General features: G+C 35.8%; 4 protein-coding genes, 1 long non-coding RNA gene and 2 pseudogenes across 7 annotated transcripts; 4 read left to right on the top strand and 3 right to left on the bottom strand.

The window, feature by feature from the left end:
• Nucleotides 1-6,961: 6,961 nt before the first annotated feature.
• Nucleotides 6,962-9,183, bottom strand: MFSD6L (major facilitator superfamily domain containing 6 like). Its single transcript, XM_051995707.1, has one exon. The coding sequence runs from the start codon at nucleotides 9,018-9,020 to the stop codon at nucleotides 7,131-7,133; it is 1,890 nt and encodes a 629-aa protein (XP_051851667.1). The 5' UTR covers nucleotides 9,021-9,183; the 3' UTR covers nucleotides 6,962-7,130.
• A 25,956-nt stretch (nucleotides 9,184-35,139) lies between these two features.
• Nucleotides 35,140-35,404, top strand: LOC127560835 (mitochondrial import inner membrane translocase subunit Tim9-like; annotated as a pseudogene).
• A 16,348-nt stretch (nucleotides 35,405-51,752) lies between these two features.
• Nucleotides 51,753-68,288, top strand: LOC127560830 (zinc finger protein 883-like). Its single transcript, XM_051995706.1, has 3 exons — nucleotides 51,753-52,737; nucleotides 54,270-54,399; nucleotides 64,176-68,288. The coding sequence occupies exons 1-3, from the start codon at nucleotides 52,663-52,665 to the stop codon at nucleotides 66,122-66,124; spliced, it is 2,154 nt and encodes a 717-aa protein (XP_051851666.1). The 5' UTR covers nucleotides 51,753-52,662; the 3' UTR covers nucleotides 66,125-68,288.
• Nucleotides 68,289-101,402: 33,114 nt separating this feature from the next.
• On the bottom strand, nucleotides 101,403-112,100 carry LOC127561420 (zinc finger and SCAN domain-containing protein 30-like). Its single transcript, XM_051996666.1, has 3 exons — nucleotides 111,385-112,100; nucleotides 108,225-108,387; nucleotides 101,403-103,781 (listed from the first exon to the last, which is right to left on the bottom strand). Exons 1-3 carry the CDS (start codon nucleotides 111,790-111,792, stop codon nucleotides 102,865-102,867), a joined length of 1,488 nt encoding a protein of 495 aa, XP_051852626.1. The 5' UTR covers nucleotides 111,793-112,100; the 3' UTR covers nucleotides 101,403-102,864.
• Nucleotides 112,101-117,092: 4,992 nt separating this feature from the next.
• LOC127560836 (uncharacterized) lies at nucleotides 117,093-144,363 on the top strand. Its single transcript, XR_007953415.1, has 4 exons — nucleotides 117,093-117,610; nucleotides 120,910-120,998; nucleotides 143,855-143,914; nucleotides 144,113-144,363. It is a non-coding gene; the product is annotated as an uncharacterized LOC127560836 (long non-coding RNA).
• A 1,648-nt stretch (nucleotides 144,364-146,011) lies between these two features.
• On the top strand, nucleotides 146,012-180,107 carry LOC127561418 (zinc finger and SCAN domain-containing protein 12-like; annotated as a pseudogene).
• Nucleotides 180,108-183,512: 3,405 nt separating this feature from the next.
• LOC127560829 (calponin homology domain-containing protein DDB_G0272472-like) lies at nucleotides 183,513-285,363 on the bottom strand. 3 transcript variants are annotated; one of them, XM_051995703.1, is made up of 20 exons: nucleotides 285,241-285,363; nucleotides 272,117-272,349; nucleotides 271,024-271,105; nucleotides 269,320-269,540; nucleotides 259,902-259,932; nucleotides 247,205-247,431; nucleotides 244,160-244,208; nucleotides 238,078-238,646; nucleotides 235,138-235,204; nucleotides 232,164-232,444; nucleotides 227,720-227,777; nucleotides 227,307-227,337; nucleotides 223,002-223,038; nucleotides 219,911-220,109; nucleotides 213,020-213,050; nucleotides 203,522-203,610; nucleotides 192,672-192,705; nucleotides 190,642-190,739; nucleotides 190,333-190,366; nucleotides 183,513-183,764 (listed from the first exon to the last, which is right to left on the bottom strand). In XM_051995703.1, exons 1-20 carry the CDS (start codon nucleotides 285,258-285,260, stop codon nucleotides 183,630-183,632), a joined length of 2,526 nt encoding a protein of 841 aa, XP_051851663.1. In that variant the 5' UTR covers nucleotides 285,261-285,363; the 3' UTR covers nucleotides 183,513-183,629. The 3 variants fall into 3 exon arrangements, with proteins under 3 accessions (XP_051851663.1, XP_051851664.1, XP_051851665.1); XM_051995704.1 differs by lacking the exon at nucleotides 272,117-272,349 and having other exon boundaries at nucleotides 285,241-285,362; XM_051995705.1 differs by lacking the exons at nucleotides 183,513-183,764; nucleotides 190,333-190,366; nucleotides 190,642-190,739; ... (1 more) ...; nucleotides 203,522-203,610; nucleotides 213,020-213,050 and adding an exon at nucleotides 217,739-217,838 and having other exon boundaries at nucleotides 285,241-285,362.
• Nucleotides 285,364-287,125: the final 1,762 nt, after the last annotated feature.

Raw genomic sequence — 287,125 nt, 5'->3', positions numbered from 1 at the left:
ATACAATTCTTTTGCTGCACAAGAGAAATCAGATAAAAAAAAAAAGAAAGTTAAATGAGTAAGAAAACAAAATGCAAACAAACAACAACAGAGTGAGAATGTTATGATGCTTGGAACTTTGTATCCCAGTTTATCTTATTTGTAACTGCTATTATCATACACTAAGAATGTGAATGAACCTACCCATAAAACGGAAGGCAACAGAAAATAGAATCCAAAAATATGTTATTTAATACAGAAAAATTCACAGAAAATTAAAACAAAAAATTGGAACAGAATTTATTATGGTTTAGAAAAACTTTTTTAAAAAGTAAAGATAGCAATCATGATCTTAAGCAAGGCAATAATAGAAACAGACATGATTAAAAATAAATGAACAAAGAAATTGTTATGTTTAAAGATACTATGAAAAATAGAGATAACATATATATGTAATATTTGAATAATATGCCTCAATATATAAAGGAAAGAATAATTTAGGGAAATCAATGGTCCCCTTTCAGTCACTAACATATAAAAATATATTTTTAAAAAAAGATGTTTTAAAAATCATAGAACTGAATAGAATTGAAAAAAATTTGATTATACTCTGACAAATTTTCCTATTTTTTCAATTCAATTTTTTCCAGTTCCAAATTTTTTTCCTTCCTCTCCTTTGAGAAAGCAAGAAATATAATAGTCATTATAAAAAATGTAGTCATGCAAAACATATTTTTGCATTAGCCAAGTTAAAAAAGAAAAATGTTTCAATCTGCATTCTGAATCCATCAGTTCTCTTTCTGGAGGTGTACAGCATTTTCCACCATAAATGCTTTGAAATTGTGGTGGATTATTGTATTGATAATTTACCAAGTTTTCACAAGTGATTATATCAATGATTTTGCTATTTACTGTGTAAATTGCTCCCCTGGTTCTATTCAATTTGCATCAGTTCATATAAAATTTCCCAGGTTGTTCTGAAATCATCTCCATCATTTCTCATAGCACAATAGTGTACCATCACTTTCAAATAGCAAAATTTTTCAACCATTCTCCAAATTATGGAAATTCCCTTAGTTTCTAATTCTTTGTCATTACAAAAAAAAAGCTGCTATAAATATTTTCACATATATGGATTATTTTACTTTTTCTTGCAACTTTTTGGAGTATAGACCTGGTAGTCATATTGATTGGTCAAAGTGTGTGCACAGTTTTATATTTGGTCAGAGTTTCCAATTGTTTTCCAGAATGGTAGGATTAATTCATAGCTCCATTAGCAATACATGAATATACCTATTTTCTAACACTCCCTCCAGCATTTATCATTTTCCTTTTCTGTTTTCTTAGTTAATATATTGGGTGATAACTGAGATAGTAACTCAGAATTATTTTAACTTGTATTTATCTCGAATTACTATTTCTTTTATTTCTTCCTCTGAAAAACCACATTCATTTCCTTTATCAATTGTGGAATCACCTTATTCTTATATATTTGACCCTAAATGTTTGCAAAATGAGACTTTTTTCAAAGAAACTTGCTGCAAAGATTTCCCCCCTAGTTCCCAACTTTTCTTTTTACTTTGATTTTTTTTTGTTTTTGCAAAACCTTTCTAATTTTATATAATTGACTATCCATTTTGCCTCTTCTGAACCTCTTTATCTTTTGTTTGATCATGAATACTTCTTCTAAAAATAAATCTGACAGGTAATTTTCTCCATGATCCACTAATTTGTTTATATATGCCTAAATCATGTGCTCATCTTGCGTTTATTTTGGTATATAGTGTGAGATGCTCGTCTGCTTCTGAATATTGCATATCCCAATCTGTACTCTAACCCTAACCCTTGATCAACCATTCTGTTTCTTACGTAGTATTAAATTGTTTTGATAATTACAGTTTTATGATATAGTTTGGCATTGCTAGGTCCCCTTCCTTTACATTTTTTTTCCATTTATTTCTTTGCTGCTTTTGATCTTTTTGTTCTTCCAGATGACTTTTGTTATTTTTCTAGTTCTATAAAGTAATTCTTTGGTAGTTTGATAATGTCTTGTCATTGAATAATAAATCAATTTAAGCAATATCATCAAAGAGTTATTCCAAATAGATAGGATATTAAAAGGATATGAACAAACAGTTCTCAAGGGAAGAAATCCAAATTAAAAATATACATGTTTTTAAAAATGTTCCAAACCACTGATAGTAAGAGAAATCCAAATTAAAACAACACTATTATCCCATCTCTCATCTATCCAATGGCAAAGATAACAAAAAAGGAAATTGACATTTGTTGGAGGGTTTTTAGGAAGACAAACACCTTATATGCTATTGGCAGAACTGGGAATTGATCTAGCAATTCTGGCAACCAAAAAAAAACTGTTGCTAAATTATGCATACTTTTTGATCTAATGATACCTAGACATATGGCCCAAAGATATCAAAGAAAGAAAAGAACACACACACACACACACACACACACACATATATATATATATATTTTTTTTTTATGACAATTCTTTTTGTGATGATGAAAACTTGGGAACTAAGGGTTGATCATCAATTAGAAAATTGCTGAGCAAAGCATGGTACTTAAGTATAATGGATTATTGTTCCATAAGAAATAACAGATGATTTCAAAGAAACAAGGGAAAACTTATATGAATTTATAAAAAGTGAGATGTGCAGAACTAGGAGAACAATTTATAAAACAACAAAATTATAAATTAAAACAACTTTGAAAAATTTAGCAACTCAGTTCAGCACAATGACCAACTAGGACTCCAGAGAACTCTGATGAAACACGTTACTCACCTCCTAAATGAAAAATATTTTGGAGATGATTAGTGTGAGAATTTGTTTTGCTTAACTATGCAGATTTGCTAGATGAAATTCATTTTATTTTTTGACGGTGGGAGTAGCGAGAAGGGGAGAAAAATGAAAAAGTTGCCCCACACACAAACACACAAAAGAGGTTCATTAAAGTTTTTTTTTAATGCACAGAAGAGAACAGAATGAAGGAGAGAGGAAAACAGACAAGTTTTGCCCATTACATGCTAAATTTATTATATACCAGAGCAGGGAGAAATCATGAGTTTAATTAAAGAAGAATTTTTCAGAGGAACTTGGACAAGCTGGTCTCTGAAAAAGGGTCAGTTAATAAGCAAAGAAAGGAGAAGGAGATAAAAGCAAGGAACTAACGTAAGTGTAAGTTAGAAAGTGTGAGTTTGGACAGACCTTAGGAGACAGTGGAGGATAAAAGAATCTGGTGTGGTATGGTCTATGGGATCATAAAAAGTAGGGCACAACTGAATAAATGAACAAGAGGTAAAATGGGCACCAGAGAAACAAGTTTCGTGTAGAAAGGGAAATAAATATATGCATTATATTATATATATGCATAATAATATTATTATTACCCTAATGCCAAGACATTGGCATAAGATTTTAGAGGAATTTTATGTCAAGCCAAGAAATTTGAACTTAATTTTGCAGGCAACTGGGAAAATCGCTGGTTATCTTTTGTTATAATCAAAGTTTTTTAATAGGAAAACTAGAGTCAGCTAGGTGGTACCATGGTTAGAGCACCAGCCCAAGAGTCAAAAGGACCTGAGTTCAGATCTTGACTCAAACAATATCTGTGATCCTGGGCAAGTTATTTAACCCTAACTGCCTCAAAAACAACCAACCAACCCACAACAAGCTGGGAATACATTTTCTTGAAAACTAGTTATTACAAACCACTACCCCACTGTAGAAACCAACACCCCAAAGTATCCATACAAGGCTTCTTTTAAGCTTGTATTTGAAAATCAAATTTTCTGTCTAGCTCTGGTCTTCTCATCAAGCTTGAAAGTCCCCTCTTTTGTTGAATGCCCATTTTTTTCCCTGAAAAATTATAATCAGTTTGCTGGGTTCTCAGTTGCAATTCAAGCTCCCTTGACTTCTGGAATATCATATTCAAGCCCTCAAGCTACCAAATCCTTGTAATCTTTCTCAATATTTGAATTGTTTCTTTCTGGCAGCTTGTAATATTTTCTCCCTGATCTGATAATTTAGGAACTTGGCTATAATATTCCTGGGAGTTTTTATTTTGAGATCTCTTTTAAGATATGATTGGCAGACTCTTTCAATTACTATTTTAACCTCTGGTTCTGAGATATTAGGGCAGTTTTACTTGATAATTTCTTGAAAGCCATTGTTCAGGTTCTTTTTTTGCTCCTGACTTTCAGGTAGTCCAATAATTCTTATATTATCTCTCCTGGACATATTTTCCAGGTTGGTTGTTTTTTCCAATGAGGTATTTTGCCATTTCTTCTTTTTTTTTCATTCTTTTGATTTTTTTTTGATTCTTGATGCCTCATAGAGTTAGTTACCCATTTCTGATTGTTGTTGTTGTTGTTGTTGAGGTAATTGAGGTTAAGTGACTTGCTCAGGATCACACAGGTAGGAAGTACCCATTTCTGATTTTTAAGAAATTATTTTCTTCAGTTAGATTTTGTGCTTCCTTTTCCATTTGGTAAATTCTACTTTTTAAGGAGTTGTTTTCTTCAGTGAATTTTTGCACATCCTTTTCCATTTTTTATGCTTCCTTTACCAAGCTATTGACTCTTTTTTTTCCTTGATTTTCTTGCATAACTTTCATTTTTTGTCCCAATTTTTCTTCTACCTCTCTTATTTGACTTTTTTTTAGGTTATCAACTGTTTATTATCAAGTTAAATTATTACACAGCTAGTGTAATACACATAGCTAGTGTGCATGGATTTCATGTTAGAGCACAAGAAAAACAGATCAGTAATAAGTATCCAGGTACCTTAAACTGCTGAAGCCTATATATTTCATTACTGTTTTCCATATTGAAAGATACCATCTGATTCATCTCTTCAACATCTTTTACAATTTCATACCTTCTATATAAATTTTAGATATGCCTTTTTCTTAGGTTCAGGTTTACCAAACTTATACATGGTAGAACATCCAAATGATAGCACAAATGCTGTAAAAATATGAAATTGCAAGTGCTTAACAAAAAGGCCTTGTAGCTGTGGTTTTGCCAAAATGGAAACAGACATGCTGACAATTTTTCCTGAAGATAGATGACCTCCTCCAGTGCCTAAAAAATGAAAGACTCATTTAATTTTAAAAATGGTTTTGCAGGAGCTCTTTTTTTGGTCTGACACTAATTCATATTTTTCTTTGAGACTTTGCATGTAGGTATTTTGACATTGTTGTCTCCTTTTGAATTTGTTTTGATCTTCCCTGTGATGGCAGTCTTTTATAATTGGGAATTTTTCCTGGTTTTTTTTTTTTTTTTGCTCATTTTCTAGCCTATTTCATGCCTTTTCAAATTGAACCCTGCTCCTGAGGTACCAAAGACACTATCCCAAGTTTCTTGTACTGGGGCCAGAGGTGTCTGATCACTAGTTTGCTCTGCTGGAGCCTCTGGGATTGGAGGCTCACCTGCTGAATTGGGTTGTCCTGTCTAGTCTATCCTGCCACTGGGCCTACATGGCCACTGGGCCTACCTGGACTAACCACTATCCTGTTGCACCAAAATTGTAGTCCTTCCAGCTGGCATGCTATGCCGCTGGCCTGCTAAGCTGGAACCATGGGGCCTCAATTGGTGATCTGTGCTGGATCTAGGGAAATCCTCCTAGCTTTCCTAGATAACACTTGCACTAGTCCTGCAGACTAAATTGTCTTGGTTTAGAAAATTATTTCACTGTCCTTTTGTGGTTTAAATAGTTTTTTTGGAAGGAAGTTAAGGAGAGCTTAGGCAATTTCCTGCTTTTTTTCCACCATCTTGGTTCCACTTCTTCCTAATCCATTTCTAAAACAATTCTTTTAATAGTTATAAAGATTGGAAACCCCTCTATTTTTCAAGATTATTTGGAGGGGAATTGGGGAGTGGATTTCTAGGGAAAGATAAATTCTGTTTGGGACATGAGTTTACACATGAGATATCCAGTTCAGAATGTTCAAAAAGAAATTAACTGTGCAGGACTAGAGCTCAGGAGCAAAAATAAAGCTGAATCTGTAGATCTGTAGATCTGTAGATCTCTGCAAGGAGATAATCATTAAATCCATGTGAGCCAATGAGACCATCAAGAGAGAATGTACAGACTCTGTGTAGCTTGGAAGTCCTTACTATTGTACCACTGCTGCTAGTTACAGAGTCAGATGTGTGGAATTCCATGCCATGTAGTTAAAACTATGATTATCTCCTTGCAGAAATAACCTTGAAAAATATCTCAGAACCAATTTAGGAATTGAAAAGCAGTTTATTAAGCACAACAGGAAAGAAAGTCTATCTTACTGCTATCTTCATTTTAAGTCAGTAAGTGCATTGATGTACAGGGCTCATTGTATCTAGCCAGTCCCAGATCATACTTGTATGTCCTGTCACAGCTCCCTTGAAACCATCTGACCTCCTAAGCTTGCTTGGTTTGACTTAAATCCTTTTGTTCTAGAAATGGTTATCAAATTGATGCTATCATTACATTTGGAAAGAATGTATCAACTATCCCTCCCTACTCATTACCCTCATGACTTCTGTTTTCCTACTTTTAATCCTTTTTTTTTTATTATCTTACTAGAATGTAAGCTCCTTGAGGTTAGGAACTGCTGTGCTTTGCATCTTCATCCTATTTCTGCCTCTCAGTTCTCTTGGCACCAAAGTGCCTGACATGTTCTTTCTATCTATCTATCTATCTATCTATCTATCTATCTATCTATCTATCTATCTATTATTGATCAATTTATTCCTTGCTCTTTGAGAAAGACATTCCCAGGATTCCCTTTCTATTCCTAGTCCTGGCAGTCTTTTCCAGACTAAAAGATCTTGAGAAGCCACCCAGGGAAGTTAGTGATTTGCCCATTCAAGTCAAATTTGGATCATTGTCAGGATTTTTGTCCAATTCTTCTGATTCTTCTAAAAACAATAAAAAACTTAAATCTCATTTATTTGCTATATATTTGTGTTTTAATGAAATTATACAATAGAAAATGGGATGATTATATCAATCCACTGGCACAAAACCAAGCTCTCTTAGAACTTCCTGCAACCCAAGACAAATCTTTCATTTTGCCTTCTAACAATTAATTTTGAGCAACAGCAAACTGGTTCTTTTCCTGGGTAAAGCATTTCATTAGAATTAATATTTGTTTTCAGCCCTTCCTGTCAAATATTCATCTCTCATGGCTTTGATAAGCCAGTCTCGTTCAGCTCCTTCCTCAGAATCACTGACATCAGCAGTATCCATGGCCAATATTTTTGAGTAATTGATTTTTCTCTGTTGGGGGATCTTTGATTGGATGGCCATGAACAAAACTAACCAAAGGGACAGAACCACACAGTAAGTCTTATATAGCACAGCCAGACTGTAATGAAATACCACAAAACCCCCTACAAAGCTCCCTAAACTTGCCCCATTCCCATAAAAGAGGCCTCTCAGCATCACACTCAGAGGTCTTTCTGTGCCAGGAATTACCAGGTCTTCCACTAAAGCATCCACTGCCCACCACAGAGCTCCATTACTTATGGCACCAAAGACCTGAGCAGGAAATATTGCCCACCAGTTCCAAAGTAAAGCATAATACAGAAGCTGCCCAGAAAGGCAGCCCAGCCCCAGGCCCAATGTACCCAAACTAGACAGATTTTTGAGCATCTTAGCTTTGAAAGGATGCAGTAGGATCTCTCCCATCAAACTGAGGGTGACAGAGAGCCCCATGCTCAAATCATTGCTGCCTTGGTCTTGCATCTGCCAGAAGAGGAAATTCTCTACATTAGCCACTGCAGCTCCAGTCAGGAAAACTGTGACAGCCAGCAGGACAAGGAGGCAGTCACTTCCGATGAGGCTCAGTGTTTTGATGGCTTTGTGGCTAGGTTCCCTCCTCTTAGAGTTAGGAATAGGAATAGCAAAACTAATTGGCAAGGCCAATATGCTGAGCAATGTGTAGACATAGAAGTACACTACGGCCCGAGGGGTGTCTCCTGTCAGGAAACAGTTTAGCTGACCCACCAAGACTGGGACAGTGGACACTGCTATAGACGCGCCAAGCAATCTCCAAACCCAGAGTCTTCTGTAGCAGTCAGTGGCATCCACAAAATCCAAGTATTCGTAGAGGCTATCAGCAGTGGCCGGCCCCAGAGGGGCAGACAAAAGTTCCCAGAACAGCACCACCATCATAGAAAGAAGAAAAATCCAGTGCTGTCCTTCCAAAGACAGGGCTAAACTATTTTCCTGGGCTCCTGTCTTCTCAGCTAGTGACAGATTCCCCTTAATACTTGGAGTTTCAAGTTCAGAGTCCACATGAAGCAGAGGTAAAGCAGGGCTTGTTGTTTCAAATACGCTGTTCCAGGAATCACCTTTCCCCATCATTATCTCTGAGTTAGAAGGGCTAATTAGACTCCTTTGTATCTTCATGGGGGAGGTTTCCACTTCAAGCACTTCATTCATTGGAGGAGGGGCTGTTTCCTGGATGGTTTCCCTAGCTTTCTCAAAGTAGACGCCTGGAAGGACAGACAGGGATGTAAAATGTTCTTTTTGAAGGATGTTTTTTCTGGCATTCCTGAGCAGTCTAACTGGGAAACCAGAGGACAATTCTTGTTTGAATCTTGTAAAGCTTGTTACTCTAGCTGAATGGTTTGGGGCTATACTGACAGGGAGCATCACTTGGAGTGCCACCCCTGTAGCAGCCAGGCTCTTGTTGCTGTTACAATAACGATACACCATATCCTTGTCCAGGGGACTCACAAGGGTCAGAAGTAGCCCAGCAATTGCGGAGCCCAGAAGGGATCCTGTCAGAAGCAATTGCCTCTTCCGATAGTTTTTGGCCAGGAAGGAGCACACTGGAGCCCACGTGGAGGCAATCAAGTGCTTAGCGCCCATTAAGACTCCCACCCAGGGGGCAGCAAGGCCCAGCTGCCTCAGGTAGAGTGTCAGGAAAGGGGCCACACAAGCATCTCTGGCTCCACACAAAAGGTAGAAGAGCCGGGCCACAGCCAAAGCCTTGCTGACATCCCATTGTGGGTTGGCACTCATGGCTTCAGAGTCCCTCAATAGGAACAGAGAGGGCAGGAAGCAGAGGACAGCACCCTGAAGAAAACAGTTCCACTTTTAGGGTGAGGAAACAGAGAAGAGATCCAGCCCAAGGCCAATACCTGGGCAGAACAGAAACAGCAGAGCCCACATAGAAGAAACTGGGTAGGAGATGTGCACAGAAGGGACCCCTAACTTGGGACAGCTGGCTCTATTCCTGGCAGAAGGCTGACCCACCCGTTGCCTAAGTGACGGATTCCAAGTTCTAATTGTCACCTTTAAGGGTGGGGCTTTCTTAAGCCTGCAGGAGGCCCAGGATCATGCCAGTGCACCAAACTATAATCTCAGGTCTCATAGGCTTCAAGTAGTGTTAGCATGGAGAACATTAGTCAAACCTAAGGTGCAGAGCATTTCTGCTGCTGAAGAACCTGGAACCCTGATCCCAGCACTCTGTCCTTCTCTGTATCTAATCTCAGAGATGAGCTTTTTGTGTTTTGAAATTTTTTTCTCTTTGTCCTATGTGGACAAGATAGCTGTACAAATCAGGATGTTCATCTAGAAAATAACAGTTTCCATTTATAAGGTACTTTCTACATCTTATGATCATACACAGGCAACTGAGCCATGCATCCTTTACAGAGACCTTTGTAGTCCATTCGAGTTGAGGGAACTGATGCTCAAGGGAGAAGTGACTTGTTCTGGTTCATATTTAAATGAAGCAAGCTGCACAAATTCATCAGCCTCACTCTCTTCCTAAGTCACTGAAGTGGAATTACAAAAAAAAGACAAAAAGACCTAGTGATGGGCCAGGATGATGTGGTAATATTACCTTGGTGTCTTCCGTGTCTAACTCAACTCTTAAGTGCTCCACAGCACCTGCTTCAGTGGCCTTGTGGCCACTGGAACAAATTGTTCTCATCCTCCCATTCCCCTGGGGGAGGGTCTTCACATGCTTGAACCCTCACTCATCAACATGCTTGAAAGCCTTGGTTACCCTCAACCTAGTTTAGCCTGCCTGCTGAGACTGTTTACTGAGGTGTGGCTGCTGTGAATTCTACAACTTCTTGAAGGCACAGATGAGGGTTGGGTTAATCAAGTGGACACTCAAAGTGGATGAACAGTCCATGCTCAGCAAGCTCTCACATCAGAGGTGCTAATCCTCTTCAACAACCCACACCAATAACATAATAATAGGTAATATAATATTATAATGATATAATAATAGTAATTATAATGCACTTTGCAATTTATAAAATGCTTTACAAATATCATCTTCTTTTATCCTCACAATCACTCTGGAAAGTAAGTGCTTTATTATTTCCATTTCTAGATGAGGAGATTGAGAGAGATGTTTAATGATCTGCCCAGTAAGTGTCTGACGCTCGACTTAAACTGCACTATCTAGTTGACTAAATTCTGGGTGAGCCAAGGAACACTAAGTGATAGAAGCATTGGTTTATTCATTGTTATTTGTAGGTTTAATATTGCCAGAAATGATTTTTGTTTAATATTAATCTATTTCTACACCTTTCCTAGATTGGAGAGATACCCAAACTACCCATGCCTCCAACATGACTCTCTTCCTCAAGACAATTTTAGGTAATGATTATATAAATCTTTAACAAGGCAAAAATCATAATATGTTAAAAGATAGTAACATTCCAGAAGTCTTTTTCTCAATTCTTTTGAGGCAGGTAGGAAGATATGAGTTCAAATCTAGCCTCAAACATTTATTAGCTATGAAACCTTAGGGCAAGTTCTTTAACCTCTGTAAGTTTCAGTTTCCTCAACTATAAAATAGAGATAATAGCACCTATCTCTTAGAGTTTGTTGGGAGGACAAAATGAGATAATATTTGTAAAATGCTTAGAACACTGATAACCACATCATAAGTGCTTAATAAATGATTATTTCCTTTTTTCTTTCCTACAAGGGCCACTCCCCTTTAGGTATGGAAAGAGTTCTTTCCTGGAATCCAACTATCAACCTTGAATTTCAAGAGTTAAAGAAGACACTTTGCTCGGTAACTTATGGGCCAATCATTTCAGGTGGGTGGGAAGATAATGGTCTATTCTAGACAAGAGTTAAGTTTTGTTATCCCTTTTACTCCATTTCAAACCAAGGTCTTAGCTTTTGTTCTTTTCACTTTTATAAGTTTAGAAAAGGTTTTAGGCTGAGAAATAGTATTTCTTAATGTTCCTCTAGAAAACAAAAAGAAGTTTTTTTTAATGTTTTCACAATTCCCTCTTTTGTGCTTTTGTATAATTTAAAGTATATTTGGTTTATTAACTACTCTAAGATTTCAATTTTGTGTCTGTTCATCAACATTACTCTACATGGCCCAAGATATGGGGGGTCCTTTGTGTTTTCCTTTTCTGAAGGCAGCAAAACAATAAAATAACAAAGACTACTCTTAATGCTAAAACAGTATAAAATCAAGGCACTGCTTTAAATTAGGATATAGAAAGCAATGCCATGGGAAGGAAGAAAGCATTTATTGTCTATTAGTTATCAAGTGCTACTGATCTTTTGCAGGTGCTATCTTATTTAATTGTCACAATGAACCGGAGAGATATATTCACATTTAATATTGAGGAAAATGCAGCAGACCTCTGAGGTTAAGAGACTTGTCCAAAGTTATATAGATAAAGCCACATTGGAATTTAGGTCTTCCTGGGGCCTAGGACTCCAGGGCCAGGACACAGAACCTGATATAAAAACATACTTGAGTCTGCTGCCAGTCCTTTAATTTCCTGAACAGTAGTCAGACAATTCTGCAAATTAACAAGATTGTTCAATTTTGAGGTAAATGGAAGTTTTGTTTCTACTTAGCTGGTAAGTTGATTCGCTTTTATTTTAATATAGCAATTATTATTTTAATCTGGAAAGTGTACTTGCTATTTTTTATTGAATTTAACAAATCTTATCAAATTCTGCAACTACATTCTCATTTCTGTTTTATAGCTCCACACTGCTATCTGATTTTACTCTCCTCTGGGGATCTGAGATCCCATACATCATGACAGATTTAATTCCACTGGCAACCTTTCAGGGTCCTCACACCAGGACCTAGATTCCCTTCATGGGGTCAATGGTTTAGAAAGATCATTGTAAATAACAGTGCATTGCAACCCTATCAAGAACCTCCAGGCTCTATAGTCAGAAGACATTCTTGAATTCTTTGAACTGCCCTACCCAATAAGTGAAGTCACAATGAATGGTCCTTAGCTAGTAATTTAAGAAATTCAGGACCTCAAAGTATTGGTTTGTACTATTGGAATATCTCAGTCTGTGCATAAATAATATAGAGCATTCCCATGGCCATCTGGAGTTCACTTAGTAGGCTTCTGCTATAATAGTGTTTTTCCAATTCTATCAACTACTAATCACTTTCTAACTCTTTATGTAGATTCCAGACTGAAAATGCAATGTTGGCTTTAGCACAAAAGAATCTAATTAAAACTCAGTTACTTCTTCTAAAAAATAAGGATAATCAGGTACTAGTAAGGTCTCATCCTTTATTCCAGACATATGATATCTTAAAGCAATAGGAGCATCAATAAATTGAGCACCAGGTTTTATAAGGGCCATTAAAAAAATCTCTGGCAGAGAATTTACAACTATTTACTTTCTTTCCCAATTTTATATCTTGTAACAAAATAGCACTGTGATCCCATTCTCAGACGATCAGTTCTAAGAACCACAGTTAAATCTTATGACCTTAAAAATGCTGTGATATATTTCTCAGATTGACTAAGATGAAGGAAAAGATAATGATGAATTTTAGAGGGAATGTGAGAAAACTGGGACACCAATGCATTGCTAGTGGAATTGTGAAGTGATTCATCCATTCTAGAGAATAATTTGGAACTATGTCCAAAGGACTATCAAATTGCAGATACTCTTTGATCCAGCATCTCTACTGCGTCTGTATCCCGGAGAGATCATAAAAAAGGAAACAGGACCCACATGTGCAAAAATATTTGTGGCAGCCCTTTTTGTAGTGACAAGACACTGGAAACTTGAGTGGTGTCCATCACTTGGAGAATGGCTGGGTAAATTGTGATATATGAATGTTATGAAATATTGTTCTATAAGAAACAATCAGCAGCATGATTTCAAAGTGGTCTGGAGACTTATATGAACTGATGCTAAGTGAAAAGAGTAGAATCAGGAGAACATTATACACAGCAACAGCAATGATCAATTCTGATGGCTATGACTCCAACAGAGAGTTGATTCAGACTAGTTCCATTGGTCTTGTGATGAAGAGAGCCAACTGAGTGTGGATTCACGTAGTATTTTCACTTTTTTGTTGCTCTTTGCTTGCATTTTTTTTATCAATTTTTTTCCTTTTTGATATGATTTTTCTTGTGTAGCATGATAACTATGAGAATTTGTGTAGAAGAACTGCACAAGTGTAACATATATTGAATTACTTGCTGTCTAGGGCAGGGGGTGAGAGGAAGGGAGGGAAAATATTTGGAACACATTTGGTGAAAATGTTGCCAAGGTTATGGCAAAGGAAAGAGTGCCCGCCCCCTCCCCCAATCCAAGCAGTGGCAAACAATTTCAAGTATTGAGAAAATGTGTGCAGGCATACATGTATGTGCATGTACATACACACCTATGTGAATCATATATACATATATGCATGTGTGTGTATATATATATATATATATACATATAAAATTTGTAAACCACTTGTGGGGGAAGGCAATGGGTCTATCTATAGGTTGAATGGGGTTCTCTTGTGATACATTCAAGTAACTTGAAGCACAGATGGAAAAGGTTTTGAAAGGGTGAATGTTGAAAATAATTTATGCATATGTTTTGAAAATTAAAAACTTTAATAAAAATGTTGTGACATCAAAAAGAACAGTATGGTTATCAAGGGTAACAATTGGAATATAGATTATAGACATTTAGAATATCAATATGCTCACTTAATAAATAACTTCTCTTTTTTCTCTTTTTTTAATTATGCCTTTTTATTGACAAAACATATGTATGAGTAATTTTTCAACATTGACCCTTGCAAAAACTTAAGTCCAACTTTCCCCTCCTTCCCTTCACCTCCTCCCCTAGATGGCAGGTAATCCCACACATGTTAAATATGTTCAAGTATATGTTAAATATAATATAATATAATATTTATATTTATATAGTTATCTTGCTGCACAAGAAAAATCAGATTTAGAAAGAAGATAAAAATAACCTGAGAAGAAAAACAAAAATACAAGCAAATAATAACAGAAAAAGTGGAAATGCTATGTTGTGGTCCACACCTATTCCCAGTGTTCTTTTGCTGGGAGCAGCTGGTTCTGTTCATTACGGATCAATTGGAACTGATTTAGATCCTCTCATTGTTGAACATAGCCTCTTCAATTAGAATTGATCCTCATATAGTATTGTTGTTGAAGTGTATAATGATCTCTTGGTTCTGCTCATTTCCCTTAGCATCAGTTCATGTAAATCTCTCCAAGCCTCTTTGTATTCAACTTGCTGGTCATTTCTTACAGAACAGTAATATTCCATAACATTCATATGCCACAATTTACTTAGTCATTCTCCAATTGATGGGCATCCATTCAATTTCCAGTTTCTAGTCACTACAAAAAGGGCTGCCACAAACATTTTTGAACATATAGGTCCCTTTCCCTTCTTTAATATCTCTTTGGGATATAAGCCCAGTAGTTAACATTGCTGGATCAAAGGGTATGCACAGTTTGATAACTTTTTGAGTAAAGTTCCAAATTGATCTCCAGAATGATTAGATCCATTCACAACTCTACCAACAATGTATCAGTGTCCCAGTTTTCCCACATTCCCTCCAAAATTTGTCATTATCTTTTCCTGTCATCTTAGCCAATCTGAGAGGTGTGTAATGGTATCTCAGAGTTGTCTTAACTTGCATTTCTCTGATCAATAATGATTTGGACTACCTTTTTATATGACTAGAAAAAGTTTCAATTTCTTCATCTGAAAATTGTCTGTTCATATCCTTTGACCATTTATCAATTGGAGAATGGCTTGATTTCTTATAAATTAGAGTCAATTCTCTATATATTTTGGAAATGAGGCCTTTATCAGAATCTTTAACTGTAAAAATATTTTCCTGGTTTATTGCTTCCCTTCTAATCTTGTCTGCATTAGTTTTGTTTGTACAAAAGTCTTTTAACTTGATATAATCAAGATTTTCTATTTTTTAATCAATGATGAATTTTGTTGCTATTTTTTCTAGGTCATTAAAAGTTTTTTGGGAGTCTGATCGGTATAGCACTAAATATGTTAATTTAGGTAGTATTGTCATCTTTATTATATTTGCTCGACCTATCCAAGAGCACTTGATATTTTTCCAATTGTTTAGATCTGACTTTATTTGTGTGGAAAGTGTTTTGTAGTTTTGCTCATATAGTTCCTGACTTTCCTTTGGCAGATAAGATTCCCAAATATTTTATGCTATCGACAGTTATTTTAAATGAAATTTCTCTTTGTATCTCTTGCTGTTGGACTTTGTTAGTGATGTACAAAAATGCTGATGATTTATATGGATTTATTTTGTCTCCTGCAACTTTGCTAAAGTTATGAATTATTTCTAATAGCTTTTTAGTAGAATCTCTGGGGTTCTCTAAGTACACCATCATATCATCTGCAAAGAATGATAATTTGGTTTCCTCATTACCTGCTCTAATTCCTTTAATCTCTTTTTCATCTCTTATTGCCAAAGCTAGCATTTTTAATACAGTATTGAATAGTAATGGTGATAGTGGGCAACCTTGTTTCACTTCTGATTTTATTGGGAATGGTTTCAGTTTATCACCAATTCATATGATGCTTACTGATGGTTTTAAATAAATGCTCCTGAGTATTTTAAGGAAAAGTCCATTTATTCCTATACTCTCTAGTCTTTTTAACAGGAATGGGTATTGGATTTTATCATATGCCTTTTCTGCATCTATTGAGATGATCACATGGTTTTTGTTAATTTAGTTATTGATATAGCATATATCAGTTTGCCCAATATTGAACCAGCCCTGCATTCCTGGTATAAATCCTACTTGGTCATGGTGTATTATCCTGGGGATGATTTTCTATAATCTTTTTGCTAATATTTTATTTAAGATTTTTGCATCAATGTTCATTAGGGAGATTGGTCTATGATTTTCTTTCTCTGTTTTTATCTTACCTGGTTTAGGTATCAGTATCATGTCTGTGTCATAAAAGGAATTTGGTAGGACTCCTTCAATCCCTATTTTTTCAAATAGTTTATATAGCATTGGAATTAATTGTTCTTTAACTGTTTGGTAGAATTCACTTGTAAATCCATCTGGTCCTGGGGATTGTTTCATAGGGAGTTGATTAATAGCTTGTTCTATTTATTTTTCTAAAATGGGACTATTTTCTATTCAGCTCTGGTCTTTTCATCAGGAATGGTTGAAAGTTCTCTGTTTTATTAAATATCCATTTTCCCCCTAAAAGGATTAGTTTTGCTAATCATTCTATTCTAGATAAGTTATATCTATATTATTTTGCCATTTTACCTACCTCAGAGTCTTCTGCTAACAGGCAAATGATGAACCAGCAAAGGCAGATACACAGCCCACATAAATACCCGTGTACATAGACAGCCTAGGGTCATCTTCTCACTGGACTGAAACAGCAATGGAATTTGGCAATCCCCAGATTTTTTAAGACTTTTTAAAGAATGCACTGTTTACTTCCTGGAGTGAGGAGAGGGCTAGAAAAAGTGCCTAAAAATTGTTTTCATCATCCCATTCTAGCCTGCTTACCACAGGAAATAGTGATTCCACACTTCTGGTCAAAATATTCAAAAAAGTACAAAATTTTTTGCAAAAACGATCCCCTTACCATTGCTATATCGAATGTTCGCTTATGGACAACATGAAAGCTGGTAGACCTAAAAGATGAACAGCTCTTGTGAAAGAACTCAACAGGTTTTATATCCAATAGCAATCCTAAGTGGAATGAAACTGGCAAATGAAGGCCAGTTCACCAAAGTCAGATGGATACGTGTTTTTCTGAGTGGCCATAGTGAAGAGGGGTAGTATGAAGCTGGTCAAAACTAATCTGGTTAACAAGCTTATATGCCTACCAAAAGGAGTAAATGACAGACTCGTGATAATGCAATTGCCATTATTAGAAGGCACCAGGCCATCATCATCAATGCCTAATGCTTCCACCATGACAAACTCTGATGAGGTCAAACAAAAATTTTATGAATACCTGGACACCCTAATCATCAATGTGCTCAAAGAAGGCAAACTTATAATTCTGGATGACTTTGATGTAACAGTAGACACAGATTACTAGACATTTCAAGAAGTTCTCAGGAGGAATGGAATGGAAAACAGCAATAGTGATAAATACTTACTACTGAAGATTTGTGTATCCCATGACTTTCTCATCACAAAATTTATCTAAATGGAATAAAATTTTGTGGATGCACTCTCTCTCTCTCTTTTTTTAAAATAACTTTTTATTGACAGAACCCATGCCAGGATAATTTTTTACAGCATTATCCCTTGCACTCACTTCTGTTCCGATTTTTCCCCTCCCTCCCTCCACCCCCTCCTCCAGGTGGCAAGCAGTCCTTTACATGTTAAATAAGTTACAGTATATCCTAGATACAATATATGTGTGCAGAACGGAACAGTTTTCTTGTTGCACAGGGAGAATTGGATTCAGAAGGTATAAATAACCCTGGTAAGAAAAACAAAAATGCAAGCAGTTTATATTCATTTCCTAGTGTTCTTTCGTTGGGTGTAGCTGCTTCTGTCCAGTGGATGCACTCTCATAGCAAATATTGGCATTTAATAAACTATGCCATGGTAAGAAAAAGAAACAGACAAGATGTGAGCGTGATGAAGGTGATATATGGTGCAGAGTGATGGACCAAGTTAAGTATTTGCATTCAACAAAAGCAGTGGTACCAAGACAAGCCAAGTACCAGAAGATTTAATGTTAACAGATTAAAGCACTTCTAACAGTGGAAAAAGTTCATTGCTAACTTGGAGAGAAAACTGAGCCAACACACAGTTGGGAACAGTGAGAGCAAAAATAATTCAGAGATTTGGTGTACAGTACCACATTTACTCATCTGAGCCAGAAGACTCACAAACATCAAAACTAGTTAGATGAACATGATGAGGAACTTATGAAGCTGCTAAGTGAAAAATGAGAGCTACATAGGATTTATCAAAAGAATAGTTCATCCATTTCTAAGAAGTCAATGTTTAATTCTATCAAAAGTAAAGTGCAAGTTTAAAGAAATGCAGAATTCTTGGCTCAATAAGAAAGTAGATAAAATTTGGTTTTACACTATAGTAACAAATCAAAATGTTTTTGTATGTTCTGAAGACTATGGGTCAAACACCTATAGTATCTCTCAACTACTGAGTGTTAGTGGAGTTATATTGACTAGTCATAAGGACATGATCCTGGAGAAATGGGCTGAACACTTCCACAGTGTTCTCAACAGATTATCATCAATGTTGAAACCACTGACCATATACCTTAGGTTAAGGTCAATCCTTTTTTAGTCAAACTTCCAACTGAAGAAGTTTTGAATGTTAGTAAGCTCCTCTCATGTGGCAAAGAGCCTGGTGCTGATTCTATTTCAGCCAAGATTTACAAGGCAAGGGATTCACTTCTCATACAAAAGCTGAATGAAAATTTCTGGGTTATATGGAAAGAGAAAGTTAGCCCTCAGGAGTTCAAAGATTTTAAACTGTATTTTCCATCTCTATAAAGTTAACAGAAAAAGATTGTCCCGTGACAATTACAGTGTGTGGGACGGTCTCTTTCTTAGTCATTCCTAGCAAATTCTTGCCAGAGTCCTTTTTAATAGACTAATTTCTTCACTTGAGAGATGGTCATCTATCCAAGAGCCAGTGTGGCTTCAAAAAGGTCTGAGGAACATTAATATGATATTTGCTGCCTAGAAACTCTAGGAGAAATGCCAGGAGCCTAACTGTGGTGTGTATACATAAACATTTATTCACTTGATCAAGGACTTTGATACTATCAGTCATAAGGGCTTGTGGAAGACTGTAGTAAAATTTGGTTGCTGGTCATATGCTAGTTCCATGATGTCATGCTTACAGAGGTTCTAGAGAATGGATGATGCTCTCATACTTTCCAAGTCACCAGTGGAGTAAAGCAGGGCTGTGTATTTACTCCCATGCTTTTTAGCATAATGTTTTCAGCAGTGTTGACAAATGCTTTTGATGAGGACAAAAATGATATCAAGATCAACTACTACACTCATGGTAAATTATTTAACTTGAAAAGGCTACAAGCCAAAACTAAAGTGAATGAATAGTTGGTGTATGACTTTCTGTTCATAGAATATTGTGCACTCAATTCAGCCTCTGAGGCTGAGATGAATATTCTATGTTACTTGTGCTAATTTTAGCTTAACAATTAACATCAAGAAAATATAGGTTCTCAACCAGCCAGTACCCATACCATCTTTATGTGATATCACCAGTTATAGCAAGTAGAGAAATTTCTTAATACAATTTTGCTTTTCTCCCAGTTACATGTCAAAAAATATAGCATTCATTTTTACAAGATTTTGAATTCCAAAGTTTATACATGTACCATTGTGTAAAACATATTTCTATTTTAGCCACAGTTATGAAAGGAGAAACAATCAAAAAGAAAAACAAAACATGAGAAAGATTAAAGTGAAAAAAATGCTTTGATCTGCATTCCAAGCCATCAGTTCTTTTTCTTAAAGTTTTTCATTTTCAAAACACATTCCATAGTTTTCAACATTCATTCTTACAAAACTAAATTTTTTTTCTCCTTCCCTTGACCTCACCTCCTTCCCTAGATGGCAACTAATCCAATATATGTTAAGTATGTGCAATTCTTCTATACATATTTCCACAATTATCAAGAAAAATCGGATCAAAAAGGAAAAAATGAGAAAGAAAACAAAATGCAAGTAAACACAAAAAAGTAAAAATATTATATTGTGATCCACACTCCGTCCCTACAATTCACTCTCTAGATACAGATGGCTCTCTGCATCAGAAGACCATTAGAATTGACCTGAATTATCTCACTTGTCAAACAGAACCCTGTCTATCAGAAATGATCATCATATGATCTTGTTGATGTGTACAATATTCTCTTGGTTCTACTCACTTCACTTAACATCAGTTCATGTAAGTCTCTCTAGGCCTTTCTGAAATCATTATGCTGATCATTTCTTATAGAACAAAAATAATCCATAATATTCATAAATCATAATTTATTTAACCATTCTCAGCTGATGGGCATCCACTCAGTTTCCAGTTCCTTGCCACTACAAAAAAGGCTGCTACCAACATTTTTGCACATGTGGGTCCTTTCCCCTTTTTTATTGCTCTTTGGGATACAGGCCTAGTAGAAACATTGCTGGATCAAAGATTATGCACAATTTGATAGCCCTTTGGGCATAGTTCCATATTACTCTCCACCAACAATATATTAATGTATCAAGTTTTCCCACATCTCCTCCAACATTCAGCATTATCTTACAAGTCATCAGTTCTTTAACTTCCTTCATGATTCCTTTGTACTCATCTTGGATCATTGTATTGCTGAGATGAATCAATCGTAATTGATCATCACACATTGTGGCTGATACTGTGAACAATATTTTCCTGGTTCTGCTGATTTCACATTGCATCAGTTTGTACAATTCTTTTCAAGTTTAATATTCCATTACATTCTTATATCACAGCTTGTTCAGTCATTCTCCATTTGATGAGCATTCACTCAATTTCCAATATTTTGTCACCATGAAAAGGCTGCTATAAATATTTTTGAACATGTAAGTCCTTTTCCCTTTTTTATGCTTTCTTTGAGATCCAGACCCTGGTAGAGGTATTGCTAGATCAAAGAGTATGAGCAGTTTTAGAGTCCTTTGGGCATAGTTTCAAATTGCTTTACAGAATGTTAGATCAATTCATAGCTCCAACAGTGCTTCAGTGTCCCAGTTTTCCCACACCCTCTCCAAAATTTATTACTTTCCTTTTTTGTTATATTGGCCAATATGGTAAGTGTGAGGTGGTATCTTAGAGTTGCTTTAATAATATGCATTTCTCTAATCAAAAGTGATTTAGAGCACTTCTTCATATGCCTATAAATATGTGTATATGTATGTGTGTATATGTATATCTATCTATATCTATATCTTTAATTTCTTCATCAGCAAACTGCCTTTTGAGCATTTATCAGTCAGGGAGTGGCTGTTATCCTTATAAATTTGATTCATTTCTCTAAATATTTGAGAAATAAGATCTTTGTCAGAGATACTTGCTATAAAAATTATTTCCTAGCTTTCTACTTTCTCTCTACTCTTGGTTACATTGTTTTTGTTTGTAAAAAAAAAAAAGCTTTTTAATATAATATAACCAAAATTATATATTTTTTACATTTTGTAATTCTTTGTATTTCTTGTTTGATCATGAAATATCCCCCTTCCCATAGATCTGACAATTAGATGATTCCTTGCTCTTCTAATTTGCTTGTAATATCACCCTTATGTCTAAATCATGTCTTTATTTTTTTAATTTATCTTGATATAAAGTGTGAAATGTTGGTCTATATCTAGTCCAGTTTTTCCAGTTTTCCCAGGAGTTTTTTTTTTCTCCAAACAGTGAGTTCTTAATTTAAAAGCTGAGGTCTTCAAATTTATTAAACACTAGGTTACTTTTGTCATTGACTGCTTTGTCTTGTGTACCAAGTCTGTTCCACTGATCCACCATCCTAGTTTTTTAGCCAGTACCAGATAGCTTTCATGATTGCTGCTTTATAATATAGTTTGACATCTGGTATTCCTAGACCACCTTCCTTTAGATTTTTTTTTCATTTAATTCCACTGATATTCCTGGTCTTTTGCTCTTCCAAGTGAATTTTGTTATTTTTACTATCTCTGTCAGTTTTTTTTTTTTTTTTTGGTACTAGATTGGTATGGCACCAAATAAGTATATTAGTTAAAGACAGAATCATCATTTTTATTATATTGGCTAAGCCTACCCATGAGCTATTACTGTTTTTCAAATTGTTTAGATCTGACTTTGTGTGAACAGTGTTTTGTAAATGTGTTCATATAATTCCTAAGTTTTGTCTTGGAAGGTAAAGTTCCAAGTCTATAGTTATTTTACGTGGAATTTCTTTTTCTACCTCTTGCTGCTGGGTTTTGTTGGTCATATAAACAAATGCTGATGACTTATGTGGGTTTATTTTCTATCCTGAAACTTTGATGAAATTGTTAGTCATTTCAAGAAATTTTTAATGTTCTACTTTATTTCTGTAAGTTAAGTTTTAGTTTATGTTTCTAGTTTATGCTAGTTTTCTAAGTATATCATCATATCGTCTGCATATCATTTGCAAATCTACAAATCATCTGCAAATGTTTCTCATAGCCTATTCTAATTACTTCAACTTTTACTTTTTCTTTTATTGCTAAAACTAACCTTTCAAGTATAATATTGAATAATATAGTGTTCATAATGGACATCCTTGTTTTGCTCCTGATCTTATTGGGAAGGCTTCTAGTTTATTCCCAATACAAATGATGCTTGCTGATGATTTTTGATAAATACTGCTTATCATTTTAAGGAACTTTCCCTTTATTCCTATGATTCCTATTTTACTGGTAATGTCAAAAGTTTTTACAGCATCTTTTGAAATATCTTGTTGATATGGTCAGTTTCATTAATACTTTTCCTAATATTGAATGAACCTTGAATTCTTGGTACAAATTCCAAGTGGTCATAGTGTATAATCCTTGTGTTACATTGCTTGTAATCACCTTTCTAGTATTTTGTTCAAAATTTTTGCATCAATATTAAGTGGGGAAATTGGCCTAAGAATTTCTTTCTCTTTTTTAGCTCTTACTGATTTAGGTATCAGCACCATTTTCATGTAATAAAAGGAGTTTGGTAGGGTTTCTTCTTCATCTGTTTTTCTAAATAGTTTATATAGTATTAGAATTAATTGTTCTATAGAGGGAACTGAGTCATATTAATAAAAAATAAGAGCCATGCCTCAATTCATAAATGATCAAAAGATATGATCTGTGCCCAAAGAGCTTTACATTCATGTCTATCCTTTGACCTAACAACACCACTACTTGGCATGAATACCAAAAGAGATTTTAAAAAAAGGAAAATAACCTATATGTGTAAAAAATATTCATAGCAACTCTCTTCTCAGGGCAAAAAAAACCCCTAGAAATTGAGAGAATTTCCATCACTTGGGGAATGTGTCAATAAACTATAGTGTATGCTTATGATAGAATATTATTCATTTATGGGAAATGATAAGCAGGATGCTCTCAGGAAAAAAAAACCAACAAACAAATCCTGGAAAGTCCTCCATGAACTCAAGCAAAGTGAAATGTATTGTATACAAAATAATAGCAATGTTCTGGTTTTACCAATTGTGAATGACTTTGCTATTTTCAGTAGTACAATCATCCACAATTACTCTGAAAGACTTACGATGAAAAATCCTATCCATACCCAGAGAAGGAATTGGTTGTATCCAAATACAGATTGAAGCATTCTCTCTCTCTCTCTCTCTCTCTCTCTCTCTCTCTCTCTCTCTCTCTCTCTCTCTTTCTCTCTCTCCAGAGGCAATTAGGGTTAAGTGATTTATCTAGGGTCACACAGCTAGGAAGTGTTAAGTGTCTGAGGTCAGATTTGAACTCAGGTCCTCCTGACTTTAGGGCTGGTGCTCTATCCACTGTGCCACTTAGCTGCCCCTCTCTCTTTTTTTTAACTTAATTTTTCTTGAGGGTTTATGTTTTCATTCGGGTAGGAGATCTATGATTTTTTTTTTTTTTTTTTTTTGCAACTTGACTTTTATGGAAATGTTTTGGATAACTTCACAAGTGGTTTCTTAATTGTGGGTGAGGATAAGGAAGAAAACTTAGAACTCAACAATTTTAAGGAACAAATGTAAAAAAAAATTTGGTAACTGCAATAAAATATTAAATAAATAAATAAAATGTAAAAATTCTTTAAAAAAAGGAATTAATTATTCTTTAAAGATTTGGTAGAATTCCATCATGATTTTTTCCTAGGGATTTTTTCTTAGGTAGTTTTTTAATGGCATGTTCAGTTCCTTTTTCTAAGATGGTGTTATTTAGTCATTTTAGTTCTTGATCTGTTAATCTAAGCAATTTATATTTTATATGTATTCACCAAATTCCCTCATATTGTCAGAATATTGATATATAATTGGACAAAACATTTCCTAATATTTGCTTAAATTTATTCTTCATTGATGGTGATTTTTCCATATTTAATGGCTTTCTTCTTTTTTTTTTTTTTAAGGCAAATTAACCAATGGCTTATCTTTCCTATTGTTGGGTTTTATTTCCCCCATAAATCAGCTCCTAGATCTATTTATTATCTCAATAGTGTCTTTATTTAACCTTTGAATCCTATTGATCTTATCAGGATGTCCAATTTGGTGCTCAATTGAGGATTTTTAATTTGTTCTTTTCCAAGTTTTTTTTTTTTAGTTGCATGCCTAATTCATTGGTATGTTCTTTTTCTTTTTCATTTGGTTGATGTAAGATTTTAGATAAATAAATTTTTCCTAGTACTGCTTTAGCTGAATCTGATAAATTTTGGTATGTAGTTTCATTGTTGTCATTCTCTTTGGTGAAATTATTAATTGTCCTATTATTTATTCTCTGACCCACTTATTCTCTAGGATTCCATTACTTAATTTCCAGTTAATTTATCCTTCCATTGCCCTTTGTTGAATGCAATTTTTATTCCATTATGACTTGAGAAGAATACAGTTAATATTTCTACCTTTAAACATTTGATTTTGAGATTTTTATACCCTATTATGTGTTCTATTTTTGTGTAGATGCCACCACTGTTAAGAAAAGGTGTATTTTTTTCTGTTCCCATTCAGTTTTCTTCAAAGGTCTGTCATTTTAAACTTTTCTCATATTATATTTAACTCCTTAAATTCTTTCTTGTTTATTTTTTTTTTTTGGTTAGTTTTCTTCCTTATCTTGCTTAGTTGGTCTATTTTTGCTTTTGCTTTGTCTTTTTTCAGGATTGCTACCCCTGTCTTTTTTTTTTTTTTTTTTTACTTCAACTCAAGTGAAATAGATTATACTCCAGCCCCTGACCATTACTGTTTGTATCTCTGCTTCAAGTGTGAGAAACATATTGTAAGAAACATATTTTTTAATTCACTCTATCACCTTCCATTTTATGGGATAGTTCATCCTATTCACATTCACAGTTATGATTACCACCTGTGTATTTCCCTTCATGCTATTCTTTCTCCTGTTTCTTCTTTTATCCTTTCTCTCCTCATCAGTGTTTTGCTTCTATCTACCACTACAGATGAGGATGATACTCATCAACTACCCTTTTATTTTCCTCTCCACTATAATAGGTTTCTATTCACATATTCACGTTTCTCTTCACATGAAATTATTTACGCTTACCTCTCCCTACCTTCTGTACTGCTCTTTCTCATTGTTTATGAGGGAAATCTGGAGAGCTTGAAATTTACTGACCTACTCTGCCATCTTTTCAAAATTCTCCTCTCAGAGCTCAACTTTAAAAGTCACAATAGGAGGTGGGGGGAAGAAAGAAAGAAAATGAACAAGAAACAGAAAAGAACCTTACCTATAGAAAGTTACTATGGTAACAGGTAAGACCAAAACACCAACTCAGAAGAGGACAAAACACTCAAATGAGAAACCTCAAAGAGAGATCTTAAGCCCTAAGAGGCTCCTTGGAAGAGCTCATAAAAGATTTAAAAAATCAAATAATGATAAGCAGCAGTTATCTAAAACCATCACCAAGCATTATAATGGGAAGAAGCTAGAAGCATTCCCAATAAGATCGGGGTAAAACAAGCATGCCCATTATCACCACTATTATTCAATATTGTATTAGAAATGTTAGTTCTAGCAAGAAGAAAAAAAGGAAGTAAAAGAAATTAGATCAGGCAATGAGGAAATAATAGTATCACTCTTTGCAGATGATATGATGGTTTACTTAGAGAATTAACCAAACAACTGTTTGAAATAATTAACAACTTTAGTTGTTGCAGGGTATAAAATAAAACTACACAAATCATTAAAATTTCTATATGTTACCAACAAAGCCCAGTAGCAAGAGAAGAAAGAGAAATCCCATTTAAAATAACTGTATGCAAAATAAAATATTTGGAAGTCTTCCTGACAAGATAGATGCAAGAACTATATGAATAAAATTACAAAACCCTGTTCACACAAATAACGTCAGATCTAAACTATGGGAAAAATATCAATTGCTCATAGTTAAGCTGAGCTGATATAATAAAAATGACAATTCTACCTAAATTTGTCTAATTTCTCAGTGCCATACCCATCAAACTGCCAAAAAAAGTATTTTATAGAGCCAGAAAAAATAGGGACAAAATTCCATCTGGAAAAAAGAAAAGGTTAAGAATATTAAGGAAATTAATGGGAGGAAAAGTCAAAAGATGGTAATCTAGAAGTTCCAGATCTAAAACTATTATTAAGTAGCTGTCATCAAAATCATAGGATGCTGGCTAAGAAATAGAATGGTGAATCAGTGGAAAAGGTTAGGAACACAAGACATAATAGTCAATGGCTATAAAAATCTAGTGTTTGATAAACTCAAAGACTACAACTTGTGGGATAAGAACTCATTAGTTGACAAAAATTTCTGGAAACACTGGAAAATAGCATGTCAGAAACTTGACATAAGTCAACATCTTACACCCTATGCCAAAACTAGGTCAAAATGGACACATGATTTAGATGTTAAGGATGATACTAGAAGCAAATTAAGAAAGGAAGGGATGGTTTACCTACCATATCTTTGGAGAAGGCAGAAATTTATAACCAAACAAGAAATAGACAACAGTATAAAATGCAAAATGGATAATGTTGATTACATTAAATTAAAAAGCATTTTCACAAGCCAAACCAATGCAGGTAAGATTGGAAGGAAAGCAGAAAGCTGCAAAACAATTTTTATAGTCAGTGTTTCTTATAAAGGCCTCATATCTAAAATATATAGAAAAATAAGTCAAATTTATAAGAATACAAGTTATTCCTCAACTGATAAATGCTCAAAGGATATGAACAATTTTCAGATGAAAAAATTAAAACCATTTATAGTCATATAAAAAAACTCTAAATCATTATTTATTAAAGAAATGCAAATTAGAACAACTCTGATAGGGCAGCTAGTTGGGGCAGTGGATAGAACACCAGTCCTGAAATCAGGAGGACCTGAGTTCAAATCTGGTCTCAGACATTTAATACTTCCTAGCTGTATGACCTTGGGCAAGTTACTTAATCCCAATTGCCTTAGCAAAACAAAACAAAAAAAAACAAAACAAAAACAAAACCAACTCTGAGGTACCATCTCACATTATCATACACTAAGATGACAGGAAAAGATAAAGATAATGATAAATGTTGGCAGGCATGTGAGAAAACTGGGACAAATGCATTGTTAATGGAGTTGTGAACTGATCCAAACATACTGGAGAACACTTTGGAACTATGCCCAAAGAGCATACCTTTTCATCCAGCAGTGACATGGCTGGGGTCAGTATCCCAAAGAAATCATGGAGAAAGAATTCACATGTGCAAACATGTTTGTAACAGCTTTTTTTTTTGGTGGGAAGGAATTAGAAATAGAGGGAATGTCCATCCGTTGAGGAATGGTTGAATAATTTATGGCATATGAATGTAATGGAATATTATTATATAAGAAATAATGAGTAGGATGATTTTAGAAAAACCTGAAAAGACATACATTAACTGATACTAAGCAAAGTGAGCAAAACCAAGAAAACATTGTACACGGTAACAACAAGATTATGTGATGATCAACTGTGATGGACTTGACCCTTTTTAACAATAAGTTGATTCAAGGAAATTTCAATAGACTTGTGATGGAAAATGCCATCTGCATCCAGAAACAGGACTATGGAAACTAAATGTGGGATCAAAGCATAGTATTATTTTCATTTTTTTGGTGGTGTTTGTTTGTTTTTTTTTCCTTTCTCATGTTTTTTTTCCCCCCTTTTGATCTGATTTTTCTTACACAGCATGATGAATATGGAAATATGTTTAGAAGAATAACATGTTTAACCTATATCAGATTGCTATCTTGGGGAGGGGTATGAGAAGAAGAGAGGGAGAAAAATTTGGAATACAAAGTTTCATAAAGGTGAACAGTGAAAATTATCTTCGCATGTATTGGAAAAATAAAATACTATTAACAAATAAAATAATGCCCACCAAAAAAAAAAAAAAAAAAACAGAACCAGAAAAACATTGTACACAGTAGCAACAATGTGATGATCAACTATGATAGACGTGACTCTTCCCAGTAATTTAATAATCCAAGGTAATTCAATAAACTATGGATGGAAAAATGCCATCTGCATCCAGAGAGAGAACTATGGAGACTGAATATGAATCAATGCATATTATTTTCACCCTTTTTTTCCTTCTGTTTTTTTCTTATGGTTTTTCCTTTTTGTTCTAATTTTTCTTTCTCAAGATTACATATGGAAATTTTTTTTGAAAATCATGTACATGTGTAACCTAAAAAAATTCTAGATCTAAAATAAGAGGATACAGGTTCAAATCCTGATGTTATTACTTCTTATCTATGTAATCTTGTTTAAGTCATTTAACTTCTCTGGGGCCTCAGATTCCCTAATTTGTAATAAAAATAAAAATAAATGGGTTGGATTTGAAAAAAAAAAGGAAAGAAGAAAACCAAATTATTAGTATAAAAATGAAAAGGATACATATGGAGAAATATAGAAAAAAATCAAAGGAATAATTGGGAACTATTTTCTCCAATTGTATGCCAATAAATCTGACAATTTAAGTAAAATGGATGAATATTTACAAATACAACAAACAACAACAAATTGCCCAGATTAATAGGAGGAAATAGAATACTTAAATAATTCTAAGAAAAAGAAATTGGACAAACCATCAATGAACTCCCTAAGAAAAATATAATCAGGGCCAAAGGACTCACAAAAATATTCTACCAAACATTTAAAGAACAATTAATTCCAATACTATACAAACTATTTGGGAAAAAGGCAAAGAAGGATTCCTACCAAATTCCTTTTTTGACACAAGTATGGTGGTGATACCTAAACCAGGAAGAGCCAAAACAGAAAGAAAATTATAGACCAATTTCTCAAGTGAATATTGATGCGAAAAAAATTCAAATCAAATATTAGCAAGGAGATTATAGCAACATATTACAAGGATCTTGTACTATGACCACCAAGAATCAACAGAGACAATTTAATGTTCAGAAAATCGTTAGTATATTTGAACATATCAGTAAAAAAACAATAGAAATTATACAATTATATCAATAGATGCAGAAAAAGCCTTTGACCAAATACAGCACCCATTCCTCATGAAAATACTAGAACACATGGAAATAAATGGAGCTTGCTTTAAAATGATAAATAGTATCTATCTAAAACCATTAGCAAGCATTATCTGTAATGGGGATAAGTTAAAAAAAAAAAACCTTCCCAATAAGATCAAAATGAAGCAAAGATGCCTATTATCACCACTATTTTTAAACATTGTATGAGAAATGTTAGCTATAGCAAAGGAAGAAAAAAAATGGAAAGAATTAGAATAAGTAATGTGGAAATAAAGCAGATGATATACTTAGAAAATTCTAGAAAACTGAAAAAGTAGTTTAAATGATCAATAGTTTGGGTTTGTTTTTGGTTTTTAGCAAAGTTGCAATATATAAAATAAATTCTCATAAATCAACAGCATTTCTATATAATACCAACAGAGTCCAACAGCATGAAATAAAAAGAGAAAATCCTTTTTAAAATAACTGTAAATGATATAAAATACTTGGGAGTCTACCTGCCAAGATGAACCCATTACAAAATCCTTTTCATACAAAATCAGATCTAAACAACAGGAAAAAAATATTCACTCATGAGTATGCTGTATCAATATAATAAACATGACAATTCTACTTAAATTATTTTACTTATTCACAGCTATACCAATCAAATTACCAAAAAAAATTATAGATCTAGAAAAAAATCATAACAAAATTAATCTGGAAGAACAAAAAGTCAAAAATAGCAACAACAACAACAACAACAACAAAAAAAAAAAAAAAAAAAAAAAAAAAAAAAAAAAGGGAAGGAAGATGTCTAGCCAAACAGATTTCAGACTGTATTATAAAGTGATACTCATTAAAACTATCTGGTTCTGGCTATGAAACAGAGTGGTGAATCAGTGCAATATATTAGCTACACAAGACTCAATATTAATCAATCATGTCAGTCTAGTGTTTGATAGACCCAAAGACCTGAGTGACAAGAACTCATTATTTGACAAAAACTGCTGGGAAAACTAGAAAATAATGAGGCAGAAACTAGGTATAAAACAATATCTCATATCACATATCATGATAAAATCAAAATGGGTGCATGATTTAGACATAAAAGATGACACCATAAACAAATTAAGAAATCAAGGAATGCTTAGCCTGGAAGATCTATGGATTGAGAAGAATTTATGGCCAAATAAGAAATAGTATTGTGAGATGTAAAATGGATAATTTTGATTACATTAAATTAAAAAAGTTTTATGCAAACAAAACTAATGCAACCAACATTAGAAGGAAAGCAGAAAGCTGGAAAATAATTTTTACAATAATTGTCTCTGCTAAATGCCACATTTCTCAATATATATATATAGAAAATTGAATCACATTTATAAGTATATGAGTTATTGTCCAATTGATAAATGATAAAAGAATATGAACAGGCAGTTTTTAGATGAAGAAATCAAAACTATTTATAGGCATGTGGAAAAATACTCTAAATCACTTTTTTTTTCATTTTTGTTATTTAATCTTTTAAATTTTTTATATTTACTTAATATTTTCCCTAATTACATTTAAAACATTTTTAAACATTTGTTTTTAAAACTTTTGATTTCCAGATTGTTTCCTTTATCCTCACTCCCAGTCCCAATTAAGAAATCACATGTGAAGTTATGTAAAATATTTCCATAAAAGTCATGTTGTAAAAGAAAAATAGATCTCTTATCCTAAAATTATCCTCTAGAAAAATCAAATAAGAGAGAGAAACAAGGAAGGAGGAAGGGGGAGCGAGAGAGAGAGAAAGAGAGAGAGAGAGAGAGAGAGAAGGAAGGAGGGGACAGAGGGAGAGGTGGAGGGGAAGGGAGAGGGAAGGAGAGAGGGAGGGAAAAGAACAGGGGAGGGGGAAGGGAAGAGGAAGGAAGAGAGGAAGTAAGGGGAGGGAGAAGGGTAGAGAATGCTTCAATTTGTATTCAGACGCAAACAGTTCCTTCTTTAAGTATGGATACGATTTTTCTTTATAAGTCCTTCAGAGTAGTCATGGATCACTGAGAATAGCAAAGTCATTTATAGCTGATCATCCTAGAACATTGCTATTACTTTGTATATAGTATATTTGAACAATAACATTCTATCACAATCATATACCACAATTTATTCAGTCATTCCCCAATTGATAGAAATTCCCTCAATTTCCTTTTTTTTTCCCCAAGAAGCAAGCTGCTATAAATATTTTTGTACATATAGGTTCTTTTCCATTTTTAAAATTTTCTTTTGGGATTCATGCCTAATAGTAGTATCATTAGATCAAATGATACACATGAATTTACAGACCTTTAGTCATAGATCATATCTTTTGATCATTTATCAATTGGAATATTGCTTTTAATTTTTATAAATTTGACTCAGTTCCCTGTGTGTTTGAGAAATGAGGCCTTATCAGAAAATGCTTCAAAATTCTTTTTACAGTTATTATTGCTAACTGTATTTCCTCCCATTTATTCTATTCTTTCCTTTCACCTTGTGTCCTCAAAAGTGTTTTGTTACTGACCACTCCCTCCCCAAATACACGTTCTCTTTTATCACCATCCTTCTCTCCCATTTTCCATTCCCCTCCTATTTTCTTGCAGGGTAAGATAGGTTTCTATACCCATATTGAGTGTGTATATTATTTTTTCTTTGAGCCAATTCTGATGAAAGTAAAATTACTCGTTTCCCCTCCCCTCCCCATCTTACTCTCCACTGTAAAAACTTTTTCTTGCTTCTTTTTTTAATGACAGATATTTACACCATTCCATTTCTCCCTTTCTCTTTCTTCCAGTACATACATCTTTCATCCCTTAATTTCATTTTTTTTAGATATTATCCTTTCATATTCAATTCACATCTGTGCCCTCTATATACTCTTAACTGCCATAATAATGGGAAAGTTCTAATGAGTTAAAAGTATCCTCCCAAATAAGGATGTAAACAGATAAACCTTATTAAGTCCCTTATTACTTTCCTGATTATCTCTTTATGCTTCACCCAAAGCCTGTATTTGAAAATCAAATTTTCTATTCAGTTCTGTTCTTTTCATCACAAATGCTTGAAAATCCTCTATTTCATTGAATTTCCACCTTTTTTCCCCCTGAATGATTTTACTCAATTTTTCTGAGTGATTCTTGGTTGTAATCTTAGCTCCATTGCTCTCCAGAATATCACATTCCAAGCTCTCTGATATTTTAATGTAGAAGCTGCTAAATCTTGTGTTATCTTGACTGTTACTCTACTATATTTGAATGAATTCTTTCTGAATGCTTGCAATATTTTCTCCTTGATCTGGCAGTTCCAGAATTTGGCCATAATATTCCTGGAAATTTTCAATTTGCGATCTCTTTCAGGACATATTTGATGGATTCTTTCAATTTCTATTTTTACTGTCTCATTCTAGAACACCAGGACAATTTTCCTTGATAATTTCTTAAAAGATTTTATTCAAGCTCTTTTTCTGATCATAATTTTCAAGCAGACCAATAATTTTAAAATTATCTCTTCTGGATCTTTTTTCCAGGTCAATAGTTTTTCCAAAGAGATATTTCACATTTTCCCCCGTTTTTTCTTTTTTCTTTTTTCTTTTTTTTGGTTTTGCTTTATTATATCTTGATTTCTCATAAAGTCATTACATTAGCTTCTATTTACTCAGTTCTAAATTTTTTTATTAAAGCTTTTTATTTTTCAAAGCATATGCATGGACAATTCTTCAACACTATCCCTTGCAAAACCCTGTGTTCCAATTTCTCGAACTCTTTTCCCCCACACCCTCCCCTAGATGGCAAGTAATCCAAAATACGTTAAAGATGATAGAAATATATGTTAAATCCAATATATACATACCTATTTGTACAATTATGCCACACAAGAGAAAAAGTGAAGCAAAATAAAATGCAAGCAAACAACAACAAAAAGAATGAAAATGCTATGTTGTGAGCCACACTCAGTTCTCACAGTCCTCTCTCTGGGTGTAGATGGCTCTCTTCATCACGGGACAGTTGGAACTGATTTGAATCATCTCATTGTTGAAGAGAATTATGTTCATCAGAATTGATTGTTGTATAATCTTGTTGCTATGTATAATGATCTCCTGGTTCTGCTCATTTCACTTATCAGTTCATGTAAATCTCTCCAGGCCTCTTTGAAATCATCCTGTTGGTCATTTCTTACAGAATAATATTCCATAATATTCATATACCATAATTTATTCATTCATTCTCCAACTGATGGGCATCCATTCAGTTTCCAATTTCTTGCCACTACAAAAATGGCTGCCACCAACATTTTTGCACACGTGGGTCCCTTTCCCCTTTCCCTCCTTTATGATTTTTTTGGGGGATGTAAGCCCCATAGAAATACTGCTGGCTCAAGAGGAATGCAAAGTTTGGTAACTTTTTAAGCGTAGTTCCAAATTGCTCTCCAGAATGGTTGAATCTGTTCGCAGTTCCATCAACAATGTATTAGTGTCCTAGTTTTCCCACATCTCCTCTAACATTCATCATTATATTTTCCTGTCATCTTAGCCACTGACTTCTAATTTTTAAGAAATTATTTTCCTCAGTGAGCTTTTGGACCTCCTCTCCCATTTGGCCAATTTTGTTTTTTAAGGCATTCTTCTCAATAGCTTTTTATATTTCCTTTTGCACCACTCTCAATTCTTTCTCTAATTTTTCCTCTCTCTTATTTAATTTTTAAAATCCTTTTTGAGCTCTTCCAAAAGAGCTCATTAAACCTGAGATCAATTTTTATTTTTCTTGGAGGCTTTGAATATAGGATCTTTGAGTTTGTTGTCTTCTTCTCATTGTGTGTTTGTCACCACAGTAACTTTCTATGGTCAAATACTTCTGTTGTTTGTTCATTTTCCTAGCCTATTACTTGGCTTTTAACTCTTTGTTAAAATAGGGCTCTGTTTTTTTAGGATGGAAAGTGCACTGTCCTAAGTTTCAAGATTTTTGTGGAGATGTTTTCAGAGATTCTTCTAGGAACTTGACCACAAGACCCCTTTTCTGCCCTGGAGTTGTTAGGAGCATCCCACTTCACTGTATCTGTAAGAGCTAGTGTGCTAAAACACCTGCTTTGCTGGGGCAGGGAAGGGGGCTTGGCTGCACATCCTGCACCAGGATTGCATGCTGGAATCCCACTCTGATTTCACAGACCTTTTCTGCTGATTTTCTAAGTTGTCTGAATGGAAAAATGCAGTTTGGGGCAGAGGTTGGGCAAGTTCCTTTACTCTGCCATATTGACTCTGCCTCTCTAAAACAATTCTTAGGTACCACTTACACTTGTCAGATTGGCTAATATGAAAGAAGAATGGAAAAAATTTAGGAAATGAAAATTAGAAATATTGGAGAGGATGTGGAAAAATTAGGATACTCATGCACTGTTCATGAATTGTGAACTGATTTAACTACTATGGAGAGCAATTTGGAACTATGCCCAAAAAGGCTAGAAAACTGTGCATACTCTTTGATCTAGCAATATCACTACTAGGTCTGTATTCCAAAGAAATTTTAAAAATAAGTGGGGGGCGCTGACCTGATGAAAGCTAGTAACATGGAGATTGAGATCTCGGGTCTGGATCCTAAGCTCTGCTGCTCAACCAGGGGTCTGTGAGAAAAATGCTTGATCCTGCAGATGACAGATCAACATATCAAAAGAACATGACTGCATAAATATCAGAAGCTGATCAGATTAAAGTTTAAAGAATTTCTTAGAACTTACAATAAACTTACACAAACCTATTTTCTGGATTGTGTTAAAGACTTCACTATAAGAGAGGTCAAATAAGAAGAGTCTATCTGCTCAGAACACTGCCTACAAAAATATTTTTAAATGACACAAAGAATATCCTTGAGATTTCAAGAATATATTCAACAGAATGAAACTTTGGCTGCCAAAGCAGGACTCCTTGGTCAACCACAATAGAAAAGTTTTAATGGATGGATCTTTCTTTAAAGCAGTGCCTATAGTTGTTGCAATGGAAGTGAGAGTTCTTTTGATCTTAAACTGTTGTGCTTGTGAGCATTTGGCAAGTGGAGACCACAGGAGAAACAAATGTGCTTCTTAACTGAAATATGCAAGGTACAAGATCTTGCCTTATTGTTCAGCAAAAACATTTAGATGCAACCTTTGTTGGGGTCTTATAATTCAACAATCTGGCCACTTGATTAGCAAAATAAACCACTGTTTCCTCAAAAAATGGGGGGGGGCAGGAGAAAGGATCTATTTGTACTAAAATATTGGTGGCTTCTCTTTTTGTGATGATAATCACACTTCAATCAGAAATTGAGGTGATGCCTGTCAGATTGGCTAAGATGACGGAAAAAATAATGATGAATGTTGGAGGGGATGCAGGAAAACTGGGACATTGATGCATTGTTGGCGGAGTTGTAAATTAATGCAGCCATTCTGGAGAACAATCTGGAAGAGATTATCAAACTGTGCATTCCCTTTGATCCAGCAGTGCTACTACTGGGCTTATATCCCAAAGAGATCTTAAAGAAGAGAAAGGGACTTGTATGTGCCAAAATGTTTGTGGCAGCCCTTTTTGTAGTAGCTAGAAATTGGAGAATGAATGGATGCCCATCAGTTGGAGAATGGCTGGGTAAATTGTGGTATATGAATGTAATGGAATATTATTGTTCTGTAGTAAATGACCAGCAGGATGAATACAGAGAGGTTTGGAGAGGCTTACATGAATTGATGCTGAATGAAATGAGCAGAGCCAGAAGATCATTATACGCGGCAACAACAATACTGCATGAGGATGTATTCTGTTAGAAGTGGATATCTTCAACAAAGAGAAGATCTAATTCAGTTCCAATTGATCAATGACGGACAGAATCAGCTACACCCAGAGAAGGAACACTGAGAAATGAGTGTAAACTGTTTGCATTTTTGTTTTTCTTCCTAGGTTATTTTTACCTTCTGAATCCAATTTTTCTTGTGCAACAAGACAACTGTTCAGTTCTGCACACACATATTGTATCTAGGATATACTGTGACATATTTAATATGTATAAGACTGCTTGCCATCTAGGGGAAGGGGTGGAGGGAGGGAAGGGAAAAATCGGAACAAAAGTGAGTGCAAGGGATAATGTTGTAAAAAATTACCCATGCATATGTAATGTCAATAAAAAGTTATAATTATTTAAAAAAATAAGAAATTGAGGTGATGCCCATCAATTGAGAAATAGCTTAACAAAAGTTATAGTATATAATTATAATGGAGTATCACGCTTCTATAAGAAATGATGAACAGGTTTCAGAAAACCCTGGAATGACTTATGCAAACTGATACAAAGCGAAGCAAGTAGAACCAGAAAAACTTTGAATGTAGTAATAGCAATATTGTACAATGATCATTTGTGAATGACCTAATTATTCTCAACAATACAGTGATTCAAGACAATTCCCAAGAATTCATGATGAAAAAATGCTGTCCACCTCCTGAGAAAGAACTGTTGAAGTCTGAATGTAGGTCAGAGCATACTAATTTTTACTCTCTATATTTTTGTGTGTGTCCTTCCCCCTTCCCCCCCCTTCTATCATGACTAATCTGGAAATATATTTTGCATGATTGAATATGTATACTTCATATCTAATTGCTTAGTGTCTCAGGTCTCAGGAGGGAGAGAAAAAATCTTGAATTCAAAATTAAAAAAAAATAAATGTTAAAAATGTCTAACGTAACGGGGGGGGAAAATAAAGTATTATTTTTAAAAAGCAGGATATGATAGTAATCGCTAAATCCAAGAAAAGTTCTAAAATTTCACAGATTCTTTGGACATTTTAATTTCATTATTTTTTCTGAATCAAGGTTCACTCCTTGCTGATATACTATTTGATCCAAATATTTAATAGAGGACCTGTAAAGCTAACATTTGTTCATTGACAGCTTCAGAACAAATCAAATAAAATCAACAAACATTTATTAAGCATCTACTATTTGCCAGGCATTGTGCTAAGCTTGGAAATGCAAAGGCTAAAACACTTCCTATTCTCAAGGAGTTTACAATCTATAGGGTAGACAAAATGCAAAATTTTATGTACAAACAAACAATGTAGGCTAAATTAGAAAAAAAAAAATAAACAGAAAGAAAACACTAGCGTTATAAGGGATTTAAAAAGACTTCTTGTAGAAGGTAGAATTTTAATTGAGATAGGTGCTGGAGATCCTGGACCCGGGAATTCAAACCATAATCACCTTTGAACCAAGATTCGAGGCTAGATATTGTGGCCAGCCCAGAAGGCTGGCTGGTGGCAGAAGAAGAGTTTTCAGAGGATAAAGCTACGAGTGGAGAGTTCAGTGGACAACCAGATTCATCTTCATCTCACACCACTGTAGTTGGTGGCTGGGCTCCTGCACTTCCCCCACTGAGACCAAGCTGGTCTGAAAGACTCACCAGAAAGCTAGCTGAGCCCCAAGTGAAGGAAACAAGAGATTCATTCCATCTCTGTGCTGGTTGGAGGCTGAAGAAAGCAAAGGCAGAGGCTGAAGGACAAAACCCTTGGATTTGGAGATATTTGGAGGGCTCTAAGCTAACCGGGCTATATTGGAGAAAATAAAATATCTGAACTTTTATCACCTGGCTGCATTTTGAGAAGAAAAAGATCATCACATTTTGGTGGTGGTACCAAGGTTCCAACATGAAAGTCTATGAGGGGGTTGGACCTGGAACTTGGTGGCCCTGGACTGTACCGTAACTGAATTAAACCATGAACTATAAGCCCTCTCTGTTCCTAAGAGCAAGATGTGATAAGAAGAAGTCTTAGGTTTCTAGGTATTAGAGGAAGGGACTTTTGTGTGTTTGCTCTTGCAAAAATTTAAAAATTTAAAATAACTATTCCTTTGTAAATGCTAATCCGACCACTAAGTAGTTAAGTAGACCTAGGGTTCTAGGGACTCCCTAACTTGTAAAAAACACATTAACGGCATCTTAAATCTTAAATCTTTAAATAAATTAAATCTTAAAAGAGATTAACTATCCTTATTTCCCTGTAAGGATATGAGAAAACCATGCAGGAGTGTTGATATAACATATCTAGCCTTCAGGTAATGGGAGCCAAAGTAAAATTTCTATGCTTTTTGACAGGTAGAAATATAGTAGTTCTATGCTTATTGACGTGGAAATATAGTGGTATCAGGTATGTCTCAAAAATATTAAGGGCTACCTGCATATTTAGTCTGTATGTCATATCTTTTCTCTCCACAACATGATGACAATATCCTCCTCCTCAGATACTACTGCTCTTTTGCACACTAATTTCTATAACTTGGTTATCTACCGGAATCACAAATGTGGTTGCACTGAATAATACAGTAGCTAAATTTAGTCTGCACTTTCTGTGAAGTCCTTCCTCCCCCATCACTGAAACTGACCAGGGCTGAGGGTACTGAAGAAAAGGCAGGAATGGGTGAGATTCAGCATTCTCCAGGGTGTTGGCTCTGGCTAGGACTAAATCCAAAGGCTATGGTAAAAAGCTTTATTGACACCAAGAGAGATTCTCTTGGAGGGCATATCATTCTCAAGAGAGAAGTGATCTGCAAAGAGTCATTTTCTAAAGACCCATTTTATTCATGAGTCTAAGGGGAGTCCAGAGTGGATGTGAAATCTTGCCAGGGGTCGTGACTTCCTCCAAGAAAGCTTATCTTGCTACAAAAAGATGCAAGATCATTTGGGTTTGTAGATCAAAGGAGACATTTTGTTGGTGATTTTACATAATTTTACAGGGCTGACTCAGATCAAGCAGAGTAAAACTCTCATCAAAATGACTTTCTCGATTTTATAGATATTCTTGCTATTATATCAGGCTGCATAGACTTATAACCCTGCATCAGCTCATATATTTCTCTTCAAAGACTTTCCATCAATTCCTTTTTCAAATCAGAAACCTACTGAATCTGCAGGTAGAATCCATCTCAGAAGTGGTCCTCAGGCACCTCCCTAGAAGGAAGTGTTTCTTTTCCTGAAAAGACTGCCAATTTGGGCAAATCCCTCTATAAGAATATAATTGCATTCATTATCTCTCACTTATAATACACTTTTTAAATTTTTTATTTTTTGTGATACATTTTTAAAAGCTTTTTATTTTCAAAATATATTCAGTTTTCAACATTCACCCTTGCAAAACGTTGTCCAAATTTTTTTCTTCCTCCTTTCCCCCCACCTCTTTTATTCAAAAACTAATCCAACATATGTTAAACATGTACAATTCTTCTATACATATTTCCAGTTATGCTGCACAAGAAAAATTAGATTAAAAAGGAAAAAAGTGAAAAGAAAAGAAAATGCAAGCAAACAACAACAACAAAGTGAAAATATTATGTTATGAACCACACTCAGTCCACACAATCCTCTTCTCTAGGTGCAGATGGCTCTCTCTATCACAAGTGCATTGAAACTGGCCTGCATCACCTCATTGTTGAAAAGAACAACATCCATCAGAATTGATCATCATATAATCTTGTTGCTGTGTACAATGTTCTCTTGGTTCTGAAGTAATATGATTTTGTGGTCCCCTGATTTTAGGGGACTTCTGTTCTGACAATAGTCAGTAGTCCTAAATCTTTTGACTTTGGAGTCTGCCTCAGGAAACTCTGATGCCCAGTCTGCCTGAATAGACTACTTCTCAGTCAGATAGGTTCTGGCCTCAGGATAGTCTCACAGATCAAATTCCAGAGACAATAGTGAATAGACCACTCCATTTCATTGCTAACTGTAAGATAATCTGTTGGTCAGTTGGAAACCACTCTTCTGGGTCATAGAATTAGTGTGTCAATGATAGAAAGCTGGATAAAGGGGGCTACTCTCTCTTAGGACTTTGCTAATTTCTTTTTGAATTAAACATATAGTCTATACAGCAATAATGAAATAATTACATAATTAATCTGTATCAAGGAAAAGATAAATCACTGTCATTAATTGTTAATAGCATCATTATTAGCTTTTTACAAATGGAAGGAAAATATCTATGAGAAAGGAAAAAACATCTTGCATTGGGATCACCACTTTTATTGAATGCAAATGATTAGCTTGTATAAGATCCTCAAACTATGGCCTACCCCAGATGCAGCAGCTGAGGACATTTATCCCCCTCACCCAGGGATATGAAGTTTCTTTATTTAAAGGCCCACAAAACAAAGTTTTTGTTTTTACTATAGTCCGGCCCTCCAACAGTCTGAGGGATAGTGAACTGGCCCCCTATTTAAAAAGTTTGAGGAGCCCTAGTATGATATAGGTCCTATACGCTGCATACTTTAACCTTTGTCATTCTCATATCCTATATAATGCCATAGTCTATTAAACCCCAGTGTTTGCTGTGAAGGTACATCCATGAAGTTTTATTGCACTTAAGTAAATGGAAGTAAAATTAATGAAGGGAATTTTTCTGTCTGAGATATGCCACATAGCCTGTATACCATGTCACCTTGGACAGGGTGTGCCCAGGAAATATAAAAAGGGGAATGGCCTCTGAGATGGGAGGTTGTACTCTGAAGGAGTTATAGGAACTTTATAGGTTCCTTGAGGCGAGGGGTGTGTTCTCTTACTTCCCTTCTGTGGTTTCTACCTATGGCAGTGCTGAGTGGGTTGGGCACAGATAATGTGGGAAGAGAGGAAGCATAAATAGACAGCTCTGAGGAACTCCCTCTCTTGCTTCCTGCTACCCCTGCTGAGATGGTGTCTGAAAAAAGACAGACTGTTTGCACCTCCCAATTGGTTCACCTCTGTGTGTAACCAGTAGGGGCACTGAGGGCAGGTAAATATGACTCTGGCAGCCTGCTCTATTTAGGATGAAGTGTGCTTGGACAGTCCAGCACAAGTGGCAGTCCAAGCATGGAGCTAAGGATAGAGGCCAGAGACCCCATGAGCTGGCTAGTCCGACCATGGGAAGGGAGACGAGATCCTGAGACTGATAGTTGGTCTGGGAAGGAAGATGGAACAGGCTTTTGTTGAGCCTCCCGGATCAGGAGGTGCTGGGGGAAGAAGTTTATAGAATAGTAAAGCAAGCAGGATTGGAAACTGATTTTAAAACAGCCCAAGCATTTGTGAACACTATACAACTTTGCTGCCAGATGATGTAGTATAAAGGGCTAGATTTAAATAAGTGGGAGGTAGTATGTAATCAGATAGCTTCCTATGATAATGAAACATTTGGAGTCATCCCAGAATGGCAGCACCTAATTTACCAAGTGATTAGAAGCACTTTTAAGAGGTGCAAGCTGCAATCCCTTAAAAGTAAATAATGAAGTTCAAATGGAGAGTGATAAAACAACTGAGGGTCGTAAACCGGCTTTCATCCAGACCAGCTGCTTCTACAAAATGGAGCAGGCAGAAGTTAGCCAGGGAAGAATCAGGAAGTAAACATGAAGGAGCAGGAAGTGGATGTGACAATACAGGAAAACGCTGTGGGGAAGAAACAGGAAGTTGATCTGACGAATCAGGAGGAGGCAGGTATAAGATGAGGAAGAAGGAAGTAAACAGAGGGAAGAATGATATTAAGAAAAAAGGCAGGGCCACAGGAGGAGGAGGGATAAGAGGAGGGAGGAGAAAGCAAATAGAGGGAAGTTTGCCTCCGCCTCCAAGGAGTGGCCTACTTCCCCATTCCCCACTTTCCCTGAGGAGGAAGGTTTCTCTTCTGCTCCATATGCACCCCCTTGTGGAGGTTTTGGAGACCCACAGACAGATTTAGCACGTATGTTACAGAAGGCACTAATGAAGGGGACGGAGACCAGGAAGCAAAAATTTGGCTAGACACTTGTCCCGTGTTTGATGGCCCACAGGGAAGGACGTGGACCCCTTTAGAGAGGAAGAAATTTAAGGAACTGAAAGAAGCAGTTAATACCTACAGGATTGACTCTCCATACGTTAAGGAGTTTCTGGCTCTCATAGCCTCCAGCAATATACTAACTCCGAAGACTATTGTTAAAGTCTGCCTTAAACCTGGGGAGTCTCTACAATGGATGATTCTTTTTGCAGACTTGGCAAAAAACTTTGTAAAAAACATGCAGAGCTATACCCCTCAAGATGATTTCCACAAAATACTGGGAGCTGGAAGGTACGAAAGAAATGAGGATCAAACGCAATATTATGCAGCAGTGTATTTGGCTGTATCCCAATGTGCTCAACAAGCATTTAGCAAAATTCAAGCTTCTGGAAAGCAGAGTTCCTCAATGACAAACGTTAAATGGGACCCAGATGAACTTTTCCCTGATTTTAGGTGATTGTTGAGAGATCCATGGGTAAAGGGAAAGCCTCCAGCCTCCTTATACAGAAATTGTCATGGGGAGAATGCTAACTCTAACTGCCAGAAGGCCATGCTTACTTTTGATGGCCTAGAAGAGATGATAAAAAGATGTAAATGAAGGCTAGGGAAATCAAGATATGTTATCAGTGTGGAAAGGCTGACGCAATGCTGTCAAGCAGGCAGGGGAACTTGACCCAAAGTGATATGCTATAATTGTAATAAACCAGGATATTATGCAAAGGAGTACCACAAAAATAAGTTGGGAAATGGGGTGAGGGGCTCCTTGAGGGCCCGCAACAAACTTAACAGATGGAGGAAAGGTGTTCTCCAGCAACGCAGGCAGGACTACAGCAGGAGTACCTCCAGGTTCTACCTGGTGATTCAGGTTTCCCCTTCATAGTGGGGGAAGTTTCCAAATCAACCCTGGACATACAATCTTAGTACCAGTGATTGGGCTAGGCCCAAAACTAAGAGCTGCACTTGTGGTGAGCTTGACACTCTATACCTCCATTATACTCCATACCATGGTGATTATAACAGAACAACCTCCAATTGTGGTGACTAATCCACATGACTTGCCAGCATTTTTAGATAAGGGTGAGTTAATAACACAGTTAATAACTCCCTCTCTTAGACTGGTCAGATTTTAACTTCAATTGGATGCAGCATATAGAGTGTAGCAAGCCTTGGGCCAATATATATACAAAAGGAAAAACATTTAAAGGGCTACTTGACACTAGAGCTGATAGGTTTGTTATCTCATAGCTCTTCTGACCCCCTTCATGGCAGGTTTGTGCAGATGCCGCGAGGGTCAACGAGGTGCACACCAGGCATAGGTTGCAGCAGAAGACCTGTCCTGGCAGTTTGCAGACATTACCTGGTATTCCGACCCCTAGTAGTCTCAGGTCTCAGGTACAATCTATGGAGTAGAGATATATTGAAGGCCTATGAGGCCTTGGCTTATATACCACCTCCACAGGATTTTTAATTGGGGTCATTGGGTATTTCATACATGTCCATACCATTATTGTGGAAGTCTAACACCCCAGTTTGGGTACCCCAATGGCTCTTTCCAGTGGAAAAAGCCCAAGCTTTACATGAAATTGTACAATAGTTGAAAGCTGGACATATAGAACCAACATCCAGCCCATGGAATAGCCTTGTATGATCATAAAGAAAAAAATCTAGGAAATTTAGAATGCTAGTAGACCTTAGAGCTGTTAATGCTACTATTGAACCTATGGGGGCCCTGCAGTCTGGCACGCCATCTCCTAATCTAGTACCAACCGGCTGGCCAGTTACAGTAATAGACATACAAGATTTTTTCTCCTCCATCCCTCTGGCCCCTAAGGAGAAGAAAAGATTTGCTTTTACCATTCCTTCCATGAACAATGCAGGGCCTGATCTGTGCTACCAGTGGAAAGTTCTCCCCCAAGAGGTGTGTTGTAACCTCACTTTGTGTCAGGCTCAACATGGATTGGTGATAGAGCCAGAAAAGATCCAACATAACTATCCCATCATTTACCTGGGGCTCTGCATGGGGATTACTAATCAGTTACTAATCAGATAACTAACTTACAATTAGACAAGGTGAATACTCTGAACTTATTTCAGAAACTAGTTGGACAAATTCAATGGTTAAGGGCTCTGCCCCCTATTGTTGTTTCTTCAATACAGCCTTTACATGACATCTTGAAAGGAGAATCTGATCTAAACTACCCTAGTAAATGGACCTCCTCAGTGAAGGACACAATTTATAAAATCATTGCTCTCGCTTCTAAATCTGAAATGGCGAGGTGAGACCCCATGTGTCCTGCAGAGGTCTCTTCAGTGGATCAAAAAAGTCCTTTCACAGTATTACATCAAGGTAGTAAAATTTTGGAATATGTATACATGAAAAGACCATAAAAAGTATTACCAAACCATACTGAAATGCTGGGTGAACTTGCCCATGAGGCAGTGACGAGAGCTTCCCATTTAACAGGGAAGAGATCCTTACTGTATTTTTTTGGAATCCTAGTGTTAACTCAACTTGAAACAAGGTGATAACTCAAAGGAGGTGTTAAAATCCTAGTCTTAACTCAATGGAATTGATACAATGCTTGTGTTCACACCTTTAGAGAGCTCATATAAGCAAGAAGTATTTAAGTACTTATTGGAGTTCACATGTTTGGGAGATTTCAGGGTTTAGTATGAGATATCCAAATTCACACCTCCCTTAATCCCTCCCTCAGGAGGAGTCAACTTTTAGGAGAGCATATATATTGAAGCTTTTAGAGCTTCAACTTAGTTACTTTGGAACAATGTCAGGGGTCAGAGAGGAGCACTCTGGGAAATTGAGAGCCAGGAGCACTCTGAGAAATTGAGAGCCAGGAGCACTCTGGGAGATACAGAAGCCCATAAGCCCTCTCTGGGAGGCGCAACCAGATTTACTTCATCTCATACCACTGTGGTGGCTGGGCTCCTGCACTTTTCCCACTGAGACCAAACTGGTCTGAAAGGCTCTCCAGAAAGCTAGCTGAGCCCCAAGTGAAGGAGGCAAGAGAGATTCATTCCATTTTCCACCTGACTGGCTGGAGGCTGAAGGACAAACCTTTTGATTTGGAAACATTTGGAGGGAGCTCTTGGAACCAAGCAGAAAGATAGGCCTCTAAGAAAAACTAATTGGGCTATTTTGGAGGAAGCAATAAAAGATCTAAACTTTTATCACCTGGCTACGTTTGGGTGATTATTACTTTTAACTGAAACTAAGGTTGCCTCCAGAAAACCTCCCCAAGAAACCTGCTCTCTCCCAGAGAGGACTATTATATTATTTTAAAGAAAAAGAACACCACAGTATTTACCTTTTGAACTGGGAGCTAGAGAAGTGATTATGCAAGCATATTGGCCATGAGCATATGTGTGCTCAATAGGCTACATTAAGCCTTTGTTCTACATGCTTACTCGTTCCTTTGCTGTCTCATATCCTGGTACAGCCCAATTGTTGTAAGACAATTGTTGATGAGCCTGTGCAAGGCACAAATGTTTTTTACTGATGCCACTAAGAATCACCAGGGCTCAATTTATCATGAGTGCTCAAAAGAGGTTCTGGTATTAGAGACCCCTTAGGATTCTACCCAGAAAAATGAGCTTTTTGCTATCCTTCATGCCTGTAAGTGATAACTGGAGCTCATTAACATCATATCAAACAGTTTATATGCTGTCCAAGTGCTCAGAGGCTTTGAGGTTGCTAATCCTTTTGCTGAGTTGCAGCTGATTTTTAGACTAGGGAACATCCCATTTATGTCCTGCATGTATATACTCTCACCAATGCAGTTCAGGAGGCTTATTTGCTGGCAGTGAGGTGGTGGACCATGCTTTACAATGTAACCTTCTCAACAGTAAACACCCCCTGAATATGTCCATGATTTTCTCCACTTACCTGCTAATTCTCTACATCACCTTTATAGCCTCACCAGGGAACAAGCCTGACAGATAGTGAAGCAGTGTATTCAGTGTGTTCTTCCCTCCCCCACCTAGGAAAGGAATTAATCCCTAGTATATATTCCCCAATGATTTGTAGCAAATGGATGTGACACATGTGGACCATATGGCCATCCATGTTTATATTGATAGTTTTTCTAAATTCATTTGGACCACAGTGACTCCTTCATTTGTATAGTTGCTTCTCCTCTCACGAAGTTCCTAATACCATAAAGACCGACAGTGGTCCAGCTTATAACCCTATAATCCACAGGATCAGACTATAGTGGAATGGGCCCATCACATGATGAAGGCCACCCATGTTAAACAGAAAAGGGGAGTAAATAGACACAATCTTTGATGGTCCACACAGGCAGATGTGGATAAGGCCTTATATACTTATAATTTTTTGTGCCTGGATAGGGATACAGGCCTCTCTCCAGGAATGATACATTTGGCACAATCTTACAGACAGAACAGAAAACTAAGCCCCATGAAAACTGTGCTTCAAGCGCCAGAGAATATACAAAAGGTCCTTTGGAAGGATGAGGAAGGACATTGGCAAAGTCCATTCTTAATGCTTTGGAGAGGGCCAGGATGATTTATGTCTTGCCGGTCCTGATGGGGAAGGCCACTGGATTCCAGGAAGAACAAGGAAAGTTGCCCCCATCAAAACAAGGGCCGAAGGAGACAACACAGGAAATGCCTGAAACAATGCCAAGACCATCTTCAAGGAGTTCCAAATTCAAGACTTGTACAGGGAGACTGCACTGCTTGCCTTTCAGGTGCCAAGACTTGGCAGACAAGTTTGCCCACATCTTGCAGGTCCAGGTTGATATTGATCAGCAGATAGAGGCTCAACTCCACAAGTTAGTGTCTATCACACAAGACATTGGGAATGAACTGTTGTGTGTTAGAGTTCAAATGTTGGAGTTCTTGTTCTTCTCAAAGCACAGCCGGTTTAGAGGCTTGGAGCCCTTCGGATGTCTCCAAATCCAAAGGTTCTGTCCTTCAGCCTCTGCCTCTGCCAACACAGAGATGGAATGTCTCTCTTGTCTCCTTCTGGGGAGCCCAGCCACCAACTACAGTGGTATGAGGTGAAGATGAATCTGGTTGTCCACTGAACTCTCCACTCGTAGCTGTATCCTCTGAAAACCCTTCGTCTGCCACCAGAGTCGCTCCTCTCGAGTCCAGCTGAACTTTCTTCTGCGACCAGCCAGTCAAGAGGAAAAATGTATTCTCCCCTAGATCCCTCATTGCTGGCCTTTTATCTGACTCTTCTGAGAGAATGGGATTATGGGTTTTCTCCCATAGTGCTCTCTGGCCCAAAGAGCTTTAAGGGAGGTGTGAACTCCCTTGAAGTTAGAAAGTTTACTTTGTGAAGCTGGCATACTTGTGAACTCCAATGAGTAAAGGTGTGGACACAAGCCTTGTATTAATTAGTTCTACTTAGTACCTTGTTTCAGGTTCTGGCCAAAATCTTCTTGTAAGATTAGATCAACTCTAATTAGTTAGCAGTTAGTAAGGATTCCAACAGTTGTGTCTTGAATTGAAACAATGAATGCCATGTGATGGACGCTACTCCCAGGTTTGCATGACACCCCTCGTTCACAATGACGCTTGTGACCGCCTACCAATATACATTGACACGCCCTCATTTCTTTCCTCTTGGTACAATGACACTCATATCATTGCCACCATACAGGTCACAAAGTTTACGGATGACCTAAGGGTGATATGACTACTAATAGACTTGGTAAATAACATTTCAGATACTTAGCTCCAACATGAATCTGATGACATAGTACACCAAATTAGTGAATGGATCTTTCCCATCCTCTCTATTGTATCCCATGGGTTCTATATTGCCCTTTTTGTTATTGTTGTTTCTTTTGCCTTTGCCTACTTTTGTTAGGATGCTTTATACATATTCTTAGAAATTCTATAGAGATGCTTAAGGAAGAGCTTCTCATTCATAAACATGAGAACATTTGGTCTTAATATAAAAAAGGGGGAAGTTAGGGGAATTCCTTTCTCCGAGATACCATATAGCCTCTTTGCCATGTTAGCTTGGGCAGGGCAGGCCTAGGAGGCATGGCTTCTTAGGTGGGAGATTGTACTTTGAAGGAATTTTAGGAACTTTATAGATTCTTTGAGGTGTTGAGGGGTGTGTCCTCTTATTCGATTTCCTCCTTGGGTGCAACATTACTCTACATGCATCATTCCACATGCCTCCCTTCTGTGGTTTCCACCTATGGCAGTGCTGAGAGGGGAGCACAAGTAATCTGGGAAGAGAGGAAGCATAAATCGACAGCTCCAAGGAACTCTCTTTCTTGCTTCTTGCTATCCTTGCTGAGATGGTGTCTGAATAAAAATAGACTGTTTGCACCTCCTGATCGACTCATCTCTGTGTGTAACCAGTGGGGCACTGAGGACAGATAAGTATGACTCTAGCAGCCCTACTCCATTTAGGGAGAAGTGTGCTTGAACAGTCCAGCACAAGTGATAAGCACATTAGTATTTTTAGTAGTAACTGTTGTTATTGTTTCCAACTCCATTACTTCCAAGAATTCCCTGCCATGTCCAGTAGTCTATTCCTACTCTGGTTTTGAAAAAATACAGAATTATAAGTTTCTCTTCTTTGAGTACATTGATAATGAGGATCTCCACATCTTCATAAAATTTTTCTTTGACCTCATTAGATTTCATCATTGTGGGTGGTTGATGGTGGTGAGGTACTTTTTCTGAAAGTGACAATCTCATTGTCATGAGCCTGTCATTTACTTCTTTGGTGAGGCATGTTTTAAGCTTGTTGACTAAATTAGTTTTGATTGCAAACTTATACCAGCTTCACAGTTCTCCCCATCACTGCAGCCATTCCAGGAAAGCATATATACAGTTCCTGTTTAAGTAAGGTGGCTTTCATTTGCCAGCTTTGTTTCACTCAATTACATTTTAATCTAGTTGAGGAGCTTTGGGAAATTTTGGTTTTTATATTTGTCATCTCTGCCCCAGAGGATTACCATATTGAATAGGTTACAGTATATCCTAGATACAATATATGTGTGCAGAACTGAACAGTTTTCTTGTTGCACAGGGAGAATTGGATTCAGAAGGTATAAATAACCTGGGAAGAAAAACAGAAATGCAAACAGTTTATATTCATTTCCCAGTGTTCTTTCTTTGAGTGTAGCTGCTTCTGTCCATCCTTGATCAATTGAAATTGAGTTAGATCTCTTTGTCAAAGAAATCCACTTCCATCAGAATACATCTTCATACAGTATTGTTGTTGAGGTATATAATGATCTCCTGGTTCTGCTCATTTCACTTAGCATCAGTTCATGTAAGTTTCGCCAGTCCTCTCTGTATTCATCCTGCTGGTCATTTCTTACAGAATAGTAATATTCCATAACATTCATATACCATAGTTTACTCAACCATTCTCCAATTGATGGGCATCCATTCATTTTCCAGCTTCTAGCCACTACAAACAGGGCTGCCACAAACATTTTGGCACACACAGGTCCCTTTCCTTTCTTTAGGATCTCTTTCGGGTATAAGCCCAGTAGAAACACTGCTGGATCAAAGGGTATGCACAGTTTGATAACTTTTTGAGCATAGTTCCAAATTGCTCTCCAGAATGGCTGGATGTGTTCACAATTCCACCAACAATGTATCAGTGTCCCTGTTTTCCCACATCCCCTCCAACATTTCACATTATCTTTCCCTGTCATTCTAGCCAATCTGACAGGTGTGTAGTGGCATCTCAGAGTTGTCTTAATTTGCATTTCTATGATTAATAATGATTTGAAGCATATTTTCATATGGCTATAAATAGTTTTAATTTCTTTGTCTGAGAATTGTCTGTTCATATCCTTTGACCATTTGTCAATTGGAGAATGGCTTGATTTCTTATAAATTAGAGGCAATTCTCTATGTATTTTGGAAATGAGGCCTTTATCAGAACCTTTGACTGTAAAAATATTTTCCCAGTTTATTGTTTCCCTTCTAATCTGAGACATATATTTTCATACATTGACAGCATATGACTCTGTTTTGCTTGATTGTACTTGTTAAAAGGGTGGGATTTTATGTGGAGTAATGATAGTAATATTTAAAAAGATGAAGGAAAAGAGGTAATGAAAAATTTTAAAAATTCAAAAGAGCAAAATGCTCAGAAAGGGACACAGAAGCAGAAGTGTTGTAATTTTTTAAAAAATAATTAATAGTCACAATTCATCCACTTAACCTCTGTTTGCCTCAGTTTTTCAACTGTAGCATGGGGATATTAGTACTTTTCAGGATTGTAAAGTATATGAATTTGTAAAGCACTCAGCACTATATAAATAAATAAATGCTACTGAGGCTACTAAATATGGAAATGTTTATGTTAATGTTTACCAAATTTTGACAATATTTTTAAAATTTGAGAAATGAATTAGTGTAATGCCAGAGAAACTGAGGCAGGAGAGAGATTAAAGAGTTTTTGATATTTTATTAATGGGAGAGTAAGATTGACTGGACAGGACTCTCGTCTCAAATTATCCAGTCAGACAGAGATAAAGATATACTGGGACCAAGGAATCCATGTTAGTCCCAGGGCTGGAGGAGACTGTTATCTCAAAGAATCCAGCGTCCAGAATCCAGCATCTAGCCGCCAGCCTCCAGCTGCCAGCCTCCAGCAATGAATGGAAGAACCCCAACTTTTTAAATATCTTTTCTCTAAACAAAGGAAGGGGTAAGAAATGAGGGAAAACCTCTATCAGAATAGGGAGGCCATAAATCCTAGAAAACCCAGAGACAGGATATCTGAATACAAAGAAGTAAAGATATATCTTGGAATATTTTAGAGGGATATTGTAAATTCTTGAGGACACAAAAGAGTCAGGAGGTCTACTCTCTTATTTATCTTGCTAATTTATAACCTTAGAGCAAATAATCCTCAGTCTTACTGGGTCAGAGGGGGATTTACAACTAAAGAGATTGAGACAGAACAGTTAAGGAAACTGAGACAAGGGAAACTAGTGCAGGGAAACTGAGTCAGGACAGTTAAAGAGAACTGTGGCATAACATCAGAAGACGTTAGACATGCTTTGTTGACAATCGGGTAATTTTAAAAAATGAATTGATCATATAATGTGATGTAATGTATCAAGTATCTTGTTACTGGCGTGGGAATCATAGATCTCCACAATTATGACACAAAGCTGTGGGAGCAAAGGTCAAAAAGGGGGAGGTCACATGAGATCTTGGGGAAATGGCCAGGTTGGATGAAATGACTTGTACTCTAATTAAGGCTCTGCTTCCACTATGTATGTGACCCTGGGATAGTCACTTAAAATTTTTTTCCCTTTAGTTCGCTATTGAAACCAACGATACGCGGAGGCCTCCCAAATTCCCAGAGAGGCACCGGAAGTGCAGCTAGGAAAAGTGTCCCTTTCAGCCGTTGGAACTCAGATATGGAAATCTCCCCCTCTTCCCCTCTTCCTCTTCTCCCCTCCCACCCCCCCTCGTCTCCCCGCCCCTCACTTCCTGCCTATGTCCCTTTCTTGGTGCACGTGGCTTGTGTTCCGAGTTACGGATTGAGTCCGCTTGTTGGGACCAAGTAGGGAGGAAACTGTAGCTACTGAGGGCGGGCATTTTGGTTGTAAGCCTCAGAGAAGGGAATTAAGGATGGTGGTGTCTTGGCCCTGGAGTTCCTGGGAGCTCGAGGGAAAAGAACCCCTGGCCTGAGGGAAGAAGCATTCTCGGGTCACTGAAGCCGCGGGGCTGCGGTGCACGGGACTTAAAGACCTCAGAAAGTAGCGGAGGAATCCAAGCATCGCGGAGCACCTTTGACCCCTCCCTCCTGACACTGCTCGGAATGAAAATTTAAATGTCTTCCTAAATCGAGGGCGGCTTTTCTTACGTGGGTTCACCCACAGATTCCTAATTCCTTCCTCCGGCATACCTACGGGGTCACCCCTGCCTGTGTAGCTGGTGGCCTGCAGGTGTAATTCTCTGCTCAACCTGGAGGTGCGGGGCACAGTCCTTTAGGCCATGGCTCAGTGGCAATTCAGGGCAGTTTTTCAGCGCACATGTGGCAATTCTGGGAACAGTTAAGCCATGGCTCCGTAGCTATTTGAGGATAGTTCTTAAATCTATTTGTGGCTATTCGCGGTACAATTCTTAAACACACATGTAGCAATTTAACCCTTGTGATAATTCGAGCTACAGTTCTTAAACCTCTGCCATGAAGCCCTATGCTTAATCTAATTTAGATAATGATGAAGATGTTGTATGGGTTATAATTAGGGGGTTGGAGAACACGTATATGTGTGTATATATATGTGTGTGTGTGTCTGTGTCTGCTGCTTTTGTTAATATGCTTATCTCTCTCAGATCTCTAGTACACTTGAAAACTCCAGGATAAAGCAGTGGGGAGACCTCAGTTTGATTTTCCACAACACAAACTCCAAGCCAGAGTAGACTTGATGGCAGCAAATTCAAGGGAGGTGGCAGCCCTAGTTCCACAAAGCTTGGACCCAGACAAAGAAGGAATCCATCAGGTGTGGTCCTGTGTGAGCTAATGTGTCACTAATTTTTTAAGACATTTTTTTGGTAGGTTCCTTTGTGCCCTTACTCCAGCCCCCTTTTTTGGGAATAGCTTAGATGAATAGGGAAAATGTTCATGGATCATGTTGATCTCCAACTGAAATCTTTAGCATCATAGGTGAACTTGTTAGTATATATGCATGACTTAATTTTCAAGTCCAAGAAATTAGTAGAGAGTGCTCATCTTTTATTAAGTACCATGCTAGGAGCTGGGAGGTGGACAGAACATCATTAATAAATTATATTAATGAAACAAAACATATAAACAGATCAATATTTCATAGTCCTTTGCCAAACCAATTAAAAGATAATAAAGCCACATCAGGATTTCAGACTAGAGAGAATATTGTGAATTGGTATATACTTCTTTTAAAGGAGATAGGTATAAAATAAAAAGTAAAATATGGATAAGCACAGTCACAGAAACGGCTGTAATTATAGTGATTTTGTAGTACAGTGAAGCAACAGGCCTGAAATGGAACAGAGGGTTCCATTGATAAAGTGGCCTATATACAATGAAGCCAGATTTTTTTTTTTTTTGAGGGCTGTAAACCAGGAAAATTGGATATAATTTAAATATTTGGGCAGCTATTAAAAATTTATGTTGAATAATGTGAACACTGGTAAAATGTGCAATGGATTAGAGACAGAAAGCAGGCAGATTAATTAGGAAACAAAAGAAATGATGATATAGAACTGGACTAGAATGATGGCAGTAGAAATGGAAAAAGGAACATATAGGAGAGAGCTTTATTGAACAAAACCTAGAAAATGAAGGAAATAAAGAAGTGAGTTGAACCAAATTTGATTTTAAGATATTAGTATATCTTATATTTTATATATCGATCAAGAATCACTAAGTAAGTATGACTGGGCATTTCAAAGGTTTTTTTTTTTTGTCCTTATGATTAGGGTAATTATGTTTCCCCCTAATAATATCATTCCAAACATTAATCTTTAATAAATTGCTTTGTTAAAGAGGGTCTGGAGATTTTTATATTATTTCATCTTCCCATTACCTTGCAAAACAGACCAAACTTCAAGTTCTTGATCCTTTCTTCAAAAAACCAAATCAACAAGCAAATCAAACACTTTGGTAGGAACGAAGAAGATAATTCAGACATAATCAGTGTTCTCAAAGAGTTTATGATCTACCAGAAAACACACAACCATATGGTAAAATCTATTGGATTGTAGGATTCAGAGCTGAAGAGTACCTCAGGTCATCTTGTTCAACTTCCATCATTTTATGGGAGAGGAAACTGAGATGCAGAGGTAAAATGGGATCCACGGGTAGAGAGGATTTGATCCCAGGCCTTCTGTTGATAAATCTACTGTATCCCAAGGACATAAGATTATTATGAAATTTCTGAGGGGATAGAATATTTTGAATCCTGTTGATGTTTCTTAATTTTAAGCTTCCATTTAAGCAGGCATTTGAATTGTCTGCTAAACTCAATTCTTCTATGTTGTCAATTGTCTACAGGCCTTGGACCTGACACCTGGACAAGAGATTTTGACTCAGACAGAATGGGAGTCCAAGAGATTCCAACTCCAGCCTGTGACAGACAAGGCTGAACGTGTGATCCTACAGCCCCACCTGCTGCACCAGAATGGTGAGAAGTAGAAACTATACTGTTGGTTTTTTTCCCCTTCTCTCTATGTGTCTATATAGATATAATATATATAGTATCTTTTGTTTCTAGCAGAATTTAGACCAGATCATATAGACTTTCACATACAACATACTTTGTAGCTATAATGTTAATCTTTAACTTAAATTTTTGATGTTATTAATTATGAATTATTTCCCATTGTTCCTCATAATATATTTGTTTTGAGATAGAATGAAGGTAATTTTTAAGGTTTTATTTATTTTGACTGAGGAGAAGCTACTTGGGTAGTGAATAGAGAGGTGCCTTATAATAAGGAAGATTGAGTTAAAGTGTTGCCTCTTATACATATTGGCTTTGTGACTTTGGGCAAATTATTTAGTTTCTCAGCCACCTAAGCAACTCTTGTAAATTATAAATTTCAAAACATTTGCTGAGAGAATTTTTAGAATTTGTAGAGAAGGGGCAGGCTAGATGGTAGAGTAGATAAAGCACCAGCCCTGAAGTCCAGAGGAGCTATGTTCAAAACTGGCTTCAGACACTTAACACTTCCTAGCTATGTGACCCTGGGCAAGTCACTTAACCCCAATTGCTTCAGGAAAAAAAAAAAAAAAAGGATACAGTAAGTACACAGATCAATCAGTATGGGATATTTTGAGGAAGAATGTCAGTTACTGTTATTATCAAAAGTTACTTAAGCTTCTTAAGAGGCAAAGAGAAAGAAAAACAGTTCCTATCTGCTGGATGTCCTGTGCAAAGCCGTAGAAGTAGGAGATGGATCAGGAGCAGCAGATAGACCAGTCTGTCTGTAATGTAGCATATGAACAAGATAATGATAGGAAATATATAGGGAAAGTTGGGCTGGAAATAGATCATGAAGAGCTTTGAATTCCAAATTGTTGATTTATCCTAAAGGCAGTAGGGAGCCATTGAACATTTTTGAGCTGGGGAATGATAGGGCCAAACTTGTACTTTAAGAAGATGCAGCTGTGTGGAGGTAGAAAGGGGAGAGGGTAGAAACATAAAGACCATTAAGGAGGCTATTTCAATAAGCCAGGCAAAAAGTGATGAAACCTTAAAATAGGATGGTAGTTTGATGAGTTGAAAGAAGATGGAAACACCACAGAGATGTGGAATTAAGATCAACAAGACTTTATACTTGATTAACTATTTGAGAGGAGTGATCAGGGTGAAAAAAAAGTCAAGGGTAACTTCTAGGTTTTAAACTTGGGTAACTGGAAGAATAATGATGTTTTTCAGCAAAAATAGAAATTTGGAAGAGAGAGGTTAGATGGAGGACGATAGTTAGATATGTGTTTCAGATACCCACAAGGCATCTATATGAAGATGTTCAGAAGGTCATTAATAGTGACTGGAGCTCAGAAGATAGTACATTTAGTTTTGAAGCTATATATATATATATATTAGACCCTTGGGAGTGATTGAGATTGCTGAGATGATGTGATGAGAAAGGTAGCCTCAGGATGGAACCTGGATGTACTTAGTTAATAACATACTGAGGGCTCATCATAGCAAGTAAGAAGAGAACCAGAAAAGGAGCAGTCTTAAAGACCCTTGAAAGAGAGAGTATTTAGGAGTGATCAGAAAGAATTAGTACATATGATTGAAACTTTGCCTTCCACTTCACAGTGTTTAATGATAAGGACAAAAGAAGGAAAAGAAATAAGTACATGCCTGTTTTTTTGCCAGGCATTCTGCCATATGCTTTTATAAATTTTATCTCATTTGATTTTCACTTCTCCTGGAAAGTGTATGCTGTTTTCTATTTTACAGTTAAGAAAACCAAGGCATCCAGATTACATGACTTGCTCAGAGTCACACAGCTAGTAAATGTCTAAGGCTTGATTTGAACACAGGTCTTCCTAACTTCAGGCCCAGTGCTCAGTGGGCTGTGCCACTTAGCTGTCTCAAGATAGAGGAAAGACCTTCAGACTTAGCACTTAAAAGAGGTTGCTTGTAATTTTGGAGAAGAGTATTAGTCTGGTGGTAAGAGTGGGAAACCAGATGAAAGGATTGAAAAATAAGTATGAATATTAATGTAAAGGAAAACAGTAGTGAAAGACTGCACATCTCTGATCAATGCAGGAACCAATCATGACTTCAGAAAGCGGTCAGTGAAATTTGTATATTGCTTCTTATCAGAGAGATAGTTTCATAAAAATGTGGAATAAAGCATGTTTATTTTGCTTAACTATTGCTTATGAAGGAGGGTTCTTCTGCTGTTGGGAGCTATCATTAAGAAATAATTTTATTAGGAAGTAATTTGAGAGAGGGAAATAATACTTCAAGCAATATTGTCTTTAAATAGAAACCACTATCTTTATTGGATTGGATTGTTTTCGATCTTTGTAAACTCTGTTTTGAATATAGTAGACGTTTAATAATTGTTTTGTAATATATGAGTTACTTTTTAGTGTGATAGAAAATGAGGAAAGGGAGGCCATGGTAGTAGTGTGTATATGTATGATGTGGTATGGTGCAGAGTACAACTGCTTAACTAAATGTCTTTGATATTCCTTTGCTATCTTGTTTTAATTAATTTCTTTTAATGGAAGTAAGTCAGGGCTATTGATTGATTGATTTTGAAGAAACAAATATTTAACAATAGAATGGAAAAGAAAGGCAGAGCAGAATAATCGTATCCAGTAAGATGCCAAAGATGGAGAGGAGAAAAAAGTAATAGTAGAAAATGTTTATTTTTTTCTATAGGCAGCTGGTAACTTTTAATCTCTGTTAAAAATAGAAAAGGAGGTGAGAATTTGCTAACTAAAGAACAGAGAAATGTATTGTTTGACTTTGGGTTATCTACTCTCAAAGGACTTGTAATGATAGAGTGTTGTTAGTTGTCTCTCAAGTACCAGAAAAGGAGGGAAAGTGAGTTGGGCTCTTGGACTACTGTTGGGGTAGGCCTCCACACCCGTTCTATTGAGAGCATCTCTGGTTTTCTCTTTCTCTCTTTCTTTTCTCTTTCTTTCTTTTTTTTCTTTCTTCTTTCTTTCTTTCTTTTTTTCTTTCTTTCTTTCTTTCTTTCTTTCTTTCTTTCTTTCTTTTCTTTCCTTCCTTTCTCTCTTTTTTTTCTTTTTCTCCCTTCCTTCCTTCCTTCCTTCCTTCCTTCCTTCCTTCCTTCCTTCCTTTCTTTCTTCTTTCTTTCTTTCTTTCTTTCTTTCTTCTTTCTTTCTTTCTTTCTTTCTTTCTTTCTTTCTTTCTTTCTTTCTTTTTCTTTCTTTCTTTCTTTCTTTTTCTTTCTTTTTCTTTCTTTTTCTTTCTTTCTTTCTTTCTTTCTTTCTTTCTTTCACTTTTTATTGACAGAACATATACCTAGGTAATTTTTTTACAACATTAACCCTTGCACTCACTTCTGTTCTGATTTTTCCCTTCCTTCCCTCCCCCCTCCCCTAGATGGCAAGCAGTCTTATACATGTTAAATATGTTATAATATATCTTAGATACAATATATGTGTGCAGAACCAAACAGTTCTCTTGTTGCACAAGAAGAATTGGATTCAGAGGGTAAAAATAACCTGGGAAGAAAAACAAAAATGCAGTTTACACTCATTTCTCAGTGTTCCTTCTCTGGGTGTAGCTGCTTCTGTCTATCATTGATCAATTGGAACTGAGTTAGATGTTCTCTTTGGCGAAGATATCCACTTTCATCAGAATACATTCCTCATACAGTATCGTTGTTGAAGTATATAATGATCTCCTGGTTCTGCTCATTTCACTTAGCATCAGTTCATGTAAGTCTCTCCAAGCATCTCTGTATTCATCCTGCTGGTCATTTCCTACAGAACAATAATATTCCATAACATTCATATACCACAATTTATCTGGTTTTCACTTTCACTGGGGATTCCTTGAACAATGTTTGGTTGCAGGGGTTGTTCAGACTCACCTTCCTTGAGTTTCCCTAGTGTGTCTACCTTGACTGAGATTCTGAGAGGTTAAGGGATTTATTTTAATATTAACCTAAGCAAATATAGTAAGGTTTAAAAAATTAAAAAAAATTTTGTAATATAGTCCCAAGATATATACAAGATATATACATATATATATATATAGTCATTATAATAAATTCTACTTGAGGGGAGAAGTGAAAAGGGAAAGTATTCTAGAATTGCTTTAAGGAAGCAGGAATTATAATATTGATGAGGTACTAGGCTCCTTTCTTCCCAGCCCCCATCCTGACTTCTCCAATTTGGGGATGAAGACAGCTGCTACCCTGGGTTGTAGAGTATTCCATGGGTACACTTTTAAAAAGTATAATATGAGAGTTTTCACTGATAAGCTTTCCATTAATAGTGGCCATTCAATACAAGTAATTCTTATTTAGGACACCTAGTAAAAACAGCATAGTAAATATAGTAGCTATAAAACATTTCCTCACAAACTTTGGATATACTCTCCCACAGATACAGTGCCTATGGAAAGAATGGTAGTGAGGCACACATGTAGCCAAGGTAGCTCTCAACTATGGAATGAAGGGCTTCTAAGTCCTTTCTTAGTAGAGTCCTCACAAAGCTAAAAGGGCTAGCTCTCTTGTGCATTTATAGTCAGCTCTATTCTCTGTCCTTAGGGGTAATGCTTTTGAAGTTACTTCCATCCTTGAGTGACTGACTGCCTCTAACTCTGTCTGTCTGGAGTGTGTATGGTTCTTCAGCTGTTGAATGGAATTCCTCCTTCTGTTCCTTAATGCCATAGTCAAGAGAGAGATTAGAACTGACTATGGGTATTGTGGCCAAGTACATATGATGACTGAGAGAGTATAGGAAAAGAAGAGATAGCCAAGCAGTGGGATCTAAATGTTGAACCATTGTGGTGTTTTTCTTCTTTAATATAATAGTTCTCCCTGGGAGAGAGCGGGTTTCTCGGGGAGGTTTTCTGGAGGCAGCCTTAGTTTCAGTTAAAAGCAATAATCACCCAAATGCAGCCAGCTGATAAAAGTTCAGATCTTTTATTGCTTCTACAAAATAGCCCGTTTAGCTTAGGAGGCCTATCTTTCTGCTTGGTTCCAAGAGCTCCCTCCAAATGTCTCCAAATCCAAAGGTTTGTCCTTCAGCCTCCAGCCAGCCAGGTGGAAAATGGAATAAATCTCTCTTGCCTCCGAGGGCTTTCCTCTGAACTGACTTGACACTCTCCTCTTAATCTTTTCAGCTGAACGCCTTTGACTGGCTCAATGAAGCTCTATTTATGCTCCTTCTCCGAGAGAGTGGGATTATGGGTTTCCTCCCAGAGTGCTCTCTGGCCCTAAGAGCTTCAAGGGAGATGTGAATTCGGATATCTCATACTAAACCCTGAAATCTCCCAAACGTGTGAACTCCAATGAATGAAGGTGTGAACACAAGCATTGTTTCTCAGTTCCACTTAGTACCTTGTTTCTTCTGGCCCATAACATCTCCTTGTAGGATCAGATCAATCATACTGAACCATGCTAAGTTAGATAATTATTGTCTTGATCAATTCTAGTGACTTAACAGTTTGTAAAGATTCCAACAAACCATCTTTGACTGGGCTACTTGAAATCAAGAAGAGGTTCTATAAATGTTTTTCTAACAAAGCTTTAGGCATTTGATCTTCTGTTTTTTACAGACATGGTTCACAAACATTTCAGTTTCATCTAGGCTAATCCCTGGTCTTGTTGTACCCTTTAAACTCTTTGAAGGTAGAAACCACATCTTGTTCCTTTTTACCCCCATGCCCTTCAATCACACATAATAGGCATGTAGTAAATTACTGTTGATTGGATGCATTTCCCTTCCAGGGTTTCCCTTTTTTCCCTTCTGGAGAACTGAGAAAATTATTTTCTTCATATATGTAATGAATCAAAACAATTTTAAGACATACTGCTGTCATTTTACTTTTCACATCTTTTTATTCAATATTCTCTACATCTCATCTAATTTAATTTGGTTGTCAGGAGTGTTTTTTAAGTTTATGTGGGAGTTTTCCTACTTTTTTGTTCTAAGTGTACTTTTATCAGAGATTATAGAATTTTAGAGCTGGAATGTGTCTTAGCCCAAACCCTGCCTTTTGCAAAAGAAGAAACTTAAAGATGTTAAGTAGTTTGCCCAAATTATACAGGTCTCACTTTACATTACAAGAATTGAGTTTTAGGATAGATGAATGACTTGAGTAAGGTTACTCAGCCATTTAATGGGTGAGCCAGGGGCTAAAACCCTGTTCTCCTGACTTTCAGTACACTATTATTTTTACTATTTTGCCCTGTAAGCTCTTGGAGAGCTTAGGACTCTCGATGTTCCATTCCATCATATATTACCCAAAATGAATTTTCTTCAAAGTGAAAACTTGAAGGATCTGTAAGTCCATTAAAATTTTTTTTGGCTGAGGTACCTGAGGTTAAGTGACTTGCCCAGAGTCACACTGCCAGGAAGTGTTAAGTGTCTGAGACCAGATTTGAACTCGGGTCCTCCTGATTTCAGGGGCTGGTGCTCTATTCACTACATTAACTAGGTGCCTCTGTGAGTCCATTATTATGGGAAACTCCTTCCACCAGCCAGTTTTTTGACTTAGGATGGATAGAGAAAGAGACAGACTGACAGACAGATAGATAGATAGGTTGATTTAGATCCTAGGGAAGTTATATGAGGTTAAATTACTTTTCTAGGATTTGTTACAGGGCAGGCCTTATACTCCAAACATAGAACTCCTTCCACTATAGCATGCTGTCACATTCAAAATGAAATATGTTTAAAATATCATTATAACAAATCCAATAGAAGCTTCAAATTGCTTATAATGATTTTTTTTTTTTATGAATATACAGCTAGATGTAACCTAGCACCAGAAAAGAGAGGGCTGATGTCCAGATTCTATTTAAGAGCCCCTTAATTTGTATGAATACAAGACTATCATTGCACACTTGTTGGTGAGATAGAACCCTTAAGTTGGGGAGGGGTTCTGACTGGCTTATTCTCAAGGGTGAAGCATCTGCTGATCTAGTACCATATTTTTATCAAAAGACCCTTTCTAGATACAAACACAAACTTCCTGCACATAGTATAAGCACAAACAGACATAGATGACACTGCAGCTGCTTATTCTATTCCTAAAGAATGGTCATTTAGTGAAGTATAATCAATAGTATAACCAGGTCTTTAGAAATGGCTGCATCTCCATGCTTCAACTATAATAAACCTTACCTGGCTCTTTACTTGCTCTATTCTTGTGCACAATATTCTTGAAAAATCAATAGAATACAATAACCAAGTTTGCCTTTAACACAGTAGTGTTGTAGAGTGAATTCTGGATTTTGAGTTAGGAAGAAGTAGTTTTAAATCGACACTCTGAAATTTGTTAGTTGTATGACCCTATTCGAGTAATTCTTTTTGTATGCATGATTCCTACATGGAAAGATTCTCACCTTATTAGTTCCCTCTGCTGATGAAATCCCTTCAGCATTGTTTGCCCTGAAAATCTTGATCCACTTGTTATCATTAGTAGTTACCCTGCAAAAATTTCTTTTTTTCTTTATGAATTTAATTCTGCATGTGTTTTAATGTTTTACTGTAAATCTAAGAACAATTGGTATCCCAGAATGTCTTTAAAACTTAGAATTTCTTTTCTTCTTCCTCATATCCAATCATTTATCAAATCCTATTGTCTTTATCACTCCATTCTCTCTCATACCTATTCTCATTCTCCTCCTCTCATTCCCTAGTCGTCTTTACTAACCTCCTATACCATTAAAATAGTTTTTATTGTTGTTTTAAAAAGGTTTTATTGATTCATTTGTTTTTGTTTTACAGCCATCACATTTACTCTTCTTTGCCACAAGAATAGTTAATAAAAAGACTGTGTCTTACTGGGTATACAATATTCTGTCCTACTAATCCCCTATTATTATTATTATTATTATTATTATTATTATTATTATTTTGCTTTGAAGGAGGAGATATATTGCATTATCTCTTTTCTGGGACCCTCACTGATTATTTTTTTATTTTCACCAGTATCTCCCCTTAAACCTCCTCCCTCCATTAACATTTTCCTTGTAACAAAGAAAAACATCTAAGATTGCTTAATAATGACTTCTTCTGACTGTATGTGTTGCATCCTTATTATCCCAACTTTTTTATTGGGAACAGAGATGTGTTTTTTTTTCATTTCTCCAGGACTGAGATTGTTATTAAAATTCATTAGTGTTTGTTTGCTTTGGAGTTTTGGATTTACTTAACTGTGATTATTGTTTCTCTTGTTTCTATTTTCTTCACTTTGTGAAGTCTTCCTATATTTTAATATTTATTATTTCTTATGGTATGCCACATATTCTTATGTCACAATTTGTTAAACCATTCCCCAGTTGATGGATTCTAATTTTATTTCCAGGTTAATAGTTAAAGCCTTAAAGGTCAGAATCATTTAAGTATTACCGCTGCATAAGAGTTGGCAATCATAAGCATATGGAGTAAATAGAGTCCTTCTTTGTCCAATTGAGGAAGTTTTAACAATATCACAATTCTTGTTCATAAATTAAGCATGTTCGTGAACTGGAATCTTTCCCCTACTATTCCTAGAGATGGTTTATGTGCTCTTTCTGGAGTCCCCTTATTTAAGCCTTAATTCAAACTGAGTTTTCCCTGATCTTCTCAGATCCCATGAGGAAGTAGGAGTTCTCATCTTTTTCCTTAGCTCTTAATATCAGTTTTGTTTTCCTGAGATTCTGAGCAGCAGGCCTAACTTTGTCCCCAGTTCCTAAAGAAGTTTTTTAGTTTCCCCTTTTACTAATAGTTCTCTGCTACCATCAAGAGGCTTAGTTCCTTTATCTTTTGTTGAATTGGAGCACATATTCTTTCTTTATTTATTTTTTTAAAATAACTTTTTATTGATAGAACCCATGCCAGGGTAATTTTTTACAGCATTATTCCTTGCACTCACTTCTGTTCCGATTTTTCCCCTCCCTCCCTCCATCCCCTCCCCCAGAGGACAGGCAGTCCTATACATGTTAAATAGGTTACAGTATATCCTAGATACAATATATGTGTGCAGAACCAAACAGTTTTCTTGTTGGACAGGGAGAATTGGATTTAGAAGGTATAAATAACCCGGGAAGAAAAACAAAAATGCAAACAGTTTATATTCATTTCCCAGTGTTCTTTCTTTGGGTGTAGCTGCTTCTGTCCATCTTTGATCAATTGAAACTGAATTAGGAGCACGTATTCTTTAGATTCAGATAGATTACCATTACCATACTTTATCCTCAAATATTCTTCTGCCTAACACAAAGATCTATACAGGAAGGCATATTTATTGTATTATTCAATTCTGAAACCATATTTTAAGGGCAATGTTGGCAAGCTGTTCAGAGGAAGCCAACCAGGTTGGTGAAGACTAGAGATAAGTTGAAGAAATTTGGGATGTATAGTCTGGAGAAGAGGTAGGGGAGTATAGCTGTCTTTAATATTGACTTTGCCACTTATTCCCAATGTAGTTTTGGGAAAATCATTTAATATCTCTGGACTTCAATTTCTTGTATGTTTATAGCTACTTTAAATAGCCTTGTCTAAAAGTGGCTGCTAAATGAAGGTGAAAGCTATAAGTTTTGTGGCCACTAATGGACAAAGTAAGATAAAAAGTAGAACTAGATGAAGGTTAAGATTCAAAATACTTATTTGGCTATCCATACAAATTATGAATTGGTTTGGATCATATTCACATTTACATGTGTACTCTTGGCCCTTCTTCAATTTCCTTTATTTAGCATAAGAATTAGGTGACATGTCATTTTCTGTTTATTATGTCAGGTGGTGAGACCAGGACCATGAATGAAGAAGCAACTTTCAAGCAAGAAATTTTAGATAATAATTATCAATTATTACACACAGAAGAACAACCACCACCCATGTTTAGAGAACATGGGAATTCTTTAAATCAGAACTCTGCCATAGTTGGACTTCAAGTGTTCCAAACTAAAGAAGAAACTTATGATTGTCAGAAATGTGGAGAAAGTTTTATTTCTATGGCCCATCTTACTCAACATCAGAGCCTCCACACTGGACCAGGTCGCTATGAATGTTATGAATGTGGGAGAAAGTTTAATCGGAGTTATGATCTGATTCGACATCAAGTTATTCATACTGGAGAGAGACCCTTTTCCTGTAATGAATGTGGGAAAACCTTTAAGCGAAAATCAACGCTTATTGAACACCAGAATATTCATACTGGAGAGAAACCTTATAGGTGTAACAAATGTGGAAGAGCCTTCCGACAAAACACAGGCTTAATTGAACATCAAAAAATTCATACCATTGAGAAACCCTACAAATGTAATGAATGTGAAAAGGCTTTCAGTAATAGTTCAAACCTTCTTCAGCATCAGATTGCACACACTGGAGAAAAACCCTACAAATGTGATGAATGTGGGAAAGGTTTCATAAATAGCTCAAGTCTTCTTCGACATCATAATATTCACAAAGGAGGAAAACTCTATAAATGTGAAGAATGTGGGAAAACTTTGAGTAATAGCTTGAGCTTTTTCCAGCATTTAAAAATTCATACTGGAGAGAAACCATATAAATGTAGTGATTGTGGTAAAGGTTTTATATGTAATTCATACCTTGTTGAACATAAAAGAATTCATACAGGAGAGAGACCATATGTATGTAAAGAATGTGGAAAAGCTTTCAGGCGGTCCTGGAACCTTACTGAGCATCAGAGAAGTCATAACTCAGAGAAATCCTATAGATGTACAGAGTGTGGAAAAGCTTTCAAGAATAGCTCAAGCCTTTTTCATCATCAAAGAATCCATAGTGGAGGGAAACCCTTTGATTGTAATGAATGTGGTATGGCTTTTAGGTGCAAATCACGCCTTATTGATCATCAAAGAATTCATACTGGAGAAAAACCATATGAGTGTGACAAATGTATGAAGAATTTTAGTCATCGTTCACAACTTCTTGAACATATCAGAACCCACACTGGGGAAAAACACTATGAATGTAATCATTGTGGAAAATCCTTTACTAGGAATTCAGGCCTTTTACGTCATCAGAAAATACATACTGGAGATAAACCATATGAATGTAATCAGTGTGGGAAAGCTTTTAGCAATAGTTCATGCCTCATTGAGCATGAGAGAATACATACTACAGAGAAACCTTATAAATGTAATGAATGTGGGAAAGCTTTCTGTAAGAAATCATACCTCACAGGACATCAGGTAATTCACTCTAAAGAAAAACCCTACAAATGTAATGAATGTGGGAAATCATATAGTCGACGTTTCCGTCTTGTTGAACATCAGAGAATTCATACTGGAGAGAAGCCCTTCGAATGTAATGAATGTGGGAAAGCTTTTAGTAGAAGTGCACTTTTTATTAAACACCAGATAATTCATACCAAAGAGAAGCCTTATATATGTGATCAGTGTGGCAAGGCTTTTAGTCTGAGAAAACATCTTGTTCAACATCAGAGAATCCATACTGAAGAAAAACCTTTCAAATGCAATGAATGTGGGAAAGCTTTCCGGCATAAGTCAACTTTTCATGATCATCAGAAAACACATACTGGAGATAAACCCTGTAAATGTAGGGAATGTGGAAAATCTTTCAATCGGATCTTTCACCTTACTGAACACCAGCGAACTCATACTAAAGAAAAACCTTATGAGTGTAATGAATGTGGGAAATCTTTTAGTCGAAGCTCAGTTTTTATTAAGCACCAGAAAATTCACACTAAAGAGAAATTAGATTAATGTAATCACAATGGGAAAGCTTTTAATTTAATTCCAGTTGAATGTTGAAGAATTTCTACCAGGAAAAAGAATGAATAATGGAGAAATGGAGAAATCAAATGATTCAGTGCAATCAAATTTACATGTCACAAAATAGTTATTTTAAGAAATTAAAGTTTCAGTCCTGTCTCAAGCTATATTTCATATAAAAAATGGCACAATTGGGTAATGTTACTCATCTTCATAGGGCAGTCTTATAGATTCAAAAATAATAGACTTGTTAAAGTCTAAACTATTGCAGTGGCATATAATTGGACTCCCTGCTTCCACTATTTTCTCTGTTAAATCCATCCTCAACATATCTTCCAGATTGATATTCCTAAAATATATTTCATTCTTCTATTCAAAATCTTCCCTGTTGTCTCTAAAATGAAAAAGAAAATTAACTGCCCAGCATTTAAAGTCCAACACAGTCTGACTCCCACCTATCTTTCCGGTCTTATTTCAAATTATACCACACAAACTCTGTTATTGTCAGATTGACTATTGGCTGTTCTTTATGCATGACATTTCATTTGTCTCCATGCCTTTTGCAGGGTCTCCCCAAACTCCTATCATTATTAGATTCTTTCTCACATCTTGCTTCTTAGATTGTCTAGTTTCCTTCAAGGTTCAGCTTAGGATTTTTTATAAGACATTCTTTTCTTCCCCAATTAGTGTTCTCTCCCTCCTGAAATTTTTTGATGTTTACTTTTATATAAATTGTACTTCTCAGTCTTTGTTATATGTTATCATCCCTAGAATAATGTAAGCTCCTTGAGTACAGAATCTGTTTTATTTTTCTATTTCCCTAGTACCTGGCATAATATTTTGCACATAGTAGGCATTTGATAAATACTTGTTGAATTGAATTGTATTGAATCAACTAAGCTCTATCAGTGAAGGAGAAAGTATACTTGAATTAGAAGTAAGTCTATTAAGGCTATTCTTCCTGGAAAGCATTTTTTCCCATTATTTTGTTTATGCCAAGTAATCTAAAATTATATTAATATAAGATAGTGAAAGTAAAGATATTTGCAGTAGTATATAGTTTAATTTTTAAAAATTAGCATATAGGAGATACTGCCTCAGTAGCTTTAAAGAGAGTAGTTGTCAAAAAACCAGATGGAACTTAAGGAGAGGAAAGAGATTCAATGTCGGGTCATTTTGGGTGATTGTTTTTGGATATCGAATGATGTATGGTTTTTTTCCACTATTTATTAGCCATTCTCCTCCCTTGTCAGGAAGATGTCTTCATTATTCACACAAAGGAAGTAGCTCCAGAGAAAAATAAGGGTTGGCATAAGATCTCAAATTATAATGTAGCCAGTACCCTTTTCTAGATTTATGGAGTAAGAACACAAAGGGTGCCCCCTTTTCAAGAAAAAAACAAATCCTTGAAAATCTACTACTCATACAGTTTTGAATGTTCACCATGGAAAGCATCCAGGATGAAGTGAAATCATTATTGGCTTCTGCCCAGTGTCTGTTAATACTTTTTCTCCTCTATGACCTCTAATTCAGAAACATAAATGCTAATCAAACAGCAGGCAGGAGAAACCCTATGTAGAAGTGATTTAAATGGCTTGTGGGATACATTAACTCCAGCATCCTACCCCACTTTTTTTTTTTTTAATAGAATGTAGAACTCTAAAGGGAATTAGGGATCATCTAATCTGGTTCCTTCATTTTATAAATGAGAAAATAGGGATCCACAAAGGAGGAGCGACCTTTAGTTAGCTGTTAGGGTGCCAGGTCATGTGTGGGGTAAAAGTTACACAAACAGCCTTTGCTGATTGTCTTTGGTTTATTTATATAATCTGTGCTTTTAGTATTTTTGAAGAGGGAATTGGGATTCAAAAGACTACAATGAACAATGAGTCAAATACATCTAATAGGATGAAATGTAGGGGCAAATGTCAAATCTTTCAATTGAATTGAAAAATTCAACTACCAAGGAATAAACTGAATTCTTTAAAAAAATACATGTTAAAAAAGACGCCTAGAATGGAGAATACTATCTGTGTACCTTTTGATGTACTTTAACATGAATATGAATGAACAATGTGATACAACAGACAAAAGAGTAATGTGATCCTAATAAGTGTATGGCTTCCACATAATAATAAAAGTATGACATCTAGAATGAGGAAGCTATTTATTCTGTTGCTCTCTTTTCACTGGTTAGACTACTACATATTTAGTTCTGGTTGCCAAATTTTAGGAAGGATATTAGAAATTCATTTAAAGAAATTGGGAATATTTTATCCTGTAGAAAATACTTAGGATGGGGATTCTTAAGTCTTTTTTGCGTCATGGCCCCCTTTGAAAGTGTGGTGAAGTCTTTGGGCCCCTTTTTGTAATAATATTTTAAGAACTATGAAAATATATAAGATTACAAGGGAAACCAATTATATTGAAATAGCTAAAAACATTTAAAAAGCACCTCAGAGACTACTGACTTCAGTGTGGAATTCTAATCTTCAGATACTTAAATGGCCACATACAGAAGAGGATTAGGGTTTCACTCCTTGCTTTAATGGCAAATATAGGGCCAATTGATAAGTAGCAGAGCCAGATTTTTGTTCAATATAAGGAAAAACTTATTCAAAACTGTAGTTACTCAAAAAATTGGAAAGGGAGCAGCCACTGCTTGGGAACTTTGTATAGATTCTGTTTCAGATATGGGTAGGGTTTTATTCTGAACTAGCTTTCAGATCTAATTTCCTGACTTAATTACCCAGAAAATAAAGTCTTAAACTTTCCAGTGAGGCATTATTATATATTTGAAAATTTGTCCCTATTGTCCCTTTGTGGGCTTAATTCCTGTTACACCACTAGCCTTTCATTCAAGGCATATTGGTCTACTTTATTACATCTGAACATACTCTGCTTTTCTTGTTTTCATGTATTTGATTTGTACTTTCTATTTCTTCAATGTCTTTATTCTTAGTTAAATTTTACCTATACTTTCTCTACCTTGAAACTTAATTCACTCACACTGATTGTTTCCTTAGAATTCATTTGATATATACTGTGAAAACCCTAGTTTCCACTTAAATCTCCTTGGTTCTTTTAAATTAAATCCTCTGTAGTTAACTTTATTTGTCTTCTTATTAAACTTTCCTTCATCTTAGACTTTTTCCTCTCCCTTTTTTTTTCTTTTAGTACTAATAAAAGTCTGTCTTTCCTGAGAGGATTTTGACTAATTCATTCACCAGCCACCCTCTTCAAGTATTAGGGGCATCTTTTATAGCCTCTAGAAGATGGACCAGAATCTTGATCTTATTATTATTATTTATTCCTCATTACCACTTCCAGATCTTCCATCTCTTATCATCATTCAATAATCATCTTTCTTTTGAAGTGCACTCCCATCTTTGTATATCATCTTGTGCAGATTTTGGTTGTAGTTAATGCCCTCTCTCTTTAAGTAGTTCTATACTTGTAAAGTCTAATATTCTTTCCTAATCTTCACCCTCAGATTTGGACAACTTTGACAAGTAGACATCCTCAAAAATACCCAGACTGCCAAATTCATCAACCTAAATTCCCATAACCTACATCTTCATTCCCATCTCAACTAAACACAGGGATAATTGTACCCCTGATCTCATTATTCCCTCATATTTTTTCCTGCAATCCAGAACTGGAACCCTCTCTTAAATTTCAACCTTCTAGTTTATGATTTCTTATACTTGTAAACCTATGTTTCATCCTCACTGAAACCTCCAGCTCTTACACTTTGCAGCTTTTTTTGGTCTATCACTGTTGGCTTTTAACTTGTCTCCTTTTGCAATGCAGACTCTGCATATAGCTAGCATATATTCAGATACTATAAAATGTTTTCTTTTTGCCCTCTTTGGCCTTCTGCTGTTGATATTTTGATAACCCCCACCTTGGGTTATTCTCACCGTCTGGATTTTCCACCTCTATTCAAATACAGCTTAGCACTGAATATCACATAACTGAAGTTGCAAGCAATACATTTACTGGGTACTCACTAAGCCCATCTTTTATCATATCTCTGTACCTTCTCTCAATGATATAACTTCCCATGAGTTCATTATAATCTCTGCTTTCACAGCTGACTCTTGCTATTTGTGATAGTTTTGTTTTATAAAGTCACTGAACACTGCGTTAGTGAATTCTGAATTCTGGGGGAAAATAGAGGGTTAGATTCTTGTGAGCTGCTGATTACTTTCTGGAATGACCTCATGTACAGATTCAAATTGGCAAATTTTCTCTTCTTTTTTCTGTATGTACCATATTGTTGGTTCATTTACATTGAACTCAGACTCATTACACTAACTCATGCCTGAATGAAGCTTATCTAGCACATGTATATTCTCAGTAATGCCTATTACAACATTTTTATGGTAAGGAACATAAGTAGCACTACTATTGGGAGCTATTGAAATCACTAATAAAAAGCACAACAGTCTGAAAAACATAACATTAAATGAGACATTTGTTTACAGCAGGACTTCTTACACTTTTCCTACCCACAACCCCTTTTTCACCTCCAAAATTTTTATGCTATCCGGGATATATGGATAAATAAGGTATACAAATCAAACATTTACTCATCATCATAATTTCATGACCCCCATATTCAGTTTCAACCTACAGTTTAAGAAGTTTGGGTTTATAATATAAAAGCTGAAACAAGTCAGAATGTCTCTTTATTTGACTTCAGCCTGGAACAAGTATATCCTGTGACTCATTTTTTGCCACTCTGGTCATGTTTATGAATGATCATGAAATCACTGCAAGTATTGTTCTTGAAATTATAAATACATTTTAATAGCAGGTGAATTTACAAATATAGAATGCACAAATGGATATGTATGATATGTGCAATACACACACAGACACCTCCAATCCATTATAATCTGTTTCTGGAAACATGCAGTGGTTACTGCATCTTCACTTTGATGTGCTATAGTTTGATGTCTCAAACTCAATCTATTCTAAGTAAAACACATTCACTTTTTCCTTAAACCCACTCTTCCTCCTAATTTCCCAATTCATTTTACCAAGGCTAGTGTTTCTAATACGATATTAAATAATAATGGTGATAGTGGGCAAACTTGCTTCACTCCAGATCTTACTGGGAAAGGTTCCAGTTTTCCCCCATTGCATATGATGCTTACTGATGCTTTTAAATATATGCTCCTGACTATTATAAGAAAAAGTCCATTTATTCCTATGCTCTCAAGTGTTTTTATTAGGAATGGATGTTGGATTTTATCAAATCTGCATTTTCAAAGATGCATTTTCTGCATCTATTGAGATGATCATATGCTTTTTGTTTGTTTGGTTATTGATATAGTCAATTATGCTAATATTTGCCTCCTTTCAGTACCTCAGGTTCCCAGCATTGAAATCCTCAACATTTCATTCTTAGCTCCCCATACCCAGTCATTTGCTTATTTCAATCAATTCTATAATCATATCACCTATACTCATCAAATATCATCATAGTCAGGCCTTAATCACTTCATTTTTATTGTCTACTTATATCTGGTCTCTCCATCCTCCATATAGCTGACGAAGTTATCTTACTAAGAATGAGTGTATTCTCTTCAGGGATATCATGTGACTTCTTTATTGTCTCTAGGTTAAAATATAAACTCTTTGTTTTAAGGAATTTTACAGATACTCTTCTTTTTCTTGTGTGTATCTCCTGTACCTAGCACATAGTATGGATTTAATAAATATTTATTGAGACTGACTGACTCTAGTCTACCTTATATTCCATACAGAACTTCATCTTCACAGTCTACTTTCCAAGTAGCTTACTTGCTCTTAGTGGATCTCAGTGTTCCATCTGCCCTCTTTAATGCTTTTTTTGCCTAGGCTATTTATAGAGTTTCCAAAATGGATCCTCTCTTCACCTATGCTCTTCAAATTCTCTAATACTTAAGAGATTTACCTTCTTGACCAAGAAACTTTTTCTAATTCTCCTAGTGGTTAGTATTTGGTCTCCTCCCAAATTATACAGTAGTTAGCTTTCTCTGGCCAATTTCTAAAGTCTCTTAGAATCCTGTCTAGAATGTCACTTTTTGCTTCACTGCTTCTGATTCTCAGCATCGTATCCACAGATAGATTATTGACATCAGTGATGATATTCAGTAAATCCCAGCGTGCACATGCATACACATACACACATACACACATATGGTTTTTTTCAAATCTGTAACCTGTCCTTCTCTTCCCCTCTCCCATCCTTTTAATTCTGTAATTCTGTAATATTCATGTCAGGAATCTTTCATGCTGAAAACTTTCAGTCCCACGATGTACCCATCTAGACCTTGTCAGTCCTTGGCACCTCATGTGCAAGGTTAGAATGATCCAAGAAATGAAAAACCAGTCATGTCTGAACAAAACTTTGATCCGCCCTATAAATTCCCTGGTCCTTACTTTTTCACTAAGTTGTCCTCGTGAGCAAAGAATGAGAGTGAGTACTCAAGCATCCCATCAAGTAAGGAAGAATCATGAAAGTTTAGTATATTATATACTTTTTTTTGCATTTTTCTTTTTCTTTTAAATTTTTATTTAATAATTACTTTATATTGATAGAATCCATGCCAGGGTAATTTTTTTACAACATTATCCCTTGCACTCATTTCTGTTCCAATTTTTCCCCTCCCTCCCTCCATCCCCTCCCTTAGATGGCAAACAGTTTTATATATGTTAGATATGTTGCAGTATATCCTAGATACAATATATGTTTGCAGAACCGAACAGTTCTCTTGTTGCACAGGGAGAATTGGATTCAGAAGGTATAAATAACCTGGGAAGAAAAAGAAAAATGCAGATACTTCACATTCGTTTCCCAGTGTTCTTTCTTCGGGTGTAGCTGCTTCTGTCCGTCATTTATCAATTGAAACTCAGTTAGGTCTCTTTGTCAAAGAAGTCCACTTCCATCAAAATATGTCCTCATACAATATCATTGTCGAAGTGTATAATGATCTCCTGGTTCTGCTCATTTCACTTAGCATCAGTTCATGTAAATCTCGCCAGTCCTCTCTGTATTCATCCTGCTGGTCATTTCTTACAGAACAATAATATTCCATAACATTCATATACCACAATTTACCCAGCCATTCTCCAATTGATGGGCATCCATTCATTTTTCAGTTTCTAGCCACTACAAACAGGGCTGCTACAAACATTTTGGCACATACAGGTCGCTTTCCCTTTAGTATTTCTTTGGGATATAAGCCCAATAGAAACACTGCTGGGTCAAAAGGTATGCACAATTTGATAACTTTTGGGGCATAATTCCAGATTGCTCTCCAGAATGGTTGGATTTGTTCACAACTCCACCAACAATGCATCAGTGTCCCAGTTTTCCCGCATCCCCTCCAACATTCATCATTATTTTTTCCTGTCCTTAGCCAATCTGACAGGTGTGTAGTGGTATCTCAGAGTTGTTTTAATTTGCATTTCTCTGATCAATAATGATTTGGAACACTCTTTCATATGAGTGGTAATAGTTTCAATTTCATCCTCTGAAAATTGTCTGTTCATATCCTTTGACCATTTATCAATTGGAGAATGGCTTGATTTCTTATAAATTTGAGTCAGGTCTCTATATATTTTGGAAATGAAGCCTTTATCAGAACCTTTAACTATGAAGATGTTTTCCCAGTTTGTTGCTTCCCTTCTAATCTTGTTTGCATTAGTTTTATTTGTAGAAAGGCTTTTTAATTTGATGTAATCAAAATTTTCTATTTTGTGATCAGTAATGGTCTCTAGTTCATCTTTGGTCACAAATTTCTTTCTCCTCCACAAGTCTGAGAGATAAACTATCCTATGTTCCTCTAATTTATTTATAATCTCGTTATTTATGCCTAGGTCATGGACCCATTTTGATCTTATCTTGGTATATGGTGTTAAGTGTGGGTCCATGCCTAATTTCTGCCATACTAATTTCCAATTATCCCAGCAGTTTTTATCAAATAATGAATTCTTATCCCAGAAGTTAGGGTCTTTGGATTTGTCAAACACTAGATTGTTATAGTTGACTATTCTGTCTTGTGAACCTAACCTTTTCCACTGATCCACTAATCTATTTCTTAGCTAATACCAAATGGTTTTGGTGACTGCTGCTTTATAATATAATTTTAGATCAGGTACAGCTAGGCCACCTTCATTTGATTTTTTTTTTTCATTAATTCCCTTGAGATTCTCGACTTTTTATTGTTCCATATGAATTTTGTTGTTATTTTTTCTAGATCATTAAAATATTTTCTTGGAAGTCTGATTGGTATAGCACTAAATAAATAGATTAGTTTAGGGAGTATTGTCATCTTTATTATGTTCGCTTGGCCGATCCAAGAGCACTTAATATTTTTCCAATTATTTAAGTCTGACTTTATTTGTGTGGAGTCTTTTTTATAATTTTGCTCATATAATTCCTGACTTTCCTTTGGTAGATAGATTCCCAAATATTTTATGGTATCAACAGTTATTCTGAATGGGATTTCTCTTTGTATCTCTTGCTGTTGGGTTTTGTTGGTGATGTATAAAAATGCAGAGGATTTATGGGGATTTATTTTGTAGCCAGCTACTTTGCTAAAATTATGAATTATTTCTAATAGCTTTTTAGTAGAATCTCTGGGGTTCTCTAGGTATACCATCATATCATCTGCAAAGAGTGATAGTTTGGTTTCCTCATTGTCTACTCTAATTCCTTTAATATCTTTCTCGACTCTTATTGCCGAGGCTAGTGTTTCTAATACGATATTAAATAATAATGGTGATAGTGGGCAACCTTGCTTCACTCCAGATCTTACTGGGAAAGGTTCCAGTTTTTCCCTATTGCATATGATGCTTACTGATGGTTTTAAATATATGCTCCTGACTATTTTAAGAAAAAGTCCATTTATTCCTATGCTCTCAAGTGTTTTTATTAGGAATGGATGTTGGATTTTATCAAATGCTTTTTCTGCATCTATTGAGATGATCATATGGTTTTTGTTTGTTTGGTTATTGATATAGTCCATTATGCTAATAGTTTTCCTAATATTGAACCAGCCCTGCATTCCTGGTATAAATCCTACTTGGTCATAGTGTATTATCCTGGGGATGATTTTCTGTAATCTTTTTGCTAATATTTTATTTAAGATTTTAGCATCAATATTCATTAGGGAGATTGGTCCATAATTTTCTTTCTCTATTTTCAGCCTACCTGGTTTAGGTATCAGTACCATGTCTGTGTCATAAAAGGAGTTTGGTAGGACTCCTTCAATCCCTATTTTTTCAAATAGTTTATTTAGCATTGGAGTTAATTGTTCTTTAAATGTTTGGTAGAATTCACATGTAAATCCATCTGGTCCTGGGGATTTTTTCTTAGGGAGTTGATTGATAGTTTGTTCTATTTCTTTTTCTGAGATGGGAGTGTTTAGGATATTTACTTCTTCCTCTGTTAGTTTGGGCAAGCTATATTTTTGGAGGTATTTTTCTATTTCATTTAAGTTGTCGAATTTATTGGCATAAAGTTGGGCAAAATAACTCCTAATTATTGCTCTAATTTTCTCTTCGTTAGTGGCGAGTTCTCCCTTTTCATTTTTAAGACTAACAATTTGATTTTCCTCTTTCCTTTTTTTAATCAGATTTACTAAGGGTTTGTCTATTTTGTTGGTTTTTTCATAGAACCAACTCTTAGTTTTATTAATTAATTCAATAGTTTTTTTACTTTCAATTTTATTGATCTCTCCTTTTATTTTTAGAATTTCAAGTTTAGTGTTTGACTGGGGGTTTTTAATTTGTTCCTTTTCTAGCATTTTTAGTTGTAACCCCAATTCATTGACCTTCTCTTTCTCTATTTTATACAAATAGGCCTCTAGAGATATGAAATTTCCCCTTATTACCACATACCACCATTTTGGTATGATGTCTCATTATTATCGTTTTCTTGGGTGAAGTTATTAATTATGTCTATGATTTGCTGTTTCACCCAATCATTCTTTAGTATGAGATTATTTAGTTTCCAATTATTTTTTGGTCTACTTCCCCCTGGCTTTTTGTTGAATGTAATTTTCATTGCATCGTGGTCTGAAAAGGATGCATTTACTATTTCTGCCTTACTGCATTTGAGTTTGAGGTTTTTATGTCCTAATATATGGTCAATTTTTGTATAGGTTCCATGAACTGCTGAAAAGAAAGTGTATTCCTTTCTGTCTCCATTACATTTTCTCCAGAGATCTATCATATGTAACTTTTCTAGTATTCTATTTACCTCTTTGACTTCTTTCTTATTTATTTTGTGGTTTGATTTACCTAATTCTGAGAGTGCAAGGTTAAGATCTCCCACTATTATAGTTTTACTGTCTATTTCTTCTTGCAGCTCTCTTAATTTCTCTTTTAAGAATTTAGATGCTACACCACTTGGTGCATATATGTTTAATATAGATAGTGCTTCATTATCCATGCTACCCTTTAGCAAGATATAGTGCCCTTCCTTATCTCTTTTAATTAGATCAATTTTTGCTTTAGCTTGATCTGAGATCAGGATGGCTACTCCTGCTTTTTTGACTTGACCTGAAGCATAGTAGATTTTGCTCCAACCTTTTACCTTTAACCTGCATGTATCTCCCTGCTTCAGGTGTGTTTCCTGTAAACAACATATTGTAGGATTCTGGCTTTTAATCCATTCTGCTAACCGCTTCCTCTTTATGGAGGAGTTTACCCCGTTCACATTTATGGTTAGAATGACCAATTCTGTATTACTTGCCATCTTGTTAACCCCGGTTTATGCTTTTCTCTCTTCTTTCCCCCTTACCCCCCTTTCCAGTATTAAGCTTGTGAGCACCACTTGCTTCTCACAGCCCTCCCTTTTTAGTATTCCTCCCCCTGCCTTAGAGTTCCTCCCCCTATCTTACCCCTTTCCCTCCCAGTTTTGGTATTCCCTTCCACTTAGCTTATTCCTTCCCTTTTCACTTTTCCCTTCTCACTTTTCAGTGAGGTGGGAGAAGTTTCACCATAGATTGAATATGTCTAAAATTTTTCTCTTAAAGCCAATTCTGAAGGCAGTAAGATACCCACTATATTCATCCCCCTCCATTCTTTCTCTCAGATATAATAGGTTTCCCATGCCTCTTCATGAGATATACTACCCCCACTTTACCCTTTTTCTGGTACAATGTCCTTTCCACATCAGTTTCTAGAACAAGGTATACATGTATTCTTTATACATCTTTATAGCTGAAATATAGTTCCCAAGATTAATCTTTACCTTTTTAGATTTCTCTTGAGTTCTGTATTTGTAGATCAAATTTTTTGTTAAGTTCTGGCTTTTTCATCAAAAAAAGTGAAATTCGCTTACTTCGTTGAATGTCCATCTTCTTCCCTGGAAAAAGATGCTCATTCTCGCTGGGTAAGTTATTTTTGGTTGCATACCAAGTTCCTTAGCCTTTCGGAATATCATATTCCAGGCCCTTCGATCTTTTAATGTGGATGCTGCCAGATCCTGGGTGATCCTTATTGTGGCTCCTTGATACTTGAATTGGGTTTTTCTAGCCGCTTGCAATATTTTCTCCTTCGTCTGAGGGTTCTGGCATTTGGCCACTATATTCCTTGGTGTTTTGATTTTAGGATCCCTTTCAGTGGGTGATCGATGAATCCTTTCAATGTTTATTTTTTCCTCTGTTCCTATGACTTCTGGGCAGTTCTCTTTGATAATTTCCTGGAAAATAGTGTCCAGGCTCTTTTTTTCATCATGCTTTTCTGGAAGTCCAATGATTCTCAGATTGTCTCTCCTGGATCTGTTTTCCAGGTCTGTTGTCTTCCCCAGAAGGTATTTCACATTCTTTTCCATTGTTTGATTTTTTTGGATTTGCTTGACTGATTCTTCTTGTCTCCTCGAGTCATTCAATTCCAATTGTTCAATTCTGATTTTCAGTGAAGTATTTTCTTCACTCACTCTTTTAAAATCTTTTTCTAATTGTCCCATTGAGTTCTTTTGTTCTATGGAATTTTTTTCCATTTCGCCAAATTTGTTTTTTAGAGAGCTATTTTCTGTTTCCAGTTCACCAATCCTATTTTTCAAAGATTTTATTTCTTTATCCACTCTCTCTTTAGCTGAGTGGGATGACTTCTCCAGGCTCTTTTGCCAAGCCTCCCTCTCCTTTTCCCATTTTTCTTCTAGCTCCCTTGTGAGAGCCTTTTTAATTTAAATTCAAATTGAACAAGGGCAATCCAGCAAAGTTGTAAGAGGCCAAGAAATAATCAAACAAAATAGAATAAAAAAATAGAAGAGAGTGTGAAATATCTCATTAAGAAAAACAACTGATCTGGGGAACAAATCAAGAAGAGAAAACAAGAATAATTGGACTAGTTTTCAAAAACCAAAAAAAGAATCTTGATATAATAAAACAAACAAAAAAAATTAAAGAAAATTGTCCTGAATTGTGGAAAGTAGAAATAGAAAAAATACCCACTGAACATCACCTTAGTGATCCTATAAGAAAAACCTATAGGAGTATCATGGCCAAATTTCAACATCCCCATGTCAAAAAGAAAATATTACAAGCAACAAGAAAAAAAAAAAAAAAACAATTCAAATATGGTAGAGTCATAGTTAAGAATCACACAAGACCAACAGTGGCTACATTAAAAAACTGCAGTTCTTGGAACACTATAAATTGAGGAGCAAAAGAATTGGGGTTTCAGCCAAAAATATTATATCCAGCAAATAAACCTGAATGGGAAAAAATGGACATCTGATGAATTGCTATACTTTCAGGATTTTGTTGCAAAAAGAGGTGAACTTAATGGAAAAATTGACATAAAAGATCTAAGAGAAATATAATATCAAAGACTAATTATAAACAGAAATATAACATCAAAGACTAATTATAAGGGACTCAATAAGGACAAACTAATTTTTTAAAAGTGGAAATGTAAACCATATGGCATTAGTAATTGGGTAGCTCAAAAGAAAGATTGGAATAGAGCTGATATGATGTGATTATAAAAAGGAAAACCATGTAGGAAAAGGTAAAAATGGTAATTATTTTATACAAATAGGGTGGAAGAGGAAGGATGGACAGAAGAATTGGATGGGGAGGAGGGAATAAAGTTCTGGAATCCTACTCACATGAGGAGTGAGTCAAAGAGGGGAACAATACATGTATATGAAAAGGGTATATAGTTTTCTAAAGTTTTTCTAAGTTTTTTAAATTCAGAAAATGAGAGTAAAGGAATAATGAAGGGGGGAAGATAAGGGGAAATAAAGGATTTTTTAAGGGGAACCTTACATCAGATCTCAGTTAAAGAAAAAATAACATATATATGTAGAAGGGAATAAAAGTCTTCTAAATTTATAAAGAAATAAGGGTATGAGAAGGGTGTGTGGATTAACAGGAATGGGGTAAAGGAGTGTAGACTAACAGGAATGGGATAAAGAAGGAATAACAGGGCAAAAGGAAAGGATAGGGGGAGAGGATAAGGGAAAGATACTGGGGGAGAGAGTAATAAGAGGTAGCAGGAAGAAGGCAGGATAAGTGACAGGAGGTAGCAGGTAAAAATAAAGCAGAAGAGTTAGGAAGAATAGGAATTAAGAAATAATATAGATCAAGAGGAAAACTTACTTTATTAAAAAGAAAAAAAGAAGAGTAGTAATCATGATCTCAAAGAAAGTTAAAGCTGAAATAGGTTTAATGAAGGAAGGAAAATAGGGAAACTACACCACATGTTAGCCATACTAATAATTATTGTTTTAGAGTATTTAAACAGTATAAGAGTAGAATATTGCTGTGGTGTTTATGGAAAGACATGGACTTGTGTAGGAAGGTATTATACATCTTCAGAGAGCAAACAAGCGCAGTATAGTCTTATGTAGAGGCAATGTAATGTGTGTATTTATATGTATTTTATGTATATACATAATTTGCATGTATATGCATATATACATACATACATAAATACACCATACTTAATTATAGCCTTCTTGGTGAGTGGGCAAGAAAGGGGAAAAAAGGAATAAAGTAAAAATTGCATAACAGAGAACAAAAGAACATCTATAAGCAAAGAAAAGATGTTCTCCTTTTGATCTGATGTTTCTTGTGCAGCATGACAAATATATGTTTAGAAGAATTGCAATTCTTAGGAAAATGGAAAGAGAGGGAGAAAATTTTGGAATACAAGCTTTTGCAAGGGTAAATGTTGAAAACTATCTTTGCTTGTGTTTGGAAAATTAAAATACTATTAAAATAAGAAAAAGTTCATTTTTTAAATCATTTTATTACTATTTTTGTATTATTGTGTACTTGAAAAATATCAAATAAGAATTTCCTTATCCACAGAATAGGAAAAAAGATTGTCCACAATACTATGAATCTGTTATATACAGCTTAAAAAATAATATGTTAGTTTCATAGCTATCCTGATCATCTATGTCTCTTTCTGAGTCTCCTTTTTTCTCCTTTATGCATCTCTTAAAATGCTACAATTATTTTCTCTCTCTTGTTATGGGCCAGAACTTGAAGAAAGGTACTAAATGGAATTGAGGAGACAATGGTTAAATCTAGTTTAGCATTGATTTAATCCTACAACAGAGAATGGTTTCCTAGTGATATGATTGATTTATACTCAGTGTGGAACATATAAGCAGGGACTGAGAGCCAAAGAGAAGAACCTGGCAGAGGTGGAGAAGCCAAAGGAATATTTATTTTGAATCTACATCCTGTAGAAAAGTGTCCCAGCCCACTGACTAATCTATATGTCCACTCTTCAGTGGCTGTGACTAGGCCAGCTAACCTGCCTTCAGGCTCCAACTGGATTACACAGAGACAGACTGACCAGAGGTGAGGTCAGAGAGTGTTAGCATAATCATGTTTATATCCCCTATTAGTAGGGGGGGTTCTCTAGGAGCCAGAGGGATTGGGTCATCTAGGATTGGTCCATGGAGAAGAGGGAGGCGTGTAAGGCTCCCCGAATACTAAGGAGGGAGGTGTGGCACTTGCAATGGTGTGTGGCACCTCTTAGGGCTAGCCTTACCTCCACATAACACTCACCTGCACCTCTACTTCTTAGCCCTCACATACCATCCCTGTGTCCTGTTCCTCATTCTGCTCCCATTACATCTCCCTCTTTTTTATTAAGACTGAGTGTTCTCATGTTGATGAATGACAAGCTCTTTCTTAAGCACCTCTATAGAATTTTTAAGAATATGTATAAAAGGATCCTAGCAAAGTAGGCAAAAGCAAAAGAAGCAACAATACAAAAATGGCTACATAGAGCCCATGGGATATAATAGAAGGGGATGGGAAAGGAAGTATGTTGGATCCAATCACTAAGCCGGTCCAGCAAAAGTGGTCATCTGTTCACTATGGCATTGTCTCAGAGGTTTCCTGGGTCATCTCCTTCTCTTCTTCTTCAGTCCCGGTTTTAATAGGGGCAACTTTCCTTGTTCTTCTTTCTGGAATCCATCAGGACCTGCAAAACATAAATATCCCAGCCCTCTCCAAAGCATTAAGGATGGACCTTGTCAATGTTCTTCCTCGTCCTTCCAAAGTACCTTTTGTATGTTTTCTGGCACTTGAAGTACTGTTTTCATGGGGCCTAGTTTTCTGTCCTGTCTATAAGATTGTGCCAAATGTATCATTCCTGGAGAGAGACCAATATCCCTGTCCAGGCACAAAAACTGTAAGCATATAAGGCCTTATACACATTCATCTGGGGAGCCATCAGGGATTCTACTTCCTCCCCTTTTCTGTTTAACAAGAGTGGCCTTCAAAGTACGATGGACCTGTTCCACTAGGGCCTGACCCTTTGGGTTATAGGTAATCCCAGTAACATCTTTAATGGTAAATGTGGCAAAGAAGATGGCCATCTGCTTAGAGGTATAAGCTGGACCAGGTGTCAGTCTTTATGGTATTAGGAATTCCATGAGAGGAGAAGCAAAATGACTAAAGAAGTGTTCTCATGGAGGCCACCGTGGCCCAAAGGAATTTAGAAAAAGTGTCAATACAAACCTGGATGGCCACACGGCCCACATGTGTCACATCCATTTGCCACAAATCATTGGGGAACAAATCCCAGGGATTAGCTCCTTTGCTAGATGGAGGAGGGAGAAAAGGAACACACTGAATGCACTGTTTCACTGTCTGTCAAGCTTGTTCCTGGGTGAGGCCATAAAGATGATGTAGAGAATTAGTGGGTAAGTGGAGAAATTCATGGGCACATTCAGGGGGTGTGGCAACTGTGAGAAGGGAGCATTGTAAAGCACGGTCCGCCACTTCATTGCCAGCAAAAATGCCAGTCACTTGGACCATATAGTTGTATAGTGTCTACAAATGCTTGGGCTGTTTTTAAATCAATTTCTAATACTGCTTGTTTTACTATTCTTTAAACTTCTTTCCCTGGCACCTAGTTTGTCCCATACCAAACATTCCACTCACTAGAGCAGAGTTCTGTCTCCCTTCTCATCTTGTAGACCCGCTATGTAGTGTGGTCCTAGTCACATGGTCCCTGTACAGGGCGCCACTTGTCCCAGCCCACTGCCTGATCTATATGCCCACCCTTTGGTGGCCGCGACTAGGCCAGCTCACCTGCATTCAGGCTCCAACTCAGATCACACAGAGACAGACTGACCAGGAGATAGAAGTGAGGCTAGAGAGAGTTTATTTTTAGCACAGCCTCACTTATATCACCTGTTAGTAGTGAGGTCCTCTAGGAGCCAGAGAGGTTGGGTCATCTAAGGATTGGAACATGGAGAAGGAAGGAGGCATGCAAGGCTTCCTGAGCACTAAGAAGGGAGGTATGGCACTTGCAGTGGCGAGTGCTGCCTCTTAGGGCTAGCCCTATCTCCACATAACACTTGCCTGAACCTCTACCTCTGAGCTCTCACATATCATCCCTATGCCCTGTTCTGCATTCTGCTCCTGTTACAAAAAAGGAGAGAAAAGGGGAAAATGGAAAATAGCTGGCTACCTCTGGTCCTTCATTGTAAGGAGAGCTTTTTGTTTTTTTTTTAAACTTTTTATTGACAGAACCCATGCCAGAGTAATTTTTTACAGCATTATCCCTTGCACTCATTTCTGTTCCGATTTTTCCCCTTCCTCCCTCTACCCCTTCCCCTAGATGGCAAGCAGTCCTTTATATGTTAAATAGGTTATAGTATATCCTAGATACAATATATGTGTGCAGAACCGAACAATTCTCTTGTTGCACAGGGAGAACTGGATTCAGAAGGTATAAATAACCTGAGAAGAAAAACAGAAATGCAAACAGTTTATATTCATTTCCCAGTGTTCTTTCTTTGGGTGTAGCTGCTTCTGTCCATCCTTGATCAATTGAAACTGAATTAGCTCTCTTTACCGAAGAGATCCACTTCCATCAGAATACATCCTCAAACAGTATCATTGTTGAGGTATATAATGATCTCCTAGTTCTGCTCATTTCACTTAGCATCAGTTCATGTAAGTCTCGCCAGTCCTCTCTGTATTCATCCTGATGGTCATTCCTTACAGAACAATAATATTCCATAACGTTCATATACCACAATTTACCCAACCATTCTCCAATTGATGGGCATCCATTCATTTTCCAGCTTCTAGCCACTACAAACAGGGCTGCCACAAACATTTTGGCACATACAGGTCCCTTTCCCTTCTTTAGTATCTCTTTGGGGTATAAGCCCAGTAGAAACACTGCTGGATCAAAGGGTATGCACAGTTTGATAACTTTTTGAGCATAGTTCCAAATTGCTCTGTAAGGAGAGCTTTTAATGGATAATTTCATAGACATTGTGTCACATGAAAGATTAGACTATGGTCAATAACTTGTAGATAAATATAATCAAATGGTGTTTCATAATGTTTTTTTTGTATATAAAAATTCAGCATTCTTGTTTTAGGATGAAAAATGCTCTGAGGTAAACTATATATTAGAAAAATTTTTAAAAGAGCATTTAGCATGTAAATCTCTCTGTGATCAATTAAAATGGCTAAACTTTTTACTAAAAACTCTATGTTTTTGAGTAAGTTCTGTAGGCAAGAGCTCAAGCTTGTTTCTCTTGCAACTTTTCATTACTGAAAGCCTGTCTTCTAGTAATATTAACCTCACCAAACTAAAGTCTAACTCATGGAATATTATATCAAGGGGAGATTGTTTGACATTTCTCAGACAAGCCAAAGGAAAAATCCTAACTGTGTCTACTCCTTAATAATATATAAATCCTTTTTCTTCAGTCAGTCAGTTGTGAGCCTTCTAAATATTGTTTAATCTGAAATCTGACTTAGTTTATTTACATCTAGAAAATATTTAACTAGGTTTGTTTCTTTAAAGTATATCTGAGATTATGATTAGGCTTAGTCTTTTTGACATGATTTTATAAATGTCTTTTAAAAATATTATGACCTAAGAGAATATATGAGATTATAATATATAAATGAATTAGTTCACTATCAGACATAACTTTATCTATTAGAAATCTTGCTAGACTCCTAATTGGGGGTTCAGATTTCTTATTTTTGTTTGAGAACTGAACCTGTACATAATAAAACTTAGGTTTTTGCTATTTTATAATTTCTGTGTTGTGATAGAACTATTTCAGCAGCAGTTACATGCCATATGAACTCCAACAATCTATTTGTATTTGGAGATTTGTGAATGAGCTTGAGCCCCTAGCTATTGTTTTCCTACATAAAGAAAAATAATGCAGTAATGGAAGTTCTATAGGGCAGCTAGGTACAGCAGTGACTAGAGTGCCAGAGTTAGTAAAATTTGAGTACAAATCTAGCCTCAGACACTTACTAGCTATGTGACCCTAGACAAATCAATTAACCCTGTTTTCCTCAGTTTACTTATCTGTGAAATAAGCTGGAAAAGGAACCACTATGGTATTTTTGCCAAAATAGCCTCCAAAGGGGTCATAAATAATTAGACATAACTGAAAATGACTAAACAACTGGAAGTTACAAGAGGGTTTCTCCTTAAATAAAGGTCAACCTTTTGTTTGGAGGCAGGATTCTGGAGAGGAAGAAAAAATATTACTAAAAGGTGTGAAAATAGAATGGTTAATGACCTTATTTGATTTGATTTACTTACCTTGATTTTCTTGAGCTACTTTACTATCTAGAGGCCTGCCTGACCTTACCCAGATCAGAATCAGCCAAATAGGAGGCATGCTGAGCCCCTCAACTGGACATAACAGAGATCTTTTGGAGGGTTTGGTTGCTGAATATAGAACTCCCCCTGTCATGCTAGCAGTTACAGAACCAGCTCAGACTGGCTCACACCAACTCCCAGTGAACTAAGGGATCTCTGGGGAGCTTTCACTGTGTCTCATTTCCCCATCCTCAAAGAATATCTTCTAATCTCTAAGACCAGACCAGACCAGGGACCAAACTTGATTAGGCCACCATGCAACTTCTGAGAAATAGCCCAGCTCAGAGGACCAACAGTCAAATCTAATTGGGCCATGGTGTGATTAATCCTGTCCTCACTTGAGGTTTTTCCCTTTACAACCCCTGCTGCCTACCCCCACATCTAAGCTCAATTCTAATTGTAGCTCTGCACACATGCCCACCTACTTGAGAGGAATAAAGACATATATAGGACAATTTTAGACCAAACTCTGAGTTGACATTGGTGCCATGATTCAGATAAGATGGCAGTCTAGAGGTGGGACTCTTCCCCTGACAGCACCCTAGGACCCATTATTCTGATTCTGGTGGGTAGATGAGTCTCTTCTGATTGGCCTCCTGCTGGTACAGTCCTCTCTGAGCCACATGGCCTGGATATCCTCTGAAGGTAAGGATATTCTCTATAATTTGGTCATGGGTCAGTCAGAATTTAAAATTAAAAGCCTGACCAGCCAGACAGTTCTAACTGTAGATCCACATTCATACCCACCCCTTGAGAGGAATAAACTCTGTTTGGTCCCTGGTCTGTCCTTAGACTGAACTCTGAAGTTCACAAAGTGTTCAATAACACTGACTGAGGTGATCTTCACTTCCTGGAAGGCCATTTGGGTTAGATTTCAATTTCCCCTCAAGGTTCTCTCTCTGCTAAAGGCTCTCCACCATATTGTTCCTTCAGTTGTAGGGGTCTGCCTCCTTGCACCCAAAGGTTTATTAAAAATTGGATTTTCTTTCACAAAGGAATATTTACTTCAGAAGGTATAATCCAACACATGAGGCTTAATTCTTCTCCCATTTTGTACTATTTCAACCTCTTAAATAGGGGAAATAAATTGTAGCTTAATTTCTGTTGGCCAAAATCTGAATTCCAAGTGCAAAAGCGCTCTCAGGCTCAGATCCCCTGGGTTCTCAGGGCTTCCATGCCTGACAGGCTGGCAGTCAGCCCCATCCTTCTTCTAGAGTCAGGGCTTAAACTTCCTGGGCCAGTGAGGATCACCTCAGATGCATAAAACTGAGGAGGAAAAAGAATAGAAAAAAACATCCCCAGGCCTATTTCTCTAAGGGGAGGATAAAGGGAGAGTGGAGAAAGGAAGCCCTTTCCCTTTACCTATTCAGTTCATGACAAGCACTGCTAATGAACTGAGATCTTCATCCTCTGAACAAAGTAGGAAAGAAGAACGCAGAAAAAGAATATGGCTGAAGAGATTGATACCTTACCAATTTTAAAGATGGTAGTATCTAATCAACAAAAGCTATACCTGTTCAACTCTAGATGACTAAGAACTAAGAAACTTCCATGTTAGGTATCTTGTACATGCTTCAAAGGCCCCTTCATATTTGTTAATCTGGGCATTCCCAGATAAACCCAGTTTATATATTCCCAATACCATCTCCTCCTTATTGAAATTTGCTGTACTATGTAGGTACTTTTTAAAAAGTTTAATCACAGTCCTCATCTCAAATTCACTTTAGTTTTCTGTGTTCTCTGGAGAGGCATCAGAAGTGTCCTTTCACTTACTTCCTTAATGCTAAACAGTAAAGTCTCAAGATAGCCATATTATCATATGCAATCCCATAAGCACAGATGAAAATCACAATTATCTCTAAATACAAATTGTAGATTCACAGAAAAGGAATATTTCACTAAAATCTCCAGATAAGCCAACAAAATAAGAAGTATTTTACCAATTTTACAAATTTTGTTTAGTCTTATTAGCTCTATAGGACCGTTCTCAGTTCATAAGCAAAAGAAAAAGAAGACTGGCTTCTGTTTCAAACAGAAACTTGGTTCACACTGAGCTTTCCCAGCCATATAAAGTTCTCCTTCTAGGAAGTTGCTCCTTTTTCAAATGAAACCCTAACAATAATTCCATTGGTACCTAAAAGCCATCTAATTGAGGTCTGCATAAAATATGTCTCTTTCTACATTGGAGCACACTGAAATTCTCCAAAACTCCCTCTAGCAATCCCCAAAGAGGTCCAAGCAATTTCCTCTAGGCCCCTATCCCAAAGGACATGTAATTTTTCTATGGTTGCTTGCTACTGTCAAAACAAATACTCACTCATTAGGACAAGAGGGCAAGTAGGCTTAGCTAGAAATATAGCTAAGAATATTAGTTATTTGTACATTTTAAGCACAAAAATTTCATACAAAGTTGTAGGGCATTTTGCTTTCACAAAAGGTAAACAATGAAGAACTGTTTAAATGTAAAAAGAATAATATGATCATTTCTATTAGACAGAGCTAGTAATTCCAGATTTCTCACATTAACTTAATATCAAAATTTATCCAGGATTCAATAGTAAAGAACATATTGTATATCAAACTTTATTCAGAATTCAAGAATACAAAAATCATCAGACAAGTAATCAACAAACGACAATTTTTCAAAATTACATTAATAGAACTGATTTGTGAATTGTTAGATTAATTATCTGAAATAAAAGATTTGGAGGCACAACATTTCTGAATATAATAATTTAATTAGCAAAGCCTGTATTTGTAAATCAAATCAGGTCTACTGATGCCTCAAAAGTGAGAGACAAAAGAATGATTTCCAGAAATTATTTTTGTAACAGTTGCCAGAAAGGGAAACCCAACTTTAGAATATTATATTACTCAACTTATACTTAACCTCCAGTTCAAAAAAAAGACTGGAAAGAGGAAATTCACCTTTTGTTAATTCCCTTTCTCCAGCTGCCTTTTTTAAAAAGTCTTATAATTCAATGATTATTTCATTCCTACAAAGATATATGTCTTACTCTAAATGGTAAAGGGAATGTCTGTGTTGACATAATTTAGCTATTAGGGCTAAGCTTTTCCTAAAGAAGGAAACTTAATTTTTCAATTAAACTAAAAATAAATCAAAGTTTCTTCTTTTCATAGATAATGCACACTAGGTAAATAAAATATCAACTATATATTTACAGTCTGAATTTTTATTTTATTTTACTTGCCAAATTTCTCAGAGTCTCTCAATATGGGATATCTGGAATCCAAGGCAGATAATTTCTCCAGAGATTTCCACAAAAACAAAGGGCCCAACTTTTATCTTAGTAAATGCAGCAAAGCTATCCCTCACATGGTATTATTTTGTGCCATAAATGTTTCATTTTGAGACAAAATGGACAACTTTAGGGTCCTATTCTCTAGGGGATACTTAAATTCCTGCCAGGACCAGAAACAGGCCTTAGAGGTCAGATGCTTGGCTACTCTATTTTCCTCAAAGAAGGGAAATATCTAGCTAGAATTATCTCTGCTTCCTTAAATATTATTTGTCTAGGAGTTATGTTTTCAGGTTCATGCAAACTTTTGATCCCTGTGCATTAAGGAAGAAATGAGAACTCAAACTTTATATCCAAAGGCTTCTTTCCTATCAAATATTAGTTTCATAGTGAGTAACCTAGTAAGTAGCAAAGAAATCCACTTACCCAAGTTGATAGCAAAACAGAAGTCAGGGAAAGTATAAATATGAGAACATATATCAGACGATACAGAGTGAAGGAGCTCTTCTATTGGTAACCTGGTAACTCAGCTTAATCACAAGAAAGTTCTAGATATCACCCAAAAGGAAACTCCTCAAAGAATCTAATGTAGCAAGCTGAAAAGAAAGATATGATTGAAATTGTACATGTCATTTTCTACCTAGTCTTTTTCTTCAGCAACCTGAAGTGAGTTTGGTATCATTCATCTTCTCTCTTGATAATAGAAACTGGAATCATCAAATAGTAACTGTAAGACCCAAAGAGACTGAAGTTCTCCTACCTCCCATTCTCACATATTTTCCTTGATCTTTGTGCAGTCATGAGGCATTGATCTCCATCAGTAAGGAGAGTCCCATACCAATGTGCTTTGAGACTTGGGTTACATCTATGGCATCTATATTTTGTAGATTGCAAATGATACCAAATCAGAGGAATTTTTGAGAAGTACAATCCTAGATCATCTAGCGATGTCTAGGCAATTATTTGTAGCCTTTTTCACTCCAGCAGAACAGTTAGATTTTAATTTATTTTTTTATTTTCAGTTTTTGTTAGCCAGTCTAGGACATCTTAATCTACAAGACTTGTTTTTTGTCAAGGCAATTCTTCCTTGCCTTACTTTAGTCATATTTCACTTGAACAAAGTAGAGAACTGATATTGGTACTGTTCAAAGTAGATTTTAGGGAAGATATAATTGATTCCCTTTTGTTTGGAATCTCTTTTTTTGTTTGTTTGTTTGACTCTCTCATGAACTATAGAACCACTTGCAATAGCTGGTTTCCTTCTATGTCTTCTCTCCTCCTCTAATTGGTATAGAAAGGCTTAATTGCTACTAACGGAGGGCCTTATCCTGCCTGTCAGATAGTTCCTTTTGAGTTAGTGCAACTAGCTACACTACAAAACAACTCAATCTCATAGCTAATGATAAAAATTTTCTTTTAATAAGCACTTTTTTCTTTATTTGACAGACATACTATAAAAAACAATTATATTTATTTTTTATTTAATATAAAAAGTGGTTGAATTGGGATTGATATACATTTTTTATCAGCTACTGACAAAGTATGTCACGCTCTGAGTGAATAAACTACAGGTAAAATCTTTTTTCTGATTTGTGTTGGCTTCTTGGCAGTGGGTAGGCAGTGACCTAAAGAAAATTCATAAAATGGTATGATTGCTATGGCACAAAAAATTTGGTTGAAAATGTGTCATAATTAGCCCAACATTATTGTACTTGTCTTCTCTACTAGCTAAATACATAATAATTAGGAAACTAGGCTTGGTCAAAGATCACTAGATGACTCAGAGCATCGGATTTGGAATACCAATAGAACTGAGCTTAAATTCTTCCAGGGGACACTTGCTAGCCACATGACCCTTATCTGTGGAATGTGGATAATGATAACATATACTACACAAGGTCTTTTTTTTTTAAGTATCAGATGCTTTGTTTTGATCAAGAACATGAGTATTGATCTGATTAAGAATAAGAAGATTAAGAAACAATTTTTATTTGGGTGTTTTTGTTAACATACAAGCTGATTTTATCCAAGTGACAAAATACTGTAATGATGAATGTTTTTGTTATAGTGTACATGTTATTTAGGATAAATTGAAGTATACTGCTAAAGTATACTCCAAAATAGTCAGAAGGGAAACTACTGAAAAACTTTTGTAAACATTGCTGTTAATCGCTGGAATGGCAGCTATAAGTCAAAATCAAATTTGTGTCTTCTTATAGAGGATCATAGTCAGTGGGGAAACTCTGGGTAAGGTATTAAGACCTTTCAGTCCAAAGGGAATTTGCTAACAGTGTCCGATTTGGTTCCTCATTTCCCCTAAAGGCTCTCAGCCTTCCTGAGAAGTCAGGGGGTGGTGACAACCTGTGTTGAGATTGAAGCAGAATGATAGTAGGTGGAAGAGTGACAATAGCAACTCGTTTATGTGGTCCTACGTGCTCAGAGTTGTTTTTGATACGTTATAAAAAGGGGAAAGCCCTGGAAATAAACGAACTCCATTTTCCCACCATCCTCAGGAGTCCCATTTCATCACTTCTCCATTAGGAAGGTATATTTTAATCACCCTGGCTTGGGGGCTTTAGAAAGCACAGTACATTTTGTCACCTGAACTTGGGGGCTCTGGAAAGCTGGACACAACATCTTCCAAAAAAGTAAACTTTTGCTTTTGTAGATCTGGAAGCAAGAAAACAAGACTGACTTGTTATTATCTTTCCTCTATCTAGAAAAGATGTGTCATTCCAGAACAAAGAAAACTTGTGATTATTATGCTTTTCATCTCCTGAACAAAGGAACTGTACTTTAATTCCTGATGAATGGCTTTCTGGAAAGAAGTGTGAAAAGTTTAACTTGCAATGTAAGATGTGGAACACAGCTGAATTTACTGTTAATTCCTTCTTCCTCAGGGGCCAGACATGTATTTTTAAAGAAGGTATTTATTGTGGGTGCAGCCAATATGGCAGACAGGACACACACAGTTACCCTCCTCTACCCTCAAACTATTTCACAAGCCTCTGAATTAGTGCTTGACTGTTTGAACCCACAAATATTGGGAGTACAATACATGACTAGCAGAAGATAATCTCGAAATTTGTCAGAAAAGGTCTGTTTTTGCTCATACGCTGGGATGGAACAGGACTAAGCTAGGTACAAATGCAAGCAGATAGGCAGTGGGAGCACAGAGAACAGCTCACACTGAGCAGACCCCAGTGGGGCAGTGTGGTCTCTGCCTGCAGAAAATCTGTGGGGAGAACTCTACCACAGTGTTGGCTACTCTGCCTTGGCAGCAAGCTAGTAGATCAGCAGAGAAGGTATAAACACAGAGGGTAAAGACTATTATCCCAAAACGCTAGAGTCTCTTGGGACCTGGCCACACCCACTCAGCACCTGAGGGACTCAGCAAGATTTCAGTGCAAAACTGCTAATCCCAGCACAGCCACTGCTGTCCCACTGCTGCTTCAGTGCCAATTCCTATTGTCTGTAGAGGCATCTTGGAAATACCTCATTACCCTATAAGCAAACTGAAGTGGTGGTGGTGGTGTTTTTTAATGAGTAAAAAGGCAAAGTAGGTTCTAACTATAGATAGCTTCTATATTGAAAGAGAGCAGATTTCAAACCCTGAGGAGACAAAAAACAGTTTGTCTCTAGATGAAAACCCAAAGGTTAATATGATCTGGTCCCCACTACATAAGACTCTCATAGAAGAAATTAAAAAGAATCTTAAAAGAGAACTAGAAGAAAATGGGGAAAGGAAAGGAAAGCTTTACAAGAGGATCTGGATAAGGCATATAACTCATTAAAAGACAGAGTGGAAAAAGAAAACAACTCCCTGAAAAACAGAATTTGTGAATTGGAAAAGAAAATAATTCCTTAAAAAATAAAATTGGTGAAATGGAAAAAAATTCCATAGAACAAAACAATTCATTTAAAAACTCAATTGGACAAATACAAAAAGAAATTTTAAAAAAGTAAACGAAGAAAGTAATTCATTAAAAATCAGAACCAAAAAAAAAAAAAAGAAAAGAAAAAAATAGAAAAAAGTTAAATACCTTCTTGGGAAAACAACAGAACTGGAAATAGATCTAGGAGAAATAATCTAAGGATTATTGGACTACTTGAAAATCATTTTGGAAAGAAAAAAAGCCTAGACACTATTTTTTAGGAAATCATCAAAGAGTTAAGCCCAAGTGTCATAGAATCAGAAGGTAAAATACCCACTGAAAGAATTCATCAATCACCTACTGAAGAGATCTCAAAATTAAACCTCCAAGAAATATTGTAGTTAAATTCCAGAACTATCAGACCAAGGGAAAAATACTAAAGCAGCTAGAAAAAAACAATTCTAATACCGAAGAGCCACAATAAGGATTGCTCAGGATCTAGCAGCGTCTACATTAAAGAATCGAAGGGCCTGGAATCTGATATGCCAAAAGGCAAAGGAACTTGTTATGCAGCTAAGAATAACTTACCCAGCCAAAATGAGCATTTTCTTCCAGGGAAGAAGATGGACATTCAATGAAATAGGTGAATTCCATTTATTTCTGATGAAAAAACCAGAATTAAACAAAAAGTTTGACCTCCAAATATAGGACTCAAGAGAAGCACAAAAAGGTAAGAAGAACTCTTGAGAACTGTATTTTTATTATGGGTATACATAAAGAATACATGTATAATTTGATTTTACTGTTATAAAAAAGGATCTAGAGGTGGAAAGGAAATTGTACCAGAAAAAGGGAAAAGTGGAAGTACTACACCTTATGAAGAAGCAAAAAACCCTATTATATTTGAGGGAAAGAGAGAAGGAGATGATCATAGTATGAATCTTACTCTTATCAGAATTGGCTTGAAGAGAAAATATTAGACATATTTGGTTTACAGAGAAACTTCTCCCACCTCATTGATAAGTAGGAGGGGAAAAATGAGAAGGGAAGGGGTAGGCTAAATAGAAGGGAATACAGAAATAGTAAGGGAAAGGTTTAAGAAAAGGGGGGGACTTTAAGAAGGAGGAAGGAATCCTAAAGAGGAAGGGCTGCATGAGGCAAGTGGTGCTCATAAGTTTAATCCTGGGGAGGAGGAGAAGGGGAAAAGAAAAGAGAAAACCATAATCCGGGGATAACAAGATGGCAGGAAATGGGTAAACTCCTCCTTAAAGCAGAGATGGATGATAGACCAGATGAAAAGCTGGAATCCTACAATATGTTGTTTATAGGAAACACACTTGAAGCAGGGCAATACATACAGAGTAATGGTAAAAGGCTGGAGAAGAATCTACTATGCTTCAGGTGAAGTCAGAAAAGCAGGGGTAGTCATCCTGATCTCAGATCAAGCAAAAGAAAAAAAATTTATCTAATTAAAAAATATAAGGAAGGGCACTATATCTTGCTAAAGGATAGCATAGGTAATGAAGCAATATCAATACTAAACATATATGCACCAAGCAGTATAGCATCTAAATTCCTAAAGGAGAAGTTAAGAGAACTGCAAGAAGAAATAATCAGCAAAATTATAATAGTGGGAGATCTCAACCTTGCACTCTCAACATTAGATAAATCAAACCACAAAATAAATAAGAAAGAAGTCAAAGAGGTAAATAGAATACTAGAAAAATTAGGTATGACAGCTCTTTGGAGAAAACTAAATAGAGTCAGGAAAGAGTACATTTTCCTGTTCATAGAAGCTATATTGACAATATATTAATATATTAATATATTAAGACATTAATTAATTAATAAAGATCTCAAATTCAAATGCAGAAAGGCAGAAATAGTAAATGCATCCTTTTAAGATCACAATAAAATAAAAATTACATTCAATAAAAAGCCAGGGGAAAATAACCCAAAATTTAATTGGAAACTAAATAATCTCAGCCTAAAGAATGAATGGGTGAAACAATAAATCATAGACACAATTAATAATTTCACCCAGGAGAATGACAATAATGAAACAACAGCCAAAACGGCAATAAGGAAAAATTTTATATCTCTAGTGGCTTACTTGCATAACACAGAAAAAGAGAAAGTCAATGAATTAAGCTTGCAACTAAAAAAGCTAAAAAAAGAGCAAATTAAAAACCCTCAATCAAACACTAAACTTGAAATTCTAAAAAATAAAAGGCAAGATTAATAAAATTGAAAGTTTAAAAAAAACTATTGAATTAATAAATAAAACTAAGAGTTGGTTCTATGGAAAAAACAACAAAATAGATAAACCCTTGGTAAATTTGATTAGAAAAAGGAAAGAGGAAAATCAAATTGTTAGTCTTAAAAATGAAAAGGGAAAACTTTCCACTAATAAAAGGTAAATTAGAGCAATAGGAGATACTTTGCCCAACTTTATGCCAATAAATTTGATAACTTAAATGAAATGGATGAAAACCTTCAAAAATGTAAGTTGCCCAGATTAACAGAGGAAGAAGTCCCATTTAGAAAAAGAAATGGAACAAGCTATTTAATCAACTCCCTAAGAAAAAATCCCCAGGACCAGATGGATTTACATGTGAATTCTACCAAACATTTAAAGAACAATTAATTCCAATGCTATATAAACTATTAGAAAAAAAAAATAGAGATTGAAGCAGTCTTACCAAATTCCTTTTATGACACAGACATGGTACTGATACCTAAACCAGGTAGAATGAAAACAAAATTACAGACCAATCTCCCTAATGAATATTGATGCAAAAATCATAAATAAAATATTAGCAAAAAGATTACAGAAAATCATCCCCAGGATAATACACCATGACCAAGTAGGATTTGTACCAAGGCTGGTTCAATGTTGGGAAAACTATTAACATAATTGACTATATCAATAACCAAATTAACAAAAACTATATGATCATCTCAATAGATGCAGAAAAAGCATTTGATAAAATCCAACACCCATTCTTAATAAAAACACTTGATATGATAGGAATAAATGGACTTTTCCTTAATATAGTCAGAAGCATCTATTTAAAACTGTCAGTAAGCATCATATGTAATGGGGATAAACTGGAACCTTTCCCAGTATGATCAGGAGTGCAACAAGGTTGCCCACTATTACTATTATTATTCAATATTGTATTAGAAATGCTAGCCTTGGCAATAAGAGTCAAGAAAAAGATGAAAAGAATTAGAGTAGGTAATGAGGAAACCAAATTATCACTCTTTGCAGATGATATATGATATACTGAGAGAACCACAATGATTCTACTAAAAAGCTATTAGAAATGTTCCACAACTTAAGCAAAATTGCAGGATACAAAATAAATCCACATAAATCCTCAGCATTTTTATACATCACTAACAAAATCCAACAGCAAGAGAAAAGAGTAATTTCATTGAAAATAACTGTCAATAGTATAAAATATTTGGGACTCTTATCTGCCAAGGAAAAGTCAAGAATTATATAAGCAAAACTACAAAAAATTTTCCACACAAATAAAGTCAGAACTAAACAAATAGAAAAATATTAAGTGCTCTTGGATAAGTCGAGGAAATATAATAAAGATGACAATACTTCCTAACCTAATCTATTTATTTAGTGCTATACCAATCAGACTCCCAAGAAACTATTTTAATGACCTAGAAAAAATAACAACAAAATTCATCTGGAAGAACAAAAGGTCAAGAATTTCAAGGGAATTAATGAAAAAAAAAATCAAATGAAAGTGGCCTAGCTGAACCTGATGTAAAACTATATTATAAAGCAGTAGTTACTAAAAGCATTTGGTATTGGCTAAGAAATAAACTAGTTGATCAGTGGAACAGGTTAGATTCACAGGACAAAATAGTCAATAACTATAGCAATCTAGTAGTTGACAAACCTAAAGACCCCAACTTTTGGGATAAGAATTCATTATTTGACAAAAACTGCTGAGAAAATTGGAAATTAGTATGGCAAAAACTAGGCATTGACCCACACTTAACCCTGTACACAAAAAGAAGAGCAAAATGGGTTCACGATCTAGGCATAAAAAATGAGATTATAAATAAATTAGAAGAACATAGGATAGTTTACCTCTCAGACCTGTGGAGGAGGAAGGAATTTGTGACTAAAGAAAAACTAGAGATCTCATTGATCAAAAAATAGAAAATCTTGATTATATCAAGTTAAAAAGCTTTTGTACAAACAAAACTAATGCAGACACGATTAGAAGGGAAGCAATAAACCGGGAAAACAGTTTTACAGTTAAAGGTTCTGATAAAGGCCTCATTTCCAAAATATATAGAGAATTGCCTCTAATTTATAAGAAATCAAGCCATTCTCCAATTGATAAATGGTCAAAGGATATGAACAGACAATTTTCAGATGAAGAAACTGAAACTTTTTCTAGTCATATGAAAAGGTGGTCCAAATCATTATTGATCAGAGAAATGCAAATTAAGACAACTCTGAGATACCACTATACACCTCTCAGATTGGCTAAGATGACAGGAAAAGATAATGACAAATTTTGGAGCGAATGTGGGAAAACTGGGACACTGATACATTGTTGGTGGAGTTGTGGATGGATCCAGTCATTCTGGAGATCAATTTGGAACTATACTCAAAAAGTTATCAAACTGTGCATACCCTTTGATCCAGCAATGTTAACTACTGGGCTTATATCTTAAAGAGATATTAAAGAAGGGAAAGGGACCTGTATGTGCAAAAATACTTGTGGCAGCCTTTTTTGTAGTGCTAGAAATTGGAAATTGAATGGATGCCCATCAATTGGAGAATGGCTGAATAAGTTGTGGTATATGAATGTTATGAAATATTGTTGTATAAGAAATGACCAGCAGGTTGAATACAATGAGGCTTGGAGAGACTCAGATGAACTGATGCTGAGTGAAATGAGCAGAACCAGGAGATCATTATACACTTCAACAACAATACTGTATGAGGATGTATTCTGATGGAAGTGGATATCTTCAACAAAAAGATCTAATTTAGTTTCAATTGATTAATGATGGACAGAATCAATTATATCCAGAGAAGGAACACTGGGAAATGAGTGTAAGTTGTTTGCATTTTTGTTTTTCTTCCCAGGTTATTTTATCCTTCTGAATCCAATTCTTCCTGTGCAACATGAGAACTGTTTGTTTCTGCACATATATATTGTATCTAGGATATACTATAATACATTTAACATGTATAAGACTGCCTGCCATTTAGGGGAGGAGGTGGAGGGAAGGAAGGGAAAAGTCGGAACAGAAGTGAGTGCAAGGGATAATGTTGCAAAAAATTACCCATGCGTATGTACTATCAATAAAAAGTTATAATTATTAAAAAAAATGTTATATGATGACATTTCTGATGGATGTGACTTTTTCCTTGACTGAGGCTAGTTGTAATGATCTTGTGATGAAGAGGACTGTGCAAACCGAGTATGGATCACAACATAGCACTCTCACTCTTTTTGTTATTTGCTTGCATTTTGTTTTCTTACTCATTTTCTTTCCTTTTTGATCTGATTTTTCTTGTGCAGCAAGAGAATTGTATAAATGTTTACATATATTGGATTTAACATATATTTTAACATTTATAACATATATAGGATTGCTTGCCACTTAGGGGAGGGGATGGAAGCAAGGAGGGGAAAATTTGGAACACAAGGCTATGCAAGGGTCAGTGTTGAAAAATTATCTGTGCATATGTTTAGAAAATAAAAAATTTTTAATTGAGCTTAAAAAGGGACTCAAAACTTGATTATCATAAAAGACCTAGTTTGTTTTTTTTTTTTAATCTAAGTCATAAGACATATGGTTAATACTTTCAACTAATCAAAAGTTACCTTGATTCAATGATCCAAAACTTATTACAAGGTACATAAAGTCCACTTAAGGTTCTACATCTCATTGTCTTGTAATCTGACTCCTATACTCTGTAATTTCATCAAGCAAATGAATATTTATTTGTTCAAAGTTCTGACCAGTTGTCTTTTGGTTTGTTGTAGTTTGTCTATCTTTTCTAAAATGTGTGTTCAAAACCAAGCTACACTCTAGTTAATTCATCCTTCATTCTTGAAAAGGACCAATTAGATCAGGAGAGTGATGTTTTGACTGGCAAGTATATTGAATTTAAGTGAGGCAGGGGTATGTAAAATCATCAGTTTTATTCGATCCTTCAGTCATCTGAATCCAGTGGCAAGACATAGGTCAGGATGATTGAAGATGGCCCCGAGGGAGTGTGACATCTTGGCCTTTTTAAGCGAAGATCTTTTCTAGGCCTCAGTTTAATAAGTGAATGTCCCTCATTCTAGAAGGTGCTCTCATGAATCATGAGATTCTTTGGGATGCCAGGTAATACTTTTTACTAGGCTAGACATGGGAAATATAATGAGTTTATTCTACTAGGAAAATACATCACTTTCACAGATAAATAGATATGATATATTGACTCTGTACCTGGGATTTCCATCTTGCAAAAATCTACTGGAAAAAACTTTAGTCATTTTACCTTTGTTTTCCAAGAGTAACTAATTTTTGTTATGTTTTCTTTTTAAGTCACGTGGATTATATGAAGTATTTTTTACATTGTTGAATGTATAAGTCTATTTGTTGTACCATGGTGTCCATTAGGAGTATGGAGGCTGGTAGGAGCAATACGTATAGTATATTCTTAGAATACTGATTCCTAGAAATGGACCTAGAACCACACAAAGGAATGTCTCCAATACCCTTATTTCCATAGGATTAAGTTTGTCTGGTAGCCTAGAAACTCATAAAAAAGTTTGTTTTCTTATCTAAAAGTGAAAGCTTGGAGGACAGCATAGGGAGGGAAAAGCATAGATAAGTGTCAAATGTTGCAGAGAAATCAGAAAGGATAAAGACTAGGGAAAAGAATTTTTGGAAAAAACCTTCATTTGATTTTTCCATCTCCTTAGATGAACATCCTTTCTCTTTCCTTTCATAGAACAGATAAAGCTCTCTACATTCAGTCTTCTATATCATGTTATCTCACACATGTTTAAGACTTTAAACTTCTGTCACCATCCCAACATAAATTATCCTTGCTAAGGAAAATGATGATCTTTCTATAGAACAATCCACTGAAGGCACTTCACACTAAGAATAGGAATACAAAGACCCACTTCAAGATAAGATGTAATTTTCTTTTACTCCTTAATTCTAGGAATGTGGAGATTTTAAAGGAAAAGGTATCCTTTCCTGGAATTATATTTGACAAGGTACATTTATTACCTTTCTGCCTTACTTTTGCCTTCCAATTTTCCCTACTTCTAAATTTTATGCATTTTCTCATGATTTAATCAAATTTATATAGTTTAATGGCAGAATTGAAGTCACCCAACTTCAAATCCAGGATTTTCTTTCTGCTCTGTCATTCATTCTTTTATCTTGTGTTCTACATATCAGTATTTGAGGGTTCCTGAGGAAAGTTTAGTCCATTTGATGAGGTGCAAACATTCCTTTAATTTCATTGTGAGCTTTTGGAACTTTCAGCTAAGAAGGATGTGGACGTGCCCATTTACACTTTCTTCATAGACTAAGGGCACTTCCTGAGACTTGGGTATTTATTGATCTAGTCCCAATTCAGTGAGGATGAGGCCTTGGTGATCATAAATTGATTGATACTAGTCAATCTGTAGTAGATCTGAATTGTATATAAGATCTATAAAATTTAAAACAGACTTACATAGATTTCTTTAGATATGTAGAAAGAGTTAATACCGGTTAGGGAATGTGTATATTATTCACAGAATGACCATCCCTGGCCACTACAGACCTAGAGATGATAGTTCATAGAAAGGGGAAACACATGAGTAGTTTTTGAAACTCTAGGTTGAAATACCTCTAGGTGTTTCTGAGGATTATCATGTGGCAAATGACCACACTACAATGCAAAAAACCCCAAACAAACCTGGAAGTTATCTTCTCCTGATTTATCAGATGGTTCAGCTCCAATGGAAAAAAATCTTTTTTTTTTTTTTTTCTGGGGAGTCACCAAACCCATACTACCATAAAGTTAGAAGCTTATATAGTAAGATTCACTGAAAAGACAAGTGAAAGACAAATTTTACTTTTTTTACAGTGTATGTGGGGGAGAGGGGGAGGAATAGAGAGACAGAGATGAGACACAGAGAGAGACAGACAAAGAAAGATGTTATGGGCCAGAACTCTGAATTTGAAACAAGATTCTTACAAGATGCTAACCTTGTAACTCAGAATTGATGAGACAATGGTTATCTAGTTTAGCACGGTGCTTAATAGTTCTCTAGTTCAGTACATGTACTTAGTACTTAATACTACAAAATTCACACCTATGATAATGTAATTTATAAGAGAACATATAAGCTGGGACAAAACCAGCCAGAGTCAGAGCCAGAGCAAACAAGCAGACTGGAGGTGGGAACTCAAGCTCTTGGAGCCAAGAAGAGACAGATTCATTCCACTGCCCACCTTTGTGGTAGCTGGAGACTGAAGCACAAGTCCTCAAACTCAAGAGAGATTCATTCATTCCCATCTCACACCACTGTGGTAGCAGGGCTCTCCTCCTTAGCTTCTCCACTGAAACCAAGATTCTGGAAGGCCTCTAAGAAAGCTAGCCTGGGCCCCAGGCAAAGAAACTAGATTGTGAAGGAGATAATGAAGGATTTGGACTTTTAACACCTGGCTATTCTTGTGGTGATTACTCTGCTGAAAAGAAGGCTGCTCCCAAGACCTCCAGAAAACCTAACAAAGAATCCTACAGAAAAATATAATTTTATCAAATCCAATATGCATTGTTTTCAATTTAGTGTTTTCAAAGCAGTTAGGATCCTTTTACTTAACTAAGTTGAACTGTATGTAGAAACTCAACTTTCAGGTTCCCAAAATTCTCTAGAAGCAAAACCAACCAAAGTAGCATGATTTAAGGGCAGTCTCCCAAAATCAAATCCAAACCACGTAGGCACAAAACTTGAGGTATTTATTGGATCTTAGTTATAAATATTGAAAAAATAATTTTATAAATCAAATTCACATAGATAGTTCTACATTACATTAATGTATTCAGGCTTGGTGGTGTTCATCTTTTGTGTTATTTATCTCCATAAGTGTGAACTCTCTGAGCCAGGGCAAATCATTTGTTGTTTCCTAGATTTCTTTCCTAACTAACTGATCTTAGGCTACATACCAATGCCATTTTGTACCAACGAGAATCAATACTGAAAAGACTCACTCAGAGACCAAGATTGGCCTGAGGCAGGCATTTCATACATTTTACAACTGAAGGAATCCTTTCCTCTTCTTCTTTCTCATCCTTAGCCAGGCTCAAAAGCGAGAATTCCTGGCCCTTAGTTATATTAAAGACATGAACAACTAGGTGGTACAGGGGATAGAGGGCCAGGTCTGAAGCCTCAGACATTTATTAGCTATATGACCCTGGGAAAGTCACTTAATCCTGGTTACCTCCAGTTTCTTTATTATAAAATAAAGTAGAGAAGGAAATGGCAAACCCCAAGTAGAGTCACAAAGAGTAGGAAATAACTGGAAAAGGACTGAACAACAAAAATTAAGATGCTTCCTGCTACCCTGACCAAAGGCATATAGAAACAGCTATATGTTGCTCATGGTTCATAAAAGAGGAGTAAACTAATGAATTTTTGAGAAATGCCTTAAGTTTGGTAATATTTCATGTACCCTTTTGATTAAAGAAGGCAAGAAGTAATAAAGAAGGCCTCAATGACAGGGACTAAAACCATCTCTTGTCACACCCAATTCCCTTGGTAGAGCTTGGATCTCATCTTCACAAGATAAAAGAACACAAGGATATTTTAATGAAGAAATCTAGAAAAAACCTTTTATAGGAAAGCAACTACCTACTCAAGAAAAGTTCCATTTTTCTTTCAAGAGGAAATGCCTATCACTATAGTTCCCACCTTATAACTTCAAAGGAGATCACAAAGAATATCTAGCTAATGGATTCAGTGCCACAGAGGATATTTCCATTCTTTTACAGGAAATATCATTTGGTGCTACAGCCTGAAACACAGTTCTAGTCTATAGATCTGGCCCCATATCACAGTTGTTGCTCTCTTACATTAACACAAAGACAAATCTCTTACATTTCCTATGGGCCAAGATGCAGAACAATGAAATGCTAACTTACCGTAGAAGTATATTAAAAATTTCTTTCTTAGTTGTGACATTTTCCTTGTTCAAGATTCAAGAATATTTCTGTAAATTAGAAATACTTATTATTTTTAACAGACTTGTGCTAAATGCAAAATATAGTATTAATATTTTTTCTTCAACACAAACATGGAACTGCAGGCAAAAAGTTTGTCTTTCAGTTTAGACTCAGCATATAGCTCCTCTGAAATTAACCAAAGTATAATCTGCCACCAAAAATTCCTGTATTCATTACATTTAAAGGCTATTTTCTGGTGTGAATTCTCTGGTGCCGAATAAGGCCTGACCTATGCCTAAAGTTTTTCCTACATTCATTACATTCATAGGGTTTCTCTCCAGTGTGAATTCTCTGATGTTGAGTAAGGGCTGAGTTCTGATTGAAAGCTTTTCCACATTCATTACATTCATAGGGATTTTCTCCTGTGTGTATTCTCTTATGCCTAATAAGCACTGAGATTTGACTGAAAGATTTTCGACATTCATTACATTCATAAGGTTTCTCTCCACTATGAATTCTCTGATGTCTAATAAGCTTTGAACTCTGGCTGAAAGCCTTCCCACATTCTTTACATTTATAAGGCTTCTCTCCAGTGTGAATTCTCCGATGCTGAATAAGATCTGAGCTTCCCCTGAAGGCTTTCCCACATTCATTACATCCATAAGGTTTCTCTCCAGTGTGAATCCTCTGATGTTGAACAAGATGTGAGCTCCACCTGAAGATTTTTCCACATTCATTACATTCATAGTATTTTCTTCCATTGTGAATTCTCTTGTGTTCAAAAAGGGCTGAATTTTCTTTAAAGGTTTGGTCACATATATCACATTTAAGAAGTTTTTCTCTGTCATGTACAACAGCTGAACCTAAATTACAGCTTTTTTCGCATTCTTTCTGCTCAAAATCTGTCTTGACTGGGGGGATAATGCTGTGAGTGATTGTCTCTTGCATGAAATCTTGCTTCTGTAAATCAGAATCATCCAGTCTCTCCTCTGTGGGATTTCTATGATCATTTTCTAAGGTGTCTTCACATTCACAGGGTTTTTCCAAAGCAAGTCCCTGAGTTATATATCCTTGGGGTGTTTCTGATGTTGCCTTTAGTAATTCTATTTCAGATGTTTCCTGTTTATGAGATGACCACTTGTTCTCAGTCTTATTCTGAAAATCTGAAATAATAAACAGATGTTATTTGTTTCTTCTATTGAAGACAAAAATAAATTCTCTGTTTTCAAATAGTATAACATTTTAAAATTAATACATCTTGGAAATAATGAAAAAAGGTGGGAATAAAGGAGATGTACACTTCCAGATCTCAAATTATTATAAGCAACAGTTATCAAAACCATCTTGTATTGGTTTTAAAAAAAAGGTAAATCAACAGAACAGACTAAATAAGGGAAATCAGAAATGAGACTCAATTATCTTATGATGAATAAACCAACAAACAAAATATTTGGGAAAGAATATTTGATAAAATATGCTAGGAAAACAGGAAAGTAAAATAAGAGAAATTATATTTAGATCAACATCTTTTAAATTCTTCCACAGTGGATTCTGAGGGAATAAAACAACATTAATATTAGAGGTCATACCCTAAAGAAAAAATCAGAAGAGAAACAGATTATATCCCTTACCTGGCTACACACAGCAGATATATTCTTAATCAAACAAGGAATAAAAGCAACTATGGAAGATTACATGAAACTGAAAAGTTTTAATACAAACAAAATTAATGCTGTTAGGATAAGAAGGAAGGTAGTGAATGAGAGACTAAAAAAGTTTGTAATCAAATTTCTCTGGTGAGCATCAGGTATCCAAGATATATAAATCATACATATTTACACATTACACACATATACACACAGATATCACTAAATATCATTAACAAAAAGATATATCAAAGCATGTAAACAAATAGCTCTCAAAAGAATTATGAAGTGTTATTGTATGAAATAATGCTTCAAATCATTAATAATAAGAGAACTAATTACAAATCATATCAACCTTAAAGTTTCAGTAAGCTGGAAAAGAGACAAAAATCAATGCTACCAGGGTTGTAGGGAGACAGACAATCTTCAAAGCAACCTCTGCATATATGGAAATCACTGAAAAGAGCTCTCCATTCCAAACATCAAAATTGCTTACATCATTAGTCAGAGGACCGTTCTACTCTGATTCATCTCTGTTGTACAGCTCAAATGAGCAGTAAGAAAGGCCCAGTGTCTTTATATATAAGAAGTCTTAAGTTACTCTGCATCACATTTGTTGGCTGCTATTTAGATGGCAAAAGGACCATGGAACTAGAATGGTAAAGCAGTGTAGGTAATAAATATAGCATGTACCCAGACAAAGGGAAAGAAGATGTTAACAAAGAATTATTGAATCCCTGAGCTAAGAAAGATATCAAGAGACTTGATTCAGCCTTTTGTCTTCAAGTAAATGAATACTGATAGCATTTTGAAGACATTTTTCAAAAATGATGTTCGAGTTGTCCATAAGTTGAAAGTCCAAAAATAGCCTCCTTTAAAGATATGAAAGATACTTCTGATCCAACTGAAAATTTTCCTACATCCTTTAGCATCCTCAAAGAGGGGAAAAGTAGACTAGTAATTTTCCTCCTATATTTTAATATACTGTCATGCTTTACCTATCCTTCTGTATTCTAAATCAATTCCTTTGGACTCTTCTCACAGATTTATTTTCTTTTTCCTTGATAATTTCAGTTACTCTTTTCTGAGCTTTACTCTAGTTTCTCCATAGCTTTGTAAAATTTGTGAATCAAGACCAGATCCAATGCTCCTTATTAATTCTTAGCTGACTGAGCTAAGTGGGGAATTAATTACAAATTTATCTTGTCTTCCTGCTTTTAATATGTTTCAGTATCAGAATGGTTTTTTTCCCTTAGTAGTGCTACACTGCTAACTTATTGAACTTGTGGTCAACTATGACCTATACTCCTCCATTCCCACTCCACAGGATTTTTAATTTGTGCCTAGATAGTCTTTTCTCCCTCAAGTATGTATTTTATTAGGTATTTCTCTCTCTAGATGTAAAATCTCATTCTTATTGAATTTCTTTTTTTTTTCAAATCATTTTTCAAATTTTTCAAAATCATTTTAAAATCCATCCCAGTTTTCTGAAGTATGAAGAGCCCCACGTTTATTATCATCTGGAGGTAAGCTGAACAGACTTTTTGATTCCTCAACATTAGAGAATATAATTAGATAAAATTTTATGTATGTGTGTGTGTGTGTGTATATATATATATATATATATCTGTGTGTGTGTGTGTGTGTGTGTGTATATACATATATACATATATATAATTACAGAATATAATGTATACATAAACAGGAATGTTGTGTGGGGTTTCCCAGCTATATATCCATTCAGCAGTACTCAAGATATTACTTATCATTGTTCCCTTGTCTATGCTCTACATCATAACAGTGAATTAAATTGATGTGATATAAATTGCTCCTCCCAAAACAAGGTCATCTCATCATAAAACTTTTCTACATCTCCTTGATTATTTATGACTAATCCTCTTCCTCTATTCTAAGACCTCAATCAGAGCTCACTTAGGAAGTCATACACTGGAACTAGTTATGTTGGTGTTTTATTCCCCTACTATTCTTACACGTCTCATCCAAAGCCTGATGTTCACTATTAGTAAGCACTTAATAAATGTCTGTTATTAGTGCAGTTGCAAGTTTATGTATGATTTGTTCTTAATACCTTTGTATGTCTCATTGTTAAAATTCAGGAATTTCCTGAATTTTCCTCTTTTTATCCATGACATTTCAAAAAATAATGGTTAGAAATCTGGCAGAATTTGTCAGTATCCTCAAGTTTATGTCAGTACTTCCTGTTGATATAAATATATCCAGTGTTTCTAAATACTCTTTATTTCTCTTCCCATTTTAGTTCTACTATTAATTTTTCAGTTCAGCTAATTAAAACACTGTAATACTAATGATGGCAAGGCAATTCACATATAAGCTATACAGCACTGCACATCTAATCCTAATCCTAGGTTTACTGAAAATATAAATTGTTAGTCCCATGGAAGATAGATAAAGAAAATGTAAAATGACCATCAAAAATTCCTCTCTAATATTGAAAAGCAAGAGGCTAGTGATAGTACATTGGCAGTATCATATTAAAAATGTTATTATTTTAGTTTGAGTTTTCATCCTTTATTCTCTCTGGGACATTTTTGTGAATTGTCCATGTATGAAAAGAATCTTAATAATACTTATCACTGACACTTCTATAGTATTTTAAGATTTGCAAAGCATTTTACATATATCATTTCATTTGATCCAACAACTGTATAAGATTTCTTGCAGATCTTATTATCTACATGTTACAGATCATCAAATTCTAGCTCAGAAAGATGAAGTGATATAGTCAGAGCCAATAAGTATTGGGGGAGGATTTAAATTCAGTTGTTGTTTTTTTTTTTATTCCTGAGTATGACGTTTTCTTTACTATATTCTGCTGTCTCATGCTATTATTATCTGCCCCATTATCATCAAACTCCCTTCCCTATATTTTCCTCTCTAAAAAGAAAAATCTCTTTTGATGAATATATTCAGTAGAAACTATTACCCTTTTAATCCTATACGGGAGTCAAGTTGCCTAATTTTTCAGGAAAAGCTTTTAAAGTACTCATTAGTTCTTAAATTCTTTTGGATTTTATTTTTATTGTCTACTTATGCCCTTAGTACAATCTGCTTTTTTGAAGCCAATTTGATCTTCTCTTTAGAATTTTGTAGGACCTTGTATTTAACCATTTAACAAGCATTTCCCTCCAAGTTTTCCACCTAAAGGTAGGTGGAATCTACCTTTATGAATCCTCAATTAATCCTCCCTAACAGCAAGAATTAAATCAGTATTATTCTTCTGCACTAACATAGTGTCCCCAACACAATTCCAAAATCCACTTGATATTTGCTTAAGAAACAATCCATTGGTTCATACTTTTACCAGTTCCTATTACTATCAGATTCTGGTCTGAAGCTACTTACCAAAAACAGTTTTTATCTATCTTTTTTTACCTGATCTGAAGGACTAATGGGTCATAGATACATTTTCTTATTTTTGTTTTTTATTCTCTTTTCCTTTAACCTAAATAAGTTGTTAGTCTCCTTCTGATCCCTGAAGTTATGGCATTATATATTTATTCCAGATATGTAAATCTGGCCTTTTTTCTTTCTGTTTAACTCTAAATGCTACTATTCCTAAAAGAGAAGACAGGAAGCAAATAGGCAGAAACAAATGGGGTAAAAGAAGAGATGCATGAGGTTATGAACAGAGTACATGTCAATAAATCTTGGTTAGAAAATGGGGATGCATTTTATCCCATTGCTCCCAATACAAATCTCTGGTACTCCAGTTTAGCCTATGTCTGAGCACTGCTAGCGAAAACATCTTTCTAAGATTTAGGAAGGATGCTATCAGGTAGAGAATAAGATAATAAGACAATAACAGAAGAGAGAAGTAAAAAAAGCTTCTGGACAGAAAAGAAGAAAACCTCTGACACTCTAATGCTTCTATTAATTTTCCTTTGCTTTGTTCTTCCCAGATAGAATGCCATTCCTTACCATTTTGTAGAGGATAAGATTCCTTAGATTCACACTTGAGCTGGGTTTCAATGGGCTGCATAGTCAGTGATTCCTTTGATGTTTCAGGAGGTGTCATCTCCTTCCAGACCACTTCTGGCCCATTTTCATAGTTCTGAATCTGAAAACAATGGTTTCCAGTTTGGTTTTAGTTGGATTAATTATGAGAAATGAAGTTAAGCTTTCTTAGAGTACAGTGAACAAATTATCCCAAGGCCAAAGAACAGATGAAAGCGACAAGAGCATCTTTTGTATTTTTTTTAGGCAGTTTCTTTCTTTCTTTCTTTCTTTCTTTTTTTTTTTTAATTTTAATAGCCTTTTATTTACAGGTAATATGTATGGGTAACTTTACAGCATTGACAATTGCCAAAACGCTTGTTCCAATTTTTCCCCTCTTTCCCCCCACTCCCTCCCCCAGATGGCAGGATGACCAGTAGATGTTAAATATATTAAAATATAAATTAGATACACAATAAGTATACATGACCAAATCATTATTTTGCTGTACAAAAAGAATTGGACTCTGAAATATTGTACAATTAGCCTGTGAAGGAATTCAAAAATGCAGGTGTGCAAAAATATAGGGATTGAGAATTCAATGTAACGGTTCTTAGTCATCTCCCAGAATTCTTTCGCTGGTTGTAGCTGGTTCAGTTGATTACTGCTTCATTGGAACTGATTTGGTTCATCTCATTGCTGAGGATGGCCAGGTCAATCAGAATTGGTTATCATATAGTATTGTTATTGAAGTATATAATGATCCCCTGGCCCTGCTCGTTTCACTCAGCATCAGTTCGTATAAGTCTCTCCAGGCCTTTCTGAAATCCTCCTGTTGGTTATTTCTTACCAAAAAATAATATTCCCTATTATTGCTCTGTAAGGAATGACCAGCAGGATGAATACAGAGAGGCTTGGAGAGACCTACATGGACTGATGCTAAGTGAGATGAGCAGAACCAGGAGATCATTATACACTTCGACAACGATATTGTATGAGGATGTATTCTGATGGAAGTGGATTTCTCTGACAAAGAGACTTAACTGAGTTTCATTGGAGAAATGATGGACAGAAACAGCTACACCCAAAGAAGGAATACTGGGAAATGAATGTGAACTATTTGCATTTTTGATTTTCTTCCCGAGTTATTTTTACCTTCTGAATCCAATTCTCCCTGTGCAACAAGAGAACTGTTCGGTTCTGCAATTATGTATTGTATCTAGGATATACTGCAACATATTTAACATATATAGGACTGCTTGCCATCCTGGGGGGGGGGGGAGGAGGGAGGGAGGGGAAAAAAAACGAAACATAAGTGATTGCAAGGGATAATGTCGTGTAAAAATTATCCTGGCATGGATTCTGTCAATACAAAGTTATTATTAAATAAAATAAAATTAAAAAAAATAATATTCCATAATATTCATATACCACAATTTATTCAGCCATTCTCTAATTGATGGGCATCCATTCAGTTTCCAGTTTCTGGCCACTACAAAGAGGGCTGCCACAAACATTCTTGCACATACAGGTCCCTTTCCTTTCTTTAAGATCTCTTTGGACTATAAGCCCAGTAGTAACACTGCTGGATCAAAGGGTATACACAGTTTGATAACTTTTTGAGCATAGGTCCAAATTGCTCTCCAGAATGGCTGGATGTATTCACAATTCCACCAACAATGTATTAGTGTCCCTGTTTTCCCACATCCCCTCCAACATTCTGCATTATCTTTCCCTGTCATTCTAGCCAGTCTGATAGGTATGTAGTGGATCTCAGTATTGTCTTAATTTGCATTTCTCTGATTAATAATGACTTGGAGCATCTTTTCATATGCCTAGAAATAGTTTCAATTTCTTCGTCTGAGAATTGTCTGTTCATATCCTTTGACCATTTATCAATTGGAGAATGGCTTGATTTCTTATAAATTAGAGCCAATTCTCTATATATTTTGGAAACGAGTCCTTTATCAGAACCTTTGACTGTAAAAATATTTTCCCAGTTTATTGCTTCCCTTCCAATATTGTCTGCACTAGTTTTGTTTGTACAAAAACTTTTCAGTTTGGTATAATCAAAATTTTCTATTTTGTGATCAGTAATGATCTCTAGTTCTTATTTGGTCATAAATTCCTTCCTCTTCCACAGATCTGAGAGGTAAACTATGCTGTGTTCCTCTAATTTATTTATAATCTCATTCTTTATGCCTAAATCATGAACCCATTTTGACCTTATCTTGGTGTGAGGTGTTAAGTGTGGATGGATGCCTAGTTTCTGCCATATTAGTTTCCAATTTTCACAGCAGTTTTTGTCAAACAGTAAGTTCTTATCCCAAAAGCTGGAGTCTCTGGGTTTGTCAAACACTAGACTGCTATAGTTATTGACTGTTTTGTCCTTTGAACCTAACCTATTCCACTGATCAACTAATCTATTCCTTAGCCAATACCAAATGATTTTGGTAACTGCTGCTCTATAAGAGCATCTTTTGTATTAAGGATGATAGGAAGATGGGATAAAAGAAAAACAAGAGAGAAAACTGACAGAGGGAGTAATGACTCTATGTCTTTGGTTGTTTCATTCATATCTAACTCTGTGACCCCCTGTGAGCTTTTCTTGGCAAAGGTACTAGAATGGTTTGTGATTTCCTTCTCCAGCTCATTTTACAGATAAGGAAAAACAAGGTTTAAGGGACATACCCAAGATCACACAGTAGGTATGTGATTGTCACATCTGAACTCAGGTCCTCCTGATTTCAGGACAAGAACTCTATTTATTCACTGCATCACCTAGCTGCCCCAAATATGCCTAGGCTTAAAATGCATAGCTTTCTCCCCATTGCCATGAATATATCCTCTTGCTCTGATTCAGGGTTCCATGGCCTTGCTTTCTTATCTTTCTTTTTCTTCTTTAAAAAAATTATACTTTTGTTTCTTATACCACTCAATCTCCAATAATTACTCCCTCCCTTCCTTCCTCTTCAATAGTAAACAAAGGAAAACAAGTTAATTGATGGACAAAGCAAATTTGTCTGACAACATAAGTAACCTTTTGTGGCCATAGTGTCCCATCTTTCTTCCAAAAAGAGTGTTTCATTTTCTACTCTTTTGTGTCCTAATTTCTCACAATAGATCATACCAATTTCCTTCCTACCTGCAGGACTGGCTCATCAAGTTCTTTCTCCAAGTCCTCTAACATGGTCACTGCTTCTTCTCCACTCCTTGGTTGATGCTCCTGCACCCAAGTCCGGAGTTCCTCAGGAAGGATGGTCAGGAACTGTTCTAGAACCAATAGCTCTAAGATTTGTTCCTTTGTGTGCATCTCTGGCCTCAGCCACTGATGGCAGAGTTCTCGGAGTCTACATAGAGCCTCACGTGGCCCAGGGCTAAGGTGGTAGGCAAACTGCCTAAAACGCTGACGGAAGATCTCCTGATAGGAAGGATTATTTCCTTGTAAACAGGATCGCTGTTTCCAAGCATGGTCCTCTGGATCTTCTACCTTCACTATCAAAAGTCTCTCTTCTTCTTGCAGAGGAAGAGTCCTGCTATATTTTGCTGACATCCCGTGTCATAATAGGGCAGAAGCCTCACTTCAGCTGAATTCTAGGTGTTGGGAAGATAATATCTCCAAGGGTCTCTCTAAGGTATAAGAAATGACCATTAGTGCTCAGAAAAGTGAGCAGCTAAATCAGAAAATGTTATTATAACACTTTTCCACATCTAGCTAGGATTCTTGCAAGGTTTTCTTTGACAGATCAGCAGGAACTCCAACCTCCAAAAGGCAGACACACATAATATCTATATTTTACCATGATTTTACTCTATAGGCAAACAAGTGTGTTGCTTCTAGACAATCTTACAGTCCTCCGCACTTCCTATGTACCCATTTCCTTCCCATTATAAATAAATATCTCTTTCATGAATAAGTAAAGTAATAATTTATTCTCGAAATCTGTCAAACTGAGTGACTTGGCCTTCAAATAGACTACTTAAGACATACAATCAATTCTGCCCAAATACCAGAGCTATAATTTGTATTGATCCCACTGGTCCTCACTACTATGCATGAAAAAGGAAAGAACAGACAACACATAGATCTCACAAGTAAGAAACTTGATGCCATAAGGATTAAATGACTTGGACCTATGATTTTATTAATACCAATAACTACCAGGAAAGGGATCTCCATCTATCAGTGAAGGATAGCACCTTCTCTGCAGGTCTTAGAAAGTTGCCTAGAGCAACAAGAAATTGTTACTTGTTCAGGTGACAAAACCAGTACATGTCAAGTGACTTGAAGCCTAATATTCCTAGCTTCCACTATGCTAAAATGCCTCTCATGCTCAAACCAAAACATGCTCCAAACATAATTTATCCTTCCCCCAAGTCAATTCCTTTTTCTACTGTCTGTCTCTTATAATTCATCTAGTTCCATACCATTCTCCATTCCTGTATGTCTTTCCTTTAAGACCCTTATTTCACTTACTAAGTCCTATTGATTCAGGATATCATTTTTATCTGCTCTACCTTTAGATTCCTGCTCCCACATCTTAATGACCTGATATGCTGATCTAGTTAACCAGATTTTTTCCTAGGTTTCGGGGAAAGGAACTATTAAACACATTTATCATAAAGGTTAGATCATACTGTGTAAAGAGCAGGAACTTTGGAGAAATATACTTAAGGCTCAGTTTAATTGATTTAAACTCAGTGGAATTGATAAGATAATGGTTACCTAGTTTAGCATGTGAATGCTCTAGTTCAGTATGATTGCCCTAGCGATATAATGATTGGTTTATATTCAGTATACTGTAATGATGAAATTGTAATAGAGCATATAAACTGGGACAAATTCAGCCAGAGACAGACTCAGAGAAGAAAGAGAACTGGAGGCTGGAGTTCAAGCTCTCCAATTCGAAGAGAGACATTCCATCTTCAACAGTCTCATGGTAGCTCTCCTGCTTCCCTCACTGAGACCAAGGCCCATCTGAAGGGCCTCCAGAAAGCTAGCTTGGCCCCAGGCAAGGAGACAGACTGTGAAGGAGAAAATAAAGACATTTGGACTTTATCCCTGGCTATTCTCGTAGTACTTACTTTGCTAAAATGAAGGCTGGTCCCAAGACCTCCAGAAAGCTTACCAGAACATTACAATACTGGATGTCCCACAGACAAAACACATTGAAAACGGTTATTATTTTTCTCCTCAAATTGTCTCCTCTCCCTTACTTCCTTATGACTCTCTTGAATACACCACTGTCCTCCCAGTTATCCAGGCTCACCTTATCAGGTGTTCTCCTTGTCTCCTTATTATCTATCACCTCCCAAACTCAATTTAAGTATTGTTGATTTTGTCTGTGTAATATCTCTCATATATGCTCTGTTCTCTTATGTGAAACTGTCACCATTCTAGTGATGAGATTAGGGTAGCAATTCCTAGTTTGAAATACACATGTGACAATTTCACAAGGCTTTCTTTTAGCCAAAAGGTACATTTATTTAGGAGAAGAAGTTACAGACAAAACGAAGAGGCAAAATTTGCACCAGGAGTGGTAAACATTTCAATATGGTAAAATAATGGTAAAAATATTTCAATATACTTGGAAGAACAAAAGGGTTACCAAGGAAAGGGGTTTGGGAAAAGCCATTAAAGAAATATGCCATGAAATATAAGTATATCATTAACTGGCTAAATCTATAGAAGAGTTTAACAGATTAATCAGAGTTAGCTCTAATAAGGGAAAAAACCACCATTAAAGGGAATATGTTAAGGAGGGAAAGCATCTTTTAGGGAACTTAGATCCTGAAAAGGACTTAAGATCTTTATCATAAGCACAACTTTGGCAAAGGAAGTATAACCTTGGGGGTTTCTCAGGGGAGAAAAGAAAATAAAGGCAGGAACAAAGATGTATATTGAGATGCTGAGACTGCCTAGAAGAGTAACACAGGCAATTTAGGAAAGCCTGGATACCCATCATAGATATCTTAAAGATGCTAATCAAGGCAGCTAATTTGGAAACATCATCTTTGCTTTAACTATGGTCAGGGAAACTATGGTTTCCAAAACGAGTGTTTTAGGATTTCCTGAAAAAAAAAAAAAAGGGAAGAGAATAAGTTAATTTCAAGCTTCACATCATTCCCCATTCTTTGATTTGCTAGAGAAATCTTTCAAAAAGTGAGGGGGGGGAGGGCCATACCTAAACAGAAAGAGGTTTAGGAAATAATGCTGAAATGTTAAAAGATGAAATCAAAAGACACTTATTAAATAGAGTTCAGAAGCTGGGAGTGATATACAGTGGTCAGTGGGGAGAAGCCAAAATTTGTTGACATTATAGGGGTACAAAGTTGGCTATCAGGGTACAATTATAGGGATCAGCATTTTGTTCCTTATGGGAGATCCATTCAGACACTGGGTAGTATTTTGCTAGAGTATATACACCCTAATAGTTTCCCTCAAAACCAATGGGACCCAAAGTCCTTTGGGGCATGTGACAATGGTCTCATTCTCTGAAACTACTTCCTGCTGGTAATGAACTACCCTCCTCCCTCCTTCTCCCTCACCCCCATCTCTCCTACTAGATGCTCGATTAGATGAGTTCATCATTCTCACAGTGCTTATTTTGGGGCTCTCAGATGCCTTGGGGTTACTCTTGGCTTCAGGCCTTCCATGGTGCCCAGAATGGGGAACATAAACAGCCTCTAATGCCACAGAAATCACTGGTGGTCACCCAAGCAGCCTGAAATCCTAAGAGAGTTTTCCTTTTAAAGAATTAAAGCTCAGAGATGACAGCTTTCTCCTGCCAAGTCATGTCCCCAAAGATCAGCAGAGGGTACTGATGTGATCTATGGTGTGGGGTTTGTCACCAACTGATGGCAGGCACCCAAAACTGGGGTAAGGTTATGTAAAGAATTCACAATGGCCATTCTCTTTGGCAAAAGGTAGATTTATTTCAAGGAGTAGGTTACAGACAAAATGAAGAGATACAACAGATACCAGGAATGGTAAATATGAAACAGAATGAGAGAACATATAAAAGACAAGTTCCTCAGTGGAACTCACAATTACCCAATAAAAAGGAAAACACCATGGGGTATGCCCTTAGCTACCGGGTTAAATCCTGAAAGGAATCTTAATACCCTAAAAGAATTAGTTAGCTGTAAGGAGAAAGAGAGGTTGGGAAGCATATTGGAGTTAGGGGAGATACCACATGGCATAGGAAGAGAGGTAAGGAGAAAGACAACACAAGGCAGAATGCTTTGAAGGGTTGAACTAAAGGAAGGTACCAGCAGAGCCATGGATCATAAGTTGTTTTATAGGAAAAATTTAGCCTCGGGGTCTTGACATAACTTGAATTTCTGACTGGATTACCTTTAGAGAGTAGGACCAAGGAATTAAACTGATCTTTATTATCAGAGCTTTCTATGAGATTTTTATCAATTCCTCTGCTAATTATATCTAACATAGAAGAACTTTAGAAGGACTTTAGAAGCCCCCTCCCTTTCCCCTACCCTACCTGGGATGGGACTCTTTTCCTCCCCATCTCATCCCCTTCGTTCATTATTGCTTTGTATGTAAGCTTCCTAGACCTTCCACTTTTTTAAACTAGTTTTTTGTAGAGAATAAGGAGCATTGATTTTTATTTTGGAGTCCTGGGCCAAATAAACTTAAGAAACAATTAACCTTTTAATTTTTCATTGGCCACATTCTGATTGTTAATGAGCCTTTAGGCTTAGAGAATACCCATATGAATTTGTCACATATGTATTTCGAACTAGTAAATGCTACCCTGATCTCATTACTATTATAAGCCTTCATTATTTTACACTTCTGCAATAGCCTACTGTTTGATCTCCCTGCAGTAACTCTCTCCTCTCTCTAGTCTAATCCTTACTCAGTTGGCATACTGATTTAAAATCCAAGTCTGACCTTGTCACTTCAGTGGTTTCCTATCACCTCCAGGATCAAATATAAAATCCTCTGGTTGGTCTTTCAAGCCACTTATAATTGGCCCACTAGCCCTTACCTTTCCAACATTCTTATACCTTACAAACATCTCTCTTACCTCTCAGGTTTAATTTTTCGAGCCAGTGACATTCTATCACAAGGCAATCTCTCTTCCATGCCTGGAATACTTGGAATACTCTCCCTTATCATTCTTGACTCCTGGTTCAAGTCCCAGCCATAATCTCAAATTACATTGGAGAAAGCATTGAGTCAGGAGTCAGATCTGAATTCAAATATTCCTTAAACACTAGCTGTGTGACCCTGAGTAAGTTACTTAACCTGTTTGCCTGTATCTGTAAAATGGGGATAAGAACAGCATCTAAATGGCAGGATTGATTTAAGAATCAAATGAGATAATTGTAAAACACCTGGCACTGAGTAGGCATTATATAGTCTATTATTATTTTATAGGAAGCCTTTTCCTGATCCTCCTTCATTTTAATAACTTCTTTGTTGATTATTATTTACCCTTTACACAGCTCAATTATACATAGTAAAATGTACATGTATATAAATGTACATGTTTGCCTGTTGCCTCCACCATTAGACTATGTGAGCTTCTTGAGAGCAGGGGCTGTGCTTTCCCATTTTTTGTATCTGCAGGGGCACAGTGCCTAACCTGGTTCAAATACCCTTCCTAAAACTACTTTTTGTTTCTTCACCCCCAAATAATCAGGGGCTGTACTTAGCTTTGGGGATGAAGACAAAAATGAAAAATCTTTGCCTTCAAAAAGATTATAGCCTATTGACAGTTTTCACATTATATGGTAGTAGAGGATTTGTTGTTTCTCAGATGTTTTGATGTAAAAAAAGTTGATTGCAACATGTAAAAAAGATAGGGTGGAGGGAGGTGGAGAGGACTACCTGTTGGGTCGTGGATGAATAATTCCTTCTCGGAGAGAAGCAGCTTTCAAAGGAACTGACTTCTGAGACTATTTTCTCACCTTTGTGAGACATAAGGAGATAACATATCGCTAGTGACCGACCTCTCATCAATGAAGACATCAGGGTCTTATAGCGCTTCTCTCCCTTTCCCCCTACCCCCACCCCCACTCCCTTCTACTCCAATCCATCTCTTTATCCCTGCCCAGCCAAACACAGCCCAAAGAAAGACGTCACGGACAAAAGCTGTTACCGTGGCGACCGTAAAATACGGTCTGGGCTGTGGGGAACAACAGACTTGACCATGGGATCTGCCAACACGGACTCACCTCACAAGCTCTATCGATTCCGTGAAGTCGATTCTGATGCCTGAATTGGAGAAGCCCACACGTTTGCAGGCTCTGAAAAGAAGTGCGCTTGCGCCAACGCCTCTGAACTACGTTTCCCAGAGACCTCCGGACTTCCAAAATTCAGTCTCTCTGAGATCTCTCCTAAGGTATGGTCTCAGGGAGTTTAGAAAGAGCTTTAGTAGATGCAAGCATCTAATTCCCACTCCCCAGCGCTTGTATGCAGGGGACTCCTAAATCTGCAGGACAATATTGAGCTTGTGTGGGGAGGGAGTGTGTGAAAGAAAAGAGGATGAGCGGGGCACCAGGCGGAGTCTCTTGGCTGATTAAAGCCATAGCAGCCACTTCAGTGTCGACCTCTTTTCTCCCCTTGCTACCTGTGCCTCCACCTTTCCCTAGATTCCTTCAGATCATCAGTGTTTCGTTAGTCAGCTTCGAGAATGTTCTTACAAATAATTTTTCAGTTAACATGTCTAATATACTTTGAAATTCCAGGCAAGTTTGCAACTGTTGGGATGTAAAAATCAGGAGGTAAAAATTATCTCAAATCAGTGAATTTGTTGTCATAAACCAAAACGCATATATGGGTAGGCTGAACGCAAGTAACCCACCAGACAGAATGATGTAAATCCAGAAATCAACTTATTTTCTCCCTTTTTCAGAAATGCTAAAACACTCATCTTGGGAACTTAAGTTTCCTAGACTGTCTCATTATCATAGTTAAGACAACTCAGATGTTCCCAGACTGGCTTGATTAGCATCTTTAAGATACCAATGATGGGTACCCAAGTTTTCCTAGACTATCTTTTGTAAGTATCTTCTAGGCAGTCTCAACATCTCAATATACATCCTTGTCCCTGGCTTTATTTCCCCACCTCCCCTAAAAAAAGCCCTAAGATTATAGTTCCCCTTGTGAATTTATCACCTATTTCGAAATAGAAATTGCTACTCTGACCTCATCATTTGATGCTGGAACCTACTTTGGAAGAAGCTTATTCTCTTCCTGTATCAGGCAGGAAGCCCATCTGGCTATTATCAGTCATACATAACCAAGTCCCAGACTATTTTTGGTATAGAATGATGTATGGATGGAACTCTTTATCCCTCTCTGGCTACCCATCTAATTCAAAACATCTTTTAAAAATCTTGGGAGATCTTGATTAGCATATCTAATGCTACAGGTCTGGGACCTGGTCAGTCTGGTGGATTCCACTGGCTGCTCTTGGACCCCCCTCCCTCTGAACTACCAAACTTCCCCAATAAATCAAGATTACAGAATTTTCTTAAATATTAAGCCATAATTTTTATAATCTTGTACCAATAACTGTCATTTCTTCTCTTTACAAAGCATTGTTCCTCAGCGGGCATAACAGTGATAGCTCTTTTTCTTATCCTAAAGACATTCTCAGAGGTCTCCTATACAAACCACAAACCTGCAGTTTATCAGCAACTTTATTGCCTCCTTTTTTACACCAACCCAAAGTAAACAGAGCCAAGAAAACAATATAACTACAACAATGCAGATGGCAATGATGCAAATAGTGTTCACCTTTTTGGGGCGATTTATCACCCCAATAAGGAGGGAACTGAGGAGCTCTCCTCTGAGAGAGATCTGCCCCAGAGAATCAATATAAATAGTTTCATTCTGTTATCCTGGTGGGTATTGGCAACATCTTCTATTGATTACCCCTCTATTGAGCAGCTGTACCCTCTATTGAGTTGAAAATTGAAAATTAGTCCAGGACCACTCCTAGTAGTTTATTCAATTGGAGATCTAGGTCTGATAATCAACTCAAACTGCTCTTAACCCCAGGCCAGTATTTGCCCATAAAACTGAGAACTGTCAGCATACTTCTTACAAATCGCCTGATTTTGTTAGGGGTTTGTCAGCTAAGAGAATTCTTTCTTAGTGAAAAATAAAATTTTCCTTTTGCCACAGTCTGTCGGATTTGTGAATTCTTTTCACCTTGGACCTGGGTCTACCTCTAAGCCCATTCTCACAATTCATCAGAAAGAATAACAACCAAACCTAGTATAATATGAATCTTGTCAAAAAAAAAAAAAAAACAAACATGGACCCAAAAAGATATACAGGGAATACAATTCCTCCAATATTTTTCAGAAGTAAAGGTTTACAAGCATGAAACATTGCACATATTTTCATATTTTTTGATATGTAGGTTTGTTTTGATGATCATTTTTTTTTCTTTAAAATATGGAATGACTTTTAAGAGGGAAAAGGGAATGGGAAAAGATAAAGGGAAAAATTCAGGTAATAAAAAAACCAAAAGAGATCCAAATTATTTTTAAAATGTTCATTACACATTCTAAAGGGATTCCGAGGCTTTGAGAATTTCATTCTATATGAAAAAGCCAGCAGAGGCAACTACTTTGCCCAAGGACATAAAATATCTTAATACCTTTTCCCTCATTTTGCATAAGAACCTAGGAAAAGTAGTAAATGTATTAGGGTGGTCACAAGTTGGGATGAGTTCATTTACTGAAGAAACCCAACTCTGAACCAGAAAGTATGGTCAAATAAGTAAAGGCCAATACTTCTCACTCTGAGGGAGCAGAACTAGAGAGATTAGTGTCAATGTTTGCTAAGGGTCTTTGCCTTTACTTAAAAAGTACATTAGTACTAATGCTAAAAAAGAGCAGAACAAGGCATGAGCTGACTGTGGGGGGAGGTAATGGTACTGCAGCTGCCTAAGAGTGAGCTCAGGTAATATGCCTGTTAGGATTGATATGTTCAGCACAGATAATAGGTTTTATGAAAAGCCAGTTTAGTAGCCAACTAACCTTTCCAGTCCAGCTTACCCAGTGAGACACCATGACCTGCATGAGCAAAATCCTGCTGAACCACCTGTTCAGCTGACACACTTGTATTCTCTGTAGAAAACCATCTTGGTATAGCAGTGGAGAGACTTATCTATCAAGGATATCAACACTGTAACCCACAGTGAACTTCTTAAGGATTTTCTGAAGAAAGTCACACATTAATTTGAACAGTATTGTTGACAAAGTGTGAGAATGTAGCAAAGCCTGAGAAACCCAAGGCTAATTGGCCTTGGGAGTACTACCAACAATACTGGCCAATCTGTTGGGAAATGTGGCAGTAGCTCTGAGACCACTGGACTTTGGCAGTGCCCAGTTCCACAAATAATGCTGGCTGTAGATAACAATCTGAAGTCAATAATAACAAAGTTTCTTTGATAATAATGAAAAGAATACCAAACAACTCTTCAACTTTATGTCTAAGACCGCTCCTCAATTCTACCTCTAAGCTATAAAATTAGCATATCAGTGATATGAAGCACCTGATTCTCTTATCTTTTCCCTAAATTTATCTTCTTGCTCCTGGTTCTTTGCTAAATTCTTTTGGAATTTAGCTTGCTTCAAATGGTGTTACAATTACAATAAACTTTGCCCCTTGACTTGGCCATAGGTTCAAGCTTGCAAATTCTTTGAGAGACTCATCCCCACATGGATCTGCCACCCCAACCTTTTGGAGTCTCCTTCTGAACCTCAACAATGGTAAATACCTCACCCTACCATTCCTTGATTGTACCTCTAAACCACAATATTAGCATATCAACCTAATCTTTGTTTCTCTTTCCTACAAAATTATCTTCTTGATTCTGCCTCTTTGCTAAACTTCTTTAGAACTTTAGCCTGTTTCAATTGACTTCACAATTATAGTAAATCTTTGCTCCTTAACTTGGAAACAAACTGAGCATGTGAATTCTTTTGCCAAACCCATTGATGTGGGAAAGATTCCTTTCTAGATTCCTACCCTCTCCTAGTTAATAATGTAAATTGCCCTTTAACTCACAAATCCTGGTCTCTTTGAATTCCAATAGAAGATTGGGACCTGTTCCAGCCCCCACCTGGATCTGAGCCAACTTTGGGGCTACACCCAAAAGCCCCTTGAGCTAAGTCTCCTATTATAAAAAGGCCAGGCTGGGAACCCCTCTTTGCAGAGATTCCAAACATGGTAGCCATGTGAGGACCCTCTGTCCACTGGACCCTTTGTCCAGTGCCCTCCTTATATCTATCTTTACCTAATAATAAACCTCTTTTATCAATCTAACTCTCCGGGCCAATAAATGCTTTTATTGGGAACTCGTGGCGCTACTAGACCCCATTTACCCCGGTATCCTTGCGCCTAATCCGAGGGGATTTCAGGGGCTCTTTGCTTGACTCCCTGTACCCCGAACCTGCCATTAGACCTCAACTAAACCCTAATTTCATTTAGGTACCCCAAATCTAGACCTCAATACCATGACACTGACCAAGGGGTACCTAAAAACACATGGGATATCTTTCTCCTCAACATTACTGTTTTTATTTTATTGGTATGTCCCAGTCATGAGCACTAAACAGTTTTCCAAATATTTAGCTTGTTAATTTCTTTAAGGAGAGTTTTGTAATTATTGCAATAAAGGTATTGAATATGTTTTGGTCTTGGTATATATCCTAGATTCTTTAAGCATTTTGTAGTTATTTTGAATGACAACTTTCCATTATTGTTTCCTATATATTGTTATTACTAAATGCAACTACTATTCATTTTTGTGGACTTATTTTGTAGCCTACAGCTTTACAAAAAAGAATAATATTCTTCTTCATGAAGGTACAGTTTCTGGAGTACCAATTTGATCTTCCTACTCTCCTATCTTTTTCAGTGATTACATTTGTAATTATGGGTCTTCGATGTTAGGCAAACTGGAAGAAAGCTCTGTTAATGAAGATCAGTTAGTTCCATGGTCCCACTCTTTAAAGATAATCCAGTCAGAAATCAAAGACCCTGAGGCTGAATTTTCCTTATAAAACAATTTATGACTCATGGCTTTGCTACTGCCTTCCTTTGGATCAGTCCACCACAGCACTCTTGCCTTGTGTTGTCTTTCCCCTTACCTCTCCTTTCCATGCCATGTGGTATCTCCCCTAACTCCACTATGCTTCTTAACCCCACTTTTCTTTATAGTTAACTATTTTAGAGTGTTAAGCCCCTTTCAGGATTTATCCTGCCAGCTAAGAACATGGCCCCAACCTCATGGGGTACTCCCTTTCTACTGGATAATTGTGAGTTCCACAGAGGAACTTGCTCTCTTTCATATTTACCATTCCTAGTGTTAATTTTGTGTAGGACAGGTGCTAGATCCCTTTATCCAAATTGACTAGTCAGAGGCATCTTCAGATACAAAAAGAAATCATTTATTCAGTTCTTGCAAGGAGAGGTCCAAGTAATGTGGTGCTAGTGGTAGTGAAGAGATATGAGAATTGAGGTAGGGAATGCCCTATGGTCTGCACAGGTCCAATGTGAAAGAGTTCTCAAACCCAAAAAGTCTGTATGGCAAAAGAGATTTATTGTTGGCATTGAGAAGCCAGCTTTGCTAGGAGGACAGACCCCTCAATGAGTAAGATCCTGTCAGGGAAACAACAATGGTTAACACTGAGAAGAAAATAACTTCACAGTGGGCAGTATCCTGGCAGGCAGCTTTGCCAAGAAGAGAGCTTCATTGACAAAGTATAATCTTGTTTCAGACTTCTGCAAAGGTTTGGAGTTCAGAATTGTCTTTTATTAGCAGTCTGAGGCCAAAGCTTGCATTCAAAATTGAATGAGAGTCCCTTCAGTGTTGTCACTGCCACCAGGCCTAGATTTCCAGTTGAAAAGAGAGTACTTATCTTAGAGTTTCAAGTTACTCAATAGGAATATCAGGCCAAGATCTCCAACTGAATGAGACCACTTAACTGCCCTGAAGGGTGGGCCTCTGTCAGAAGAGAGTTTCAGGGTTCACCCCTATCATAAGCACCACAACTGAGCAGCCCAGCATGCTGTGTGTGGCTTTAAGTAGGAAACAGAGTGAAAGCAAAAGATTTGGTTCATTGAATAGACTGAAAAGGAAGTAACCACTGACCAATAATCAGTAATGCTGTCTACTTCCTATGAGTCACATGACTTCCTAAAACTTAGGCCTAAAGTCCTACAGCATCTGAGAAATCTTCACCTGGTCCCATTCAGTTGTATACCTTCATTTTGTCTATAACATCTTCCCTAAATAAATCTACCTTTTGCCAAAGAGAACGGCCATTGTGAATTCTTCACATGATCAAATCTCAATTTTTGGGTGCCAATCCCCATATCAAAAATCATATCAGGCTTACCTATTATTTTTATTTTGAGTGTGACTTGGCAGTTCATTGAAAGCAGTGTCATGCAAAGAGACCTAAATGAGTTTCAATTGATAAATGACGGACAAAAGCAGCTACACCCAAAGAAAGAACACTGGGAAACTAATGTGAACTATCTGCATTTTTTGTTTTTCTTCCCGGGTTATTTATACCTTCTGAATCCAATTCTCCCTGTGCAACAAGAGAACTGTTCGGTTCTGCAAACATATATTGTATCTAGGATATACTGCAACATATCCAACATATAAAGGACTGCTTGCCATCTAGGGGAGGGGATAGAGAGAGGGAGGGGAAAAAAATCGGAACAGAAACGAGTGCAAGGGATAATGTTGTAAAAAAAATTACCCTGGCATGGATTCTGTCAATATAAAGTAATTATTAAATAAAAATTAAAAAAAAAAAAAAAGAAAGCAGTGTCATGAGGTAGGAGGTAGAAAACCTTGGTGGTGTCCTCTCCCCTTAACTATAAACACTTTCTAGACTTTTTGATAATTCCTAATAAATCAGTGTCTAAACTTTAATTTCACATTATGATTTTGAGAGAGAAAAGCTATCCTATGAGAGAAAAGATTTCCCAGGTTACTCTGAAAATAAGGGGGCACACCAATTAGAGAGTTTTTGTAAATTAGTAATTCCTGAGAATATTCCAGAGCAAACCCACTAGATTACCTGTGAATCCCGGAGAAAAGCTAGTAGTGGAAGGGGAATTGGTATGGTTATCCCTGCATGAGATGGGATCTTAAGATCATACACCTAGAACTGGAAGAGATCTCAGAGATCATCTAGTCCAACTTCTTTCCTAAGTTTACTATTGAAACTCAGAGTTTACATTATTTGCCTAAGTAGTGAATTTTCAGAGGTAGCATTTGAACCTCAGTCTTGTGACTCTAGATTCTGTACTCTTTCTACCATACCATACTGTCATAAAAAGTTGCAATAAAGAGAAACTGAGGCACAAATGTCCAAACATAATCAATTTATTAGCCAGTTTAGTAAGTGCCAATAAAAGGAGATAGATAGTTCCCAGTAGCTCAAGACATAACAGAGCAGTATATGGTTGATAACATAAGGTCAGTGATGCAAATTAAGATTGATTGGTCTATGAGAAAGGCAGAAGGGGAGCAACACATTTTGTTTAGTCAAATTGACTTGAGGGGAAGTGGGGTGGAAGAGCAGGAGTCTTTAGAACCTATAGCAAATAGGATAATACAAAGTTGAATATCTTCTGGAAAGTCCTATGCTAGATATCACTTAACAACAGGGAGATCCAGTGCTAAACAAAACATCTGGCCAGGTTGACTCATTTTCAGCTCATCTTATTCCCCTTGTGGAACAGAATCAGATTGTAGCCCTTAAGATTCTTACAAACTCTATATCTGAGACCTATTCAATTAAATCCAAATTTGATCCATAAAATTATTTCCAGTGATTAATTAAAACTCTTAATCATCAATCTTAAAGAAAAAAGAAAAATCATATGTTATATTTAGGGTTTGAGTTGACTTTGGTGGTTAATGTTAGCATAGCTAAAATATTATAGATAGTTACAAATGTCTATTTTAATATTGTTTCCAATTATTAATCAATTGTATGAGTGGGAAATGAAGAATGAGGTTTTAAGTATTTAAAAAACTGGTATAGGGACTCAAGCTAATTAGTTAATAAAGTGATTTAAACTTTTATAGTAAAGTGATTTAACTAATAGTTAAAAGTCATGCCCTAATGGATTTCAATAGAGTTCAGGGTAAGAAAATTAAATATTTAGGAACAAATTAAATGGAGGTTGAAAGGTGGCCCATCTAGAAGTATAGATTCAAACCTGACCTTGCTACCCATAGGGACTTCTTATCAACCTATTATATTAGTTTAGTTAAGAGCAGAATAATAGTTCACTTCATACCAATCTATTGCAATAACCTTCTGGTTGGTTTCTCTGTCCCAAGTCTCTCCCCATACTAATGCTTCTACTCAGTTGCCAAAATGATTTTCCTAAAATACAGGTCTCCCCCTCTACTCCTTAAACTCCAGTGGCTCTCTATTATCTTTAAGATAAAATATAAAATGCTATTTAGTATTAAAACATTTCCTAGCATACAAATAAAGTAGGATCTAAATAATTGGAAAATATAAATTGCTCATGCATAAGCTGTGTCAATATAATAAAAATGACAATTCTATCTAAAATAATCTATTTATTTGGTGTCATACTAATTAAACTACCAAAAATTATTTTATAGCACAAAAAAAAATTATCTGGAAGAAAAAAAAAGTCAAGAATCTCAAGGGAATCAATAAAAAAAAATGAACAAAATTCATAAGCATACAAATCACTCCCCAATTAATAAATAGTCAAAGCAATTTTCAGACAAAGAAATCAAAGCTATCTATAATCATATAAAAAGATGTTCTAAATCACTCTTGATTAGAGAAAGTAAATGAAAAACTATTTTGAAGTACCACTTCACACCTATCAGACTGGCTACTATAACCTCTCTAATTGTTCCACATTTTTACTGTGATCTTGACCAGATTAGGGGTTGCTTTTGAAAACACTGGGCTTGGAATCAGGAACACTTTTCATGAATTAAAATCTGGGCAAAGATGCTGGTTGTTTGACCCTGGACAAGTCACTTAATCCTGTTTGCCTGTTTCCTCATTGGTAAAATTAGCTGGAGAAGCAAATGACAAACCACTCCAATGTCTTTGCCCAAGAGCCTTCCTCCCTCCCAAATGGGGTCAAGAAGAGTTGGACATGACTGAAATAATTCAACAACAACATTTGGGGTCCTCAAACTTTTTAAATAGGGGGCCAGTTCACTGTCCCTCAGACTGTTGGAGGACCAGATTATAGCAAAAACAAAAATTTTGTTTTGTGGGCCTTTAAATAAAGAAACTTCATAGCCCTGGGTGAGGGGGATAAATGTCCTCAGCTGCTGCATCTGGCCTGCGGGCTGTGGTTTGCGGACCCCTGGACTAGATTATAAATTCCTTGTAGGTAGGTGAAATATCTTTGATCTCTTTGCATCTCATAGTCACTGGCATAATACTGAGCATATAATAATAGTCACTCAATATGTACTTATGGACACAAAGAACAGAACTCAGCCAAACCCAATAGACACTGAAAAATTCTACAAGTTTCTCTCTTATTGTTATGCCTCTGCAACTTATTCTAGATATGAAACCATTTTTTCCAAAATAGATCACACTTTCTACTCCACCCTGAGTCTGGGATCATCAAGTCCTTTTCATGTTCTCTTTCACATTTCACCAGGTTCTTGTATCTCATCATATGTTAGATCATTTTCCTTTATTTTGATGTATTGATTCATAGATGCTTGAACTCATTAACAAGATCTGGAGATCAGATTTCCTTCTGTTATTATTTTTCTTGTTGATGTATCTGTTGAGCTTTCTTCTTAAGGAAATATTTGGTACTTTCAATCTTCCCCCTACACCCCCATTCACCCAATCCCATTATTCTTATCACTCATCTCTTAGTTCCCTCCCCAAATAATTGTGATTTCTTTGAGAATTGAATCTCAAAATGTCTCAGACTCCATTGTCAATTTACAGTTCACCTGTCTAGATCTCTGCCCCAGTTGATTTTTGAATGATCAGAAATGCCCCCAAATGATGCTAGGCCCTTCCTTCAGACTTGGAGTGCTACATAACTTTCCCCGCCCTCCCCATGCATGATGTCCTGTCCTGGTGACTTGTCCCACTCCCTATGTTCCTCAGCTGTTTACTGGCTGTTTAAAGAGTGTTTTCCCCAACATCAACAATTGGAAACTTTGCAATGCTGATGCTTCTGGGTTGCAGCTCCTGAAGGGATATGGTAAAGCAGTTTCTAAATTTGTTTTATAACCTATTTTTGGAAGTTGGTACATAACTTCTGTGCGCTCTTTAGTATTTTCAGAGTTAACAGTTGTTCTATAACCTCTGTAGCTATTTGGTCATTTACTTTCTAGGACTGACATTTGCCATTTCCTTCTCCAACTAATTTTACAGATGAGGAAATTAAGACAGAGTTAAATGTTTTGCCCAGAATCATACAGTTAGTAAGAGTCTAAAGCCAGATATGAACTCAAGAAGATGACTCCAGGCCCAGCACTCTATCCACTGTGCCCTCTCTCTCCTTGCTCCTTCAAAATCCTTGCACTCTAGCCATTCTGGACTATTCATTGTCAATTTGCTTTACCCATTTCTAGAACTCAAAATATCCCATTTCTTCAGACTGGGATGCCTCTATGTCTTGTCGTTGAGATCTTTCCTGTTTTCCAAGGCCCTGAACAAAATCCATTCTTCAATGAAACCTTCCATGATATAACTAGTCAGTTCCTATTCCAGAATACCATATTCTTTTTTTGTCTATTCATATAGGATTATATAAATTTTGATACAGAATCATAAATTCTGAGATGAAATTAAGTTTAGAAATCATCTATTTCAACCCTCCCCATTTTATAGACAGAAAAACTGAGTCCTGGAGAAAATAAATGTATTATCTGAAGTCACACAAGAAGCAAGTAGCAGAGCCAGGAGTTGAACACTGGACTTTTGACTACAAATGCAGTGAATTTCCCACTATATCATGATGCCTTTCTTTTTTATATTTGTCCTGTCCTACTTGAATGTTAATATAATTGGAAAAATACTTTTTTGGGGGTGGAGCAATTGGGGTTAAATGACTTATCCAAGATCACACATCTAATAATTGTTAAGAGTCTGAGGCTAGATTTGAATTCAGGTTCTCCTGATTCTAGCGCTAGTGTTCTATCCAATAACTGTGCCATCTAGCTGCCTCTTTGTCATGCATTTTTATATTCTCTCATAGTACCTAGAATAGCGCTTTATATTTGATAAGCATTCAAAAAACATTTGTTGAATGAAGGCACATATCAGTATCCAGATACACAAGTATAATGACAATTGGGTACTTCCCAGAGATTATACACACATAACATATATATATATATTCACTGGCATAGTCACATGCATACATATACTATGTGTATGTATAAGAAATGTAAGCATTACTTAAAATAAATCCAAAATAAAATTAGACTCCAAAATGGGCAGAAAAGGGAATTTAGAATTTCAGTGGTAGGAAATCTGCAAAAGCCAGATGTAAGAATTCAAAATGTAGAAAGAGAAGTTTTTTGTGCTAGATGAGGAAAGAATACTCTAGATAATCAGACCCAAATTATTTGTTGATAAAGAAATTAGTAGTTTTAAATGCTCTTCTTTGAAGGCCCAGGAAGGTCATCTCTTAAAATATTTCCTCAGGGACAGTATATTGACTATATTTCTATCTTCAGAAGTTGATAATTCAGGTCCTTTTTTAAAAATTCAAGTTCTCTCTGGCAAATACATGTGGAAGAATAGTACATTACATTCACATTAAGAGGTTAGAAACTCTTCACCTCTTCATTGGATTAATGAAAATAACCTTCTACTTGATATCCCTGATTCAAGTCTCTCCCCACTCTAATTCATCCCCTGCACAGCTATGAAGATAGCTTTTAAAGCAGAGGTCTTACCATGTCATCACATTGCTCAGAAAGCTTCAATGACTTCTTTTTGCTTTAGGACAAAATACAAATTCTGCCTGACACTCAAAGTCACTAAACAACTTGGTTCCAACCTCCGCTTCCAGATATGTTAAAGATTACTGCCTTTCACATACTCCACCATCAAATTAAACTGGCCTACTTCTTCATCACAATATTCCATCACCTGTCTTTATGGCTTTGCAAGGCTATCCCTTCTGTGCCTGGAATGTACTACCCTTCTCCTTTCTGTCTTAGAACTTTTGATTCTAATTCTAACGGGGTCTTAGTGCTTCCAGATCAAATGAGATCTCTATAAAGTGCTCAGCACAGTGCCTACTTCATTGGATGCGTAAAAATTGAGTGTGCCTCTTCCCTTTCTGCAAACTGCTTTGTATTTATTATGTATACATGTTTTTTTCCCTGAATAGTGTTGAAATCTCCCAAACTTTTGAACTCCAATGAGTAAAGGTGTGAACATAAGCATTGTATCAATTAGTTCTACTTAGTACCTTGTTTCAGGTTCTGCCCAAAACATCTCCTTGTAAGATCAGATCAATAATTTATCAACTCTAATGAGTTAGCAGTTTGTAAAGATTCCAACATCCAGAGTGCTCCTCTCTCCATCTAATTCAGCTGAACTCCTGACTGAGTCTGCTTCTTATATATATCATCTCCCAAAGGTTTACTCCTCTCCTTCCAGAGAGGGATTAAGGGAGGTGTGAATTCGGATATCTCATACTAAACCCTGAAATCTCCCAAATGTGTGAATTCCAATGAGTACTTAAATACTTCTTGCTTGTATGAGCTCTCTAAAGGTGTGAACACAGCATTGTTTCTATTAGTATTAGCAACCTACACCTTGTAAGGATTCACTCTAAGGTGTGAACCAATAAGCATTGTAGCAATTCCATTGAGTTAACACTAGGATTCTTACATCTCCCTTAAGTTATCACCTTGTTTCAAGTTGAGTTAACACTAGGATTCCAACAGAATAGAATACAAAATCTTAGAGAATAGGAAGGATTGTCAAAAGTTTCAAAGGAACTAATGAAAAAAAAAAACTCAAATGAAGGTGACCTAGCTGTACCTGATCTAAAACTATATTATAAAGCATCGGTCACCAAAATCATTTGGTATTGGCTAAAAAATAGATGAGTTGATCAGTGGAATAGGTTAGGTTCACAGGACAAAATAGTCAACAACTATAGCAATCTAGAGTTTGACAAACCCAAAGACCCCAGCCTTTGGGATAAAAATTCATTATTTGACAAAAATTGCTGAGAAAATTGGAAATTAGTATGGCAGAAACTAGGCATTGACCCATACTTAACACCATACACCAAGGTAAGATCAAAATGAGTTCATGATCTAGGCTTTAAAAAATGAGATTATAAATAAATTAAAAGAACATAGGATAGTTTACTTTTCAGACCTGTGGAGGAAGAAGGAATTTGTGACCAAAGAAGAGCAAAAGATCATTATTGATCACAAAATAGAAAATTTTGATTATATTAAGTTAATAAAATTTGTACAAATAAAACTAATGCAGACAACATTAGAAGGAAGGCAATAAACTGGGAAAATATTTTTACAGCTAAAGATTCTGATAAAGGCCTCATTTCCAAAATATATAGAGAATTGATTCTAATTTATAAGAAATCAAGCCATTCTCCAATTGATAAATGGTCAAAGGATATGAACAATTTTCAGATGAAGAAATTGTATCTCTAGTCATATGAAAGAGTGTTCCAAATCATTGTTGATATAGAGAAATGCAAATTAAGACAACTCTGAGATACCACTACACACCTCTCAGATTGGCTAAGATGACAGGAAAAGATAATGACGAATGTTGGAGGAGATGTGGGGAAACTGGGACACTGATGCATTGTTGGTAGAGTTGTGAATGGATCCAACCATTCTGGAGAGCAATTTGGAACTATGCTCAAAAAGTTATCAAACTGTACATACCCTTTGATCCAGCAGTGTTACTCCAAAGAGATATTAAAGAAGGGAAAGGGACCTGTATGTGCAAAAATGTTTGTGGCAGCCCTCTTTGTAGTGGCTAGAAACTGGAAATTGAATGGATGCACACCAATTAGAGAATGGCTGAATAAATTGTGGTATATGAATGTTATGGAATATTATTGTTCTATAAGAAATGACCAGCAGGATAAATACAGAAAGTCTTGGAGAGACATACACAAATTGATGCTGAGTGAAATGAGCAGAACCAGGAGATCGTTGTACACTTCAACAACAATACTATATGACGATCAATTCTGATGGACATGGCTCTCTTCAACAATGAGAGGATCCAAATCAATTCCAATTGATTTGTAATGAACAGAACCAGCTACACCCAAAGAAAGAACACTGGGAAATGAGTATGGATCACAACATAACATTTCCATTCTTTCTGTTACTGGTTGCTTGCATTTTTTGTTTTTTTCTTCTCAGGTTATTTTTACCTTCTTTCTAAATCCAATCTTTCTTGTGCAACAAGATAACAATATAAATATGTGTGTGTGTGTGTGTGTGTGTGTGTGTATACAGTATTTAACATATACTTTAACATATTTAACATGTATGGGACTACCTGTCATCTAGAGGAGAGGTTGGAGGGAAGGAGGGGAAAAGTTGGAACAGAAGTTTTTGCAAGGGTCAATATTGAAAAATTACCCATGCATATGTTTTATATATAAAAAGCTATAATAAAAAATAAAATTAAAAAAAGAGAAGAGGGATTGTTTTTGTTTATGTAGCCTCAGCCTGACACATAGATGATATTTATCAAATAATATTTATATAACACTTGCCAATCACTGTGCTAAGAACTTTACAATTATTCTCATTTGAATCTTGTAACAACCCTAGGAGGCAGGTGCTATTATTATCCCCATTTTTATAGATGAGGAATCTGAGGCAAACAGAGATTGTAATTTGCTTTAGGTCACACAGCTAATGTCTGAGGCCAAATTTTAACTAGAAGTTTTCCTAAATTCAGGTCAATTACTCTTTCCACTGTGTCACCTAGGTTCCTCTTGACAGTGCATTTTGAAGGTATTGCTAGAAAATAGCGAAGGTTGGGGTATTAAAGTGGGAAAAAAAAAAGAAAAAACGATCTACTATTTAGCATTATTCAGTGTTCTTCTAATACATGCTAAAGTTGGTATCTTGAAGACCTACTATTTGGAATCTATTTGAATGAGACCAAGGTCCTTGTATTAATAACAAATAAATGAGATGAAAGTCACTGTATGATTAAGAAATGGAACTTCTAAATTCTCTCATAAAACAATACCAATTGCCTTTTGGGAAGTCACAAAATCTGGCTAACCCAAATTATGAACACTGAGGATTAGGTTACATACTTCATCCTCCCATATACAATATCTTCCAAATCTTGTCCTATACAAGAGATATTAATCTCTCATATATACTACTTTTCAAACAAAACATTCCTATTCCCTAACTGGGCATTTTGATTAGTTCTCCTCATCTAATCTCTGACTTTCTTCAACCCAGGTAAAATCTGACTTTCTTCATGAAGCTTTTTCCTGATCTTCAATGCTAGTATCTTTCTCAATATAAATCCATCTAGTTCTTGATCTAGTTTTTTGTCATCAAGGTCTGGCACATAAATATTTAATCAATGCCTGATGACTTAGCAGTTGCTAGAAAGGTTTAGGAGAAAGGGAAAATAGGATTTTTCTATCAAAGACTCACAGAAAAACAATACAACAACAAAGAATTCAAACATTAGAGTTGAAAGGAATCTTAGGCAATCATCTGTTCTAACTTTCTTATTTTAATAATGAAGAAACTGAGTCCCAATGAGAGTAAGTGATTTGCCCCAAACAATCCATGTAAAATATTTGCAGATTCCAAGCTTCTGTCTTCCAGACTGACATTCTATTTCACCAGTTTGAGAGAATATATATGTATCTGTATACTTAGAAACACATATTAGTCTCCACACTTAAATTTTTTTCAATGAACATAACTTTATTCAATCAATAGAACAGATTAAAAAAAACCATAAACTTCAATTTCATAGTATGACCTTTTAAGGGAAAGAGATGGCAAAGTATAAGAGGATGAAAGGCACCTTAAATTCCCCCCAAATAAAATTTTGTAAAGGTTATCAGATTTTATTAAAATAAAAATACAATAAAGTATAATAGCACAGCTGTAGTTGCAGAGCTGGGTTAGAAAATCTCCCCAGTTCAGCAGTTTAGGAAACCAGCCCATTGTCTGTTTTCACATTTCTATAAAAAAAATCTGAAATATTAGTGGTATTTTGAATAATAAAAAAAATTCTTAGTTTTACCTAGACATATTTCAGCATTACATTGCCCGGATCTCACTTTTTAATAATGATGTTGGCATGTTCCATATATAGATATACCCAACTCTCCCCCCGCAAATGCAAATCCTCACTGGACTCCCCTGTCAGACTTGACATTCTCTTCATTCACTCGTCACTTTATTGATCTTTTCCAAAAACAACAAAGGCTGTAGGGTCTAATCAGTATGCCAGGGATGCAATATAAAAACTACTCCCCTGCTCTCAACCCATTATCATGGCCCGGTTATTGCTCTAAAGACCTTAAATAGTGTGCAATTTCATTTCACCACTGAAGTCACCCATACTGTTTCATTTCAAAGTGTCTAACTCTTAGGCTAAACTATCCTCATCTTCTAACTTAAACTGACTAACCCACCTCCCAAATCCCCCAGAAGCTAAATTTATTTTTTTTTTTTTTACTTTTCTAAATTTTCCACCCTAAAAGAACCTACCCTCATGTCTGACTTTAACTCTTTCTCCTACTTAATCCAAGTTTACCTTACTACTTCAAAAGCTCTGACCTGAGCATACATCCTTGCTTAACCTAAAAACCATTGTCTGATTTCAATTTCCCTCTAACTTCATCCCTGGAACATAAATCTGAAATGTTATATTCTGGCTGAATTCAACCCTTTCCCAAATGAACCAACTTGTCTCCTCCATATTCATACTTGCCACCACAAGTCATTACCATCTCAACTGACTTCCCCACCCAAATTCATACCTAAACTCACCCTCATTTTTCTACTTAACATCTTTCCAAAACTCACCCTCAACCTTACACTAAACAACAACAACATACACACACACACACACACACACACACACATATATATCTTTGGACCCTCATTTCTTAGCTCTTCTCAGTGCTATACATCAAAAAGGAACCACACATCTAAAATCCACAGTACCAGGCGCAATAATAGAGATGTGACTGAAAGTTATAGGTTCTGTTATAGGTTCTTCTTTTGAAACATCATTCAAAATCATTAGCTTTCCTATGTAAACATTGACTTTATAATAGTCATAGCATCAAAGAACTTTATTTCAAACATCCTCCATGTCAGACTTATTCAAATCATCACTCAAGATCACAGTTATGCTTTTAACTCCAGCCTCAACCTATATTAGACATTCACACTCTAACCTAATCTAATTTCAGCTAGTGAAAACTTGTTTCAGCATTTTGGATGCCGGGACAGGCAGACTTCCATGGATCTTGGTACACTTCCTTATCATTGTTTGAGTTCCACAACAAAAACTGCATGTGATTTTTGAGCTACACCCTTCTACTTCATCCCAGGAAGATATGCCACAGATTGCATGGACATTCTTATTACATAGCATACAATGAGCACCAGTCCATTCTTTTTCACAAACCACACAGGATGAAAAATTTAAGCTGCCCTGAGAAGTGAGTTTAATTATTTTAGGAATTGTTACAATCAAGGTTCTCTTCAAGCTACTTTCTGTTATTATTATTTTTTTTAGATTGTTCTAAATGACCCTCTTTATTCAGAGGGACAATGTCTTCAGCTAACTTTGAAGCAGACAAACTAACTTTGTTTTCCAAGTCAAATACAACTTCACATGAAATATGCTGCATATTTCTGTGGAATGGTCAATTTTTCATCATTTGAATGAACCAAAGACCTTCAGACCAGTGCAGGGAGTTGTTCTTTTGCATCCAGGAGATCATCATACTCTGGATGTCCTCCTTAGTTTGTACCACAGAACCATGGCCATCAAAAGGCTGAGGCTTTTTTTGAGACAATTCTCAGTTTTGACCACCCTGTACTGAGACTGACAATCTGCCTTGAAAAATTTCTTCCATGTTCAGACTATAAAACGCTAGATCCTCCAATACTTGTGAACATAGCCAACAAAATATGTGCTACTTCCTCAGTCTTTTTTGATTTTAACAGCCACAAAAAACTTAACTTTGGTGATCCTGATAACTCATAATAAACTTGTATTTCCCGTCAGGATTTAACTGCATGTCAATAAGTTCAACTTGACAACTTGAATTAACTGCCTTTATGGGCTTAGATACAACACTTTTTTTTTGGTAACTAAGTTCTTTTGTTGACAAGGCTTGCAGAGAGTTAAATATAACATTACAACTTCTTTTGTGATATTCATGTATTTTGGTTGCAACTCTTTTTCTATGCAAGTACACCCACCATATCCAGTACTGAGATGTGTATCATGCAAGATGTCAAATAAGTCTTCATTGTGTAAATAATAACATATTTGGTCTTTTTCTTCATTAATAGTCTCAAACAGTTTCTCATTTCCTTGTACAAGGATCACATCTAATCTGACCAACTGGCAATAATCAACAGACTCCTTTTTTGCCTTTGCTTTAGCTTCTTTTACTACTTTTATGAGTTGGCAGTATTTCTTTTTAGAAAATATCTTTGTAGGACCAGGAGATCATTATATACTTCAATAACAATACTATATGATGATCAATTCTGGTCAATGCTGGCCATCTTCAGCAATGAGATGAACTAAATCAGTTCCAATGGAGCAGGAATGAATTGAACCAAGCTACATCCAGTGAAAAAACTCTGGGAGAAGACTAAGAACCATTACTTAGAATTCCCAATCCCTCTATTTTTGTCCACCTGCATTTTCTATTTCCTTCACAGGCTAATTGTACACTACTTCAGAGTCCAATTCTTTTTGTACAGCAAAATAACTGTTTGGACATGTATACTTATTTTGTATTTAATTTATACCTTAACATATTTAACATGTATTGGTCAACCTGCCATCTGGGGGAGGGGGTAGGAGGAAGGAGGGGAAAAATTGGAACAAAAGGTTTGGCAATTGTCAATGCTATAAAATTACCCATGCATATAACTTCTAAATAAAAAGCTATAATAAAAAAAGAAAATATCTTTGTATTATTACTTTAGCTTTTCAGATTACTTTTGTAAGATCTCTAAGGAACTTTTCTCTCATGCTTTCTGGTTATATTTGCATTTCATTTCCATTTGAACTACAAATATCCTCATCTCCTGCATTTTGAGATGTCATAGAGAACCACAAAAATAATCCTAAAAACACAAAGCAACCATTCCTTACTTTGAGGTATGTAATAAGGAAAGCAAATAATACCCAAGTAACGCCTAGAGCCTGATGGCAGTAGGGGATAAAGAAAATTGAAGAGAGTTACAAAACCTTACCTCATGAAGTCCCAAGCTGAAAATATGAACAGTGAATGAAAGGAAGATTAAAGTAAGAAGTCAAAGAATGGTAGAATTTGAAGGGATCTTATAAATTAATTACACTATTCCCCTCATCTTATGGATAATGGAAACTGATACTCAGGACGTCCATGACAATGATCCAGGTTACTTGAAGCCAGTCTAGCATTTTTTGCATGACTTTTTGTTGCTAAGGGAGACTTGATATTAGAGTGTAATGATATTAGAGTGTGATGATAAAGTATAAAAAATGTTTTAAAAGGATCTTACAGGGCAGTATAATGGACTAGCTTAAAACAAAGCTTCTATGTGGAATGGGAAGACTATTGTCATAATTATTAATATTAATAAAAATTACTACTTAGGAAAAAACTTCTGGCTAGAGGAGCTTAGATAAGAACAATAATTAATTTCTCTAGCTAATATCCAAAATAAATCTTTACAGGTTTGAGAAAATTAGGTTGTCTGTTTGCCCACATCAGGAGACTATGCCATAACTTTGATATCTTGGTTTCATAGTTTCATTCATAAAGACACAACTTGTAATGCATGAATCTTTATTCTTCCAAGAAGCATTCTCTTGAGAATTCCAATGCAGAGATCTGTCTTCTTTGAACTCCAGTGGCACAGTATTTTATTTCACAATTTTGCTTTCTATAAGGGTTTAATATGTAAACTGATACCCCAATAACACTGCAAGTTTCTTGGGGAATGGATTCTTTTATATGCTTCATAGGACTTAACACAGTGTTGATGCAGGTAAACTCTGTAAAAAAAAAAAACAAAAACTATCCCCTTTTGATCTGTAAAATTAAATTCCTGAAATTCTGTCCCCTTTGATTCTTGGCCTCCTAGACTCCAGAGAGTCTATGAGAGAGAGCATATCCTCCTGGCTGGCCTTTTCTAAAGCAAATCACCCCTTTCCCCCATTGGTAGCTGGATCCATTCTGTTGGAGATCTAGGCCTGATATTGATAAATATGTAGGCCTGGGAGCATTGACTTTATTTTCAACTTGAAACCTGAACCTCAGATTTCTATAAAGGATAGCCTATTAACCTCATCAGTGTTATATATAGCTATTCAAACACTGTTGACTGACTGATTTTAAATAGAGGACAATCATACTTATGGTGATGGTGATTTTTCCTACATGTGTAAATGTACACCTAAACCGCAGTTTAAGTACAGGATTGCCAGTATTAAGCCACACTATGTGATGAATTTTATTGTTTGCATATTATACCCCTATCACCTAACAAAGATTAAAAGCTACTGTGTAGCTTTATAAAGTGTTTAGCACAGTCAGGTACAAATCAGGTGCTTACTAAATGCTTTTTTATGATGAGACAAAAGTCTAAAAAACAGCATGTTAATGATATGTACTCAGACTGGATGATGAGCACTATGAACTCATGAACATAGATGATGAAGGGGTTGGGAAATAAAGACTGAAGAGATGTTGGAGTCCAGCTCCTATAGTGATGAAGGCAGAGAAGTCCTGTATATGGACTCTTTGAAGTTTATTGATCAGACATACAAATATAAATACCTCAAATGCTCATAGATTTGATACAAAGTACACTCTTTTAAAATTCCTATAGCCTAACAAAATTCTACTATAATGTAAATGATTTAACTCCTTAAGCCCCAGATCTTGGTTACTTAGACAGAGATGTAAATAGTTGAGATCCCTATCAGACTAAAGTTTATTGTACCATTATCTCATGTATCTTTCTCCCAAATACCTTTAGTCTCCTTGGGGACATTCTTTCTTGTCCTAAATTCAAAGGTTTAACTTTTAATCCAAAGAGTAGTGTTTGCATTTTGCTTCAGTCACTAGATTATTAATTTATTATATTGACAAGCAGTTTCTGCTATTTCAATAAGGGAGTTTTGGTGAGCCAAGTTACTGTAAGACTCAAAACCTGAAAATGGAGTCTTACCTCCTGGCCCTCTACAAAGAGATACCAGTTGAGAATCAAAAGTAAGTTGGAAATGGATGGATAATATATATGGCTATTTTCTGGATTGATTCAGCATGAAAGGATAGGATTGTAAATAGAGGAATGAATAGCTGAGAATAAGTGATAAGAAAAGGAAAAAATGCTTATTTTTTCACAATTTTTTGTACCCAAATAAAAATTAAGTGGCTAAGAAAAGATGATTACTCTAACGATCTCTACTGTTTTCAGATGTATGGCATTTGTCATAACAAGAGAACAGACAAGTTATTGAATCAGTAGAGTATATTAATCTGCCAGAATTTTAAAGTGATTGCCACTGCATTTATCAGTGCCTAAAAGGGCAAAAAGTTATTGGTTGGGTCCAGGATATATATATGCTCTGTTCAAATGATTTTCAAACTCTTTGATCCTAACACCTCTTTATATTCTTAAAAATTGATAACCTCCCCCACAAAGAGCTTTTGTTTATGTGAATTATATCTATAAATATTTACTGTAACAGTACTATATCAATACTGTATGTATTAGAAATTAAGAAATCTTAGTTTTATGAAAATGTTTATGATCTTGTAGATACCTGAAACTATCTTGCTTTGAGAACCACTGTTCTAGATTAAATCATAGGTGGATTACCCATAATACAGATGAACATATAAGTTAACAGTGATAAAATTTTGTGAATTTACCACTTAATATGTTTTAATTATTTTGCTAATATTATTATTAGTTGCAGAAGAAATAAAAGGAATAGAAGTCTGACATTTTCTCCTTGACATTTCCCCCAACCAACTTCCATACTTTTTCCCAGAATAAATCCTATTCCTCATCATTGTTTTGTATGGGTGTGTGTTTCTGGAGATTCAGATTCCAGATTGACCTCTCTGTATTGGAGCTGAGCATCTGAAGATTCCTGCCCTTCTCCCAGGAATACTATTTCTTCCAAGACCTCTTCTTGTCCACGAGCACCTGATGAAACCTGAGGATAATTAGGCACAATCGGGCTTGTGAAGAAATCTCTACAGTAACTGGAGTTAAACTTGGAGTCTCAGAAGAGAGCCCAAGAAATATCTCTCAGAAAACAATTTTCAAGAAATTCTCAAAGGTAGTAGAGAGCAGGTCAAGGGAATAATGAAATCTGCCCAATGTAGACTAAATTAACAGAAGAGGAAAGGATTATCATCTTTTGGTACTGGGAGGCACAAAGTAAATTAAAGCAATGCCAGTTTATAGATACTACTACATGAGTCTTAACTTTTTTCTGAGAATCTTAATCCACTTGCTATCATAGACAAAATTCAAAGTGGAAGTACCTAAACTCAGATGAATTTTATCAGACAAAACCATGTGGTGCCTAATTTTTATACTCTCAAATAAAAAAATCAATGACATAAATCATTGAATAAAAAGTTCACACTGAATCACTGAACTGAAAACTATCTTAAGAGTTCATTTAAGCCAACCTTCTCATTTAAAAAAAATTATTGGTGCCTTTTGTCTATCAGCCATATTTTCTCCAATCTCCATATTCAATCCTCTTCCCTTATGATAAAGAAAAATGAGTAAGCAAAAAAGTCCAAAATAAAGACTATATCTGACAACATATAAAATATTTTGTCCCAATAGCTATCCACCTAACTACTGTGAAGGGAGATCTATTTCATTCTCTTTTCTTGTACATCTTTATGAAGTAATGCAAAACTAAGGGTCAAGATGTCTCCTAATTTGCAACTGAAACCTCTTCTATGTGTTGTTTCCCCCATTAAAAAATAAATTTCTTGAGAAACAGAACTGTCTTTTTCTATTTATCCCCAATGCTTATAGTAAGCAATTAAAAATTATTTCTTAATTCATGTCTAGATTCAAAACTGTGCTAGATAAATAACATGTATGGATGGAACAAGACATTTGGTCCTCTAGTAAGAAAGTTTATTGGATGGAACATTTGTTTAATTTAATAATTCATCTATTGGTTCTAAATTTGATTTACTTTTAACATATTAAAAGTATATGGGGTGAGGCATCTAGGTGGCACAGTGGATAGAGTGGTACAGTGGAGAAAATGCAGGAGCACCAGCGTTCAAATTGAGCTTTAGACACTGGCTTTAGGGATCTGGGCAAATTATTTAACACAGATTGCTTCTCCCCCAGAAGTACATGGGATTGGGCATGTTGATGCACTAATCCCTGATACTGAAGAGCCTGAGGTCAGTAATTCAAGAGATCTGTTTTGTAAGAGAGTTAATGCCAATTAAGTATCCTTACTTAGTCTAGCACGCTGGAGCAGGGGATCAGCAGGCTATTTAAGGAAAGGTGGAATGGCCCAAACCAGAAATGGAATAGGCCAAGTTTCTAAGCTGATCAGCAGTAGGATAGGGTCTAGCCTAGGTAAAATGGAAATCCAGCCTCCAAAAATGTATACAGAACTCACAATGAAATAGCCCAGGCAATAAAATTCAAGACAGATGCAATGAGGAAGATTTAGGATTTATTTGGTACCAAGCTTGGGACGGAATGGTCAAAATTCCGTGCTTTACCGAACTAAAGACAGTCTTATAAACTTTTTTTTGTTCAGCTTGTTGCATTGGAATCTGTGATTAGCATTTTACAACAGGAGGGTGGGAGCAAGTATTAGATCAATCTTGAGCACCGCCTGAGCACCACCCACCTGGAACAGATAACCTTAAGGGCATTGTTGACCCGGTCTTTTGAAATACAAAAGAGATCTCCAATCTAACTAAGCAAACTTTCTTCTGCTGGCCCTAGGCGGAAAGGAGGGACTCGTCCATTTCAACACAAGTAGAAACAGATATAGGTAGGTTAGAGATTTCACATAAAAATCTTTAATTTACAAGTGGCAACCCCTATCTACCAACTTAGGGAATACAGGCACTTCAGAGTAGAAACTCCTTTTCTTGATACCTTCCTGAGACAGTGATAATACCTGGGATTCTCTCCAAGTCTTCCTCCCCTCTCATTCTTCCATCCCTACTCTTGTCACCAAATGACCAGACCTTTATGTTCTTCAAAAGTCACATTCCAACACCTGGACTTCCACCCCTCCACCTCCCCATATAACTACCTAATATGGTGGTATACAAAGTGGAAAAAGAAAGACTGCCTAGGGAGGAGGAGCCTGAGTTGCAATTGTATAAATGGCAATTTTTTTGTATTGGACCTGTGATTTCATTAATAGAGAGCTGCTGATAAAAGACTTCTATCAATGCAGAATGGTATCACCACAATTTAAAAGTTTCAGAGAATTCCCTAGGGGCACTGTAAGATTAAGTGCCTATTGACAAATAACTTGTATGTGGCACAGGTGAGATTCCAACCAGATCCTACTGATTTAGAGGTCAACTTTAGTCAGTATGGTGATTATATTACATTATCTTCTTAATTCCAGTTCAGCTTTATTAAAGTTTTTATGTCCTACAGTGGGATTACAATGATTCTTAAAGTTTTCACTGGAAAACTCTTTCCCCACTTCCAAATATTCAATCTATGAATGAACTTTTAGGACATAAACTAATGACTTCTTATGTTTAAGTACTTTATCCATTAATGAAGATTGCAACCTTTCCATGCCCTAAGGTGCCATGGCTAAACAATTTGCCATTGAACCAAGTGGTGATAAACTTTTTATATTTAGCTAAACTGATCTTCAGATGACAGACATACAGCTAAATCAATGGTGCCTGGTTCAAATTGAAAAGCAGGGGTGAAGTGTACATAAACATCCTTCCAGCCATATATTTACTTGAAAACCATGTATTAACATTATCTATGTTCTACTACATTTTTATTTAGTTAGTTAAATATTTCCCACTTACATTTTAATGTTAGCTCAGATTCACTTTGGAATGATGCTGACAGAATGGAGACCTCATGTTTGTTACCTTCAGCTAAATCATTTGCCTCTTAGTCTAGTCAAACAGACATTCTAGTGACATAGAACATCTACATTTAGTTAAAATCATTTGATAATCAGCTGTTATACTCAGACATTAACAGCTGGATCAACAAAAAGTTCTTAATAAAACTAGAGTTAAAGTAACTGAAGTTGTAAAGCTTCCATTTTAGAATTGTTCCTTCATTCATTTCCCAAAATATCAGGATTAGAAAAGGTTTTAAAAGCTATCTACTCAAATCATATTCAGGGGGCATAAGCTCCTAAATCTCTTGTAAGGAATCAGACCTTTGAAGAAGGTTAAGAGAAATGTGAATTGGTCCAACCATTCTGAAAAGCAATTTGGAATTCCCAAGAAGGTAAATGATTTTCAGGTATCTACAAGATAAACATTGATAGCATTACTTTTCTGTCATAACAAAAAAACACAAAACAAAATAGATGCCTACTAATTTGAAGGATGGCTAATGAAGGAGTGGAAGATGAATGTAATAGAATATTATTGCACTGTAATATGAATGTTATGAATGCAGAAAAACATGACAATTCATATGTACTGATGCAAAGTAATCAGAATCAGAAAAACAACACAATCACCCCAACAATGTAAATGTAAGGAAAAAAACAAGACACTGAATGCTGTGATATTAGATCAAACTTGGCTTCAATACAAGTATGGAATACTACATACGTCAGACTTTTTTTGATGTGAAAGTTTTGCTGAACTGTTTTTTTCTTTTTTATTCTTGTGGAAGAAAGAGAGGAGGAATATATTGGGAAAATGTAGTTAATGTAAAAACAAATCATATTGATAAAATTTAAAAAGAGATGGTTGAATATAGGAATGGAATGAGATCACTTGTCAAACATGGCCCAAATGTTGATTTGTTTACATAACTGTGCTTTGTTACAAAAGAGGTGTAAGGATCCGAAAAGGAACCTAGCATAATACAACAAAGAAGTAAAAAGGCTTTGATACCTGAAGCACCTGGATGTGATCTCTGCAGCTAGCAGGGACCACCTTGTCAGTGGGAACTCTAGTCACATTGAGAACAGACCATCAACGGGAGACATCTCCTTTTCTTATTGGCTGTGTGTGTGACCTCATAGAACCAATATAAGTAATGGGGACCAGGAAGTAGAGGAGTGCAGGATGTGATCGTGAAAAATATAGACTTGAACTCGCAAACTCCTGTGTCCAGGTGCTCTGTTGAACAACTCAACGAGGCAGTGGCCAGAGATGTCTGAAGACCTGGGATGAGGTAAGAGTGCGATCATTGACCTGGATGGGAGGTTACAAAGAAAAAGTTCTCTGGGACAGGGATGAGGTAAGGGGGAAACACTGGGAAGGGACAGTAATTTCATTTTTGAGAGAGAGCTATGATAAAACATTTTTTAAAAAATCATCCCTTCTTCTCACCTGCTGTCATCAATTTCTCTTTCCAAATCCTCCACCGTAGTGATGGCTTCCTCTCCATTCTCTGGATGATGCTCCTGTATTCAAGTCTGGAACTCCTCAGGCAAGACAGCCCAAAACTGCTCCAAAAGGAGCAGTTCCAAGATTTGCTCCTTGCTGAGGCTCTCTGGCCTAAGCCATTGATGGCAAAGTTGCTGAGGGCCCAGGAGTCTCTTGGTAGCAAAACTGCTTGAACCTCTGTCTGAAGATGTCTCTGGTATGTGAGAGGCCCTCTTAAAGTTTGCATCTCTTCTGCTCCTGTGCTTGGTTTTCCTTTATCTTCACTTTTAGAATTCTCTCTTGGTCCTCTGGGAGGTGGGAGCCCAAAACTGGATGCTGCAGTCATCCCTGGCCTGGGTAGTTGGGGAAGGTTCTCTTCAGCAGGGGTTTATGTTTGAGGAAGATTTCCTTCCAGATTTTTTTCTTCCTTTTCTTCAAGAAAACCCCTGATATGAAAAAATCACTGCTACAATAGAGAAATGGGAAACTCTGCCAAGCAACTCAATGACAGAAAAGTAAGACTACAAAAGAAAGGTAGAGAATATGGGATACTGCTTCTGGCATGGGAAATTCACATTATAATAGCTAGAGCAGATAGGGAAATAGAAAGGTAGCTATGATGACATCCTTTCTCAAGGGTTTCTCTTTCCCGGGTTTCCCTCTGCCTTGCTAATTCTAGGGTCTCTGTCTTTTGCTCCTCCTGGGGTTTGCACTCCCCTTCTCCCTCTGTCCTGGGGTCTCTTGACTCCACCCCACTCCCTGACCACACTATTTCTCCTAGTCAAGTGGATTCTCTCTCCGAGGTCTCTTTCCCCCGGGGATGCCTTTATCAGTTTTCTCTCCCTCCTAGTTCCCCCACCCCGGATCTCAGTCACTCTCTTCCTAGGTCTCAGTCTCTTCTCTCCCCTTTCCCTCCCTCTTAACCCCTCCCTCCCTCCCGCGTTTCTCCTCACTACAGGGTCTCTTTTCCTCCCCATCCCTCCCCTCCTCCTCCCCGTCTGGATCTTTGTCTCCCCAACACTCTCCCTCTCCCCTCTCCCCACTTCCGTCTCGATCTTTGTCTCCCCACCTCCCCAAGCTCTGGCCCGCTCTGGTCCAGGGGCGAAGATCATTCTACGTCTACGGAACGAGGGCTGGGGAGAGGGAAGGCAAGGAGAGGCAGAAAGGGAATAGGAGGGAGCTCCTCCTTCGTTCCGGACCTCAGCTGCACAGTTTCCCCACTCTTTCCCCTCCTCTCCTTTTCTCCTTCCCCCCGTCCAGCTACTCCAGCTCCAAATAGACTGTCAAATGTCAGAATTCCCCGGGAGGACGGGGCGGGGACGCAGATCTAACCTCCCGTACACAACACCCACCCACAGTCGAGGTTGCAGTGGCCACAGTTGCCCTGGTTCTAGTCCCGTAGAATGGGAAACTTTCACTTCGAGGTCCTTCTAGGAACTCTGGAGATTCTCCTCCTTCTTGGTTTAAGAATTGTTCCGTCCAACGGATTTGAAAAGACAATTTTCAGATGAGGAAATCAAAAGTCATCTCTTGTCATTAAAAAAAAAAAATGTTCCAAATCGCTATTGATTAGAGAGAAATGCAAATTAAAACAATTCTGAGGTACCACCTCATACCTCTCAGATTGGCTAAGATGACAGAAAAAATAATAAATGTTGAGAAGATACGAGAAAACTGGGACACTGATGAATGCATCAGTTGTTGGTGAGGTTGTGAACTGATCCAACCATTCTGGAAAATAATTTCGGGAACTATTCCCAAAGGCTATAAAGCTGCACATACCCTTTGACTTAGCAGTGTCTTTAATGGGTCTGTATCCCAAAGAGATCATAAAGGAGGGAAAAGGATTCACATGTGCAAAAAGTTTGTAGCAGTTCTTTATGTGGTAGCAAAGAATTGGAAAATGAGAAGATGCCCTGTAAGAGAGCCTGCCAACCCCCCCATCCTCCTCTTCTCCCCCGGATCAGCCGTGGACATTGCATGGGGCACGGCTCAGGTAATCTGACAGTAGCCTTGTGAAGGTGAACAAGATGGCTCTGGGAGGAAGAGGGTCCCACCCAAAGGAGCAATGTGGCAGTTCCCAGGAAAGTGTGCTGGACCTTAGAAGGGAATATCTTGAATATCCTAATTAGGAAAGGAAGGCACACAACATATCTACGTGTAGCTTCCTGTAGAGAATCATGTATCTAGTATAGGCTAGAATGTGATTACATATGTAGTAGTAACTAACAAGTGTTATGATGATAAAAGAACCTGCAGTCTTTATAATAAATGGAGTCTCACACCAGCTTGGCTCTTGCTCCTCATTACTCACAGTCTTTGTCATTCAAGGGGACAGGCAGTGCTGGTCACATAAGGCCTGTTCCACTCTGAAGTTGGGGCCGTGATCCCCAACAATACCCATCAATTGAGAAATGACTAAACAAGTTGTATTATATGAAGGTAATGGAATATTATTATTCTTTTAAAAATGACGAACAAGCTTATTTTAAAAGACCTGGAAAGATTTATATTAACTGATGCTGAATGAAACAAGCAGAATCAGGAATATATTGTACACAATAAACAACAACAATGTGCTACGACCAACTATGAAAGATTTGGTTCTTCTCAATGGTTCTCAATGGTTCAGTGATCTAAAGCAATCCCAATAGCCTATGGACAGAAAATGTTGACTTTGCTAATTTGCCAGGCTTTGTTTTATAAATAATGATGTTAAAAGATAGTGTAACTTGAAAGGGCAGGTTCAGAAAGTTAAGGTCTGTGGAGGGAAGGCAGATAGGGACAGAATGGGCAAAAATAAGAAACAACTTTTTTTTTTCTAATAAATTTATTTTTAATACACTATGAATCATTCTGTGAGAGAAAAATCAGAGCAAAAAGGAAAAACCATGGGACAGATAAAATTTTAAGAAAAAAAGAAGTGAACATTATAACATGTTGATTTATATTCAGTTTCCTTAGTTCTTTTTCTGAATGCAGCTGGCTGGCCATAGGCTAACCATAGCATGGTTTAAAAGCAGAGACAAGATCCTTCGAAGATAATCTCAGCAGGAAGGCAATACGAGTAAAACAGGCTGGTATTCTCCAATTGATAAATGGCCAAAGAATATGAATACAGTTTTCAGATGAAGAAATTAAAACCATTTCTAGTCATGCGAAAAAATGTTCTAAATCATTTAGAGATTTAGATTAGATTAGATTAGAAATGAAAATTAAGATAACTCTGAAGTACAACTGCACATCTCTCAGATTGGCTAAAATGATAAGATAATGATAAAAGTTGAAGGGAATGTGGGAAAACTGGGACACTAATACATTGTTGGTAGAGTTGTGCACTTGTTATGCCTCAGTTTCCCTGAATTGTTCTGCCTCTGTTTCCCTGGTGGCAACCCCTCCCCCCTCCCACACACACACACTTCCTGGCCATTAGAACTGAGATAACTAGGGCAGGGAGCTCTGGCCACTAGCAATTCCGAAGAGTCATAAAAGTCCAGATGGCTTATCTCAAATGTTTGGGCATCTTCTGTTTCAGACATCCTGTTCTAGTTCTTTACTTATTAGAATTTATGATCCTTCTTCCTTACCCCCAACCTGTTCAGAACTGAATTTATGGTACTTTCCTAGAACTTCCCATTCACCAGTGCTCTACTCCCCCTTGCCTTTGTTTTCCTGATCACTGGAGCCCTGTAAAAGTCTCTGGAACTCCTTGCTCAACCACCCAACTGGGGGTTGGACATGGATCTTGTTTGGCCATGGATCTTATTTGACTGACAGTCCAGACTCTCCACTAATTAAATATTAAAACCCTTTCTAATCTCTAACTTGCCTCAGTTTTTCTGGCATTACAAACTCAGCCAACTCTTCTGGAGAACAATTTGGAACCATGCTCAAAGAGCTATAAAACTGTGCCTACCCTTTGATCCAGCAGTGTCTCTATTGGGTCTATATCTCAAAGAGATCATAAAAAAAGAGAAAAAAGGACCTACATGGGCAAAAATGTTTGTAGTAGCCTTCTTTGTAGTGGCAAGGAATTGGAAACTGAGTGGATAGCCATCAGTTGAGGAATGGCTGAATAAGTTATGGTATATGAATATAATGGAATATTATTGTTCTAAAAAATTATCAGCAGGATGATTTCAGAAAGGCTAGAAAGATTTGCATGAACTGATGCTAACTGAAGTGAGGAGAACCAAGAAAATGTACACAACAACAAGAAGATTATATGAATAATTCTGATGGAATTGGCTCTTTTCAACAAGGAGGTGATTCAGACTATTTCCAATAAACTTTGATGCGAAGAACCATCTGCATTCAGAAAGAGGACTATGGGGACTGAATATGGATCATAATATTGAATTTTCACCTTTTTTGATGCTATTTGCTTGCTTTTTTTTCTTAATTTTTTTTCCCTTTTTGAGCTGATTTTTCTTGTGCAGCATGATAAATGTGGAAATAAGTATAGAAAAATTGCAAGTGTTTGGATTACTTACTGTGTAGGAGAGAGAGGTAGGGGAAAGGAAAGGAAAAAATTTGGAATACAAGGTTTTGGAAGGGTGAATGTTGAAAACTATTTTTGCATATATTTTGGAAATAAAAAGCTATTAATTTTTTTAAAAAAGGATTTGGAAAGTCCTTTTGGTGGGACTGTACCTCAGACTTGAAAGAAGCCAAGGAAATCAGAAGAGGAGGAAAGAGGGAGAGAATTCCAGGCTGGGGGCTGAGGGTGGGGAATGAATGAGGAAAGAGGGGAGTGTTCTTGATAGAGGCTAGTGTCAGAGAAGTGAAGGGGAGGGGTGTGTGTATGTAGGGAAGTGGATGTGTAAAGTGTAAGAAGATTGGAAAGACAAGGAGAGACTAGGTTCTGAAAGACTTTGCATAGCAAACAGAATTTTATATTTCATTCTTGAGATCTTAGGAATTATAGGATATTTATTGAAGGAGATGGAAGGGGGATGACATATTCGAGAGTACAACATTTTCTGACATCTTAAAAATTCACACAGTTCTCACAGTCCTTCTCTGACCAGGAGTAGAGAGGAAACTTCGACTCAGTGACCCCGACTAAGACTGTGACCAGAGCTCTTCTTCCCTCATGTGACTCCTACTCAGGGATTTGGCTGGAAGGTTTTCACCATAAACTGCCAGATGCTTAAATCCCTGGATACAGAACTGGTATGCTAATTTATAGGTGATCCAGATAATGTGACCAAATTTTCTCAATCAATCTGAATATATGTTTTATATTCACTCTAATTAATCCACTGTTTTTCAAAAATATTTAAATTGAACAAAACCTTTTTCACATTTAGTCTAAAACTTATGATTGATTCAATAAAGCCTTTTTAAAGTATCAGGTTCAGCATCTAGTCTCTATCTTTAATTGTGATGGGGTGATTATTCTAGATTCCCTTCCCCCAGCTTCTGACAGCAGACCATGGCTGCTTCTAATGCTAGTTTTTAGAAAATTAATTTTTAAAGAATTTTCTCAGTATGTGGGTGACTATTTATTAAAATCCAGATGGCCCCTTGAATCTACTCCAGTTCTATTCATTTGAATACAAACAGTTATATTAGGGAATGAATAAGAACAACCTCTCCCTCCCCAAGGGAAGATTTAAAGTATTCAGTTTCCCTCCTAATAAAATCCAAATTGATTCTTCAAGAATGTGATTTTTGGCTCAGGTATCATGGTGCTAAGTATTAAAAGGGGGCACGTTTGATTGAGAAGGGAATGATCCTCATAACAGAGGAAAGGGACATGGGGAAGGATGGAGCCAAGATGGTAGAGAAGCCACACACATTTTTCTAAGCTCCTCTTCTACCTTCACTACTAATTACCAAATTCAACCTCAGAAATAGTGCTTGACTGGTAAAATCCACGAATATTGGGAGTATAACAAATTACCAGCCAAAGATAATCTGGATGATCGCCAGAAAAAGTTTGTCCTGATCGGCAGGAGCAGGCCAGCGTAGGAGGCTAGCACACTAAGTAGAGCCGGGTGGGAGTAGTCTCCGCGGGTGGAAAATTTGCATGGGGGACTCTACCATAGGTTGGCTGCTCTGCTTTAGTTGCAAAGCAGTAAATCAGCAGAGAAGTTACACAAACACCAAAGGTAGAATATACTCCAAAAAACGCCAGAATTTAACACGATCTGGCTACATCCACCCAGCACCGGAAGTGACTCAGCACAGACCACAGCATAGCTGTGCAGCCCCATTCTGCAGCACAGGGCTTTTGCCTGAGGCAGTCACACTTCTGTATCTCAGGGGGGCTCTGTCCGGGGCAGCCACAAATCTGCAGGGGGGGTGGGGAGGAAGGTGTTTGCCCAGGGCAGCCACAAATCTGCACAGCAAAGGGGCTCTGTCCACGGTAATAGAACTTGTGTGTGACTGTCCTTCTCAGGGCAGAGACACTTCTGGTGTGGGGCTCATCCCAGAGTACTTCCGCAGCTCAAATGCTCTTTGCACCCCGTTTGCAGGTTAGCTACTGTCCATCTATCTATCCCTGTTCTGCAGAGGAAGCTGGAAACCTCCTTTCCCTGAAGGCAGACCCTAAGTGGTTTTAAAAAATGAGTAAAAAAAGCCAAGTGTACTCTAACCATTGATAGCTTCTATATAAAAAGAAAGCAGGTTTTCAACCCCGAGGAGACTAATAGCAGACAGTCTCCAGACAAAACCCCAAAGGAGGATGTGACCTGGTCCTCATCACACAAGGCTCTCCCAGAAGAAATTATAAAAGATCTTAAAAGAGAGCTAGAAGAAAAGTGGGAAAAGGAAAGAGAAGCTCTACAAGAGAGTATGGAAAAGGCATATAATTCACTAAACGAAAAATTTGATAAAATGGGAAAAGAAAACAACTTTCTGAAATGTGAATTGGAAAAAGTAAAGAACTCCCAGTGAAACAGAATTTGTGAATTGGAAAAGATAAAGAACTCCCAGGAAAGTAGGATTTGTGAATTGGAAAAAGAAAACTCAGTTAAAAAAAAATTAGTGAAATGGAAAAAAATTCCATTGAGCAAAACAACTCATTTAAAAACTCAATTGGACATATACAAAACAGAAGTTAAAAAAAAAGCTAATGAAGAAATTAACTCATTAAACTCAGAACTGAACAAATAAAAATGAATGATTCATTGAGACATCAAGAATCAGTCAAGCAAAATCAAAAAAAATGAAAAAAATAGAAAAAAATGCTAAATATCTACTTGGAAAAACAACAGACCTAGAAAATAGATCTAGGAGTGATAATCTGAGGATTATTGAGCTTCCTGAAAATTATGATGAAAAAGCCTAGACACTATTTTACAGGAAATCATCAAAGAGAACTGCCCAGATGTAATAGAATCAGAAGGTAAAATAGGCATTAAAAGAATTCATCTAACACCTTCTGAAAGAGACCTTAAAATAAAAACTCCAAGGAATATTGTGGCTAAATTTCAGAACTATCAGACTAAGGAAAAAATATTACAAGCAGCCAGAAAAAAACAATTCAAATAACGAGGAACCACAATAAAGATCACTCAGGATCTAGCTGCTTCCACATTAAAGGATCGAAGGGCCTGGAATCTGATATTCTGAAAGGCAAAAGCACTTGGAATGCAGCCAAGAATAAATTACCCAGCTAAGCTGAGCATTTTCTTCCAGGAAAGAAGATGGACATTTAATGAAACAGGTGAATTCCATTTGTTTCTAATGAAAAAACCAGAGCTAAACAAAAAAATTGACTTCCAAGTATAGGATTCAAGAGAAACAGAAAAAGGTAAAAAGAACTCTTAAGAACTGCATTTCTATTACAGACATACATAAAGAGTGCATGTATAATTGGATTTTACTGATATAATATAAAAAAGGGAAGTAGAAGTGGAAAGGGGATAGTATCAGAAAAAGGGAAAAGGGGAGATAAAAAGAGGGAAACTACATCCCATGAAGAGATAAAGGAAACCTATCATATCTGAGGGAATTTGAGGAAGGAGAGGAACATTGTGTGAATCTTACTCTCATCAGATTTGGCTCAAAGAGAAAATAATTGACGTATTTGATTTACAGAGAAACTTCTCTCACCTCATTAAAAAGTAAAATAGGAAAAGGGAAAAGGAAAAGAGTAATAGGGAAAGGTATACGAAAGGGGAAGGGACTTAAATGGGGTGGGAGGGATTCTAAAGAGGGAGAACTGATGAGGCAAGTGGTACCCATAAGTTTAATACTGGGGGGGGGAGTAAAGGAGGTAAGAAAAAGAAAAGCATAATCTGGGGATAATAAGTTGGTAGGAAATACAAAATTGGTAATTTTAGCCATAAATGTGAAAGGGATGAACTCTCCCATAATGCAGAGGCGGATAGCAAATTGGATCAAAAGTCAGAATCCTACAATATATTGTTTACAGTAAACAAATTTAAAGCAGCCTAAAAGGCTGGAGTGCAGAATCTATTATGCTTCAGGTGAAGTAAAAAAAACAGAGATAGCTATCCCTATCTCAGATCAAGCAAAAGCAAAAATTGTTCTAATTAAAAGAGATAAGGAAGGAGACTATATCTTGCTAAAGAGTAGCATAGACAATGAAGCAATATCAACACTAAACATAGATGCACCAAGAGGTATAGCATCTAAATTCCTAAAGGAGAAGTTAAGAGAACTGCAAGAAGAAATAATCAGTAAAACTATAATAGTTTTAATATAATAATATTATTTATAATAATATAAAATATAATATATAATAATTATATAATATATAATAATATAATAATCTCAGCCTTGCACTCTCAGCATTAGATAAATTAAACCACAAAATAAATAAGAAGTCAAAGAGGTAAATAGAATACTAGAAAAGTTAAATATTATGATAGATCTTTGGAGAAAACTGAATAGAGACAGAAAGAAGTACACTATCTTCTCAGCAATTCATGGAACCTATACAAAAATTGACCATATATTAGGACATAAAGATCTTAAAATTAAATGCAGAAAGACAAAAATAGTAAATGCATTCTTTTTCAGATCACGATGCAATAAAAAATACAACAAAAAGTAGAGTAAACATACCAAAAAGTAATTGGAAACTAAATAATCTCACCCTAAAGAATGATTGGGTGAAACAGCAAATCATAGACACAATAATTTCACCCACGAGAATGACAACAATGAGACAACAAATCAAAATTTGTGGGATGCAGCCAAAGTAGTAATAAGGAGAAATTTTATATCTTTAGAGGCTTACTTGAATAAAATAAAGAGAAGATCAATGAATTGGGCTTGCAACTTAAAAAGCTAGAAAAAGACCAAATTAAAAACCCCCAATCAAATACTAAACTTGAAATTCTAAAATTAAAAGGAGAAATTGATAACAATTGAAAGTTAAAAAAACTATTGAATTAATACATAAAACTAAAAGTTGGTTTTATGAAAAAAACACAGTAAAGTAGATAAACCTTTGGTAAATCTGATTAGAAAAAGGAAAGAGGAAAATCAAATTGTTAGTCTTAAAAATGAAAAGGGAGAACTTTTCACCAATGAAGAGAAAATTAGAGCAATAATTAGGAATTTGCCCAACTTTATGCCAATAAATTTGATAACCTAAGTGAAATGGATGACTCTCTTCAAAAATATAGGCTGACCAGATTAACAGAGAAGGAAGTAAATTGCTTGAATAGTCCCATTTCAGAAAAAGAAATAGAACAAGCTATTAATCAACTCCCTAAGAAAAAATCCCCAGGACCAGATGGATTTACATGTGAATTCTATCAAACATTTAAAGAACAATTGGCTCCAATGCTATATAAATTATTTGATAAAATAGGAAATGGAGTCCTACACCAAATTGCTTTTATGACACAGACATGGCACTGCTACCTAAACCAGGTAGGTTGAAAACAGAGAAAGAAAATTATAGACCAATCTTCCTAATGAATATTGACACTAAAATTTTAAATAAGATAATAGCAAAAAGACTACAGAAAATCATCCCCAGGATAATACACTATGATCAAGTAGGATTTATACCAGGAACCCAGGGCTGGTTCAATATTAGGAAAACTATCAGTATAATTGATCATATTAATAACAAATAAACAAAATCATATGATCATCTCAATAGATGCAGGAAAAAGCATTTAATAAAATCCAACATCCATTCCGATTAAAAACACTTGAGAGTATAGGAATAAATGGACTTTTCCTTAAAATAATCAGCAGCAGCTATTTAAAACCATCAGTAAGCATTATATGTAATGGGGAAAAACTGCAACCATTCCCAATAAGATCAGGAGTGAAACAAGGTTGCCCACTATCACCGTTACTATTCAATATTTTATTAGAAATGCTAGCTTTGGCAATAAGAGTTGACAAAGAGATTAAAGGAATTACAGTAGGCAATGAGAAAACCAAATTATCACTCTTTGCTGATGATATGATGGTATACTTTAGAGAACCCCAGAGATTCTTACTAAAAAGTTATTAGAAATAATCCACAACTTTAGCAAAGTTGCATGATACAAAATAAATCCACATAAATCATCAGCATTCTTATATATCACTAACAAAATCCAACAGTCAGAGTTACAAAGAGAAATTCCATTTAAAGTAACTACTGATAGTATAAAATACTTAGGAATCTATCTGCCAAGGGAAAATCAGAAACTTTATGAGCAAAACTACAAAACACTTTTCACACAAATTAAATCTGATCTAACCAACTGGAAAAATATTAAATGCTCTTGGATAGGACAAGCAAATATAATAAAGATGACAATACTACCTGCAATAATCTATTTGTTTAGTGCTATACCAATCAGACTCCCAAAAAACTATTTTAATGACTGAGAAAAAATAACAAAGTTCATATGGAAAAACAAAAGGTCAAGAATTTCAAGGAAATTGATGAAAAAAAAAATCAAATGAAGGTGGCTTAGCTGTACCAGATCTAAAGTTACAGAGCAGCAGTTACCAAAACCATCTGGTATTGGCTAAGGAATAGATTAGTTGATCAGTGGAATAGGTTAGGTTCAAAGGACAAAACAGTCAATAACTATAGCAGTCTAGTGTTTGACAAACCCAGAGACTCCAGCTTTTGGGATAAGAACTTAACTGTTTGACAAAAACTGCTGTGAAAATTGGAAACTAATATGGTAGAAACTAGGCATCCATCCACACTTAACACCTCACACCAAGATAAGGTCAAAATGGGTTCATGATCTAGTCATAAAGAATAAGATTATAAATAAATTAGAGGAACACAAGATAGTTTGCCTCTCAGACCTGTGGAAGAGGAAGGAATTTATTACCAAAGAAGAACTAGAGATCATTACTGATTACAAAATAGAAAATTTTGATTATACCAAACTGAAAAGTTTTTGTACAAACAAAAATAATGCAGACAAGATTAGAAGGGAAACAATAAACTGGGAAAATATTTTTACAATCAAAGGTTCTGATAAAGGACTCATTTCCAAAATATATAGAGAATTGGCTCTAATTTATAATAAATCAAGCCATTCTCCGATTGATAAATGGTCAAAGGATATGAACAGACAATTCTCAGACGAAGAAATTGTAACTATTTCTAGGCATATGAAAAGATGCTCCAAGTCATTATTAATCAGAGAAATGCAAATTAAGACAACTCTGAGATACCACTACATACCTGTCAGACTGGCTAGAATGACAGGGAAAGATAATGCAGAATGTTGAAGAGGATGTAGGAAAACAGGGACACTGATACATTGTTGGTGGAATTGTGAATACATCTAGCCATTCTGGAGAGCAATTTGGAACTATGCTCAAAAAGTTATCAAACTGTGCATACCCTTTGATCCAGCAGTGTTATTACTAGGCTTATATTCCAAAGAAATCTTAAAGAAGGGAAAGAGGCCCACATGTGCAAAAAATGTTTGTGGCAGCCCTCTTTGTAGTGGCCAGAAACTGGAAACTAAGTGGATGCCCATCAACTGGAGAATGGCTGAATAAATTGTGATATATGAATGTTATGGAATATTATTGTTCTACAAGAAATGACAAGCAGGATGAATAGAGAGGGGCTTGGAGAGACATACATGAACTGATGCTAAGTCAAATGAGCAGAACCAGGAGATTATACGCTTCAACAACAATACTACATGATGATCAGTTTTAATGGACATGGCTCTCTTCAACAATGAGCAGATCCAAATCAGTTCCAATTGATTTGTAATGAACAGAACCAGCCACATCCAGCGAAAGAACTCTGGGAAATGAGTGTGAACCACTACATAGCACTTCCATTCCCTCTGTTTTTGTGTGCTTGCATTTTTGATTTCCTTTGCAGGTTAATTGTACATTATTTCAAAGTCTGATTCTTCTTATGCAGCAAAATAATTGTATGGATATATATACATTGTATTTAATATTTACTTTAACATATTTAACATATATTGATCTACCTGCCATCTGGGGGAGGGGGTGGGAGAAAAGAGGGGAAAAATTAGAACAAAAGGTTTTGCAAGTGTCAATGCTGAAAAATTACCCATGCATATGTCTTGTAAATAAAAAGCTATAATAATAAATAATAATAATAATAAAACCAGAGCATAGGATACAGATAGATAAAGCTTTCTTTAAAGAGAAGAGAGTGGCCTATTTCTCTCTCTTGTCCCACTGTTGATGTTTTCCTTCATTGACAGGGCTACTGCTTCCCTACTCTAAAGTTGGTCTCCTGCTAGAGGAGACTCCAACACGTGTCTAGTTTTCCTTCCCCAATAAAATCAAGGTTTTTGCTTATAACGACTCTTAGCTCTTTGTTTTTATTTGAATTAACTGTGGTTTTGATAACCTGTGTGAACTCTTTGTTTTTTGTTTTTTTTTCTTTAAGAGTTAACAGCAGTTGCAGAGCTGCTGTGCCTATTAAGTTACTTGTTATCAGGATTGACACTTATATGTGATTTAGCTGCTTCTTTTTTGAAGAATTATTTCAAAATGCCTTTAGAAAGGGCATTGACAAACCATCGAGCACTTACTCCAATGGAAAGAGTACTAGCTTAATAAGTGTTTGAAGAACTGAGAAAGGATCCTAGGACATCAACAGAATCCCAGGGTCAAAATAAGGGGAAAACGGGTTATTTCACAAATAAATTGTAAAGTCTGCAGTAAATCTGGATACTGCTTGCATAATACAATTTGTCTTTGCCAAAATAAATTGTTCTTCTAGTTTAATCCATTTAGTCAAGTCTAATCTCTGACAGTGAAAATAGGATATGCTGTGGGATGGCTATCCTATTGAATACATATCCTTAAAAGGGTTTACATGCCCCAGGCATACATTTTGATATTTTAGATGTAATATATTAAAATATATCTACACTGTTTTTGAAGTTGTTTACATTTGCAGGTATCAAACTTCTTTGAAAGAAAACATTTAAAATTTTTATTACTATGATTCTTTTTTTATTTATTCTACACTTAATTCTTTCATGGTTGGAGGACTTCTTTTTAGTTTTAAATACATAACTCTAGGTTGTGAATAGAGTCACATTCATTCTTATTCACAATATAGATTATTTGAATAGTTTTTGATGTAAACTGTGTCCCCTTTAATCTTGTGGGTGCCCTGATGTAAATTGTGTCCCCTTTAATATTTGGGGGAGGGGTCAGAAAGGAATCTTTGGGGGAAGGGTGATCTGGAGTCTCAAACCTTCCCAGCCTCTGAAAGAGGTCCACCTTTCTGTCCATAAGGGTAATGGCCAGATAAGTAATCTCATTCAATTGGAGATCTTGGTCTGGGGCATAATCACCACCCTCTATTGCATTTAAAATTAGCCCTTAATCACCTCAGCCTCAAACCCCAGAAAGATAATAAAAAACAATTCTGAAGCCTGAATCTTTGCTAATGCCCTTCTGATCTTAGCCTTGGGTCTTTCTCAATGTAAAAATCCTAATAGAATTTTGCTAAGAAAGTTATCTTCTTAGGTACTGTCTTAATGCAAATAAATCTCCTTTTGCCACAAACATCAGGTTTGCAAAGAATTAATCAGAGGGGATCTCTCAGCCCTCAATTCTCACACCTCAACAATTTGATTGACACATTTTTTTGTTTTTTCCAGAACAAAGAGTTCTAATCTTTTGGGTCTAGTCTTTCTACTCATTTGAAGGAGCCAATGCCTATTTATTTTTCTTGCTTATCCCTTCTCCAGATCAACTGTTTTGTTTTGTTTGTTTGTTTGTTTAAGATTTGGAAGCTAGAAATGGAAATAGGTTCTGAACAAAACCAGGAAGATATCTTATCTTCTAATACCCTTTCTACACTGTATTCCTGATATTTCACCAAAATAATGCTCATTTAATTCTATGCAGTTCAAAATTCCTGAACTTGAGAAAATCAACAGCCTCAGACTAATCCATTAGCAAGGATTAATAACAGGTATGCACCACCCTGATGGCTTTTAAAACCTTTTTTGATCAAAGTAAAAAGAAAGTGCTTTCAATAATTCCTAGGTCAGACCAGGACAAAAAAATTGAGAACATAAATATAAAAAAGGACATTGTTTAAAAAGATTAATCTTGGGAGCTTGAATATAGTGCCCAGCCCTGAAGTCAGGAGAACTGGATCAACTCCCACCTCAGACATTTAACACTTTCTGGCTGTGTGACTCTGGGCAAGTCACTTAACCCCAATTGCTTCAGGAAAAATAAAAAATAAAAAGATTAACCCTGTAAGAAATGAATACTTAGACACAGATGAATGACAAAATTGCCAAGTTTTTCCAGACCCCAGGCTAATTCTTTCCAAGTTAATTTTTTTTTTCAATTAACAAGTCATTTTCTCTCCTTTCTATTTCCCCACAACTGAGGGTGAGGGGAGACAAAAAAAAAAAGCAAAAAAACTTAGCAAATATAGTCAAGCAAAACAATTTCCCTTGTTGGCCATGTCTAAAACATGTCTCATTCTGCATCCTGCGCCTTTATTCTGTTAGGAGGTGGGCAATATGCTTCATTATTAGTCTTCTGGAATCAGTTGTAAAGCTTTCAAAGTTGTTTTTAACAATTCTTATTGAATACTGTTATTGAATAAATTGTTTTCCTTGTTTCCTTGTTTCGTTTTGCATCAGTTCATAAAGAAGTTTCCAGATTTCACTGAAACTGAATTTTCATTATTTCTCATGACATGATTTTGTAACACTCGTGTAGCATAATTTCTTCAGGCAGTCGCCAATTGATAAGTGTAGTACAGATGTTTTTGTACATTTGAGTCCTTTTCCTCTTTCTTTGATTTTTTAATGATACAGTAATATGGCTAAATTAAAGGTAATTTGGAAGGCAGAGTTCCAAATTTTTTCCAGAGTGATTAACTTTTGAATCCTATTTAGTGGCAATTCTTGGAACACATGATTAGTTCCTTGGCCATCAAAAGCTTTTAAAAAGAATTTTAGTGACATGAGTATTAAGTGTTAGTATTTAAGTGCTTTAAAAAAAGTTCTATTTGGGACTTTAACCAAGACCCTAATGTTTTAAGGGAAAAGATAACAATCAAAACACTTCAAATATGTTGCATTGCAATTATGGTGCTTCTCCTAAAGTGTCTATTCTCTGAAGGCTATACAGTTTTACTCATAATTATTTGTTTTATAAGGTTTCTCTCTTCTAATGTGAATTTTCTTATGTCTAGAAAGGTTTGAACTATTTTGGAAGTTTTTCTCACATTCATCACATTTTCTGATGTGAAATTAGACCTTCATTTTGACTAAACCTTTTTCCACATTTGGTACACTGATAAAGTTTTTCTCCTGTGTGAGTTCTGTGATGTTTAATGAGATGTGAACTCTCACTAAAAGCTTTTCCACACTCATTACATTCATAAGGTTTTTCTCTTGTATGGAGTCTCAAATGTGATATAAGATTTGACTAAAGCTTTTCCCACATACACTTTTCCCACATACATTACAATGGGCTTCTCCCCAGTGTGAACTCTCTGATGTTTAATAAGGAGCAAGCTTTGATTGAAAGCTTTCCCACACTAAATGCAATTGTAGGGCTTCTCCCTAGTGTGGATTCTTTGAAAGCTTTCCTACAATCATTACATTCATAAGGTTTTTTTCCCCTTGTGGATTTTTTGATGTTTAATAAGGTCTGAACTCCAATGGAAGGATTTATTGCATTCATCACATTTGTAAGGTCTATCTAATGTGTGGATTCTGTAAGGAAGAATCAAATTGGAACTCACACTAATGACTTTCCCACATTCATCAAATTTATGAGATTTCTCCCCAGTATGGATTCTTTGATGTCTAATAAGATTAGAGCTCTTAATAAAGAATTTCCCACATTCATCACATTTATGGTCTTTCTCTCCTCCCATTGAAAGTTTTTTTATGAATGATCTTTCTGATTTTCCTGGAAACTTTCTCCTGGGAAGGGGATTTCCCCCTTCCTTTTGTTGTGGGGGGTTTCTTGAAGCTCTTCTAACCTGTTCTCAGTTTCACAAGTTTGTTCAAATTCAAATTCCTAGGGAACATCCACTGTAACTCTTCTTCTTCTTTTTTTTTTTTTTTTCATACAAATACAAATCCATTAGTTTTATTTTGTTAGTACACTGTAACTCTTCTTAAAAACAATGAATGAGGAAGACAAAAGCAAAAATGAAAATAGTCCCTGCCATCAAGGGAGCTCACATTCTACTGATTAAGAAAAGAGAGAATTTAAGAGATACACATAAATAAAAGTAAGACAATTTGAGGAGGGAAGGAACACTAAAAACTAGGAGAATTAAGTATATCTTTGTTGTAGGAGATAATACTTAAGTTGAGCATTGAAGGAGGTGAAAAAGATGAGACTAGTCTGAGGGATAGCCTATGCAGAATGCTGAGAGATATGATTTATTGAATCCCTATTATATTTCAATCAATATTAATCCATTCATTTGGGTTTAACCTCTCTCAGTATCAGTTTCCTTATGTGCAAAATTATTTATCTAAAAATATTAATATTGATAAAATTATTAATAGAATTTACCTCTCAGGTTTATTATGAAAGTCAAATGAGATAAATGTGTGAAGTGCTTTGCAAATCTTAAACTATGATGATGATGCTGATCATCATCATCTTCATTTCTATCACGTGCTTCTCAGACACTTTGTCTTAATCAGATTTCTGAAATTCAGCACCAGCAGAACAATAGGGAAGGGGAAGAAAATGGGACAAGATTTTTATAGAATTACATAGAATTATTCATAAAAATAATCTCAACCATTATGTCTCTTAAGTTCATATGGAACGAAAAGTAAAATGCCTCTAGATACTATGTCAGTAATAACTAAAGGGGCATGCAGAAATCTTACAGTTGATAAGGAAGACACAGGTCTTTGTATTTTCTCAGCACTCAATATTTGTTGAGTTTAACTGAACTGAATAAGGGGATTGATTCACAGACATGTTTCCAGGAGAGCTGGCCCAGGAACAGAGATTCGATGTTAGCTATCTTGTCCTTTACTTATTAAAAAACTCATTTCCTCAGCATCTGAACTTCCAATAATCTTCAACAGCTCCTTCTGCCTATTCTACATTAACAATCTTCCATATATAATAGGCCTCTTTATTTTTTTTCTCTGCTTGGCAATCTTGTATTGCCCCAATTCAAAATAGGCACCTTCTCTAATTTTCTCTTTCCTATCCAGTTCAGTCCTGTCCCTTTTCAAGTAAAATCTACCCCAACTTACAACTTTGACTTCTTTTCTACTGCGCCTTCTGGAATCTTCAGTCTATTTATTGTAAATAAACTTCCCCCAAATCCTTTATCCTCCAAGAAAGTCTATGTTATTTAATAAGTAATCAAAACTAATCCTTCCAAATTATACTCTATCTCTTATCTTTCAGGGATTTAGGGATCTTACTCCATAATTAATTTCTGTCATGCATCTGAACTCCTTTCCTGGGCCAACAGAACTATCCAAATCTCCCCATAATTCATAAAAATTCAACCTTCCCCCAGAACAGCTTAACTCTCCTTATCTTATGATATATCTTAACTGCCAAACTCCTAAAAAAATGGTGCCTCACCAACCCCAGAAGGTTGTGGTCCTTCATTCTAGAAGAGGATCAAAATGGCATCACTATGTTAGGGTCAAGTTATAGTGTGTCCAATCTGATCAGATCAATATGAGCTTGGAGTGCTCTGCCATCTGATCAGATCAATATGAGCTTGGAGTGCTCTGCCACAGGTTGGACACAAATAGTCTAGGGGTAGCTTCTCTAATTTTGTGCATCTAACATTTCATCTGAGCTAATTCAATTCTGCTTTGCTCATAGAACACAGCACCTTCTCTCATGAGGGCATGTCATGGCACAGGGTCCTGTGCCAATGTTCTCATTCATACAATCAATTCTAAAGTTCAAAAAGAATAAGAATTAGACCAGCTAGCAGTAGGCTTTTTTTTTTTTTTAATTTTTGAAGTATTAGGTATTTTGCAGCTAAAAAGCAGATCAGAAAGGGAGGCTAGAAGCAGGAAGACTGATCAAGTAGGAGACTATTTCAATCAATAGAGCAAACTAGAGGTGATCAGGAACAGAATTAGCACATTATTTTATGTAAATGGAGGGAGGGGAACATATATAAGAAATGTAGTGGTAGAATAAACAAGGTTTGTCAGTTGACTGAATGTAAGGGTAAGGAGAGGAGATATGACTCTGTGACTGTAAACTTCAGTGATTTGAAGGATGATGATGCCTTCAACTCTGGTGTTTCCACCAATCTTGCTTTCAAATTTTTGTTGGTACTGTCCTAGACTGAATAAATGAAAAGCAAGTATTAAGCATTAATTCCCAGATCTTCATTCTTTTGACCTTTTTGAAACATCTGACAGTGCTTCAAAGCACTTGGTTTTTGTGACATTGCTCTCTCCTGGTTCTCCTATATGATCACTCTTTATTCCATTGAGTTAACACTAGGATTCTAACATCTCCCTCTTTCTTTTGATTTAGAACATAGGTAGTGGTCATGACCTCCCTGACTTCTCAAGGAGGTGAGAACCCCGCCAAAAGAAGTGAAAACTGTTGGAATCTTTACAAACTGCTAACTCATTAGAATTGATAGATTATTGATCTGATCTTACAAGAAGATATTTTGGGCCAGAACCTGAAACAAGATACTAAGTAGAACTAATTGATATAATGCTTGTGTTCACACCTTTACTCATTGGAGTTCACAAGTATGGGAGTTCACAAAGTTAACTGTAACTTTGTGAATTCACACCTCTCTTGAAGCTCTTGGGGCCAGAGAGCACTATGGGAGAAAACCCATAATCCCATTCTCTCTGGAGAGTCATATAAGCCAGTGAAGAGTGATTCATGAGGATATTTTCCACTTGGCTGGCTGGTGGCAGAAGAAGAGTTTTCAGAGGAAGAAGCTACGAGTCGAGAACTCAGTGAAGATTGAGAAGGCTCTCTCAGAGGCACAACCAGATTCATCTTCATCTCACACCACTGTGGTGGCTAGACTCCTGCACTTCCCCCACTGAGACCAAGCTGGTCTGAAAGACTCACCAGAAAGCTAGCCGAGCCCCAAGTGAAGGAGACAAGAGATTCATTCCATCTTTGTGCTGGCTCTGGAGGCTGAAGAAAGCAGAGGCAGAGGCTGAAGGACAAAACCTTGGGATTTGGAGACATTCGGAGGGAGCTCTTGGAACCAAGCAGAGAGAGAGGCCTCAACTAACCAGGCTATTTTGAAAGGAGGAAACAAAAGTTTGCATTTTTACCAGCTGGCTGCATTTTGGAGTAATTATTGATCTGAACTGATACTAAGGCTGCCTCCAAGAAAACCTCCCCCGGGAAACCTGCACCTCTCCCAGAAGATCACCACAGAAAACACCATAAAAAGAAGGTGATCACACCTTCCCTGACTGCTCAAAAAAGAAGTGAAAACACCATAAAAAGGAGATGGTCACACCCTTGCTGATTTCTCAGGAAGGGAGATGAAAACACCAAAGGAAATAGGAAATCAAATCAGATTAGTGGGTTTCTCAAAGGGCTCATTTGAAACAGGTAATCCATCAATCCATCAATATGGGAGGCATTATACATAATTACATAAGCATATAGCAATATAACACAGGCTAGTAGTAATGTAACAAATAACATGAATCAACATGAGAATTTATACATGTTCATAAGTCCTAGAAATAGTCCCAAAGGAATCCATTGTCCATTAGTTCATGTGCCAGGAATCCAAAGGCACATTGTAAGCTTTGAAGTACTGCAATAGTCTCATCAACAATTTTTCATCTCAAGGAATCCAATGATTCCTGCTGGTTTTCAAGAACTAAAAGAATCTCATCTTGTGTTAGGGAATCCAATGATTCCTGAAGATTTTGTTCTTAGGTCTTCTCCTTTGTTTCTAGATTTTTCTCTTTTCCTGTTTCTCTCTGATGGACAAGGCAGATACAGCTCATTGGCACCTATCTAATTCCTTCTCCATCTGTTTCCTTCTCTATCTGTAGGAATATAAGCAAACTCTTTCTCCCAAGCAGTTAACCTATCTAATTCCCTTCTATTTACTACTTTCTAAATCTCTTCTCATCATCTGGCAATTGCTTTAGAGCTGTTTACACTGGATACTGCCCTGTTGGGTTAATTTGTCTGTATTCTCCCCAACTGTAATACCTTGATGCTATCTCATTGCTTTTCTGTTGGTTGATTATGTAACCTCTTTGTGCCATGTGATTACTTTTAAGCTGATTAATCACATCAGAGTACTCCCCTTCCAAACACTCACTGGGTGTAACCTCAGCTGCCATCATGCCCCACCTGTCTTTTGATTGATACCTTGGGGCTGGGCTCCACCTCTCATTTCCTTGGGTCAATCTACATTCAGAAGCCCAGTGAAAACCTCAGTTGCATTTTGGACATAGGGTTTTGGATTTTTTCTCACCCCGTCTTCTCATTCTATCTCCATATCTACAATGAGCTCTCAAATGTCCAACTTTTCTACACTGAAAACATCCAGCATGGACCACTGATCTCCATCTCCCAGAGGGCTTGAACAGGCAGGGACTTCCCCACTCTGGTTCAAAAATTGAGATTTATAAAACTGAAAGGGATTGTGGAGTGATTGGAGACATTAAATCTCCAATTAAGGGAATTCCCCCTTGAGTAATTTCACTAACTTTTCTCTCTTTAATTTTCTCTTTTTTATTCTTTAAAAAGAAATATTTTCCCTTTAAAATCTTTTACTCATGACTATTTCAGATTTTTAGAACTTTCTTCAGTGAAATGATGTTCATTAGCTGATGTTTAAATCTGTCAATATTTGTATCACTACTCATAAATGAATGAATCAACACAAACATTGTAACTGACTAGGGGCACTTCAGTGTTCTTCAGCTCTAGGATGGCAAATCCCTGGGACACTGAGAACTCCATAAGACCAGGAGAGAATTTTGAAAATGAAAATTGAGGATGAGGATTAGAATTTCAGGCAAGATTTCACACTGCCAAAGCATCATCTCTGTACTGTTGTGCCACAGTTCTCTTTAACTGTCCTGACTCAGTTTCCCTGTACTAGTTTTCCTGCACTAGTCCTGACTGAGTTTCCCTGAATTGTTCTATCTCAGTTTCCTTAACTGTTCTGCCTCATCCCCTTAGTTGTAAAACCCCCTTCTGGTCCATTAAGACTGAGGATCATTTGCTCTAAGGTTGTAAATTGCTAATGTGGGACTCAAGATAAGGGGGAGTTCAGACTTCCTGACTCCTGGCTCCTTCTGCCCTCAAGAATTTATGACACTAGATAAGACTATCCCAGATACCTCATTGACATCTTTACTTCTGTTTATTCAGACGGCCTGACTCTGGCTTTTAGTTTTTTGGGTTTTTTTTGTTTTTTTCCTCTTCAGTACAAATATTTATTTATTTATTTTTAAATAGCTTTTTATTTACAAGTTATATGCATGGGTAATTTTATAGCATTGACAATTGCCAAACCTTTTGTTCCAATTTTTCCCCTTCTTCCCCCCATCCCCTCCCCAGATGGCAGGATGACCAGTAGATGTTAAATATATTAAAGTATAAATTAGATACACAATAAGTATACATGACCAAACTGTTATTTTGCTGTACAAAAAGAATCGGACTCTGAAATATTGTACAATTCGCCTGTGAAGGAAATCCAAAATGCGGGCAGGCAAATTCAATGTAATGGTTCTTAGTCATCTCCCAGAGTTCTTTCCCTGGGTGTAGCTGGTTCAGTTCATTACTGTTCCATTGGAACTGATTTGGTTCATCTCATTGCTGAAGATGGCCAGGTCCATCATAATTGATCATCATATAATATTGTTGAAGTATATAATGTTGAAGTATATAATGATCTCCTGGTCCTACCATTTCACTCAGCATCAGTTCGTGTAAGTCTCTCCAGGCCTTTCTGAAATCATCCTGTTGGTCATTTCTTACTGAACAATAATATTCCATAATATTCATATACCACAATTTATTTAGCCATTCTCCAGTTGATGGGGATCCCTCAGTTTCCAGTTTCTGGCCACTACAGAGAGGGCTGCCACAAACATTCGTGCACATACAGATCCCTTTCCCTTCTTTATGATCTCTTTGAAATATAAGCCTGACTCTGGCTTTTAGTAAGAACTTATAGCCTTCCCCCATCCTGGCAGAACCAAATGGGTCTGTGAAGAAGTTTCCCATTTTTGCCCCCTTCTTTGTTTGTAAAAGGTATTTAAGGACTTGGGATTCTCCCATTCATCACTGGACACTTTGAGACAAGAGTCCTGTCCAGTCAATTATGCTCTCCAATTAATAAAACATTAAAAACTCTCTAATCTCTCTCCTGCGTCAGTTTCTCCAGCACTACAATACTAGAGAATGTTTCCGACAGTTATTCTGGCAGTTTTGCTACCAAGAGACCTCAGGGCCTTGAGAGGCTCTGAGCAGACTCAGGGAGCTCTGCCACCAGTGGCTAAGACTAGAGATACACACGAAGGAGAAAATCTTGGAGTTTCTGGTACTGGAGCAATTTCTAACCATTTTACCTGAAGAGCTTCAGACCTAGGTGTGGGAACATCATCCACAGAGTGGAGAGGAGGCAGTGACTATGCTGGAGGTTTTGGAGAGAGAACTTGATGAGCCAGAACAGCAGTGGGTGGGAAGTGGGAGATGTGTGAGAATTTTTGTTCATTTTGTGGATCAACAGGGGTGTGTATTTGCAGTTATCACCCAAAAAAGCTGTCTATATACTTTGGTGCACTCAAAATTTATACTAGATGTATTATGGCAAAGTGCTAATGTGAACGGTCCCTTTCCTCTCCATGGTTTTCTTTCTAAACTGAGTATTTGCTACCTCTACTTTTCAGCTCTAAGCAAATGCAGTTACCATGGAGAAAACAAGCAGGGAAGGGGTCCTGTTGCTTCAGTGTAGAAATTCAAAAGCCATGAAAAGTTGAAGTTCTATTTTTGTATTGCTCCAGCTATTCTTAACTGATGGTATTCAGTACAGGAGAACCAATTACAATTGGAGAGATGAGATAAGAAAGCAGTGGTGAGAAGGGGGTGGGTTGGGAGGAGTTGTTGCTTAACAGTACTTCTAATACCATTCTAAACTATTCCTTTACTCTATATCTCATATGATTAGCAACAATGAAGCAGAACCATTGCTAGAGTACCTAGCAACAAGAATGCTATGTACCTTGCACATAATGCCCCATTTGCCTAGGCAACAAGTCTTGTGCAAACCTGATCCTTGTGGTCTTTGGCTGGTTGGATCTCAGTCAGCTCACTCTTGGGAATGGATGTTGAGGCCTCGGGTGTGAGTTCTGTTTCATTGGCTACAGCTCCAGACATGGCAGGACAGACATCGAGCATGCACCAAATAGAGATTGCCCCCACTGTCTCAGGAGTTGGGCTCCTGGATACACAAGCTAAACACATACTTGTTGTTGGGGCATGTTGGCAGGGCCAGGTGAGAGGGATATAAGAACAGGACAGCAGAGGAAAAGAGAGGAAGCAGAGGGAAAGACAAGATGATGTAACCAAGCAATAAAACTTCTCTAACTGCATCAGTGGTGTCAGAACTGCTCTGTTGTATCCAGAGACTTCTGTCTTCCGAAGGTTGTAGAGGCGCCAATAATTGTGGCTAAGTGCTCAGACTCCAGCTGGTGTCAGCAGGTCTGCACTAGCTGGAGACCCCAACAAACCATTATTTCTTCTACTTCCAAAACAATGGCCCATACAATCCCAGAACCTAAAGGCAGTTTAGAAATTGATCTCTTTTGTAGAAGCCAGGTCTTCCAGCTCTTCATCTAGTGCTATTTCTGCCTCACTGTAGCTCTTTTCTTGTTCTATTGCCTCTCCCATACCACTTAGCTGGATGATCTTCCTCTCCTCTTTCTCTTCATTCATTAAATCATTCATTCATTATTTAATGCCTGCTCTTTGTTTAGCACCATGGACAATATGAGTATTAAGCTGTGATTGTAAGCTCCTAAAAGGCAATAATATCTTTTTTCTTTTTTATCTCTAGTGCCTGGAACAATGACTTTCTTAAGGAAATTAATTGAGGAATTTACAATCTAATTTGAAAGAGGAAACATAACATGAAAATTAACAGGCCAAGGCAACATATGATCAAAGCCAATTAGTACAGACAATTTTGAAGAAATTTAGAGTTCAGTGTGTCTGGAGTGCTGGACTATAATAAAGGAGAGAAATTTTCTTAAGATCTTGAAGTTAGATGTCATTAGAGGGATTATTCTTTTCCAATTCTTTTTCTTTCCTACCTTGTCTCTTGAGCCACTCCCCAAGACAGCAAGCAAACTGATATGTTATACATCATATAGGTTAACATATCCCATATGAGTCATGTTGGGAAAGAAAAATCAGAACAAAAGAGAAAAACAACAACAAAAAGTGAAAATGGTATGCTTCAATCCAAATTCAATCTCCAAAGTTCTTTCTCTGGATAAATATGGCATTTTCTATCTAAATTCTATTGAAATTTTCTTGAAACACTATATTGCTGAGAAGAGGTAAATCTATTATAATTGATCCTCACACAATCTTGTTGTTACTGTGTACAATTTCTTTTCCAGGTTCTGTTCACAGTACTCAGCATCAGTTTACAACTTTTTCAGGTTGTAGCCCACTCTTTTATCCACTATGCCATATTAGGTCATATCCCTAAAAGAGAAGAATTTTACCTTTTTTTAAAAAAGGTATTTGTGAATGCCCACAATGGCATTCACTATTCTTGTGAATACCCTTGTTAATGCTCAATCTGCATTCACTATTGCCAGTCTCTCCTAATTCTCAGGCCCTCAGAGAAATCTCCAGTCACTATCTTTTGCAGTTCTTAAGCCAAGCTTACCTCTTGCCTAAAAGAACTCAACCAATTGTATCTGTTCTTAGGGAATAGTTGAGAAATTACAAGCAGGAGGAAAGAAAATATCTCAAGAAACCAGCATCTCTGGTCCCAAATTTTCTCCAGCAGTTTTATTAGTTTGGATGTAGTCTAAGGGAAAACAAACCTTTCCCTATCCTTCTTTTCCTAGCCATGTGTAAGCATTAATGGCATTTACACATCTATAAGTATGGCATTCATTGAGAACTTACAAGTTCTCTTACAAAAACTCTTACAAGGATTTTCAGGTCTCTCATTCATTTAACTCAAATAAATATTTAGTGCTTATTACATCTAAAATGCTGCTCAAGGTACTGAGAGATAATACAAAGATGATTAAAATGTTGACTCTGTCTTTAAGAAGATTCTATCTAATTGGTTACTCTTGCTCCACCTTGAGTTGGGCTCATTAGTGTCTAGAGAAAGGTGGTGAAAAAGATATAGAGTGTTGATTGTTCTCCAGAACTCCTCTTCCAATTTGTATATGAAGGAGAAAAGGCTGTAGACATAATCTAAACTCTTTTCAGAGCATACCTAGAGGTTGCTTCAATCCTTCATGATCCTTTTATACATCTCTTCAGTGACCCTAATTTGGGTTGTTACCTGAAGTTGAGAACCAAAGCTTTAAATAGTAGGGAGCCATTAATTTTTTTAGAAGTGGAATGACCAAAAGAAATTAAGTGTAGAGCCTGTTCATAGGAATGCCAAATATAAGGCTATTGAAGAAACCCATTTGTAAATTGATGAACATCTAAAAATAGGCTAGTGGCAGTGGTGAGAGGGGAGATAAAGACTCAACAAAGGGATATTCTGAGTGAAGAATCACAGCACTTGATAAATTATTTATATGGATGATTTCAAATTTTTTTTTTTTTTTAAAGGCAATAGGTGTTAATTGGTGCCTAGGATCATACAATTAGTAAGTGTCTGAGGCAGGATTTGAACTCAGCATCAGTATTCTATTCACTGTGCCACCTAATTGTCCCATGACTTCAAATCATGAATCCTTAATAAACATAGAGAAGTCATTAGGGAAAGAATGATTTAAGCATATTGGTAATGGCAATAAATTAGCCAGGGGCTACCCAGTGGAATTCATAGCAAATCTTCTACTTCACTTCTCTAGAAGCCAGGTGGTACATTAGATAGAATGTTGAATTTAGGATTCAGAAAGACCTGAGTTCTGTGAGAAAAGTTGGGTTTCCAGAGTGTTGCAAGTTTTGAGGTAGTATGAAATTGGGACTGTGGGTACCATTAACCAAAAAGTTTTCAGAATGTGAGAGATTAAGGAAGATGAATATTCATAGAACAATTAAGTAATCAATAGAAGCCTTGAAAAAACAAGAAATTGGGGGGAAGGGGGGAGTAAGAAGGCACAGGTGGATTCAGCCAATCAGAAAGAATCTTGTGGTTTTGAGAAAACCACAAATTTAAGATAATAGTCCATCCAGCCCAAACTAGTTGGGGTCAATGATCTGACTTGACCAACGCAGGGGTCCTCAAATTTTTTAAATAGAGGGCCAGTTCACTGTCCCTTAGACTGTTGGAGGGCCGGACTAGAGTAAAAACAAAAACTTTGTTTTGTGGGCCTTTAAATAAAGAAACTTCATAGCTCTGGGTGAGGGGGATAATTGTCCTCAGCTGCCACAACTGGCCCACAGGCCATAGTTTGAGGATCCCTGCTGGGCCAGAGTATAGTTTTCCTGTTGTCTTTGAACATGGGATGTATGATGGGGGGGCATGTTTTATTCATATTAAGGGGGAAACATGTAGTGGGTGTATCAGAAAGACTATAACCTGGACAAAACAAACCAATCCCTTCTCTAAAGAGAGGAACTATGTCACATGAGTAAGTATAAATGTTCCCCCATTTCTGTACTCACTACTCTGTCTTCCGCAAGAGGAGGGGGGCCCCATTTCTGGCTAGGAACGTCAAAACAATTTTTAAAGATTTTTCTTTAATAAATTTTCCTTGATATTGTTATGCCACAGTTCTCTTTAACTGTCCTGACTCAGTTTCCTTGTACAAGTTTCCCTTGTTTCAGTCTCCCTAATTACTCCCCTAAGCTGTAAATCTCCCTCTGGTCCATTAAGGCTGAGGACCAATTACTCTAAGATTATCAAATGTTAACCCAAGCAAGATAAACAAGAGAGTAGACCCTCCTGATTATTTTCTGTCCTCAAGAATTTATTATATCCCTCTAAAATATTCCAAGATATTTCACTGACATCTTTATCTCTGGGTATTCAGACATCCTGTCTCTGGGTTTTTTTTTTGGTTTATGGCCTTTTCTAGTTTGATAGGGGCTTTCCAGCTCTTTCCTGCTTCTTTGTCTCCAAAAAGTACATAAAGGTTAGAAATTCTCCCATTCAGCACTGGATAATTTGAGATGAGAATCCTGTCCAGTCAATCTTACTTTACCATTAATAAAATATTAAAAACTCTCTAATCTCTCTCCTGCCTCAGTTTCTCTGGCATTACAATATCTGATTTTCAGTGTCAAGAATGTTATTTCTAACAGTTCAGATCCTGCCTCAGACACTAATTGTAGCCTTATTATCTGGAGAAAATTACTTAATTTTTCATATTCAGTTTACTCATCCATAAAATGGAGGATATAATAGCCTAATAATAGGGTTGTTGTGAATATTAAATGAAATAATATTTGCACAATGCTTTGTAAACTTAAAATGCCATATGAGTCAACTATAATAACATGTCTCAAGTGAAGTTCTACTCAAGAAATGAACAGATGATGATAGAACAAGAAAGAGAGACAGAAAAAGAGTGAAAGAGGGAGGGAAGAATGAGAAAAAGGGAGAGAGAAATAGTTTTTTAAAAATATAAAGCTTTATATTTTTAAAACACACACAGAGATAGTTTTCAATATTTCATCTCTAAAAAAACTTGTGTTCCATATTTTTCCCTCCCTTCCTCCATCCCCTTCCCTAGATGGCAAGTAATTCAATCTATGTTAAATATATTAAATTCAATATATGTTAATATATTCAATTCTTCTATACACATTTCCACAATTATCATGCTGCACAAGAAAAATCAAATCAAAAAGGAAGAAAAATGAGAAAGAAAACAAACCGCAAACAAGCAACAATAACAAAAAAAGTGAAAATACTATGTTGCGATCCACACTCAGTCCCTACAGTCCTCCCTCTGGGTGTAGATGGATCTCTTCATCATAAGACCATTGGAACTGGTCTGAATTACCTCACTGTTGAAAAGAACCTCATATGTCAGAATTGAACATTGCATAATCTTCTTGTAGCGGTGTACAATGTGAGAGAAATGGTGAAAATAGAGATAAGGAAAGGTGTGAGACCTTGTGGTTTATTACTTTAATCTTAGATCTTAAATTGGATCATAGACCTATAGCTGGAAGAGATCCTTCTCCCCTCATTTTTGACCAAGGTTACAAAGTAGGAAATGTCAGAGGTGGAATTTGAACCAAAAGCTTTTGACTGCAGATATCTTCAAGATAAGAGGCACAACCATCTTCTAGAAATGTCCTGGTAGATGTGGATTTGGGAATTTAAGTAGAGAAAGTATGGGGCAACCATTGTGTGGAGTGTGCTAGAGAAATTCTCTTCTTTAATTCTTTTTTCCCCCATATTTTTTCCATATTCTCCCCTATTTTTTTCCTCTTCTCTTTCCTCAGTTTCTTCCTATCATTTTTCTTCTCTCCCCTTTTTCCCTTTCTCCTCTTTTCTCTATTGCTCCATGACTCTTTAGCTTTAATTTCTTTCCTCGCCTTTTCTGTTTCTCTAAAATACATTCAAACACATACTTTTTAAAGGATTGCTATTCTTTCCTCTTCATCCTCAACATATCCCTACCAAATTTTGTGAAAGAGAAATATAATTTCACTGAGATGGTAAAATACAAGACATTTTGAAAAGCATTAAGATCAGTGACCAAAGGAAAATTCAGTTTCAGGTTCTTTTACTCTTTGATTTGGGAAAGAGAAAGAGACATTTAATGTTACAGGATTTCAGATTTGAAAGGGCAAATTCAGAGGCAAACAGGTTCCTAAACAGGACACCTTGATTCAACATACCCAAAAGATCATCATCCACCCTTTATTTATCTGAAGATTTTAAAGAGGAGAAACCCAACACTTCCTAAAACCACTCATTCTACTTGAGGATGGCGCTAATTGTTAAGAGAATAAATGCCTGTTTCCCACTTCCTCTCATTGCTCTTAATTTTGCCCTCTGGGGCCAATCAGAACAAGTCCAATCCTTTTTCCACCTGCCAATGCTTCAGTTACTTGAAGTCAATGATCATACAGCTGCTAAGTCTTTTGCTGATATAAATCCTCACTTTCTTTAATTGATCCACATATGTCATGAACTTGAGATTCTTGGCCTTCTTGGTTTTCTTTCTCAGTATGGTTTTCAACTTATTGCTTATTCCTTTTTAAGGGTCAATGCAAGACACTGTGGGGAGTACAAACATCATTAAGGCATGATTTCTGATGTTAAGAAGCTTATAGTCTGGTATGAGAAATAATATATATATATTGTAAATTGTAATACAATTAAAAATATAATGAATGCCATCTTAAAAATAAAATGCTGTAAAAACACAGAGGAGAGGAAAATAGCCATTGTCAGAGAAAACACTATGGAGGCAGTGACATTTGAACTTGGCCTGGAAAATGAGTGGGATTCTGATGGAGGTAATAGGGAAGAAATATTCCAGGTGAAGGAAATGGTATGAAAAAAAAAAAAAAAAAGATGAGAAAGGACAAAGCATTATTTTTTCTTCTCCCTATTTTGGATAATGTGAAATTGTTAATTTCTGTTCCAAAAATGATTATCTCACAAGCCCAACTTAATCTAATTGTCCCTAAGACTCAGCATGTACACAAGGACAGGAAATATCTTTGAGGGAAGTGATATCTCTAGAAAAACCATCACAATCTTTGAGTGTCTCTCTCTGGCCTGTGGCAGCTCAGTTCAAATATGAATCACCAGAACCTCAATCCCAATATGAGAGAGATTGAGGAGATTTCTGTTTATTTACTTTGTATTTATTTCCATGTATACACATTTTCTCTCCCCTCATTTCTCAATTAGAACATTAGCTCTTAAAGAATAGGAATTTTTTGAATCCCCAATGCCTATCACAGTGTACAAAGCATTTGGCCGGTGCTTAATAAATGCTTGTTGAATGGAGGAATTGATTTACCTCTGGAGAATAGTGAGGGGAAAGTTACCCAGAAGGATTTTATTGTTCTAAATAGATTTTGTTCCCCCTTTCTTATTATGCTAAAAGGGTTTTCTCTATTTTCCTTTTCCCTCAGGTCTCAGCCTTGATGTGTATTCTTCCTTCCTTCATCCATTCTTAAGACTTAATCCATACTTAAGACTTGGAGTTCATTAAATTCATTAATGTTCATTAAATTCAGTGCTCCTATCTTCTATCCAACCAGGTCATCACTACCATATCATGACATAATTATCATCTTTGACTTTGCCCTTTCAAAGTTTTTTCTTTTAAAAAAATGATAAAAATGTTTTAATATGTTATTGGGCAAATATCATATAAAAATGTCTTCACAACTTAAAAACATCTGTGATTTCATTAACGTGTTTATATTCATCATGAAAATAGATTGTGAAAATAGGTAACCCTTTAGTAAACACTCTCATGGTGCTAGAGTAACCCCTCTTCAAAAAAATCATCACTCAGTGGTATTCCTTCTGGTAATCAATTTCTCTGATTTTAATTATTTTGATCCTTGGATGACCAACATAGTTCCTTTCTAGGGCCATATTCAAGGCCTTTCCAACATGGTAGAACCTGACAGAGCTTGAAAAATTTCATCAACACTTTTAATGAGTCCATAATTCATATATTTTTAACTCTTAACAAATTCTTCTCAAGAATATAAATATATCATTATGCATACAATCTGGCTTTTGGCTTTGACAACAAGATTATTGCATGTGGAAATCTTGCAGAGATGGTTGCCATTTAGTTTACCCAGAATTGACCAACTTCTAGGATTCTTTCCATGGTCTTCAATTTTTTCTCTAGTGTTTTGGTTTTTATATTTTTAAAATACCTTTTTATTTTTAAAGTATATGCATAGTTTTCAACATTTACCCTTGCAAATCTGATTTTTTTTCCCTCCCTTCTGCTCATCCTTTCCCCTAGATGGCAAGTAACCCAATATATGTTAAACATGTACAATTCTTCTAGACACATTTCTGCATTTATCATGCTACACAAGAAAAATCTATTCAAAAAGGAAAAAAGATAAGAAAACAAAGTTTTTTCTTATCATATTGAACTGCTTTTTGGTTTGATGGGTCATAGAATGGAAAGAATACTGCATATGGAATTCAAATCCTAGTGTTGCTACTAAATACCTTTTATTAACAGGCAAATCACTGAGACTGAGCCCCAGTTTCTTCATCTGTAAAATGAAGAGTAGCATGTTTAACCTTGAAATCCTCTCAGCCCTAAATATATAATCCCATTGCTTTAGTCAAGATATGTTTTCTCTGCATTACTTTGTTTCATCCTTTATTTCACATATGACTGGTAATTGTTTACCATTATCAACTACAATATTTTTGGTGGTGTTCTCTTCTTTTTTTATAATATATGATGGTTCTCTGGGAGCAGGTTTCTCGGGAAGGTTTTCTGGAGGCAGCCTTAGTTTCAATTCTTAATAATAATCACCCCAAATACAGCCAGGAGTTAAAATCCAATCTTTTATTGTCTCTTCCAAAATAGCCCGGTTAGTTTTCTTAAAGGCCTATCTACTTCCTTGGTTCCAAGAACCCTTGTGGCTAGTCCTTTGCTTCTAGCTCTGCCAGCCTCAGCCTCTAGCTTAACTCCAACTCCTGGCAATCTTAAGAACTGACTGACTGAAGCTCTTTTTATGCTCTCTTAGAGGTGTAAACTCAAAGGTTGACTCCTCCTCTGAGAGTGGGATTATGGGAGGTGTGAATTCACAAAGTTAAAAAGTTAACTTTGTGTATCTCCCGTACTTGTGAACTCCAATGTATGAGCTCTAATGTGTAAACTCTCTTAAAGGTGTGAGCTCTAATGTGTGACCTCTAATGTGTAAACTCTTAAAGGTGCAAACCCAAGCACACAAGCATTGCTTCCATCAATTCCATTGAGTTATCACCTTGTTTCAAGTTCTGGCTCATAACAATTTTTCTTATTCAGAATCCTCACAGTTCATCTCCAGAATCAATACTAAGTAAAAAAGAAGTAATACTAAGAAATGAGAGACTATAAAAGTCTTCCTTAATATATTTGTATTTTATATGCAAAAAATTAAATGAAATGAGTTTGACTGCCATGATTCCTTAAATCATAAAGGTGGGAAATCACACAATAAATCATCTCAGTTGAACCTTTTTCCTCTCCTCCCCTTTACCTCTTACCTTCCTGCTCTCTGGTTAGTTTTCATTTATAGTATAGAAAGAATTACTTGCAATTCCTTAGCTTTAAATCACCTTCAACTAATAAGTTCCCTTTCTGGTACCTTCTGATTAATCTTCCTACTGCATATTTTAAAGAAATAATGCAGACAAGCCATAGATATCTGGTTCAAGTTTATTGTATCAAGACCTGCATTGGCAGAAGTTTCCCTATTCAGTAGTTCAATGAAATAGTCCTATATTTTTCTTCCCTTGCAGTTTGCTTCCCAGCACAAGGGAAAAGTGTCTTTAGCTCTATTTTTTTTATAGTTTCAGCATGATGAGACCAGAAGTGAATATGAAAAGTTGACCTCAAACCTGAAAAAGTATGAAGAAATGGAAACAATCAAGGAAACATCTGGGAAACTTAATAAAGGAATTCCCACAGGTTATGAATCTGAAGAAATCTGTGAACAGCAGGCGGGCAAAATAGAAGATGATCCCTGTGGATATCCTCCAGGGAATAAACAATCTAAATGTGATGAAAATAGAATAAACTTCACTAAAAGCACAGATATTATTGAAAATAAGAGAATTTGTTATGGGGAGAAACTTTTTCAGTGTGACGAGTGTGGGAAAACCTTTAGTCAAAACTCTTTGACTTACTGAACATCAAAGAACCCATACTAGAGACAGACCCTACAAATGTGAAGAATGTGGAAAAAGTTTTTTGTGGGAGAATTGTGCTTATTCGACATAGAATAATCCATAAGGGGAGAAAACCTATAAATGTAATGAGTGTGGGAAAGCTTTTAGTCAGTGGTCAGCCCTAACTCAACATTAGAGACTTCATACTGGAGAGAAACATTATCATTATAATGTGGGAAAAGCCGTTAGTCAGAAAGCAGATTTTTTCATCACCTCAAAATCCACGCTAGAGACAAACCCCATCATTATAGTCAGTGAAATAAAAGCTTTAGTCGCTGTTCAATCCTTGTTCAACATATCAAGGAGTTCATACAGGAGAGAAACCTTATGAGTGCAATGAGTGTGGGAAAGCCTTTGTTTACAATTCATCCCTTGTTTCACATCAAGAAATCCATCACAAAGAAAAATGCTATCAGTGTAATGAATATGGGAAAGCCTTTAGTCAAAGTGGCCTTATTCAGCATCAGAGAACCCATACTGGGTGAGAAACCCTATAAATGTGATGTGTGTGGGAAAGCATTCATTCAAAAGACAAGCCTTATAGAACATCAAAGAATTCACACTGGAGAGAGACCCTATAAATGTGATCAATGTGGAAAAGCTTTTACTCAGAAATCAGTCTTTACATCAAAGAATTTACACTGGAAAAAGACCTTATAAATGTGATGAATGTGGTAATGCTTTTCGTGGGATTACTAGTCTGATTCAACTCCAGAGAATACATACTGGGGAGAAGCCACATGAGTATGATGAGTGTGGGAAAGCCTTCTGACAGAGGTCAGACGTAGTAAACATCAGAGCATACACATTAGAAGTAGGTCATATAAATGCAACCAATGTGAAAAGACTGTTGAGTCAAAAAAAAAAAAAATGTTGTCATAACTCAATGCTTACCCAACATCAAAAATCTGTCTCTTTGTAATGACTATAGGAAAATTCCATCAACGTTTAGCATTAGGGCAGTTACAGTGGAGTAGTTTCCAAAAAAGATTAGAGTAAAAATTTCCATCACCATTCTTATAAATAGTATATATTTAAATAAAAGTGCTATTTGGATCAAGAGGTATGAGACATGATGATCCCTTGTCCTTGAGGATCTCTGAAAAGACACAACATATCTAAAACAGTATAAGAGTTTCAAAGTTGTTTTAATTATGTGAGTAGGAAAAATAAATGCAATGGGAATTCAAAAGATGAAAAGTACATTGAAATTGTGGGTGTCAGGAGTGGCTTCATAGAGAAGGTGGGGCTTGAGCTAGATTTTAAAAGCTGAATAAGATTTTAGATAGATGGAATTGAAGTGAGAACTACTATGCTCAAGGGAAATTATATGAGCTAAAGTGAAGAAACAGCATGTACACAGGATTTTGGAGGCAACAAGTATACCAGTTTAAAATAATCAGAGATTTGCCTTCAGCTACAGCTTCCCTTCAGATTAGATTTATTTGTAATAGTATGGAATAGGCCATTTTGAAGTAATGAATCTCTACATGTATGTAGTTGGACATTTTCCTAATTTGCTTGGAAGGACTAGATAAATATGGTCACTAGGCTAGATAATCTGATTCTATCCTAATGGTACCCTAATAAATATAGAATAACATCCATATTCCTTTGCCTGACCTTCAAAGGCTCACCACAAAATCACTCTCCCCTAATATCATAATTATTTGTAATCTGAGGGAAGTTGTAGTCCAAGGCATATGTCCTGAGTAAATTATTATGGAGGTGAGAAGGGGAAGACATTACAATGATCCCTTCCACGTCTCAACTGTACATATAATTTCCTCAGGTAGCCTGTAAGCTCCTTGAAAATAGGAACTGTATAATTTCCGTCTCTGTATCCCCAGTATTTAGTCCAGTTCCTAATAACACAGCAGTGAACTCTATTATAGTTAGTCAAATGTAGTTGATTAGACAGGGAAGATGTAATAGAGAAAGCCCTTGATTTAAGTTTTAAAGGATGGATATAAATTAATAACTCTCTTGAGTCCATCATACCTTTAATCTTGCTACCCTTGCTCCCTGACTCCACCCAACTGGGAGAAATTAGCTTTCCTGAAAACTGGAAAGAAAGAGTGGCTTATTCTGTCTCAATGACACCCTAGACTCTAAGGCTACTTAACACTTTTATTAAAGATGAGAACTTTTTGCTCCTAGCATTTTCTCTCCTATCTTCTTGATTGGCATTCTATGCCCTTGCCAGCAAGTAATTCCTTAACTATCTTCAGCTGTGGAGCTCTGTGGGCAGTAGGAGCACTCAGTATTGTTAGGTGGACTATCAGCATTCTTAAAGGAGCTCACAGATGGGACCTGATGCATTTTCTGCAAAAATCCCCATTCCCAGATATCATCTCAACCCTGGATGACACCCCATTTTTAATCTGCTCCTAAGATCTGTTTTCTCTAGGTTTCAAGCTTTGGATTTTCAACTGCCCTTCAGCCTGGAGAACATGGGATGACTGACTGGGACAAACACTCAGATGCCCTGCTGCCATTTTCAGACTTCACACCTCCCCTCCTGGCATGAACCCCCAAATGATCTCTACAACCATTTGCCAGCTCAAAGCAATTATGGAAGAAGAGAACTTCATCCTTTATCTGAAATGAATTTGGGGGTGACTGCTTGAGGGGGGAATGACTAGGAGAGCCCTGAAACTCTCTTTCTCTCTGACTTTGGGGAGGAATGCTAAGCTCTTCCCCGAGAGACCTGCCCCAGAGAATCAAGATAAAGTGGTTTTCATTCTGTTATCTGGGTGGGACTGGTTGAATCCAGGACCACTCCTAATTCTATTGAGTTGGAAATTAGCTCAGAGACACTCATTCAATTGCAAGATTCCCTATTCTGATTCCAGCTCAAACTGCTCCCAGCCCCCATCAAGAGCTGTCCCCAAACTTCTAGCCAAGGCTTCAATTATAAAAAGAGACAATTTGGGGCTCACTCCTTGCAGAGGATCTAACATGCCATGCCAAAGGAACCTCTCTCTCCCCTTGGCATAAGCTGCAACCCTTTGCCCGCTGAAATGATAGTCTCTTTCAGCGTTAGTCCCTCTTTATCTTTATCTATTTCCCTAACAAGACCTTATTAACTTTCTCTGCTAAGATAAGATTTTTCTGCTAAAAACTTTATATCCCTCTGTCAGGACTTTGCCACCAAGGAATTCAGTCTTTCTATTCATGTGTAGCAAAGGCTGACTTCCCAGTGCCAATAGTAAACTTTTTGCCATTCTAGTTTTTCAGGTTTGTAAATTCCTTTATGAAGGACCTCTGCACTGACCAAAGGGCTTCCCACAACTCTCTGCCCTGTGCCAATCCTAGGGGAATCAAGGGGACCCTGCGCTGAACCTCATCATTTGGGGATACAACCCCAAACCCCTTCAATATGACTAAAGTGTCTAAATAATGACAAGATTATAATAAAAATGGCAGCTTAGATTTCTATGCTGCTTTAATATTGACAAAGCATTTTCCTTGCCACTTCCCTGTATTATAAATGCTTTTGAGACCATGTTAGAGAGGAAGAAAGCAGTGAAACAACTTGCCAAAGGACTTGATGACCACAAAGTTCCCTTCTAGTCTAGCATTGAGTGAGTTTATGAAATCAGACTTTATATTACTATGAATCTTTCAAATTATTTATTTGTTGTGAAAAATCACATTCAAGCTTTACATACTTGACATTGATTAGTTGTTTAAGATGAATTAATTTCTGATCAAGGCCTAGTTTTCTGCCTCTGGGCTTTTTGCTCATGCCATTCTTTTCTCCTGAATTGACTTGTTCAATTCTTCCAAGTTAATCCATCCTGTCAATGTCTTACCCATTTTTTAAGAACCAAAGCAAATGCCATTTTGTCTATGGAGCCTTCCCTGATCCCTACAATTGGAAATACCCTTTCCTCTTTCTCTCACTTCCTGAAGTTGTGCGTGTGTGTGTGTGTGTGTGTGTGTGTGTATGCATAAGCATGTTTGCATGTAGAAACTATTTAAGTGGTATGTGTGCTGCTAAGTGGCATAGTGGGTAGAAAGGCAGGCTTGGAATTCGAGGTATCTGAGTTCAACTCTGGCCTTAGACACTTACTAGCTGTGTGACTGTGGGCAAGTTATTTAACCCTGTGTGCTGCCTCAGTTTCCTCATCTGTAAAATGAACTGGAAAAGGAAATAGCAAACTCCTCCAGTATCTTGCCAAGAAAATCCTATATGGATCATGAACAATCAGAGAAATAGAAACAGCTAAACAATAGGATATGTGTAGGTATTTGTATTTTATCTCCTCTCAGACTCTTCTTTGTACCTCCTTTCCTTTAGGGATACCTGGGCCCAATGCTTTGTACTCTGAGTCAGGTGCTGATAAATAGTACAGATAAACATTTGACAAATGAATGAATGGATGGATGAATGAATGAATGAAGTCACAATCACCCACTTCAAACTGAATTTAAACTTCAATAAGTTCATATCATGATTACATTACATGGAATAGAATTATATTACAGTAATACATGGATACATTATATTATATTTCCATGCCTCTCTGTTTGTTTTGCTGCTTTTGCTCCCACAGACTTCTGATTTCTTTTAAATTCCCCTTTCTAGATCATTAGCCTTTTAATTGACTATAGCTCTTCAATAACTAGGGATTCCTGTATTATGGCACCTCGATGGCTTCTCAGAGTAAACTGGAGGCACTGAGATTCAGAAGTATGTTCTATATTAACTTGAAGGCTCTGATTGATTGAAATAAGATAGGATGAAATTTAACATTACTAAAAGAAGAAAAATCCCATCTCTTCAGCAGGAATATTGTGTTCAGGTGATTAAGGCCAATATACCATCAGTTCCTAGTATATTATTTCCTGACTCATAGCAGTGGTCTCCAAAGTGGAAGCAGTGGTGTAATCCCAAGGATAATGCAAACAACTAAACTATGGGTTAGAAATTAGGTTACTTCCCACTTTCATTTCTCCAATTTCCTGCTACATGAAAGCTACCAATTTTAGTTATTGAATTGAGCAGGTGTCATTGGGAAAATTCCTACCTACCCTCCCCAGTATACCCAATCCTCTTCCCCCCTAATCTCCTACTCCACATCATTTTATGACTTAAGCAGAGGCTCTTGGATAAGTAGATTCTGTGTTCTGGGGCAACAATTGATGAGTAAGAATCTTATTTTCCCACTTTTAAAATTCTGAGTGGGAAAGTTGCATAGAATGAGCAGGCACCAATAAACTATTCCAAATTACGAAAATTCTTACAAGACCTAATTCCCCATCCAATCTGTCCTTTTCTCAAATTTCATTATTACTAACAAAGATTCCACCATTCTTCCAGTCATTCAGGTTCACAACCTTAGTATCACCTTTGACTCTTCACATTATCACATTTAATTTATTGCCAAATCTTGTTTCTAACTCCACATCTCTCCTATCTGTCTGTCTACTCACACAGCCATCATTCTACTTCAGGTCTTCATTATCCCTTCTTGGACTATGCAGTCGTTTCCTAATTGTCTCCTTATCTCATTCCTCTTCTGTCTCTAACTTATCTTCCACAATGCTGCCAAAGTGATTTTTCTAAAGCTCAGGTCTTATTTCTCTATTCTGGGAATTCCAGTAGGAGCAAATATTGTTTTGTTCTTATCTAATCCTTTTAAAAATTATACTTATACTTTTTAAATGGGTTGTATGCTATAAATGATTATCAATAGTAATACATAGATATATAATTTAAAACATAAATAATTATAAACATATTCAAGGTGCATGTTCAAAGTTTTATTTATTTTTTTTACAATAAGAGCATACAATCAAAAATGTTTGGAAACCATCACTTAGGAAGTTACTTCTAAGGCATGAAAAACCATGTTCCCCTCCCTCCCAGTTTTCTGACATTTAAAGTAGATGATGTCACATTGGAGAGTAATATCACTTGCTAGAGAATAATCACATACACAACATTTATTCATAGCTATATTTATAACTGAGATCTTTTCCCCCATGTTAGGACTGTTGTGTATTGGAAGTTTATTCTTCTCTTTAGAATCTGAGTTTACTTTCATATCCCAAGAGAATCCCTAAGGGAATTCCCAAGGGAAAAACCTATGAGCACCTCCACCAGAGGGTCATCAGATTCATGTCCATTGGATACATGATTCCAACTTTTCTTCAGGTTCATGAAGGGAGAAATATTCTGGGAAAAAAACAGACCATCTCCATCAGTTCCTTAGCCCAGTTACTATATCAGAGACTGCAGGGAATTTCCTCTTGAGCAAGTCTGAGACTCTATCTCAGTTGTGGTGAGTTATGCTCCCAATGGGAAGGCTCATTTGCTCTGTATTGTCTGGCTTATATTCTCCTCTATATGCTCTGATAGGCTAGTGATTTTCATTGCCTTAGGACTACCACCCAGGACTCCAACCTGGATCTAAACAAGGGCAAAGAAAGAGTGTCCTGCCTCAGTGCTAGCAAAGAGATTCTTGTAATCTCCTAATCAGTTGTTTGAGCTCCTTACGATCTGTGGGCTGAGAGCTCAGGAAGCAGTTATTTCTGTTGATGATTCAGTCCAAGACCTGCTTCTGGTTTGTGGGGGTTCAATCTGTGCTGGCATGGCTTGGCTAGACTGTGCTCCACTGTCACCCAGGTATGATAAGACTTTTTCTGCTGACCTTCTAAGTTGTATTTAGCTAGAAAATTATTTTACTCTGATGAGAGCAAAACTAGACAGCCCTGTAAAGTTATGTAAATACAAACTCAAATGGTCTTACATCCTCTGAAGACAAGATTAATCTCCAGAGAATGCTTCTTTTCATATGAATTTCCAGAGAATGTCTCTTTTCATATACAAACTTAAATGGTCTCACATCCTCTAGAAACAAGATGAATCTCCAGAGAATGTCTCTTTTCATACACAAACTTGAATAATCTTGCCTATTCTTAGATTCCTGTATAAAATAGGCCTTCAGAAAATGTCTCTTTGCAAAACCACTTCTCTCTTGAGAATGGTATTGCCTGCCAAGAAAGCCTTTATCTTGGTGTGTCTCTAACAATAAAAGCTTTTTTTTTTTTTTTTATCACAGCCTTTAAGTAAACGAATTTCCTTTGCTATGAGCTGTGCCCTGGAGAACAAGGAAATCTCTTACCCATTCCTGCCACACCTCTCCTTCATTATGCTTGCCCTCATCAACTCCATCCTTTTGTGCATTCTACTGTAGGAATTGTTTTATAGCATTATTTAAAGGTGTGGAGGGATTTTGAGGAGAGCTCAGGAAACTTTCAGACTTTTCTCCACCATCTTGGCTCCCTTTTCTCAGTTCCCATCTTAAAATGGTGAGAAATGATTAGACCTTAATTAAAATTCCACAGAAAAATGTTCACCTAAGTCTAAATTGCCCTGTAGCACCTAGGACCATAGAAAAAATTCATCCTTTGTTAGCCTATTTTCAGTAGATAAAGGAGAATTCCAATCCTTTTCTTCTCATCTCTCTCAACCAATTACATTAGTCAAAAGTATCTGAGGATGATAATCAGGACTCTTTTTTTTTTTTTTTTTTTTTTTTTTTTTTTACTAGATGCCTCACTAGAAGATGAGGTAAAGATAAGCCCTTGATCTCTTATCACTCCATCAATAACCATTCTGAAGTCCTCATAAAGAAGAAAGCACCTTTATCACTTCAGAGATAAGACGTTTTCTGTACAAAAAGAGACAGCTTGTAAGCCACCTGCCACATCACTACCTCAGTGTGGACACAGATTTAGAAAATCCACTTCCTTCTCATCTCCAAGTGTGATGCAAACCTAAAATAATTGGGATTAACTTTTCTCTTAGATAGTTTGATCTGAGACCAGACTTTGAGCACTTTGCATAAGAAGAGTATAAAAGAAGTTTTTAGGAATTTTGGATTTTTTTTTTTTTTTTACCAATAGTTTTTGTTTTTATCTTTTTGAACTGCTTTTTAATCATCTTGAAAACTGTTTCTACCTGAGGGTATTAGAATAAGATTTTTATTTAAATGCTTTTTTTGTTTGAACCTTTGGGATCTAACTGATCCTTTGTACCAGATGCAAATAGTGACTTAGCTGCCTTCTGAATGATGGGGGTGTGAAACTGTGTTCCTTTTTGAAATTAACACTCTGAAATTCTGTGTCCCTTTGATTCCTGACTCTCCCAGGCTCCATAGAGTCTGTAAGAGAACTTCTCAGGTTGGGCCATTTCTAAGGCAAATCACCTCCATTTATAACTGGATCTCCATTCAAATTCAGGCTGAAAAAGCCTTCAAAGTAATTTCAATTGGGAGATCCTGGTCTGATCAGTTCAAACAGCTCCCAGTCCCCCACCAAGATCTACTCATAAAATAGGTTTCTGTTCTCTCATTTTTTTTGCAGACTGTCCAAAGCCTGCCAGGACTTCTGCCTGCTGTGGAGAGACCCTCTTTCTCAGTGAAAAACCTTTTGTTATTTCCCTAATAGGACTTTGCCACTGAAGAAGTCAGTTTTTCTTGCAAAGCTGACTTCTCATCCAACAATAAACTTCCATTTTTTTGCCACCTAAAACTCTTCAGGTTCGTGAATTATTTCATGAAGGACCTGCTTTGACCAAAAAGGGAATTCCACAACTCTCTGACTGCCACTAGAAACCCATTTCTGAAGTCTTGGTTAATTATGCAGAATTGCTTCAATAAAACTTCATTGCAATAGATCTTATGTTAGTTTTGCATGTGATGAGTTTAATTCCAAACCTGAAAAGGTTTTCTCTTTTCTAGTGTAGAGTTTGAGTTAATGTCTCATTCAAAAAGGCCTTTCCTGATAACCATAAGAATTGAAGTGAGCTAGAGATACTAATCAAGCATCCTTATTTAAAAACAACTTGAACTCACATAAAAAGCTCTCATTCATATTAATGCACAGCATTCCCTAATATAATACTTCAGATACACCATCTTGATCTCAGGCTTTCCTGTTTGCTACCTTAGATCCAGATATAGTCATCTGATTTATCACTGAATGGGAATTTCTTTTTCCTTTTATCTTCCTCTTTTTCTTCAGGGACTGATTGCCAACTCAAAGTACCTTTGCTACTGGTGAAGTGTAGAACAATCTGCTGCCCTGTAGTGCTATAGCATATTCTAGTGTTTTTGACTTATAGACAGAATAGGCTACAGCTCCTTTCCAAAAGGAATTTCCATAATTATATCCCTTCCCATTTTCTTTATTTATCCTTCCATTCTGCCCTTTGAAATTCTTCTGTAAACAAGCTGTCTTTGAAATTGTTAGCAAACCTATCTTTTTCCCTTTCAGTAAATGTTTTGCATATGTTTCTATTTTCCTTTCATTAAGTATATGTTTTCTTCCCCAATAGGTAGTCAGAATCTCTTTGAAGGCAAAGATTTTTTTCTTTATTATCTTTGTATCTCTACTACTTAATATCATGCTTGACACAAAATAGGTATTTAATGAATGTTTGCTGATTAAATAATCTGAAAAGTTTCAAAGGAAAGCTGAAATTGTGACCCAGAGTTTGCTTATAGTCCAGTGAATGTCCCAGGGCACTCTGCCAGCCTTATCTTTTCATTGTACTTTTCTGAAGTATTGGTTTCTTCTATGGCAATAGTATGGCTCAGATGAAATGATGGATACCAAAACAGTTTGTAACGAGTAATTTTGTTGTTCATTCATTTTAGCCATCTCTGACTTCATGACCACAATTGGTATTTTCTTGGCAAAGGGTGATTCCCTTCTTCAGCTCATTTTACAATTTAGGAAACTGAGTCAAACCAGGTGAAGTAACTTGCCCAGGTTCCCAGAGGTACAATAAGTACCTAAGACTAGATTTAAGTCCAGGTCTTTCTGATTCCAAGGCTAGCACTCTACCCACTGAGCTACCTAGCTGCTTTGGGGGAGCTAATAATAAATGACTTATTAGAAAGGATTTGAGGAAGGATTTAAATGTGGGTCTCCTTGACTCCCAACTCTTACATTCTACCCCCTAATCAATACTGACTTTTTAAAGATATATTATTTATAGTAGATGCCAACATTCAAAATTACAGGCTACACCAAGTCTAAACAACAAATCCCATTTAAGAACAATGCCTGTGCAACCACACACATTTATAAGTTCCAATTAACAACCTATGATCATTTTATTATACAAGCAAATATAAATTTATTTTATACTTTATCTACATGAAAATGTACATAATGTGTACATGGGAATGTACTTGATGAATGAACTTGCCCTGTGAGCAAATAGCACTCAATCTCCCCATTGCCTCAACTAGTTCTCTGAGCCTATTCAATATTTATTGAGTTTAATGGAGCATATTCCTGACCCTTGTTGTCTGAGCAATAATGGTGCCAATGCAGATGAAATAGGCTAGACCAAGCTGCCACTATTAAACCCATGCGCACTTAAATATAAAGATTTTCCATGAGCTAGATCATCATTTTTTAAGGCTTTATGCTGTTCCATTTCCAAAGCATTACCAGATCTCCAGCTCCTTTGACTGGGACTTTGACCACTCTTTCCTAACACTTTCTGAATTTTCTGATACTGGTAAATTCTATGGTTTGTTTGCAACATAACATTCTTATTACTCGCTATAATACCCCTTAGGCCATGCCCTTTCTCCACCCAATATCTTCTCTCACTCAATAGACTTGTTAATTATTCAGTCATTGGCACAAAAGGCACCCACAGTGGTTGAGGACTGAACAACTCTTTCCTTTGCCTATTTCCTTTGAGAGTCACCTTGAAGAGGAGACCCTGAAACTCTAAAAATCCTTGAAGGAGAAAATCTCCTTCAACCCTGCCACAGTGAGAGACTGCTCCAGGGAATCAGATAACCTAGGTGGGGCTGGTTGAGTTTTGAGGTAGAGAATTCCAACCCTATTCAAATGTACATCTTCCATTCAATTCAACTCAAGCTGTACTCAGGCCCCATCAAGAGCAATCTCCAGCTCTTAGCCAGCTTGAGTTGTCCCCGCCCCCACTAAGACATTCAATATAAAAGAGCCAAACTAAAACCCTCTCTTTTCAGATATTCCAAACATGCCAAGCTCCATGCTTAGGATGCCAAGGAGCCTCTGTCCACTGAAATATTCTTTTCCAATGTTATCCTCTCTTTATCCTCACCTATTTCCCAAACCAGACTTTAAGCCTCTCTGTCAGGATTTCTAACCTTACTTCCAATCCCCATAATAAACCTCTTTTATCAATCTAGATTTTTGGGTCTGTAAATTCTTTGACAGAGAACCTCTGTACCACCAGAAGAGAGTTCCCAAAACTCCCTACCCTTGCACTGAATCCCAAGGGGTTGCAGGGCAGCCAAACCTCTCCATTTGGTTCCCTGAACCCCAAACCTGCCACTAGACCTCATCATTTAACTCACTGACCACCAGAAACCCTAATCTCATTTTGGTTCCCTAAATCTAAACCTTATCAACCTTACCTTTTTTTTAATGTAAAATATGGTTTTTATTTTTAAATTCATTTTCAGCAAACAAAAATCTTTCTTCTCAATACCCCATATTAAAAAACTCTTTTAAAAATATGTATATAGTCAAGCAAAGCATGTAGGAACATTGGTCATGGCCAAATCAATATATGTCTCAATCTGCACCTTCTTTGTCAGAAGATAGTGTTGGGCCACAGTTCCCTTTTACTGTTCTGTTTCAGTTTCCTTAATTGTTCTGCCTCAGTTTCCCTAAATTGTTCTGCCTCTGTTTCCCTGAATTGTTCTGCCTCAATTCTGAATTGTTCTGCTCAATCCTGCAACACCACACCTCCATCTTAATTATCATGATCAGATAAGGAGAAAGACCTTCTATCTTAGACATCATGACTCCAGACCTTCCCTACTTATCAGAATGTCCAGTGCTTCCCCCGTTCTGTCATTGTTCTGTTATGCCACAGTTCTCTTTTATTGTCCTGACTCAGTCTCCCTAATTATCTTGACCCAGTCCTGACTCAGTTTCTCTGCTTCAGTTTATAATAATCAGCCCAAAGCTCAGTCCTGCAAAACCTCCCTCTTTATCAGAATATTTGATAAGGATAAAAGATCTTATGTTTTAGAATATCAGAATGACTCTCCCCATCCCAAGGTATCCGAATGTCAGATACTGTCTTATCAAGATGCCTCTCCCCATCTCTGGGGTTCCTCCCCACATTAGGTCATCCCATTCCCCATCCCCTGTCAGAACTGGATTGTCAGAGTCCCCTTCCTGCTCTCAGCACCCTGCTTCGCCCCTGCCTCAATCTATCCCAAGTCTGAGCCATGTATATATAGGTCATTGAGAACTCACATTGTTTGCTGGATTCTTGGAGACGATAGTCTCATTCAGTCCTGGGACCAAACCATGGATCCATTTGGTCCCAACACAATCTCTCCCTTTTAAATAAAATATTTAAAAATCTCTAATCTCTATCCTGCCTCAGTTTCTCCAGCATTACATAGATGTCATATTTTCTTTACAAAATCCTAAGATAGCTGCTCCCTTTTTTCTAGGACATATTATAATCATAAAAGAGAAAATATTGGAGAAGCATACTTAATGGGAATATTCTTAAGAGAAAGGACTACAATGCTTACTTTCTTCTTCGGGAAGGAACATTTCTTGTGCTAGGTTAAATTTCAGTTGGACATTTCTTTTTCCTTAATCTATATATTACTGTCTATATGTAACCTATATATTAATACCTTTCTCTGGACACAAGTTCCAATTTGAAAATCAGGTTTGAATTATTTAGCATTATCACTTACCTTCTTCTCATCTTGGGTTTCAGATACCTTTTCCCTGGACAAAGAAGAGAGAGAAGATTCTTAGAATATTTATAGTACTTTAGAAAATTATAATATATTGAGAAGAATCAAATGATTTAATCAGACTCTTATAGAGGCCTGGCTGAACAATATGACCATGTCTTTTCAGAGTTCTCTATAAAATTGTTTAATGGGAAGCTGCTTGACAGGACACAGTTGTGAGGAATAGTTTACATCATATCCCTTTTTTGCAGATCTCAATATATATTGGGAAGTTTTCTCTCTTTTTTGTGGAAAGCAACTACTTACCATTCAGTGACAGCTGATGCCTTTATGGCTCCTACTATGGTTCTTGAGCTGAATCTCACCAAGTTGTGTGTTAAAATAATAGCTTTATTCTCTTTTTCCTAATGAGATAAAAATTATGTCATTCAACGTGACTTATTCCAAACATTTTAAAATAAATTAATTTCTCTCTAAACTGAAGCTATGTGTGTACATACCAACTAATTTGAATCAGTTTCAAAAACAAAAAGATAGTTTTTTATTTATTATTTTTTAAAATAACTTTTTATTGACAGAACCCATGCCAAGGTAATTTTTTACAGCATTATCCCTTGCACTCACTTCTGTTCTGATTTTTCTCCTCCCTCCCTCTACCCCCGTCCCCAGATGGCAAGCAGTCCTTTACATGTTGAATAGGTTACAGTATATCCTAGATACAATATATGTGTGCAGAACCGAACAGTTTTCTTATTGCACGGGGAGAATTGGATTCAGAAGGTATAAATAACCTGGGAAGAAAAACAAAAATGCAAGCAGTTTATATTCATTTCCCAGTGTCATTTCTTTGGGTGTAGCTGCTTCTGTCCATCCTTGATCAACTGAAACTGAGTTAGCTCTCTTTATCGAAGAGATCCACTTCCATCAGAATACATCCTCAAACAGTATTGTTGTTGAGGTACATAATGATCTCCTGGTTCTGCTCATTTCACTTAGCATCAGTTCATATGAGTCTCGCCAGTCCTCTCTGTATTCATCCTGCTGGTCATTCCTTACAGAACAATAATATTCCATAACGTTCATATACCACAATTTACTCAACCATTCTCCAATTGATGGGCATCCATTCATTTTCCAGCTTCTAGCCACTACAAACAGGGCTGCCAAAAACACTTTGGCACATACAGGTCCCTTTCCCTTCTTTAGTATCTCTTTGGGGTATAAGCCCAGTAGAAACACTGCTGGATCAAAGGGTATGCACAGTTTGATAACTTTTTGAGCATAGTTCCAAATTGCTCTCCAGAATGGCTGGATGTGTTCACAATTCCACCAACAATGTATCAGTGTCCCTGTTTTCCCACATCCCCTCCAACATTTCACATTATCTTTCCCTGTCACTCTAACCAATCTGACAGTGTGTAGTGGTATCTCAGAGTTGTCTTAATTTGCATTTCTCTGATTAATAATGATTTGGAGCATATTTTCATATGTCTATAAATAGTTTTAATTTCTTCATCTAAGAATTGTCATATCCTTTGACCATTTATCAATTGGAGAATGGTTTGATTTCTTAGAGTCAATTCTCTATATATTTTGAAAATGAGGTCTTTATCAGAACCTTTGATTGTAAAAATGTTTTCCCAGTTTATTGTTTCCCTTCTAATCTTGTCTGCATTTGTTTTGTTTGTACAAAAGCTTTTCAATTTGATATAATCAAAATTTTCTCTTTTGTGGTCAATAGTGATCTCTAGTTCTTCTTTGGTTATAAATTCCTCCCTCTTTCACAGGTCTGAGAGGTAAACTAAAAAGATAATTTTTTAATAGAGGAAGGTATCTAACTGATGTTTAATTGTTTTGATAAATTTTTTTTAAAAAATGCTTGTTTCAGAATGAGCTAAATGCACCCTGAAATATCTAATCCTTATATAGAGACTGACGATTTGCAAGATTTCCTCAAAATGATCTATGTTCCAGGAAAACATTGCAGTTTTAAAGTTGCCTAAAACTAAAAGAAGCCATCTCAGGATAAGGTTGTCCCTGTGAGAATAGAGGTGGCTGGGAAGGAAGTATGCTGTAGGTCAATACTGTTGGCATTCTATATCTTCCAAGATGGGGCAAAGTTCCTGTGACCAAACTCTAATTCTAATTATTAGAATATGCAATCTTTTCTCCTTCTCAGTTCATGCTCCTTCATTCTAATTCACTTTTTTTGGATTTACACACTAGTAACTAAAGAGCAATCTTACCTTATTCTACTTATCCTACTATTCTAGTTTGAAAAGTGATTTAAAGATTAAGAGGACCTAGATTTGAAGCATTTAAAGATTCTCACTTACTTTCTTGGCTCGAACTGCTCCCATGTCTTCCTCCCTACAAAAATAGGAGAAAGGGTTGGTGTTGTTTTTAACACATATGTTATGTTATATGTTTATATACATATATATGCATACATTCATGTGTATATGTGTTAAATATATATTTGTATGTGTTCTCTATATATAGATATATAAAAATTGATGTCAAATCAAAAGATGAGGTAAATAAGCCTTTGAAATAGAAGCTAGCTCAAGGAAAGGAATTTGAGGTAGAAATCATGCCAGGAGGCAATGGATATCATAGAGAGAAATCAGATTTTTAGTGGAAAGATGAGAACTTGTATTTAATTCCTAATTGTGCTACTTACAACCTGTATTGAAAACAAGTCACTTATTTTCTTCAGGCCCCAATTTATTCATCTATAAAATACGAAGGAAAGGAAGGTGATTTCTAAGATTTCTTCCAGCTCTAAATCTTTTCATTCTATCTTATAGGATTCATAAGATATGAATGATACCTTAGAGACCCTTTACTCCATTTTCCTTATTTTCTTCTTCACTTCTCTGCCAAATAGACTATGAAGGAAACTATATGAAACTATAAAACAAGTGATATAATATGTCCTGTGGGAAAATTTTCTTCCATTTTACCCTTTAAATAAAGTCAGGATTAAATAAAAAACCTTGATGAGACATAAATCATCTCTGTGGGCAATGGAGAGAGGGGATGTATCTTGCTGTGTTTTTAGGATAAACCCAGTTAGTAATTTTGACAATATTAAAAGATTGGTTATTTGATTGTAGGAAATTTATGAGTCTAGGAGACTTATGGGATAATGAATTGACTATTTCCTCAATTTCTAGTTACATATGGAATAGTTAGAGATGGAAAACTACTTGGTATATATAGTAGATAAGAAAATGCAGATTATATATTATGTAACTCATGGCCCATTACCAAAACTCTCAGCTCACACAGACTGATTTTAGGAGCTTTCTTTGAATTTCTGTGTAGTCCTTCTCTGAAAGATCAAGGTAAGAGACTATAGTTCAGGTATATTAACTAAAACTGAACTTGAGGTTAGGGCCAAAACAAAGACTTCCTCAGTTGGGCCATGAAGACTCAATCTAAGGTAAACTCATTTCACATCTGGAAAATCTACCAAGCAGATAAAGGTGAAGAAGAAAATTACCTCATCATCAAGAACTTGTATGACACAATAATTAAGTGGACTGACCTTTCAGGTGAGAATCAGAAATAATGGAAGTCTGGTGTGATGTATTTGCAATCCTGAAATATGAAAATAATCAGGGGAAGCTCTCCAGTATTACAGATGTATATGGTGTCAGAAGGCAAAGAATTATACAGAGTACAAAGTTGGAGAGGGATTATGAGCTGAATTAGAAAAGAATGCTTCCACACAAGAGTGAATCACAAATTCATAGCATTAAAATAGGACATAGTTGACACTGATGATATTTATTGCAACTATCTAGGTGCACAGACCATCTCATGAAACAGTCAGTTTTCAGAATTAGAAACAAGCAAAATAATGGTAGAATAACTAGTACTCAGTTCTCTGTGGAAACATCTACATATGGGGGAGGAGAAGAAAAGTGGGGCAACTGATAGAATCAAAAGGCTGTTTTAAGTACTATCAAATGAGTTGTTTGATCAGCCACTAGTTCTTCAACCAGTCTCAGCATTAGCTATATACAGCATAGAAGACAGAATAGAAGAAGAAAAGTAGTAGCAGGCAGTGGTGAAACCTTGGAGCAGAAGGCATAAAAGAATCCCTGAGATAATGTAATGGATGTCTAGGAGGGCCACGACTACAGGTTCCAAAGTGAATCCACACTATTCCTTTTCCATCCCCACTTTCACAAACTCTACTGGTTCAATATTTTTTAAAATGATTTTTATTCATAACTTTTGTTTTTACTATATTTCTGAGTATATTCGTCCTCTCTCCACTATCCAGTGAGACATCATTTGTACCAAAGAAACAAATATTTTATGGTATCAACAGTTATTCTGAATGGAATTTCTCTTTGTATCTCTTGCTGTTGGGTTTTGTTGGTGATGTATAAAAATGCTGAGGATTTATGGGGATTTATTTTGTAGCCAGCTACTTTGCTAAAATTATGAATTATTTCTAATCGCTTTTTATTTTTTTTTTAATATTTATTTAATAATTACTTTATATTGCCGCTCGTTTCTGTTCCGATTTTTTTTTCCCTCCCTCCCTCCACCCCTTCCCCTAGATGGCAAGCAGTCCTTTATATGTTGGATATGTTGCAGTATATCCTAGATACAATATATATTTGCAGAACCGAACAGTTCTCTTGTTGCATAGGGAGAATTGGATTCAGAAGGTATAAATAACCCGGGAAGAAAAACAAAAATGCAGATAGTTCACATTCGTTTCCCAGTATTCTTTCTTTGGGTGTAGCTGCTTTTGTCCATCGTTTATCAATTGAAACTCAGGTTTCTTTGTCAAAGAAATCCACTTCCATCAAAATATGTCCTCATACAATATCGTTGTCGAAGTGTATAATGATCTCCTGGTTCTGCTCATTTCACTTAGCATCAGTTCATGTAAGTCTCGCCAGTCCTCTCTGTATTCATCCTGCTGGTCATTTCTTACAGAACAATAATATTCCATAACACATATACCACAATTTACCCAGCCATTCTCCAATTGATGGGCATCCATTCATTTTCCAGTTTCTGCCACTACAAACAGGGCTGCTACAAACATTTTGGCACATACAGGTCCCTTTCCCTTCTTTAGTATTTCTTTGGGATATAAGCCCAATAGAAACACTGCTGGATCAAAGGGTATGTACAATTTGATAATTTTTTTGGGCATAATTCCAGATTGCTCTCCAGAATGGTTGGATTCGTTCACAACTCCACCAACAATGCATTAGTGTCCCAGTTTTCCCGCATCCCCTCCAACATTCATCATTGTTTTTTCCTGTCATCTTAGCCAATCTGACAGGTGTGTAGTGGTATCTCAGAGTTGTCTTAATTTGCATTTCTCTGATCAATAATGATTTGGAACACTCTTTCATATGAGTGGTAATAGTTTCAATTTCATCCTCTGAAAATTGTCTGTTCATATCCTTTGACCATTTATCAATTGGAGAATGGCTTGATTTCTTATAAATTTGAGTCAGTTCTCTATATATTTTGGAAATGAGGCCTTTATCAGAACCTTTAACTGTGAAGATGTTTTCCCAGTTTGTTGCTTCCCTTCTAATCTTGTTTGCATTAGTTTTATTTGTAGAAAGGCTTTTTAATTTGATGTAATCAAAATTTTCTATTTTGTGATCAGTAATGGTCTCTAGTTCATCTTTGGTCACAAATTTCTTTCTCCTCCACAAGTCTGAGAGATAAACTATTCTATGTTCCTCTAATTTATTTATAATCTCATTCTTTATGCCTAGGTCATGGATCTATTTTGATCTTATCTTGGTATATGGTGTTAAGTGTGGGTCCATGCCTAATTTCTGCCATACTAATTTCCAATTATCCCAGCAGTTTTTATCAAATAATGAATTCTTTTCCCAGAAGTTAGGGGCTTTGGGTTTGTCAAACACTAGATTGCTATAGTTGACTATTCTGTCTTGTGAACCTAGCCTTTTCCACTGATCCACTAATCTATTTCTTAGCCAATACCAAATGGTTTTGGTGACTGCTGCTTTATAATATAATTTTAGATCAGGTACAGCTAGGCCACCTTCATTTGATTTTTTTTTTTCATTAATTCCCTTGAGATTCTCGACTTTTTATTGTTCCATATGAATTTTGTTGTTATTTTTTCTAGATCATTAAAATATTTTCTTGGAAGTCTGATTGATATAGCGCTAAATAAATAGATTAGTTTAGGGAGTATTGTCATCTTTATTATGTTCGCTCGGCCGATCCAAGAGCACTTAATATTTTTCCAATTATTTAAGTCTGACTTTATTTGTGTAGAGACTTTTTTATAATTTTGCTCATATAATTCCTGACTTTCCTTTGGTAGATAGAATCCCAAATATTTTATGGTATCAACAGTTATTCTGAATGGGATTTCTCTTTGTATCTCTTGCTGTTGGGTTTTGTTGGTGATGTATAAAAATGCAGAGGATTTATGGGGATTTATTTTGTAGCCAGCTACTTTGCTAAAATTATGAATTATTTCCAATAGCTTTTTAGTAGAATCTCTGGGGTTCTCTAGGTATACCATCATATCATCTGCAAAGAGTGATAGTTTGGTTTCCTCATTGCCTACTCTAATTCCTTTAATATATTTCTCGACTCTTATTGCCGAGGCTAGTGTTTCTAATACGATATTAAATAATAATGGTGATAGTGGGCAACCTTGCTTCACTCCAGATCTTACTGGGAAAGGTTCCAGTTTTTCCCCATTGCATATGATGCTTACTGATGGTTTTAAATATATGCTCCTGACTATTTTAAGGAAAAGTCCATTTATTCCTATGCTCTCAAGTGTTTTTATTAGGAATGGATGTTGGATTTTATCAAATGCTTTTTCTGTATCTATTGAGATGATCATATGGTTTTTGTTTGTTTGGTTATTGATATAGTCAATTATGTTAATAGTTTTCCTAATATTGAACCAGCCCTGCATTCCTGGTATAAATCCTACTTGGTCATAGTGTATTATCCTGGTGACGATTTTCTGTAATCTTTTGGCTAATATTTTATTTAAGATTTTAGCATCAATATTCATTAGGGAGATTGGTCTATAATTTTCTTTCTCTGTTTTCAGCCTACCTGGTTTAGGTATCAGTACCATGTCTGTGTCATAAAAGGAGTTTGGTAGGACTCCTTCAATCCCTATTTTTTCAAATAGTTTATTTAGCATTGGAATTAATTGTTCTTTAAATGTTTGGTAGAATTCACATGTAAATCCATCTGGTCCTGGGGATTTTTTCTTAGGGAGTTGATTGATAGTTTATTCTATTTCTTTTTCTGAGATGGGACTGTTTAGGATATTTACTTCTTCCTCTGTTAGTTTGGGCAAGCTATATTTTTGGAGGTATTTTTCTATTTCATTTAAGTTGTCGAATTTATTGGCATAAAGTTGGGCAAAGTAACTCCTAATTATTGCTCTAATTTCCTCTTCGTTAGTGGCGAGTTCTCCCTTTTCATTTTTAAGACTAACAATTTGATTTTCCTCTTTCCTTTTTTAAATCAGATTTACTAAGGGTTTGTCTATTTTGTTGGTTTTTTCATAGAACCAACTCTTAGTTTTATTAATTAATTCAATAGTTTTTTTACTTTCAATTTTATTGATCTCTCCTTTTATTTTTAGAATTTCAAGTTTAGTGTTTGACTGGGGGTTTTTAATTTGTTCCTTTTCTAGCATTTTTAGTTGCAAACCCAATTCATTGACCTTCTCTTTCTCTATTTTATACAAATAGGCCTCTAGAGATATGAGATTTCCCCTTATTACCGCTTTGGCTGCATCCCATACATTTTGGTATGATGTCTCATTATTATCGTTTTCTTGGGTGAAGTTATTAATTATGTCTATGATTTGCTGTTTCACCCAATCATTCTTTAGTATGAGATTATTTAGTTTCCAATTATTTTTTGGTCTACTTCCCCCTGGTTTTTTGTTGAATGTAATTTTCATTGCATCGTGGTCTGAAAAGGATGCATTTACTATTTCTGCCTTACTGCATTTGAGTTTGAGGTTTTTATGTCCTAATATATGGTCAATTTTTGTATAGGTTCCATGAACTGCTGAAAAGAAAGTGTATTCCTTTCTGTCTCCATTACATTTTCTCCAGAGATCTATCATATGTAACTTTTCTAGTATTCTATTTACCTCTTTGACTTCTTTCTTATTTATTTTGTGGTTTGATTTATCTAATTCTGAGAGTGCAAGGTTAAGATCTCCCACTATTATAGTTTTACTGTCTATTTCTTCTTGCAGCTCTCTTAATTTCTCTTTTAAGAATTTAGATGCTACACTACTTGGTGCATATATGTTTAATATATATAGTGCTTCATTATCCATGCTACAAAGAAACAAATAGGAAAATCAAGTTAACAAAATAGTCCAAAAAAATGAACTGAATCTGACAGCATATGTAATGTTTTACACTCATAGTCTCCACTTCTGCAAAATAGAAGAAGGGCATTTTCTCATTTTCTTAAAACAAAATTTAGTCTTTATATTTATACCTCATTTAGCTTTGGCCTTTGTTATTTTTTCTACTGTATTGTTGGAGTTTTTGTATTTATTGTTTTCTTTGTTCTCTTTACTCAGCAATTTCTTTCCCATGCTTCTCTGAATTTTTCCTGTTTCTTTTACAGCATAGCTATATTTTATTAATACATATACCACATTTTATTTAGCCATTGCCTAATTGATGAAATTATGAATATTTTGGTATGAGACCTTTCTATCAGTCTGTGATTGAAGGTCCACTCTTGAAGCTTGCTATTATTACCATTTCAATTCCTTAGCAGCATAACAGCATAACATCTCCCATTTATTATTACTGTATAATGGAAGGGAGAGAAATTTCCTTTTAATCTAGCCAAGAAAAATTAGATTTTTTCAAAAGAAATCACAAAAAGACTTATAAAACAAACACTACAAAAGTATGTTAGACATGAATGAGTTTAAAGTATAGATTTCAGATCAACAAGCAGCCAGACAAATAAATCCTGTATGGCATGGTTCTGAGTCATAGAAATATTTTAGTCATGAGTCAAAAATCAACTCCTCAGCAATATAGTGGTTAAATTCATACCTTTGCATATAATTGCATAAATTCAATTCATTATCCTTGCATTAAGATGAGAAAGGAGGGACAAAAGATTTTTCCTTTTAGGGATTTCTTCAAGGCTTGGAAAATTTCCCTTATGACTAGAATAGATTTCATAACAAACACCTAAATTCTGGAGATCATTACAATTTCAACTCTCCACCCCCAAATCTGCTGATATTATATTCTTGAGACATGGCAAAAATTACAAGGACTATAATGTCTCATTTCTATGGAAACTGGTATTTTCCAAGTAACCATGACTAAATCTAAGATCAAATGAGACTTTCTGTGGCCATACATAATCCCAAGTTATCTACACCATTTGATCAGATATCTACCTAATCACATTGCCAGTCACTCTGCTTTCAGTTTTTGTGATTATAGACTTCCATTCAAAGAGCCATAGAACAATAGAACTTGAAAAACCCTGAGAGAACATGGGGTCTGACCCTACCATTTTACAAAGGAGGAAAATGAATCTGAAAAGAGTGTAGTGATTAGGGATATTTGAACCTAAGAGTTAACTCAATGATTTTTAGAGTTTGAAGGAATACCAGACACAATCTTGCCAACATCCCACATAAAACAGAAATACCTACTCTATATCCTCTCCCCATTGTGTGGTTACATGGCTCTAATTGTTAAGAAACTTTTCTCTATGTCAGGCTGGAATATGCCTTGCTAATATGTTCTACACATTGTCCCAAGTTTTGCCCTTTAAGCCCAAATAAAATAAGTCTGCTCCCCCTTTTACATGACAGGGCTCTAAGAACATGAAGTCAACTTTCATGATTCCTTCTAAATCTGTTCTTCTAGGAAATAAACACTGACAATTCTTTCAAATGACCCTTGTATAGTATGATTTTTGAGTCTCTTCAGCATATTGGTCACTCACTTCTTGGATAGGTAACAATTTATCAAATGACCTTTCTAAAATGTTAGTCAGTTACATGCTTTGTCCATTTAAAGTGGGGAGATAGTTAAGTGATCACCTAGCCATCTTTGTCAAGTTTATGATACCAGCAGAAGTAAAATAACCACATCTGTATTATGAATCTCTTCCCATCTTATTGTGCTAGATAAAAAATATCAGTTGTATAAATTTAACATATCATAGTGGAAAGACCCCTGAACTTGAAATCAAAATATCTGACACCAGTATTTATTAGCTATGTGAAGTTGGGAAGATATTTAACCTTGCTAAGCCTCAATTTTTTCATGTTTAGCATAATAATACTTGATTACATATAGAAAAATAATACTTGACACGCATAATAATTAACTAAATTCTTTGGGAAGAAGCTTTTTGATGAGTAATTGATTTAGAATACATTTTATATGATACAATCAATGTTATGTATAACAATGTTTTCAAAAAATCATACGTTTAAAAAATTGTGAAAGGATGCTGAAAGGATGGGAATATGGTATAATAAGAATTTAAAAGGATATTTGCCCCAAATTCAGAGAAGAGTCCAGCTGTAGACCTTGGAGGTTCAGAGAAATAAGTCAGTCCAAACAATAGACCTTGGAGGCATCTACTAGCTTTGGCTTGCTGCTTGACTGGCTATAGTAGTATATAGCTCTAGCCTATATTCTTAAGTGCCAGCACCAAGGTAATTTGCATAAGATGCTTCTTTTACTGGTAGAGAATAATTACTCAAATGCTTAGTTTTCTGCTTGCAGCTTCTAAAGAGTATGTGAAGGGAAATAGATTTTCTTCTGGAAATTGTTCCTGGAGGATATGTAGAGGCGCTAGCGTCTCGATCAAATTATCCCAACTGGCATTGCCTGGTATTGTCTCAACTCGATAACTATTTGGATTTCTGTTTGCTATTGGCCCAATTTGATTCTAAAAATTATTTCCTCTAGAACAGGGATGGGGAACTTTTTTTCTGCCAAAGGTCATTTGGAAATTTATAACATCTTTCACAGGCATTACAAAATTATCAATTAATAGAACCCATGCAAAGGGAAGTTGTTGTATCTAGCTTTCAGCTCATCATTGCCTGTGGTTTCATGGGCCTTATATGGTCCTGGACGTTTCCCCACTCCTGCTCTAGACTATCAATTTTTAGGAAAGTACAGCAGTGTCCAGTCTTATGATCCTAATATCCTATTCCCCTCCTGGTAGTTATCAAAATCTTCCCTAAAGAAAGGGGGAGACTCTAGAAATAGTTAATCATTCCCCACTGCTAGACACATCTAGAAAGACCATGGGATTACACTGGCAATACAAACATACATCCTCTACTCTTGTTAACCACTAACCCCAGTATATGGTAGCAGAGAAATGTATCTGAAGCATTTAAGTAATTGAGACCTAGCAGATGGAAGCAGAAAATCCCAAGCAGATCCCAAATAAGTAGAGAAAATGCAAAGGAAAATAGAGATGGCACTCAATTTGATGCCTAACAGAGAACAGGGTTATGAAATTACCAGAAGACAACAACCATTCTGTAGCATTAGAGATATGAGTTGTGCTGACTACACATGCACCACAATCACATATGGGTGCCCACTTAAATGTATTCTGGCCACATAAGTGTCTGGCATTCAACCCTTAACTTCAGGTTCCCTTGTTCACAAATGTTCTCTGTATCTGAGCCCTACCTCAGTGGTAGTATGATAATCTGTGGGAAAGAATACACCCATTCTCCAACTGATAAATGGTCAAAGGATATGAATAGGCAGTTTTCCAATGAAGACATCAAAACAATTTATAGTCATCTGAAAAAAATACTCCAAATCATTATTGATTAGAGAAATTCAAATTAAAACAACCTTGAGACAAAATTTTACACCTTACAGGTTAGCTAAAATGATTGAAAGGAAAAGCAATTAAGGTTGAAGGGAATGTGGAAAAACTAATTAATTGCTGTTAGAATTGTGAATGATCCAGCCATTTTGGAGAGCAATCTGGAATATGCTCAAAGAATTATTAAACTTTATATCCCCCCTAGATCCAGAAATACTACTACTAAGTTCTTTTCCAAAGATTAGAGAAAAAGGAAAAGTAGCTATATGTTCTAAAATGTTTGTAATATGGAAAAGAACTGGAAGTTGCAGGAATGCCCATCAACTAGAAAATGGCTGAATAAATTGTGGTATATGATTGGATTGGAGTACTACTGTATTATAAGAAGTGATGAGCCCAATAATCTTAGAAAAACATGGAAAGACTTGCACAAAATAATGAAGAATAAAATGAGCAGAATCAAAACAGTTAACAGTAATATTGTTTTAAGAACAACTTTGAGAGAATAAGTAATTTTGACCATTATAAATACCTAAATTAATTATAAAGAATATAAAGATACTACATCTAGAGGAAATAAATAGAAGTATATATAGAATAATTTCACACACACATATCTATATATATAGAGATATGTAATTTACACACACACACACACACACACACACACACACACACACACCCCTATTTATGTCTATTGGCAGCCATCTCTAGGGAGGAAGGGGGGGAAGGGAAGGAAAAAAGGAAATTTACATGACAACTTTGTTAGATATTTTAAAAGGGTAGCAAGTTGTATGTAAAGATTTGCAATTTTATATGCACTCATCTTATTATATTATGTCATAGAAATGTTTATTTTATTACATAAATAAAAAATTTATATACCATGTTTGCATAGGAGGACCTTTTTTTGTCACTTTATTTGTTATACTGTTCATGGCTTTTGTTTTGAATTAATGTGTGCTCTGGCTGATTCATAAAAGTACATATATCAGTGGGGCCTCACAAACTATAGTTTTGGGTGGACACTAATCTACAGAATTCTATGAGCTTAGGGTAGCTTTCTAGGGGGCTCATGTCTACAGGAGAGCCCAAGTGTTACATATTCAAACCAAAATGCTTTGTTCAATAAAAAGCAACATATCCTCAATAAAATGAATGAATAAATGAATAAAAAAGAACTGACAAGGTCTGGTAGTGCAAAATGGAACAAATTTGCACTAAACATAATTTTCATGGGGAAATTTGTTCAGAACTGTAGGTCTTATCATGGGATACTTCTCAATTATTTTATTACTATAAATCCACTCACCTTGCTATCCTAGCCCCCACTAGGGTCCTGGAACCGAATCTCACCAAATCATGTGCTGACAAATTTCTCCTCTTCTCATCAGGAGAAAGCTAGGTAAAAATAATTACATGTTACTCATAGTATAGTCCATATTTATATTAAGATACAGAAGAACTAGGGCCTATTTCTCTTCTTAATAGATGAAAAAAATAACTAAAGTGTCCAAAGGTCATGAATAACTACAAATAGTTTAAAAGCTCCTCTAATGGAGCTCTAGCGAATCCCTGGATTATGCATAGATTATGCACCCCCCACCCCCAAGCTATTATTGTCATCTCATGGATTGCATCGATCTTGAAATATAAATTAAAAGTCAATCTATAATAAATAGATGCTAAATTGCATGAAAGTAGGTACAGAATTTTAGACTTTTTAAAATCATATTTTATTTTTCCCAATTACATGTAAAGACAATTTTTAACATTTTTTAAAAAAAGTCTGAATTTCAAATTTTCTCCCCCTCAAGATCATAAGTAATTTGATAAAGATTATATATTTGCAATCACATAAAATATTTCCATATCAGTCTTATTATGAATGAATAAACAAACCAAAAAAAAAAAAACAAATAAATAAAAGTAAATGATAATATGCTTCAATCTGCATTCAGACTCCATCAGTTCTTTCTCTGGAGGTGGATATAATTTTTCATCATTAGTCCTTTGGAATTGTCTTGGATTATATTGTTGAGAATAGCTAAGTCATTCACAGTTAATATTGTACAATATTGCTATCCTGTGTACAATGTTTTTCTGGTGGTACTCATTTCACTCTACATCAATTTGTGTAAGTTTTTCCAAGTTTTTCTCAAATCAGCCTGTTTGTCTTATAACACAATAATATTTTATTATAATCATATACCACAACTTTTTCAGCCATTCTCCAATTTCCAATTCTTTACCACCACAAAAGAGCTGCTACAAATATTTTTATACCGTTAGCTTTGCCCTTTTTAAAACAATTTCTTTGGTATACAAATCAAATGTAGATCAAAGACTCTGCACAGTTTTATAGTCCCATGAGCATAGTTCCATTGCTAATGCATTAGTGTCCCAATTTTTCCACATCCCCTCCAACATTTATTATTTTTTTTTCTGTTGTATTACCCAGTCTGATAGGTGTGAGGTGGTATCTCAGAGTTTTTAAATGTATATTTCTCTAATCAATAACAGTTTAGAATATTTTTCATATGATTATAGAAAGCTTTGCTTTCTTTATCTGAAAACTGCTTGTTCACATCCTTTGAGCATTTATCAATGAGGAAATGATGTGTATTCTTATACATTTGACTCCATTCTCTATATATTTGAGAAATGAGGCTCCATAATTGATTCCCAGCTTTCTGCTTTCATTCTACTCTTGGTTGCGTTGGTTTTATTTGTGAAAAACATTTATATTTTAATCTAATCAAACATCTATTTTATATCTGGTACTGCTCTCTCTCTCTTATTTGGTTATAAATTCTTTCCTTCTCCATGATAGGTAAATTATTTCTTTCTCTCTTTATTTGCTTATGCTATCACCCTTTATGTCTCAACCATATACTGGTACTGAATAAGTAAATTAATTTAGGTAAAATTGTCACCTTATTATATTAGCTTGGTCTATTATGAGCAATTAATATTTTTCCAGTTGTTTAAATGTGACTTTATTTGTGAAAAGTAATAGTATTCTTACAATTCCTGGGTTTGTCTTGGCAGATAGATTCCCAAATATTTTATGTTATTTACAGTTATTTTAAATAGAATTTCTCTTTCTATTTTTTGCTGCTGAGCTTTATTGGTAACATATATACTGATTTATGTGGATTTATTTTATTAAATAAACTCTGTTAAAGTTTTTTAGCTGATTCTCTAAGTATACCATCTTATCATCATCTGCAAAGAGTGATAGTTTTTTTTCTTCATTTAGGCACAGAATTTTAGCTAATTTTTTTTCTTCTCCAGAGTCTACCACAGTACTCTACACAAAGTGAATGCTTAATATTTGTTACACTATCCTTCTAATTCCAGAGATCCAGACACTACTTTTCTTCAATATTTCTTATAGTATAGCTGCTTGCAAATGTTTGTTAACTAATTGAAGTACAATGTACATATTTTGTATTTCTCTGTGTACATATTGTTAATCTCCAATAAAGGGTTGATATGCCACAGTTTTCTTTAACTGTCCTGACTCAGTTTCCTTGTACAAGTTTCCCTTGTCTCAGCCTTCCTAATTACTCCCCTAAGCTGTAAATCTCCCTCTGGTCCATGAAGGCTGAGGACCAATTAGTCTAAGGATATAAATTGTTAGCCCAAGTAAGATAAACAAGAGAGTAGACTTCCTGATTATCTTCTGTCCTTGAGAAATTTACAACATCCCTTAAAATATTCCAAGATATTTCACTGACATCTTTATCTCTGGGTTCCTTTTTGATTCATAGTCTTTTCCAGCTGGGCTTTTCCCGCTCTTTTTCCCTCTTCTTTGTCTCTAAAAGGTATATAAAGGTTAGAGGTTCTCCATTCATGGCTGGAGAATGGCAGCTGGCTGTGGATGCTGGACGCTGGATTCTTTGAGATGATAGTCTCCTCCAGACCTGGGACCAACATGAATTCCTTGGTCCCAGTATATCTTTATCTCTGTCTGGCTGGACAATTTGAGACGAGAGTCCTGTCCAGTCAATCTTACTCTCCCATTAATAAAATATTAAAAACTCTCTAATCTCTCTCCTGCCTCAGTTTCTCTGGCATTACATTTTGGAGGTTCCACTGAGATAATAGAAACTGAGAACTGGATTAGAGATTAGAGACCTCTCCGTCTCCACCTAGGCCTGGGCTCAGTACCTGGGTCTGTTCCTTGGGAAAGATCAGCACTCTGGATAGAAAAGGAAGCAGTTCTTCAGTCTCAGTCCAGCCTACAGTGGACAACGGAATCGATTCGGCATTTGGGAGAGTAAGTCTGTCTGGGTACCTTTTGGGGTACCATCTGGTTCTGGTTCTGGTTCTGGTCTGGTCTGTTGCTAGCAACCTGTAGTCTCAGAATAAATACCGACGGGTTTAAAAAATTCTGAGACGGGTATTTTCTGGGACGCTGGAAAATATCCTCTGGGTATGTTATGTGTTATATGTTTGTTTAATGTTGTAACTGTGTGGTCTGTGTGATGTGTGTTCTATGTTCTGTGTGATTTGTCTGTTTTATTGGTTGGAAAAATTTTTTAAATGGAGCTCCATGTTTGTCTGTGTGTGTCTGTGTTAAAAGGTAGCAAGCTTGTAAGAGATAAGGATTCAGCCTCTGTGTTGCAGGTTTAGAGAATATCAAGAAGTTTGAAAAATCTTTCTCTCTCCCTCTCTCTGTCTCTGGCTGACTGCAGCAGCCTGTGAGACAAAGGGAGAAAAGGGAGAGAAAGGAAGAAAGAAAAAAAAAAGGAAATGAAAAAAAATAGATTGAAAGGGATTTGAAAATTCAGAAAATTAAAATATGTATATAGAAGACCAGTGTGCTAACATTTAAAGGAAAGACGTTTGAATGGAATATCTAGGCATTCTCTGTGAAGAGAAAAAAGCACTAAATTAGTTTGGAAAGGGGTAACAGAAACCCCTTTGGATACTGAAATGGGAAAAGGGAATTCAACAAACTTCTCTTTGGGGGTGGAGGTCCTGGAAACAGCCCCTAGTCTGTTTTTGCTTATTTAAAAGCTTTGTTAAGTTTAAGAACAATGATTAAGAAATTTGGGAATTGGTTGTTTGAAAATTTGCTTGTGATTTTAAAACTTTTAACCTGTTGTACTAATTTTGTAAGTACATGGAATTTAGCTATTTTAAACGGACAGAAAAGGTTTTTTTTTCCCCTCAAAACAAAGCCTACTAGAGTAAAGAGCAATAAAATTCAAGCTTAGCCTGGTCTGGGCAATAAAAAGCTCTGGAGATAAGATGCTAATAGCTGTTAGAAGAAATGTGGTAGAAAAAAAGAAAAAAACTTTTAAAAATAGCTGTATTAGTTTGATTCAGTTTGTTACCTTCTGAAATATATTGAGTTATTTGTTAACATAAGTTATACTTTAAAACCAGCTCTGCTGGACATGTGTGGGTTTTTGGAGGTTTGGGCTATTCATTATAGAGTGAATCTTACAGGTTTTTGAAGGGAAAATGTAAGAGGAATGCAGGTGATTTAGGAAGGACTGATTTGTAGGGAAATTAGAGGTTTGCATGGTTTTAGGAAGGTGAAAGACTTTTGGGAGTAGGTGAAGAGGTGGGGGAAGGAGCCACCCACCCCCACTGTCTTCTGCTACTTTACAGTAGCATCAGGAGCATCTGATAGGAAAGTTCTTTAAGGAGATTGTTCAAATATGTAGCCAGGGGGAAAGAGAAAGTTGGAAATGGATAGATTTGGGAAGAAACCTGATGTTGGGAAACTGATGGGCTAAATCTTGAAAAGGATCCCCATGTAGAAAATCGAGTGGGGAACCTGAGGGAAATTTTTTTCTAGGGGGCAGGAGTGGGGGAAGGGTGCCCATGTGGAATCCTCTCCTCCCCTCACCCCTCTAGAGTGTGTTACTGCCGTTTTTTTCTTATCTGATTACAGCCAGTTCAGCAAACTTTGATTTTTTTAAGGGCATGCTTATTTTTAGGTTAATTGATTGAATATTTAGGGTTTTTTTTTGATACATAAAGGTTTTCTTGGTTAAGAGATATGGTCATAAATGTGATCCATATGTTGGTACGAATATTTCTAAAAGTTTAATTGCTATGTTAAAAAAAACCTTCTTGAATTCTTTTATGTGGAATTGGGTCTTTTGTATAAGTTTAAATTGATTATATTGGGTCATCCTGAGGTTATTTAAAGGGCCTCTGAACATAATAGTTTTTTCTTTGTCCTTTTGAAGATGTTTCTGTTATGGACAATATGTAGTTTGGGATATTTTTCTATGTATTGGGTATTTTAAAAGCAAAATGATTTGTATGTATAATGTTCACTTATGTAACATCTACCCAGATATGATAATTGTTCTAAGTTGTGAACTTATTGAGACGAAATTACTTTCTGTTATTACTATAAGGTTAGGTTAAATAATTGTTTAAGAGTTATCAGAAATTTGATTAATGACATCTGTTATTGGAAGTAAAATTTTTGGGCTTAGAGTTAATTAGTTAATGCTATTAGGAGTTTTAAGGCTCCACCCTCTGACAGTTACTGGGACAATTGATTGATAAGCTGTTAAAACTCAACTGTTTATTATGTTATAGTTATGTTCTTGCATTTTTCCTTCTGTAACTGATCTCTCTGATCAGAGCAATGGTCAATAGAAACTGTTAATGCAATTCAATTATGTTATGACTTGCTATTTTCATTCTGGTCATATGTAGTCATTGTATCTTGGCAACTGAGTATTTCGCCTGGTCATCTGTCTGTTACTGGATATTTGTGTTTTTTTCCTTTAAGGTTTCTACATAATAAGAGGACAATTAACAGGGGTCTGTGAGACCTCACTGATATTACAACTTGGGACTGCACCCATTTGCCTGTGCTGTAAAGCAAATTCATCTCTTCACATAGGAAACTGCTGGCCAATTTATTTTGGCCTCCTCATATTTTGCAGCAGTCTGGTGAACTATGTCTTTCTATCTGAGACTGATCTAATCTTTATTTGCTAGATCTGTGTTTTTGCTCTAGATTTTGGTCAAATTACAGATATTGGTTTGCTTCTGGAACCTGGATCAGCTTTGATCAGCTTTGATTGTCACCACGGCACACACCCACTCTGCATGGAATGAGAGCCTCCTATCACTTCACAGCCTAAGCAGCTGTTTGTACATGAGACCATGGACTGGACCCTGCATCCAGTGTAGTTTGGATTGATATGAGGGACTTTGGAAATGGTTGATGACTGACTGTTAAACCTTGCCTGGATCATCTATTACTGTGTGCTTAAGATTTGGGATGGGATTTGTTAACACTGTGTAACTGTTGCTGTTATGTTTGAGGGATTTAGGAAATGCTACTGTACTAGTCTGTTATGTATAGGGATTTTGATTCACTCTTGGGATTTATATGGGCAATGGTCATTTGATAATTCCTTTCCGAAAAAAAAAGGGGGGGGGGGAAGAGATAGAACATTGGGGAAACTGGTATATTTTTTTCAAAATACTAAAAAGAATGGGAACCCCTAGCTCCTATTTTGTCTTAGGCATTTCTGCCCCACCCCCTGTCTCACTAGTTCAGATTGAATTTGGATGCTTTAGTTTTAGAATCCCTTATTTTGTTAAAAGTGCACTGGCAGACTCAGTTTTGGGGATTATTTTTTTAGAAAAGTTTTAGAAATCAGACACCTGTCCTGGGACTGGCAATCTCTCTGATCTATTTTTCCATTCCTGTAACCCCAGTTCATTAAGTATTTCAGCATTTCAAAGGACCTTGAAGTTTGGCATGAGGCACCTAAAAAGTTTGGAGTTTGCCTGCCTTGATGGTCTAACTGTGCATAATCTGCTCAGAAATCTATATTCTAATAGCAGCCCTGTCTGTTTCTCTGGGCGGGTACGGGTGGAGCTACTACAACCTCACCCTTCTCCCCTGGAGAGATCTGCCCCTCTGAATGGGTTTGAGCTTTTGGTCCTGCTGCTTTGTAAGCAGAGACAGTTAAGTGCACAAATGACCACAGATCTAACTGTCCATCTCAAACTGGATTCTCTGGCTGAGATGGTGCTCCAGAACTGTAGAGGACCTGACATGCTTGCAACAAGGGAGCCTTTGTACAGCTGTAAACTCTGGGGTTATCAGGGAGAGACTTGCTCTTGCCATACGAGTCCTTACATTTTTCTAGTTTTATTTTGGCCCATTTGCTTTACATAAGGTGGGTCAAAGACCTCCTGGGTATCTAGAGGAAGATGCTAAGATTCAAAGGTTTGAATATTTAGGAAAGAGAGTGTGGAATGTTATGCCACAGTTTTCTTTAACTGTCCTGACTCAGTTTCCTTGTACAAGTTTCCCTTGTCTCAGTCTTCCTAATTACTCCCCTAAGCTGTAAATCTCCCTCTGGTCCATGAAGGCTGAGGACCAATTAGTCTAAGGATATAAATTGTTAGCCCAAGTAAGATAAACAAGAGAGTAGACTTCCTGATTATCTTCTGTCCTTGAGAAATTTACAACATCCCTTAAAATATTCCAAGATATTTCACTGACATCTTTATCTCTGGGTTCCTTTTTGATTCATAGTCTTTTCCAGCTGGGCTTTTCCCGCTCTTTTTCCCTCTTCTTTGTCTCTAAAAGGTATATAAAGGTTAGAGATTCTCCATTCATGGCTGGAGAATGGCAGCTGGCTGTGGATGCTGGACGCTGGATTCTTTGAGATGATAGTCTCCTCCAGACCTGGTACCAACATGAATTCCTTGGTCTCAGTATATCTTTATCTCTGTCTGTCTGGACAATTTGAGACGAGAGTCCTGTCCAGTCAATCTTACTCTCCCATTAATAAAGTATTAAAAACTCTCTAATCTCTCTCCTGCCTCAGTTTCTCTAACATTACAGGGTAAACTTCTTGAGGGCAAGGAATGTTTTGTGTTTCTATGTCCAGTGCCTGGAATAGTATTTGGCACACAGTAGTTGATGAATGTTGTTGAATGAATGAATGGTTATTTTCAAAAAAAAAAAAAAAAATTAGGGCTTAACCAACATGTTTTTAGTTTACTGAAAAAGAATCGAGCAATTCAACAAAGAAATAAATTTTCTTATGTTCCAAGAACTATGGTATTTCTTCTTTTAAAGGCTGACAACTCTCTTGGGTCTTACTCTACAACTTTCAATCAAATATACCAAAGTCATATATTCCAAGCTAAGATTATAGGATTTTAGAACTGGAATGAACCTGAGGTATCATATATAATAACCAGTCCAATCCTCTTATTTTAGATATGAAATAACTGAGACTTAAAAATAATATTAAGAATCTGGTGATAAAGAAATTGAAAGATGAAAGTGGAATTCAAACCAAGGTTTCCTAACTTCACTCTAAAGTCAAGTGTAAATAAATGTTTGTGGTTTACATAAAAAATTTGCAGTGTTCTGATTACAGACACAAGGAACAGTGATTACTGCAGTTATTTGTTAGCAGAAAAAATATTAAATAGGATGTAATAGTCAGGTTAACCCCCTTTATATATATACTTTTCTAATATTAGGCTAAACAAAGTCCTTAAAAAATGTGCCCATTGGGATTCTGTTTCAGATTGTGTTTCCTGAATTGGGTTCTGCTGCCCCCTAGTGCCATTCTAATTCCTTCTCACAACTCTTCAAACATAATTACACTCTACTCTTCACCGTTATGCCAAGGTTACACAGACACTCCTTACTTATTAGGAAAACTAATTAATAGATATGAAAAACAAGTGGTATTAGTATCTACTACTGTAATAATAATAATAATAAATTTTATTTCTTTAAGTTTTACAAAATACCTTTTTTTCCCCAACAACTCTGGGAGATAGTATATATTCAGAGCAGAATTATTATTTTCTGTTTAAAGGCAAGGAAACAGGCTTAGTGAAGTGGCTTCAGAAAATCATAGTTATTAAGTAGCAGTGTCACAGATTGAAACCTGGTACTTTGATTCCAAATTTAGGACTACTCCCACTATTTGCTATAGTTTGGAACAGTTCTAGTCTGGAACTAGAACAATTCCAGAAAAAGGGACATAGTATTATTTCATTCAGTAGTTTACTAAATGTGTATATGCATATAAATGTACATACATATACATATAAGCATACTTATATACATGCACTATCATACAGAGTGTGATTACCTATTTATATAGAGAGATACAAATATATATGTTTGTATATATATATATATGATATATGCATATCTATATATGTATATATGTATGAGCATATATTAATAGGAATGTTCAATCTAACTGTGTGATCTTGGAGATGTTTCTTAACCTGTCTGAGTTCCAGCCTCTTCATCTGAATAATGAGCATAACAATACATTACTTCTCACATTTTTGATTTATGGATCAAATCAAATAATCCACATGATTAAAGCCCTATATAAATCTTGAGAATAGAAGTGTTTATAGTTGCCAATAATATCTGTATGTAAGAAGGGTTTGTTTTTAATGTTAAAACTGGGCATTGGATAGAGCACTGGTCCTGGAGTTAGGAGGACTTAATTCAAATTCCATCTCAAACACTTCATACTTACTAGCTGTATGATCCTGGGCAAAAGTCACTTAATCCCGATTGTCTAACAAAACAAAACAACTGATCAAGCACAAAATGATTAAGGTAAAGCATTCTCCCTAGATGTAATCAAAAGAATCAACATGGTACTCAAAAGTGGAAGGCAAATGTTCTAGAGTTTGTCCTTAAAATCTATCCCTTCTAAATGGGAAGATTATCACATAATGACTGTTCTATTTCATTTGGTATTTCTGAACTTGGTTAGATAAAAGTTAAATAGGATAAGAGAGTCTTACTCACATTTTTACTTGCTGCTCCAATGACCTCCTCACTAAAAGACAGGAAAAGAGAACCTGTTAGATCATTGATTTCTTTTAGCCAAACATAGAATTTGGAATTAGAATGGAGAGATCATCCATCATCTAATTTAGAGAGGTGTTTTTTTCATAGTTAGGATTTGAACCCAGGTTCTCTAATACATCATCTAGTATTCTTACTATTAAACCTTGCTTCATTCTTAGTACTTATAGATTAATCTCTCTCTCACTTTCTCTTTCTATAGATAGATAGAGAATGGATAGATAGATAGATAGATAGAGATGGAGATAGAGATATAGACATAGATCTAGATCTCTCTATCTCTCTATCTATCTCTCTATCTATCTTTCTCTCTATATTGACCAGATCTTATTTTATCTTAGAATTCTAGAGTCTAGCACACTATTGGAAGAGAAATGCTGTCTCACTTCTGTAGATGGAATTAACCTTGAGATCCATGGAAAAGTCACAGTGAGGTGGCAACTGAAAAGTCAGTAAGACCACTTAGAGAAATTTGGAGGATTAAGGAACATTTTTATTTTCAAATCTTGGCACTAACCCTTGTTCTACTCTTCTAAACCCATTATTATACTGCTGAGGTTGTGCTGCTTTCTTGAAGCCAGGTCAGAAGTTAAGACTGAGAATGTGAAATGTATGGGTGAGATGATGAAGGACCTGCAGGTCAGAAGCTCTGATCCTGGGGGGTAGGGAGAAAGAAAGAAGCAAGAATATCTCATTTAATACATTCCAATATATGTAAGAGCATTGTAATAGAGGACTGAAAATCTGGGTTTACAACTAGGAGCTCTATGTCTCTGGGCAACTCCTTCCAAAAAATGCATGTTCTGATTATGGACTGGCACGGTCCCAGCCTTTTAAGCAAAGTAAATGTGCCCATCCAATCAGAAATTATAGAATCACAGATTTAGAGATAGAATACAGTTTACAATAAAATAAGAATCACAATTGGGGTATGAGTCCACATGAAACTATCAATAAGGTGATCAAACTTATTCTTGTATGACTTGTATCTAATCCAATTTCTTAGATATAATAGTTGCTTAATATATGCTTAGTTCTTTGTACATAGTGACCATTTAATAAGTGTATATTTTTCTTGATAATCCATTCATTCTGGATAATCATGCAATAACTTATTAAACTCTTACCATAACAAAACATGGGGGGGCAAGGAACATAGATAGACAATTAAGACCCAACCTCTGCCTTCAAGGAGTTTTTAAATCTAATATAGGGTATTTGGTAGTTGAATCAGAGGATGAATTGGAGTGGGAAGAGTCTTGAGGTAGGGAGACTCACCAGCAGACTTAATTCAATAATTCAGATATGAGGACCTGTCCTATAAGTGACGACAATGTTAGAGAGAAAGGAATGTAGTTGAGAGATGTTGCAAAGGTGAAATTAACAGGCCTTGTAGTAAATGGGATATTGGAGGCAAGGAGGTTAGTGAGAAATCTTGGATGACTCCTAGGATTGTGAGTCTGAGGGACTGGGAGGATGGTGTTGCTTCTATAGTAACTGGAAAGTAGGAGGGGGAAATTTTTGGGGAAAAGATAGCAAGTTCTTAATTGTAGTCAAATATTTAGTCTAACATATCTATGGTTCAAGGTGTCTAAAAAGCAATTGGAGATATGACACTGAAGGTCAAAAGAGAGACTGGGAGAGATTGGGCAAGATTAGTGAATCATAAGTATATGGATAGTAATTAAATCTATAGAAGATAGTGAGATTACCAAATGAAGTTGCATAGAGAAAGAAGAAAGCCTTTGATAGAAAACTATTGGAATTAGAGTGCATGATCTAAATGAGGACTCAGCAAAAAAGACTGAAAAACAGTGGTTAGATAGAAGGAAAAATAGGAGAGTAGGTCCCAAAAAAAGAGTGTATCAAGGAGAAAAATATGTTAAAACTGCAGAAAGATCAAAGCGAATGAAGATTGATTTGGCAACTAAGGGATCTTTAGTAACTTTGGAGAGAGCAGTTTCAGTGGAATTATAGGTTAGAAATTGTAAGGTATTAAGAAGAGAGTAGAAAAAGTTAAAGTAGAAGCTCCTATTGTAGGCCTTTAGGAATTTAACTATAAAAGGCAGAAGAGATATAGGATGATAGTTCTTGGCAATGAAAGGATCAAATGAAAGGGTTTTGTTTTGTTTTTTCCAGGAGCAAAGTCAGCAAATGAATAGAAATGATCCAAGGCTGTGGCTTGGCAGGGCATTATCAGCAAAATAGTAAGGGAGTAGGGATTCAAGACAGAAGAACAGTGTAGAATTGAATTGGTGTAGAGAAATGAGAAGGGAATATCTCTCTATGCAATATATATATGTATATATATATATATATATATATATATATATATATATATATATATATATATATATATATATATGTATGTATGTATATATGTTGAAATCCTCTAGTATGAGAACAGGAGTTGGGGAGGAGAGAAAAATAGTAAACCAAGTATCCAATTTGGATTGAGTAAGGAAGGGGTTGGAGTGGGAGAGTTTGTAGACAAGTGACTAACAAGATTATAATTAGGTAGTAGGTGCAAAACTCAAAGAAAAAGAGATTATTGGTAATAGAGGCAGAGTGAAAACCTGAAAGTGGCAATGTGGAGGCAAAGAGTATTCCAATTCCTCCACCATAATGGAGCAGAATGTTTGAAGGTACAGCAAGTGCTAGTGGCTAGGAAGCTGTGTCATCTGAAGGAAGCCAGGTTTCAGAACTGCCAGTAGATGGAAGGAATGGAAGAATAAAAGATTTAGGATGAAGGGAAGTTTGTTGTCCCGATGAAGGGAAGGTACAGTGGAATGGCTGAGTGCTATTTGGTTGAAACTTTGGTATAGGAGGTTTGAAGGGAATGGGAATAAGAAATCAAGCAAATGAAGGAAAAGAATGGTGCGTGGGTTTATCTATAGAGGTTTAGAATCACTGGAATGGGAAAACTATATGACCAATGTGAGAGTATTTATCTTTGAATAGAGGACACTACTCCTCTCAAGGAGAAGGAACTGCAAGTACATTATGAAATAGGAGGGACACACTCAGATGATTAGGCTGAAGATTAGGCAAGAGAAAAGTATAGGAGGAGATTAAAATTGAACTAAACAATGTGAGAGAGAAGTCCTGTCCCTACTAACTCTCTTTCTTCCTTTAAGGGACAGATATAGTAACAGATGGAAGGCCTGAGGTAAAAGGGGAGGTATTTCTCTTTGCACCAAAGGTTCTTCACATTGCAAATAAAAGGTTGATGCTGCCATGTGCTGAGACAGACAGAAATTTGCTTGAGGACAGATTTTAACACCCAGTCTGTTTGCCACCTTCTTTCAGGGGACAAACTGCACCTAGCACAGGAGAAGGCAAGTGGTCAGAGAAATGTTTGGCTGAACAAACTGTGGCATATGAATTAATGGAATTATTGTGTAGGAAGAAATGTTGAATATGAGGAATTCAGAGGAACATGGGAAGATTTGTACAAGGCAGTACAGAGTGAAATATGCAGAACCAAAAGAATAATAGATACAATAAAAATGAAAAGAACATTCAAGAGAGACTGGATTCTGAATCATTGTAAAAAGTAATGTGCTCCCAAAGATAAGGAACTTCTGTCTCTTAGCAGAAATTTCAGATAATATCAAAGGTTACATATGTTGTCAGGTAGTGTCACCCTCAGTTTCTATTCAATTGTTTTCTTTGTGACAAGAGAATACCCAGAAATAGCTATAATGTTAAAAGAAGAAGTATCAATAAAAATTCTTTTAAAAAATCACTGATTCTTAAAGGTTTTTAGGGGAACCAAATAAAACAGAACAAGGGTATATTGGTTAATGTATATTAGGACGTTTGATCCCTGTGGTTTGGGAATCTGAGATTCTTTTGCTTGGTTCATCATTATAATATAATGGGAGAATCCACCATTGTCCATGATGCTCATAGCTTGCACTGTTTAATGTGTGATAGAATTAGAGTAATCTATGATGCAATTAATCAGAAGCAGCTTAGGGCTACCTACCTTATTGGTATCAGCTCCTAATTCCTCATACCAAGACTTATTGTTGCTTGTTCTTCACACTTGAAGGGAGGAAATGCTATGACATGTAAGTGAATTGGATTTAAGTGAGGGAGGGCTATGCAAGGTCATCAGCCTCACTTTCTCCTCGGGTCCAGTGACCAGATATTGATCAGATCAGTGGAGTTAACTGGAGATGGTTCTGGATGCAGTAGGAGACCCTGGCTTTTTTAAGCTAAGGTCTTCAACAGGTTTCAGTTTACTGAGGCAAGCAGCCATTCAGTTATTAAGGCTAGTTAAGAAAAGGGGGAAAAAAAGAAAAAAAAGAATACTGCAAAGGATAACAATCTTTGCTCAGTTGTGTTTACATCTATTTAAATCTAAAGCTCATTCAGTAGACATAATTTAGCCAGTGCATAGTGCCAAAGGACAAGAATTGGTAAATAAAAGTAGAAACCAAGGTAATTAAATGGGCAATGATTCTAATAGATTGAGTCAGAAGTATGGGACAGGTATAGGAGTAGCAGTTCACAGGGTAGACAAACTCATAGTGGAGTAAAGATCAGTAGTCAAAAATGCTGGCAAAGCAGGGGAAAGTTATTCCTTGATGAACAAGGAAGCTCTATTGTCAAATGAGATTCTTTGAAGTCCTTACCAAGATCATTCTTAACAGGAATGAGTTGGAATGGCCTCAAGGAATTTCTCCAAGTTTGAGTTGGAAGTCAATGGCATATTCTCCTGGTAGATGATGGCAGAATTCCAAATTATTATCTATGAAATGAAACCACAGGATAAGAAAAGTTACCTGAAGTAAGAAGGGGTCTTCATTGATTATGGGATTGGGAAAACCTCTGGGCTAAAAGGATCATCTAAGTCCCAGATGTAGGAGATTTTCCCTAAATCTTAGTAGTACTAAAATTAATTTTCTAGTACATTGAAGATTACTATCTCAGAACTTAATATTACTAGAAGCTCCATGATGGATTATATTTTACTCAGCTGTCTTTCTATGTACATTATCTAGCACATAGTAGGAGTTCAATCAAAATTTGTTAAATTAAGTTGAGTCTAAATAAATAAAAAATATTTCTTGTTTGGGTCTATATGTTATTTCAAAATATTGAATATTTTGGCATTGATATTTCAAGGGATGGAGAAGAATGTGTGGTAAGAAAGTAGATGCAATGAGTATAGATAATTCTGTGTATTTGAATATTTTTTTTAAAAGCTGTAAAATGGTAACTTAAAGGAAAGATATTTAAGACTTTTTACATAAGAGCAAGAGCTAGGTATGTATGTATAAGTAGCTAATGGATAAGGGAAGTTTGCAAATGAGAAATATAGAGGAAATTATTGAGGGAAAAAGCTCCACAGAAGGCAGGCAGCATATATTGCAAAACTTCTAATCTAACTTAGAAGATAGCCTTTGAGAAGTGAAGTCACTCAATGTTTTGTCACTCTTTTGAGGTCCATTCTAGAATGTTTTTCAGTTTAGAACTGCCCAACAAGAGTTTGCACTTCACTGATAAAGCCTTTGAGAACCTAGATTCCTAGATTTTTCTCCCCCTCCTCCTCCCAGTCATAAAATAAAGAATAGAACTGTCAATAGAGAACACAATTTTTAAGATAGTATTAGCTTAACTTCCTACATCATCTATATGTCTCCATAATGCCAAACACTTGACTATCTTGAACTATTGGGGGGGATTGACTTTCTGTATATGAGATCATATTTTCCATTGTCATGGGCTTGGAGGCAGGTATCAGAATTGTTTCAGCTTCCAAAATATTTAAAAGCTTTCTTTATTTTCACTCCTTTGCCAAAGCACATAGCACATTGAACATAGAAGATATTTAATGAGTCATTTTTGAATGAATGCTTTTAGTGAAGTCATGGACATCTATTAGAAAGAGAAAAACCTAGGGGGAGGGAGGGAGGAGACCAATTAAGACACTATTGAAATTGCTCCAGTGATAAGAGATGTGAACCTTAATTAGAACATGGCCATGTGATTGGAAAGTAGCAGATGAATCTGAAAAATGTAGAGGTGGATGTAAGAAAAAATGACAACTGGGGCAGCTAGATAGCACAGTAGATAGAGCACCAGCCCAGAAGTCAGGAAGACTTGAGTTCAAATCTGACTTCAGACTTTAAACACTTCCTGGCTGTGTGACTCTGGGCAAGTCAACCTCAATTGCCTCAGCAAAAAGAAAAAAAAAAACCAGCAAAAATGACAACTGATACATGGGGATGAGGGAGAGAGATGGCATATAAAATAATACCAGAGTTGTGAAGCTAGATACCTGAAAGAATGATCATATTGTCAACAGAGAAGTTAGAAAAAGGTATAGTTTGGGGAGAAAAGATGAGTTCTATTTTGTATATGTTGAGTTTTAGTAAGAAATGCATGTCTAGATGTGGGATAGGAATTCAGAAGAGTGTCTAGAACAGAACCTACATATATAGATCTTAGAATCATTTACATAGAGATAGAAGATAATTAAACCTCTCAAGGGCTGATGAGATTATTGAGAGAATGGATATAGGGAGAGAGGAAAGAAACAAGAATGAAGCCTTGTACTTCCATAGTTAGGGGGCAGGCCATGGACTATGTTCCCAGCAAAGAAGACTGAAGAATAGCCAGAGGAGATTCAAGGGAAGTTCATGTCATAAAAACCCAGAAAGAATCTCATAGCATTGAGAGCTGGAAGAGATATATAGACATGGAGACAAGACATGATTTGTCTAAAGTCACTTGGCCAACAAAGGAAGGAGCTGAATATGAATTCCAGTCTCCTGAATGCAAACTCAGTATTCTTTCCACTATATCATATCCACTTACTTTGAAATTAAGCTTGTTGTCTTGATTGACTCTTTCCAGATCTTAGAGTCAGTATTCTCTGCATCAGGTGTCAGTTCTCTCTGCTTTAGGAGCTGCTGTTGATATGTGGCCTGTAGCTTTTTGAATGTATTCAGGTTCTTTCCTTCTTGACAGATCATCCAACATCCATGGAAACGATTAGGAACATTCAGAGACATTTCTATAGTTGCAATAAAATTGAGTGAAAAAATCTTATTTATATAATATATTACAATTTATAAAGCCCTTTCATATGTATATTTCATGAGTTAACTCTGTTTAGTAGACAGAGAAGATATTAACACTATTTTGTGGATAAGGAAACTGAGACTCAGAGGTATATATCTAAGATCATATTTTAATTCAAATTGGCTGATTCAAAGTTCAATTCTCTAACTACTTCACTACCTAGAACTGGTCTAAGAGTTGGGAACACCAGGGTTAAGCCTTCCCTTTTCCAAATACTAACATTGTATATTACTGGGTAAGGCACTTATGAAACCATTCCTTCCTGATTCTCTGATTGGACTTTCCAAGATATTCAACTAAATTCTGTCTAAACTCTATGGTTCTTCCTCTTTTTCCTCTCAAATAGAATCACACAGACCTAAAAAAAATTGGTGTAGCTATTTTTTCCTTCTCTAATATACACTGTGCCTGGTTTGCCAATGAAGATTATTAACCACTAGTACAGTATTTCTTCATCCCTGGTGTACTCAGAAACTATGATCTTGGAATACCAAATTGCTTGCATTTTCAGCCTGTGCCTGTAAAGTCATAATAGAAAGGGTTACTTGAGAATCAACTGTCAGATCTGTGAGATGCTACAAATGCCTAGCTATAAGAAACCTAGTTTTATAGAGACCTAGTTTTATAGCCTCTGTGAAAAAGTGCTCCCTTTCTCCTCTCTAACCTTTTCCCCACCTCAAGAAGGATCCAGGGGACTGAGTCTTGTAACTGCAAGATAACCTAAGATTTTCTACTTTTATTTTCTATAATTATAATAGTTACAATAACTCAATATGTACTAATAATCTTCCCTAAGACTTTTAGTCTATATGTCCCCACTATTACAAATAGACCATATGTAGCTGCAATAGTTCATTTTCCCCAGACTCTCCTTATTTAAAGGTGGATACTCCCCTTTATTTCTCTTAGTGCACCAAATGTCAATTCTAAATATGAGCAGAGTACATTTCATTTAATATCAATAATAACAATATTTCTATAGCATGTTATGATTTACAATTTACTTTCTTCACAAAAACTCTGTGAGACTAGTAGGGCAGGTATTATTGTCCATATTTTATAGATAAGGAAGTTGAGGCTGAGACACAAAATAACTAGCTCAGTGTCATACTACTTAAGTGTCAAGGCCTGGAATTGAATTCAGTTCTTTTAATTCCAATTAACTACCCACTCTCCCTGGTGTACACTTCATATACAATCATAGAATAAATAAACATTTTTTCAATAAACATTTATTAAGCAATTACTATATTCCAAGCACTGTGCTAAGCAGTGGGAATACAAAAGGAGGCAAAAGATAGCCTCTGTCTCAAGGAGTTTGCAATCTAATAGTAAAGTAAAAAGCATTTCTTCACAATTATTATAAACTATTGCATATTCTCTAAGTCACTTTTATTTTTTAAGTTGTCATAATGGATCCTTCCATTGTGATTGTCCCATAGTCTAGCTATCCAGGTATAAATTTCTCCAGGTAACATAGGACAATCAAAGCAACTTTGTGGCATCATTTGAGTCTTTTATTAATGCTTTTCCTAAGATTAGCAAGTCTTTATGTTCATGTTTAGTAACAATCTATCTCTATGTCCACTGTACTATCACAATCCAGTGAAAATTCTGGACCAGCAAATATGCATTTTTTAAAGAACCTGAGTTGGGATAATCTTTTCCATCATTTTTTGTTAAGCTGTATGACACCACCAAATATTTCTTATCGGTGTTTTTTTTAACTAGCAGTCATTTCATAAAAATTCCAGAAAAGGCAAGTTATTTGTTCTCTTAGGTAGACTTAACTGTGACTTTTAGAGAATCTCTTTTGGTCTATTTGCTTCAAAATTCAGATCACAAGTTATTAAATCAGCATAGTGATATAGTGGTATGATCATTACTTTTATGCAACTAACTTTGGAATGATCCCTAATTTCATAAGTTAAAAATTCACCATAATTTTGCTCTGTTCTGAATTTACTATGATAACTAGTATAATATCTGGGGAGCTAAGTGGCATTGGGCTAAGAATCAGGAAAATTTATCTTCATGGGTTCAAATCTGGCCTCAGATATGAGTCATTTAATCCTGTTTGCCTCACATCTTAAATCCTGTTTTCACATCTTAAAATAAGCTGGAGAACACCCCCAAATGGGATCACACACAATTAGGCATGACTGAAATGACTAAACAACAACAAATATACTATCTGATGCGGTAGTTTTTGCCCTTTGGGCTCATTTCTCAAGATTCCAAAATAACATCCAAAAGGATGTTAAATCATCCTTTAGTGTCACCTCAATCAGACTGTCCTCTAAAGATAACTTCTTTTAAGTTCATTCTATTGGCTTTGCCTATATTAATCTCATGAATTATTGGGATTGCAATAGTGAATACATTGTTACCATGGACATAATCACCATGGAAAATAGCACTGATTCAGCCTCAAACATAAATGCATTGGTTATCTCACTTCTTTGCTAGGTTTTGGAAAGGTAGGGAAGCTTCAATGATTTTTTTTTTCTTTATATATAATGCACAATGACTCTTAAGAACAAAGACTAATTGTTGTCTTTGGACCTCTAACAGCTAGCCCAGTGTCTGACACATAATATGTGCTTAAAAATATCTGTTGGTTGATTATTTGATTTCTGTTTAGTAAATGAACATTCAAAAACATCAAAATTAAAATGAGATGTGATGGTCCTTTGTATTCACAGCCCACAATCAGCAGAAAACTCTTTTTTCCCTCCAAATACAGATATCTATAATTCCCTTAGGTCAAGAGGGCTTTGCCATCTGGTTCTTACTCTTTATTTGGTTCTCATTCTTTACCTACCTTTGACTTTTGGGAATGTCTCCTGTATTGCAGTTTTCTAAAACAAAGAAAAACACAACAGATTATTAAACTAAGAAAACAAAAGATGTGAAAAAGAGATAAATTTATCTAAAACAACACTTCCTCACACCACCATTGTTTACTATGTGAGCCTGGGCCAGTGTAACGTTGAGAAAAGTTAGATTTTCATCATCTGGGAGCAAAATTAAAAGTTTTCATATGGAATAAGTTTAATTCCTTCTCTACATGACTGCCTTTCAAACACTTGAAGGCAGCTATCATGTCTTCCCTTCTCCAGAAAAAAATGTGATCCATTCCTTCAATTCATCCTAAAATGGCAGGACTCAAGGCCCTTCAACATGCTGGTTGCCCACCTCTGAACATTTTCCAGCTTATCAATTAACTTCTTAAACTGGTACCTAGAGCTGAGCATGGAATTACAGCTGAGATCTGCCTAAGTATGGTTGCCTCAACCCCTCCATTTCTAATATTGAGCTTACAGTTCTCCCCAAAAGTTCCAGATCCTCTTTAAATTACTGCCCAATCATGTCTTTCTTTCATTTTGTACTTGTGAAATTAATTGTTTGAACCCAAGTGTAAAATTTTAGATTTATCCCTATTGAGTTGTACCCTCTTGGATTCCATTGGAGGTGGGGTACAAAAGGAATCTTACATACATTCTCATACATACATACATATAATCTCAGGGAGAGTGAACACTGAGATATTTTCTCTAAGCAGAGATTGTGTTTCTCAGGAATGCCTTTCATTTCTAAGGAAGAGAACTCGGCCCTTGTGGTGAACAGGAGGGCATCAGCAGAATGTGAATAGGGTTAGGTGGTAGAATATATGCACTGGTCTTTGGATAAATACCTGGAAAATCAAAGGGCCTAATGTAGGAGCAGGAACCTTGAAATGGGGTGCAAAGCATCATGCACTATAATACATTATTTCCTGACAAGATGATGTGAAGGACCATTAATAAAATGAATTTGATTTGGTGTGAGAATAGAGAGAATCAAGTTGATGCTCTATCTTGGTCTACAACATGCATTATCCTCCATATCTTGTTGTTTTTTCTGTAAATAACTCATAGAAAATTAGATGACATAAGCCATCTATTGTTTTGTAAATAAAGATAGATATAATTAATCAGCATCTCCAAAATCTACAAAAGGAAAGACCTTGAAATTCATTTGCTTCCTCCCAACTCAACTAAAACTCACTCTTTGCCTTTCCAACTTGGAAAGCTCCTAATCTTTTCTCTAATTAAAAATCAGATTGCCTAATTTTGTATTCTGGTTTGTATCTTGTTAATTGTTTTCTTTTAATTAATTGTTCTTATTTGATTGTTTTTAAAGCATAAAAATATGCCTCTCCTTGTATTTGGGTTCATATCCAAGCTGAGGAGACCTGGTCTCTATTTGTCGTGCATTTGACATGCATTGCTTAATAAATTGATATATTTGGAAGCTCAAAATCTTTTTTTCCCCTTATTTCAGATTTCACTTATCACACTCCATGAATTGGTATTGCTAGGGTTGAGTGAAAGTTCATAAGAAACAAACATACTGTGGCAGAAACTAGGCATGGACCCACACTTAACACCGTACACCAAGATAAGATCAAAATGGGTTCATGATTTAGGTACAAAGAACGAGATTATAAATAAATTAGAACATAAGATAGTTTACCTCTCAGACCTGTGAAGAAGGAAGGAATTTGTGACCAAAGAAGAACATAGAGATCATCACAAAATAGAAAATTTTGTACAAAGAAAACTAACGCAGACAAGATTAGAAGGGAAGCAATAAACCGGGAAAACCTTTTTCCAGTTAAAAGTTCTGATAAAGACCTCATTTCCAAAATATATAGAGAATTGACTAATTTATAAGAAATAAAGCCATTCTCTAAATGATAAATAGTCAAAGGTTATGAACAGACAATTTTCAGATGATGAAATTAAAACTATTTCTATTTATATGAAAAGGTTCTCCAAATCATTATTATTCAGAGAAATGCAAATTAAAACAACTCTGAGATACCACTACACATCTGTCAGATTGGCTAAGATGACAGGAAAAAATAATGACTAATGTTGGAGGGGATGCAGGAAAACTGGGACACTGATGTATTGTTTGTGGAGTTGTAAATGGATCCATCCATTATGGAGAGCAATTTGGAACTATGCTCAAAAAGTTATCAAACTGCATGCCTTTTGATCCAGCAGTGTTACTACTGGGCTTATATCCCAAAGAGATATTAAAGAAGGGAAAGGGACCTGTATATGCAAAAATGTTCATGGCAGCCCTTTTCATAGTGGCTAGAAACTGGAAATTGAATGGATTCCCATCAATTGGAGATTGACTGAGTAAATTGTGGTATATGAATGTTATGGAATATTATTGTTCTGCAAGAAATGACCAGCAGGATGAATACAGAGAGGCTTGGAGAGACTTACATGAACTGATGCTGAGTGAAATGAGCAGAACAGGAGATCATTATACACTTCAACAACAATACTATATACAGATCAGTTCTGATGGAAGTGGCTATCTTCGACAATGAGAGGATCCAATTCAGTTCCAATTGATCAGTAATGAACAGAACCAGCTACACTCAGCGAAATAACACCAGGAAACGAGTGTGGACTGCTTGCATTTTTGTTTTTCTTCCTAAGTTATTTTTACCTTTCTAAATTTGATTTTTCTTGTGCAACAAGAGAACTGTATAAATATGTACACATATATTATATTTAAGATATACTTTAACATGTATGAGACTGCCTTCCTTCTAGGGAAAGGGGTGGAGGGAAGGAAGGGAAAAGTTGGAACAGAAGTGTTTGTAAGCGTCAATGTTGAAAAATTACCCATGCATATGCTCTGTCAATAAAAAACTATAATAATAAAAAAAAGTGTTGGCAGAAAAAAAAGGAGCAAACATACTGAAAGGAAGATGGGAGAGGAAGGCATAGGTGAGATCAACATTCACACTAATAGTGAAGATGGATGCAAGAGAGAGAAAGTGCCTTCTTATCTGAGAATCATAGAGGAGAAATAAAGAATTTAGAAAAGAGTAGAAACAAAAGGGCAAATTTCATCATATGAAATTCTTGCCTCAATCATAGTTTTTTGTTTGTTTATTTTTATTTGTTTTATTTTCTGTCTAGACAGAAAATAAAACTTTCAATCAAAATCCAACCACTAGATTACTAATTAAAATGTCTATTTTTCTATCCAAGTGTAGATGTATAGAATCAGCCTTCAGGGTTTGTTACCATGGAGTATGTTAGTGACAAAGAAATAAAATACATGCCCCTTAGCCTGATAATCAAGAGCTCCTACAATGTCTCCAAATTATCTTTTCAATTTTATCTCACACTGCTTACCTTCACATGTTCTAGCCAAATTGAGTTACTCATTGTTCCTAATCTTATCTTGCTTTCTCTTGCCTCTTTAAGTTTCTACAGATCATTGTCCTCCTTTCCCTTTCCCCTCTCTTCCATACCCAGAACAGTTTGTTATTTGAAACACTTTTCTTTCTTCAATGTGCCATATCCTCCACAAAGCTTTTTCTCATTTTCCCAGCTTCATCTTTCAAGTGCCTTCATTTGATTTCTCTTGATCTCATATTTTACCTTTGTAGGTACAACTCATCCACAAACTAGATTGTAGATGTCCTGAGGGTGGGAATTCTGTAATTTTTTTTCATTTTTTTTATCGCCAGTATGGTAGACATCTAATTAATCTTACTGAACTGAGTTAAATGTGTTTTTCCACAGAGTTTGTATAAGGAAAAAATTATTCACTTCATAAAATCAGTATTTTATCATAAAATCAGTAAAAGAACATCTATTATCATTTGCAATAATAATAACAGCAACAATAAAAACAACATAATTATATGGTATTTGATTAACAAGTGCTTTTGTTCTCATTTGATCTTCTCATCAGTCCTGGGAAATGAGTAATACACAATATCAAATCTATTATTTCCTTCAGAGTGTAAATCTATCACTGTGTCCATGTTGCTATCAGTGATCTGCAACTCAGCTTCAATTCAGAGGATTGTGTGGAGGCACTGAGACATTATGTGACTCACTTTTAGGTTAGAGAGGGGAGCTGAATTCTGGTCATCCCAACTCCCATTCCCTACCATTCCCAGATGCCTCTACTCTATAGCTATATTTACTGGTAAAAGTATCTACTGGATAGTTAATCTGATGAAACATATTTAGTGAGCATTTCCTCTCTGCAGGGCACTAAATTAAAGAAGAATACTAGCAGTCAAGGGAATCCCACTTACCTTGCCCTTTTGCACAAGCTGTGTCATCAGTCTAGATAAAGAGAGTAAAAGGAACCCTGAGAATTTTTCCACCCTATTACCCAAATAGAAGTAATGTTGGGGGCAGGGGTTAACTAAGATTGGCATTATTCATCTGTCGAGGCAGAAGCAGTTCCCATCCCAGAATTTTCATTTTCTTCTACTTTCTCCCTCTTTCCAAATATATCATTTCTGAGCTAAGGTGACACAATTGTTCCCATTGTGAAAGGGATGATTTGGAGCAACATTTGTGACTATAGAATGAACGTGCAGGGACAGGAATAGAATATAACAGCTTTTAGGAAGAGAAGTTTCACTTTTTTTCTAAGAATTTCTTTGTCCCACCAAAATCTAACATTCAGGGGAAAAAAAACCCTAAAGTTAAAACTTCTTACCTCCCTTCAAGAGTGACTTTCTCTCTCTCCTCTGGGTCAAGACTGTACTGTCTATCTCCTGGAAGACAAAAAGAAGAATAAAACCATACCTGTGTACTCCTCCAAAGAAATGGATAATCCTGGTGAATGCAATGATGAGGAACAAACAAAAAAAAAATTAATTTGAAAGACGTTCCCTTTAAATTGAGAAACTTGGGTCCTTTCTCAAGAATTCAAAATCTGAGGATTTCTTTTGAATATAGGGGAAATTATTAATCAGAGTCATGGATTTGAATAAAAAATATTTTGTGATTGATTGGTTGTTAATTAATTAAAGTTAAAGTCCCTGAGTCATAACCTCTCTGAATTTGTTTCCTTGTCAGTAAAATGGGAAATGGTAATATTTATAATCCCCATACCTCACAGAATCATTGCAGAAAAAAATATAAATATTAAAGGTTATAGATACGTTATTATTAATTTAAATTATAAGCTACACAAAAATAGTGCAAGACAACAAAGAAAGGAAGACCCCTAGTGTAAAGTATTGCATACAGAATACACAGGCATTTCATAGGTGTGTGATGAATGAATACATGGATGACTGACAGAATGAGTTAGTACACATGGAGTGGGATACTTTTGAGGAACACTGAAGGAAGAAATTGAACAATAAAAGGGCAAAATAAATTGGCTATTTGACATTACATGGAACAGATTTGTGAGAATTTATTTGAATCAGTCAAAGACAATTTGAAGAAAGTTTTTAAAGATATATAGAAAATATAAAAGAGAGACTTCAGGGATCACTTAGTCTTACATTTTACAGGAAGATGTTTGGGCCCAAAGAGGTGAAATATCTATGGTCACAGAATTGGTGGGTAGAAAAGGGAGACTGAATGAAAACAGGATGTTGTTCTAGGAATGCAATGAGACATAGACTTACAGAATCTCAAAATCAGAAGGGACTCTAGAAATCCTGATTCAATAAAGAAATCCTATTTGTGGTGTCAAAAGGTTTTTTTATTTCCTTTGTCATTTGGCTCCAGTATGGCCATTTTATTTGTAAGGAAAATCATACAAGAGGCTGAGGTTTTCTGCATAGTGTGGAATTTGGGTGAGACTTCCAATAATTTAATATAGATGATTAACTACTTCAAAATAAAAGAATTTCTGGTCCAGCTTTGTGACAAATATTGCTAGTTATAAATTTCAGAATTTCTAAGAAGAATTCTATACCAGGGTAATTTTTTACAGCATTATCCCTTGCACTCACTTCTGTTCCGATTTTTCCCCTTCCTTCCCTCTACCCATTCCCCCAGATGGCAAACAGTCCTTTACATATTGAATAGGTTACAGTATATCCTAGATACAATATATGTGTGCAGAACCAAACAGTTTTCTTGTTGTACAGGTAGAATTGGATTCAGAATGTATAAATAACCCGAGAAGAAAAACAAAAATGCAAGCAGTTTATATTCATTTCCCAGTGTTCTTTCTTTGGATGTAGCTGCTTCTGTCCATCCTTGATCAATTGAAACTGAACTAGCTCTCTTTATCGAAGAGATCCACTTCCATCAGAATACATCCTCAAACAGTATCGTTGTTGAGGTATATAATGATCTCCTGGTTCTGCTCATTTCACTTAGCATCAGTTCATGTAAGTCTCGCCAGTCCTCTCTGTATTCATCCTGCTGGTCATTCCTTACAGAACAATAATATTTCCATAACGTTCATATACCACAATTTACTCAACCATTCTCCAATTGATGGGCATCCATTCATTTTCCAGCTTCTAGCCACTACAAACAGGGCTGCCACAAACATTTTGGCACATACAGGTCCCTTTCCCTTCTTTAGTATCTCTTTGGGGTATAAGCCCAGTAGAAACACTGCTGGATCAAAGGGTATGCACAGTTTGATAACTTTTTGAGCATAGTTCCAAATTGCTTTCCAGAATGGCTGGATGTGTTCACAATTCCACCAACAATGTATCAGTGTCCCTGTTTTCTCATAACCCCTCCAACATTCCGCATTATCTTTCCCTGTCATTCTAGCCAATCTGACAGATGTGTAGTGGTATCTCAGAGTTGTCTTAATTTGCATTTCTCTGATTAATAATGATTTGGAGCATATTTTCATATGACTACAAATAGTTTCAATTTCTTTATCTGAGAATTGTCTGTTCATATCCTTTGACCATTTATCAATTGGAGAATGGTTTGATTTCTTATAAATTAGAATCAATTCTCTATATATTTTGGAAATGGGGCCTTTATCAGAACCTTTGATTGTAAAAATGTTTTCCCAGTTTATTGTTTCCCTTCTAATCTTGTCTGCATTTGTTTTGCTGTACTAAAACTTTTCAATTTGATATAATCAAAATTTTCTATTTTGTGGTCAATAGTGATCTCTAGTTCTTCTTTAGTCATAAATTCCTCCCTCTTCCATAGGTCTGACAGGTAAACTATCCTATGCTCTTCCATTTTATTTATAATCTCATTCTTTATGCCTAGCTCATGAACCCATTTTGACCTTGTCTTGGTGTACGGTGTTAAGTGTGGGTCAATGCCTAGTTTCTGCCATACTAATTTCTAATTTTCCCAGCAATTTTTGTCAAATAATGCGTTCTTATCCCAAAAACTGGGGTCTTTGGATTTCTCAAACACTGGATTATTAAAGTTATTGGCTGTTTTGTCCTTTGAACCTAACCTATTCCATTGATCAACTAATCTATTTCTTAGCCAATACCAAGTGGTTTTAGTAACTGCTACTTTATAATGTAATTTTAGATCTGGTACAGCTAGGCTACCTTCATTTGATTTTTTTTTTCATTAATTCCCTTGAAATTCTTGACCTTTTGTTTTTCCATATAAACTTTGTTGTTATTTTTTCTAGTTAATCGAAGTAGTTTTTTGGGAGTCTGATTGGTATAGCGCTAAATAAATAGATTAATTTAGGTAGTATGGTCATCTTTATTATATTTGCTCGCCCAATCCAAGATCATTTAATATTTTTCCAGTTGGTTAAATCAGACTTAATTTGTGTGGAAAGTGTTTTGTAGTTTTGCTCATAAAGTTTCTGATTTTCCCTTGGCCGATATATTCCTAAATATTTTATACAATCAGTAGTTACTTTAAATGGAATTTCTTTTTGTAACTCTAACTGTTGGGTTTTGTTAGTGATATATAAGAATGCTAATGACTTATGTGGGTTTATTTTGTATCCTGCAACTTTGCTGAAGGTGTGGATTGTTTCTAATAACTTTTTAATAGAGTCTCTGGGGTTCTCTAAGTATACCATCATATCATCAGCAAAGAGTGATAATTTGGTTTCCTCATTGCCTATTCTTATTCCTTTAATCTCTTTCTCAACTCTTATTGCCAAAGCTAGCATTTCTAATACAATATTAAATAGTAACGGTGATAGTGGGCAACCTTGTTTCACTCCTGATCTTAATGGGAATGGTTGCAGTTTGTCCCCGTTACATATGATGCTTACTGCTAGTTTAAAATATATGCTACTGATTATTTTAAGGAAGAGTCCATTTATTCCTATACTCTCAAGAGTTTTTAATAGGAATGGATGTTGGATTTTATCAAATGCTTTTTCTGCATCTATTGAGATGATCATATGGTTTTTGTTAATTTGATTATTAATATGACCTATTATACTGATAGTTTTCCTAATATTGAACCAGCCCTGCATTCCTGGTATAAATCCTACTTGATCGTGGTGTATTATCCTGGGGATGATTTTCTGTAGTCTTTTTAGAAGAATTCTTAATAATTGTTAAGCAATTCATAATTTGACCTGATATAATATTTTTCCTTTTCTATTATCTTTGACATGTAAACCTCCCTTTTCCTCCATTCCTTCACTTCACATATACTAATTCATGCTGTTATTCATCCATGTATTCATTGCCCATACATCTATTTCATGTTACACAATTATCTTTAAGATGTAAGACTTTTCCCTCTCTCTTTTGGCATCTGTAAAATCTAATTGTACCTTTTTTTTTTCTGATAATGAATCTAAAAGACTATTTAAGTCTTACAAAAACTTTCTGGTGCTCTATGGTCATTTACATACCAGATGCCTATGCTTTGAGCATATAATAAAACCAGTTAAAAAACCGGTTAATAAAATGTCTCTGCACATTGATAAGTATAGTTGGTAGAAATATCTATTGACAAATCTTTGGATATTTTCATATGACCAGCAAAGTAATTACTATTTAATCCCTTTTCAAGTATTTCAGTGATGAGCTTTCACCACCTAAAAAGTGACATTTTCTATTGTTCAATAATTTTAATTGTTAGGAATTTCTTTCTTATATTGAAGCAAAATTTGTTTCCCTGTAACTTTCACTTATTAATTCTAGTGGAGTAAAAAAGGAAATGATTAAAGGAAAAGGAAAAGGGAGGGATTAAAAAAGGAAATTTTAAAAAGCAAGAGTTACCATTACTGATGGTGGTTGTCTCTGTATGGGTGCCTTCAAGTGTAAACACATAGATTCTGTAGGGGCGTGGGGTATAGAGTGGGTGCAGATCTCCAAGTGTCATTTTTTGGAAACAAATACTTCTCCTTCTTAGAACTTTGACAGTCCCTAATTTCTGTTTCTTGTCCATTCTTTTAATTTTGTTCTTCTCAGTTTGGTCTTCCTCTTCTGAAATGCTGACATTACCTCTTCCCTTGGATTTTCTTTCCTTTCTATTTGTTTTCCCCTTCTGCCCCACAAATCTGTGGGATAAATGAATGAGCTGGTTGAAAAACCCCTGACTTGCCTATGTGATAAGGTCAACAACACTAAAGTTTATTCCTATTTTAAACAGTACATCTAATATATAAAAGGCCCTTCACAGTTTATCCTTAATCTACCTTTGTCTCATCTCTCAGTTCTCTCTCCCCTTTCCTCAAAACTTCCAATTCCATCTGCAATACCATCAACCATTCACTAGATGAACTACTGCAAAAAAGCTTTCCTCTTCTACATTGTAAAAACTTTTTACCCATTGTCTCATCCTCTTTCTTTTGGAAAGATTCAAAGGGACTCAACAGGATCCTTACTGCCAAAGCCAACCTCTACACCTCTATATTCTAATCTCTTGATTTTTTTGGCATCTTGTAATATATTAATTACTTCTTTCTGTCTCTCTTTTTCTGTTTCTCCAACCTACCTCTTTCCTTTCTAAAGAATGCCAAGATCTGTTCAATCAAAAAACAAAAAAATAGAAAAAGTTTCACCCTGCTATCCAACCTATTGCTCCCCCTTCTCTCTCCTTTGCTTCACTTCCAACTTCTACATTTGTTGCTTCTATTTCTTTGTCAGTCACTAACTTCTCACTCCCTTGGCATCAGATTTCCATTCCACTGTACTAAAACTTCACTAAAACTGTTCTCTCCAATGTCAGATTCAGAGCCCATTTACTCATTCCTCATGAGCCTTGACCTTTTTTTCTGTAGCATTTGGTACTCTTGACTATCCTCTCTCCCTTCTTGATATTGCCTCCTCCTAAACTTTTATAATACTGCTCTTTCCTACCTTAATTACTAACCTCTCTCATATCTCCTCCTCTATCTCCTTCCCAGTTCCTTAACTTCCTTCCCACTCACCCCTGTTTCCCCCTTCACCCTTGCAAGATAACTATCATAATGCTTGTCTGCATATCTCTCTGCAATTTCATGTACTTTCATGGCTTCAATGATCATCCTCTCTATATGGCTGCTCAATCTACATCTCCAGATCCAATCTCTCCTTTGAGATCCAGCCCTCATTTTCCCAGCTGTCAGATCAAATTTAGTATGTCCAAAGTTTACTCTTCATCTTTGCTACCAAATTTGCCCTTATTCTTAATTTCTCTATTTCTGTGCACCACCATTCTCCCAATCACCTAGGCTTGAAATCTTAAAGTTATCTTTGACACACAACCAATTGGTTGCTAAGCCTTATCAATTTTATCTCTGCCAATATCTTTAGTACCTATCACCTCTATTCTGGGATCCCCATTGCTACCACCATGTTTTGGGCCTGATCACTTCTCATCTGGACTATTATAATAATAGCCTTCATTGACTTCCCTGCCACCAGTCTTTCCTATCTCCTATCTATCCTTATACTAGTGCACTGAGCATTCCTCTGCTCAAAACCTTTTTTAGCTCATCATTACCTAAACAGGGAAACAATATGGCATATCAGGGCCTGAGCTGAATCCAGGAAGACCTGGGTTTGAATTGTGTTTTCCCATCCCCTCAATTATGTTTAAATTTGTATTGTAGTTATATAGTATATATCCCCTCTACTAAGTTAGCTGTTCCTTGCAAACAAGAACTGTATTGCTTTTCATGTGTGAATCCCAGCGCTTAGCACAGGACTAATATACAATGGGTAGTTAATAAATTTTTTATTGAATTGAAACATATCCCAGTCAGTCCCCCCAAAATTTTTACCTTTTCTGTATTCTCCAGTTTATACTGGAGAAGTATCTAAATAATCTAAGTATCTAAATAAATATTCCTTATCCTTATCTAGTAGTGATCTGCCTTCTCCTGTTCCCCTATTAACTTCTGTAATATTTTATATATTTCAGGGTATTTCTCACATTCTGTCCTACATTATTGTTGTGATATCTCATCACAATGATAAGCCCATAAACTCCATATGAAATCATGGATCTTGTCCAATTAGTGTTTAAATTTTCCACAAGGCTTAGAATGGTGCTAAGTACTGTTGTTAAATGAATAATTTTGGTAGACAATAATCATAAATTCTTATCTTGGAAAGGAAGAAATTGCCCATGAATTTTGTAGAGTTGTTCATTCTGCTGATCACTTCAGTCAGCTCAATAAACAATGTTAATAGTTATCTAGATAACATGGCAACAAACAACATATTTGATTTAATTGCTGGCTAGATATCATAGTATCATGGAATTTGAATGCATGGAGGATTTACTAGCACACTTACTAAGTGGCAAGCTTTGGAGATATAAATAGAAAAGTAAGACAGCCTCTAATCTCAGGGAGCTCATATTCTCACGAGGGAAGACCATTACACACACACACACACACACACACACACACACACACACAGGTTTCAGCTGCAGATCAGATATAAAGTCCATGATCCTTGGAGTACAGTGGCAAGGCAGATGTTAATGTGAACTAGAATAGAGAGTCAAACACATCTAGTCTAAGTCTGTAGTTTGCAATTTTTTTTTTGGGGGGGGCGTTTTTTGTTTTACAAATGGGAAACTGAGACTCAGAAAAAGTAAAATTGAATTTCTTTGACAAGATCACATAGGAACTACTAGGTCTTCTGACTCATACTCCAGATGATTTTCCATACTTTTGTATGGTATGTACATACAAAATATATATGTGACCTTAAGTCAAATGCACAATAGTGTAGGTAACAGAGAAAAAAAAAATCTTACTTCTGATCCAGATGTTCCTGAAGGTCCATGTGTCTCTTCTTTGGCCTGTTGACATGGTCCTCTATGTCTAAAAAGTAAAAATAAGAAGTAAGTACTGTATTCTTGTATTCCTGTAACTAGAAACATTGATAAGAAGACTGGAAATCTGGAGGAGAGAAATCTCTCAAATATCTCATCTAACTTTTAGCAAGTCATTTAATTTCTCTTGCTTTCTATTTAAAGGGGTGGGGCAGGAATAGAATAGTATTGTACTTGAAGTCAGGAAGATTTGAAGTGGGTTTCAATTTCCTCATCTACAAAATGAGAAATTTGGCTTCGATAATCTCTAAGATTTCTTCCATCTCTAAATCCAGTGGAAATTAAAGGGATAAGAATGGCTAACAAGAAGTTGATTCTTAAGATAACTCAAAAAGATTGCCCTTAATGATTTCAAGTCACCTGGCCCAGAAGAAACAAATTCTCAAGTTTTAAGATAACTGGTACATATGACTATTGAGCCACTGTCCATTATATCTGAAAGATCATGGAAAACAAGAGCAGAGGAAGGTAAACGTATTTTTAGAAGTGAAAATATCAATTGTAGGCCTATGAGTTTGACTTAAAATTCTACTGAAAATTTGAAAATGGACCAAAAACATGAAGGTGGCCACATAAAGAAAAGTAGTGATTACTAAGTATCAGTATGGTTTCATCCAAAACAGGGCATTTTCATTTTTTGACAGGATTACTAAACTAGTAGCTGGAGAGGATTAATAGTAATTGTAGATGTAGTTTAACTAGCTTTTGGCAAAGCTTTTGGAAAAAATATCTCATAGTTTTTTTTTAGGGAGAAGATGGAGAGCAATCCAGATTAGCAAGAATACAATCAGATGGATTCACAACTGATAAAATAACCAGATCAAGGAGGTGAGTGGTTAGTTGATGGTTGAATGGAAACATGGCACTACTGCTGAGCTTTAAAAGCACAGATAACAAGCTCATCCAATTTGTGGATTGGAAGGGCAGCAAACAGAATGAATGAGAGGAAACAAAAAGGATCTTTAGAGGCTATATCATTGGACTAAATTTAATAAAGTGAAATTCAGTATGGATAAGTGTAAAGTATTACACTTAGGATAAAAAAAATTTCACAAATATTAAATGAGAAAGACATGAATATGTGGTTGTTTAAAAAAGATCTGGGGATTTTAATGGATTGAAAGCTAAATATGAGTCAGCAATGTGATGTGGCAATTAAGAAAGCTAATTTAATTTTGGGCTGCCCTCAAGGAACAGAACTTCCAGAAATAGGGAAGTACCCTACCCCATCAGACCTCATCTGAGGTTCAGCTCTGAATACTAGTTTCAGAAGGACATTGATAGGCCAAAAAATATCTAGAGGAAAGTCTTTGAAGGTTTTTAGTCCATCCCCTACAAAGATAAGGAATAGGCATATTTAGCCTAAAAAAAAGACTTAGGTGAATTAATTATTTGAGGACCTACAAGTGAGGAGGGACTAGATTTTTTCAGTTTGGTCCCAGAAGGCACAATCAAAAGCAAAGTTGGCAAGGTAGTTATGGAGAGGCAAACTGAAGCTTGATATCAATAAAAACTCCTTAATGATTAGAGCAATATAAAAATGGAATGGGTTTGCTTCAGGAGATGGTGGATCACTTGATAGCTTTCATCCATAGGCTGGATGACCTCTTTGGGAGTATGTTATAATAAGGAATCTTTTTGGGGTATGGGTTGGATTAAATGTCCACTAATTTTCCTTCCAACTTTCAAATTTTGTAATTCTGTCTGATAGTACAGATTGATGGTATTAGAAATGACTTTCAGCTCATATGTATACATTTAACTTGTTTAGTTCCACCTGCCATCTTTCTAGTAAAGAAGTTAAACTGACCTTGCTGCTTCTATCCCACAAACTTCCCTCAATCTTTATATTATACCCTCCCCTTTATGACTTTTCCCCCTTTAATGTTGTCCTTGAGAATTACTTAACTGAATTTTATTAGCATAGAAAGGATTGTGGGGGAAGGAGAGACAGGGAATGGAATGACAGCATATAGTCTAATACATCCTGAGCCAGAGGTATCACCACTTCCCTAAAAACCACACTGCAGAAAAAATGGATGTCCAGTATTGGATAACAAGACAAGGAAACAGTCTAGTGTGTAGGTGATATGACACTAGACACATGATTGCAGAAACCCAGAAAGTGTGATCTCATAAACCTTCAGAAGTCTAACAAAAGTCTAACTATCATAAAACTCAAAAGCTGGACTCACACATAGGTAAACTGATTATGAATGGATGGTTTCAAAAGAGGAAATACATATCTATCCATCACCTTGAAATGGAAGCATAATGACAAAATTTTCCTTTTTTGTGCTTTATTTGAAAACCAATAGTGATCTGGAAGTAATGTGCATGGTTCTTTCCTAGACAACAGAAATATAGATATGTTTTCTTTCTAGGATCTAAATAGACTAGGTTGTATCATTATTTCAAATTGAAACCTTGTGGTTCCAATTTAATTCATGGAATTTTAGATAGAATCACAAAATCTCAGAATTAAGAGGGACACCAGAGCTCATTGAACTTAAAGGTAAATTTTCCCATACAATATATCCCCAACAAATTACTTGTCATTCCATCTCTTGGCAACCCCCAAGGGTAAGGAAAGCTCATAGAACATTAGGGATACAAGGGACCTTAGAGACCCAGTCCACATTTCTCATTTGACAGAGGGAGGAAACTGAAGTTTAAAAAGGATTAATGACTTATCCAAATTCAAACAGCTAGTCATTTTCAGAGTTGGGGCCTGAACCCAGTTCTCCTGTTTACCAGTCTAGTGCCCTCCACTTCACCATCTGTCCTCCTTTTCCTCCTTCCCTCTCTCCTGTGTATTAATTCAATTGGGTGAAATAAAGAAGGTAAGGGAAAAAATAGCACCTGGGCTCTTGAGTGTGGTAGAGGAACTTGGCAAGAGTTGTATAAAATTCTGAATAGCTATCTTTCCAATCAGCTTTTTCTCCTTGGGCCACCACAACTCACTATCCTTCATCCCTTTCATTCTTCCCTTCAGCTGGAGTCGCTTTTGCAAAGTCAGTCTCTCTGCTTCAATCATCTTCTTCTTGTCTTCTCTTTCTTCTTCTGAGTTTTCTATATTTTTCTTTTTCTCTTCTTTTTCATCTTTGCTTTTTTCTTTCATCTTTTCTTTCTCTTCTTTGTGCTTTTCTTTCTTTAAACTTTCTTTTTCCTGCACTCTTTCTTTCCTTGCTTTCTCTTCTTTTTCCTTTGACTTTCCATCCTTTCTTGTATTTTTCTCTCCCATTACTCTTCCATTCTTTGCTCTCTCTTCCTTCTCTCTTTCTTTTTTCCCTTGTCCTTCATTCTGTTTCTTTTCATTTTCCTTTTCCTTGATTTTTTCCATCTTCTCCAATTTCTTCTTTTCCTTTTTTTCCAGTTTGACTTGTTTTTTCTCTTCCTGCCTTTGCTTTTCTTTCTTCTCTATCAGACCACTGGTAAATAAATTGATAATAATAATTAGACATATCTGAATGGCAACTGATGAATTATCCTACTGATGATTTGGAAAGCAAAAAAAAAAGAATTAATTTCAGAAATAAAGAATCTGAACTCCAAATGTCTTTGGAGTAGACAATATTGATGAAAAATAGAATTAGTATTTATTATTAGCAATTCATATTTATGTAATGTTTGTGGTTTGCAAAGTCTTTTCTTACCACCTCATTACATAGGTAATACTTTTGCAGATGGGGATACTGAGGCTAAGAGAAAAGTAATTTGCCTAAGACCACACAGCTATTAAATATTGGAGCTAAAATTCAAAGCCAAATCTGATTCTACCTATATTGTTTTTCCCATCTATAGTGTATTATCTTTTCAAGACAGCTTAGGTTTATGTTTAAAATCCTTTCCAACTCTCAAATTCCAAAATTGCTAACAAAAACAAAGGGCATGCCTGTTTCTATTGAATATGATTGGATAATGGCAAAGCTCAGAGGAAATGGATATAATAATTGAAGAAATTATTGAATTTGAATAAAAAATTATGGGGTGTATCTAGAAATCTAGTTGGAATGGGGCATCAACTAATACCATCCATATCCATGTATACTGTGCACTATTAACATGTAATTGTGCATTGTTTGAATTGGAAGCTGGTTTGTAATTATACAGGGTACTTGAGGGCACAGTCTCATTTGGTCATATCCAGATCAAAGGTGCATGTCCTTTTTTTAGTCCTCTTCACTTCACTTCTATATTTATATACTTCATAGCTATTACTTCAAAAGAACATAATTCCTGCATATGGCTTCTACTGGAAGAGATCTAAGAAAATAATCTAATCCCTTTTCTTCTCTCTTTCCATCACTTGTACAGGTAAGAAGGCTGACATTTAGACAGGGCAAGAGTCTGGGATCATATAGCTGGAGATAGAGGCCAGACTAGAACCCAGGAATTATAATTCCCAGTCAAGTGAGCTTTCTATGCTGTTTCCCTCTACAGAAAATAATAACATTTCAATAAATTCAATTTAACTCAATAAATTGAATTGCTAAATAGGAAGAGTTTCATGTGACTTGAAAAATGAGATCTACCAGTATCAAAAATGAAAAGTGTGAACTTACCACTAATGAAGAGAAAATTAAAGCAATAATTAGAGGCTATTGCTCAACTGTATGCCAATACATCTGACAATCTAAATGAAATAGATTAATATTTACAAAAATATAAATTTGCCCAGATTAACAGAAGAGTAAATAAAATAGTTAAATATTCCCATTTTAGAAAAGAAATAAAATAAACCAACAATAAAATCCCTAAGAAAAAATTCTGTAAGGCCAGATGGATTTACAAGTGAATTCTATCAAACATTTAAAGAACAATTAATTCTAAAACTATATAAATTATACCAAATTCCTTTTATAACACAAATATTGTGTTGATATTTAAACCAGGAAGAGCCAAAACAGAGAAAAAAATTATAGAACAGTTTCCCTAATGAATATTGAGGCAAAATCTTTAAATAAAATATTAACAAAGACATGATAGCAATTTATCACCAAGATAAATCCCACGAAGGATTTATACCAGGAAAGTAGGGCTGCTTTAATATCAGGAAAACTATCAGTATGATTGATTATATCAATAACAAAACTAACAGAAATTATATGATTATATCAGTAGGTACAGAAAAAGTATTTGACAAAATATAGCACCCATTTCTATAAAAAAAATACTAGAAAGTATAGGAATAAATGGAGCTTTCCTTAAAATGATAAGCAGCATCTATCTAAAAACCCCAACAAGCATTATACATAATGGGAAGAAGCTAACAGCATACCCAATAAGATCAGGGGTGAAACAAGCATGTCCATTATCATCACTATTATTCAATATTGTACTAGAAATGTTATCTTCAACAATAAGAGAAGAAAAAGAAACTGAAAGAATTAGAGTAGGCAACAAGGAAACAAAACTATCCCTCTTTGCAGATGATATAATGATATATATATTTGGAAAATCTTAGAAAATTAAACTAAAAACCACTTGAAATGACTAATAACTTTAGCAAAATTGTAGGATATAAAAGAAAACTACATAAATCATTAACATTTCTATAGACTGTCAACAAAGACCAGCAGCAAAACATAAAAAGAAAAGCCCCATTTAAAACAACTGTAAACAATATAAAATATTTAGGATTCTGCCTGCCAAGACAAACCCAAGAAGTACAATGAACACAATTACAAAACACTTTTCATACAAGTGAAGTCAGATCTAAACAATTGGAAAAATCTCAATTGCTCATGGATAAGCCAAACTAATATAATAAAAATGACAATTCTATTTAAATTAATTTTCATATTTAGTGCCATACCACTCAAACTGCCAAAACTTATTTTATCAAAACAGAAAAAATAATAACTTACGTGAACTGATGCTGAATGAAGTGAGCAGAACTAGAACATAGTACATAGCAACAGCAAGATTATGTGATGCTCACCTATAACAAACTTATTAGCAATATAGTGATTCAAGACAATTCCAATAGACGTGGGATGGAAAATTTCGTCTGCCTCCAGGGAAAGAGGTATGGAGACTGAATGTAAATCAAAGCATACTGTTTTCACTTTTTGTTGTTGTTTTCCTTGTGGTTTTTCCCTTTTGTTTGAAATCTTTCTTTTACAACATGATTAATATGGAAATACGTTTAAACTTATTGTACATGTATAACCTATATTAAATTACTTGCTATCTTGGGGAGGGGTGAGGTAAGGAAAAGAGGGAGAAAAAAAATCTGGGACTCTGGAAAAATAAAAGGCCCAGAATAGCAAAAGAATTGTTGGGGGAAAAAATGCAAAGGAAGGTGGCCTAGCCATATGAGATCTAAAACTGTTATAAAATGGCAGCCATCTGGCATAGCCATACTAGACCTAAAACTGATTATAAACTGGCAGTCATCAAAACCATTTAGTACTGGTTGAAAAATAAGAGTGGTAGATAAGAGGAATAGGTTAGGTACAGAAGATACAAAATAATCAATTGACCATAGCAATCTACTGTGATAAACCCATACTGTTGATAAACATGTTTGATAAACCACTTCAGCTTCTGGGATATGAACTTACAAAATATTGCTGGGAAAAACTGGAAAATAGTATGACAGAAACTAGGTATAGACCAACATCTCTCACCCTATACCAAGATAAGGTGAGAAGGGCGTCTTGATTTTGACATAAAAAATAATTCTATAAGCAAAATAAGAGAGCAAGGAATAGTTTATCTGTCAGATCTCTGGAGAAAGGAGAAATCTGTAACCAAACAAGAAATAGAGTACATTATGAAATGTACAATGGATACAATAAATCAAAAAAATTTTGCACAGACTAAATCAAACTGTGAACACATCCAGCCATTCTGGAGAGCAATTTGGAACTATGCTCAAAAAGTTATCAAACTGTGCATACCCTTTGATCCAGCAGTGTTTCTACTGGGCTTATACCCCAAAGAGATACTAAAGAAGGGAAAGGGACCTGTATGTGCCAAAATGTTTGTGGCAGCCCTGTTTGTAGTGGCTAGAAACTGGAAAATGAATAGATGCCCATCAATTGGAGAATGGTTGAGTAAATTGTGGTATATGAACGTTATGGAATATTATTGTTCTGTAAGGAATGACCAGCAGGATGAATACAGAGAGGACCGGCGAGACTTACATGAACTGATGCTAAGTGAAATGAGCAGAACCAGGAGATCATTATATACCTCAACAACGATACTGTTTGAGGATGTATTCTGATGGAAGTGGATCTCTTCGATAAAGAGAGCTAATTCAGTTTCAGTTGATCAAAGATGGACAGAAGCAGCTACACCCAAAGAAAGGACACTGGGAAATGAATATAAACTGCTTGCATTTTTGTTTTTCTTCCCGGGTTATTTATACCTTCTGAACCCAATTCTCCCTGTGCAACAAGAAAACTGTTCGGTTCTGCACACATATATTGTTATCTAGGATATACTGTAACCTATTTAACATGTATAAGACTGCTTGCCATCTTGGGGAAGGGTTGGAGGGAAGGAGGGGAAAAATTGGAACAGAAGAGAGTGCAAGGGATAATGTTTGTAAAAAATTACCCTGGCATGGGTTCTGTCAATAAAAAGTTATTTAAAAAAAAAAAAAGCAAATAAGTAACACGAAATATTAAAAAAAAAAAAAAAAACTAAATCAAACCAATGCAACTAAAATTGGAAGGGAAGCAGAAACTTGGGAAACAATCTTTATTGCCAGTGTTTCTGATAAAGATCTCATTTCTAAAATGTATAAAGAACTGAGTCAAATTTATAAGAATACTTGTCATTATCCCAACTGATAAATGATCAAAGGATATAAACAAACAATTTTCAGATGAAGAAATCAAAGTTATCTATACTTAGATGAAAATTGTTCTAAATCACTATTGATTAGAGAAATGCAAATGAAAACAACTCTGAGATACCACTACACACCTCTCAGATTGGCAAAGATGACAGGAAAAGATAATGATGTATGTTGAAGAGAATGTGAGAAAACTAGGACACCAATGCATTGTTGGCTAAGTTGTGAAGTGATTCAATCATTCTAGATAGCAATTTGAAATGAGCATCAAAATGATATGCTCAAAGGGGTGTAAAACTGTGCATACCCTTTGATCCAGCAGTGTTTCTACTGGGACTGTATTCCAAAGAGATCATAAAAAGATTAAAGGACCCACATGTGCAAAAATGTTTGTCGTAAGCTCTTTTTGTAATGGCAAGGAATTGGAAATTGAGTGTATGCCCATCAATTGGGGAATGGCTGGATAAGTTCTGGTATCTAAATGTAATGGGACACTATTGTTCTATAAGAAATGATGGGCAGACTAATTTCAGAAAAGCCTGGAAAAGCTTACATGAACTGATGTTGAGTGAAATGAGCTGAACAAAGAATATTGAACATAGTTGCAGCAAGATTATATGATGATCAGCTAGCAATAAAGGATGGCCATACAATTATCCAAGACTGTCCCAATAAACTTGGAGTGGAAAATTCCATCTACATCCAGAAAAAGAACTATGAAGAGTAAATGTGGATCAAAGCATGCTATTTTCACTTTTTTATTGTTTTTTTCCCTTTTATTTGGATCTTTCTTTCACATGACTAATATGGAAATATGTTTAAAATAATTGTCCACCAATATCAGATTGCTTGCTGCCTTGGGGAGAAAAGAGCTGAAGAAGGAAGGGAGAAAAAAATTAGAACTCAAAATCTTACAAAAGTGAATCTTAAATACTATCCATATAATTGAAAAAATAAGATGTATTAAGTTAAAAAAAAAAAAGATAAATAAGCAGATAACGTTTCACTGGAGAAGCATCAGTCTAATGACTCCAAGATGAAAAATTCTGGATTGTCCTCAGAGAAGCCTTTTTACCCATTTGCACTGCAGTGCAATCAAGATTTTGTCAAATAAACCAAAAACACACTTACCTCAAGTTTGGAATAGACCAAAAGGGATCTAGGCTTTGTAATTCATTTCCTGAAAGTACAAGATACAAATGAAACATTATGAAAAATTTCATGAGAAAAAGATTTGTGCTAAGGTGGAAATTTAGAAATACTAATCAAGCTTAGTATGAGGAAAAGGCCATCTAGTCTAACCTTCTCAGTTTACAAATGAAGAAATTAATTGGGGAAGGGATAACAAAATATATAGAAGGCATAGTTCCTATCTGCAAAGACCTTATTATCTATAGTATGGGAAGAAAGTATAAATAAGTGATGAGTCCTTTGGGCAAAGTGCATAATCATTAAAGCTCCAGTTATTTTAGCAGTGGGCCAAGTGAACCATAGAACTATAGATCTAGAGCTTGAAGGGATATTATTGTTCATCTAGTTCAACATACTCAAATTTTATAGAGGAGAAAAGTGAGGACCAGAAAGATGAGGCTGCCTAAGATCACAATTAATAGCAGAAAAAATATTTAAACCTAGGTCCTTTGACAATACAGTGCTTTTCTCTCTATATCATCATGCCTCTTTATCTTGAAAATACTGTCATCCTAAAGGTAATGGGTAACTTCTTTTGAAGTTTGAGATATGTCTTCTGGAGACAAAGTGGTGCAGTTCCAAAAGTAAAGGGGAACTCAAAATCTAGGCAGGAGCAATCTTAGCAATGACACTTTGCCAGGAATGTTGAGTAGGGGGTATTTTGGCTGTGAAAAATATTAATGAATAATAATATTTGATTATGTAAATTGACATTTACATAATACTTTAACTTTCAAAGCATTTGACATATATTAAACTCCTTTGAGCTTCACAGATATCCTAGGAGGTAAATGTTTATTATCTTCATTTTAATGAATTAGAAAACTGAGATATAGAGAGGTTAAATGATTTGCCATAAGTCACACAGTAATTGTCTGAGTTTGGATCTGAACTTACATGGTCCTGAGTTCAAATCCACCACACTCTGAATGCTACACCAGTCTTATTGACTACCCTGGAAGTTTTCTTTCAACTCTGATTCATTCTATAAGAATGAAGAAGAGGAACAAAGCTAATGAAAATCCAAACGCCAAGGACATAATTATGTTGTGTAGAAAATGTTCCTACAATTAAAAAAAAACCTGGCATTTACAGAGCACTTCAAAATTTGTCAAATTCTCTACATATATTTCATTTCTACACTTTCACTTATTTTAAATCTTTCCCTCTCTATGGCCTCCTTCCCAGCTTACTGTAAATATGGTCAATATCTCCTCCATCTTCAAAAACCCTCACTTGATCCTTTTATCTTAATATTTTGTTATCACTTGTGCCCTTTGTGGTTAAAGTCCTTTAAAGGGCCATTAACAGTAAGTACCACTAATTCCTCTCTTCTCTATTTAATTCCTACAATCTTCCAGTTTCACCATTCCAATGAAACTGTCATTTCCAAAGTTACCAATGATCCCTATTTTTGCCAAATTCCCAGTCTTCATTCTTCTTGGCCTCTGACACTGAGGATCACTCTCTAATCCTCAATATTCTTTCTCTCTAGGTTTTTGGAACACCACTTTCACCTGGTTCTCCTACATTTTCTGTCTCCTCTACTGGATTCTAATCCAGGTCAGGTCTACTAACAATAGGTATCCCACAGGGCTTTGTCTGGAGTCCTCTTATTTTCTCTTTCTATACTACTTCACTTGTTAATCTCTTCAATTCCCATGGATTTAATCTTTTTTTTTTTTTAAATCTTTTTTTCTGCCAATTTTCAAATCTATTACCCCTCCCCAATCTTTTTGTTACTCTCCAACCTCACATATCCAACTGCTTTTCAGAATCTAAGATTGGATGTCCAGTGGACAGATAAATATATCAAAAAATGAACTCATTGTCTTTCCTTATAAGCCCTCCTTTAACCAACTAATAGATAAATTCCCAGAGCTGTGTACATGCTTTCCTTTAAATCTATAAACTATGACTGGGAAAAGAAAAGGGACAAAATAACTAAAACTTTTGTTGTTCAGTTATTTTGTGATGTTTTCTTGGCAAAGATACTGGAATGGTTTGCCTTTGCCTTTTACAGATTATTTTACAGATGAAGAAACTGAGGCAAACTGGTTAAGTGACATGCCCAGGTTCACACTTGTAGTAAGTGTCTGAAGCCAAATTTGAACTCTGAAAGATGAGTTTTCTTGACCTAGGCCTGGTATTCTATTCCCTGTACCACCCTAAATACCTTTATAACTACAATAGCAGGCAAAATGGTAGGAATTTGTTCTCTTTGCAGTATTTTGTTTCACAATGCAAAATAATAGAAAGACATGTAATGGATCCAAATAGTCTTCAGCATATTACCAATGATGGCTTTTGCTCACAGGAAAAAAAAAAAATGAGAAGTGAATGGTCTATCTGTGTTCTCTGAGCAAAAATAAACAAACAAACAAACTAACAAAAAAAATCCAAAAATTAGAGAAAGAACTTTAAGTAAATGGAGTAGAACCCCTATTGAAGGGAGAACAAATATAATAATTGGTCAGGATTCAAAGTCATGGACATGTTTCTATCTGCACAATTAAAGGAAGTACTAAAACAATGAGGTTATGCATTCTTTGAAATATTCATATAAAGTTGGCTATGTTTGTATTCTAATCCCCTTAGTAGAGTTTAATCTCCATGAAGGCAAGTACCTTGTAAATTTCTTGTGTAAACTTCATTTATCCTTCATTATCAAACTTAGGCACAAAGAAGCTACTTGGCAAATGTGAATTGAATTAACTGAATTAGATTGAATAAATGTCTTCCAGATGAGGCACAAAGGGGATTTTTTTTTCAGGATGGGAAAATCTGAGCATGTTTGTCAGGAGAGGGGAAAGAGCCATTAGAAAAGAGAAGATTGAAGATTCAGGAGATATACATAGATTTGTTTTGTTTTGTTTTGTTTTAGATGAAGTAGAATAAAAGTGATAGAAAGGAAGAGATAAAAAGGTTAAAATTCAATGAAGAATTCAATTTGAATTTAAGTATATTTTTTAAAAAATCACTTACTTGGGTCTTGGGATTTCAGAGTGGCCTCTTCAGGGATCTGTACTGCTTTATGAAAAACTAGTGGAGTAGATACTTCCTCTGTTTGAGTAGCACAAGTCTCGATTTCCTTCTTAGGTTCTATTTCAGTCACTGGGTCAAAAGTCAGTATCACTGATTCTTCAGAGAGGGTTTTTTCCCCCTCTTCGATGTTATCATTTTCTTTGCTTTTTGTTGTATTATCAAGAGAGCTGTTGGGTAATAAATAGACACACATGTGTGTGCATATTTATGTATGTGTATATTGTAGATAGAAGGAATCTGAGAGAAATGTCTATTATAAAGGAAAGTACCTGAGTGGTGCTTTTGCAGGGGGAGAAGAGGTAGACCCCTGCTTACCACCCTGCCTCTTATCTAGCCATCTTGAAAAAGAAGTTGTAGCAAAGAGCAAGGGCTGAATCAAAATTTAGATCTACCCAATCACTGCACTTTCCTAGCCAGGGGTACTTCTGCCCACTCCCAACTGTCTTAGAGAGAAGAAGCTACAACTGCAGGCTTAGAGCAACTTAAATCCAGACCTCTCTGAAATCAATATTCTCTGAAACATGCCATAGGGATCATGAACTTAAACATTATTTATCTGTCCTATTTGCTATACTAGTCCTGTAATTCACAAGTTTTTATTTCTCATTTTTCTGCTTATTTCTACATTAATCACCAGTCACAAATTTAGGAGATTACCCCTGACCTCCACTTCTTGTTCTCTTATCATTACTCTTCTCAGTCCTATCTTGTATCACACCAACTTATCCTACCTTTTTCTCTATGCATTCTGGAATGCCTGTTCCATAGTGAACAAATTCCTCATCTTCCTGTATCTTTTTTCTCCTCAAATTCCTTTGATCTACCACTGAAACCTTTGTTCTCTGACAACAGTGTATCGCCAGCCAATCATTTTCTTCATCAATGGCCATATATTATCTTGTACCTTCTTCTCACCCCCATCACATTGGCCCTGGAGAGATAGTTAGAATGTTCCTATAGTCCCAATTCCACTTCCAAATATTCTCAAAAACTTCTTGTCCTTTGAAGTTTACTTGATTAAAAATTTTTTCCATCCTTTTTAAGTTATGGTACTTAACATGGTACCTATTCCCTGCCCACCCCCAATAGCTTATGATCTTTCTCTTCTTCCCAATTCCTGCTGTTATATTAAGGGACTTCAACATTTATATACTCTTTCAAACTCCTTAATCTTCCAATTCCTTTAAGGTATATTACCCATTCCTTTACTGTATGGGTCTATCTGGATAATAGTTCATCATTACTCTGATGGATTCCATTTCCTTAATGAGAAACTGACTCTCTATATTACTCTATATTCTCTATATTACTGTACCTCTTATCATAGTATTTCTCCCTATACTTCACTTTTTCTAAACCTATTCTAAGCCTTCATGATGACCTCCAATTTCTCTACACCCTTCAGTATTTTCTCAAACCAAGAAAAAAAAAAAGTCTAGATATACTATTTCAAGAAATCTAAATAGGGGACTTCCGGCCAAATTGGCAGAGAGGAGGCACACGGCTGTATAAGCTCCGCGTTTTTCTCTCAGAATCCATTCCATTACAAGCCTCTGAATTAATGCTTGACTGAAAAAAACCCCACAAATAGTTACCAAGAGAAGACATCCTTGAGATTTGCCAGGAAAGGTCTGTTTTTGCTCAAGGGCGGGGACGGTTTTAGATTGGATGCAGGCTGAGGGCAGCAGCAGCAAGAGCACGGGAGGTAGCTCATAGCCGAGAAGACCAGAGAGGGGGTGGGGTGTGATCTCAGCCGTCTCTGTGGGGAGAGCTTTGCTACAGGGTTGGATACTTTGCCCTGGCAGCAAGTCAGTAGCCCTGCAGAGAAGTTAAAAACACTGGGGGTGAAGAATACAACCCCAAACAGCTGGAGTCTCTTGGGACCTGGCCACCCCTCCCCCACAGCACACTCTCGGAGTCTCAGAGCGCAGGCGCAGCACAGTCCTGCTAGTGCCTCGCTGCTGCCCCCGCAGTCTGTAGAGGAAGCTCGGTAACACTACCCAGCCCCTCCCCCCAAAAAAGCAGACTCCATTTAGGGGTTTTTTCTTTTTTTCTTTTTGCTAGTTTGTCTTTGATTCTTCTCTGACAAAATGAGCAAAAAATTGAAGAGGACTTTAACCCATGACAGCTTCTATACAGATAGAGAGCAGACTCTAAATCCTGAGGAGACTAAAAACAGACTGTCTCCAGGTGAATCCCCAAAGGAGGAGATCATCCGTTCCTCAGCACAGATGAACCTCATAGAAGTGATTAAAAAGGCTCTCACAAGGGAGCTAGAAGAAAAATGGGAAAAGGAGAGGGAGACTTGGCAAGAGAGTCTGGAGAAGTCATCCCACTCATTTAAAGACAGAGTGGATAAAGAAATCAAATCCTTGAAAAATAGGATTAGTGAACTGGAAACAGAAAATAGCTCTCTAAAAAACAAATTTGGCGAAATGGAAAAAAATTCCATAGAACAAAAGAACTCAATTGGACAATTAGAAAAAGATTTTTAAAAAGTGAGTGAAGAAAATACTTCATTGAAAATCAGGTTCAAACAAATGGAATTGAATGACTCGAGGAGACAAGAAGAATCAGTCAAGCAAATCCAAAAAAATCAAACAATGGAAAAGAATGTGAAATACCTTCTGGGGAAAACAACAGACCTGGAAAACAGATCCAGGAGAGACAATCTGAGAATCATTGGACTCCCAGAAAAGCATGATGAAAAAAAGAGCCTGGACACTATTTTCCAGGAAATTATCAAAGAGAACTGCCCAGAAGTCATAGAAACAGAGGGTAAAATAGACATTGAAAGAATTCATCGATCACCTACTGAAAGGGATCCTAAAGTCAAAACACCAAGAAATATAGTGGCCAAATGCCAGAACCCTCAGATGAAGGAAAAAATACTGCAAGCGGCTAGAAAAACCCAATTCAAGTATAGAGGAGCCACAATAAAGATCACCCAGGATCTAGCAGCAACCACATTAAAGGATCGAAGGGCCTGGAATATGATATTCCGAAAGGCTAAGGAACTCGGTATGCAATCAAAAATAACTTACCCAGTCAGAATGAGCATCTTTTTCCAGGGAAGAAGATGGACATTCAACGAAGTAAGCAAATTTCACCTATTTTTGATGAAAAAGCCAGAACTTAACAAAAAGTTTGATCTACAAATAGAGAACTCAAGAGAAATCTAAAAAGGTAAAGATTAATCTTGGGAACTATATTTCTGTTATAAAGATGTATAAAGAATACATGTATACCTTGTTCTAGAAACTAGATGTGGAAAGGGCATTGTACCAGAAAAAGGGTAAAGTTGGGGTAACTACATCTCATGAAGAGGCAAAGGAAACCTATTATATCTGGGAGAAAGAATGGAGGGGGATGAATATAGTGGGTATCTTACTGCCTTCAGAATTGGCTTTAAGAGAAAAATTTTAGACATATTCAATCTATAGTGAAACTTCTCCCACCTCATTGAAAAGTGAGAAGGGAAAAGTGAAAAGGGAAGGAATAAGCTAAGCAGAAGGGAATACGAAACTGGGAGGGAAAGGGGTAAGATGGGGGAGGAACTCTAAGGTGGGGGGAGAGATACTAAAAAGGGAGGGCTGTGAGAAGCAAGTGGTGCTCACAAGCTTAATACTGGGAAGGGGGGTAAGAGGGAAAAAAGGGAGAAAAGCATAAACAGGGGTTAACAAGATGGCAAGTAATACAGAATTGGTCATTTTAACCATAAATGTGAATGGGGTAAACTCCCCCATAAAGAGGAAGTGGTTAGCAGAAAGGATTAAAAGCCAGAATCCTACAATATGTTGTTTACAGGAAACACACCTGAAGCAGGGAGATATATGCAGGTTAAAGGTAAAAGGTTGGAGCAAAACCTACTATGCTTCAGGTCAAGTCAAAAAAGCAGGGGTAGCCAGATCAAGCTAAAGCAAAAATTGATCTAATTAAATAAAAAAGATAAGGAAGGGCACTATATCTTGCTAAAGGGTAGCATGGATAATGAAGTACTATTTATATTAAACATATATGCACCAAGTGGTGTAGCATCTAAATTCTTAAAAGAGAAATTAAGAGAGCTGCAAGAAGAAATAGACAGTAAAACTAATAATAGTGGGAGATCTCAACCTTGCACTCTCAGAATTAGATAAATCAAACCACAAAATAAGAAAGAAGTCAAAGAGGTAAATAGAATACTAGAAAAATTAGATATGATAGATCTCTGGAGAAAATGTAATGGAGACAGAAAGGAGTACACTTTCTTTTCAGCAGTTCATGGAACCTATACAAAAATTGACCATATATTAGGACATGAAAACCTCAAACTCAAATGCAGTAAGGCAGAAATAGTAAATGCATCCTTTTCAGACCACGATGCAATGAAAATTACATTCAACAAAAAGCCAGGGGGAAGTAGAGCAAAAAATAATTGGAAACTAAATAATCTCATACTAAAGAATGATTGGGTGAAACAGCAAATCATAGACATAATTAATAACTTCACCCAAGAAAACGATAATAATGAGACATCATACCAAAATGTATGGGATGCAGCCAAAGCGGTAATAAGGGGAAATTTCATATCTCTAGAGGCCTATTTGTATAAAATAGAGAAAGAGAAGGTCAATGAATTGGGCTTGCAACTAAAAATGCTAGAAAAGGAACAAATTAAAAACCCCCAGTCAAACACTAAACTTAAAATTCTAAAAATAAAAGGAGAGATCAATAAAATTGAAAAACTATTGAATTAATAAAACTAAGACTTGGTTCTATGAAAAAACCAACAAAATAGACAAACCCTTAGTAAATCTGATTTAAAAAAGGAAAGAGGAAAATCAAATTGTTGGTCTTAAAAATGAAAAGGGAGAACTCGCCACTAACGAAGAGGAAATTAGAGTAATAATTAGGAGTTACTTTGCCCAACTTTATGCCAATAAATTCGACAACTTAAATGAAATAGAAGAATACCTCCAAAAATATAGCTTGCCCAAACTAACAGAGGAAGAAGTAAATATCCTAAACAGTCCCATCTCAGAAAAAGAAATAGAACAAACTATCAACCAACTCCCTAAGAAAAAATCCCCAGGACCAGATGGATGTACACGTGAATTCTATCAAACATTTAAAGAACAATTAATTCCAATGCTAAATAAACTATTTGAAAAAATAGGGATTGAAGGAGTCCTACCAAACTCCTTTTATGACACATACATCACCAACAACATCCAACAGCAAGAGATACAAAGAGAAATTCCATTCAAAATAACTGTTGATAGCATAAAATATTTGGGAATCTATCTACCAAAGGAAAGTCAGGAATTATATGAGCAAAATTACAAAAAAAGTTTCCACACAAATAAAGTCAGACTTAAATAATTGGAAAAATATTAAGTGCTCTTGGATAGGCTGAGCGAATATAATAAAGATGACAATACTCCTTAAACTAATCTATTTATTTAGTGCTATACCAATCAGACTTCCAAAAAAATATTTTAATGATCTAGAAAAAATAACAACAAAATTCATATGGAACAATAAAAAGTTGAGAATCTCAAGGGAATTAATGAAAAAAAAAATCAAATGAAGATGGCCTAGCTGTACCCAATCTAAAATTATATTATAAAGCAGTAGTCACCAAAACCATTTGGTATTGGCTAAGAAATAGATTAGTAGATCAGTGGAAAAGGTTAGGTTCACAAGACAGAATGGTCAACTATAGCAATCTAGTGCTTGACAAACCCAAAGATCCTAACTTTTGGGATAAGAATTCATTATTTGATAAAAACTGCTGGGATAACTGGAAATTAGTATGGCAGAAATTAGGCAAGGACCCACACTTAACACCATATACCAAGATAAGATCAAAATGGGTCCATGACCTAGGCATAAAGAACGAGATTATAATTAGAGGAACATAGGATAGTTTATCTCTCAGACTTGTGGAGGAGAAAGAAATTTGTGACCAAAGATGAACTAGAGACCATTACTGATCACAAAATAGAAAATTTTGATTACATCAAATTAAAAAGCCTTTGTACAAACAGAACTGATGCAAACAAGATTAGAAGGGAAGCAACAAACTGGGAAAACATCTTCACAGTTAAAGGTTCTGATAAAGGCCTCATTTCCAAAATAGATAGAGAACTGACTCAAATGTATAAGAAATCAAGCCATTCTCCAATTGATAAATGGTCAAAGGATATGAACAGACAATTTTCAGATGATGAAATTGAAATTATTACCACTCATATGAAAGAATGTTCCAAATCACTATTGATCAGAGAAATGCAAATTAAGACAACTCTGAGATATCACTGCACACCTGTCAGATTGGCTAAGATGACAGGAAAAAATAATGATGAATGTTGGAGGGGATGTGGGAAAACGGGGACACTGATGCATTGTTGGTGGAGTTGTGAACGAATCCAACCATTCTGGAGAGCAATCTGGAATTATGCCCAAAAAGTTATCAAACTGTGCATACCCTTTGATCCAGCAGTGTTTCTACTGGGTTTATACCCCAAAGAGATACTAAAGAAGGGAAAGGGACCTGTATGTGCCAAAATGTTTGTGGCAGCCTTGTTTGTAGTGGCTAGAAACTGGAAATTGAATGGATGCCCATCAATTGGAGAATGGCTGGGTAAATTGTGGTATATGAATGTTATGGAATATTATTTTTCTGTAAGAAATGACCAGCAGGATGAATACAGAGAGGCTTGGAGAGACTTACATGAACTGATGCTGAGTGAAATGAGCAGAATCAGGAGATCATTATACACTTCGACAACGATATTGTATGAGGATGTATTCTGATGGAGGTGGATTTCTTTGACAAAGAGACCTGAGTTTCAATTGATAAATGATGTACAGAAGTAGCTACACCCAAAGAAAACACTGGGAAACGAATGTGAACTATTTGCATTTTTGTTTTTCTTCCCGGGTTATTTATACCTTCTGAATCCAATTCTCCCTGTGCAACAAGAGAACTGTTCGGTTCTGCAAACATATATTGTATCTAGGATATACTGCAACATATCTAACATATATAGGACTGCTTGCCATCTAGGGGAGGGGGTGGAGGGAGGGAAGGGAAAAATCGGATCAGAAGCGAGTGCAAGGGATAATGTAAAAAAATTACCCTGGCATGGATTCTGTCAATATAATGTTATTATAAAATAAAATAAAATAAAGAATTAAAAAACAAAAAAATCTAAATAGGTATTGAGGAACCCAAATTATCGCTCTTTGCAGATGATATGATGGTATACTTACAGAAGCCCAGAGAATCTACTATAAAGCTATTAGAAATAATCTACAATTTTAGCAAAGTTGCAGGATTCAAAATAAATCCACATAAATCCTCAGCATTTTTACACATCACTAACAAAATTCAACAGCAAGAGATACAAAGAGAAATTCCACTTAAAATAACTGTCGATAGTATAAAATATTTGAGAATCTATCTGCCAAGGGAAAGTCAGGAACTATATGAGCAAAACTGCAGAACACTTTCCACACAAATAAAGTCAGATCTAAACAATTGGAAAAATATTAAGTGCTCTTGGATAGGTCGAGGGAATATAACAAGATGACAATACTCCCTAACCTAATTTATTTAATGCTATATCAATCAGACTCCCAAGAAACTATTTTAATGACCTAGAAAAAATTACTACAATATTCATCTGGAAGAACAAAAGGTCAAGAATTTCAAGGGAATTAATGAAAAAAAAATCAAATGAAGATGGCCTACCTGTATCTGATCTAAAACTATATTTTAAAGCAGTAGTCACCAAACCATTTGGCATTGGCTAAGAAATAGTCTAGTTGATCAGTGGAATAGGTTAGATTTACAGGACAAAATAGTCAATAACTATAGCAATCTAGTGTTTGATAAACCCAAAGATCCCAGCTTTTAGAATAAGAATTCACTATTTGACAAAAACTGCTGGGAAAACTGGAAATTAGTATGGCAGAAATTAGGCATTGACCTACAGTTAACACTGCATACCAAGATAAGGTCAAAAAGGGATCATGATCTAGACTTAAAGAATGAGATTATAAATAAGTTAGAAGAACATAGGATAGTTTACCTCTCAGATTTGTGGAAGAAGAAAGAATTTGTGCCCAAAGAAGAACTAAAGATAATTATTGATCACAAAATAAAAAAATTTGATTATATTACGTTAAAAAGATTTTGTACAAACAAAATCAATGTAGACAAAATTAGAAGGAAAGCAATAAACTGGGGAAACGTTTTTACATTCTGATAAAGTTCTGATAAAGGCTTCATTTTCAAAATATAGAGAGAATTGACTCAAATTTATAAGAAATCAAGCTATTGTCCAATTCATAAGTGGTCAAAGGATATGAAGAAATTGAAACTATTTCTATTCATATGAAAAGAAGCTCCAAACCATTATTGATCAGAGAAATGCAAATTAAGACAACTCTGAGATACCACTACACACCTCTCAGATTAGCTAAGATGACAGGAAAAGATAATGACGAATGTTGGAAGGGATGTGGGAAAATTGGGACACTGATACATTGTTGGTGGAAGTGTGATCAGATCCAACCATTCTGGAGAGCAGTTTGGAACTATGCTCAAAAAAGTTATCAAATTGCACATATCTTTTGATCCAGCAGTGTTATTACTGGGTTTTTATCCCAAAGAGATCTTAAAAGGGCCCACATGTGCAAAAATGTTTGTGATAGTGCTCTTTGTAGTGGCAAGAAACTGGAAACTGAGTGTATGCCCATCAATTGGAGAATGGCTGAATAAATTATGGTATATGAAAACTATTGTTCTGTAAGAAAGGACCAGCAGGATGATTTCAGAGAGTCTTGGAGAAACCCACATGAACTGATGCTAAGTGAAATGAGCAGAACCAGGAGATTATTACACACAGCAATAACAAGACTATATGACAATCAATTCTGATGGACATGGCTCTCTTCAACATTTAGATGATTCAAACCAGTTCCACTTGTTCAGTGATGAAGAGAGCCATCTCTACCCAGAGAGAGAACCATGGGAACAGAGTGTGGAATACAACATCACATTCTCACTCTTTCTGTTGTTATTTGCTTGCATTTTGTTTTCTTTCTTGGTTTTTCTTTTTCTTCCTTCTTGATCTGATTTTTCTTGTGCAGCAAGATAATATGTATACATATATTGGATTTAACATGTATTTCAACATATTTAATATATATTGGACTACTTGCCAGCTAGGGAAGGGGATGGGGGGAAGGAGGGGAAAATTTGGAATAAAAGGTTTTGCAAAGGTCAATGTTAGAAAAATTACCCATGCATATGGCTTTGCAAATAAAAAACTTTAATAAAAATAAAAGAAAAGAAAGAAAGAAATCTGCCTTTAGAATCAGAGAGCAAAGTAAAAACAGAAGGGATCAGCTAGTGATCCTCTGAAACAAACCCAGGTAAAAATTCCCATTAATATCTTAGCCAAACTACTTCCTAAGTCAAAGAAAAAAAAGACTAAAAGTAATGAGAAAGAAAGAATTAAAGTACCAATGAGCCATGATCAGAATCATACATGATTTAGCACCTACTCCTATAAAGAAACAAAAATCTTGGAATACAATGTTATAGAAAGGAAAAGATACAGGCTAAGATATATAGCTAAGATTAATTTACCAGAAAAACTAAGTATAAAACTACAGGGAGGTGGGAGAAGGAGAATAAACGACTTCCAAATATTCCTCATAAAGAGTCTAGAAAACTTATATAGAAACTTTGAAGTTCAAATACAAATGTTAAGTGAAACATAAAAAAGATAAACAGGAAAGAATGATGATATCTAAACAAGGATAAACGGTTTACATTTAAATGTGGGGAAATAATGCACGTCCTCTTTCTGAATCTTATTATTATCAAGGGTCATAGACGAAGTCCAATTAGACAAGGTCTGGTAGTAATTTGATAAATCTTGATCTTAAGAGAAAAATGGAAAGAGGGAGAAGAGGAATACACAAGAGTAGGAGAAAAGGGAAAGGAAAATTAAGGAATACTGTCTCACATATGTCATTAAAATGTGCAAGCATATATCTGCACAAACAAGGAAGAGGTAGGGGAAGAGCAGCTGACATGAAATTCTCTCATATGAACTGGTTAAAGGATAGAAGAATATGTACCTACACATGGAGTTGGGTGCAGAAATACATTTCATTCAACAAAGAAATAGGAGGGACAAGAAAGAAAGGTGAAGAGACCATTAAAAGGAAAGTAGATTAAGGAAGGAGTTAGTCCTGGACAAAACAAACTTATTAATGTCATACAAAAATATTTGTAGTGTTTTTTGAGATGGCAAAGAATGAGAATCTAAGGGGGGTACCCATTATTTGAGGAATAAATATATAAACAAATATATAAATATACTTATATATAAATGTTTTGAGACATATCATGCTAGAAAAAAGAATGAATAAGATATTAGAGAAATCTGAAAAAAAATTATGTAAAATGATGCAGAGGGAAGTGAATAGAACTAAAAGAATAATTGATAGTGACAGCTATAAAGCAATGATTAAAATTCAAAAAAGAATTAGCAACTTTGATCAGGGAAATGATCAGTGGAACAATGATAAGATTTGTTCCCCTCTTCCTAAAAGAGAGAGGAAGGACTCAGAAGCCAGAAAGAACCATATTTTTTTGAATTTGTACAATTTGGGAATTTGCTTTGCTTGACTATACATATTTCTAAAAGGGATTTTAAAAAAATTTTTCTTTTAATCTCAATTTGAGGGGAAAATGGACATTTGCCTTGGGAGGAAGATAAGGCAGATTTTTGCTAATTGAAAATAAAATATAACTTAAAATAAAAGAAAAATGAAACTTTGAGGGAGTTCATATTACTAGAAAAATCTGCAAATGTAAGTGTATAATGCCATGGTAGATGGTCAAGCCCAGTGATCCTTACATTTTATCAGCAGGTTGGATGATATTATTAGGTGTCTATAAGACTTAGAAGGCCTGAGAGACATTTGGAGACAGTTGGTGAAGACTGATGATCCCTCTTTTAGAAAAAGGAATAGACTTGATAACTCCAAGTATTGTGAGTAAATAAGCAGTCTGGATGGATTCTGGGGAAACTATGGCTGGAGGTGGGAAGTGAACAACAGAAGATGAGTGAACAACAGAAAGCAAGAGGCAGGAGATTTCCAGTGATTGCTGGTACTCCAGCTGCCTGGCCATCCCAGATGAGTTCTGTGTGATTCCAGAACTATGGAAGTGGGACATTAAGGGTATGGTAGTGCTTTGAATATTTGAAAGAAGGAAGATTTTGAACGAAAAGGTAATAAATTTAGTTTTAGACAAAGTTGAATTTGAGATGTCTTTAGGATATCTAACTTTGAAATGTCAAATAGATAATTATGCAACCAAAGTTCAGGGACCAAATTGGAGCTGGTTATTTGGATTTATCTGGTAGTCATCTGCACAAAGACCTGTGGTAGGTGATGAATGGCAGACAAATAGAAATTTTTGTAGCAGATAATAGGGAGACATCAAAGGTTTTGAATGGAGGGATATGTTCAGATCTATGCATAAGGGAAATCTCTAACACTGATGTGAAGAATGAATTAGAAGGGAAAAAGAATGGATAAAGAAAGGCTATACTAACTATATCCTGCCCATGTGTTAAAAGCTTACTTTTTTTTTTCCTATCTTTAATTGTTGTGGGTATTTAGAGATCAATAGACCGCCCCAAAGACTAATACCTAATTGAACTTCCTGAATGAACAAATGAAAAACCATTTATTAAGTTTTTATTAAGTGCTAGATAGAGATAGGAAGACAAAAATAATAAAGTCCTTTTATTGAAGGAGCTTACATTCTACTGTTGTAAAGCTTTCCCAGGCCCTGAGAGGTTAAACAACTAGCTTATGACTTTATAACATGAATAGGCAACACTTGAATAAGGTCTTCATTACTTCATAATTGGTTCTCTATCTATTAGTAAATAATAGCTAACATAATGTAGTGCTTACTGTGTGTCAGACACTGCTAAGCACTTTATAAATATTATTTCATTTGATCCCCATAACCATCCTGGAAGGGAAGTGCTTTTATAGTATTTTATAGATAGTTACCTTGTCCAAGGACACAAAGGTATTGTGAGGCTTGATCTGAATTTAGGTTTTCCTGAATCCAGCCCAAACACTCTATTCACTGTGTCACCTTGTTGCTCCTACTACTCAATATTGCCTCTATATATAGATGGAATGATTAAAGTAATTCATGAAATTACAAAATTTGATTAAAATCATGCCAATTATCAGAAACTCTGAAAAGTAAAATGAGTAACTTTATGTTAAACAGGGGAATAATCTCCTATTGCAGAGAAATAATTTCATATTCTGGGATTTCATTGTTATAGAGAATTCCTGGAATTGGAAACCCCTCTCCCAATACAAATGGATAACTTTTCATCAGATTATATAATCTTTTAGAGTTACCCTAAACATTGAGAGACTAAGTGATTTGTTCAGTATCCCACAACCAGTATATGTGAGAAGTAGTTCTTGAATCCAGATCTTTTTAACTTTGAGACTAGTATTCTATCTATATGATTGCCTCACTTCAAATTCATAGGTCTACCTTTTATGTGTACCCTCTTGACTTTCTTACCTTGCTGCAGTCTGAAGTGTATCACCACTCCCTGGAAAAAAGAAAAGAACAGTCACTTTGAGTCCCCATTATCAGGAATATCTGCCTACTTAAGAAGTGACTATTTCTCTGGGTAGAAGGATTATCTTTCTTCTTGATAGTGAGGCATTTTGTCAGGAGAAGCCTTAAGTGGGATGGAAAATTATAATGTTATTTTTTAAAATGTATTAATTTCTTTTTACATTTTAAGTTTCAAACTGTCTCCCTCCTTTCCCAACCTATACTAGAAAAGGTCACCATTTCTCTTTCCTCTCTCTCTCTCTCTCTCTCTCTCTCTCTCTCTCTCACACACACACACACACACACCCTTTATAAATGCATACACACACATATAATATATATATGTATATATATATATATATATACATATATATATGTATATATATATATATAGTAAGTGTATACATAACCATACTGTACATACTTTTATTTATTAATTCTTTCTCTGGAGATGAATAACATCTTTCTTCATGGATCCTTGTAGTTGATTTAAGAATTTATAATACTCTGAATTACTCAATATTCACAGTTGTTCTTAGATCAATATTTTTATTACTGTATACAACATTCTCTTGGTTCTACTCAATTCATTCTTAATGATTTTGTGAAAGTTTTTCCATGTTTTTCTAAAAGAAACTAGCTCATCACAATAATAATATTCTATCACAATCATATACCACAAATTAGCCATTCCCCAATTGAAGGACATCCCCTCAGTTTCCAGGTCTTTGTCACCATAAAGAGAGTTGCTACAAATATTTTAGAACATATATGTTCTTTTCCTTTTACCCTAACCAATCAGCTTGGATAACTGATCTAATAGTGATTAGGCCAAAAATGATTATTGCTGGGTCAAAAATTCTTTGGCCACAATTCCAGATTGCTCTACAGAAAATGGTAATGTTTTGAATACAGATGCAAGTCTAGAAGTTAGTAGCATTATGACTAAGATGCTTCAGAGAGTCTGGAACTTCCCAGTTATTTTATCTAAGAATTTTGAAAAGGCTCGGAAGATTAAAAATTCTAATCTGAGACAATGTAGGATTTCCTGAACCATGAAAACTCTCCCACCACAGATATGCCAAAGAAGGTAGAAAAGCAAATGGCAGGAGCCCAGCTAACAAAAGTCAGTAGTAAAATCAGGGTCTCACAATTCAAGAATGTAGAAGATGGAGACTACTCCAATACAGAGTCCCAAATCAAGACTTGAAATTGAAGATATGAGCAGATAGAAGATACTGAATTCTGTGAACAGACAGTGAATTCTATGAAGAATATTAGTTTATGAAACACTCAAGAAGGTAGACATAGAAGGAGAGAATTCTACAACCAAAAATAGAGCCTCAGAGAAATAAAAATGCCTTAGTCACTGTTGTAAAGGGCTGAAACTCTGAAATGTGTACTTGAATCACAACTGAGAACTTAAGGCTAATTATCTATTTGATGTGAGACAATTACTCTATTAGTGTTTTAGATAACTCTTCTCACTATTTGGTGCTTACTCAATGTTTGATGTTAAGATAATCATAGGCAAGGATTAGAAGGTGGGGTTGAGACAAGCCAGAGTTGGCAGGACTAGGAGCAGAGGGGTTGATGACTTTGGACTCGAGAATCCAGGAGCCTCCTGGCAGTTTGTCTGTCTCCTTCAATTCTCCCCTTAAAGACCAAGGACTTTTGCTTATCCTGACTCTGGCTGACACTGAGGCCTCCAGGGAGCTAGCCTTGACTACACATTTTGGTGCCCAACATGTGAACCAAAGATTCTAATAATTTCACTGAACAAGTCCCTGGGACCAGGAAATAGGGTAATTATTTTAATAGACAAACAGGGAACTTACTTTGTTAAGAGATAAACTAATAACTCTACATTTTCTAGCTGAAATGGGGCAGATATTAGGAAAAGATAATCCCCCACACCCTGAGGGAGACCTGCAGGAAGCATACTCAGACTAATAAAGAGGCAAGGTTTGCTTTTAACTTGGGAGCAGATTGATGGACTCTTGGATACATTAGAATGCATGTCCCCTTGGTTCTTCAAGGAAGAAGAAATAGAGGCAGATAATTGGAAACTAGTAGATCAACTATGTGAATACTACAATGATAAAGGTCCTGAATTCAATTTCTAAGGAAACATTCTATATGTACAATTTAATACAATTGGACTTAAAGAATCCTGCAAGTTCTAGAAAAAAGAAAAGTTTTTAGAACATCCAGATGAGGAATTGTGAGAAGAAAGAGGAAGAGAAAGGACAGATTAATGGAAATATCACCAGAGGGCATGGGGAGTTAAGTGAACTTCTTGAAGGGCCTAGTGATTCTCACTCTCAACAGTCCAACTTCAACTCTGCCTACACTGGAGCAGGCTATTGACCCTTCCCTATCAACTTCACCTTCTTGGGTAGAGGGAGAAGGAGGAATGGGAAAGGCAGTGATATCACTACCATCTTCCCCATCGCCCCCCTCCCCCCCCCCCCCCCCAGCAATCACTCCCCCTTATGACTCAATTACAAAAAGCAGTACTTAAAGCCAGAGAGGAAGGGCATAATACACATGATTTGAGAATAGAAATGTATCCTGTGATTGAACAGTTTAACTCTTCAGGTCAAGAAAGGAGAAGATACACTCCTCCTTTAGATCTAGAAATAATCAAAGACCTGAAAAAGGCTTGCACTCTTTATGGGGCTACATCATCTTATGTTAAGATGTTATTACAGAATTTGGCTTACGAAATTTTAATCCCTACTGACTGGAAATTTATAGCAAGGACATGCTTAGAACCTGGACAAAACTTGTTGTGGCTTTCTGAATATAGTGAACTATGTAGGATACAAGCCCAACGAAATAGGCAAACTGGAGTTAATCCTCCAATCACCTGTGACCACCTAACAGGTGTAGATTCTTATGCAGACACTTCAGCACAGATTAATTACCCCATAGTAGCATATGAGCAAATTGCTGCTGCTGCTATCAAAGCATGGGGCTTTATCCCAGGTAAACAGCACAGAAGAGAGGCCTTCACAAAAGTAGCACAAGGGCCAAATGAACCCTTTGCTGATTTTGTGGGACAAATGCAGACAGGTGTCATACAAACTATTGGTGAAAATGCAGCAACAGAAATTATGATAAGGCAACTTGCTAAAGAAAATACTAAAGAGTTTTGTAAAAGAATTATACTAGGACTACACAAAGATGCTCCCTTAGAGGAGATCATAAGATGCTGTGCCAGAGTAGGCACAAATACCTTTTATAGCCAGGCTATGATACAGACTTCCTAAGATCTGAACATGGAAAGACAGGGTCCCTTTTGGCAAGGGACTTCCAGAGAGACTCATCAATGCTTTCAGTGTGGTAAAGAAGGGCATCTGAAAGCTCAATTTAGGCATAGAGACAGAGTAAGAAAATGGTGGGAGAACAAGACCCAAAACCCCATGTCCAAAATGCAACAGAGGCTTCCATCAAAATGTAGACTGATTCAGGGAAACGGGATGAGGGGACCCCTCAAGGGCCCCCCAGGGCCCAAAACAAAAATATTTGGGGCATGATGGCAGCTGATGCTACACGCAGAGAGTCTTTAGAAGTTCAGTACTCAGACATGACCAATCAGCCAAGAAGCAACCTGATGGGAGAAAAGGATTACATTTGGGGAGAACAGAGTTGTATGCTGCTGGGACTACTGAGATACCCCCTAGAAAGGTGAAATCTGTTCTTCTTTAGCCTATGGATCCCTTGCCTCCAGGCACAGTAGGCTTGACCATTTCACCTCCTGAGAGTACTTACAAAACAGTGTTCATCCACACACTTATGTGGGAAACTGGGGAATATGTAGATAATATCCCAGTCACTAATACAGGTAGACAATGCCTAACTTATCAACCAGGAGAAGTAGTAGCATCAGGTTTACTGATACAAATTCCTAATAGGCAATCTAGTGATAGTTGCCTAGATTCTGACTCCAAGCAACAAAATTCAGGAATATTCTGGACTGCAGCAGTTACAGCTGATGACCCTATGCTCACTATCTATATAAATGGCCTACCATTAGAAGGACTGGTAGACACAGGTACAATTCATACAGTCATTAGAGGTGCCAACTGACCCAGTCACGGGCCAAAGATTAAGGCAGACACCTATATGTCTGGTGTAGGAGGATCAATAGCAGCTAAAGTTAGTGCTATCCCTTTGAGAAGGACATTTGAAGGAGAAACAGAGTTTTTACTCCTTTTATAGTTGAAAACATCCCCATCAATCTGTGGGGAAGAGACATTTTGCAACAATTAGAATTACACATGAGTACTTTGGTTTTTTATGCAGGGCTGCTATTGAAGGCCTGCCCATCACTTTTACCTCTTCCTATTCAATGGAAAACTGATAAACCAGTGTGGATAGAACATCGACCCTTAGCTAACAATAAAATTCAGGCCTTATTAGCTATAATACAGGAGCAACTTGACCAAAGACACTTAAAACTTTCTCTAAGTCCTTGGAATTCCCCTGTATTTGTTGTAAGAAAGAAATATGGGAAATGGAGGATATGTTGACTGAAAAGTAAATGAACAGATGGAAACTATGGGAACTCTTCAGCCTGGACTTTCATATCTCCTGCTCAATTGCCTGGAGAATGACCTCTTTGGGTTATAGACATTAAGAATTGTTTCTATTCTATCCCTCTAGATAAGGACGATATGAAAAGATTTGCCTTTTCAATGCCCAGTGTTAGCTGAGCCTTATAAAATATATAAATGGACAGTTTTGCCACAGGGAAAAATAACCCTACTATGTGTCAAATGTATATTGCTGCTGCTCTTACTCCAGTAAGAAAAGCATTTCCAAAAGTTATGTTATTACATTACTGGATGATATATTGGGGTGCACCTAAGGAACAAAATGTTAGAAGCATGTCTACAAAAGACCATAGAAACACTAAGGAACTACAAATTACGTATAGCTCCAGAAAAAATTCAAAGACATGCTCCTTTTCAATATTTAGGATATAAAGTATACCCTAAGGTGCTTACAGTACAAAAACTTTCCTTAAGAACAGAGAAGAACACCTTAAATGACTTTCAGAAATTGATAGATATCCAATGGATGCATCCAGTGTTAGGCTTGACTGCCTATCAATTGCAACCATTATATGACATTTTAAGAGTAGACAGTACTTTAAACTCACCACAGCAGCTTACAAAAGAAGCTCAAGAGGCTCTGAGAGAAGTTGAACTGGCTTTATCCAATGTGGTTGAAAGAGTTACTCAGAAACCCTTGGAAATCTCAGTTTTTGCTACAAAAGAGGCATTCACAGCAGTCCTTCATCAAAGACACAGTACGGAAGAGAGGGTGAATCTCCCAGTGCAATCAGAACAAAGCCTTACTCCTTACCCAGTTCTTGTGGCTAAAATTTTATTAAAGGCCATTAAGTGAGCAGTACAATTATCTGGGATAAGACTTGATGAGATATACACCTTTTATATTAATGCACAAATTAATGTATATTGTGAAAACATCCCAGAGTGGCAAATTTTATTGGCCATGGCTCCAAATTTTACACACGAGTCTCCATTAAAGATAACCAGACTGTTACATAATTGGCGAAGGATTCTTGAAGAAAAGGTTTCTAAAGTTCCTTTTAAAGGACTATCTTTATAGATGCATCCAAACATAATATTTGTGCTGTATACTCTCATGACTAAATTATAAAGAGAGTCAGAACTCCTTTTCAGTCCACTCAGCAGAATGAATTGTATGCAATCATTATAGCTCTTATTATCCAGGAGATATATCTATTCAGCCTATTCAGTAGGTGTGATACAAAGAATTGCAACAGTCCAAATAAAATTTGTAGCTTCCAATATATATCAGAGCTCTTAAAGAAACTTCAAGAGCTAGTAAGAAAAGTATCCAGATAAGATTTATATCTTGCATGTCCACTCTCATAGTGGACTTCCAGGTCCTATTTTTGATGGTAATTCAAAGGTAGATAGCCTTCTAACCATGTTGGCCATTATTCCTTTATTTCAGGAAGCCCAAGAATCTCATTCAAAATATCATTAGGCTGCTCAAGTTTTATATTTACAATTTGGAATAATAAGAGAGGAAGCTAGGAACACAGTAAAAACCTGTACAGCTTGCCTTCCTTTCCATGCTCCTATGCTCCCTTCAGGGAAGAACTCTCATGGTTTGAGACCCAATGAAATTTGGCAAATGGATGTGACCCATTATCTTTTGGTCATTTTCTGTGTTTTATCCATGTTATAATAGACATCTTTTCAGGATTCACTGGTATTCAGTAGCAAAAGAGACAGCCCATATGGTCACTGAATTCCTTATCCAATCTTTTGCAATTATGGGTGTGCCACAAGCAATAAAAACAGATAATGGACCTGCATTCTTTTAAATTTCTAAACATTTTGCACACTTTTTTTCACAGTATCAGATTTTATATACCTCTGGCATACACTTTAATTCTGAAGGACAGGCAATAGTAGAGAGGAGAAACAAAGACATTAAGACACTCTTCCAAAAACAAAAGAAAGGGGGAGGCACAGGAAACCCTAGAGAACTTCTAAATTTAACTCTTTATACAATTAACTTTTTGATTTTTGACAAAGATGCACTGGCTCCAGCAGACAGCTTTTATAACCCACCAGAAGGGCAGTGTCCAGTGCGAGCAGCTCCACTATCTTTAGATAATTGCCAGGTGATGTGGAGAGATCCAGAAAGTGGTGAATGGAAGGGACCAGAGAGGTTAACTGGTTGGGGGAGAGGGTTGCTTGTATCTCTACAATGGAGAAGGTATCAGATGGGTGCCAAAATGCCATATTCACCTCGTCCATCAGAGAGAGACAAAGCAGACTCTTGAAACAAAGAAGACCCAAGAAACACCAGGTGGTTCCATCGCTGATTGTGCCCACCACTGAAAGAGCATGGCAGTTATGGCAATTGACTCATGGACATCAAATATTGTTAATGAGATTGATGCAGGACTTCAAAACCCTCAGGAATCAGTGGAATCCCTGAGACATGATATGATTGTTGTAGGACTTGAAAATCCTCAGGAGTCATTGGATTCTCTGAGACATGATGAAACTCTTGCAGAACTTCAAAATCTGCAGGAATCATTGGATTCCCTAACACATAAAAAGACTGTTGCAGGATTTCAAAAACTTGCAGAGATCATCGGATTCCCTGAAACATGAAATAATGGACAGTAGATTGGTTTTGCACTATCTCTTGGCTGCTGAAGGAGGCATATGTGTGACTGTTATTTACATACCCTCCTTCTAGGACTATTGGAAATCTTTTACAATACCATGTTAATTCATATTGTTTGTTATATCACTACTTGCATGTACAATTCATATTTGTTACACCACATTGAGCCTGCACCGGCTGTGGGGAGACTCATCACTACCAGCCTGTGTTTTATTGCTGTGTGCTTATGTAATACCTCCCCTGGTGATGGGTTTGTGCATACCTGTTTCTAGTAAGACCCTTCAGCCCAGAAATCCACTAACAATACCTGGTTTGACTCCCCACTTCCCTTTGGTGTTTCCCATTCTCTTCCTGAGAAGTCAGGGAGAGCATGATCACCTCCTTTTTTAGTGTTTTCACCTCTTTTCCTGAGAAGTCAGGGAAGGTGTGATACCCCCTTTTTAGGCTTCTCACCTCCCTGAGAAGTCAGGGATGGCATGACCACCTGTGTTCTAAAACAAAAGGAAGTGGGAGTTGTAAAGGGCTGAAACTATGAAAAGGTGTACTTGAATAAGACAACTGAGAACTTAAGGCTGATTACCTATTCGATGTGAGACAATGACTCTATTAGCATATATTTTGAATAAATGGCCCTTCTCACTGTTTGGTCCTTATTCAACGTCTGATGTTAAGATAATCGTAGACAAGGATTAGAGGGTGGGGTTGAGACAGGCCAAAGTCACTTTGCAGCAGAATGAGGAGCAGAGAAGTTAATGACTTTGGACTCGAGAATCCAGGAACCTCGTGGCAATTTGTCTGTCTTCTTCACTTCTCCTCCTAAAGGATCAAGGATTTTAACTTATCCTGATTCTGGCTGATTCTGAGGCCTCCAGGGAGCTAGCCTATACTTAACACACTGTAACTACTAAGTAGAAATAAAGCAAGAGGATTAAAAAAAGTGAAAGTGAAATAAGAAAACTGGAAGAAAAAAATTGAAAGATGATTAAATACCTTAAAATAGAAGGTAGAAAGTCTTACTCAAAAATGGATTCCCTAAAATTCAGAATGGGGATGCATTTTACCTCACAACTCAGTCTATGAGACAACTAGAATTATTAGAGCAACATATTACAACAAAATGAGTGGGAAAAGTGAAAAAAAGTATTTAGTATTAAAAACAACTGATCTGGAAAATACATCAAGGAGAGATAATTTAAGATTCATCAGACTTCTTGAAAAACATGAAAAAATAGAAAATCTGATTATCATATTTCAAACCATAAGTGGATCTACAAGAATCAGAGGGTAAAGTCAAAATGGCAAGAGTCCAATTGGCTGCCTCCTGAAAGAAATCCAAAAAAGACAAATCCCACTAGTGCCATACCAAAAACTCACCCAATTTACATACAAATCCTCAATTTAGGTATCCAGAGCATAGAAATTTATTCTTTGGAATTTGTTTACATCTAGTTCATACCTCTGATTAATTCAACCACATATTTAGGACACCTGAAACATAAATATTTTGGAAAAATTGGGAATAGAGGGAATCCCACAAATCTCCTTCTATGGTGTTGATATGATCTTTAAAACTAAACCAGGGAGAGACAAAGCAGAAAAAAGAAAGTGTAAACTAATATCCCTAATGTATATGTACACAAAATTATTTAATAAAATATCATGGAGGCTATAACATATATTTAAAAGATTACATGCCATATACACAAGTATAAAGTTGCGTATATACTAGGAAAGTAACATTGGTTCAAACTTAGGAAAATGATAAACACAATCTTTTTAATCTCTCTTAATGCTAGTGCTTTTATTTTTGTTGATAATCTATAATTTATCCTACATATGCATACATACACACATATATTTTATGTATAGTTTGTGTGTAGTTATATTTACATGTTGTCTCCCCAGTTAGGTGGTGAGCTTTTTGAGGAATGGAATTGTCTTTTGCCTTTCTTTTTATCCTCAGCACTTAGTACAGAGCCTGATACAGAATAGGTATTTACTAAATGTTTATTGATTAAACCTTGTAGAAGAATATTTTTTGAAACCTCCTTTTTAGTTTCTTTATTTCATCTATAAGAAACTATTTCCAGACTTTTCCTTTATATTCCTTCTCTTCAAGAAATTCCAACATGAAGAGTTGCAAATAGGATAAAAAAGTAAGGATTTTTACCTTTTTCTGTGTCACTTTGTAGCCCAGAAGAACATCCAGGAATCACAGGAAAAAGCATACATTTGGAGTATGGAACTGCCCTCACAATCCCTCTTGATGTCATCTTCCCAATAATTGTATGCATTGGTAGGAACAATGACAATTCTAAGCGTGATTCTGTTTGGATAGAGATTTCTTCCTCCTTGCTCTTCTGGGCTTCTTCTTTGAGGTCCTGAGTTCTACTAGGTGAAGGCAAACAGGGCATATTGTAAAGGACCTTTCTTTGGAACTAAGAATTAGACCTTTCTCCCACTAAATATTTCTCATCATAGTAGACCCTCCATCCACTAGTGGCCTACTTCCCTATTCTATTGCAGTACTTTTTTTCATTGGTTTAATTCTTGATGAGATAGCTCCTTCACAATAATTGGTTATTCATCCTTGGCACTCAAAGACAAAAAATGACATCATGATGTTGGAGTCAAGGTACAGTGTAGTGTGTTTGATTGTGGATAATCAGAAAGCTCTGCTACAGATCAGGCACAAATAGTCCACTTTTGACATTTGGGATGGAAAAGTCTCTAGATTTGTGCATCTCACATTTCTATTAAGTTACTGCAATTCTGCTTTGCTCTTAGAGCACAGTGCCTTCTTTGATGCAAGCATGACAATGATTAGTAATGCAATGGAAAAGTATAGATAATATATTTATAGGATCACAGATATAGGACCAGAAGTGTCTTCAGAAGCCATCTGATCAGATCACTTTAAAAGGGAAAAAACAACTGAGATCCAGTGAAGCTAAATGATTTAATCAAGATGAAATGGGTAGCAGGACTTGAACCAAGAATTTCAGAGCTCTCATTACTAAACCATACTGCTTAATTAAAGAATTAAAAAGTTTTGAGAGATAATAGAATTAGGTTCTAATTTTACAGATGAGGAAAATGAGGCTTGGAGAAAGGAAGTTTTTTCCCAAGGTCATCAAGCAAGTTAGTACTAGAAGTAGAAACTAACTTTTCTGACTAAGTCCGGTATAATTTCTTTTGGAAACTCTGTTTTCAAAGTTTTTCTTTACTTTGAAGATGACTACAGGTATGGAATCACTACATATTATGTAAGATTCAGTTGATGTAGGTGAATTTTAGGAAATTGCTCTCTTTCCCACCCCCTTTCTTCTCTCTTTCTTTTTTAGTCTATTATGAAGGATAGCTCTAAGTAGGAGAGGGAGAAGGAAATATTTGAAAATTAAAGTAATCCTGAGGCAAAAGATATGAATAAATACTTTAATTCCCTAACAAGACTTATTCCTTTATTTATGTTAAGTTCTAAAATTAGCCTACTTACAACTTTGAAGGACTTAAGAACTGATCTATTCAATGGCCAAACATAATTCCACTTTCCAATATTCATACTACTCATCTATCAGAGAGCAATGGATTCAGGATTCAGGATCAGATAAAAATAGAAAAAAAAATATATATATGCATATACACAGTCAAACATATGGCCAATGAAGAAATTTCTTTTGCTTTACTATGCATGTTTTTATTTGTTATTTTTTTCTTTTTTAGGGAAATGATACAAAAGGGAAAAAAGATAAATTTTTGTTCATTGCATTAAAAATAATTAGCGCCTATACATGCTCTATTTAATATAAGCAATACTTGGAGCACAAAGCTGGTTCAATTGATTTCAGATACCCTTCATAAAGCATCTCCTTACTTTAATTCAGATATAGATAACTGAGGATTTGATTCCTGGCTTGAGCTGAGACTTGAGCTTCCTTTCATGTTGTCACCACTCCCTGAAAAGGGAAAGAGGAAGAAAAAAGAATTGTTATTGAAGGGTTACTATGATAATCAGATGTAAATTAGAGAACACAATTTACCTAAAACAGGAAAAATGAGAATAGATAAAAATAAAGAAAAATTGAAGTTAAAACATTCACCTCCAAAACCATTGGAATCCAATAGAAAATAAAGAGAAAAGCAGTAAATAGGACATGTGTCTTACATAGAGACCTGTTCAATATGAACATCTGAAGGGGAAAAAAAAAGCAACCATTTTTCTCTTATGTTTCATTACATTAAAATTTATACTATTTTATTTAAATTTTTTTTGACTTTAAGATTGGTTATCCAAGTTCCAAGATATTTCCAGTTCATTTTCTTGGCCAATTAAAAGCCTAGGCAAAAGCTTTCTGGTAGGACAAGAAATAAATATTCATTATAGCCATTTAAAAATAAATAAGGCCAGGCCTAAGCAAAATTATGAACTCTTTACCACTACACCAACCCTAGTTTCTCAAGGTAGGACCCTATTTATGAAGACATCTCAGGCAAAAAGAGAACTTCTTTCTTTCATGTATCCTTAGTCTTCAATGAGCTCATACCAGCTCTGCTGTCTGTCCTTTGATTGTCATTGCCCCAGTCTTTAGTGATAATATTCCTATTTGTGTATAATTCAGAGAACCCCAGACCATCACTCTTCTGGAACTGATGTTCTTCTATTTTATAAACAGAAAAGAATCTGCTACAAATAAATTATAGCAAAATTTGAAGTAAAACTTGTATATAAAGGTCTTACCTCTATACTTTTAATGATTTATCTCTCAATGTAGAATACAAAGCTTTCTTTTTTGTTAAAAATTATTTTTGGCATTAGTGAGTAAATAGGAAAATGTTTTGAAGGACAAAGCAATATCCATAGTGCCCCTGAAATTTGGTTGCATAAACTCAGCTACAACAGAATTTTCCCTTCTAAGAAACTTAAGAATGAGGGGACAGCAGCAAGAGGGAAAAGATAGGAGCCCTACCTATCTCTCTATCACTCTGTGATCCAGTCATCAATCCAATCTCCAAAGAGAAAGGAGGACATTTGTCCTCTGCATGTAATTGGGACTCTCTCTTGATACTCCCTGTTGGTATCCTCATGCCAGTAATCTGTGGCATTGATAAGATTAGTAACATCTCCTGTTGTGTAACTGCTTGCTCAGGGGATTGTTCTTTCTTGCTGTTATTTGTTTCTTCTGTGGTACTCTGGGCTATCCTGGACAGAAACAAAGGAGACATATTTAAAGAGGATCTCTAAATTGTAAAGTGTGAATTATATGTTTTGCTCCCTAGATACTTCTCATTATTATAAAATCTACTTATCCAGTAGAATTGTTTCAGAAATCATCAGAGATAGAATAGAATATGACCCATATATTACAAAAGATTAAGAAATTCATTAAAAAATTGACATAACCATGATTCAGTGGCCTGAGAACTTACCTGATTTAAAGTTCATTGAAAACCTTTGGGAGCAGAGTCAAGTTGGCTGAGTGAGAGGAAGCATTTTTACCTAGCTCATTTAATATATTTCCTCTAGAAAAATATAGAAAACAGCTAGAACAAATTCTGTGCAGGGAAGACTAGAAAAACTCATAATGAGTCTTGTTGCTAGCTTAACCTTCAGTAAGGGAGGCAGAAAGAGATAAGAGTTCTGGGCATGAATTGTTTAGGAGTGGGTGAGACAACAGTAATATTAGGAAACTTTTAAGTAACCCAGGGCAGAAAGGAAGCCAAAACAGTGCACTAGGACAGAAAGCACTGGGATGGAAAGAGATTCTAGGGAATCCCTGTCACCAGTTGCCCATTATCCAATTCAAAATCATAGATTCAGGGTGAAGAAAAAAGTAGTAATTGAGTATGGATCTAGTATGGACTCAACAAGGAACAATTTCTGGAAACAAAACTGTATGGCTTTAAGCTCAGAGACAGAGCAGTAAGTCAGTCCTCGCCTTTAGCCCCACATAAAAGCCTACAGTGGAATAATCAAAGTAAGAGATCTAGATCAAAGTAGAGCCAGCAGTTCAGTCCTTTGAGTTTGAAGAATCTCTAAAGAGTTAATAATAACCAAGTCTAATAGTCTCCTATTAAAATTTAATCACACACAAATAAACAGACCAAAACCTGGGTCAGGAATTTGCAGAATTCAGACCAGGAAGTAAATCCATAGACCTTTCCCTAGATCACACTAATTTGGAAGTGATTGAGATGTAAAAGCATCAAAACGATACAAAAGGATAGCCAGCTTAAAGCAGACATCTCCTTATTCCCCAATAAATGTGCAGAGCCCCGTATTCAAATAAGTTCCAAAGTCAAGAAGTAGGCTAAAAAAATGAATATACAAAAAAAAGAACCCAATCATAAAGAGCTACTATGTTGGCATAAAGAGCAAGAAGTAGGCTAGAAAAATGAATAAACAAAAAAAAGTACCCAATCATAAAGAGGTACTATGTTGGCAGGGAAGCTCAAGACCTAAACCCAGAAAAAGATAAGGACTTGAAAATATGTGTAAGTCAAGCCTCAAAGAAATCACAGACTAAATATAAGATCAACAAGAATTCCTAGAAGAATTCAGAAAGTTGTTTTTTAGAGAGCAAAAAAATGATTTTGAGACCAAACAAGATAGTTAAAAAAAAATTGGGAAAAGTGAAAAATATGAAAGAAAAGTGTGAAAAACTAACAGCTTAGTAAGAGAGATTAAAAAAAAAAAACTTTTCTGAAAATGGCTCCTTAAAAATTAGAATTGCCTAAATGGAAGCTATTGACTCTTTAAGATATCAATAAATAAAAAGTAAAAAGACAGAAAAAATAGAAGCCTGGAAAACACATAAAGATAATTTAAGAACAAGTAGACTACTTAAAAGCCATGAAACAAACAAACAAACAAAAAAAGAGTCTAAGTGAAATATTTCAAGAAATCTTTTAAAAAATGTCCATATATCTTGGAACCATAGGGAATGTAGAAATTGAAAGGCTCCCCTGATGACTCCTAAAAGAAACTCCCAAATCAATACCCCCAGGAATATTATAAGCAAAATTTAGAGCTCCCCAGCAAAGAAAAATTACTGCAAGCATCCAGAAATAAAGAAGTCAAGTACTACAAAGCCTTAGTAAGACTCATAAAAAAATTTGATTTAGTTGAAAAAAAGGCAGGGGAAATAATTCTGATCTCAGACAAATAAAAAGCCAAACTGACCCAATTAAAAGAGATAAGAGAAATTATATTTTGCTAAAAGATACCAAAGACAATGAATTAATAACATTATCAAAGATACATGCAACCAAATACACAATAGGTAAGTTATTAAGGAAAAGTTAATTGAGCTGTAGGAGAAAATATTAAAACTATAGTACCTCAATTTATTATTAAGGGCACCTCAATTTATTTCTTTCAGACCTCAATAAATCTAACTATAAACAAGAAGTTAAAGAGATGAAGAGAATTTTAGAAAAATTAGGCAATACACTTCTGGAGAATAATGACTGAGAATCAAAAGAAATATATCTATGCACAGCAGTACATGACACCTTCACATGACTTTGTATTAGGGCATTAAAAACAACACAAACAAAAGCAAAAATATTAAATTAATCTTTTTCAGGTCACAATGCAATAAAATTATATTTAATAAAGGACCTTTAAAGTATTGATTAAAAGTAATGAGACAACATACCAAAAATTGTTGCTTTAGCCAACCTACTTTGGGAAAAAAAATTCTATTTCTAAAAGCTTACCTCAATAAAAGAGAAAAAGAGCAGATCAACTAGTTTGGAATGTAATTTTAAAAAACAGAAAAACAACAAATTAAAAACTCAAACCCCCAAATAAAAATCTTGAAAATCAAAGATTAACAAAACTGAAAGTAAAAAAAAAATGAATGAATAAAACTAGGAGCTATTAAAAAAATACAATAAAATGGATAAGGTATCAGATAATTTGATGAAAAAAAAAGAAAACCAATTTAACAAAATAAAAAATGAAAAGAGTCAATTCACAATTGATGAAGATAAAATAAAACCAATCATTAGAAACTATTTTGTTTAATTATGTTCTAATGAAACTGATACTCTAAATGAAATGAATGAGTACTTATAAAAATATCTATTATTCAGATCAAAAGAACTTAAATAGCCCTATGTTAGTAAGCCATAAAAGGAAAAAGCCTAAAGGAAAAAATATCCAGGATTAGATGGATTTACAAAAGATTCAACAGACGTTTAAAGAAATAATTAATTAGAACACTAGTTGAAAAATAAACTTGTTGAAAAAATAAAGAAGTCTTCCTAAATTTATTCTATAATACTAATATGGTCTTGACCTCTAAATCACAGAGTCAAAGAAAGAACTATAGACAAATTTTCCTAATGAATATTGATGTAACAAAATTAAGTAAAATACTAGAAAAAAGAGTATAATAACACATCACAAGGATCACACACTATTATCAGGATAGATTTATACCAGCTAGTGTTTCAATAGACCAGAAAAACTTTTTACAAAATCCAATACTCATTTAAAAATATATATATATTAATGAGTGTCCATTTTTTCTTTGTTTCCTTGTAAGTTATTCTTTTGTTCTCTGCTGCATACTTTTTTTACTTTATTCCTTTTTCCCCTTTTCATCCCTCTCCCCTGCTTCCCCCAAACAGGCTATAGTTAAGTGCAGATATATGTTATATGCATAGATATAAACATACACACATATATACATACACATACACATAATTTACACACATCCACAGACCCACTCACATATACATATATATCTATAAGCATCTACAAAAAGCAACATGCATACATCTCTACATACATTCAGAAACACATCCATATATATGTATATATACACACACATTTACCCATATGTAAACATGTATCTAAAACATTAGTATGGCTGACATATAATATAGATTTCTCTCTTGATTGAATCTTTAAGTTTTTCATATCTTTTTTCCTATCCCTGCTAAGTCTTCTGCTTTAATTCCGCTCCTTAATTTGCCTTGCTTAATCTCTTAATCACTTAATCTCCCCCTCACCCAAGAATCCCTCTCTTGTCTTCTTCCCTCACCCTTTGCTTCTACATTCTCCCTTCCCTTCCCCCTTATTTCTTCATGGATTTTGGAGGCTATGAACCCTTCACAGTATATGTGTAATGTTGCCTATTTAACCTATTCCCGATATAAATAAATTTTCAGAAGTACAAGCTCTCCTACTCCTCTAATGCTGCTGTGTCTATTCTTCCTCTGCACCTCATTTGAATAACATTATTTTTCTAAATGGGTTAGTAGGGTTAGGATTAGTCAGATTATACCCAACTTTGCCCTAATCCTTCTTTTGAACTACCCAATCGTTGATGTCAATCTTAAACATATGGCATATATTTCCATAAAAAAAAAGATAAATTTGTCCATGATAATGGCTCCTGTATGTTAAATCTTCTATTAAATTCAGGTTTGGTTGAAAGTCTTGAGAATCTATAAATTTGTTAAATGTCCATTTTTCATTCAATATTATGGATATTTTCGCTGTATGTGATAGTTTTGGCTGCAGGCCTAGTTCTTTTGATTACTGTTATATATGATTTTAAGCCCAGTGGTCTTTTATTGTGGTTGCTGATAAGTCTTATACAATTCTAATTGTAGCTCCAGGATATTTGAATTTTTTTTCTTATTTCTTGCAGAATTTTCTCTTCGATCTAGGGTTTCAAAATTTGGCAATAATATTCCTACATGTTTTTCACAAGGGATCTCTTTGAGATGGTGATCAGGGGATTTTTTTTTTTTTTCTATTTCTACTTTTCCTTCATCTTCTTCTATCTCTCCAGGACAGTTTCCTTAGATTATTTCTTGCAATATTGTGTCAAGTTTTGTTTTGTTTTTGGTCACAGCTTTCAGGTAGTCCAATTATTTTTATATTTTCTCTTCTTGATCTGTTCTCCAGATCTGTTGTTTTTCTTATGTTTCACATTCTGTTATTATTGCATGCTTTATATTTTGTTTTGTTATTTCTTGGTCTCTTACAGTTTCATTGGCTTCCCCTTGCCTAATTCTTATTTTCAAAGAGTTATTTTCGTTTGTATTTCCCCTTCTAGTTGGTTAAACTTTTTTCATAATAATCTTGTCTATTATCACTATTATTATACAACATAATACTAGAAATGTTAGCTATAAGACAACTTTTTTTGGTCGAATCTACAAAAATACTGGTTTTGTTTTGTAGCTTTTGTAGATTCGACCAAAAATAGTTGAAATAATTAACAACTTTGGCAAAATTATAGGTATAACCCCACCTCTCCTAATCATCAGCATTTCTGTATATTACCAATAAAACACAGAAAGAGGAAATACATTTTATTTAAAATAACTATAGACAGTATAGAATGCTTGGAAATCTAACTGCCAAGACATATAAACTATACAAAATGCACTTCATAGAAACAAGCTCTAGACCAATATCTCATATCACCTATCAAGATAAGCTTCAAATAGATGCCTAATTTAGACACAGAGGGTAACATTAAAAACAAATTAGTGGAGCACAGAAAAAATTATCTGTCAGATTTTTGGATTGGGGAAAAGTTTATGATAAAACAAAATCGATTTACTTAATCAGAATTAGATAGTGTATGTGTATGTGTATGTATATGTATTTAGATATTTGCCAAGGAAGTTCGGTGGGCAATCTAGGATATTATGCTTTTTTGTTACATCTTTACTCTGACTACTCTGTGCCTTTGTGTAGAAAGAATTTCTTATTCTGAATTCATTGTTTATCTTTCTTTTCTGTTTATTCTAGACACATTATTTGTATTCCTTGTATATACTTAATCTTTTACTATCTGTATTCTTCATGGGGTTAATATTTTTGAGGTACTTATTTTGAGGTTCTTCTAAACACTTACTGTTATTGCTTGGTAGGGCTTTTGACCTATCTGCTCTGACCTTATCCCTGACCACCTTTTTTTTGTGTTTGTTTTCTGTTGTCCTCTTTTATTAACTTTCCTTTGTTCATTATTTTTTGTTCTTTATTCATAGATGCCTGAAATATTTTACTAGATCTGGAAGCTATATTTCCTTTTGCTGTTGTTGTCTTCCTTGTTGATTTATCTGCTTATATTCTTGGTTTTTAGATTTTCTTCTATTTCAGATATTTGATAATGTCAAATTTTCCTCTCTGTTTCTCTTTACTGCTCATTTTCTCTCTCTTCTCTCTAATGATAGTTTCCCTGGTGTTGGATCTCAAAACTGTCTCAGTTTTCCTCCTTCCTAGCAATTCATAGGTCACAATTTAGGTTTTTGTCTCAGATGAAATCTGAAGACAGAGAACTGATCTTAGTTGGGTACCAGGTTCTTTCTTTCATTGCTATGCCACTGAAAATTCCACAGATATAGATCTTATTAGTGATCCTTCTGTTCTCTGGTCCAGAATGCTACCATGTCTAAGAAAATTTCTACCTCTTTTAAATTCAGATTTCTATAACACTGGGAAGTAGGGTTTTAAATTTTTTTATTATAATTTTTTATTGACAGTACATATGCCTGGGTAATTTTTTACATTATCTCTTGCACTCACTTCTGTTCCAATTTTTCCCCTCCCCCCTTCACCCCCTCCCCTAGATGGCAGGCAGTCTTATACATGTTAAATTATGCTAATAGTATATCCTAGATACAATATATGTGTGCAGAACTGAACAGTTCTCTTGTTACACAGGAAGAATTGGATTCAGAAGATATAAATAACCTGGGTAGAAAAACAAAAATGAAAACAGTTTACACTCATTTCCCAGTGTTCCTTCTCTGGGTGTAGCTGATTCTGTCTATCCTTGATCAATTGGAATTGAATTAGATCTTCTCTTCATCGAAGATATCCATTTCCATCAGAATACATCCTCATACAGTATTGTTGCTGAAGTATATAATGATCTCCTGGTTCTGCTCATTTCACTCAGCATCAGTTCATGTAAGTCTCTCCAAGCCTCTCTGTATTCATCCTGCTGGTCATTTCTTACAGAACAATAATATTCCATAACATTCATATACCACAATTTACCCAACCATTCTCCAATTGATGGGCATCCATTCATTTCCCAGTTTCTAGCCACTACAAAAAGGGCTGCCACAAACATTTTGGCACATACAGGTCTTTTTCCCTTCTTTAGTATTTCTTTGGGATACAAGCACAGTAGTAGCACTGCTGGATATCAAAGGGTATGCACAGTTTGACGACTTTTTGGGCATAATTCCAGATTGCTCTCCAGAATGGTTGGATTCATTCACAACTCCACCAACAATGCATCAGCGTCCCAGTTTTCCCACATTCCCTCCAACAGTCATCATTATTTTTTCCTGTCATGTTAGCCAATCTACACACCAAGATGTCAGAGTTGTCTTAATTTGCATTTCTCTGATCAATAGTGATTTGGAACACCTTCATATGAGTGGAAATAGTTTCAATTTCATCATCTGAAAATTGTTCATATCCTTTGACCATTTATCAATTGGAGAATGGCTTGATTTCTTATTTCTTATAAATTAGAGTCAATTCTCTATATATTTTGGAAATAAGGCCTTTATCAGAACCTTTAACTGTAAAAATGTTTTCCCAGTTTGTTGTGGGAAGTAGGGTTTATTAACTTCTGTCATATGCCCTATTCTACTCCCTTTGCTCAGACTACATAACGTTATGTTGCTATACTAAAAGCAAATTTCTGTCACTTGGAGTTTATATCTCTGTGGAAGTAAATGGAAGTTGGGCAATAGAGTGGAATTCAATTCTATTGTAATGCCCTGTCCTAATTTGTGTTTGCTAGCTTGGCAGCTAGTTTACTACCAAGAATGTAGTATGTGGGGGAGAAGAGAAGGGAATACTGAATGAGTACACTTTAAAGGAATAGGGGCCATCTTTATTATTAGTTCATTAAGGTTTTACCTTGTTTGGATTTTTGGTGTCCGAATCAGATCATTAAGACAGCTGAAATAAGTTTATTTCTCATATATAATTTCTATTTTGGAGAGATTTGAGATGTCATGAGGACTAAAAAAAAATCTAATCCCACAACAAACAAATACCAATATTAAATGTGTATACTCCAAATGCTTCAGCATCTACATTCATAAAGGAAACATTAATTGAATTATAAGGATGCATAGACAGTAACAAAATAGGATTTTAACGTCCCTCTCTCAGGGGTCAGGCAGATTTTGGATAAGTCTAGATTTATTTTTTTATAACTAAAGGAAAACTATACAACTGAACAAATTGCTGGAGAAATTGGAGCTAAAAGATTTTTGCCATCTTCTAAACTGGATTGCAAAAGAATATATCTATATGTCTATATGTATGTGTTATGTATCTATATCACATGGAACTTTTACAAAAATTGATCATATAACAAGGCACAAATATATTTGTAAATAAATGTTAAAAGGTAGAAATAGTAAATCAATCATTCATAGAAAATAATGAAATAAAAAGTCATTGGTTCAAGGAGCACATATGAAAAATTAACAATGAAATCCTGAATAATGGGTGGGTCAAAACCAAATCACAACAACAATTAAAAATTGTGTGAAAGATAATGATAATTATATAAGAAAATACCAAAACCTTTGGGATGTAACTAAAACAGTTCTCAGAAAAAAAAACATCCTACAAATATATCTAACAAAATAAAAAAGTGCGGATTAATGAACTGAATATGCCTTTTTAAAATTAGAAAACCAGCAAATAAACATAAAATATGTATTGTAGAGATGAAGTATTTAAAATTAAATAAGAAACTGAAAACCCAAAAAATTAATTAAAATTAAAAATAAAAGTTAGTTCTTTGAAAAAGCTAATGAAATTGATAACCCATTAACCAAACAGCTTAAAAAGAAATCAGAAAACTCAATCAACAAGATGTAAATGAACAAGGTGAAATTTTAATAAAATTTTGAAGAAATAAAAAAGTATATTCAGAACCTAATATGCACAGGTATGTGCTAAGAAAACTGAGAATATAAAGGAAATTGAATAACATATTCAAACTTATGAAATTATTGAAGCTGGCAGAATCCCTAATAGAGATCTTAAATAATTCAATTTCAGAAAAGGAAATATAACTAGTTTAAAAGGAACCAAAGGAAAAATGGATGAATTCACAGGAAAATGGGAAATAATGGATTCACAGGAAAGAACAATTAGTACACCTTTTATCCAAATTATTCTCAAAAAATTTAGAAAGTACCCTAACAAAATCCCATTATGAGACAAATATAGTCTTACCATGTATACCAGATAAAAATAAAAAACAATATTAATGAACATTGATTCTAAATGCAGCAATTTGTTCAAGAATTTGTTCACTGTTAAGCTGAGCTCACTCAATAAAACTGCTCAGAAAACTGAAATGTAATATAGCAGAAATTAGGTTTAGGCCAACCTCTCTAATATATGTATAGCTTTCCCCAGCATATAGATGACTTAAATGTAAAAGGTCATATATTATAAAACAAATAAGATATGCAGGAAAAGAAATATCGTTGCTTAGAGAGGACCAAAATGACATCATGGTATTGGGGTTAATGCACAGCATGTTCAACTGTGGCTGATATACATGCTTGGAAGGCTCTATCACAGACCTGGCATAAATAATCCATACGAACATTTGGAATGAAGATGCCTCTAAAATTGCACATATCAGCTTTCATTTGAACTATTGCAATTCTGTTTTAATTAAAAACTCCTTTTGTGGCAGGCACACTATGCAGAACAATCTTGTTCTCCCATGTGTCTCCCATGTCTCACTGATTCCAAAGTTCTTCAGAGAGATCTTGAGAGTGTCCTTGTATCACTTTTTCTGACCTCTGTGTGAGCATTCGCTGTTCCTATAAAATAGTCTTTTAGGCAAATATGTATTTGGCATTCAAACTTACTAGCCAACTCACTGGAGTTCTGTTCTCTGCAGTAGAGTTTGAATGTTTGGCAATTCAGCTTAAGAAAGGACCTCAGTATTCAGTATTTTATCTTGCCAGGTGATCTTCAGAATCTTCCTAACACAATTCAAATAGAAGCAGTTTGATTTTCTGGCATGGTGCTACTGGTAGTCTTTAAGAAGGGTAGTTTTTAACTTCATCAAAAGTAGAGTGCAAGTAAAGCTTAGAAAAATGCAAAATTTCTGGCTAAGTAAGATGACAGATGAAATTTTGTTTTACATGGATATTAACAATCCAAAGTGCTTCTATGATACCCTGAACACTATTTATGGGCCACAGACCTTTAGTTTACCATCTCAACGACTCAGTTCTGATAGAGTCACACTGATAAGGATATGATCTTGGAGAGATGGGCTCAATACTTCAATCATATTCTCAACAGACCATCATCATCCAATGCTAGAGCCATTGACCATATAACTCAGTTGGAATCAACCTCTCTCTGGCTGAATTTCTAACTGAAGAAGAGGTTTTGAATGCTGTTAAGCTCCTGTGGCAAAGTTCCTGGTGCTGATTCCATTCCAAAAGAAATCTACAAAAAAGCGGGTCCACTGTTCATACAAAAACTTACTGAAATCTTCCAGATTATATGGCAAGAGAAGGTTAAACCAAAGGAGATAAAGGATGCCCTCCGTTGTTTATGTCTATAAAGAAAAAGGAGGGGCAGCTAGATTGCGCAATGGATAGAGCAGCACCAGCCCTGACATTAGGGGAACCTAAGTTCAAATCCGGCCTCAGACACTTAATACATCCTAGCTGTGTAACCCTGGGTAAGTCACTTAACGCCAATTACCTCAGGGGAAAAAAAAGGAAATTGGTTGTCCTATGATGATCACAGAGTAAGGGTATATGAAGTCTGGAACTCTCCCAGTCATGGTAGGCAAGATTAGATTCTTGCCAGAATTCTCCTTAATTGGTTGATCTTTCATTTGGAAAATGGTCATCTACTCAAGAGCTGTTGTGCCACAGTTTATTTTTATTGTCCTACCTCTGTTTCCCTACTCAAGAGCTGTTGTGCCACAGTTTACTTTTATTGTCCTGCTTCAGTTTCCCTAGTTGTCCTGCCTAGGTTTCCCTAAATTGTCCTGCCTCAGTTTCCCTAAATTGTCCTGCCTCAGTTTCCCTGAATTGTTCTGCCTCAATCCCCCTGGTTGCAACCCTCCTTCCTGACCATTAGGACTGAGATAATTAGAATTGTAGAAATCTGGCCACTCTGGCATTCCAAAAGATAAGATTCCAGATGTCCTATCTCAGATACCTAATTGGCATTCTATCTCTAAGTTCCAGATTTTCTGTTTCAAGCTGACTACTGCCTTTGCTCCTAGTTTATTGAATTTATGATCTTTACCCCCCACCCTGTCAGAACCAGATTGATGGTCTGTTCCTGGAAATTACGCTCTCAGAATTCTGACTCTGCACCTGCCTTTGTCTACCCTGATCGCTTAGAGCCACATATATAAAAATCACTGGAAGCTTACATTCGATGCTGATGCTGATGCTGGGTCCTGGGATCAAAATGGATCCTTTAGTCCCAGAAAAATTTCTCCCTCTCAGAAATCCAAATAAAATTTAAAAATTCTCTAATATCTTGCCTCAGTTTCTCTGGCATTGAAAAGCAAGTATAACTTCAGAAAGGACTGAGAAGCAGTCAACATGCTGCCTGACAACTTCAGGAGAAATTCCAGAAGCAGAATAGAGGTTTGTACATTACATTTGTCAGCCTAAGGCCTTTGATACTGTCAGTCATGAGGGCTTGTAGAAGATGATAATATTTGGTTACCTAGAGAAGTACATCAATATTGTATGCTTGTTTCATGATGGCATGTTTGCACAAGTCCTGGATAAAGAACAAATGCTCTTGTACTTTAATAGTGGAAATGGAGTAAAGCAGAATTGTGTACTTGTCCTGAAGTACATGAATTCACTGAGCAATTCCCTAATTGATAGGTACTTGCTTTGTTACGACAATTAGATTTCCAGGACCAAGAGAACATAAAAAGATGACAACATTGTGAAGTTAAGCAATTTTTAAAGTCTTGAAGGTTTTAACAATATTGTGAAAATAAGCAACTTTTAAAGTCTTGAAGCTTTTAATAAAATTACTAATCATAACCCCAGTGTGGTGATGATGAAGCATGTTACACACTTCTTTGAAAAATAAGTAGGTGATAGTCTCAAGGTATTTATACTGTGTGGATTTGTTTCACTTAATTACAAATATTTACAAGACTAACATGATCAAGAAAGAGCCTCTCTCTCAACATATACATAGGGATGCTGATATTAAAATATATTAAATGGTAGAGGAAAATAGGAGGAGACAGAAATAAAGGAGGCTTAGAGAGAGGTCTAAGAGAAAAAAGAGACAAATGATTAAATCTCAAATGTTAGCTAAAAAGATATGAATCGAGGATTAAAAGAAAAGGAAGTACAAATCTGGTTTGGAAAAAAAATAAGGACAAGAAAAGAATTATAAGAGAAAGGAAATATATAATTTCACTTAGAGAAGATTACATGTGTCAAGAAAAATGACTTACTCTCTTATACTTGAAAAGTCAACAGGGTAACCTTTTTGTATCCTGTCCTTATAGGCTATAAAATCATAGAACCCTTGGGGGTGAGAGGATTTAGAGAGATGACATGGCATCAGATGATAAATATGTCAACATCTAGGAAAGGAGAAAACTAAAGCTTCAGAAATTCTTGCTCCCAGCCATCACAACTGGATGACAGTATTGATTAGAAAAAGTTATAATAATGCTTTCCCAAATGTTATGACAAGCATTAGGCTGGGTAGACATTTTGTAAGATGTCTGGTTCATCATGTCCTAGACTTGCTTCTCCCAACAATGGCTCATTAAATTAAAATTTACATTTATTTCTATTCAATTCATTTGGCTAATGTGAGAGGACTCTAGTCTCTTGACACATAGGAAACATTGGACAAGCTGACAGATAGATATAGATATCTCTCTACATATATACATATACATTTGTGTATATGGTATGTGTATATATATTTATATATACTTCATTTTCTAGTTTCACACTCTTCACTCTTTGTCCTCAGCATTTCAATCAATAATCCTAAGAGAAAAAGAAACTGGGAATATAAAGTATAAATAATTACCCCTTGTTTCCATGTTCCATTCTTGAAAATCCCTGGTGATCTGCCTGTTATCCAATCACACAGTGTGTGAAAAAGAAAAACCAGTTTGGACCACTTCCTCACAGAAAGGACACAGGCACAAAAACTTTCAGGGATGGGCCCTAGACTCTGTTATGGTGTCACGATGATGTCACTTCAAGTTTTTGTAACCAAGGAGACTAGCTATTTGTGCTTTTTGGGTCACCACTAGAGACTCCAGGGACCTGTGACAATTAAAAACGAATCTATTACACTGTAGAAATGGAGAATCCAGAAGTTAGAAAGTAACTTAAAGGCTTCTTTATACAAATCCTTTTTTTGTTATGCAAAATTTTATATCTCCTTTTACAACATCCTCTACAAAGAGTTAAACTTCATGCTGCAGCCCTTTGTATTTTTTAACCTGAAAAATGTACCCATAAAGTGAAAATAGATATAGAGAAAATGGGCTAATGGTTCTTATCCTAGTAATGCCCCTTCTAACAAAAATGAAGTATGTGTAGGCAAAGTCATAAATAGGGTAAGCTAATTAAGGATTTCCTTCATGGCACTGATGTCTGGCAGGTAAATTCTGATCTTCCCAACGCTGTTATCTTCCACTGCTATCCCTGGATTCCACTGACAGCTTACTTATTCCAATCACCCTTGCTTCCTTATTCAACTTCGATTTGCTACTCCAACGCTATCTTCACTCAATATCCCATCCTAGATGAATTTTCTGGATCACCATCTTTTCCAAAATGAAAGCTAGAGAAGACTGTCCTCTCTCTCACTTACTTAATTTACCTAACCATGATGAAGTAAAACAATTACAATAAGTTTGTATTTATATAGAGCTTTAAATTTTGCAAAATACTTTCCAAATATTTTATCCTCACAATAATCATTAGGTGCTATAATTATCCTCATTTTACAAATGAGGAAACTCAAAGAGTCAGTCAATAATCACTTATTAATTACCCAGGCACTGTGTAAAGTATTTTACATATCATCTAATTTGATATTTACAAGAACTCTGAGAAATAAATACTATTCTTATCTCATTTTTACAATGGAGAAAACTGAGCCTAAAGTTAAGTTACTTGCCCAATGTCAATATAGTTATTCAGTATATGAGGCTAGATTTGAATTTAGGTTTTTTATGATTCCAGGCTCAGTGTTCAGTATTTACTGCACTACGAAGCTGTCTGTCACTATGCTTGAAATTTCTGTCAGCTGCGTTTGATGCAACATTGTACATTTCCAATGATATGCCACAACTATTTAAGGGGCCATATAAAATAAATGAAGGTTAATTGGCAGATAGCCCACTCCTAAAGTGTAACTTATTTTGGAATAAAAAAAAAATCCTATTTCCCATCTGATTTATTCTTCAAAGTTTCCTAACTGATTTCTTGGGAGGAACTAACACTTTTTAATTTATCATGTCCTCTTCCTTTCACAAATATACTTTTTTGCACTTTTCCCATGAAAGTTATAGTTGGTAATATGGGGTACCCTACTTGGTGCTCATCATTTGCCTCTCCATTGCCTTTTGGGTAATCTATAAATTTGATTCTTTGAAGATTGAAATTTCCTATGATGTGAAGCATGGAAGAATATTGTTCTTAAAAAGATAGATTTTGAATGTTTATATAGAAATACAAAATTCTACATGATTTTCAATGACTTTCATCATGATTTCCTTTTACTCAAGTCTAGGCCCAGCTCATTGTCCTTCTATAATACCTGTCCAAGGTCTATGTGTTGATGGATTAACTTGATGAGTTGCTCATTTAACTGTATGTTGTTGTCTATTAAAAAGTGGTCATCAATTTGGTCTTTCCTGTGTGGACAGAATAATCTCCTTTAAAAGAGTATAAAATAT

This window comes from Antechinus flavipes, chromosome 4 (assembly GCF_016432865.1).
Source record: "Antechinus flavipes isolate AdamAnt ecotype Samford, QLD, Australia chromosome 4, AdamAnt_v2, whole genome shotgun sequence".
Lineage (NCBI taxonomy): Eukaryota > Metazoa > Chordata > Mammalia > Dasyuromorphia > Dasyuridae > Antechinus > Antechinus flavipes.
Note: the sequence above shows the minus strand (reverse complement) of the source record. Positions and strands in the feature narration are given on the sequence as shown.

Excerpts from the sequence above, each read along its gene's own strand:
- MFSD6L (XM_051995707.1), bottom strand. The coding sequence starts at position 9,020 with ATGAGTGCCAACCCACAATGGGATGTCAGCAAGGCTTTGGCTGTGGCC.
- LOC127560830 (XM_051995706.1), top strand. The coding sequence starts at position 52,663 with ATGGCAGCAAATTCAAGGGAGGTGGCAGCCCTAGTTCCACAAAGCTTG. Across the intron at positions 52,738-54,269 it reads ACAAAGAAGGAATCCATCAG|GCCTTGGACCTGACACCTGG; the intron begins GTGTGGTCCTGT and ends AATTGTCTACAG. Across the intron at positions 54,400-64,175 it reads CCACCTGCTGCACCAGAATG|GTGGTGAGACCAGGACCATG; the intron begins GTGAGAAGTAGA and ends TTATTATGTCAG.
- LOC127561420 (XM_051996666.1), bottom strand. The coding sequence starts at position 111,792 with ATGTCAGCAAAATATAGCAGGACTCTTCCTCTGCAAGAAGAAGAGAGA. Across the intron at positions 108,388-111,384 it reads TTGATGAGCCAGTCCTGCAG|CAAACTGGAAACCATTGTTT; the intron begins GTAGGAAGGAAA and ends TCCAACTAAAAC. Across the intron at positions 103,782-108,224 it reads ATCTTATCCTCTACAAAATG|ATTTTCAGAATAAGACTGAG; the intron begins GTAAGGAATGGC and ends TTATTATTTCAG.
- LOC127560829 (XM_051995703.1), bottom strand. The coding sequence starts at position 285,260 with ATGGAACATGGAAACAAGGG. Across the intron at positions 220,110-223,001 it reads GACATTCCCAAAAGTCAAAG|AAATGTCTCTGAATGTTCCT; the intron begins GTAGGTAAAGAA and ends TTGCAACTATAG. Across the intron at positions 213,051-219,910 it reads ACAACAAGCTTAATTTCAAA|TGAGGAGGTCATTGGAGCAG; the intron begins GTAAGTGGATAT and ends CCTGTCTTTTAG.